General features: G+C 41.3%; 4 protein-coding genes and 3 long non-coding RNA genes across 20 annotated transcripts; 4 read left to right on the forward strand and 3 right to left on the reverse strand.

The window, feature by feature from the left end:
• Positions 1-3315: 3315 nt before the first annotated feature.
• Positions 3316-31058, reverse strand: LOC119854721. Its single transcript, XR_005292579.2, has 5 exons — positions 30927-31058; positions 8203-8284; positions 7337-7384; positions 5850-5968; positions 3316-3670 (listed from the first exon to the last, which is right to left on the reverse strand). It is a non-coding gene; the product is annotated as an uncharacterized LOC119854721 (long non-coding RNA).
• Positions 31059-31173: 115 nt separating this feature from the next.
• On the forward strand, positions 31174-56941 carry PLK4 (polo like kinase 4). 2 transcript variants are annotated; one of them, XM_038398239.2, is made up of 16 exons: positions 31174-31427; positions 33593-33688; positions 34991-35086; positions 35183-35297; positions 40367-41399; positions 42200-42300; positions 44429-44802; positions 45830-45934; positions 46395-46497; positions 46893-47042; positions 48717-48847; positions 49782-49873; positions 50254-50401; positions 51491-51628; positions 52680-52786; positions 53846-56941. In XM_038398239.2, the coding sequence occupies exons 1-16, from the start codon at positions 31398-31400 to the stop codon at positions 53943-53945; spliced, it is 2919 nt and encodes a 972-aa protein (XP_038254167.1). In that variant the 5' UTR covers positions 31174-31397; the 3' UTR covers positions 53946-56941. The 2 variants fall into 2 exon arrangements, with proteins under 2 accessions (XP_038254167.1, XP_043369340.1); XM_043513405.1 differs by lacking the exon at positions 31174-31427 and adding an exon at positions 32981-33323.
• A 2617-nt stretch (positions 56942-59558) lies between these two features.
• On the reverse strand, positions 59559-79695 carry MFSD8 (major facilitator superfamily domain containing 8). Of its 3 annotated transcripts, XM_043513410.1 has the most exons (13): positions 79566-79691; positions 74377-74515; positions 73937-74028; positions 73002-73045; positions 70827-71067; positions 70418-70531; positions 69125-69269; positions 67178-67236; positions 65908-66016; positions 64073-64207; positions 63284-63387; positions 62940-63199; positions 59559-60334 (listed from the first exon to the last, which is right to left on the reverse strand). In XM_043513410.1, exons 1-13 carry the CDS (start codon positions 79615-79617, stop codon positions 60128-60130), a joined length of 1701 nt encoding a protein of 566 aa, XP_043369345.1. In that variant the 5' UTR covers positions 79618-79691; the 3' UTR covers positions 59559-60127. The 3 variants fall into 3 exon arrangements, with proteins under 3 accessions (XP_043369345.1, XP_038254176.1, XP_043369347.1); XM_038398248.2 differs by lacking the exon at positions 74377-74515 and having other exon boundaries at positions 79566-79695; XM_043513412.1 differs by lacking the exons at positions 73002-73045; positions 73937-74028 and having other exon boundaries at positions 70827-70963.
• Positions 79696-79739: 44 nt separating this feature from the next.
• ABHD18 (abhydrolase domain containing 18) lies at positions 79740-128134 on the forward strand. Of its 7 annotated transcripts, none has more exons than XM_043513409.1 (15): positions 79740-79871; positions 87186-87294; positions 103448-103532; positions 104772-104872; positions 107307-107385; positions 107477-107561; positions 108937-108964; positions 111489-111636; positions 113947-114036; positions 120596-120697; positions 120938-120995; positions 121277-121300; positions 123000-123368; positions 124930-125092; positions 127394-128134. In XM_043513409.1, the coding sequence occupies exons 2-15, from the start codon at positions 87203-87205 to the stop codon at positions 127443-127445; spliced, it is 1476 nt and encodes a 491-aa protein (XP_043369344.1). In that variant the 5' UTR covers positions 79740-79871; positions 87186-87202; the 3' UTR covers positions 127446-128134. The 7 variants fall into 7 exon arrangements, with proteins under 7 accessions (XP_043369344.1, XP_043369342.1, XP_038254168.1 ...); XM_038398240.2 differs by lacking the exon at positions 79740-79871 and adding an exon at positions 79986-80283 and having other exon boundaries at positions 111498-111636; XM_043513407.1 differs by lacking the exons at positions 79740-79871; positions 121277-121300 and adding an exon at positions 79985-80283.
• A 4-nt stretch (positions 128135-128138) lies between these two features.
• LOC122459905 lies at positions 128139-133175 on the reverse strand. Its single transcript, XR_006280876.1, has 2 exons — positions 132240-133175; positions 128139-129602 (listed from the first exon to the last, which is right to left on the reverse strand). It is a non-coding gene; the product is annotated as an uncharacterized LOC122459905 (long non-coding RNA).
• A 29-nt stretch (positions 133176-133204) lies between these two features.
• Positions 133205-243169, forward strand: LARP1B (La ribonucleoprotein 1B). 5 transcript variants are annotated; one of them, XM_038398230.2, is made up of 19 exons: positions 133205-133964; positions 150030-150091; positions 158834-158893; positions 177273-177441; positions 188640-188783; positions 193774-193917; positions 194211-194379; positions 198315-198459; positions 207161-207335; positions 212066-212229; positions 212943-213317; positions 215434-215545; positions 231602-231813; positions 232257-232363; positions 234899-235059; positions 235782-235926; positions 239702-239811; positions 239928-240055; positions 241119-243169. In XM_038398230.2, the coding sequence occupies exons 1-19, from the start codon at positions 133631-133633 to the stop codon at positions 241359-241361; spliced, it is 3159 nt and encodes a 1052-aa protein (XP_038254158.1). In that variant the 5' UTR covers positions 133205-133630; the 3' UTR covers positions 241362-243169. The 5 variants fall into 5 exon arrangements, with proteins under 5 accessions (XP_038254158.1, XP_043369337.1, XP_043369338.1 ...); XM_043513402.1 differs by having other exon boundaries at positions 231611-231813; XM_043513403.1 differs by having other exon boundaries at positions 231644-231813.
• Positions 235934-238485, forward strand: LOC122459906. The gene is made up of 2 exons (XR_006280877.1): positions 235934-237721; positions 238432-238485. It is a non-coding gene; the product is annotated as an uncharacterized LOC122459906 (long non-coding RNA).
• Positions 243170-246049: the final 2880 nt, after the last annotated feature.

Raw genomic sequence — 246049 nt, forward strand, 5'->3', positions numbered from 1 at the left:
AACATTAATGGTCCAGTACATAAAATTAAGCATATGTATAAGAATTTACAAGATTGGGGCCTGAAAGACTACACATGGAGAACCATAACGCCAATTTTGCATAGTGTCATTTTCACAGCAGCACTGCACTTGCAGGCTTTGTATGATACCATAATCACAATTCATAGCTTTTAGTCTTAGCCCCTTCAAGCAGGGATCATCCCGTCTTGAACATCTTGAAAAAAAATATATTGTTAGTGCTACCATAAACAAATAATATATTAAAACTGACTAACACTGGTTAGTCCTTCAGCCACCTACCCAGGGACATAAGGATTCCATAGACAAATATTCCGGTCCAAACCGCCAGTCACAAGAATATTACTTTCTTTACAGAAGTCAAAGGCCTTGACCCCTCTGTGCACTTTGAATTGGGATTCATCGCAAGGAGGAGAAACCCCAGCTGGCAGAGAGCACTTGGTTGGAATGCTGCTGGAGTCCATCAGAATCCTCAAACGATGCTGCACCTCTTTAGTTCCATTGACATAGCCTGTGCCAGAAAAATTGGAAATGAGAAAAATAAACTCAAACATGCTTTTTTCAATTACATTAAGAGCAAATGGCAAGGCCCCAATCCTGCAAAGGCACAAGTGCTTAACTTTACTCATGCAAGAAGTCCCATTGAGGTCAATGGGAATACTCATGTGTAAATAAGGTTAAGCATGGGTGGAAGTGTTAAAGCTGTTAAAGAGAGTGCATAGAATGCAAATGTACCATTTAAAAGTCAAAGATTTGAAAAATCATTCTCTCCTTTTACCTATATGCAAGGCTGCTGGGTTGTTGCAATGGTAAAAGTATCTCCAATACCATGATTTTTCTGTTTATCCATGACTTTTCTTTGTGTCCATGATTTTAATAAACTCACTGCACAGCAGCAGCTCCTGTCCTGTGGGGCTGGGTGCGGCTCCCTGTTCTGTTCGGCGTGCCATGGTGCAGAAGGTTGCAGTACCACTCAGTGGCCCTGCTACCCCACTATCAGGACAAAGGGCCAAACCTGAGCAGCACTGTGATGGTATGCACCAGATTGCAATATCGGGAGCAGGGAATGGCCCAGGCATGTAAAACAGGAGCTACTGCCTTGGGGTGGGCTTGCTCTGCAGCCTCGCCCCACCCCACAGGGGCAAGACCTAACCTCCTCCCCCACATGGCTACCCCACTTTATATGGTATTTCCATGACTTTACACACCATTTTCCCCCTTAAGCCCTTGACTTTTACTAAATGTATTGTAACTGTTCTGTGATTATTTGATAATAAAATGCTGTGACAAATCTGCAGCCCTCCCTATATGCCAAGAGCTCACTGCAAAACTAAGTTTAAGTTGGTGGTTTCTTTTTGAGTTTGTTTGAAAGTCAAAACAAAAATATAGAATAATGTTTATAGCCTTTTTCATGTTCAAAGCACCTTACAACCATTTTTGGGTAGGTAATTTAAACCCCAGTCCTGCAAGGTGCTGCTTCCAGGAAGACCCCTATATCCAGGCAGGGCTGTGCATCTTGGAGGATCAGGGCCTAAGCATTATTTAACTGGATTACCCCATTCCACAGAAAAACCCAGCAAGAGCAGGCCTACAGGCAAGAAAAGTCTGAGGTGCCCTTTTCACCAGATTGTTTTGTAGAGGATAGAGGTATCCTTCCACCTGTTACAGGGAAAGCTGAGTCAGATGCCATTTTGAATTTCAGTTCATCTGTAAAAAGAAAAGGAGTACTTGTGGCACCTTAAAGACTAACAAATTTATTTGAGCACAAGCTTTCGTGAGCTTTTCGTGTAGCTTAAGTGAGCTACAGCTCACTTAATGAACACAAATCAGACGTCAAGAATTATAACATTCAAAAACCAGTCGGAGAACACTTCAATCTCTTTGGTCACTCGATTACAGACCTAAAAGTTGCAATTCTTCAACAAAAAAAAAAAACTTCAAAAACAGACTCCGAGAGACTACTGAATTGGAATCAATTTGCAAACTGGATACAATTAAACTTAGGCTTGAATAGAGACTGGGAGTGGATGGATCATTACACAAAGTAAAACTATTTTCCCATGTTTATTCCCCCTCCCCCCCGCACTGTTCCTCAGACATTCTTGTTAACTGCTGGAAATGGCCCACCTTGATTATCACTACAAAAGGTTTCCACACACACACACCCGCCCTCCTGCTGGTAATAGCTCATCTTAAGTGATCACTCTCGTTTCAGTGTGTATGGTAACACCCATTGTTTCATGTTCTCTATGTATATAAATCTCTCTACTGTATTTTCCACTGAATGCATCTGATGAAGTGAGCTGTAGCTCACGAAAGCTTATGCTCAAATAAATTTGTTAGTCTCTAAGGTGACACAAGCACTCCTTTTCTTTTTGCAAATACAGACTACCAGCTGCTACTCTGAAAAAAGTTCATCTGTAGAATGTCAGTCACTATGTTTTCTTGCCAACTCCCTCTCTCTCTCTCTGAGACTCAATATTTGGTCATTCTTTTCAATTGTTTATTCTGGTTTCAGATTAAGGCAATCTTAACTGAAAAATACCTGCCTTGCTCTTTATTTGTGGGGAAATGTAACAGAGAAGCTCTAATTTTTCTAAATTAACATACAAGTAGACATTCAAGCCAATCTCAATGATCTCTGGTAACAGCCAAATTGATTTTGCAGATAACTCATTGCTGCAATTTCTCCCTCCTATAACAAACCATTTTATAGGTTCTTCATCTCTCCTTCCTCCATCCTCATTTAGGAAGCAAACACCATAGTGATTTGCTCTACCCATAAAGGGCATTGATTGGGGTAGAGGTGGGGGGGGGGAGGAATGGTAACTTATGTCCTTAAGCTCAAATGGCTTTTTGTTCTCAGGGATGATGACAGTAATGCAATTTTGGAAGCTAAAGAGGCAGATACATACTCTCATCTCACAGAGATGTCCTATACAGTCTGAACTGAAAACAGTAACAAAGTTGTAACTGGGGTTTCAGCCATGCATAGTATAAAGTAATTGATAATTTGTTCAGAGAGATTTCAAATCTCACAGTGTGGCATATTGGTGCTCTTCTAATCACCTGAAAGACCTCAGCAATATTAGATCTCTCCACATTGCACTGTCTAAGGGATCCAGATCATTTGCAAATTCAAGTGCCTGTAAAAAATTGAAACAACCCAATAGTTTTAAGTCCTCATACACAATGATTTACAGCTTACTCTTTTTTTTTAATAAGCAGTTTGAAAGGGAATGGAGCAGCATTTTAGCACCACAGTTTAAGAAATACTGAATAGAGTTTAAAATGACATAGGCCATTAGAGCCAGGTAACCAAACAGCAGCACTGCTGTGCAGAGAAATCTGTCTTTTAGGAATGGCCTTAGGACTCTTCCCCCTACAAGCCAGAAGGCCAGTTGCAAGATTACATTCTGCACAGTGGCGAACCTTTGACATCCTTATGGAATTTGAAAATGAAACTGATCAGGACAGGGTCATCCTTTTAAAAAACTGCTGGGATTCAAGGGCAAGCCTTCCTTCCTACAGAAGTTATTTCAACTTATGTCAAGTTTCCTCTGCTCATGAATTTTCACTTACCTATCACTAGGGCAGTATAATCATCATTTGAACTAGATATAATGGATTCTATAGAATGAATGTACTTGATCTGCAACAGATAACAGAAAAAATGCAGAAATTTTCAGTAAATGCCTGACATGCTTTTCATGTTTAACTGTATTTTTTAAAAAGACTTGTTTACTCTTCTATCTAGACACATTTAGGGCCATATTCAAAAAGGTACTGGGGTGTTGTTCCACTCAGTGTTGCAACAGCTGACCCCTAGGTGCCCTGCCACCCTGTGGAATTCTCAGCCCTAACATAGATGCCTAGGCTCCCCATACAATGGATGGGGAGAATTAGGTACATAAGAAAGGGATCCTCAGAAGCCAGCAAGCTGAGTAAAGCAATCCAGAAGTGAAATGTGAAGAAAGGGCTTTGGCCCAAATCCTCACAGGTGTTTATGCACTTGATGGGCCAGAAGTAGGTTCCTCCCTCCACTCGTGATTCTCAGCCATGAACCCTCTCCTGCAATTACATGTCTAAGCCACGTCAGCCCTTTCTTGTGGAGGTAGGGGACCTCAACCCTGAATAGTCAATAGCTTAATGGTCATCTTCTTAGCGTATGCGCAACGTGCCTCAGATGGCCAGGATTCATCACTTTATTTGGTCTGCTGGCTGGATCATTAGTTTCTCCAGCTTGGGCTGGGTACTGATGGGGAGTGAGACATGAACACTGATCCATGCCCTCCAGCTTAATAATTTGGGCACATAAATATGATGTGGGAGAGCTCAGTTCAAGTCCTTGCTCCAAACTGAGCAGAGAGGGGACTTGAACCCAGGGCTCCCACTTTCCAGATGAGTGTCCTAAACACCCTGCGTGGGAGAGAGAGAAATTCTCTCTTGGCTGTCTTTTATATCAGGTCTTGGGCATGCTCAAAAGCAGGCCTAAGGAATAGTCCCTGCTGGTGACAGAGTCAGAAGGGTCCTCTGCATAGATTGAGAATCCTGCTTTGGGGATTCTGGGGCTTTGGCTTGAGGTAGGGCTTTGAGCAGCTTGCTGGCTGTGGGGCAGAGTCACTGTTTAGGTGGCTTTGTGAATGTTCACAAGTGGAAGCTTAGGCACCTATGAGTGAGGTAGCAGTTGAACAGCCATTTTGATGATGTCAGTAGTGCCTAAATGCTGGACTTAGGCACCCAAATACTTTTGTGAATCTGGGCCATAGGGAATAAGGCATGATGCTGTTATTAACAAGAGTGAAAACTGTGTGCTAGTCTCTCAAACACTGCCTGGAAAGTCCGACATGAAAGGTCCACTCACAAAACACACGAAGCAGCTAACATTATGCTGACGTGAGAGAGCCCCCCTACGCCAATAATGTTACATATGGTATTAACATAAAATTAAAATATCATCAGCCACAGAGGCCAGACCAATAGATCTCCTACATGACCAGAGTCCTTCTCTTATCAAGCTGGATTCTCAGTTCTGGTGTTTCATTTCTTAGGTCGCCAAAGGTTGGGAGTGCCACAGAAGCAGCATGCACCACCCAAGGGAGAGAATGGGCTTTTTTAGCTCCACGGTGACCCTGGTCAAACAAGGAGCAGTATCATTGGGCTGCAAAAGGAATTACCCCCTTCTCCTACTCCTGTGGCAGAGTGGTAGGCAGGATATGAACTGGAAAGAAATCTGGGTTGAATTCCAAGCTCTGCCATAACATTTCCTGTTTAACCTTCGGCAAATCACTTAATATAGCAGTGCCTCAGTTTCCCCAACTTTACATAATGTGGGACACAATAATACTTCCTTTCCATCCTTTCTAATGCTTTTTATGTTTTGCCTATTTAGACTGTAAGCTATTTGGGGCAAGGATTGTCTCTAACTATGTGTAGGTTCACTACCTAGCACAACAGGAACTTGAACTCAGCTGGTGCTTTGGGTGCTACTGTACAAAAAAATAATAAAGGGGCGATAGTACTCAGAGACAAGTGGAATACTCCACTAAAAATGGGAGGGCTAGTGAGGGAAGGAGGAACTCAGGTACTCTGTAACCATTTCCAAATTAATACATTGTTTTAGCTATTTAGCAATGATGTATATGTTAACAAATATCATTTCATAGTCAATGCATTAATTATACTATTGAAACGTACAAATGAAAAGTGCTCTACAGGAGGCTTGCAAAGAAAACAATAACAATAAAATGTACTGAGAAGTTAGGAAGTAGAATGAAATTTAGGCTCCCAAATACAGAACACTCCTAACACTGCAAGTCAAGTTCTCTTACCTTGGTCACCCAATCATTATGAACCTTTCAGCGAATGAAGGTGATATTTCTTCTGTCATTAATGTTCTCCATGGAAACACTGGGGATTTCCTCCACAGCTGGGACACTTTGTCGAGTTCCTATAGTCATGGAAAACTGTTGGTAACTGAGGGAATTGAGTTTATTTTGTTTTGTTTTATAAACTGATATTTTTGAATAAAAGGATTTGATTTCCCAGTGCCTCGGACCTTGTGTATTCATTTATAACTGTGCAAACCATTCTCTTGAATCAGACATTCACTTTGCACAGGTGTTAAATGAATAATAACGCAAGATGCAAGGCAGTTGAACATCAAGCCGCAAGCCTTTGCTAACGAGACTGGAATGACGAGGGTGTCTGAAAATCAACTCTTATAATTGAATACTCTGCGCTATTACTCTCGAAATAGTATCAAGAGGGTAGGAGCCCATTGTGGTTGGTACTGTACAAACATAAAACAAAAATGGGACCATCCCAAAGAGCTAGATTTTTGAGTATAAATTATAGTATTATAAAGTATAATTCTGCTCTCACTTAGCCAGGTAAACATAAGGAGCAACTCCACTGAAATCAATGGAGTTACAATCAATGGAGTTACACTGTCATCAAAGTGGTATTCATGAGACAGGAATCATAAAACCAATTTGTTCTTAATTAAATGGATACTGCCAGGTAGCTTAGGCCAAAATTGTAGATTTTTGTTAAAAATAATATAAAAATGCCTAAATCTGATATTAAACGCAATTGTAATGGATTTTTTATTTCAGTAACAGAATTCCTTGCTGTGTTTACAGTCGAATCATTCCAGCATTGTGTCAATTAGCACATCGGAATCAGGATGTGGGACTGTTTGAAAACTTCTGAGAGCAATAGACATCCCTTCTCCTTCCCCTACATGTCAACATTCAGCCACGCAGTCCCAACAACTAGGCTGTACGTAACACCACAAACCTGAGAACAAGACAGAATTCACTTCAGCAGCCTCTCACTGGTGCTTCTCAATTGACCAAAGGGCTCATTGTTCAGCCACAACACCCCTCCTCCCACCACTGGCTCTTTCTGCTCTCTTTGCTCTGGTCTATAAGCTTTTATAAACATAGTTTTAACTTTAATTGTCTATCTCTACAGCATTTGGAGAATGTAAAACACTGTTTTAAAGTGATCAGTATTTATTATCATTGTCATCAACTGAAGTATTCATAGGTGCTCAGGTGTTGGTAGTTAGCCAGACACTAGGGATCTAATGAGTTAATGAAATCCACCATCTGGATTCCCTAGAATCGCATCTTGTGCATTAGTACATCTGAGACTCAACGAAGGATCCTTATGGCCTTGGCAGCACTTCTAGCAACTGAGCTGAAAGGTAGCTTCTCCTAGGTCAAGCCACTAGGGCTGTGCTAAGCTTGCCTGAGCTGGGTATGATTCTTTACATCATCTTCTGCTGAGATTTAAAGAACTAATTGCATACCTCAGTGTTTCTCCCACAGAAGAGATAAGATGATGTTAACACAGCCCTCTGGAACAAAATGCCAACAAGTTAGCACCCATAATGAAGGGACTGAGTAAGAGTTCACATTTCAGCTATAACAAATATTTAAAGCACATGTGAAATTTTAAACTCTAGGTTTAAACAGACATTTTTGTTTCTAGCATTGAATTCCCAGTCAAAACATTCCTGCTTGCTTTAAACATTTTATTGGATTGTTCCTGACTATGCTTCCCATTAGTCAACGTATTCACATATTAATCAATTTCATAAACAGCAAAGATAATTAAAACAAAACAAAACAAAAGAAAAAAAACCCTATTCTCACGGAGTATGTTTAGGCAATGGGTGGCCATGTGGCTCTTCAGAAGTTAATATGTGGCTCCTTGTATAGGCACCGACTCTGGGGCTGGAGCTATAAGCGCCAACTTTCCCATGTGCTAGGGGGTGCTCACTGCTCAACCCCTGGCTCTGAGACAGGCCCTACCCCTACTCCACCCCTTTCCGCCCCCTCCCCTGAGCCTGCCATGCACTTGCTTCTCCCCCTCTCCCAGAGAGCCTCCTGCATGCCACAAAACAGTTGATCGGGAGGTGAGGGGAGGGAGGGGAAGGCGCTGATTGGTGGGGCTGCCGGTGGGCAGGAGGCTCTTGAGGGGAGCAGACTGGGGGCTGCTGACGTATTACTGTGGATCTTTGGCAATGTACATGGGTAAATTTTGGCTCCTTCTCAGGCTCAGATTGGCCACCCCTGGTTTAGGCTATACAGGCTAACTTGTTATACTAAACTAACATTTCTTCTACTACATTTTAACTAAACTGAACATACTGTACAGGTATAATTAACATACCTGTTCATCACCATACAATATTATGCATTCATCTTCCTCCCGATACTTCCTCACATACTAGTCATTCTTCTGCTGACATATACTTCATAAAAGGATAAACAGATTTTTACAAGGCATTCAATAAAGCAGCCATTCCCAGTATAGTCAAAGATTAATTTATGTAATAAAAATCATAAGATTAATTACAAATAATATTACAATATTGCTTATTTTGTGGAATAAATGAGATAACAATACAACTAATATCTGTACTCTTCTCTATAACTGCAGACACAGGGTACAATCCCGGCTCCATTGAAGTCAGTGATTAAACTCTCCTTGACTTCAGCAGAGCCAGGTTTTCAGCCACAGCCTATACCACAAACAGCTTAAAACTTGATGGCATTGCTGAAACACAAAAGATACAGGAAAGAAATCACTATTGGCATAGCAGGCTCAACTCCAATATGTTTAATGAAACTGCACGGGCACATGCCAGCAGTAAACATGGCCCCAAATGTTCACTGGGAACAGAATATCCTGTCATCTTTGATTATAATTAATATGAATAGCAGATCATATCTGTAATCTAGAGGCACTGTTTCAAAGCCAATGATTTGACAGGTTTCAGAGTAGCAGCCGTGTTAGTCTGTATTCGCAAAAAGAAAAGGAGTACTTGTGGCAACCTTAGAGACTAACTGTAGCTCACGAAAGCTTATGCTCACATAAATTTGTTAGTCTCTAAGGTGCCACAATGATTTGACAGTATGGCTGAAAGTTGGAAAGTTCATATAGATGTATCTCTCTGTCACTGAAACATTTATGAAACACCATGGATTTTACTTAATACACTAGAATACATGAAATATTAAACAATATTTTATTTTAATATTTAATAAAATATTTAATATTTTAACAATAATAATTTGCACTACTAGCATACCTTTCATTAATATTATTAATAATCTTATCTCTATTGAAGAAATATTATGTCCATTTTACAGATGGACCAAAGCCCAGAGATGTTAAGTCTGATGTGCTTCTCAGATTGATGTAAATCAGGAGTAACTTGACTGAAATCAGTTTATTTTCACTGGTGTAAAATTGGTGTAGGAGAAGAAAATCAGGCTAGAGAGTCAGAGGCAGAACCAGGAATAATGCTAAACAGTCCTAATTGTTCCTTGTTCTGGTCACTACAGGACTCTCTCGTGGAGATTTCATGATTAGTCAGACAGATGAGCCCAGTTTCCCTTCATCCGTGTTATCTGTGAGGATCATGTAATAACAAAGAGACCAAGGGCATGTCTACACTTAAAAGGCTACAGTGGTGCAGCTGCAATGCTTCACTTAAGACACTACCTATGTAGAAGGGAGGACTTCTCCCGTCGGCATAAATCAGAGGTGGTCAAACTATGGCCCACGGGCCACATCCGGCCCGCGGGACCGTCCTGCCTGGCCCGAGCCCCTGGCCCCTTTGCTGTTGTTCCCCTCCCCCGCAGCCTCAGCTCACTGCTCTGCCGGAACAATGCTCTGGGCAGTGGAGCAGCACAGCTGCAGAGCCCACCTGACCCGGTGCTCTGTGCTGCACGGCGCGGCTGCCTGTCCTGGTGCAGCCGCGCTGCTAGCCGCTGGTGCTCCAGGCAACGCGGTAAGGAGGCAGGCTGTGGGGGGTTGGATAGAGGGTAGGGGAGTTGCGGGGTGGTCGTCAGGGGCAGGGGTGTGGATAGGGTCGAGGCAGTCAGAAGGCGGGGAATAGGATGGTTGAATGGGGGTAGGGATCCCGGGGGAGTAATCAGGAAGGAGAGGAGGGATTGGATGGGTGATGGGGGGTAATGAGGGGCCAGAGAGCGGGGGGTGGATGGGGCAGGAGTCCTGGGGCAGCTGTCACGGGGCGAGAAGTAGGAGAGAGAGTAGATAGGGGGCAGGGGCAGGGCCATGCCTAGCTGTTTGGCGAGTCACAGCCTCCCCTAACCAGCCCTCCATACAATTTCAGAAACCTGATACAGCCCTCAGACCAAAAGTTTGCCCTCCCCTGGTGTAGATACTCCATACCTCCTTGAAAGGCAATAGCTATGTTGAGGGGAAAAGCCCTCCTATCAACACAGCGCTATCTACACTGGGAGTTAGGTCAGTATAAGGCAGTCAGGAGCGTGGAAAATCTACCCTCCTGAATGATGCAGTTATACCAACATAAGTTGCTAGTGTAGACTAGCGTAAGATTATATGGGTCTCCTCTAAATAAACTCATACATCTCTAAAAACCTCTCATTAATCCTAATATCCAATCCCATATAACTCACTGACATGGACAGTAATGTGGGCACATTAACAGATGAATATATCATTCTGTCGAGAAACCACCTGAGCAACTGGAAGTAGTAAAGTACAATTATTTTAAAAAGAAAATGTTGGCTATCGAGAGGAAGAGAAAGAGAGAACAGAAATTCTGCTCATTACATCAGTGTTATGCTGCAATAAGAGATGTTACAAATAGCCTGGCAGAATGTTATGAAAAGCTCTAAAGGAAAAGTATGTGATCAATGTCTGAACACAGCACAAGAGAATATTAGGGAGGAACACTAACAAAAACAGAGTTTTGTTTAAGAACTGATATTTCAAAGTGCTATAAAATCTCCATGCACACCCAGATTGTCTCAAGGATACAAATATGGAGTCCTTTATTCAAGGTAACACTAACCCTTCCCTGCGTCTTGCTGATTAAAAGTAAGGACCCATCAGCAGCTGAGTTGCATTTAACACTTTTGAACCTCTGAATTCTAGGTGACTACTGTCTCTTTTCTATTCATTTTGGATAAAGTACTTTGATACTTTGCTTTGAATAAAATTGAAGAAATGCAATTTTTTTTTCCAAGAGAGAATTTTGGTCCTGAATATGGGGAGCCAAATTCAGCCCTGGTGCAAGGAGGCACAACTTCTGACTTCAGTGGAGCTGTACCTGCATATACCAAAGCTAAATTTGGCCAAAAAGTATTTTAATTCTTGACAGAATAGTCTTATTTGCTTCAAGAGAGTCACGTAGTTCAAGAAACTGCAAAATTTACCTCAAAGTTTTGCACTGAGAGGGAAACTTCACATTTAAGTGGTGGCCTATCATCCTGCTAGAATTTGAAATTTTACTTCCTGCCTCACAAAACCTCTATGTTGATAGTGAAGAGCCAGGCTTTTAAAGATGAGGTGAACTTCAGCAGTTATACAGGCACTCTCATCCTAGGAACATAGGATTTGCCAAATCAAATCCATACATTCATCCATAGACCTGGTATGTTTCACCTGGCAATGGTTAATACTTAATGCTTCAGAGGAAGGCATTAAATCCTTAGAGTGACAACAGATGTGAATGGGGGAAAAATACTAATCTTAAATTCTGAAATTTACCCATTGGGACTACACATATTCAATATGTTTATCAATTGTCTAGGGATTGGACTGAGGCTGCTCACTGGTCTTGAGATAGAAAATTAGAATAAATACAAGGTTCACATTTCCAACAAAGGCATGTTCACCTTTTCTGACCCATTCACCTTTTAAAAGAAAACATCATTCATCTGCGTTTAAGAGGCTGTATTTTGTTAAAGTCAAAAGTACTGTTCAAATGTGCGTGTTTCATTCATATTCAGAATTCCAGCAAAGGGTTACTTAACTATCAAAAGGTTCCAATAATCAGCTTATTGTACTGAGGCATTAAAGTTGAATCTGAAATCCATTTCAGTTTTCTCTTTAATACTTTGTTTTCATCCTGCAGTCCAAAAGGAAATTGCCAAGTACTTAATGTGAGATGAAAATACATAAAAAAAAAAAAAATCAAAGTGCATAGGTTCAATGTATGGATAAATACAAATATTTGAGTTCTGAAAAATACATAAAGAAAAAATGCTAATTAAAACAAGAATTCAGATACAGCATGAGATATCAGGAATGGGTGGGTGAGGTTCTGTGGCCTAAAACGTGCAGGAGGTCAACCTGTGATCACAATGGTCCCTTCTGATCTTGAAGTCAAGTGAGTCTATTAGTTAACGGGATGATTGCTGTGTGATTATATAGAGCTCATCTGGCCTATTAAGGATTAAGGATTCTGCCTCAGGGAACGCTGTGCAGTCCTATGTTAGCATTTAACCATTGTGAACACTAGTGCTTTTGACAATTGGATACATAATGTTAGTGTAACAAAGACTAGAGAAGGCCTGCCAGTTTACCCAGGCTTTGCAGTATAATATGAAGGTTAAAAAATTCTGGCTGTGGTGGACTGAGGATGTACCATGGAGCTGCGAATTCTCAGTCTTAGTGCAAACACCCTGCTACCAGTTTGTAAGTCTGGGATTGGTAACTCAAGTGTCCCTGTTCAGTCAACTGCTAGGAAAAGAACTGAGAGAGGGGTTGGGTCATAAATACACAAAATATAAAAGGTTTTAAGGCTCATAAACAAGCATTGGGAATCGCCCTCAGATCTGAACTGGAAGCTAGTTCAGTCTCTGGAGCATGGGTATAATACCCTCCAGGTGAAAAACATTGCTATGTAAATGGGTGCTGTTCAAGCCACTACACAGTAGAATACATTGTAGTACTTAATGTTGTCAAGCTCATCTGTTTCTTCAGGCATTTTGGCAGACTAATTTACAGAGGAGTAGGGTATCAGTGCAATGGGGTATTGGTTTACTATTTGATTGTGCCTGGGAAGTAAGAGTTGAAGCCAAGCTCTGTAATTCAGATGTGCATCTAACTAGTGGGAGAGCATTCAGAGCTTTTTAGGTGCTTTTATTTTATAAATCCACTTAAATATGGAGGCAGCAAAGGCATGAATAACTATCAAAAGGAAAGGCCACAGCTTCCTAACCAAGCAAAATTGGGAGTCTGTGAAGCTTTATTTGGATTTGGCCTAAACTAACACTTGGTGAAACACAGATGCCAGCACTTCTGTTCTTGCAAATAGCAGCATAATACCTTTACGAATAACACATCTAACTAACAAGATCTTTTATTTATCTTCATCTGAAAGATTAATTTATTGTGATTTATAATGTTAATACATCACGTAATATATGGGTTGCAGAGTTAACACACCACTGTGAATTGCAAAAATCCACCAAGTATGTTCTAGAGTTTGACATCAAACCAGCTAATCTACCAGAACCAATCATCAGTTAATGGGACTTTACTGACAGTAAAAACTAATCTTTCCATCACTTTAAAATTCTGTGAAACGGCTGCTTCCAAATAACAGAAATGGAGTTTCTCCTCTCTGATACCAGATATTAGTTCTGAAATTTAAGTGTGATAGTCTATGTGGAAACACTTAATTTCTAGGATCAGAGGGTGAAGATTCTGAGGCATCACAAACTATATAGATTTCTTTAAATGGAATTCTTTTTTTAAAAAAATTCACAAGTATAAGCTGACTTTTCTTCAATTTTAAGTTTCTGGTCCAGATGGAAACCAATCCATCCTGCCCAACACCTATGATGTTATTATCCAGTGTAGGAGAGATGTGGAGGAGGGGTTCTCTGTGTGGCATTTCTGACAGTGTAGGTAGATGGTGAAATGATATTTGCTTGGAACTTGGTTGGTGCTCTTCCTTCACATGGCAATAGAGTTACATGTGAAAACAAATCACATTCAATAAAGTTACACCAGAATATAGCTTGTTTGAGACTCCCTTTAAATATATAGTTACACACTTACACAAACCTAACAGTAAAAACTTGTAACAGAAGTTCTAATCCAGTTTGTGTGGTAGTTAATGTGAGTTTTTCAGAATTGGGTCCAGTTTCTTTATTTTGTGACTAACACATAAGGACTCATGCAGCAATTCATAAAATTCATGAAATCTGCTTACTGCACAAGCATGATGCTAGTTAGCTCACTCATTTGTGTTGTCAAAACAATCTCATGAAGACATGAATGCAAATCTATCGAGAACTCATTTTGAGATTCTGAATGTCAAGTTACGGTGCCAAACAGGACAGGATAGGGCAAGGGCAGTTCTACCAATTTTGCTGCCCCAAGCAGTTGCTGCCGAATTGCCGCCGCCACAACAGCGGCAGAGCTGCCGCGGGACACGGACTGCCGCCCCATTCTGAATGCCACCCCAAGCACCTGTTTGGAAAGCTGGTGCCTGGAGCTGGCCCTGGGACAGGGGCCCTTCAGAGCCCTCGTACACAGAACTTTATTCAGTTGCAGGAGGTGAATGTTGCGTGATGGGTGTTCAGGATGTGACTTACAGGAGCTGAGCATGTTACTTCCAGTGTCTATGCAAACTGATACAAAGTCATATGCTGAAGATTTCAAAAAATATGCACAATGAAAACTGAAGCCATAAAAAACTTGCCAACTGTCAGTAAACCTTCTAAGTGAGGCCTCAAGGGACAGCAGGTAGGCTACACACTTTTTCAATTTTTCAAGGGGCAACTTGATGATTTCTTCTCTCATCCTGCAATTTGCTTGTTTGGGTCTTGTGCGGGGAGTGAAAGGCAGCTAGTATATTAATGTCCCCCTAAACCCAGAGTGCCACACTTGCTATGCCTTCCATATTTTACTAGAGGGATCAAAGAGATCCTTTGACCTTTTAAGTCACCCTTTCCCAGGCTACTCTGTAGGAATAAGAATCCATGTAATGTCACAGGGGACAGTTTCTACAGAATAGGAATTGTTCCTGGAAAAATCCATCATTTCCATGAGAATGAGTCCAGACTTTCATCATTTCAAATCCTCTTACAGACCTAAAATGTATTTTATCCCAACCTGGTAATAAGACAACATGAAACAACGTATCTTGAAGATATTTACCCAAATTTAAGGAAGGTTTAGATGAAATAAGCAGTCTTTAGATTACCTTGACTCAAGTTCAAGAGTGAGGAGCCTGGGATCACTACCACTTGTACGTGATGTGCTTGTTTCCCAGGGAAAATGCTATGTGTTTGTACTAAGAACATAGATTTATTGATTTATAACTAATAGGAAAAGCAAGCACCTATGGAGGGCGCCAGGCACCACTGGCATAATTTTTAAAGTACATTAATAAACAAAATAAACCACTGGAGCTTCCCCCGAAACAGAAAATAAAACAAGTAACCAACTAGAGATAACAAACAGATCTAATCCCCAACACTCTCATGACACGCCCACACTTATTAATAGAGAAGCTCTCTGAGCCAGTGTCATGGAGCTGGCCCTAAGAGGAGTCAGATACCCAGCTTACCAGTGACAGGCTCTGCTGAAGGGAATGAGACAATCCAGCTCCACCTCTGCACAGTTAACTTCCTAAGTACTGTAGCTGGAAGGCAGTTAAGTAAGGAACAGCTGGACCTACTAAAAGGCTTAGGAGAGTTCAGTAAGGGAGGCTGATGAGGCAGAAGCAAGAGGAGTTCTGGAAATCCTATAGTAGTCAGAAGTGGTGCTCCAAAGACAGAGGGAGAAGGAATTCCGGTGCTCTCCAGTCAGGCAGGCTTGGGAAAGACCCTGACCTAGCAGAGGAAAGACTAATAGCATTCTGGCAGTGGAGAAATCGGAGACCTTAGAGCAGAAGAAGCAGCTGCTGGAACCCAGAGACTTTTGTCTGGGGACTTTTAAGTTTTATCTGAACTTTGAGGCAAGGATCTTTAAAACCTTGTACAAGTGCTCCTTTCAGAAGGCTTTATTAAAAGAAGAGCTACTACTATCAGGTAAAGCGTTTGCCTTCTTCTTGATCAGTCTGTTAAAGTGATCTCCCTGAGGGGGAAATTGAGGCAGGCTAGAGCAGGTGTCATGATTATAAGATAACGGACTGTATTTTGAAAAGCAGTGACTCAGAAAAGGACTTGCGGTCAGAGAGGATAATATGTTTTCAGGGCAATGCTATGGCTTAGAGACCAAATGGGATCCTAGGACATATACCCCAGGGAATATCGAGTAGAAGTTTTTACTACTGTATACCAGCATTAGTGAGACCATAATTGGAATCCTGTATTCGGTTCTGGTGTCTTCATTTCCAAATACGATGTTGACAAGTAAGGAAGAGTTCAGAGCTACAAGAATGATCAGAAGTCTGGAAAACCTGCTTGACAGGGAGATACAAAAGGATCTTGATCTATTTTGCTTAACAAAGAGAAGGTTAAGAGGTAACTTGAACACAATCTGTATGTACCTACATAGGGAGAAAAATTTTGATACTGGGGGGCTCTTTAAACTCACAGAAAAAGGTATAATTCCAGCAGAAAAAAGTATAACCTGATCCAACAGCTAGTAGCTAAAGCTAGATAAATTCAGGCTAGAATTAAGGCACAATTTTTTAACAGTGAGGGTAATTTAACCTTTGAAACAGCTTACCTAAGGACATGGTGGATTCTCTGTTTCTTGAAGTGTTTAAATCAAGATGGGATGTCTTTCTGAATTATATGCTCTAGCACAACCGGACACTGTCCTGATGCAGGAATCAATGAGTGAAATTCTATGGCCTGTGTTATGTCAGAGATCAGACTAGATCATAATGGTTCCTTCTAACAATTTTTTTAAATATATAACAGCTCTTAGTGGTCCCTTCACTCTCCAAAAGCCTGGGTAAAAACATGAGCCTTGCAGTGTGCCCTGAAGTTCAACTGACTTTGCTATTTAAAACTAATGTGGAGGAGAGGGAGTGAAATGCAGAGTTGTGGGCCCCTCAGGATACACACTCTGCCAAAAGCCTCTACTGTATAGAAGGCGTTCTAGTTTAAGCATCTCTGCTGACTACAGCGACAGCTGAATGGCATGAGGAGAGAAGCTCTCTCTCCTATATGCAGATCCCAAGGGCATTTTTAGGCCTGTTGGTAAAGAGGCCAGTATTATTATGGATTTTAGAGAAACAGGTGCGATTTGTCCAGAAGGAATCCTAGTATGATATAAGATCTGATAATCAACTACAGATTAGTTAAAAAAAAAAAAGGAGGGGGGGGTGAAACGTAAATGTTGATCTAACAATTGACTAAAAGCACCCATGGAGTTCAGGTTATGAAAACATACAGGAAGCAACCTTGAGCTTTTAGCAAAGAAATGTAAGGCTAAATTAGCATTAAAGCAATAAAGACATCTTTATAATAATGCTACTTAGCATTTTTAATGCTTTATAAACCAACAAATACATCTTCCAAATACCCCAAGAGGTAGGTATTATTCCCTTTTTACAGAGGAAACAAACATATTACAGAGAAAATTTTCAAAAAGTGGCCACTAATTTTGGGGTCCTTAATTTTTTGGGTGTCCAACTTTACAGAGCTTGAAGGCCTTGACTTTCAGATGTGCTGAGCACCTACATCTCTCACTGATTTTAACTGGAATGTTTGGTGCTCAGGACCTTTGAAAACCATGGCCTATACACCAACTCAATAGCCTCATTTGAAAATGTTGGCCTAACGCAAGTCCACATATTGAGTCAATGTTTAGAACTCCCATCTGTCAGTCCTTTGCCCCATCTACTTGATAACAGCATCTCGCATCAGGATCATGTATTAATTTGTCATGATTTGCAAACTTATTACATGTTATATAATTTTATGCCACCTCCCAACTATTATCTAAAAGTACTCTTATTTTTTGTAAAGTTTTACTGGTTAAAAAAAACAAACCTTTAAAATTGTATTTCTTGATTAAAAATGTCGAGCAAGAATATTGCAATATATTAACAAATATTATAATTAAATTATAAGAAAATTATAAGCTACCATACAATTAAAAGAAACTATTAAAAAATAAAGTAACTGTCAGATTCCTTGATTCTCCATTCAAGTCTTTCTTGTAAAATTTATGGAATTCCATGTTAACCAAGACACCTTTTGAAACTTAACTCTTGTGAAACTCTCACTTTCAATGCCCAGTAATCAAATGAAACCTAAATTGTCTACAAATAGGAATTGATATTTAAACTCAAATTACAAGTGGCTCATTTTTAAAATACTTATAGCAAATTGACTGTGTAAAAAGTCTCACACACACACACACAAACACACACACACACACACACACACACACACACACACACCCCACTAGCTAGTCTTGGTTGTCTTTCTAGGAAGCATCTTTGTTAAACTCCTGTTCAGAGAATCAGGAATGAAATCCTAAATATAAATGTTTTTGTAAACTCTAAGGGGCAGTGCTACTCAAAGTGGTGGTCCGCAGACCGGTGCCAGTCCGCAAGCCATCGGCTGCCGGTCTGTGCACACACTGGAAAAAAAAAAATTGCCGGTCCCCCACATCAGATAGCTTGAGAAGCACTGCTCTAAGGTACTCACTATATGATTGCTGTGCCACTTGCTATAGCATCGACCATTCCCCTTTGTAAAGGTTCTACAATATATTTAGCCAGCAGAACTATTTCATTCAAAGGACTTTAGTAGAGTTGAAGTTGCTATGGGAGGCAATTTTGCATAAGCCAAACAAGAAGCTATCTGGCTTATGCAAAAGCCAAATTTTCACAAAGCCAGATTTTCAACCTGGGTAAAGTGTCACAGTTCAGTTGAAATCACTGGAGCTATGACATTTTACAGCAGCTGAGGATCTGGCTTGAGGTGTCCTTGACAATAGATATACTGTGGTTAATTTTTAGCAAGATATTAATTATTTAAGTAATTTGCTCTATAGAGGCAATAGGCCACATTCAGCCCTTGAGTTGCACTAGTTTATTACTTTCCATTGTTCCATGAGGACGTTTGATAAGTTCTCAGCTGTGCAGCGAACGCTCAGTGCCGCCATGCTCCCAGCTGTGCAACGTAACTGTGGAGAACATTTTCAGTGTGAATATTGTTAGGTTCTGTACTAGTGAATACTGCTGAAAAATCTTCTCTGTGTCTGACAAAACTAGTGGGAAATAATGAAGAGGAAATAAAAACACTTACATATAAACTGTGAGAAATGATACAATATCATCAGCCTTATTGCCAGAACACATGGAAAGCTAATGTTAATAGATTACCAGTTGTAAACCTGAATTCAGTGGCTGATGGCCAACCCCTTTGCCAGAGCCAGTGATGTATACGCGTTGGTCCCGATGTGAAACCCATCAATATACCCATGAGTTCTGTGTGCTAAGACATATATGTAGTAGATGACTACTTCAAGGCTTCCCAAGTAACTGTTTCACCTCTGTTACACTATAAACCAGGGTGGATAAAAATCAATGGATTTAAAAAAATTCTGATTTTTTTAAAATTTAAATTAGATTTTTTGATAAAATGTTTTTTGAGGAAAAAACCTATCTAAAGATACCTTTGAGCTATAAGAAATCTCATCATGGAATAGGGATTATAAATTCTAATTCTATAGTATGAAAATATATTCAATGTCATGTTTAAGAAAAGTTTTGTAAATGAGTTCCAATATTTCATGGATTAGGGACCCAATTTTATGGGGTTCCAGAAGCTTCTGTATAGATTATTTAGGTTAATCTTTCTATCTACCCAATGGGACTCAGTGCTCAGTCTAGAAGATACCATCAGAAATGCTTATTTTTACAGTTTTCAAACTGTGGATGTGTGTCTCAGAGCAAAAATGTTTTTGTTAACAGCAAAAATGTTTAAAATAAATAAATATGTAGAGATGAGAAATAACAGACCTCAACCGTATTGTCCCTCTGCAAATTTGTGTACACCGAGTCAAGCCCTTACCTCTCTCTAAAAGTGCAAAGTTTCAAAAAGTTCAATGAATAGAAGATTACTGGGGGCGGAATAGATCTGGACAAGGAGAAGAAGTCTGGAGATAAATGTGAGACGGGAGGGACAGGCAGTAGAAACAAAATTGAAACTTCTTGAGCAGCATATTCCAGAAGTCTTGAGGTCTTTCTGAGTGTAGCCTTCACTGATTTGACATCTACCATACCATTCTCTCACTAGAAGGGAAAACCTATAATGGCAGCAGGCCGTAAAAGAGACCCAGTTTGGGAATATTTTAATGAAGTTCCTCTAATTGTAAGTAGAGTAAGACAGGCATGCACTGTTTGCATTTTGCACACAACAAAGAAATGAAAGGCCTGGTTGCCTGAATGAAACAACATCATGAGAAGTGTTCCTTCTCAGGAGGAAACTGCGTTGAAGATGAAAGGAACATGTCTGAACATGCAGGATCTTCAGGTTAGTAAATTTTTTTATTTCATACTGCTTTCTTAAGAACTGCCTGTCTTCTGTCTGGACTATTCTTGAATTCTCATGTTTGAGCAAAAAATATAGTTGTTACTCTATGGTACTATCATTTTAGATGCAGTTGTGATAAAAAAATAAACAGCTGAAACCGGCAGATCTTCCTTTTACAATTTCACCTTTAAAGTAGAACTGAGTGTCAGTGAATGCAATGAGTAATACTCAATGAGCGGTATGGTAATAATTTTATCTGCCAATCATGTATGTCACATAGCCACAGTATATCACCTGTAGCAAAAAGAAAAAAAAATCTCTATCATCCAGAAACAACCATAGATAAGTTTGTGATAAGAACCAGCAGATTACAAAAAGAGGTAATTGATGAAAAAATTGCCCAGTTTGTTTATGCAACAAACTCTCCTTTCCGTATGATTGAGAACCCACACTTCATTAACATAGTTCAGTAATTAAGACCAGGATACAGTCCACTCAACAGAGCAGATGTTGCAGGCAAATTGTTGGATATGAAAGTGTATGAAAGAGAAATTGAGCAGTGTGCAAAAGGTCTAGAGGGTGAAATTGGTAACCCGAGTCTTGATGGGTAGAGCAATGTGCTTGTATGACAACAGAAGAAGGGATGTCTTCCTTACAGAAATAATTGATACATCAATTAATGCACACACAACTCGTACTTACTTATGAGAAGTAGCAGTAAAAGCTATAACAAACTGTGGAAAAAAATTCAAATGTCTAGTATGCAGCTTGGTCACAGACAATGCTGCAAATGTATCCAAGATGAGAAGAAATTTAGAAGAGAGTCCCAAGCTAATAACATACGGCTGCAGTGCTCATTTGATGCACCTCCTAGCCAAAGTCTTCAGTGTTCCAGAAATAGAGGATAATGTTGTTGAAATTGCAAAATACTTCCATAACAACCACTTTGGAGCAGCTTCTCTGAAAAAAGTGGGAGGAACCAAGCGAACTCTCCTACAAGACATGTGATGGAACTCAGGAGTGGACCGTTTTGAGCACCAGATCAAGAATTGGCCTAATATGATGACAGTTTGTGAACAAAATTGTGAAAAAAATAGATGGCACTGTCACAGCCAAAGTTCTCAACACTGGGCTTAAAAGAAATGTTCAACACATGCTGAGTACCCTGAAGCCTATTTCTTAAACAAAATGCAGGGAAATAGCTGTTTTATTGCTGACGCTGTTGAAATTTGGAAGGAACTGAGTGAGATATTAAAAAGAGAAATATGCAATGACAGCATTAAAAAAACCCGAATGGGATAAGCACTATCTCCAGCTCATTTTCTTGTAAATATTCTCAATACCCAGTACCAGGGTCAAACCTTAACTGCTGAAGAAGAGGAGCTGGCTATGACATGGACATTCAGCAATCATCCCTCCATAATGCCAACTATAATAAACTTCAGAGCTAACGGTGAACCATTCAAGAAATATATGTTTGCTGATGATGTTTTAAAGCAAGTCACATCAGTGAACTGGTGGAAGTCTCTTAAGCACTTGTATTCAGAGACTGTTATAGTGATAATCTCACTTTTAACAGCAGTAGCTTCTTCTGCCAGTGTAGAAAGAATATTTTCTTCCAATTCATTCCAAATTGAGAAATCATTTTGGGACCTGAAAAAAGCAGAAAAGCTTTTTTTAAGAGATTATGAACAAAGAGGAAAATGAAGGTGAAGACGACTGAGTTAGCTGCACAAGCCAATATTTTTAATTTATCATGTTGACCTGAGGAGTTATTAATATATTTATATATATAATATTTTAACAAAAACAAACCTATTTTAAAAAACTTGAATGTTTAACTAAATTCAAAAATTTGTATGCTTGTTTTGTTAAAATATTATATGTTTTCTGTTGCAGAAAACAATCCAGAATACATAACGTTGTTGTTTTAGTTAAATAAAACAATTTAAATGTCTGTCTGGTGATGTTCTCCTCCTAATACAGCATGGCAAGAAAATCCTCCAAATATTAATGATTAACCTGTTGAATTGGATATAGTTCACCTTCCAATGACTTCATAAATATTTGGTTCAATTACCTTTGGTAACTACCTTGGTAAAGAACCAAACAATCATTCGTTCTCTGATACAGCTGTAAAACTACACTGAAAAGTTTTCAAAATAAATCACTTTAAAAATGTATGTGTACCTTTTAAAAATGAAACCTACATTTATCTCTGGAGTTGTGAAGAATATGTATTAAGGTTATAAAAATCAACAAATGCAACTTTTATGTAGAAATTCATGATTAAATCGAGTCTTCCTGACTAGTGATTTATATAATGATTTAAAATCACTAATTTGATTTAAATCAAATCCATCCTACTATAAACAGAGTAACAGGGGAATTTATATGTATCAAAACCATTAAAATATAAAAAAAGTGATTGAGAAATAAAAAAAGGTATGGCTGTGTGAGAATCATCATTGCTCGAGTTGAATCCCTGCAAGGTGTCTAATATGCTTACTACCTGATAAGATTGAGCCTATTACTGTATATATAATTCTATAGCCTCATACACATGCATAGGATTTCACTGATATACCAAAGCCAAGTGCCCTGCCCCAAGTTGCTTACAACCTAAAACTCTAACACACATACAAACAAGTAGCAGTAAGTGACAGAACCCAGCTCTTCAGACTTGGGCTCATACTACAATGCTAAAAATATCTATATGGACATTGGTGCTCGGGCTCGGAAGCTGAGGAAGGGGTTGGGATTCTGAGATTCACTGCCATGGGCTGAGCAGATGTACCCAACAACACATAATAATATGAAATTAACTATGAATGATTATAGAAGCCAGTGGACAGAGCAACATAACTCAGAGCAGAGTATTTTTGAATCATATTGCTCATATGAGATCAGAGGAAGTGCCATTCCCTTGTTCCAATGTAATAGCATGGCTTTTTTCCAAAACAGCTCAATACCAAGCAATGACTGGTCTGTTTCTTGTATTTTTAGGTTAATGAGAAGATGGCACAAAACAGTTCACTTAGAAACTGTATATTTGAAGCTTGCGGGAGAATGTAACGATATTAAGGCACTATTCACAAGTCCTTTGTTTTAATTCATGTAAATGCCCTATAACAAAGTTACATAGCCTGACTATATGATACTATTATTTATGAGTCTGCTATTTTTCTAATAAAATGATTACGTAAAGCATGTCATGCCCAAAGGTCTCTGCTATAAAAATAAAATAATCCTGCAATTTTTGTCCAGGCAAAAAACAGCTGTATAAGTCAAACAGATATTTTCAACAAGAAAAGGACTCACCAATGTGTCAAATTCAGTCCATATTCAAACCCATTGCAACTCCATTGACATACATATATATGATGGTGCACCCCATAAGGCTTTATGGAAATATACTTATGAATGTATCTATGACATAACTAGAATGTGTTTTATGCTACATATGCCATGTAAAATCTCTGTAAAGGTTATGATCTATTGAATCTATTAATCCTATTTGTATGCATGTATCATTTTTGTATTCTAAGTTATGAATATTGGCTGCATACTTGTTTGATTCTGAGTAGGTTTTAGTGAAGCAGACTATTCTCAGTAAGTGTCCAGTCAAGAAGCCCTTAAGCCAACAATGAACTTGGAGGTGTCAATCCACATCTGGGCTTTTCCAGGAATGTGGCTTGGCTGGTAAGGAACTCAGTCATGCATGGACATGTGACTTGCCCAGGTGACTCCAAAACTCCATTATGTCGCTGGACTTTGCATAGGAGAGAGGAGGGGGTCTCCACCCACATGAGAAAGTCTATTTAAACCCCTGGGAGACCCTTCCATTTTGTCTTCAGCTGGCTAAAGAGAGAGCCTCTCCACCCCAAGGATACTTGAAAGAAACTGGTACAAGAGACAGTAACTAGAGGGGGTGTGAGTGACTGCTGGACCCAGATTAGAAGGAAACTAGTCTGTAAATTTACTGGGTGAGGATTTTATCTGTATTCAGTTTTATTACTGTACTAGACTTAGACTTGCATATTTTACTTTATCTTGTCTGTTACTATTTGGAACCACTTAAATCCTACTTTCTGTATTTAATAAAGTCACTTTTTACTTATTAATTAACCAGAGTATGTATTAATACTTGCAGGGGACAAACAGCTGTGCATATCTTTTATCAGTGTTAAAGAGGGTAAACAATTTGAGTTTACCCTGTATAAGCTTGATACAGGGTAAAATGGATTTATTTAGGGGTTTGGACCCCATTGGGAGTTGGGCATCTGAGTGTCAAAGGCAAGAACATTTCTTAACTTGCTTTCAGTTAAGTCTGCAGCTTTGGGGTACGTGGTTCAGACACTCAGTCTGTGTTGAAGCAGACTGGCATGTCTGGCTCAGCAAGACAGGGTGCTGAAGTCCTAAGCTGGCAGGGGCAGAAGTAGTGTGGGCACATCAGGTGGCAGCTCCCAGGGGGTTTCTGTGATCCAACCTGTCACAATATATATTTATATATATATGGGCTGTCGATTAGTTACAGGTAACTCACGTGATTAACTCAAAAAAATTAATTGTGATTAAAAAATTAATCTTCTGTGACACGTGTTTGAAACCTTGGTCTTCACAGTTCAGACTATACAGCCATAAGAGAACACTCCATATCTGATGATGATGTCATGGCATCTGACACAGAAGTCATATACACTGGCCAGGAATGAAAGAGTACGTGAGAATGTAAACAAATCACCAAGACAACAGAGCTTTAAAACTGTGTCACATTTTAATTCAGTTTAACCCTGGGAAAGAAAAATTGGTGATGTATACCGTGACAGACATTGCAACTCCATGCAGCATCTTTGAGGGCCACTGGATTAAATTTATGAATGCCTTACATGTGATTGTGATTACGTCAGGTTCTGATCCAAAGCTTAAATTGACCTGGTTCTGTGGATCTCAGCCAGATTATGCCACTGTAACTGTGCATAGTAGTTTTCAGAGTAGCAGCCGTGTTAGTCTGTATTCTCAAAAAGAAAAGGAGTACTTGTGGCACCTTAGAGACTAACAAATTTATTAGAGCATAAGCTTTCGTGAGCTACAGCTCACTTCATCGGATGCATTTGGTGGAAAAAACAGAGTAGAGATTTATATACACACACACAGAGAACATGAAACAATGGGTTTATCATACACACTGTAAGGAGAGTGATCACTTAAGATAAGCCATCACCAACAGCAGGGGGGGGAAGGAGGAAAACCTTTCATGGTGACAAGCAGGTAGGCTAATTCCAGCAGTTAACAAGAATATCAGAGGAACAGTGGGGGGTGGGGTGGGAGGGAGAAATACCATGGGGAAATAGTTTTACTTTGTGTAATGACTCAGAAGAGTACCCAGAAGTCACCTACTACAGGACAGGCCCAACAAAGAAAACAACAGAACGCCACTAGCCATCACCTTCAGCCCCCAACTAAAACCCCTCCAACGCATCATCAAGGATCTACAACCTATCCTGAAGGACGAGCCATCGCTCTCTCAGATCTTGGGAGATAGACCAGTCCTTGCTTACAGACAGCCCCCCAATCTGAAGCAAATACTCACCAGCAACCACACACCACACAACAGAACCACTAACCCAGGAACCTATCCTTGCAACAAAGCCCGTTGCCAACTCTGTCCACATATCTATTCAGGGGATACCATCATAGGGCCTAATCACATCAGCCACACTATCAGAGGCTCCTTCACCTGCGCATCTACCAATGTGATATATGCCATCATGTGCCAGCAATGCCCCTCTGCCATGTACATTGGCCAAACTGGACAGTCTCTACGTAAAAGAATGAATGGACACAAATCAGACGTCAAGAATTATAACATTCAAAAACCAGTTGGAGAACACTTCAATCTCTCTGGTCACTCGATCACAGACCTAAGAGTGGCTATACTTCAACAAAAAAGCTTCAAAAACAGACTCCAACGAGAGACTGCTGAATTGGAATTAATTTGCAAACTGGATACAATTAACTTAGGCTTGAATAGAGACTGGGAATGGATGAGTCATTACACAAAGTAAAACTATTTCCCCATGGTATTTCTCCCTCCCACCCCACCCCCCACTGTTCCTCTGATATTCTTGTTAACTGCTGGAATTAGCCTACCTGCTTGTCACCATGAAAGGTTTTCCTCCTTCCCCCCCCTGCTGTTGGTGATGGCTTATCTTAAGTGATCACTCTCCTTACAGTGTGTATGATAAACCCATTGTTTCATGTTCTCTGTGTGTGTGTGTATATAAATCTCTACTCTGTTTTTTCCACCAAATGCATCCGATGAAGTGAGCTGTAGCTCACGAAAGCTTATGCTCTAATAAATTTGTTAGTCTCTAAGGTGCCACAAGTACTCCTTTTCTTTTTGTGCATAGTAGTGGATCACAACTGAGGATGCCAAATTCAGGATGAACTGCTGAGAAATAGGACAAACACAACCCCAAACTGGTGGTTATTCTTTTATAAGATATACCAAATCAGCCACAAAAGTAAACTCTTATTTCACCACACTGGCTAACAAGAAAACAAAGGCAGTTTTCTCAGGCATTCCGGTTCTTATATCACCACCAAAAACACTGGATTCAGAGATGAGTGGTTCTTTACAATCAGTCTCATCAAATAATAGGTTCTTCTGATTCCAAAGGACCAGCCACACACCCAGGTCAACATATAATTTAGATTTTACCCAAAAATCACGCTGATACCAATCCTTTAGTATCTAAAATCTAAAGGTTTATTTATAAAAAGAAAGAAAGAAAGGTGAGAGTTAAAATTGGTTAAAGGAGTCAATTATATACAGTAATGGCAAAGTTCTTGGTTCAGAGTTGTAGCAGTGATGGAATAAATTGCTGTCTTAAGTCAAGTCTCTGGAATACATCCACAGCTTGGATGGATCATTCAGTCCTCAGTCGTTCAGAGCTTGAGTTTGTAGCAAAGTCCCTCCACAGGTAAGAAGCAGGATTGAAGACCAAGCGGAGGTGTTTCCAGGGCCTTCTATAGCTTTTGCCATGTGGAGGGCATCCCATTGTTCTTACTGTGGAAAATTACAGCAACAAGATGGAGTTTGGAGTCACATAGGTAAGTCACATGTTCATGCCCAATTTCCTTCAGTCATTGCAGAGAGCCATTACCTACACTCCAGACAGCACGTTTACATGACAGTCCACTCAGTGTAGATGCATGTAGTCTCTCCTGGTCCATTGTCAACCAAGTGTTTCTTTATGAGCCACTTAATTCGAATAGTTTCTCCAAAATGTGCTGGGCATTACCTTGTGGGCATTATCCCAGGAGAAAATATCTGGAATCCAAGTATACATGCATACAGATAGCATAATCATAACCAGCAAAACATAACCTTTTCATAGACACCTCACTTGACAAGCTTTGTACAAGTTTTGCTGCAAATATAGAATAGTGGTTACAACTACTATCCATATGGTCATATTTTAACCAGATAATGTCACAGACGTACTCTCCCTTTGTGCTACACCCTTTTCAGAAGAGCCCTCATACCATTTCTCACCACTTTTCTGTGGCTTATATTCTCCCACCTTTTGTTGCTGGCAATGTAGGACCGTGTAACGCCACCTAGCAGGATCCTAAAGGCGTCCCGTTGAAATTACATGACAGCTTGAAATCTGTCAGCAAACCAAACTACAATCCAGTAAAAATGCATCAGCCTCTTTGGCACAGATGGACATGTGTGACCTACGGAGAGAAACTTAACTTTTATATGCCTCAGTTTCTCCAGGTGTAAAATAGGGATAATGATATATACGTGGTTTTCATGAGAACTGTGATTAAATAATGTGTGTGCAATGCTGAAATCTTTGGAGGAAAGGAGTTACAGAAATGTGAATATAGTAAGACTATCTTAAAGGATCATTCAAGGAACTATCAAAAATCTACTGCTTTAAGTGAAATGATATTTTAATAATGATGTAGACCTGTAATCAATACAACTGTGAGAATGCTGGGGTGGTTCCAAAAACCAAGAAAGTTGCTACTGGTTTCACCATGCAATAATATTACAGTAGCAATATATTCTCTCCTCAGAGCTGACCTAAGGGGAGTGGAAGGAAATGCAGCTCAACTCTTCTGCTAAAAGCAGAACAGAAGGAACCTTCCAATCCCCTCCTTTCTCTGGTTGGGTAAGCAGTACTCCCATATGGCTCTCCCTCGTTCTTGGAAGATGTGATGAGAGCTCCCCCTTCTGCTTTAATCTATTTTAAGCACTGCTCAGGGCAAACAAGTACCTTTCATTAACATTAAATTAGGTATGTCTGCAGAGAGAGAACTAACCTTCTATATTATGTTTGGTGCTAATCAATAATGTAAGCCTGTCACTTTCATAATAATTATAAAACATCACCAAACTCATGCCCATATTTTATAAAAGTAATACAATCAGATGACAAATGTCACAAATCACCATACTGTGATCACCACAACAGAAACATCATATTTCTAGATGCAAGAATATAGAGGGTCCTTGAGGGACCATTTTCTTATAACGTGCATTTTATGTGGTGATTTATTCACTCCTTTTTGAAACATATGATTGGGAGGCTTCTCCATATCTACTCATCATAAACTAGTACACAGACAATTGACTGTCCATTTTCTCTGAACAACCAATTCATTGTCCTAACTTCTGTTCATATTCAGACATTTAATGTTTCAGGCTTATGGGATATAATGATGAAAAGGAGGGAATTTGTGTTACTCTATTTACAAAGCAATGTGTAAACTTATGCTGCTATAAAATTATTAATTTTATTCTATTCCATATAGATTCTTCTATAGACAGCCCTGATCACCATAGTAACTGGGTACTTTCCAGTAGTACATTAAGCAACATAACTAGTAACACTCACCTGTGGTTCATTCTCTGTCTCAATACTTCCCCCAGTGGAAACTGTCTGTGCAGCACAGTGTTAAGGTAGGGTTTTTCTTTTAATAACTATGTACATGCTGCTTTGTGTTTATATTAGAGAAGGCAAGATCAAAGATTTGTGCCATACACTTGAAGAGGAAGGTGGTGAGGTTTGCAGTATTGCCAACAAGAAGAGATAAAAAATCGTGACCCAGACCACCTCAAGAGAACAAAACATGAGGCATCATGATATTTAGAAAACCATATAATCATGTTTTTAGTTTGTCTTTTGACTTTTAACGCCCCTCTATTCCTCTGCCAATGTGTGTGTGATGATTTCAGGTTGAAATGCACGCCTTCCCCACGCTGCTCAATTGGAGCCTCCTCTTATCCTCTCTTCACCCCTATAATAGGGGACTCCCATCTATTTCCTATTGCTGTTGTGACTCTCTCCCTTCCTAGTTTATTTCCTTTGATAAAAGAAGGGCTGGATAATAAATAGTTTGAGAACCACTAACCTAATTAATGCATCATGATCCACTTGCACATAGAATGTATAACACTTTTTAGGATTGATGAGGTACACATATATATATTAACAAACTTTACATTAACTCTGTTTTCTGGATGTTGCTGAACAGGGTAAAAAGGAATGTGTCAGGAGAGGGGATTTTAGAGAAAAGTAGGTATTGTACGCAACAGGAGAAGTGAAATATGTTCTGTCATTACATATGAGCAAAGAACATATGACATATTCACAAAGTATGAAATAACTAATCAATGTTAACTAAGGTGCATCTACCCAGTAACAGCAGCCTTAGGGAGTAGAGTCTAATCTCCTTCAATTAAATATTACAAAAAGTAAGTGCTGAAAGTAACTATAATATTTCAAAATTGATTTATGAGTGTTTCTATTCAACAACTGATATCAACCACTCATATAAGTGATAATATCACAGTGAAAACAATATGGGATTAGTTTAGCTTTAGCATGAAGCAACACTCCCTGACTCTTGCCACTCCCTCCCCCTACAGGGCCCCGGACCTTGGAACACTTACCCAAACCACAGTAAGAAAAGGAGTACTTGTGGCACCTTAGAGACTAACAAATTTATTAGAGCATAACTTATGCTCTAATAAATTTGTTAGTCTCTAAGGTGCCACAAGTACTCCTTTTCTTTTTGTAAATACAGACTAACACGGCTGCTACTCTGAAACCAAACCACAGTGGCTTCCAGATTGTATTTCCCAAGCCCCTCTAGTCCTGGGGCCTGCACTTCTCAAAACCTGACCAAGAGTTGGGACCTGGCCAGCACTCTTTCAGGAACAGGGAGACTAGGGGCTGCCCCTGAGGCAGTGGCTGCTTCAGCTCCTGCTCCTTCAACATTCACAGGTTGCTCCTGTTGCTACATGCTAGGCAGCCCTGAAAACTGCGGGAATATATATTACCTTTTCAGTCATTGGGAGAGCTGCCCCTGCAGGCTCCAAGAGCCCATGACTCAGGATAAATCTGTGAGAGAGGCACTACTGGGTTGGGGATAGTTCTTAGTTCCTTTGAGAAGTTCATTCCACAGTCAGGGACCAGCCCTGCAGCAGTAATTACTAATGAGTGAGAATAATAAACTGTCCTTTGTTATTAGGGAAAGATCCATACTGGAATGAACGATATGAATTCCTCCTCCTACTTCCCAAGTTTGGGAGAGTTCAGATTTGGATCTGAATAACTCAGGATCTAAACTTACCTAGTCAAGTTCACCAGGTTCTAATAATACTGAATGGAAGAGCTCTCACAACTCAGGAGCGTGGCTCCATCCAATTCAACGTTCTTGGCTGGATTTCCAGCAGCAGCCTGCAGATAAGACCAGACCGCTCCGCCGTCCATAGCGCGCATGCGCAGGAATCATACATGTGTTTATTTGAGCACGCGTAATCAGCCAACTGCGCATGCGCCATCTCTATTCTTCACAACATGGAGCTACTGGTGCTTCCGAGCCAGCGTGATTACGTCAGCCGCGGCCTCGCTCTAGGAGGGTTAACGGCGCGATTTTTCAAAATGGTGGTGTGGAGGGAGAGAGGCTCCCGCCAGGCCCTGGAGCGGGGAAGGAGCGGCCTGGGGCACGGCGGGCGGAGGACGCGGCCATAATGGGGCGCCGGAGCCGCGCTTCGGAGGGGAAATCGTAGCGAGGACGCGCGAGGAGCGGCCGGCCGGCACCATGGCGACCTGCATCGGCGAGAAGATAGAGGTGCGGACCCGACCATCCCCCGCGTGGGGGTGGGGCTGAGACCCCACCATTCTCCTGAGCGGAGAGGGGCAGGACCCGACCAATTCCTCCGGGACGGGAAGTTCCGAGCAGCAGCTCCGCCCCCTCCTGCTACCTGCTGGGGTAGTGCCCCCTCCCCCCCCTTCCCGCGCCGGGCGTGAATTCTTCCCTCGGTTGTGTTGTGCTGGCTCAGGGCCTAAGGCCTCCCAGGAGGCGCCCCGGCGCAGCGCGACTGGGGAGGAGGACACGGATAGGGTGTCCTCTGCCCCGGTCATGCCCATCATCTCCTGGCAGCCTGAACACTGGCCGGTGGCAAGTGCGAATTCAATAGCACTGTCTGCTCCTAGGCAACCCCTGCTCTCCTCCCCTCCCCCAGCTTAGTATTTCTGGTGCAACCTGATCTCAGACCAAACTACCAGGCAGATGGTTTCTACTGCCTCTGGGGGTGTTCGCCTGATTGCTCTGTTGTCTAGACCCCGCTTGAATCCTGCAGCTTCTGTCTCCCAGTGACCGCAAGCCCCGTGGCCAGCTGGCTGCAGTGCAGCAGACACTTGTTACTCCACCGTTAATTGCATGAGTTTCAGAAGCACCTATCGCTGCAGTCAGTCTCTGGCCACTCAATGGAGTATCCTTTGGTAAATCAAGGAGAAGGCAAAGACCAAGATTTTGGAGTATTTTGACGTTACTCTGCTACCAGTCTGTACTGGAAGCCGCTTCTCATGTCGTGACTCAGCAGACAGCACGTGTCTATGATTCTGGTTGTGGTCAATCAGGGTTTTGTCTGGACTGGAGAGTCGTGGTGATGGAAGTTCGAGGTCGATGTATAGGTACTTTGCAAATTAGGATCAGAGACCTAACCTACTTTCCCATAGAAAATCTCACACTGAACGGGTGGGTCATATTCTGGTGACAGTCTTCTCTTGTTAGCTATGGGTCCTCCATAATACCATACATCCCAGTCAACACTAATACTACCTCATTGTTTGCATACAAGTGACAGGAAGTATATGGAAGACATACATATTTTATCCTAAGGCTTGTTTGCCCTGAGAGTAACACTGAGCCAGGGCACTAGTTAGCAAGGTTGTCCCTTTAACTGTGTTGGAGCCAGATCAACTGTAGTGATGAAGAGACATTGTTAGGGCCTAGGTTAGAGGCCTAGGAAGTGAAAAGGTGGTTAGGATGCGCCTACACTACACTCAGCTGTTGCGGTTGGGCTCAGCCCTTTAGGGTACAGGGTGTTGTCCGTGTGCCATCGCTGACAAGAGGTTGTTCTCGCTTGAGGCTGGTTGCAGAGCTCCAGGTTGGTCTCCCTACGTGCTGCAGGGACAGGGAAGGTTTCTGTGCGTCACCGTTTGGCCAGCTAAGTTCCCTTGTAAACAGCTTGGCCACGGCGCTCGGAGTGTGTGTGGGCCCCTTTCGCTTTCTCCCGGCGGTGCACATCTGTGGCCATCTCCCTTCAATTGTCCCCCGGGATCCTAGTATTCACTGGTGCTCAGGGCCTAGTGCCCGCTTGTGGGGCGGAGCAGCCCCAAAGGGAAGCGAGTCTTCCGCGTGGGGGCTGCGACTGCCCACGGCGGGGAGCATCTCTTTGCGGCCGCTTGGGACTGTCAGGCGGGAGGACGGGAAGTGACTCTGCCGCCGCTGCTATGGCAGCGGGAGCTGGCGGCCGTTGTTCCCCCCAGGCGCGGGAGAGCCGGCGGGAAGGCTGCCCGGCTCCGGCCCCGCGGTTGCTGCTCCCCTCTGGCCACCGTGTTAAGAGCGGCATCTTCCCCGGAGCTTGCAGAGCGGCGGCTGAGTCTCCTCCTGGCCCCCACGCCCAGCCGCGTTGCCTCTGCAGGCATGTTTCGCAGCCGGGCCGGGGAGAGCTCCATCCAGGTACGCTCCTGGCGCCCTTCCCCCCCCCCCGCCCCCCCGTGGGTGCTGGAACTAGGGGTGCGGGGGTGTGTGCGCGCTGCAGCACCCGGTGTCTTGAAGTGGTTTCCATCATATATCTGGTTTACAGTTTGATTGAATGGTTTTCAGTGACCCCACTATAAAAATTGTTCCAGCATCCCTGGAAGAGGGGCATCCTGCACAGTGATGGAAGACTAACTGTGAGGCCTGCTCTCTCTCTCTCTCTCTCTCTCTCTCTCTCTCTCTCTCAGGATTTCAAGGTGGGGAACCTTCTGGGGAAGGGCTCCTTCGCTGGGGTCTATAGGGCGATATCCCTAAAAACTGGCCTGGAAGTGGCCATCAAAATGGTAAGTGTTACTACCGCCCCATACGTAGCTGGACAATGCACGTGTGCCAATGTGGCTTGCGCAGGTGTAACCCCTGGCGGAGGTGTCACCTCAGCACATTCCTGTCCTACTATAGCTATGCATACTGCTGAGAGAATATTGCCTCTCGCTGCTGGTATCTTCTCCCTTGCCCAGCTTTGCTTGTGGTTGCATCTCTAACGCCCTGCATTAGATTTTGTGGCTGAGAGCTAGTGATTGAATTGCATATTGCAAAGTTGATATATTTTAAGTATATTGGGGTGATGCTCAGACATCCCAATCTGATTGGGGCCTCTTCACGCTAAGTGCAGTAGAAACACATAAAAGATGGGGTTGATCCTCAGCCTGTGTAAATTATCATGGATTTCAACTGAGCTAAAATAATTTAAAGGAGGATAATTTATAATCTGAGGATGTAGCCCAGAGGTCCTGCCTCAGAATTCGTATTCTAAGAGCCTGATCCTGATATCAGTGAGGTGCCAACTGAGTGCAGGGGGTTCAGCTCACACAGAGTAGCGTGCAGGATTAGGACCTGAGTTTACAGTAGTCTTGAAAAATTCCACTGACCCATTGACAAGAAACTTACTTTACTCCTCTGCTAAAAAAGCAAAATCATTAGATTTTTCATTATTATCCTCTTTGTGGTAATCGTGGGTAAACAGATTTTGTGCCTGGGCTGGTTAATCTTGATTGTCTTGGAAGGCTGGCTTATAGTTTATCTAAATATCTGTTTGTATTTTATAAACTTTACTTATTCATATTAACAATTTGGCAAAACTTTTGCTAGAATTAATACAGGCTGTATAGGTTTGTCTTCACAAGATTATATTTTCAGGTTGCATTTAAATTATCTAAATTTTGTATATAAATATTCCATTTTACCACATTATATATATCTAAATGTTTATCTGTTTTATTAGTGTCTCCTTTTTTCAATAGTTCTAGATTTGCATGCATAACTGCTTATTTAACAATCAAATATTATTCAAATCTATCTGTCTTTACTACTAAGAACAAGGTATTAAGTGCACAATATTGTGATTTAAACTCAAAGTGCAGATATACTGATTTAAAAAAAAGTTAAATGTAGAAGGAACTTGGGTATCTGTAGGGTTACAAAAGAACTTGTAAAATGCACAAAAGTAGAGTCTGATGGTAGCATTCACAACATTCATTCAGTTGTGAAATTTATCTTAAAAATGTGTCTTGAAAATACTTTAACTTGTACGTAAATACTAAAACACTCATGTTTGGAAAAATATATATTGTGTGGTCCCTTTTCAGATAGACAAAAAGGCCATGCACAAAGCTGGAATGGTACAGAGAGTTCAAAATGAGGTGAAGATACATTGTCAATTAAAACATCCTTCTATACTTGAGGTAAGAATAACCTTACACTTTGTACACTACCTTAAAATTCTGCAGTCTTCATTGTAAAAGTATTCTAACTGTTTTTATTCTGTTTTTATGTTCTAGCTTTATAATTATTTTGAAGATAGCAACTATGTGTACCTGATACTAGAGATGTGTCACAATGGAGAAATGAGCAGATATCTAAAGAACAGAATGAAGCCTTTCTCTGAAGAAGAAAGTGGGTTGGATTCTTTCATATAGTGACATTTTAGTCAGTATTTGTTTATCATTAAACAGGCATTTAATTTTGATAGATAAAAGTCCCTTTTAAAAATGTTTCACTGTCATTGCTTTCCCTTGGAGCAATTCTATGTAGCTCTAAATCTAGTAGTACTTGAAAGACTTTGCTACAATTGCATATATATTTGATGCATAGTTTCTTTGTTTTCTTGTTAGTCCTGTTTGGGACAGGAATAATAGCATAATAGAATAACCGTTGTGATTTATAAGCAGGGATCCAAGTTTTTTTGTGATTAAAAACCCCCCACGATTCTCTGATTTAAAAAAAAAAAATAAATAAAAATCCATGTTTTTCTGTGATTAAAATAAAATGCTGAACTTTAGTTATCAGTAAAACGCAATGTTTTATTGATGTACAGTAGAACCCCGTTAATCCAAGCTTCCATTATCCAAATCTCCATATTAACCAAACCACCAGGCGCCTCGGGCTGACAGTGACTGTGGCTCCGGTGGTCAGCCCCCCACTGCATGGGGCTGACTGCCCGAGCACTCCCCACTGCATCTTAAAATAAGGGATAGAAAGCTCTTTGCCAATTCTCCTGATTATCCGAATTTTTGATTATCAATTCTGGCCCCGGTCCCAAATAAATTTAAAGCGCATTCAAAAATCAATCATAAGAGCGGGAGGTTGTATGCATTGAATAAGTGACATTGGTACTTTCAGCAAAATTAAGCTAATAGTTAATATATTTTTATTTTTTCACAGAATGTAAAAACTGAAGATTGTTTGTAAAAATGCAAATTCCATGTTTTTTCTCTGGGAAACCGATTTCTTGCATCCCTTCTTATAAGTCCGTGTGCTACTAGAAATAAAATATATTAAAAATTGTTCTTCAGTGATGCCTAGGTAGATCTTCCCTTTTAACATTAAGATGTAACCTTTGTTAAATTACAGTTCTAGTATGAAATATGACTATATAAAATTGGCACATTCTTACTCCACAGATTTGTGCCCCTTGTATTACATTTGAGTTACATCTCCATACAATAGGAACTAGGACTGTTGTGTGATTAAAAAAAATAGAATACCATTTATTTAAATATTTTTGGAAGTTTTCTACATTTTCAAATATATTGATTTCAGTTACAACACAGAATACGTGTATAGTTCTCACTTTATATTTTTTATTACAAATATTTGCACTGTAAAAAACAAAATAGTATTTTTCAGTTCACCTAATACAAGTACTGTAGTGCAAACTCTTTCATGATAAAGTTGAACTTACAAATGTAGAATTATGTACAAAAAAATAACTGCATTCAAAAATAAAACAATGTAAAACCTTATAGCCCAAAAGTCCACTCAGTCCTGCTTCAGCCAATTGCTTATACAAACAAGTTTGGTTGCAATTTGCAGGAGATAATGCTGCCCGCTTCTTGTTTACAATGTCACCTGAAATTGCATGGCATGGTTGTAGCTGGTGTTACAAGATATTTATGTGCCAGATGCACTAAAGATTCATATGTCCATTCATGCTTCAACCATCCTGATGATGGATTCTGCTTGATAATGATCCAAAGCAGAGCAGACAGACGCATGTTCATTTTCAGCATCTGAGTCAGACACCACCAGCAGAAGGTTGATTTTCTTTTTTGATGGTTCGGGTTCTGTAGTTTCTGCATCTGAGTGTTGCTCTTTAAGACTTCTGAAAGCATGCGCCACACCTCGTCCCTCTCAGATTTTGGATGGCACTTCAGATTGTTAAACCTTGGGTCGAAGACTGTAGCTATTTTTAAAAATCTCACATTGGTACCTTCTTCGCGTTTTGTCAAATCTGCTGTGAAAGTGTTCTTAAAACTAACGTGCTGGGTCATCTGAGACTGCTATAACGTGAAATATATGGCAGAATGTGGGTAAAACAGACAGGAGACATACAATTCTCCCCCAAGGAGTTCAATTTCAAATTTAATTAACGCATTATTTTTTTAACGAGCATCATCAGCATGGAAGCTGCCCTCTGGAATGGTGGCTGAAGCATGAAGGGGCATACGAATGTTAAGCATATCTGGCACGTAAATACCTTGCAACGCTGGCGACAAAAGTGCCATGTGGGTGCCTGTTCTCACTTCCAGGTGACATTGTAAATAAGAAGCAGGCAGCAGTATCTCCCATAAAGGTAAACAAACTTGTTTGTCTTAGCAATTGGCTGAACAAGAAGTAGGACTGAGGGGACTTGTAGGCTCTAAAGTTTTACGTTGTTTTGTTTTCGAGAGCAGTTATGTAACAACAAAATCTATATTTGTAAGTTACACTTTCACGATAAAGAGATTGCACTACAGTATTTAGGTGAATTGAAAAATATTATTTCTTTTATCATTTTTACAGTGCATATATTTGTAATTAAAAATAATATAAAATGAGCACTGTACATGTTTTCTGTGTTGTAACAGAAGTCGATATATTTGAAAATATAGGACAAAATCCAAAATATTTAATACATTTCAATTGGTATTCTATTTAACAGTGTGATCGTGATTAATTTTTTTGAGTTAATCATGTGAGTTAACTGTGATTAATCAACAGCTCTAATAGGAACATTGGAACAGCCACATTATTTTCTGCTTTTGCTGGGGGGTTTTATTCTTGATACTACAGATCCAACACAGGTCGAAAAAGAGAGCTGGAGTCTGGTTTGTTTTGTGCAGTATCATTGGAACTATTAACCAATTTTCAAAATGGAGATGGATATGAAAATAATGTGGCTGTCCATATGGTACTGAAGGCCTAATCTTGTTTGTGGAACTCTTTGCTAATGATGATGATTGATACATTGGGAGGAAAGAATCCACATTGAGTTAGCAGAGCTGGCAGTTCAAAAAAAGCACCCCCCATATATTTGTAAAGTGTTCACATTTCATATGGAAATCATTGCTACAAGAAGCACCAATCCCCATGTTGTTACTGCCAGAGTTTCTTGTCAAGTAGATATACACATCAAACAACCGATTTTTGTTGGTCACTTGAATAGTGGTTCAGGACAGATGTTACTGTACGTTTGGGAATTTTTTTTTTTTAAAAGCACTGAAATACCTGTCAGTGCAATTCATTCTTTCACCTATTAAAGCTTTGCATCATCCCTTATAGATATCATCCCCATAACACTCAGGAGCCCAGAATCAAGTGATAGAACAGGAAGCTGCAAAGCGGCATGGTTTAACCAATTTGGAAAAAGTTACTTAAAAAGTACTGTCTGCTGGACACAAAGTAGTCTTTTCTTTGGAATGGTGACTTTTACCAGTACAATTCATTCCTCTCTCCCCAAAGTTTTCTTAAGGTCTTTGCCCTCTGCAGACTCCTAAAGGAGGAGTGGGAAAAGAGACTGAATATATTGGTGGGGGGAGAATAAGGGAGTTGGCCAGTAGGCTAGCTTCTGCAATTTGAAGGATGGTAGTTGGTGTTGCTTTTCAACCAATATGTCTTTAATTGCACTCCAGGTGGGAGGCAGAAGCACTGAAGAATACAGTACATCCCTAGGGATGACTATCAAATTTAAAATGCAGTTCTATTCTGAAGGTAACACCACTGTCTCCAGTGGGATTGCACAGGTGCAACTGATTGGAACTTGTAAACAATTCATTAATGAAATACAAGTGAATATAATTCCTCTTCTACTTGTGTTGGCTCTACAGTGCCAACAAACATTGAGAGTGGTACAAACTTATCTTTTTCACTAAGTCATAAAGATTTGTTGAATAAGATCCTGCTTTTATGTCATCATGTAGAGTCATAATGACTGAATTTAGAGGGTCTAATGATGAAGCAGACTTGTACACAGTACACTTAGGAATACTTCTGAGTGGTTTCAGTGCAGAAGGCTGCCTTGTAAAGGTGACTTTACTGTATTTTAGCATAACTTGTAACTTTTTTCCCTATGCGCTTCAGTCACTTTGTCAAGAGTGCATCACGTACACAATCAGGAAGGTTGAATTCCTTGAGCTGTAATAAGGATTGGTAATTGAAAGGAAGTGAGAAAAAAATGTTATCTTTTTGTGGGATGGAAGAGGGATAAATGATCATTTGCCTCAGCAAACAGTGCTTCCTGCCATAGCCATAATCCTGAACCAATGGTACAGGACACTATTTCCGTCTGTGTGAAGCCTTAAGGCATTCACCCTCTTGTTCTAGACTACGCTCTTGTTCTTCTGTGTTGCGTGATTGCTTTACCTGTTGTGGTAGGGAAAACGGTTTCTAATTGTAACTTTTAAATTAATTTAGTGGGAGAAAGGACTGCTCAAGATTATTTGTGTTTTCGTTATTGTTAACTTCTGTGCCATTTTATTAGTGATCTGTTACACAGTGTCCAAATATCTGGTCTCTTGTGTGTATATATAATCTATACATCACACAAAACAGATTGGTTCTAAGAATCTGCTTTATATACTAACTTCCAGGACAGTGATGATTTTTTTTTTCCAACCTTTTTTCATTTGTGGGCCCCTAAAAATTTTCAAATGGAGTTGTTTGATCCATTTGGAAATCTTAGACATAGGCTGTGGACCACAGGTTGAAAATAACCATTCTATGGTAACGACAACCTTTAGTGGACCCATTAGATGTAGTCTGCGGACCCCCAGTTAAAAGCCACTGTTCTTGGGTGTTCAAAAATAAAATCACTGCCCCATATTAACAAGTTGTCAAAGCATCTAGGGCCAGTTTTAAATATTTTCAATTTGTACTCAAGTTCTTGATTCAGTATGATTTTGCACAGTGGCAAAGAAACAAATTTGATTACTAGATTACAAGCCCCATTACTGTGTTTCATGGATTTGCCTTAGAAACAAATAGTCTTGGTGAGGCAGCTAAGCAGTATGGTAACAGCAAATCTCTCCTCTAATCTCTTTCATATAATGACGGTTACATTACACATTTTTAGTAGTAATTTGATCCTAATAAATGGATTGGATTGGGTTGGGTTAGATAAGAAAATACTTAAAAAGTCATGTTTTGATGCTTACTGTTTCAAATATTCTACTAAAACCAGATCTTCTATTTCTGTGTTCTAACAGCACGACATTTTATGCATCAGATTATCACAGGGATGTTGTATCTTCATTCTCATGGAATATTGCATCGGGACCTCACCCTTTCTAACCTTCTACTCACCAGTAATATGAACATCAAGATTGCTGATTTTGGACTAGCAACGCAATTGAAAATGCCTCATGAAAAGCATTACACAATGTGTGGAACTCCAAATTACATTTCTCCAGAAATAGCCACACGGAGTGCACATGGACTTGAATCTGATGTGTGGTCTTTGGGGTGTATGTTCTATACTCTTCTTATTGGGAAACCACCTTTTGACACTGACACAGTCAAGAACACATTGAATAAAGTAGTATTAGCAGATTATGAAATGCCAGCTTTTTTGTCAGGGGAGGCTCAAGACCTTATACACCAGTTACTTCGCAAAAACCCAGCAGATCGTTTAAGTCTTTCATCTGTGCTGGATCATCCTTTTATGTCCAGATATAACTCAGCACGAAGTAAAGATTCAGGAACTGTGGAGGATTCAATGGACAGTGGAAATGCCACAATCTCTACAGCCTTTACTGGCTCCTCCAGTGTCAGTATAAGTGGTTGCTTGAAGGAAAAGAAGAGGGTCTTGGTTGGTCAGCCACTCCCAAATAAAATGACTGTATTTCCTAAAAATAAGAATTCCAGTGACATTTCATCTGTGGATGGAAGCAGTTCTTATAATCGCTGGAGAATTCAGGGAAAAGAAACTGGCATAAGTGGTAGGGGAAGAACAATGCAACTTACTGAAGAGAGGCCACATTCACGTTATCTTCGGAGGGCCCATTCTTCTGATAGGTCTGGAGCATCTCGCAGTCAGACTCAAGGAATATCAAACACTGTGGAGAGATGCCATTCCATAGAACTGCTTTCAACAACCAGAGTAGGAGTGATGGAAAATACGGAAAGATTTTCACCTGTAAACAGCTATGGTGATATTCCCCCTATATTTAAGGATAAGACTTCCTGTAGTTCTGGTTCTTTTGAAAACCACACATCTCCACCTGTGAAAGACCAAACACAGTAAGAATCAGTCTGATTTAGAATTGGCAGCTTTAAGATGAAATCTAGAAGAACTATCTATCTTGTTAAATGCATAAGGTCATGGAATAAGCTATAGTAGAAAAACATATATTTAAATTTCAGTCAGCACAAATGCATTTTCTATTAGTGTTTCAAAAACGAGCTCTTCTCCTATATGTCCCTGGTGAAAGCTGCAGGGTCCCACCATGAGGGGAGGAGCAAGTCTTGCCTGCGGAAAGTCTCTGCAAGCAGGGTTTAGATGCCAAGTAGGAGGAAGATGTGGCTTCTGCCAGTGTAACTGGGTGCTACAGAGGGGTGGGGGAAGAAAGCCACAAAGGCAATGCTTGACAGTAGCCATTGTCCTCTGCATGTGCAAGTTCGAGGGCCTAACTAATGAGAGCCCTGGCTGGCTTGAATTTGTCAAACTTCAATTAACTTCTAGTATAACTATAAACCGATATATTTATTTGAAACTATATTAATGGAAATAATATTGGCTTTCTTGCTATATTTTCCTGGTGCACCTGTCGCATGTTATCTGGAATCTCCAAAGTTCCACATGATTCTCTTAGCCCCCACAAAAATGTTCTGTTACTGTCTTTGCATCTGGAATAGTATTACTCTTATTATACAAACATACAGTATAATCTTGTTTATAGCTGTCACTTTTATTTCACAAAAGCTATACTACTCAGTAAAAGAGTCCCTTTGTACAAATTTATTTAGCTTTAGGCTCAATAGCCAATAAATATTCATGTTTGTTGTTATGGAAACACTTACAAATATTTCTGTGTATTTAGCTCAAATTATCTCTGTCCAATGAAGCCCAGTATTGGTTTATTAGAACAGAAGTCCCAGACTGAAACAATGCAGCAGTGGCTTGGAAGCATACAGACAAATGGTATGAATTTACAGAATGTTGTCTTTTTTAATTGTCAAGTTTGCATGACCTATACAAACGAAAGAAATGCTGTTACTTGCCTCAGGCATGTAATTACTTACTTGTCTTATTAAATTAATATTTCCTTATTTGTGAGACAAGGACACATCTAATTATGTGTTGTGAAATAATCCAGTACAATGGGATGTACTGCTAGTATTACAAAAGAAATTGGACATTAAATAGTATTCACTTCCATGGGGAGGTGTGGGAGGTGCAGTCTGGCTTCCTGGAGGAAACATGGGAGGATACTTAAAATAAGAGATTATTGTGATGTGTTCCTTTGTGCCACCTTTAATATTTAAATATTTTTCTATGCAGATAAACCCATTATGAACTAAAAGGATAGTAAATGGTACAAGAGTAACTGCCTACAATAGCATAAATGAAGCTTGATAGTCAAATTGTATAGCTCTCTGAAATGAGGTGATCCTCTGCTTTGGCTACCATCATTAACTTTCTGATTTTTTTTCATTTATTTTACTAATAAAAACAACTAGTACCATCAGGAAGATTATAATACAGAATTTTATAGACCTTCCTCATTGTTCAGTGCTGACCAGAAGCAGAACGACTCTGTGCCTATTTAAATGATGATTTGAAGTGTGAAGGGTAAAATTTTCAAAAGCACTAAAGTCCCACTGACTTTTTCCAATGGGATTTAAGTTCCTGAATGCCTGTCCCTTTTGAAAATTGGACTCTGGTGGTTTTGAATATTTTTATCTTAGCTTCACTATTTTGAAGATACTGTGATGTCATTCTTTGAATAACATAAAAACACTGTCTGTATGAGTGTAGAGTATGAAAAACAGATGATTAGAGCTGCAGAAGGGAGGGTGGAGAGAAATACAAAAGACACAGAAGGGAAGGAGGAGTTCTTTGCCATGCATTATATTACATCATATACGCAAACTGTACATAATAAAGATGTAATTTAACCAAGAGGTTTAAATAACACAAAACCACTCATTTTTCTTTGTTTGATATTTCCAGACTCTCTCTTTCCCTTGGGGGAATTGTAACCATATGATGTATAGTTGGAATTACCCTATTCCTCATATAACCTAGCTATCTTGGTGCGCTCTCTCTCTTCTTAACTCTTTTATTCTTTTTGCAATGCATCTATGCCATGGCAGAAAGAATGCACTCAGTGTTTAGGTGAAGCAGAGATGAGGCTGATTAAATATCTGCCTCATTTAATCAAATATATTTGATTAAATATCAAATCTGAAGTAGCAATTATGGCCAAATCAAATATAAAAGCAATCTGTTCCCTTCGTTAAACATGGGAATATCTAGCATAACTATTCACACCTAGTAGTGTAATCTAAATTTCTAATCTACCCTTTTGCTGACACATTACACATAAAAAGCAGAATATTGTAAATATTAAGTTATTTTTTATTTATGGCAGTAGCATATTCAAATATTCTATTTCTGTCTAGTTTATAGCTAAAATAGAAAACACTTCTTAAAAAGTGCATTTGAGAAGTGGTTTTTATTCTATCAAGAGTTTGCTATATTGTAACTTCCGTAAAACTCACTAGTCCTTTTAATAGTACTACATATATTACCTGAGTGGTAAATTAACAATATTTCTTTCCATCGAGGGAGATAAAGTTTGATTCCTGTTTTAAATTAAATAAATATTTAGAAGTGTACTAATAGTGGTATAATTTGGAAACAAATTATTCAGAAATGGTGTTTCAGTTAACGTACTCTGCACTCACTATATTTAAAAGGCAGTGATTAACACGTTAGTTGCATAGTGAAATTTATTTTAAATTGTATTGGAGTTCAGTACATATCTTTCAAATTTGAGTCATTTAAGTTTATTCTAAAATAAAATGGACACACTGATGTCACAGCCTAGAAATGGTACTCAATATTGAGGGCTAAACCAACCTTTCTTCTTCAGTTACTTAGTTTTATTTTTAAATTTTAGTTACTTTGAATTCTTTTTAAAGACCATGAAATAGTTTCTTCCTTTCTATCCCACCTCCCCTTGCCCCTTAAGAACTCAGAAAAATCTTCCAAAGTAATGAATTTCTTAAACCTCTAACCTGAACACACTTATGCTATTTTTCAGCTCAGCTGAGAGAGCCTCTGGATCACATCAGTACTGATAATGCAAATGGAGGTTTCCGATACCATCTAGGTGTGCAGCAAGAAACATCAAGAAATGCCTGGAATGGCTTAAAAGATAAAAAAAATCCCAGTGCCCCTATAGACATTGCACATTCTATAAATCAGATCAGTACAAAGAAATATACCTCTGGACTTCAATGTAAATCTGACAAAGCTCAACCAGCATCTGCATTTGGTCTCTATCCAACTTCAGAACAAGGAAAAGCCAGGGGCAAAGAACTAATAGGACATCAGAAACCTACACTGCGAAGTATTGTCTCTCCTCTGAATGCTCACAGGCTAAAATCAATCAGACAAAAAACAAAAAATGCAGTGGTGTGTTTCGTTTTTTGAAATTATAAAAATATATATTTATAGATTAAGTATAGTGAAAATGGAGATCCCTTTTCTTTTAGGCAGTTGCTCAGTAAAATAAGTGTGCTCAGATGCTTTCTAAGATGTATATTAAAAGAAATAATCAGAGATTAGTATGGTATGGTATGGTAAATCTCAGTCTTCATTAGTATGGTAAACCTCAGTCTTCATATAATCTAATGCCATTTCTGATTTTTGGGACAAATGTTAGTGTAGCCTCATTCTGAGCTTACAAGTAAAAGAAAAATACAGCCTGACACAAACTAGATATATTAAAAATATAGGCATGCTTTTCTAAGTATTTAAAAAATGCACACTTTGAGTTTACAGATCTTGTTTTGAATGTTAATGTGACCAAATTAAACTATTGTGTGCACGTGGTAGCAATATAAAACATGAACATTTCCTTTTAAGCTATGTATCTGAATTGAAATTGAAGAGAATAGCCTTGCTCTTTCTCTCACAAACACCCTTGACCTCTTTTCCTCTGTGCTTTCTTTTTTTTTCTCCATCTCTAAAAATTAAAGTTCTTTCAGTCCCTGCTTATCTCAGTTTCTTGTTTTTTCTCATACTTGTCTCTTTTTTTCCTTTGTTTCTCTTACTGCTTTTTTCCCCTTCATCCTCCATCTGTTCTTTCTCTTACCTTTTCAAATACTAGGGTAAGGGATTAGGTCTGATCTACCTCCTAATTTCTGATTGGTCGCTTCAGGAAGCCACGCACTTGGCTATATAACTCTTTGTTCATGCTGAACAAGCATTAGAATTGTCCTAAGGAATAGCATTACCTGTACCAGTTACTTCAGGGAGCACAAAATCAGCTGCTTGATCTTTGTAATACCATTGTTCATTATTGTTATCAGTTTGCCATAAACATGGAGAGGGAGGAAACAAATACTTTTCTGAAACATTTGTGGGGGGAAAAATGTATAGTGTCATTTGGGCAAGAAATTACATTTTAATATGACTTTTATTTTTATATGTATTTTAGGTGAGCATTTTAGATGCAGGAGAAGTGTGTATGGAGTTTCTAAAAGAACTCCATTCCCAAGAGCTTGTGAAAGAAGTTCTCAGAATATCTTGTGATGGAAGTGTGGTGAGTAGTAATTTAACTTAAATTGAGCATTTCCATTTATTATAAATATCAAGTGACTGTAGTACTTTTATTTGTGATATACTGAACAGTTAATAGCCTTTAGCTATATTAACCTTAATTTGAGTATCAGTTTGTTTAGAAAGCAGTTGAATATTTTACATCAAGGATGAATGCGAAACTGCAGATATTTTCTTCTTGGGTAGTGCAGTCTTTGAAATGCAAGTAGCAGATTGATTTGTTTCTGTTTTTAAAGAAAAGAGACCTCTGATTTTAGTTTTAGAACTAAAACTGGCTAAACTTTTAGTTGAAACCTGCCAAAGTAAATTAAAATAGCTTAGACAGAGAAATACAGTAGTTAAGCCTTGCATTGTGTAACTTCCATCCACAGCTTTCAGATAAGGAATATTGTGATATATTGTATAGCAATACAACTATAAGATTTTGGGGGGCTTTTTGTTAGATCACAGTTTATCATCCAAATGAAGGAAGAGGCTTCCTTCTTGATGATGGACCTCCCTCTCCTCCTGAAGATGTCGTTATGTACAGCTTTGACAACTTGCCAGGTAGTGTGAAATTTATTTTGTTTTAAAGGGAAAAAAAAAAGTAGATTAAAAGTGTAATTTTTAATCAACTTTGTGCATGGTTGGAATGAGTACTAGCTTTTAAATACTTCATGTTGAATACAATGGAGAAAATGCCTATTCATTTAGGAGCAAGACAAAAACTAGAGCTCTAATTGAAACTGACTTTTTTCTCCTTTGAAATGTAATGAGACTTAATGCTGTGAGTCATTTAATGATTTCCTTATAAGGAATCACTTATTTCCACATATTACACCATATGGGGACGGGTAACTGACGCTTTTTTAGTCTTCTTGGAATCTGGTGTTCGGTGTACATACATATATATTTTTCCTTTTGAATTAATCAGTTAAGAGTTTTAAATCTTCTTCTTTTAGAAAAGTACTGGAAAAAGTACCAGTATGCAGCCAAATTTGTACAGTTGGTAAGATCCAAAACACCAAAAGTTACCTTCTATACAAGATATGCTAAGTGCATGTTGATGGAGAATTCACCTATTGCAGATGTTGAAGTTTGTTTTTATGACGGTATGTATTCATATGGACAATATTTTTAGCTTTTTACTGCAACGATTAAACCTTATTAGCAAAATTGTACTGAAATCCTGTTGATCAAACAGAAACCATGTGTAACTTCAAGTTTTATTTAAAATTTTTTGCCTAAGACCAAATGGTGAATGCTTCCAAGTTTAAAAAGGAAAGAGTATTAGAATTTTTTAAAGTACTGTATATATTTTAGTATTTTGTCATTGTTCTTCATCCTAGTGCACACAGGCCATTTTAAATACTGTTTAGTTACAATACACTCTATCTCCTTGCAGATTCAATTATCCAGTGTTTTGAGCATACACCACCAGAGCGGTATTAAACTACTGTCGCTCTCTTTGTGGCTTTGTGGATCATCTTCCTCCCTACCTGTGATTTTCTCATTTTAGATGGGTGAATAGTGTGCTTGCTCTTTGATTTTTCCCTGTCATTATCTAGAAAAAATTGTGGCGTTTTTAATGGAAACCTCAAGAGCAGGGGATCCAACCATGTCTCTAAATGACTTACAAATAAAGTAAAGATTTCAGGCCAAATTCTTTTCTGGTGTAAATAGGCATAGCTGCATTAAATTACAATGAAGTCAATTTTAGCCCTTCCAAAGCAATAGTAGTAACTTTTTTTTTTTTTAAAGATTGTGTAAGAACACAAATAGATTAGTATTCAGGTAAGTCCATTTTTCAATAGCACTGCTGAGAAGTGTCTGTTCCGCAGAAAAAGTTCTTGTTTTGCTGTATTTAAGTGGTCCCTTTCATTTAATTAAGACAAATAATGAATATATTCTTCATTTTTGTTTCAACAGCTGTAACACAAGAGCACTATCCTCTAATACTTGATTTCACTATCTTAATGTCTTGAGTTGGAATATCTTAACAGTGATTCTCAACCTTGCCAGACTACTGTACCCCTTTCAGTAGGCTGATTTGTCTTGCGTACCCCAAGTTTCACCTCATTTAAAAACTACTTGCTTACAAAAGCAGACATAAAAACACAAGTGTCACAGCATATTCCTGAAAAATTGCTCACTTTCTCATTATTACCATATAATTATAAAATAAATCATAACCCCAGGTAGAGAGATACTGCTATAGTATATACAGAAGTATAAACAAGTGATTGTATGAAATTTTAGTTTGTACTGACTTTGCTAGTGCTTTTCATGTAGCCTGTAGAATCTAGGCAGATACCTAGATGAATTGATGTACCCCCTGGAAGAACTCTGTGTACCCCCAGGTGTACATGTTGGTTGAGAACCACTGTCTAACATAAATGTTTTAAGAAGTAATTTAAAGGTGAAGTAGGTGTGCTATGATATCCTGGCCCGGATCTCATGTATACTTCGTTATTGTTTTGTTGTTTTGTTTTGTGTTAAATGCATGTTTTCAAATTTGCACAGGAACTATGTTGGATACTGAATATACACTAATACATTAATATATGTTAACATTATAGTTGACCTATTTAAGTTGCTTTTTGGTTTCTACTAGGTTTAGAGTTCATTTTGGAGTGAGTTAAAGGAATCGATATGTTTCTCTTTGCAACAAGTCTTACATATATTATTTCTTGACAATTTCTGAAGAATGTAGCAGTAGTAATTTGCTGTACTTGGTAACTTTTGATATTTTAGAGAAAAAATAGATTAGACTTTGTTTTTTATAGGGGCAAAAATACACAAGACAGCAGGTATTACTCGAGTGATAGAAAAATCTGGGAAATCCTACACTTTGAAAGAAGAAAGTGAAAGTGGCCTGAAGAAGGAAATACAAATATATATGGATCATGCAGATGAGGTAAATATTTATTGTATAGGCATCTCTGAGTGCAAAGTGCCTGCCTCTAAACTTGCAGCCTTTTTCACTGAGGTTGGCTCCAGCACTATCTTCTATCCTTTTGGTGCCTATATTTTCTCTTTAATGTTTTAGGACTTTTTAAAATGCGGTCAGACTATAAAGTAATGCTATTCCTATATTTGATTAGTTAACTTTCAATGTAAATTGAAGATAATTGTGAAAAGAGCCTCTGTTACTTTTCCTGCAAAGCAACCTGGCAGATATGTGAAGGAGATTTATTTTTAAGCAAAAAATGCTGCTAATCTGCCCTTAGTGGAATACCCATTTACCAATCAAGCTTTCAGGCCCCATGAATCCCAATAAGCAGTCACAGGAATAATCACACCACCTCTCTGTGGGCTTAGGGAATAAGAAACCAAGACCACACACCCATTCTGTGCATTTCCACTCCCTACCCTTATTTTACTGTGAGCTTCCTACACTGGGATCCTGCTTCTGTCTCCTCCCTTAGCCTTTGAGAAGGGAAAGAGGGGGTGGTATGGACTTTGGATCTTGCCCTTTAGGGTCTCATTTTCAGTGCCCTTATAGAGTGTGATCCAAAATCCATTGAAGATAATAGAATTCTAACTGACTTCAATGGGCTTTGGATCAGGTGCATGGGGAGTGAGCTCTTTTAAGCTAAAGGAGAATGAGTTGAGCTCCCCCTAAAGGCCCAGCAGAGTGTGTCTAGCAGCTTCTCTCTATACTGCTAACAGCAGAAATGCTGCAGCCTTGTCAAAACCAATTTCCTCTGTACCAATAAGCTTTTAGCAAGGCTGTTGCAAACACCAGGCACATCCGTCACATTAAATAGTCCATGTTACAGATATTTATATAGCCCTTTCATGTTCTGAATATAAATTAACTTTTTTTTTTTCCTCTTCCCCAAAATCAGGGACACCGTATTTGTCTTGCATTGGAAGCTGCTGTTTTGGAAGAAGAAAAGAGAAGTGGAAGTGTTCCCTTTTTTCCAATAATTGTTGGAAGGTAAAAGTTTATTTTAAATTGTAGCAAAACAAGGTATGTAAACATTTAAATCTCTGGATTAATAGACTGTCCTTCATTGGCATAAAATACAATTAGACTGCATGCAGGTGAGTTAAAGAAATCTAGATCAAAAGATAGCAAACACGTATGAAACCTGAAATTCTTAGATGAATGGTGCTATAAAGTGCTTCATAAACACAGCCCAATTTTAAAGATAGGATAGCACAGCAACAAAGGTTAAGTAAGTTGTCTGAAGCCACACAGTCAATTGCAATTAAGAGATGCCAGGTTTCCTCACTAAGTCTGCTGCACTTCATGCAATTATCCCCAGTAAGAAGATTCACAAAGACCTTTATTCTTGTGCTCTTTTTAATTTCCAGGAAGCCAGGCAACACTGAATCTCCAAAGGCTTTGGCACCTCCCTCTACTTCAGTGGATGTAAACTGTACAGCGAGAGACGCTACCTCAGTGGATAGAAATATAGCTGTGAGCTCTACTCCTTGTCGTGTTCCCCACATAAATCCTTCTGTAAGTAAACAAGTACATAGACTTGAAATTGCTGTCTAGTTAGAATTTAAATACACAAACGTTACATTCAAATACAAAGGTACATTTTTATGGATTTAACCTGTATACCTACCAGATTTGATTACAAATACAGTTAGATTAAAATGTTTTATAACACAAATTGACAAGCAAAGAAATTGCAACTTTAAGCTCTTGATCTTTGGCTCATTTCTTCTATCTAGGTTTTGTAAGAATCTGAAAGAGACATGTCATGCAGTATCTAACAGCAGTAGGGCACAGTTTGATAACCTTACTTAAGAATTTATTTTGCTAAACATAGAAGTATTTTAATTTATTGCAAAGCACTATGGAAGAGCTGTCTGAGGCACCTTCTGGTTTGGAAGTGCTGAAAATGTCTCAGGATATTAACAAGCATTCAAACTATGGTCCTGGGACATCAGTGTTTTTTAAAAACGTGCATTTTTATGTGAAGCTTTGTTTGGTATTAGTGTTATCTATAAACAAAACATGTCTAGCATGTCAAAAAGCCCAACAAGCTTCAATAACTGAATTGAGAAGAAGCAGATGCATCTTGTATGTTGCCGCCTTTAAATGTCTGCTAGACAAAAATATGTTACACACTGAGAAACTAGGAGAATAAGAACAATCCGCTGTATTCCTCTCTTCTGTTTCTCTAGTTTTTGGTCAAACGATTCTTAGTGAGAACTATTCTTTTAACTAACATGGTTTGAAGCCTGTTTATGAAGTAGAGAATCACCGCAGTTGTGACAGTAGGAGACTCTGGTTCAGGGGAAATAGACTTAAAGTAGAAGGGGGAATCTACTCTCTCAAGATACTTAAGTGGTCGAAAAGAGGTCCTGTTACCAGTCCTTTAGTTCAGAGGATGAAAAATATAGTGAAAAGTATCAATTGCTGGTTTGTAATCTGTGCATGCTGTAGAGTAATTAAAGTGGTCAGATAGGAGACTAAATATTTTAACCAGGAATAAAGGAGCATAAACACCTATTTACTGCTAAAACTGTAAGTGATCATGGTCTCATCATTAGTAAGGACAATAGTGTTGTGCAATTCTTGGTGTTCTATTTTTAGATATCATATGAAGGCTCTGCATTCACAACTACCATTCCTGAAACAACTTGCTCCTCCAATCAGCAAAAGGAGTGTAGTCCAAATTCAGCTCAGCTTTTAAAATCTGTCTTTGTGAAAAACGTTGGTTGGGCTTCTCAGGTGAGTAGTGAATTGCTAGTAAAGTAGACAAGTCCACTTTTTCTTGGACTTGAATTAAGTATTTTTTTTAACTAGAAGAAATGATTAATTTTGAAAAAGTATATAGGCTTCACTTGCAAGCAGGGAGTACACAGTAAGTTTCATTAAACTACAGTTTTGGTCATTTTTTGAAGGCAGATAGGTTGGAAAGTACAGGATAGGGCAACAAGATGATGGAGGGGAGGCTCAATATGAATGAAGAAACTGGGAACTAGCCTTGAGAGAAGACCTGAGTGGAGTAGTTCAGCTAACCAATGCTACTCATTGAGGTTCAGATTAACTATCTATTTGAGACTATGGAAAAGACCAGAACTAGTGGATATAATATAAAACTACATGAAGAAAGAATTAACATAACAGAGGCTCTCTTCTATAGTGGAATATACAGAATGACCTCTCCAACAGAGGTAGTAGCCAATTAATGCTAATCTTTTTAAACAAAAGGATGACACTATGAGTTAAACTAAAGAGCTATTGGTCACTTTTGTACTTGTCATTAGTTGGGTACTATTTTGGAGGAGGAATTAGGAATTTTATATTCATTGTTGGATATGTGGTTTCTTCATGGTCTTTGTGCCAGATAAGGGGAAAAAAATAGAAGTTTACAAAACAGCAAAATTGTTTTACCTAATCCAGACATGAATTTATGACCTGCTTCTGGTCCTAAATGAGTCTGTAAATTTGTGTAGTAATTTGTCTAATTATACCACATATTGTAGAACCAATAGCCATATAAACCAAACTTGTATTAGTTTTTCTACAAATTTTATTGCACAATTCTTAGCCAAATCGTACTACTAAAATTAAGAGTAAAATTTCCAAAAGTGCCAAAGTCCTATTTTTCAAATCTGCCTAAAAATCCCTTTGAAAGACAATGAGGCTGGGGCTCCTAGGTGACTTTGGCACTTTTGAAAACTTTACCATAAACTTCTTAAAATAGATAGTTATGGTATGCAACTTTAATTATTTGAAGTTTTAAAGCTGTAATAATTTTGGACACATCTCTTGTCAGTTGACTAGTGGAGCAGTGTGGGTTCAGTTCAATGATGGATCCCAGTTGGTAGCACAAGCAGGTGTTTCTTCTATCACTTACACATCTCCAAATGGCCAGACAACTAGGTGAGTCTTAATTCTATAAGCCCATACATGCCATACAAAGTAAATGGAAATACAAGATAAACTTTGCAGTGGGTATCTAATGTTGACGTTTCAGAGTTACTATTTTTTAACTCCTACAAATGTTTGTTTTTGATTAGCATGTTAAGGAAATTAAAACCATCTCTTTACTATAATTTCATCATATGGAAACTACCCAAATGGTCTGTATGTGTAGTACTATGTTCATAGTGTGTAGATAAAAACTTTACTAGTGTTTATAGCACCAAAAAAAATCCAAAACTCCAACTGTGTATAACTTCTGTGTTTTGGTGATCAAATAAGTGTAGGAATAGCACATAGTCAAATTTATCATGGGTCAGCCCTGGCTAAAATGGAAATGGATTCTGTCCATATCTATTCAGTATGAGATTCTTTTATTTATATTGCTTGCTCAGTGACTAGAGGAAATTTTAATGAAAAGAACTATATCCCATTTTTCTGAAAACATGTCCACAATTTACAAGTTCAGGGACTGCCCTAGTAAATAACTAAGCTACATCAAGTGTATATATCTGATGATCTCAGCCAAAACCGTAGATGACGTTTTAACACAGTAGCTGTTCTATTTTGAGTCTCAGGTGACTATGGCAACTAAGTTTTATTGCTGTTCAATGAATAAAATTAGGAATTTCACACAATGGAGTGTATAGTAAGATATCTGTCTGGATACTATATTTGCAGTTAGCTGCTCAACTTTTCTCATGTAGTTTATCAAGTTATTATATAATCTCTACAATCCTGAACACAATTCTGCAAATAAAAAACATTAGATAAAAAATTCACTTTTGGTGCTCAAGGCACCCAAATAAATTTGTAAAAAAAATCAGTAAGTGACTTGACTTCAGAGAGGCTGGGCACCCACAACTCCTGAGATCAAGTTAAGGATCCAGAGATTCCTAACTTTAGGCAAGTTTGAAAATATCTTTACTCTTTAGTATTTTAATCTGCTGAATCATATGGATGTTCCGGTCATAGAAATTGCTTCTACTATTTACTTGTGTAACTTCCTCCACCTGCTAGGTATGGAGAAAATGAGAAATTACCAGAATACATCAAAGAGAAGCTGCATTGTCTGTCTTCAATTCTTGTGATGTTTACAAATCCAGCTGGCCCCCACTAACATAAAGCAACTCTTTCGGCTTGAAGGTTTAATAAATAACTTTCTGGCATTCAAGTAAAGTCACTGGTTTACTCAGTTTACCAGAAACTTTTACAGTTCAGAATTCTACTCCGTGATGTCTGCTGAACAGCAGGAAGGAAAGTGTTGCTATTACATCTAGCCAGTCATTTGTGAAACACATCTTACAGATATGTAATACTTTCCTCAGATAGAGGACACAAAGTTGTTCTACGAAACAGATTCTGGGCAATCTCTGAGCCTAACTGATTTTTCAGGTAAAGAATTCTTGAACAATCAATTAGAATTGTACATAGTGTTTGTTTCTCTTTTTTTGTTTTTTTTCCCTCCTCACTGCTCAGTCAATGCTGGCCATCAAAGAAAAAGCATTTGTGCTGTTGAAATATTTGTACCTGTAAATAACTTGTATTTTATGTGGCTTACGAGTAATATATGTAAAAATATATATATAGTTTTATACTTGTTTTATATTTTTGTAGCAACAGTTTCTAATGAAATTTCCCTGCAAAAGCATTTTATAAAACAAAATAATAAATGCAGTGGTAATTGTCCAGATGATTTGGTTCATTTAACAAAACCATTGCCTAGGGCATTCTCAGATGCTGGGGTATGTGTGAGAGAAAGAGAAAAGGTACAACTTTAGCTGTACCATTCTGATACTGAATTGTTATACCAATAAAATAAAAACCAGCAGGACCTTATTAAAGGGAATAAGGTAAAATGCCACATTTATTGTGAATACAGAAAGAATCATCGTAAGCAGTTAGTTATAGCTAAACATTGCATTCAATTTCATATTAACACATTCATTCATACACACACACAGAGGTTCTGCAAGGTTATCATAGATACCAGCTTTAGAGTTGCTCATGCCAAGCAACTGGCCAGGTGGCCTGGACATGAGGAGGGAGCAGGGCCTTGTCAGATGCTCATCTGATGCTCCTGGAAGTTGGTTTGCAGAATCAGACCCCAAAGTTCTCACTTTCTGGAGTCCATTTTTATAGGAATTTCTTCCTATGCCAGTCTATGGGAATTGCTTCATCATGCTGTTGCTGAATCAATCAGCAGATGGCACATTCCTGCTGGCTCTGTGTTGTTCTTCAGTTCTCCCATTCTTCAGGCTGTTGGGTGGATTCCAGTCTGCCCTCTAGGGGTCCTCTGACTATTTCCACTTGACCACATCTTCAGGCCAATGGACACTGGATGCTTAGGCTGGCACCTCCTGATCATTCATTTATTATCCACACCAAGCATCCATCCATAGACGTTCTCTCTTTTAATCACAATTGTTAAAGCAAGATAAATACAACAAAAGGGCAAAAACTACTGTGTGAGTAGTTGTTTCAAAGTAGAGAACAGACTCTGTCTTAGGATGTACTAACACAATTAGCAGCTTGCAAGTTTCACACATAGAGGGAGGGAAACAGTAAAAACAAGACCAAAAACCAAGAGACCTCTTAATTAGTAACAAACTATGGGGAATCAAACTCATTTATGATTTTAATACAGAACTACTTTAATATGATCCAACATAATGTCCTTGGGCACATCACCTCTGATTGAATCCAAGGGTATATAAGGACTGGAAAAAGTGCAGCAGATTGTTGTCCAAATTCCAGACTTATTAGGTGACCCTAATTCTAACTTGCATGCTGAGAAGGTGAAAAAAAATCCAAGTTGCACCTACTTATGATTATGTCTACCCTACTTTATTTGGATATAGATCACCTCTGCATTTGGCCTAGTCCTATGCTGAATTCTTCTCAGATTTGCAATGTGGGAGAAAAAATTCAGAAATTCTGTTAGGTACTATGCCAGTTTATTTTTACATTGTAAATGCTGTTGTAGTTCAAAGTATCACTACATGTAGTTTTTTTCATAATTGAGACAAAATTTCAAGAATTTTTATCCTGTACTGGGAAGCATGGTCAAAGAAGCAGCTATGCAAGTGGAGTCAACCACAGAGCTCTAGTTTCTCTGTTTAATTTATTTTAAATCTGAACATACTTCTGGAGTGTCATTTTAATTCTAGCTAGCTTCTTAAGCAAAATGAATTAGTACAGATAAGCAAAAAATACAGCAACACTTTTTTTAATAGGGGTCAAAGATCCTTAAAAATGAAAAAGTATAAATACTCAAATATTACATGTTCTAGAGCAGGGAGAACCTACTGGTCAAACTTTCTGCATTGTAACTAGAAAATGCAGAAAGTGTCTAAAAGTGAAGTCTTTCTAAAGCAGGTAATATTTCAAATTATAATAATAAAGCTGTTAGAGAAGAATGTCTTAGACTTAAATTAGCTATTGCCACTGTGGAAACATAGATTTATTGATATCTCAGGATAAGGAAGGATTATTATTGGTTGTGGAATCTAATTAACTGAATTAGTTACACTATTCAACTGGTGGAAGGTGCCATTGGCCTAATATACTAACCTCCTCTCCATCCCAACCGAGCTTGTTCATGGTTGGTTCATACCCTGGAACTAACAGTCTTTTAAGGCTGACCTCAAACAAGCAGCAGTTGTGGAGCAGAACAAAATGGAGAAAGCTGGCAGGACTGCATCTGCCTTGACTATGTTGTATTGCTAGGCTTGTATATACCCCCAGTCAGTCACATGTTAACCTCAGTGTGCCGTACTTTTTTTTGAGGGGCAGGAGGTGTTAAGAAGCCTCAAACTTTCATATCTAAACAGTCAAAACTCATAATGAAAGTGTGGTTGGCCAGTCTTGGAAGGACTTGGACCTAGAGGGTGGGGCATTCTAAAAGAATGGCAATCTGAAATTTGTCCCAATATTAATAAAATCAAACATTTTTCAACTTTCATTTAAGATAAACAGTATGCACATGCATTGCTTGAAAACTTGTTTATGAAATACTCCAATTTTGTGGGTTATTCTGTAAGATGTCTATCTTCAAGTGCTTATGTAGTTTACAAGTACAATTCCTAATTTTATTTGTGTACTCATTCCACCCAGCTGTTTTTTGAAAATCCCACCCTTTTTGCACATCCACCCCAGGGCAACGACTACTTATTTGTTGATTCTGACAACTTCTCCATATTGTCAAAGATATGTAGGTACTCTTCCGTCTTTCTCACAATCTACATATGTAAACAGTCAGATAATTGGTCTTTGGTCTTTCATTTAAATGGCTTTGAAGAGTTTTGCTGACCTGGGAAGCCAAGTACTGAACTGATATTCCTCAAAGGATGTCTACCCCCCCAGCATCCCTGTCCCATCTAACCACTCTTTCTCCCTGACTCCCCTCCCCAGGACCTCTGCCACCATTCAAACCCCATTCCCCACCGTCTAACCGCCCCAACCACTATCCACCCCCTGATCAGCCCCGCCCTGCTCCCTGCCCCCCCTACTGTGTGGCACAGAGCAACTGGTCAGGCCAGGCTCTGCAGCTGTGCTGCCCCAGGAGCTTGCTGCGCTGGCCAGAGCATTGCGCCACCAGTGCAGTGAGCTGAGGCTGCAGGGGAGGGGGAACAGTAGGTAAGGGGATGGGGACAAGCCTCCTAGGCCAGGGGCTCAGGGGCCAGGCAGGAGGTCCCACAGGCTGTATGTGGCCTGTAGACCATAGTTTGCCCTCCTCTGCTTTAGACAGCATTTATAACAACATCATGTAGACATGTCTGCCATTCCAATAGAAAATTTACCAAAAGTGAAGAATGCTTATCCTATTTCCTCAATGCCCTTATTAAAATAAATAGATCATATTCTATACACTTATGGTAGCTGTATCCAGCTTTGGACACATGTTTGAGTTACCTGTGATAACAGTAGAACAACATCCTAATAGGGGTTATGCAATTGAAACTGGATATTGCATTTTTAGCTAGAAAAAAAAAATCTAACTATATGCACAAATAGGTAACAGGACAGATAAGTAAGTCTGCTAGGTGAGGAATGCATAGAACATAAATAGAAGAGGTCTATTAAGACTGACAGTCTTACAGCCAGAGTGCTCTAGGAAGTGGTTCTCAACCAAGGTTATGTGTACACCTGGAGGTACATCAACTCATCTAGAAACTTGCCTGGTTTTACAACAGGCTACATAAAAAGCACAAGTGAAGTCAGTACAGATTAAAATTTCATACAGACAATGACTCGTTTATATGGCTCTATACTGTAGAACAAAATGTAAGTACAATATTTATATTCCAATTGATTTTTATAATTATATGGTAAAAATGAGAATAAGCAATTTTTCAGTAAGTGTGCTGCAACACTGTCTGCTTTTATAAGCAAGTAGTTTAAGTGAGATGAAATTTGGAGGTACTCAAGACAAATCAGACTTCTGAAAGGGGTACAGTAGTTTGGAAAGGTTGAGAGCCACTGCTCTAGAGCTCATTTTCTTGTAACTCAAGGAAGGAATCAATTCATAAATATATACACTGAACAATGCGATCTTTTGTAGGAGTGTGCTATACAGCTATCCATCTCTAACTCATGTTTTATATTTAAAAATTAAAAATCTAGTTAAGTAAAAGATACTTTAAAATACAACACTACAAGCTCCTTGGACACTTGCCACAGAACTAGCAAAAGTTTACACTTCAAGGTATGTGCCCCATGGCCCTAAAGAACTACGTAGCATGTATAGTGTATTAGGTAGATTATGTTATGGTTAATAAAATTAAGTGACTTAACTGAATTAATATTTTACTATAATAGTATTAATCATATTCCTCTTTGAAAGCTAGAACTTATTCTTGGCTTTAATCAGAAAGATGGGTCATTGAGATCCTCTGTGTTTAGAGGGCCACAATCACCATTTCACAGCTCTTCCCTCAAGAGAATTCTTAACATTAATTGGTTCTTTTTTTATTAGCTACTTTGTGCTGGAATGCTTAAAGTATCCTATTCTGCAGTATAGAAGTATCTTTGACAGCAAGCTCCTTTCCTATTTTAAATGCTCGATTCTGCAAAGGGAATGGAAATGTTACGACCTCCCTTCGCTCAGCATTTAAAGTAACTTTTTCAGTAAAGTGTTCTAATCTTGACTTATACTCATTACATATTTAACACTAAAATCAAGGTACAGTTAGATGTACTCAGGAGCAGCCATGGCTCTAATTTCAGCTAAAGAGGGATACTTCTCGTTTGAAATACAGTTTAGAACACAATTCTTATCCATTAGTGAATCTGATTTGATGTCTTTTCATAACTTTACTATTTGATTTATATAACTACACAACTGCATTCTTGAACTTTTGTACATTAAATTATGATCTGCAAATAACTCATTTCAGATTGGTTTCAGAGTAGCAGCCGTGTTAGTCTGTATTTGCAAAAAGAAAAGGAGGCACCTTTTGGCACCTTACAGACCAACAAATTTATTTGAGCATAAGCTTTTGTGAGCTACAGCTCACTTCATCGGATGCATTCAGTAGATTGGGATTTCCACAGGAAAATAAGAGTTGGATACCTCAAATCCAATAAAATTCGATGGGAGTTGGACACCAAACTCAAAGATGTTCCTGTGAAAATTCCAGCCTCGGTGTTTATATTTCAGCTTAAATCACTCAAAGTTGTTATAATATTTTGAATAGTTTCCACCCATATTTATTTCACAATAAATTATAGGTTTCTTGTTAGAACAAAATGTTTATTTTTCCTATTAGCTGTTGGTTAATCTGTTGAAACAAGCTACATGTCAGAAAACATTCACTTATTTGATTAAAAGAGGTAGGTGTTTTGATTCAAAGTACACATGGCTCAGTCAACTTTGTAGTTATAAGAAGCTTTAGTAATCCTGATTCATAGAATCAAGGCAGCACTTTTTTTTTTTTTTTTTTAAAAAGGGTGTACTTACAATAGGGCCACTATACTACTTAACTAGGGCCTACGGTTGCCATTTCATTTAACACAAAGGTCTGACACTTTTGGAAACTACAAACTCCAGCATGCACTACCCTAGCACTGCACTGTGATCAAACATAGCTTTCCCACTTTTGCTATCAAGGAAGAATGCAGTCTCAGAATAATTGCATTAATCAAGATGTAGCACTGAATACAGCATTAGGCTATGCATGCTTCACAGGCTGCACTGCTCAGTTACAAGTACAGCTCTATGGCCTACAGTAAGGCACCCTTGTTTAAAAACAAGACAATTACATATTTCTGATTTTCATTTTACATATCTTAAAAAGAAAACTACCCTTGCATCATTCCATATCTGACTGAAAATGCAGTAAGTCTCTTGTACACTGCTTCCAGGAGTAAGAGAGAGAATACAATTATTCCACAGATTAAGCTGAATGCCCAGCGAGGTCCCAAGTGAGTATATATTTGGCTCACAAATACTGGGCCTAGTATACGTGCTCCACTTCCAGAGGCAGTTAACCAGCCCATGTAGACACCCTGAAAAGGATCAAAGAACTGTGGTTAAGTAACAAAAAAAAAAAAAAAGTTAATTTTCATCCGTTACTCTAATTACAATAGAAAATATACATAAGTTATCAGGAAAAGACACTGCTCATTTTTCTGGACTGTTGGTCTATGAACATTATCTTTTATTGCTTTAAAAAAAAGTAAGCAGTCCTAATCAGATGCCTAGAGAGATGTACAGTAAAAAGACAAGTTCCTGTTGAAAGATCTATTTTATCACAAGATGCAACAGATGGATGAGAACTAAACAAGAGAATATGGAGATAAAGGAAGCAAGTTATCGATATTAAGTCATGATCTCGGATTACCTCCTGATTAGCCATTGTAAGCTACTAGTGTTTTATAGGCATCATGACAGAAATGAAGCTAAAGGAGAGAAATGAATAAATTGCAGCTATCTAAATCTACCCCTTTTGATAGCATGAACATATATTCACATTCATATTTATTCTTTATATTGCTTCACTGGTGTGAATGACGTTCCCCAGCACTGATGATTAACATCTAAATTTAGATTAAAAATGGCATACTTTAAATAATCATAAAAATTACAGGAAAGTCTTGGAATCGATAGATTGAAGTTCTCACTTTATAATGTAATTTTTCTTCTTTTTCATGAAGGGACTTGTATTAAACATTACAAACAGCTAAGATCACTGGAGACTTCTCTATTGTTGCAGAATGCCTTTGTTGTTTGCAAAAGCAGCAAATTTAACCAATTCTTCCGACAGCTATGGCTGCATAAGTGAAAAGTAGCCATAGCAGTAGGAAGTGTTAAGGAAAATATCCAAATAGTTATTACTGCAATGTACTGCCATACTGCAATTAAAAAAAAAAAAGAAAATCAGATTTTTAAAAAAATCTGATGTCTTGAATTCAAGACAACTCTGACTATCAAACCTGGGCAGTAAGAAGGAACTGAGGGGGGTCTGGGGTGACTCTACCCTTTCAGTCACCATGCAGCAGCGTTGGACTGCTCAGGGTACACACATTGCCCCAACAGTTACCATTTTGGGAAAAATCTGACTCTGGTGCACAGGGCACATAGACACCTGAAGTGGAATGGACATGTGCAATCACTTGAACAACTGAAAACATCAAACCTGCCAATCTTATTAAAAACTCAATTAAAAACACAACTATCATTCTGTCTCCTATCCTTCCTCCCATTCCTAGACAAAACTGTTGAATACCATTTGGCAGCTGGCAACATCCTGGTGACTTCACAATTTTCAGACCAAGATATTTATATTTAATCTTCCAAGTGTAGAAAGCCAATTGCTACTTTTGCATCTTTGCTAGTGTTTTGAAGTGGCCCAACTGCATGAAGGAAACCTAATAAGTTTGACTTCACATACCTGTACCTTTAGAAGTTAGACCCCATGTGTTAATTAGAGGTGTGTGGAGACAGAAAACCCTCCCAATATTCTATATCTAGCTCTCTTTAATACTATTTTCTATGTCCTTAAGAGCAAAGGAACCTTTTAGTTCCATTAGTAAAATATGTTTGATATACTGAAGTAAATAACATACGTTTAGGAACACAAAAAGGAAGGTCCTATTTACAGAATGGGGCACTATATTGTGGAAACCAGTAATTCCGTAAAGAGCTTAGGGGCCATGGTGGATAACTGCTAAACATGGGCTCAGTCTGATGCTGTGGCTAAAGTTAGCTTACAAGATTCTTGGATGCATGAGCAAGGCAAATGTAAAGAAAGAGCAGAGAGGTAGTATTACCTCTGCATACAGCATTTGCAATACCATTATTGGAATAATGGGTCCAATGCTGGTATCCAAATTTCAAAAAAGGATGTTGAAAAATTGAAGAGGGCTCAGAGGAGAGCCACAAGAATTAGAGGACAGAAATCCCTGGCTTACAGTAAAAGATTTAAGAAATTTGATTTATTTAGCTAAACAAAGAGAAGATTAAGAGGTGACTTGTTCACTGTGTATAAATACCTACATGGGGAGAAGATTTCTGACCATGAAAGGCTCTTTAATCTAGCAGACAAAGGCATAACAAGATCTAATGTCTGGAAGCTGAAACTAGATAAATACAGTGCAAATTTTTAACAGGGACGATAATTAATACAGAAACGTCTTATCTAGGGAGCTGATTGTCCATCGCTTAATACTATAATCTTAGGATCCCTAGTCATGGACTTGGATCCCACTGTGCTAGATGCTGTACAAACAAGACAAGCATATTTTTTAAAATAGCATCATAGTTCAACCACAATACAAGGGTCTAGTGCAGGAATTATTGGGTGAAGTTCTGTGTCCTGGGATACGCAAGTTAGATTAACTGATTATTCTGGTCTATGAATCTAACAATTTTCTTTAAAAAAGTTCATTTTAGCAGATGTTTTAAATGGGTATGTTGTGTGTTGATAAAGAGCATTCAAAAAGTAGAAAAAGTCATACACATTCATTGTCTTCAAATGTCTAACAAACAAGAGGATTCATCCCATAACCAACAAAGCAGTTTTGATCTAAAGACCAATGGAACAAACTATGCCATCAAGTATACATGTTACAGTAATAGCAAAATCTGAACAAATTCCCTAGTTTTGCTTACCTGAGGCTTTGGTCCTAGAATTTTTGAGTATAATGTATAGGACATGACATTACAGACTGGATAGCCCAATCCTATCAGTATATCAGAGGTGATATACTGGGCCAGGTGGATCAATGGAGTGTACAGGCACCAGGGCTGCACAACAGAGCATCCTGTTGGCTCTACTGTGTGATTGGATGGTAGTTGTGTTGTTTGGAGCTTCCAGAAAGGTGTAAGCATTTCATTGAAGATGATTCTATGAATGGAATTATTCTTTATATCTGTGAAATTAAGCAAGGGATCCCATTTTAAAAAGATGGTAATGAAATGCTTAGACTACAGCTTAGCATTATTTGTAATTATACCTTCCCACTGGATATTTGGTAATTGTTTTCCCCAAGGTAACAAGATAAAGAATCCAACCAAGACAATCAGTAGGCCTCCATAGAGCACAGCACGTTCACCAGTCCTGTTGAATAATGAAAAGTATAACTAAATAATACATATTCATGACCAAAATTTTTCTTTTTAAAGCAATACCTAAAAATAATCTACTATATACAAATACAAATCCTGTACAACTTATTCATGTGACTAGTCCCAATGATTTAAGTGGAACTATTTGGTTGAAAGAATTTGGCATATTTACTTTAGTCTAGATAAGAGAAGACTAAAGGGAGACATAACAGTTTTCAAATATGTAAAAGGTTGTTCTAAAAAGGTGATCAATTGCTCTTGATATCCACCAGGGGCAGGACAAAGTAGCCGGCTCAGTTTGCAGCAAGGGAGATTTAGGTTAGATACGAGGAAAAACTTTTTAAACTATAAGGATAATTAAGCACTGGAACAAGTTATTTAGGGAGGTTGTGGAATCCCAGTTCTTTGAGGTGTTTAAGAACAAGTTAGACAAACACTTATCAGGGATGGTCTAGGTATACTTAATCCTAAAACTCAGGGGAGGGGGATAGACTAGGTGATCTCTTGAGGTCCCCTTGTAGCCCTACATTTCTATAATTTACTAAAATAAGATGAGCAGAATTTGATTCAGATAATGAAGACCTGATCTAAAGTTCCCCAGACTTTAGTGAAGATAACGTAAACAGACAGGAAAATGTTTAAGGTAAACAAGAGCAAAAACCTAATGAATGACTTACTTCTTAGAAACTACTTTAACCACCATAAAGACAATGACTGATTCAATGCCAATTGCACCAAGGATTATTCCATTATAAAAAACTGCTTCTTTCCTGGTCCAAGAATACATATCCATTGTCAATGGAGTAGCTATGCTAGGCAGTAAAAAAAAGAGAGAGACATTAATAAAAATCTGTACAAAGGTTATCCCAGAAAAGCATCATCCATATATTTATTCTCCATAGGGTATCAGATATGGTTATACAGAAGCCTTCCCTCCTGACAAACAGACAAGAACATGTATACTGTTTATAACATCATTTTGTGATGCATCACTTACAACAAATCCTCTGGGCTTGACTTTCCATTCCATTATACTAATTCTACACTGATGTAATATGAATTATTTCAATAGATTCATGGTGGTGTACAACTAATACAATGGAAAGGAAAAATACGGTCCTTTGCATGTAAAAGATAAATATGTAAGGCTGAATAGTAACTTATTTATGGTGTTCAAGGTTTAGCTATACCGCTGTAGTTACTGTTAATGGGATATGTGCATTTGTTTCCTTTCACAAAGCAAAGAAAATTTGGCCATTATGTTGTAGTCACCAGCCCCTTTGCCACTAGGGTAAAATAGATGTTCGCTTACTAAAATCCCTCCCATTCATTTCTTCTCCTTCCCTTCCCTCTACTCCACCAAATGATCTTCAATTGTAGTGATCTTCGATCTAGCAAGAAAGGCTAGACACTATTGCCTTCAAAATTATGCTTTGCTATTCTGTTTCCACATAGCATTCCCAGACTTTGTCAGTTCAAGTGAAAAAAGCAAACCTAAGATTCATCAGAGTTCTATTGCATGCAGCCGCATATGTTCATTTAAAAAATAAATAAATGAAAATCACTCAGACGTAATTTACCATTATATACAGGAAAAACTGCTACACTTTGTCAAACTGAAGTTTGAATGGAGATGTTTTGTAAATATCAAATACATTTTTTATAAGACGTACTCAGTCGGGAATAGAAACTTCAAATATGTGATATTATAGCTCAAAATTCTGCACACAAGTTTATCCCTTCAAAATTATGTCAGTTTACCCATTTTAAGGTAGAAGAGTCATCTCAAACAGATGTATATTACATTTTCTTATTTTCGCTCATTCATCTATGAAATCCCCTATTATTATTATTAAAGTACTGACTTTTCCTTTTTCAAATTTAGTCGGCAGTCACATCTCTTATTTAACATAGCTAGATACTTTAATCCTAAAGGATACCAGAGTACTTTGCAAACTGCAGCTATAAGAATCATTTCAACCACTATTGAAACAAGTCTGACGTGGAATGCATTAGCCATCTACAAATGCACTACAGGGTTACACAGGTTTTAGGACAGAAGATAAAGGACAGTGTATCCAACTGAAAATATTATTTCCCTTGCAGAGATTTGGTAGATAGAATTAAATTACCTCTATTGAAATCTAATGTGGACATTGGGGTTTACATCTCAACTCGTGTGAGGAGTACAATGAAATTTTCAATAGCCACAAATGTTCAGCAATTTGGGTTTACATTTCATTCAAAAGTTTAAATACAACTGTTCCTTATATAAAAATACTACACGGTGACACCGTCTGTTAAATTAATATGCCACACTAAATGGAAAATATCGTACAACTCAGTTTTAATTATGGCTTGTTTTTGATAAGGTGGGATAATGCTTATTAATATTTGCAAAACATTAAGTTATGGTAATGAGTGCAACAGAAAAGCCTATGAGCACTTTATGGCTTCCAAGAACTTTACAAACATTAATTAATGAGTAACAGAAGACAATTGGTAGACTTACGTTTCAAAGACAGCAAAAACGAACAGGATGACAAAAAAAAGTATGTTGGTTGCTACAACAGCAACCTGGTCAATGTTTCCTTGGGCATCCTGATCCACATGATCACTTTCTGTAAAGAAACATAAGAATGAACTAAATTGCAAAATCAAGAAGTTTTACAATTCAATTAACGAGCTCTAATATTACTCTGAGGCTACAGGTATTAATAATATTATGCATAATGTACAATTATACATTGTGACAGAGTGCAGTGTGCAAACAGGAGAACCTGCACTCTGATCATTCAGTTATTATTTAGTTCCTCTTAGGAAGCTGATGGGGGAATTAGTCAATCAGACTGGCTGGTTGGATGGTCTAAGGAGCCAATTACCCCATCAGCCCAAGGCTGATAAAGAGACCGGAAGGAAATGCCAAGAGAGGAGAGGGAGGAACAGGGCTAGCTGGGCCTAGACACAGAGAGGTGGGAGACCTCCATACCCCTTAGGCCCTGGTGAGAGGGCCAAAAGCTAGGTTAACATTGTAAATACACTGTTGCACTGGGATTGTTGTGAAAAGGATGGAGGGAACTCAAAATAAAAGGGGTTTATGATTTTCATAAGATAGTAAAAAACCTATCCAAGTGAATTGGATGTGCACACCATTTTAAAAAATTGAACTTTGCATAACAGGGTACACAAATGCTGTATGGTACATATTGTATGGTAGGTAGGAGCTCCACCTTGTGCAGCAAGAATTGTATGCAAATGGATTACTAATTTAATTTATATATATATATATAAATAATAAAACCTCTAATTTAAATCTAGACTTGTGTAACATTGATTTTAATAGGACTCTAAATCATAGCTCATACACAGTAAAACTGCATAGTATCACACAAAATTACGTATACAAATGGTGGCTAAGTATAGCTGATAAGAGAATCATGTGATCAGTTGGAACAAGCAGTTCATTCTCCATGTCAATTTTTAATCCTTGGTTTCCACTGAGATTGTCAGAAGGTGACAATTTAGAAGGAACTGTACTGATCATTAGCTCATCCCACATATACTATCACCAAAACAACATCTTGATGGTAATAACTGTTTCAGTACCAACTTGGGCCAGATTTCAATCAATCTCCCATTACTAATTCTGAGTTGTTCAATCCATCACTTTTTGTAATATTTCTAAATGAAGGGCTAACTAATAAAAAAAATAGTTTTATATACATATATGAGAGTAAAATAAAGTATCATAGAATGCGTCAGTTTTCAAAGAAAAATATTACCTTCTGCTTCAAAATTGATACTTTTGCACGGTCTTCCCATGTCATCCACTTGATGTTCTCTAAAGATCGAAAATTGTTCTCATTAGCAAAGTTTACCCAATTCATTTCTTTTGTACCAAGCCACAGTTACATTTCTAATAATAAGTAATTGGTACCATCTTGTATCTTAACCAGTCTTCACACTTTTAAACACTATGTGCACACCTTAGATTTCACTGTAATCAATACAAGTCTGGATACCACCTAAGCCCATTTATAGATGATCCTCTGTGAAGTTAATATGGCATTCCGTTTTTTGTCCCATCTATTCAAGATGTATTTACAAACAGATTCTGAAAGTATAAAGCCACCAAATCCCCCCCCCCAAAAAAACCTAGCAAAATTTGGATTTAAGGACCCAATTCAGGAAAGCATCCCTATTCATGAAAAATTCTTAAGTGTGTGCTTAACTGCTTTCATGAATCAGGGCCTGAGACTGGTCCAACATCTTTGAGTCCGCATTGCTGTGCCTTGGTACTGTAGAACATAGGATCCTTTCTCATAAGTACACAATACAGTGATTTCAGATATTGGTTCTGTTCAGCTAAAATTCTGTGTGGCTTTCTATGGTGGGAACAGCCCTACAAATTGACATATATTGGCTGTGCAACAGGATAATCTATTCAAATTAGCATATGCACCAAAATTGCAACATACAAAATAAAGTGAGCTCTGCAGCAGGGAAGTACAGACACATAGGAATGTAAATGATTTTCCTGCATCCCGCATATCAATAACTCCATATGCTGAGTCCAATCCTCTCTCTCTCTCCTGTGGCTACCCAAGCTATTGAAGTCGTATAGCACTAAGCCTGGAATAACTCTCCAGCACAACATGTGGTGAGGACCAACTATCCATACATACCTGGAAGAAGTAGGGAGCAGCAAACCTTCTGATTCCACTGGAGTTGCTACTCTGCTGAATGCACCCTAATCTCAAATATTCAGGTAGTACAGACCACCTGAATGGAAAACTACAAGAGGCCCCCCTCTCCACCACCTGTATCTGCAGAATGAGGGGGTAAGTAATCTTTGGGGCGCATGGCATCTCTTCATGTCCCTTGCTTGGTTTTTTTTCCCAGAAATGACAGACACAAAGATATGCTTTAGGTCACATGGCTCTTTTATATTTATTCCCCGAGTAAAAGCTAGGCAAAGATTCCAAAAAGCAGTTATAGCATGCGACTAAGGATTTTCCTGAATTGGGGCCCTAGTGAAGAACTCCACCTACTTCAGAAGCTTCATGAGCCAAATTGCTATAAAGGGCAATGAGACTGGATGGACTTCAACTCCATCTCTATCTCTGGAAAGGGGGTAAGTTTTGCTGGAAACATGACAAATATTCATGTCTCAATTATTCATTCGTTGTCAGAGTGTGAAAAGCACCATGCAATATATATATATATAAAAAAAAAAAAAAAAAAAAAAAAAGACTGTCCCTGCCCCAAAGAGTTTATAATCAAGGAGACACACACAAAGACAGCAATGTCTTTGCAGGTCAGCAGCTATGGAGGTTAATTTGAGCTGGGCAGAGCCCTGTATCCATTTCAAATTCCATATACAGTACTAGGTATATCAAGGCTGAATTACTGACACTTGCATCCATAATGTTTTGCATCTCAACTATACATCACTAAGCTTTGTTTACTAAAAAGTGAGGATGCATGACTCACAGAAGTTAGCCACTTTGAATAATACATTAAAAATATAAAGTCTTGAAAGTGCTCAAGATGTAAAGATTATTATTCTAGTTCTTTAAAATAGTGGTCATATTATTGCTATGTTCTTTTGAAAATGCTATCCTTTACACTTACAATTTCAGTGGATTTTATTTTGATAAGTAGCCAAAAAATTATTTTCAAACTATCCACAATATCAAATAAAATATTTTAGTTTCTATTTAAATTACCTGAACATGGCAAAGATTAGAATAATGTTAATAATGCCTAGGAGAGCTCCCAGTAGAACTGGTGCTGTGTACATGTTCACCTGGAGATCAATGATTTCCCACATCACTCCTTTTTCTCCAATCAGAGAGAAGCAAGTCTGAAAAACTTAAGATAAAAAAATTACCTCAGGAAATTCAAACACTAAAATTATTAATGCATTATCTTTGGGGAATCCAGTGCACAGTCATCTGATGGATACCAGTGGGATCCTAACTATCTGGAAATACATGCATCTTGTAGAACATGCAATACCCAGAAAGCCATATGAATATACTCAATAAACAGCAGTGTGACACTAAGAACAAGTCAGCTGCACAAGGCCAAGAAAGGAAACTTATGTAGCGCCACACCTACCATCTACTTGTGATTCTCTATAGTTAAACTGGATGTGCTAACTCCATCTACCCTCCCTACTATAGGAATGTCTGCTAGGCCCAACAGAAGGTAAACAGAAAAAAAAATTAAACACTAAACAGGTGATGAGTGGGAGCAAGATATATGTAAGAGCTCCTCCCCTACCTAGCCTATGATCATCAGGAACTTGGCTGAGTCTCTCAAAATGGAGAATGGGAAGGAAGAATGCACCCTGTACGTGAGTCATTCAGGGACACTGCCTCTTTGGTTGTGTAGCCTCTTTAATGCTACTTCCAGGGTTGATTGACAGCTAGCCACCCACAGAAAACTCTCACTCCCTGAGGTATAAGGAGATGTACTAAACATGCTCAGCAGTCATAATTTCTTGAGGTAATTGGGCATGGTGGAGCCTTTAGCTACCTATGGAATGAGGTCAGGCTTGCACAGGCACTCAATGCCAAACTCTTATCACCCTAAATAAGGTACAGCTAGTTTGCAGAGTCTTTATGGACAAGTAGCTGCTGAAGCATTCTGGAGATCCTTTTTCTTTTTTTTTTTTGTGATTTTCTGATCAATTAATTAGCAATGGAAGTTACAGTCCAAACCTACTTTGTTAATCCAGTTACATCTGGTAAATTGCCACCAAAATTACAGTGAACAGAACTGTACTCATAAACAATTAGATTTTTTTTTGGAGGTAATATCTACGTAGCTACTTATGGCTAAACCACAGCAGTATGCTAATGTATTCAGTTTAATATTATGACAAAACATGCTCATTTTTATGCACACTGCTGCTGAGGAGATTCCCAGCCCCAAACTTAATGTCTGATATTCTCCTAAACAACAAAAGGAGCGTGATTTGTTTTGGAGGGATGAGGAAATAAGAGATGTTGTACCTGGTCCTAGTATGAATCCTGTTGCTTGACAAGCACTGGTGTTGGCCATGGCACTAGTTCTTTCTGTAAGAGAAGTGGCACCACCAATGTATGATCGAACTACTGCTACATTTCCTAAAAAAAGATCAAAATGATACATTTAAATCTCCAGTCACAGTTAGTTCAATTCCATCCCCCATACACCAAACAAGCAGTTTACTAATGGTACTCAATGTTTCCCTATTATATGCACACAAGAAAGTATATAATTTTGTAGGTCCGCACACAGGGTTAGCGAACTACTTGTGTTAATTATTTGTGAAGATATTATTTGCCTAATAAATTATTTTGCTTAACATAACTAACGCTTGTCCTCTCTCACAAAATAAATGAATTAAATCTTCAGTGGTTTAAATTCTGCTGCAATTACCTGCTCCAAACCCCACAAGGGCACGAGCAACCAGCATATAGTATTTGTTGTGTGAGGTAGGTAAATGGACATAGGCATAAAGGCAGTTAGCAGCCACAGAAATGGCAATTGAAACAACAAGTGGTTCTCTTCTTGGCCTGTAATTGGACCATAAACCAAACAGAGGTGAGGCTATCATTTGTCCAAAACTGTATGAAGCAATAATCCATCCCAAGAAACTTGCATCTGCTGTCAGATCAATCTGAAGAAACAAGTAAAGTGATTTTTAAAATTACAGTATGCTATTCATCATATCAACAAAAACAATTTTGGAATCAGTACCCTACAACATGCAAGATTCTGTGCTATACACTGTACCTCTAAAGTGCAGAGCTTACAGCCGAGGGTCAGGGGGCACTAAGGCAGCATTAGGCCATCTTTGCACCTTCCTGAACCTGAAATGCTCTGGAGGCTAGAGAGACCCCCTACATAACTTTCACTGAGGGCCTATCTCAGCAGTCTCCCAATGCCGCTGTCATGATCCTCCCACCCATAGCACGCTCTCTATGCTGGAGGGGGTCTTTGGAAGGCAGTCGTCCCACAGTTCCTGCACCAGGGGACTTCTACGATGGCTAAAACCAGGCTTTTAAGGGTCCCTTTACTCCACTCCAGCACTTTTACATGATGTAAAGAGACTGGAGCGAGGATGAGGCTCTCCCTCATCAAAGCAAAAAGATTGTACTATCTTAGTCCTTGACACATAGTGATTTTTAATTTTCAAAGTTCTGTAGAAATGTTATTTTTTTAAGTCTGGACAACTTGTCCAACATACAGATAAATAGGATGCATGTAGTATATTTACAGCTTCGCTAAAAGTCCTTTGAGGGAAAACAAATTATCTAAAATATCTACAGTTTTCTACCAATTTACAATACAACTTGAAGTGAAGTAAGATTGGGAAACCTAGTGTTTAAGGATTGATAACATAAACCATTATTAATTGGTAAGGACAGAATTTATGTGGAGAGTTAAAAATTGTCAGAGGCTAGGAGAGGGAATTTTCAGTCTAGTCATACACTTCCACTTATTGACTTAGTACAACTGTTTTGGTTTCATTGTGAGAATTTCTTACAAAGTGTAACGTTTTCTACTGTACACTCTATAAGCAGAGCTCATGTCTCTGTCTGTATAGTGCCTAACACAATGGGATCTACTTCAATAAAGTTAACAAAAAAATACCTATCCCCAAATATCCTGATTTTATTCTAATACTGTTTAAAACTGCAAGATATTCACGTTTACATCTACATATTGCTTTGGCAGTCTTTTCTAAATAAACACAGTACCACAAATTTAATTAAAAGTACAAAAAAAAATCAACATGCTACATGGTAGTGCAAATTACTACTGTGGAAGTAAGGATCAATCATTAAAAATATCAATACACTATTCCTACATTAAAAAGCGTGATTAAAGTGTGAAACGAAAGCTAATTACCCTATATACTCGTTCATTAGCCTGGTCGTTTATAAGCCGACCCCCTAAGATGGATAGGTAAAAATAGTAAAAACTGTATGACCCTTTCATAAGCCGACCCTATATTTCAGGGGTTGGCAAACTTTGGCTCCCGGCCCGTCAGGATAAGCCGCTGGTGGGTTGTGACGTTTTGTTTACGTGGAGCGTCGGTAGGCATGAAACCCCTCAGCTCCCTGTGGCCGCGGTTCCCCGTTCCCAGCTAACGGGAGCTGCAGGAACTGGCATTGGCTGGGAACGGCGAACCGTGGCCACAGGGAACTGAGGGGCTCCATGCCTGCAGACGCGCCACCTAAACAAAACGACAACGTATTAAATATTCAATTCAATGATTTCATAGAGTATAAAATCATCAAATTTTGGTGTAGGTCCGTTTATAAGCCAACCCCTGCTCTTTGATGCATCACTTTTTTACCAAAAATATTCGGCTTATGAACGAGTATATACGGTACTGAAAATGCAGTATTTAAACTATTAGGGGAGTTTAGATAAGTAAGTCCCTGGTCCATCAATGAGATCTATTCCTGTATAGAGCTTGTTGAAGGATTGGGCCTTAACCTGTGAAGTCCCTATATACCACAATAAGGCTCTAACAGTGATTTTACGTTCTAATAGAGCAGAAAATAAAATCATCATTAATCATCATCATTAAAATTTACAAACCTTTTGCAGATATGGCCATACTGACATAATTACAATTGAAAAACCTGTGATGTATTAAAAAAAATAAAAACAAGAAAACAGAGTTGGAGTTACTTTACATTGCTACATGTAATCATTAATCAAGTACTTGAAAACGGATATTATGGGTCTGATTCTTCTGCTTTTTAAAAATACTGTATTCTCAAACTGAAGCTCCACATGGCAACCAAAAGTACCATGGTTGCCATGCTGGATTAAAGAACAGTAATTGCTTTTCAGTTAGAGGAACTCTTATTTAAAATAAGGGAACCACACTACGCAGATGTGTACAAAAGTTAAATGCACTGAACACCGAGAGTGTGATCATGGTCCCACTGAAGTCTATGTATAGGTGTTTTCCCCAATACATATCAAGGAGTAGAGTTCTCAAAGAAACAGATTTTCTTGGTATCAAAAATTAATTTTACATTTAGATTTAATACTTTCTTCTATCCTTCATCACACTAACCAACACAAAAGTCAAAGATATGCAGATACCAGAAATCAATTGAACTCACACTTTAATGAGTTTGGCTCTGGGGTCAAAGAGGAAACTGTTCTGCAGTTAAAGATAATTTTGATATATTGGGGAAACAAAAAATACTGTAATGGCCCAGGAGGAAAAACATCTGCAAGTATATGTATTTTAAAATCCAATATTTGTATTCCAGCATCGCAGAGAAATCCTCATTCATTAATACTAATACTAATTCCTTCCTTTCAATTCATTAACCTTATTTTCTCCATTCACAAGTAGTTACTGCATTTTTATGATGTATAAAAGAAAAATAACTCTAGTAAGGGAGCAGGAATAGTTTTAATATACAAACTTCGTAGAATTCTCAAATCAAAATAATATATCCACTGTACAAATAGTGTTGAAATTCTGCTGGATCAAAAAAATCAAAATTACTTACCTACACTGCTGAGAAACATTGTAAGGTACATAATACGAATGGACCTCCACCTACTCCTATAATGCTGTTGGGTTTCAACAACATCCTCATATCTTGATCAATAACAAAAGAAGAAGAAATCTTATTTTGTTGTTTAGCTCTTAGTGAAGAATTTTTCAGCGTAAAGGACATTAAAAGCATTTTTCATAGGTTACCTCTAATTTTACAAACAGTATATATATTTTGTAGTTTACATTGTTCGTAACCATGCAATGAAGAACATTAAAAGACATTGTAAATGAGATTGATTTGTTTCTGACATAAAGCTCATCTTTTGATGAAACAGCAGCGTACGCTAAATGGCTTACCTTTTCTAAAAATAATGTTTACCCTATTTTCTCATGTTCTATTAATGATTGTTACAATAACAAAGTCACATATAACTCAGCAATATTATATACCTAATAAATATGTCCTCCAATATTTTCCTCTCTGAGTTGCAATATTTTGTGGTATGTCTGGCTGAAGTGAAAGGCACATCACCCATCATAGCACATACTTGCTTTTTGGCTCCCGCTTCCCTATTAAACTGTGGTAGCACTGAAGAGAAAATCAGAGCGTGATATGCCTTTCACTCACACGCTCAACAGGGCCCTAAAATGGCAAAACGACAAATCTATTGGAAAACTGCATTTTTGCCCATGCTTCATTTTTCTTTTACAAGTAAATTCAACATTCATACAACATGCTAAACTGGCATCAGTGAGACTGATTTTTGTTTGCTTATGCCTTGACCCTGAATCCTGCAAGCCATTCATGTAGGCAAACTCCTTTGTCTCCATGTAGGCATAAGGGTTTATGTGCAACAGATTAAAGGACCAAGGCCTAAATCATGACAGCAAAACATTCCCTTTCAGTGTTATGAATTTAAAAGAAAAATAAAATGAAATCCTAACAACTGAAAATGATTACAATCAAAAGTGAACCTGACAAGCCTATTTTCATTATTTCCAAGCTTTGTGAAATGCAAAATGTAAATAAACAACATAACTGGTGAAAAGTTAATTTTTTAGATATTTTATCTTGGAATGTTAAAGTACTGTTATAGTTACATGAGCAAGGATTTATTTTTATACGATGTTTGCTGATAGTATCTCTTGAGGATCTGTTTATTTTTCAGAGGCAATAACAATTCCAATTTCTTCACAGGATTCTTCTGATTAATTCTATTTGGGAGGGACCATCTCTGTTATAGGTACTTTGACCTGGTCAACACAGTTTTGGTATTAGTATAGCTTTCACTTGGTGCGGTTTTCTTTTCTTGTTGTTGTTGGGAGGAGGGGGGAGCGGGTGTGTGTGTGTTTTTTACCAATAAAATGGCCTAATGTGGATGCAATTGTGATAAAGGTTCCTTACACCAGTATAACTGTATCCCACTTTATTCCAGCATACCTGAAGCAGTACCATTCATGTGTACAGATAAGCCCTTAGAAGATAACTATTAATCACTTCCAGAGACAAGTGCTTATTTAAGCTTCAGCCTTTTGCTGAGAGGGTGGGGAAAGACACGTGCCAGATACTGATATTCAAAGCGCTGTATAAAATACCTAGATGAGAGAACTAGAGAGAATGCGGGAGTTACGTGTAATATTTTTTCTAAATATCTCAGTTTCCTTGTTTGATATCCTGCCTGACTGTATAGAGTTAAATCAAAGGAGGCTGGTGAGGAGAAAGCAAAGAGGAAACAAAACTGTGATAGAGAGAATACCCTTAACAGGAACAATAGTGGAAACTTTTAATTAGCAATACCCATTCCTGGCTTCATTGACACTAGCAAGATTTACTTTTCCCAGGCCCGAGTTTAGACTCAAAGCAGATACTAAACCCTTACAGATGTTGGCCTAGGGAAAAAGAGTGATTGAAGTGATTCTCAGCAGCTGCCCAGGCACGAGACGCTAACAAGAACACAGAAAAGTAGACAAAGAATGCACCAAAGTCATCTGCTTCTCCCAACCTAGAGATGGAGGTAACTGGGCTGAATGGACCACTCCAAAGCTCGCAAGGAAACATTAAGGTTTAGATAGGGGAAGTATGCACCCAGGCTTCTATTGTTTTTACCCTTTGCTCTGCATGGTACCTACCTTTGGATGAATAAAACAATGCTTTGTTTTGAAGAAGCTGTTTTGAGTCACTTTAATCAGAAGCTGCCACAGGCTCCCAGAGAAAAAAGGGCTTACAGGTGCCAAACCCTCTCATTGTGCCTCTCATGTTAATGCAGTTGGGAAACAAGGCGGCTACCACCCAAACTGCCAGTCACAGAGTGGTTGGACCATACATTCCACCTTTGAAAAACACGCAGGAAGCCAAGCCTAAATTTTAGGCCCTACTCGGACCCAAGCCCACCCTTTCCGAACCAAATGTGAGTCAGCACCACCATCACCTCCTCCTGCCTGTAGGGTCATTGTGGTGGTGGCTGTGTATGCTAAAAGCTGTGTGCCCTGCTCCTACTGTATCTTGCTTGCTGTATGTGCTGTGGGGTGAGAAGTGCTGTGACTCCTTGGTACACTCACTCTGCTGCACACACAGCAGTGCGGTGGCAGTAGCAGTCAGAGCAGGGCATGCAACTGTGGCTGTGGAGATCCCACAGGTAGGAGGCGGCGGAAAGCCAAACTGACCCGGAATGGGTCTGGTTGTTGCAGTTGACCTGACCTGGACCCCACACTTCTAGTTGGGTCCCATCAGATTTAGGTTGGTTTGCAGGGCTCTATTGAGGAGGGCAGACCTCAAAGACTGAAAGGGGTCTAAGTGCAGCTTGCTCTATAACCATGACAACAGCAATGACAGTAGATTTTTAAAGATGTGCATAGTATTCTTTGGCATCTTCACTGAGACCAAACCATTTTACAGCAGCCATTAGGTGAGTGCAACTTTCACTCACCACCAACCTGGTGAGCTGGAGGCAAAAGAGGAAGGAAAAAAAAAGGTGATGGGGTCTTTCTCCAGTCTCTGCCCATACAAGTAACCAAAACGAGACACCACCATAGACCGTAATACAGACCTTCAAAATACAGCTGGGCAGGCTCTGGGAAGTTTACCAGTAGGCTCCACTTGGTGGGGCTTGAATAGGCCTATGGGCTCTGCTAAACTCCTTGAGCTTGGCTCCTCCCTGACTGGATCAAATAACCCAGTTGTGGTATATCCCCCAAGTGCCACCCCTACTGGGATATCGGTTGCAGCAAACTGGATCTGTGCTGCTGGCTCATTTCTCCCAGGGAAGGCGAAGTGTAAATCACTGTCTGTGCGCAGCACTTAATATCACAATCAATACCGGGTTTGCAATGGCTCCCGTGGCGCCAGGCCCACACTTGGAAGGGGCCCACAAAGGGTTAATCCAGCCTGAGCCACAGCCCATTAACGTGAAGAGTCAGCAACTTCCCAGCACCAGCTGAAACACTCAGCAGCCTAGGGAATGCAGTGAGCAGGTGCAAAAGGGAGGGGTGTTGCAGGGTGTGCTGGGAGTTGTACTTTGCATGCCGCTGTGTTCCACTAGGGCTGCCAGCGCTCTACTAGTCCCAGAATGCCTCACGCCATGCCACCAGCCACCCCAGCTAAAGTGGTCAGAGCTGAAAGGAAACCCCAAGCAAGGAAATAATCTAGTGCAGGCAGAGGGTTCCTGGCGCTAATCCCGCTGTATTCCTCTCCCCCTTGGAGCTCCTGGTTCCCCCCACCCCGTGTCTCACCCACTCTCCTGGGACAGTCGGGAACGAGGAGCAGCCCCCAGCGAACGTGATGACCAGGGGTTCCTGGGCACTGTCTCGACCCTGCACTTCACGGTGAGAGTTGCTTGTCTGTGGTCCCTGGGAGCAGGGTGGGCGGTGACAATGGGGATGGTCAGTGTTGGCTGCCGTGCCCTCTGCCAGTGGGAATGCCCAGAAACTGCCCCCTTGCACTCTGGGGAGGGGGGGAGGTGCAGCCCAGTTTTGGGGCAAGTCAGGGTGCGATGGGGAGCTGGCAGCGACGCCGTGTGGTGGTGTAGAAGAAGCAGGATGTTAAGGAGGGGACAGAGGGAGGGAGGGAGAGAGTGTGGGTTGAAGGTCGAGGCTCAGTGTGTAGGGGGGGAAGAGAGGGAGGTGACAGCCCTGGGGTGAAAGTATAGCAGTAGCAGGGAGATTGAGGAGAGCTTTTTTTAGGGGGTTAATTGCATGGGATGGGGACAGTAGGAGGGACTGGGCAGAGGGGAGAGCCCAAATGTGAAGATTGGGGTAGGAGCCTGAGGCTGGATTGTGGTACCCTTTGTGGAAAAGTGCATGTTTTCTCTCCATGGCCCTTTCTCCCTGCAAAAGATGGGCACCAGCAATTTTCCTCCCCACACCCCGCCCCAAAGTTTTGTAAACATTATTGTACCAAAGTAGAAAATGCAGCTTTCAAAAAACAACTGTGGGTGGGGAGGGAGATGCAGCTGCAACACCACTGACTGCTACATTCAGGCTTAATATGGCTTGTAAGTGTGCTAATTGAACACCTGCATTCAAGGCCCCAAACAGGTCCTGAGTGTTTAAAGAAAAAAGACAAAAATAACAAACAACCCCCTCCCACACATACCAAGTTCAATGGTATTCTGGGTACACTTATGTTAGCCCAGTTTGTTCTTTATGAACTGAATGGAGGTCTCAATATGCCTTCAAATATCTTATTTTGTTTTTGAATAAATGTTTTCATCCCCATCCCGGAAATACCACATTTACTATGGTATTAATGGTGCTGTCCCACCCTTGGAAGGGGCCCATCACAACCACATGGGTGCCCACAAATATGTTTGGGGCCAGGCCCACAAAAAGTTAATCTAGCCCTGAACAGTATCTGGGTGTTACCTGGCACACGTATTTCCCCACCATCACAGCAAAAGACTGAAGCTTAAATAAGGACTTGTCTCCAGAAGCGATTAATCCTTCTCTTCTAAGGACCTATCTGTAAACACGAACAGTACTGCTCCAGGTAGGCCGAGTTACCACTAAGCGACCACTATCACAGGTACTGTGATACAAAGTGCTGCGCACGGACAGCGATTTACACTTCGCCTTCCCTGGGAGACATGAGCCAGCGGCACAGACGCAGTTTGCTATGAGCGATATCCCAGTAGCGGTGGCACTTGGGGGGATACCGCAACCGGGCTATTTGACGCGGTCAGGGAGGAGCCTAGCAGAGCCCACTACGTGAGTTACCCTTAGCGTGACCAGTTGGTCCTATTTTATAAGGACAGTCCTGACATTTGGGGCTTTTTCTGCTCCTATTCCCCCCCCCCCCCGGCCCGATTTGTCGCACCGGCTGTCCGGTCAGCCTAGTTCCCCGAGCAGCCGCCTGGGGAAATCGCTCCCTCTCACGCGCACCGCGCCTCTGCCCCAGGGCGGCTGCTGGAGCCTGGTTTTTCTTTACCACTAAGCGACCCAGGCGAGCTGGGCACAACCGGGCTGAACCCGAGCCCAGGGCGCAGCGCTCCACAGCCCCTGGCCCAGCCTCTCGCTGGGGCGCCGGCGGCAATGCCCGGCAGGACAGCATCACCGTGCTGGCGGGGCGGGGGTCCCCGCCTTACAGAGGGCCGCCAGCGGCCGCAGGGTCAGACGGGCCCGGGAGCCGGTCAAGCGCGGCCTACCTGCCCTCGTCATCCCCTCCTGAGCTGAGCAGAGGCTCCTGCCCGTCCGCATCAGCGGGGACCGCGGCCATGTCTGGCGCCCTACACAAGCTCCGCCCTGCCGCCGGCACCAGGCAGGCGGAGAGGAGCCTCCTGCCCTGCTCCCCCGTAGTGCCCTCGCTACCGCCCCTCCCCGCCCGCGACGCCAGCTGTTGTCGTTCTTCCCGCCGACGCCAGCGGCGTCGCTCAGGAGGCTGCTAACCCGAGCCGCCCTCACGCGCTCCCACGCCGTTCGCGCGGGCGCGCGGGCTGCAGTCACGTGGGATGGTAGGACGCTCGAGGGAGGAGGGGGGGGTGCTAGTCACGTGTGAAGGTGGACGCTCGCAGCTAGTCTCCTCCCCGGCCCGCTTCATCGACTGCGCTCCGGAAGGGGCCGGCTGCGGGGTAGCACCGCCCCGGTAGCGACCTTCCGCCCTTCCCCGCCCCACACCGTCGGGACCCGCCGGCCCTTCCCCCATGTGCGGCAGCGGGAGCCGCCTACCCGGCTCAGTGGGCGACCCCGGGAAAGTGTCGGGCGGTGGGAGTCTCTGGCCGGTCTCAGGGCCGGGGGCTCTCCCGCCGCAGGCGGGGACTTGCTGCCCGAGGAGCCTCCGTGCGGGGCGTGGGTGGGGACGGCGTCGCGCTCGTTGGCTGCTGGGGACGCGACTCGAAGGAGAAGGGCCCTCTCCGCCTGCGCTCAGTAAGTCGGCGCCTCCAGCCGAAGGGGTGCGGGAAGCCGGGCTCGCTCCGCCATCCGCTCCCTGTGGGTGCCCGGCCCGCCGCCTTTCCTGCTCCTTTGGCGGGAGAGCGCTTGCCCTGCGCTGGCCAGCTGGTGCCCAGCTTCCCTCCGGGTCTCTGTAGCAGCAGGTGCCCCGTGGTGCTGAAACGATCTTATAGCGGGTTTCTGAAGGCGAAACTGTGTAATCCCTAGTTTCAGCAGCTGGCTATGGCCAGGCCCCCACCCCGACGCGGTCGTGACTGCTGTTTTAAAGCACGTCCCTATCTGTCCGTTTAAATCGATTTTGTCACCGCTCGCTCACCTGCCCCGCTCCAGAAAACCTCTGAGAAACTAATCCAGTCTTATCACAGCTTTGGCTTCATTCTTCTCCAACCTACAGCGGAAGATAATAGCTTGGAAAAGAGGCGATTGGAGGGATATGATAGAGGTCTATAAAATCATGAGCGGTACAGAGAAAGTAACTAAGGAAGTGTTATTTACTCCTCCCCATAATACAAGAACAAGGGGCCACCAAATGAAATTAATAGGTAGCGGGTTTAAAACAAACACAAGAAAGTATTTTTTCACGCAACGCACTGTCAACCTCTGGAACTCCTTGCCAGAGGGTGTTGTGAAGGCCAATACTACAACAGGGTTCAAAAGGAAGCTAGATAAATTCTTGGAAGATAGGTCCATCAGTGGCGTCCCTAGCCTCTGTTTGCCAGAGAATGGGATTGGGTGACAGGGCATGGATCACTTGGTGATACCTGTCTGTTCATTCCCTTTGGGACATCTGCCATTGGCCACTGTCAGAGGACAGGATACTGGGCTTGATGGACCTACAATTCTCATAGTTTAGTAGCGTCTTTTTTTTTTTTTTTTTTTTTAAACCCTGGCCTACATTTCACCATCCCTAGAACAGTTTACAACTTTTGATTCACTGAAATTCAGAATATTAGGACATGTAGTTACTGTAAATTGTACTAGAATTTTGTGTTCCTCTCCCCTAAGTATCACCAATCTTATGTCATAGTGTAAATGGTAATTTTAAAAATAAAACTGGCAGTAACTAACCACAGTAGACCATTGGTCATTTCTCCCCTCTTATTCAATTTTATAGTTAGTATCCTGGCACTAAATTGATAGATTTTAAGGCCACAGGGGAGCCACTATGATCATAAAGTGGACTTCTACACAGCCCACTTCTTATGATGATGTGTAGCGTACATATACGCTTGGTCCCCCAAGCATAGGTATAAATAGCAGTGTAGACAGTGAGACATTGCTTAGACCGGTGTCTCTCAGCCTTTCCAGACTACTGTACCTCTTTCAGGCGTCTGATTTGTCTTGCTTACCCTAAGTTTCACCTCACTTAAAAGCTATCTGTTTACAAAATTGGACATAAAATATAAGTGTCACAGCACCCTGTTACTGAAAAATTGCTTACTTTCTCATTTTTACCATATAATTATAAAATAAATCAATTGGAATATAAATATTGTACTTACATTTCAGTGTATAGTACATAGAGCAGTATAAACAAGTCATTGTATGAATTTTTAGTTTGTACTGATTTCACTAGTGTAGGGTTTCTCAAACTTCATTGCACCGCGACCCTCTTCTGACAACAAAAATTACTGCACGACCCCATGAAGGGGGACTGAAACCTCAGCCCCACCACCCTGGGCTGTGGGACTGAAGCCCGACCCCCACCACTCTGCAGGGAAGGGGACAAAGCTTGAGGGCTTCAGCCCTGGGCAGGGGGACTGTAACCTAAGCCCTGCCAAAGTGGAAACCTGAGACCTACCTCCCAGGGCTGAATCCCTCTGGCTTCAGCTTCCATCCATCTTTGGCTTCAACCCCAATCCCCAGCAAGTCTAATGCCAGCCCAGGCGACCCCATTAAAACGGAGTTGCGAACCACTTTGGCATCCTGACCCACAGTTTGAGAATTGCTGCACTAGTGCATTTTACATAGCCTGTTGTAAAACTAGGCAAATATCTAGATAAGTTGATGTACCCCCTGAAAGACCTCTGCATAGCCCCAGGGGTGTCCGTACCCCTGGTTGAGAACCGCTGGCTTAGGCTAGTAAAGACATATTGGAAGCCTGTGGGTATGTACCTTGGTATATACTCTGCATCAGTGGTTTTCAAACTTTTTTTCTGGGAACCCAGTTGAAGAAAATTGTTGATGCCCGCGACCCGATGGAGCTGGGGATGAGGGGTTTGGGGCATAGGAGGGGCTCAGGGCTGGGGCAGAGGGCTGGGGTGTGGATGTGAGGGCTGTGGGGTGGGGCTGGGAATGAGGGGTTCAAGGTGTGGGAGAGGGCTCTGGGCTGGGGCAGAGGGTTGGGGTGAAGGAAGGAATCAGGGCTCTGGGCTGGTGGTGCAGGCTCTGGGGTGGGGCTGGGAATGAGGGGTTTGGGGTGCAAGAAGGGGTTCTGGGTTGGGGGGGGTCAGGGCATGGGATTGGGGCATGCATATATTGAGTATAGAGTATACTGAGATAAAGAGAGCTTCTTAAGTATTTCAGTGAAACTCGTGTTTTCCGGACTCTGAATTATTCTTGTAGCCCTTTTCTGAACCCTTTCCAATGGAGTGGCGGCGGGGAGGGGCTGATACTCCTAGTTTCAGTCCTCTTTATTTCACATGGTCCTGAGCTGCTGGGCAGTCCTAATGTGAATCAATGTAGTTAATTGAATACAAGGAATTGTCTCATCCTGTGTCCTAGCATCCTTTTAACATGCTCCAGTTGTCCAGCAGTGTGTTTTGGGGTTGATGTAATATCAGTTTATTATCTCAAAATCACTTGTACTTCTGATCTAATATCTGTTATCCTGGCCAACCTCAGATCTGTTCAAAGTACATCTCATTTACTGATTGCTAATAGATAAACTGAACCAAAAGCCCTTCTGTTGAGTGAGCTTCTAATTGGTGATACGTAACTAGAGTGATATGACTCCGTTTTTGGAAACTTTTTTTTTTCCCCCAACTTGATGATTGAAATCCATATTGCTGTGTGGCCCCTTAACAGAAATGGAGTAACAGCTTGTGTAGCTATCAGATTTTTTTTTTTTTAATAATTTGTCTGGGAGACTAGCAGAATTAACAGGCAGTAATGCTTAGCGTAGTTAAGAAATCAGGTGAATAAAATGTAATAAACAGTGTAAAAAAACACATTAGCAAAGGAGGAAAGACAATTGAGATCAGTAAAATATTTACCAGTGAGAGAGTCATTATAGATCAGCACTGAGCAGCAGACAAGAACAGTAGCCAGAACCAAAGCAACAATTTTCAAGGTTTTTGGGCAAGTAAGGAAGCAAAATTTGTTTTGCAAGGGATGTTTGTTTTTGGGGTGACTCTAACCTTGGCAATGGTGCCTTTTCCCTTCTTTTTATATGGATTATTGCCATAGTTGCAGCAGAGTTATAGCTCTCCTTTCTGAAAAAGAAAGGTTCTGAAAGCAATTTTACTGGTTTACCCAAGTGTTTCTGATCTTGACATGTTGCAAGATACCCATCTATAAAATCATGTTGTTCTGATGGTCCTCACGTATAAGTTTCAATACCAACGTGACTGATGTCATGTCTCAGATTATTTTATATGACTGAAGCTGTTCATTAATCTAATTTTAAAAGATTAGAAAGTATTGAAGGAAAGACAGTGGGATAAACAAAGCAAGATGGGGATCAGAATAACGTGACTTTAAAGTTCGCTGCTTGAGACTGACAGGGCTAGGAATTAAGACTTCATACTACTAGAAAGCAAAATTTCCTGGCTTTTCAGAGGTTATAAAGCACTTATTTCTGTCCCTTAAATTTGATGTCAGAATTTGACTGTTACTGCTTCTTAGGAGTAGCACTATTTTGGGGAGTCAGGGAGGGGTTATGTTACACAGATTCAGTTTGAGTATAGGTTTCGGAGGAGTAGCTGTGTTAGTCTGTATCAGCAAAAACAGCGAGGAGTCCTTGTGGCACCTTAGAGACTAACAAATTTATTTGGGCGTAAGCTTTCGTGGGCTATAACCCACTTCATCAGATGGACTGAAAAATACAGTAAGCAGGTATAAATATACAGCATATAAAAAGATGGGAGTGGCCTTACTAAGTGGGGGGTCAGTGCTAATGAGGCCAATTCAATTAGGGTGGATGTCGCCCATTCCAAACAGTTGACAAGAAAGTATGAGTATCAGAGGGAAAATTATTTTTTGTAGTGACCCAGCCACTCCCAGTCTTTATTCAGGCCTAATTTGATGGTGTCAAGTTTGCAAATTAATTCCAGTTCTGTAGTTTCTGGTTGAAGTCTGTAGCTTCTGCTTACAAAAATAGACATTTATTCTACATATTAGTTTTTATTTTGTTTACAAATGACTGAGATCCTTCAATAGTTGGCCTTATAGACATGCAAAGTACTGCATTATTAGGGTGTGAATACTAATCATTTTTTTATATTTAAAAGAGCTTGCAATTGGAGTGTGAGATGGGCTCAAGTTAACAGCACTTCAGATACAAAACTAGATGAATAAAAACTACAACTGCATAAATTAACTTCCATTGTCAGTAGGGTTGTAAGCAAGGTTCCTTAGATCATGCAGAGGATAGAGATTTGGAAATATGCTGATTATCCCCCTTATCAGTACATGTTTCATACCACAAATGGTGTTTTGTTATACATTTAATTTTTTAGTTGATATAAAATCCTCTGTTTTCTTAGGTGTAGAAAAATCCTGAAACTTTAATTGGAAGATCATATGTTCTGTGATGCACACAACGAATAGCTTAACTTTTTTGCCTGGTGTATCAAGTGCACAGAAGTGGCTCCGCTTTATTTTAGTAAGTGTAGGTTTTTAACTAAAATTTTTGTCAGTAAATACTATTTCCTGATCAAACTTCAACATAAGTAAGAAGCATCCTTCACTGAAAGGAATGCTGTCAAGGATTTTGATAGTATGATTTTCCAGTCACACCCCTTAACCAAGGGTGGCAAAAGTCCTTATGTAGAGGCAGTTATACCTTCAAATGAGTCCTTTTATCATTATAACTTTTGTTTGGGGAACTGATATAAACTATACCGGCAAAAGAAATGTTGCTGGTATAAGCTGCGTCTCCATTAGGAGGATTTGCTGGTATAGCTCTATCAGCGAACCCTTTCTAGTGTAGCTAAAGCCTCAATTACTGTCCCAGAGCTGCTAACTCTCAATTCATTGCAGCACTTTTCTGAAGAACGCTAATTTTGCAATATTGTTTTCTTAGCCATCTCAGAGGCCTGTGAGAGGAATCACTCTGATGAATCTGTGAGGTACAATCACTTCAGGCTTGCAAGAACAAACAAGTGGTAAACAGAATAGTTAAATGGGGAATTAAGAATAAAATTAACTTGAGCCAGTATATTCTTCCAGAACTCAATAAGGACAGAGCACTCCTTCAGCAGTGTTCCTGTACTCCACATTTCTAGCAAGCATTCATATCCTTAGCATCAGTCTCGTGCATTTTTGTAGGGATCTGTTATAATCTGAATGAAAGCTTTCTTTATATATATAGTTGAAGAAAATGGACTTTCCTTTCTGAGTTATAGCACTGATCACAAAGTTAAAGCCAAGCAAATTTAATGATACATATTGGGACCATATAATTGCCTGCTGAATAGCAGCCTCTCACTTCAGTACATCAGTAATATGTCTGTGTCTTAACTTCAAAGAGAATTGCACTTTAAAGTGCATTACATATTTTCTAGAATTTGTATGCACTGAGAAATGTAGAGAGAATTGGTAACAAAACTCTGCTAATCATGGGATTAGTTTTTTAAGTAATAGGATGTGCATAGTGCAAAGTTGACAAAAAGTAGTATGTCAGTTCTATAAAAGAGTTTTCCATGAAAAACTGGATTAATGATAATGAGGTCTTCCCAGATCTGAAAAGCATTTTTTCCACTCAGATTAGTTCATGTAAAATGGCCTACTCTCAGCATGATAAATAGATGTTATTCCACAGAGCATATATGTTTCTCTCACATCTGCAAGTAAATCAAACTCCCCACATTTTTTCAAGCTCTCTCAATCAACAAGAATTCCATTCCTAAAACTTGGCAGCATTATTGTGCTCTGCGTAATTTGTGTGATCTGTGAATTTCTAACACCACTGAGTAACCTGCTTTGTGTCCCTCAAAGTTTACCCCTTTGTAGAACAAAATAATCGAATTACAATTAAGATGTATTCCTTCCAGATTATTTTCACGATACTATTGTGTACCGATATAAAAACATAACACTTGTTTGTGGATAAGATAAGCACTTATCGCTCTGGTAACTTTGGATAATTAGTTTTTCTTTGAATATGGAAGTAACTGATTACATTTCCTTACAGGTTTATTTTTGGTCAGAAACTTAACTGTGTTTGAAATTATAATTAAAATGTTTCATGTCTATTGATAAATTGAGACTAGAACAGATGAAAGAGGTTGAAATGTAGCTGATGGAACATGAATCTGAATTTCTTCTAGCATCTAAAATTGAAGATCCATATCTGTTTCAAATCCAATTTTACAGAATAAGCTGCATCACAGTTTTACATCAAAATGATAGTTTTAGTTCTGCAGTTTTTCTCTGGAAGATGAGAGTGGAATTCAGGGACTGAATGGGGGTAGAAAGGTTTTCTTCTAAATTGTGCCTACCTGAGCCCTCAAAATTAAGCACTACAGATTATGCAGGTGTTCAAAATACGATCAGTTGGACTCTTTGGGCTTTGCTTCACTTGGGTTTGAGTTTCCCTCAGAGGGGCTGTGATGCCTTGTTGAGCTTCTTTGCTGTGTCTGCTTCTTGGCTGAGAAGAAAAAATAAATGATATTCTTCCAAAACCACCCACTTAAGGCCTCATTTTCTTCTTTTAGATGTTAGCTTGCTACTAATGGGTGTGAGTAAACTGGATATTTTGTACAGACGGCTTCTCCTCACTAAACTTTTCATCCAAGGATGGGGAAGACCAGAAGATCTGAAAAGGTAATTATTTTCCCTCACAGAAAAAAAAAAATCACAAAATATTTCATACTGTTAATCTAAGTAAATTTAGTTTAAAGATTATGAACAGATAAATTTTTTTTACTAAAAATGTTTTATTTTCAATTTGCTAAAAAAAAAAAAGAAAAAAAACACACTATAGGATTAATTAGACTTCAGAAACTAACTAAATATTTTAATTTTTAAATTAATGCATTTATACACTAAACTATTTTATGGTAAGAAAAAAATACATGTTGCTGTTAAAAAGTCTGTTTAAAAACAAAGAATCCAATTAATGGAAACTTAAACATGCTGGTGTAGGATAACACATTTTAAAAGATCTTGAATTTATATAAAGCTAGCTAGATAGGTTGTGTTGTCCAAGGGCAAAGCTTGTAAAATACCTTGGAAGGAGGCATCTCCTCTAAAATTAGAAAAGAACTCACTGGCTTTCTCTTTTACTTAAAGGTTTATAAAGAAGTTAGTTTGCTAAATATAAACTTTACAACATACAATGTAAGATAGGTATATGCCTTGCTTTCTCCATTTGGTTTCTCTTGGAAAAATGGCTATATTTTGCACATCCATTTTTAATGAGTTATATAGAGAGAAAAATCTCTTTTTAGAGTTGATTAAGAACAAGAAAGAGCTTTTGCTCTGCAGGTTTTGATTTCGTGTTTGTCTAAGGTTTATATGTTAGCATGATATATTCCCCAAAATTTAATGTAAAATAGTTTAATACGATGTTAATTCCCCTTGATGAATCTTTGAGTGGATTGATTTTAAAAGGCTTTTGCTTTTATACGAGCAACGTACTGTGGTTTCTTAAAATTTAAATATTGAATAACTGAGTGTATAAAATGAATAATATATCATATTAGGCTAAAATGGAAATTACAGATCTAAATTTCTGAGAAATGGACTTTGTGCAAACATAAATACTACAAACAAAGGAATACATTGAGCAAGAAACTGTGTTGAGAAAGTTTTGTCTGGAGCAGTTGGTGGAGATCTGTAAATGTACATTGAGACTACAAGAGAGATATAGTAGTAACCTTGCAACACATCCTTAGATGGGAATTAGATAGCTTAGCTTCTTTTCCCAACCATTTGTCTGGTTTGTCTGTTTAGAGTTGTCCAAATTCAAACAAAAACGAAATTTCAAAATTTACTGCAAAACAAAATTTTTGAAAATATTTTGTTTTGAGTAAATCAAAACATTTAATTTTTATTTTGACATCTTTAATATTTTATAATATAATATTAAAGAAATCAAAACAGCATTTTGACCTTATCAAAATACTTTAAAATTTTTTTAAAAATGAAATTTTTCAAAATCACCGCATTCTCTCAGAAAATTTCAATTTCAATGAAACAGCATTTTTTTTACAGGGGAAAAACGTCATAAATTTTTCAACGAGATGTACTATTTAGTTTGTAATCTCTCGGGGTGGAGTCTGTTTTATATTTGTACAGTGCCCCCCGCACAATGAGGCCTCACTCTTAGTTGGCACTGCTTTAATGCTAATACTAGTAATAATGGTTTAAACTATTCCAAGGTATTTTAAGGATTATCACTGGTTAAATTAATTCCAAAATGTAGGATTCTATAAGTGGATTGTCCACATATGTTCCACTTCAGGTGCACCTGAACCTCATGCACATGAGACCCTTTGAGTAGCAATGTCTGCTGGGGCTGCACCTGTGACCTGTGCACCCTCCACCACTCTGTAGACAAATGTATAAAGGGCAGGGGCAGACTCAGTTGCTTTCCAATTCATTCTTACCTCCTGTGACTGCAGAAAGGAATGCCTGCCATCTCTGCGTCTGTGTATGTGCCATTCCTCCACTCCAGAGTCAGCCAGAACATCCTTCACTGCAGCCCAGTCCTCTAAAGAGAGAGGCCTGAAGGAACACAGTTTGCATGGTGATGGGAGACACAGATCGTCCTCTCCAGTTCCAAACAGATCATGCTAGGAGGGAAGTCAAGGCTCAGATCGGGTCCCACTGGCTTTGGTGCACTTTTCAATAGCCATTGATGTTCCCAGTATCTGTTACCAACGATCCAAGCAGCTGACACTGAAGCCAGCCTCAAGAGCACTCTTCAGATCTCTCTGGACCAGCACGGAAAGCACATTCTGACCAAGACTGTGCCTTTGGTAACTAAAACCTTGGCACCAACGTCTTTCACACCAACTTGATGATGGTACCTGCAACCCTTCCTTCTGAATCTTCACCTCTGGAGCCTCTCTTTGCAGTATCTGCACAGTTCACAGGACTGGGAGAGTTGACAGTTCTGGAGTAGCCTGAGTTTCCATTGCTGGCTTCTACTAAGAAACCCAGTGCCACCAGCTCAGAAGCCTCATGGTCCTACTCAAGAGATCTGCTTCACCCAACTGCTTTGGTCCCTGGACCCTTATGAGCCTACTCTGCCTGAAAGAGCATTCAGAAATCCACATGAGGACATGAGACAGGGACAATCACAAGGGACATGGGACAGGGACAATCACAAGCAGTACTTTGCCTGGGACCTATCATGGCCTGCACCTCCTTCCAGAACCTCATGCAGTCATGGTCTTTCTGAGTCCTATATGGGATGCATCGTACTCACAAGACTCCTGTTGCATCTCAGGCAACTAGAGAAAGATCACCCTTCCTTTGTAGGTCTCGCTCACCTGGCAGATCATGCACCTGATGCAGAGAGTGAGCAAGAGGACTTTCACGAGACAGAAACCCAACATGTCCTGACAGTGATTTTTGTCCTCTTCAGTGAACCATTATAGCTTCAAACCAGCCTGATGATTGCTGGATCTTCCAAGAACTTCTCGGGAGGATAGCAGACATCTTGGAAATCCCAGTCAAGATAGGACAAGAGAAGTCATACAGACTTCTCCATGTTCTGCACATGTTCTCGTCCTCAGTAGATTGGTAGTGTCAATAAATAACAGCTTAATGCACAGGCACCAGTTCCTCCAGACCCTGGGGGTGCTCAACCCCCTGTTCCACCACAGGCCCTGCCCCCACCCAACCCCTTCTCCCAAGCTCCCACCTCTGCCCTGCCTCTACCTGTCCCTGCTCCACCCCCACGGAACAGCTGATCGTGGTGGGTGGGATGGAGCAGGAGGAGTTGATTGGCGGGGCCACTGGTGGACGGGGGGGGGCGGGAGGGAGAAGCTGGCTGCTGGTGGGTGCTAAACATCCACTAATTTTTTTTCCCCATGGGTACTCCAGCCCTGGAACACCCATGGCTTGCCTTAATGGAACCAGTTAGAGACCTTTGGACTCCTTCCTCTATGCCTAAATCTAAGAAAATGGACAGGCGCTATCAGATCACCTCCAAAGGCTTTGAATATTTCTTTAGCCATCTAACACTCGACTCTTTGATCATAGTCACTGTCCAAGAGAAGTCCAAACGACAGGGTCCACAAAAAGCAGCTCCCAAGATTAAAGATCCTAAAATCTTGGTGGACCTTTTTAATTGGAATTTGTATTCTTCAGCCATCCTATAAGCATTCATTATTAACTACCAAGCACTCCTGGCCAAATACAGCTTTCTGAACTGGGATCATGCATCCCAATTCAACAACAAATTCCAACAGGAACACAACAAGGAATTTAAATCCCAGGAGCAGGAGGGACAGCTGGTTGCATAGACCTCAATACAGGTTGCTCATAACACCTCACCTACAGTGGCTAGCATAATAGCAATTCATTGGGCCTCTTAATGCAGTCATTGAGAATACTGAAGGAGGCTCAAGCAACCATTGAGTACTTCCCCTTTGAGGATTGTGACTTTTTTTTAATAATACGGATGAGGCTATTTGCATGTTGAAGGATACCAAAGACAATCTTTTGCTCTCTGGGTGTATGCATCTTTGCTCCACGAAGGAGATGGTACAAGCCTCGGCCCTGTCTGAGGCAGACACAACCATCTGAGTACTATTACAGACAGCAGAGATTGTTTGAGCCACTGAAGAAGAGGCAGAAGTTCTAGATGAAGATATCTTCTGCCCCTTCCTCCTCTGACACACACCTTCCATCTACCTTGCAATAGGAGGTTTGAATGTGCAGTTGAGAGCCTTGCAGAGCCAGCAGATCCAGCGCTTTCTCCCCTTTTGAGAGCTGTTTGTTTTGGGAGGTATAGAACCAAATTACCTGGGACCAAAGGGTTCTGGAGTCCTTTGGACAAGGATTCTCTATCCAGTTTCAGTCCCCTGCAAACCTTCCCCACCCCATCCCCAATCCCTTCTGGGACCCCTCTCATGAGATATTGTAGGAGGGAGTCCACTTCCTTCCTGAGCAATTCAGAGCAGTAAAAGAATGCCCTTGGAATTCCAGGGCAGGGTGGGTTACTGTGATCATAAGCAGAAAGGGGAATGGGACCCCGTCCTGAAACTCTGACTCAAATTCATCTATGGGTTCAAGTTCAGGATGGTGATGCTGAGGTCCATAATCCCCACCTAGGATCCTCAAGATCGATTTGCAACTCTACTTAAAAGACACACACTTTCATATTGCAATTCACCTGGCCCCAAAGAAATATTTCAGCTTACTTGTGGGAAAGTCTTACTACTAATGCAGAGTGCTTCCCTGTGGCCTCTCTCTCTCTCTCTCTCTGATCTTGAGGGTCTTCCCAAGTGCATGGAAGTCATGGTTTCTCATCTGAGAAGGAAAGACATTTTAATCTATTCTTACCTCAATGACTGGCTGATTTGAGCTGGTCACCTCAACACGTGAACGACTCTATTTGAGTAGTTCTGAATCTCTTTGCTGCATCAGACCTCAGTCAATGGAATGAAGTCACTGTTACATCTTGTTAGAGCATAAAATTCATAGGGGTAGTATGGGCTCCTGTCTGCTAGAGAACAGGTTTCTCACCATTCTAAGCCTTGTCAACAGCTTCAGTCACACCCTTAACATTAATCAGAACATGCCTAAGACTCATGGGTCACATGGCCTCCTGCTCCAACATGACACATTTGCCACCTGTACTCTATGCAAGGGTGGTTGAGATCAGTGTATTTATTCAACAGGTACCTAAGACACGTTGGTCACAATCCCCCAGATCTTTTCCTTGTTAGATTGGTCAAAGGACATCTACGTGTCTACAACAGATTGCCCATGTCCTCACCGCTCCCCAGCATGACATTGCTGACAGACAAATGTACATTGGGGAACTCAGCTGGACCACGTCGTGATGCTCTGTACCTTGGGGGAACACCCTACACCAGTGGTTCTCAAAGTCGGTTCGCCGCTTGTTCAGGGAAAGCCCCTGGTGCGCCGGACCGGTTTGTTTACCTGCCGCATCCTCAGGTTCGGCCGCTCCAGGCCAATGAGGTGTGCGGGAAGGGCAGCCAGCACATCCCTTGGCCCGTACCGCTTCCCACAGCCCCCATTGGCCTGGAGCGGTGAACTGCGGCCAGTGGGAGCCGCGATCGGCCGAACCTGCGGACGCAGCTGGTAAACAAACCGGTCTGGCATGCTAGGGCTTTCCCTGAACAAGCGGCAGACCGGCTTTGAGAATTACTGCACTACACCTCCATGTTTATCTTTATAAAATGTTGTCATGTTGGGTGTCTTCGGAAGGCTCATAATGCACTGAGCATGTAACAATTATAGTAATTGTTACAGTAATGTTATAGTAAGCTTATAGGTGAGGCTGAAAATGTATCCTCATGGCTTAAAGCAAGCCCGTGCAAAAACTCTCCAGGAACAGAGACAGTTCACACCTTGTCAGGGCATGGATGGAACAAACCCAGCCCAGCCTCACAGGAATAATGGACACTGGCTTAGGCAGCAACAAAAGAATCTATTAGACCCTTGAGGGAATCCCCCCTTTCCTTTGGTCAGTTTGGGACTGCGATGAGGTAATGCTCACTTGACTCGGGGGGGGGGGGGGCAAAGCCAAGAGGAAAGGACATGATAAAAGGGAGACACATTTTGCCATGCTCTCTCTCTCCTACCTACATCTACAGACATCACCACCAAGCGATTGAAACGCTGATCAAAGGGGAGAGCCTGACTGAAAAGTAACCAGCCAGCCTGTGATGAAAAGCATCTAAGGGCATGGCTACACTTGCAGATGTAGAGCGCTTTGAGTTAAACCCGCCTTCAGAGAGCGCAGTAGGGAAAGCGCTGCAGTCTGTCCCCACTGAAAGCTGCAAGCACACTGGCATGGCCGTAGTTGCGGCACTTGCAGTGGCATGGGGAGTGGTGCATTATGGGCAGCTATCCCACAGAGCACCTCTTCCCAGTCTGGCGCTGTGGCTTGTGGGAAGGGGGTGGGGGGCATTCTGGGTCCTGTCCCAACACCCTGCGATGCATCGGTTTGCATCCCAGCAATTCCTGTGCTTCCATCCACATTTGGCGCCATCTTCCAGCGTTTTTTGTACTGTGCGCTCTGTCTTCCCTTTCAGTCTGCGGGAATGGAGCCTGAACTGCTGGGGAGTATGCTGACGAGTCTTGCCAGCATGTCACGTTTGGCAGTCAAGTTGTTCCTTATGATCCAAAGTGACAGTGAGGGCTCCGATGATATCGACTCGGGTAACACATATGACACGAGTTTGCTTGTGGCATTCACAGACATGCTCACCACTGTGGAATGCCGCTTTTGTGCTCGGGAAACAAGCACTGAGTGGTGGGATCACATCATCATGCAAGTCTGGGATGACGAGCAGTGGCTGCAGAACTTTCAGATGAGAAAAGTCATGGGACTGTGTGAGGAGCTCGCCCCCACTGTGTGGCGCAAAAACATAAGATTGAGAGCTGCCCTGACGGTGGAGAAGCAGGTGGCTATCGCAATCTGGAAGCTGGCAACGCCAGACGGCTACCGATCGGTTGCTAACCAGTTTGGAGTGGGAAAGTCAATCATTGGAACCGTTTTGATGCAAGTTTGCAGGGCCATTAATCGCATCCTGCTCAGAAGAACCGTGACTCTGGGTAATGTGCATGAGATTGTGGATGGCTTTGCACAAATGGGTTTCCCTAACTGCAGCGGGGTGATAGATGGCATACACGCTCCAATTCTGGCACCAGCCCACCTAGACTCTGTCATAACATACAGCTAAGGGTAGCCTAGAATTCCTCCTTACCTGTAAGGGGTTAAGAAACTCAAATAACCTTGTTGGCATCTGACCAAAAGGACCAATGGGGGAAAGAAGATAATCTGGGGAGAGGGAAGGCTTTGTTTATGCTCTTTGTTGTGTGTTCTCTGGGGAAGCAGAGAAGCATCAGGTCAGAAAACTTCTTCTCCTAAAATCATCCTAAAATGAGTCTCAATATTGCAAAAAGAGTAAGTAAATAAGTTAAGGCGCCTTAGATTATCTTTTGTTTTTAGCTTGTGAATTTTCCCTATGCTTAGAGGGAGGTTTATCCCTGTTAAGTTTTGCCTAGAGGGGAATCCTCTGTGTTTTGAATCTGATTACCCTGTAAAGTTATCTTCCATCCTGATTTTACAGAGGTGCTTCTTTTACTTTTACTTTTTTTTCTTTATAATAAAGTTCTGTTTTTTAAGAATCTGGTTTACTTATTTGGTTAGTATATTATTCTCAAGCCTCCCCAGGAAAGGGGGTGAAGGGACTTGGGGGGATATTTTAGGGAACAGGAATGCCAAGTGGTCCTTTCCCTGAATCTTTGTCTAACTCACTTGGTGGTGGCAGCAGTACCCATCTAAGGACAAGGAAGGATTTGTGCCTTGGGGAAGTTTTTAACTTAAGCTGGTAGAAATAAGCTTAGGGGGTCTTTCATGCATGTCCCCACATTTGTACTCTAGAGTTCAGAGTGGGGAGGGAACCTTGACAGCCTCCGAGTACATTAATCAGAAGGGGTATTTCTCTATGGTTCTCCAGGCGCTTGTGGATCACCGAGGGCATTTCATTGACATTAACGCAGGTTGGTCCGGAAAGGTGTATGACGCATGCATCTTTTGGAACACTGGCCTGTTCAGGAAGCTGCAAGCCGGGACTTTTTTCCCAGACCAGAAGATCACCGTAAGGGAAGTCAAAATGCCCTTTTTGATCCTTGGAGACCCCGCTTCCCTTTAATGCTACGTGGCTCATGAAACCCTACACAGGGAGCCTTGACAGCAGCAAGGAGCGGTTCAACAACAGGCTGAGCTGGTGCAGAATGGCTGTGGAGTGTGCTTTTGGCTATTTAAAGGGCCGCTGGCACCCTCTCTATGGGAAGCTGGACCTGGCCAATGACAGCATCCCCGTGGTTATATCTGCGTGCTGTACCCTTATAACATTTGTGAAAGGAAGGGTGAACGATTCACTCAGGCGTGGAACTCGGAGGTTCAACACCTGGAGGCTGAATTTGAACAGCCAGAGAGCAGAGCTATTAGAGGGGCCCAGCATGGGGCTGCAAGGATTAGGGATGTCTTGAGGGAGCAATTTGCGGCTCAAAGCCACCAGTAATGTCTGATGCCCTGCACGGGAGTGAAGTGCAGTGGTTCAAATGTTAGTAGGAATCTGTGTTTTCTACACTGACGTGCAGTGCCTGTTTCTTTCCTGGGCTAAGGTATGTTTTACTTTATGCAGTAATAAAGAATGTTTCCAAAGCCAAAAAATGCACTTATTGAAAAGAAAATTCATTTATTGAAAAGAAACACAACTGCTTGGGAAACAGAAAGGGCAAGGGTGTGGGGTGGGGAGGAGAATGGTACAATCACAAATTTGCGTATGTCCTGTTATCATACTCAGTCTTCCTGTCTGGAGTGCTGCGTAATGAGTGCTGCACTTCAGGATGGCTATACTGCATGGTGATGAGGGTTGAGTGCAGTGGGTAAGGGTCGTAGTTTTCAGGGCTGGGTAGTGGCAGTAAGAACCGGATTTTGGGGAAAGAGGGCTGGAGGTGACATGGGGTCACAAGGGAAAGAGTTTTGAGTGCATGGCTACAAGCGCCTGGATAGAGTCTGCTTGGCACTCCGTTATGCTTATCAGCCGATCTGTGCTTTGCTGCCGGAGCACCGTACTTTTGTTCCTGCGCTCCTCATTCTGCTGGCGGATCTTCCTTTCACTGTCTTGCCACTCATGCACTTTTTGATTTTCATTACTTGAATACTACATTACTTCATGCAACATGTCTTCCTTGCTTCTATGTGGCCTCTTTCTGATTCTTTGGAGTCTTTCGGCCGGTGATAACACGGATGGCTGAGATCTCAAGGTTGCATCTGTAAAGGCAAAATGCAACACTTAACAGAGGCAGCATTGTTCACACCAGACAGAGCAATGATTCCCCCTACTTAAGGGCAAGCACAGTCTACACAATAGCATAATATGCCCATCCCAAAGCGAGCGCACATAACCCACGGGAGCCCCAAAATGGTGAGTAAGCACAGGGTCAAGCGTGACTGATTGTTTCAGAGCTGTGCTGCCCTCTGGGTTTCTGTGCCTTGGGGAGAGCCAACAGCGGCAGGGGGCCCCTATACTGAACACTGTCCCCACATTTTCCACAAGAGTTCTTCCTGGAAGATATCTCACTGCTGAGGGTAACCTTGGAAGCAAAGGAGGGTCTTCTACTGCAATGCGGCTTCCGCCCTGGCCCATATGCAGCTTGCCTGTGTGCAGCCATGGTCCCCCCGCCTCTCACAGCACAGTGGCGCAGACAAGTTAGCCTTACTGGAGCAAGGACAACAGTGGCTCTCCCAAGAGATCTGCGCAAGCGCATTACCCAAGTTATGGAGGAGACCTTTGAAGAGCACTGAGGCCGATTACCGCAATGTGAGAGAGCACATCAACGCCCTATTCCACATCTAGGCATGCATGCAGCCCTAACCCTCCTCACCCCAAGAGCCCGCACCAAATAACTTCCTTCCCAAAATAAAAGTCACTTACCGGGAACCACCTCTGGTGTTAGTCCTTCCCCAAGCACTGGCCGCCGCAACTGGCTATTTTCCTCCTGGCTTGAGAACAGTTCTTGGCTGCGTGCATCTAGGGATTCTGGGGTGTCTTCTTCCGCCTCAGCACCCTCACTCCTGCTTTGCTGCTGCTCCTCCTCCACCTGCCTTGCTGAACTGGTCTCTGAAGTGTCCATGGTGGTACTCGGAGTGGAGGTGGGGTTGCCCCAAGTATCACGTCCAGCTCTTTGTAGAAACGGCAGGTCACGGGGGCAGCACCAGAGCAACTGTTTGCCTCGTGGGCTTTGTGGTAGGCATTCCGCAGCACCTTCACTTTAACCCTGCACTGCAGTGCGTCCCGGTCATGGCCCCTTCTCTTTATATCTGCCCAAAGGTATTGTAATTCCTACGGCTGGAGCAAAGCTGGGATTGGACAGCTTCCTCCCCCCAAACACTGATGAGGTCCAGCACCTCGCCATTGCTCCATACAGGGGATCGCTTGGCGCGTGGAGGCATGATCACCTGAAAAGATTTGCTGAGAGCACTCCACACCTGGCTGAGCAAACAGGAAGAGGATTTTCAAAATTTCCAGAGAATTTAAAGGGTGGGTCTGACAGTTGGTCACCTGAGGGCAGGGCAGTAGAGTTCAAAGTGATGACCAGAGTGGCTAGAACAGGCATTGTAGGACACTTCTGAAGGCCGATCAGAGTGCACTAACAGACGAGGGCGTCCAACACTGGCGTCGCGGCGCTCCAGCAGGGGTGCACAAAACGTTATTCCACTTGCCGAGATGGAGTACTAGGAGCGCTCTAGCCATGGAGTCAGAGTGCTCTACGTGCCTTGCCAATGTGGACAGGTAATGAGCTAATGCGCCCGGGTCTCCTTTAATGCACTTTAACTCACAAGTGTAGCCAAGCTCTTAAGTTTGTAAGGACATTGAAAGTGTTAAAATCAGCTTAGAATGTGTTTTGCTTTTATTTCATTTGACCAAATCTGACTTGTTATGCTTTTACTTATAATCACCTAAAATCTGTCTTTATAGCTAATAAATCTGTTTGTTTATTCTACCTGAAGTAGTGTGTTTGGTTTGAAGTATGTCAGAGACTCCCCTTGGGATAACAAGCCTGCTACATATTAATTTTTGTTAAATTGACAAACTTGTATAAGCTTGCAGCGTCCAGCAGGCATAACTGGACACTGCAAGACGGAGGTTCTTAGGGTTGTGTCTGGGACCAGAGATATTGGCTAGTGTCATTCGGGTTGCTAGTAGCTGGGAGCAGCTTACATGTTGGAGGCTATGCGTGAATAGTCCAGGAGTGGAGGCTCTGACAGCAGAGCAGGGTAAGACTGGCTCCCAGAGTCAAAGATTGGAGTGACCTAGCAGATCACCGGTCTAGATAATGCCAGAGGGGAACAGCTTACATCTCCAGACCCAGTGCCTCTGGCCCCCTCAGGAAGTGAGCCATCATATAAATACCCTGGAGTTGAGAACCATTTGGCTAGCATACATAAGTCTTTCTCTTGGTGTTTTGAGATGCCATAGTACAGGTGCTTACAGACATGTCCTGTAGTAACAAGCAAGAAGGTGTTGGTTTGTTGCCCCTGTGCCAAGAAACAATCCACCTTTGGCAGTGGTGCATCAGCCACCATTTTAACGGGAGCCCTCCACCTTCCCAGGCTATGAAACCTCGTGGTGGACCATCTCACTGGGTGGACAATACTCTAAGCAACTATTCAATAGCTGTCCAAGATGACCTTCAGCAAGACATCTTTCACAGGTGGTGATTCCCAAAATTGGTTCTGATTGGATGTGAACAGGTCAAGGAGTGCTGCAGATTCTGCTCCAGAGGAGGAGCCTGTGCTGGCTTCCTGGATATCCTACTGAGCCCATGGCCACCAGGGCTCTTGTGTGCTTGCTTGCTACCCCTGCCAATTCCCCAGATGCTGAGAGTTCTCAGGAAGATCATACAGGATGCAGCTATAATGATGAAAGCCTCAGCATGACCTGTACAGTTTTGGGATTCAGTCTGCATGCATGTGTCATCATGGTCCCTGATCATGCTCCTAACACACCCAGACATGAATGCACAATCAGGGAGACAAGTCCTGCACCTGGATCCAGCATCCCTCTCACAGCCTGGATGCTGGCTGGCTGATATCTCTTCAAAGGGTAGCAAGCCTTGTGGATGGTGGGAAACAATAGATGAGGTATATCTCGACTTTGGTAAGGCTTTTGATACTGTCTTGGATGACCTTCTCATAAACAAACTAGGGAAATACACCCTAGATGGAGCTACTATAAGGTGCGTGCATACTTCCACTTTCTTTAACAGATTGGAAAATCATTCCCAGAGAGTAGTTGTCTGTGGTTCACAGTCAAGCTGTAAGGGGATATTGAGTGGGGTCCCACAGGGATCAGTTCTGGCATAGAGAGTACACTTATAAAGTTTGTGGATGATACCAAGATGTGAGGGATTGCAAGTGTTTTGGAGTTCAGGTTTACAATTCAAAATAATCTGGACAAACTGGAGAAGTGATCTGAAGTAAACAGGATGAAATTCAATAAGGACAAATGCAAAGTACTCCACACAGGAAGGAACAATCAGTTGCACTATAGCATGGTGTGCACTCACCGCCACGGCACCTCCTGCTGGTTACCTCAGGAATTAGATTTTCCATCTCTAGAGCGCCTTTTGTTGGCCAGTGTCTCTCCTGCTGTTGCAACTTGTCTTACCACTGGTGTCAGTGTAGGCCCCATGGCCCGCAGTGCCCCTTCTCTGGGGTACTGCCCCACAGTAGTGCTCCCAGACGGAGGGGTCCTCCCCTTCCTGGGGAACTTCAATCCCCTAATCCCACCTTGCCTCAGTGACCCACCACTGCCAGTCTTCATTTAGCCCCGTCCCACAGGGGCAATCTGCAGTCTGAAGTGGCCGCTCATCATCGGCAAGAGGGTTGGACCGACTGCCTCTTCCTTCCCTGGCTGCTTCCCCATAGCCCCAGTACTTCCTCAGGCCTTGAAAGCAAAGCCTCAGATGGGGAGTTTGCCAGGCTGGAGCTCCTCCTGCTCCTCCTGCTTTTCCCTCCACTGCTCTGTCCAAGGTCTTCTGCTTGCAGGCAGCCAGTCTTTCCCTCTCCAAGGCTGGAGAGAGATTGGCAGCCCTCTGGCCCTGCAGCCCTTTTATAGGGCCCATCCTTTATGCCCTCTGCCTCCACAAGGCGCAGCCCAAGAAGACGCTGATATCAAAAAGATTCTTATTTAATGTATTGGGCCCATTCTTGCCAGAAGTGGAGTACATGTGGAGAATACATCTCAAAGAATTAAGTTACTGTAGAGTAAGTAAGTAGTTACTTCTTTTAAGGTTAAAGAAAACCCCAAATCCTAAAAACAGATGCGATCTTTAATTAAAAATATATTCAGAGAAAACAGTATTATGTTTGGACTTAAACATTCTTATGCAACATTTGCTATCTAAATCTTGTAGCATTGTACTAATATATGAAAACCAGAAACTTTACTCGTCTGTTCAGATTCACAGAAACACACAGAACAGATAGCATAAATGGTTAAAAGTAAATTCCACTTTGAAGATTTTTTTCCCCCAATGTTAATAATTTACGGTATTTTTATAACAGGTAAGGAAACCAGAGGTTGAAAGTTTAGAACTATACTTTCTGGGGACTATAAAATGAATATTGTCCATTTTTGACCTTTTTGTGGGCATTGAGATGGAGTTATATTGACTGACTTTTTTCACAGAGTAAAAAGGCATTCACAGTTTAAAGATTGTGGGCCAGATTAACCCTGGTAAAACTCCATAGGACTAAATGATTGAATTTGGTGTGGCATATTCTGCACTAATTAATATTGGTATCTAACAAACAACCTCATCTGCACGTAATTTAAGGGTATCCTGGGAATTTTCCAACCTCAACCATGCTCCTTTAGTTCCTTGTTGTATAAAGTGTTCGTAATTTGTGCTGCTAAACTAAACTAGTGGGAGGAATCCCCATTCTCATCCTACGAAGTCCCTGGGACAGGGTTTCATGGTTAATGCTAATTTTGGCTGTTGATCTGTTGTATGGCAAGTCACTTGAGAATTTTGGCCCAATACCAACTGACTTCATAACTTCCATTCAACCCTATCTATGTCCATTGAAAATAGAATAGGGGAAAACTTCAGAGCTGTTTGTTACATGTAACAATCTATTATTAGAAAAGGTCATCCTTTTGAGGATCAGACTCATTTTAATTTGGATGAATGGGAAAGGGAAGCATTTGATGAAGATGAGTTTATTTTCTTTGTGACTATAGAAAAACAGAATGGTATTTTCTAAATATGTTCAAAATAAAATTCCAAAGGGTAATTTGGATGAGCTGCACCAGAGATACTGTAACATTTGGGGGAATTATCTCTCAACCACTAATGCTCCCAGAAAATCAGTAGAGTCAGGCAAAGGCACGTGAATATTTTCCAGAAAGCTGTCTAGTTACATTTATCTGAAATAATGGGTTAAAATGGAAGCCATTTTATAACTAACTATAGCATTTGTTATAATTCACATTTCTGTATAATAGGGATTTAAAAAACCAAAAACCCAAACATACCACCTAGATAAAAATACTATGTTGTGGAGTAGAAATTGGTTAGATTGCAGGATATACTGCGGGGGGTGGGGGAGGAAGTCAGCGTATTCCATGTGTGTAATAACATATGTAAAATTAGGAAAGTAAGTGTCGCTTGATATATATCGCAGGTGCAAACGTACCTATAATTATGACTGTAATTCTGACCCTGACATCTACTGGAATTTTCTTCCTGACCAAAGGTACAGGAAAAACTACAGAAAATACAAAGAGGTTGAGAGCTAGCCACTCGCCAGTGTTCTCTTTTAGAAACACCGATACTTTGCATGCCAGTTGATTTATTGCCAGCTCTTATTCTTATATTATGTCCTAGCAAAGATCATAAGCTGTTGCTGGAAAAAATGTTAGCCCACTTTTCCCCTGCCTGTGCAAGATCTAGTTCCTATGTAGTAGGCTTAGCTAATGTTAACTTACTTTATTAAGCTTTATTCCATGCTGCAGATGTCACTTTAACAGTGTTCTGTAGTTGGCTTCCCTATAGGGGGATCACATAAGTGACATTTTCCCCATATTTGGGATTGAATTAAGGCTCTGTCCCCACACCCTTGCCTTGTGCTATGGCCCTGTACCCTACCAAATAGCAGCAATAAGATGGCCTGCCTCCCCTCCAAGCAAGACAAAGGCAGCAGCATAGGCCCCTATATGTTTGTCCCCTGTCTTCCTTGGCAGCAGTGGTCCCCTCTCCCTCACTCTGAAGAGGCAGGAGTGAGGCCTCAGTGGGTATGTCTACACAGCATAGAAAAACCTGTGGCTGGCCCGTGCCAGCTGACTCAGCCTCAGGTTACAGGGCTGTTTCATTGGTGTGTAGACTTCCAGGCTTGGGCTGGAGCCCAACCTCTGGGACTCTCCCACCCTGCGGAGTCCTAGACCCCAGACTCTAGCCTGAGTCTGGAAGTCTACATAGCAATGAAACAGCCTTGCAGCCTGTGAACCCGTGTCAGCTAACACTGGCCAGCTGCCAGTGTCTGGTTGCTGAGCAGACATATCCAGTGTTATACCCTGGGTCCTGGGCTAATTTGCTGTGGTGGGCGGACCCACCATTTCAGTTTTCTTCTGAGGCAGTATTGGACAAGGTCCTCTAGAGCCATAGATCTTGCAGTTATCACCCTATTGAGATGCATGTGGCAGTTAACCCTGCTCAGCTCTATTGTTTCAAGTGATCTGCAGATTCAGGTAGGTATCGCTGCATCAATTACTCGGGCCACACTTTCAAGTATTTCTTTGCAACAATGAGGACTAAACTTAATTTTTCTTAAAATGAATGGTGAGAGTCTGGTGTAATCACATGACTCCAGGAGATAGTATCCTAGGCCTGGCCCTATAATGTTTATGCCTTAATCTGACCTAGGCTGAATTTGGAAGTTAAGTCTTCATAAAAAAAGGTATAAAATAATGTTTTTTAAAAATTGGCATAACCAAGCAATGTAGTAAAACAATTCTAGCTATTCCTTTTCTGCAAAAGCCAAACTGATACAGCTCTCAATGGGCTGGTGTACTCAGAAATGAGAAGTTGATTTCAAATTAAATGACTTCCTAGTCTTTGTCTCTCCTTTAGTTTAGCTTCTTTCATACAGATGTACAAATTCAGATAAAAGCATGACTTCTGATTTTGATGTAAAGAAATACTCAGTTAAAAAAGGCTTGACTCTCTTCTGTATCTTGTTTTTTAATAGAATATTTGAATTCAGAAAGATTATTGGAAACCGGGAAAAATGCCAGAAGCTGGTTCCAAGAGATTATCCAGTGTTCATTGACAAGGTATTCAATAGCAAAAAATGTAACTGTAACTAAAATTATGTTCCCACGTATTATGTATGAGTGAAGTGAAATTAAGTCTTTAGTAAGCTCTCCTTACTGGAGAGGAAAGAAGTTAGGTTTGGTGCAATGTGAATTGTAGGTTTTATTGATAATTTGGCTCAGCCTAATGTCAGTACAGCATGTGTTACTGATTTGAGATCAGAATTCAGGGCATGATCTTGGGCCAACAGAGTGGCAGAAGGAACGTGGTAAGCATTTTCGGGGGGAGTATGTAGTTTGCGCTAGTAGTGCCTCTGTCTGACTGAGAAGTGGCATTGAAAGATTCTAGAGGGATGCACCATGCTGTCCTTCGGTGAAAAGACCGCTGAAATATTCAAGAAAGGAGTAAATATATAGGGGAGGGTGTAGGAGATTATAGGATTCCACTGGGAAAAAGAAGAAAGCATGCTTTTCATGTAACTAGATATGTAGTAATTAATGTCATGAGAAATTGCATATCTGCAGTCAGTATTATTAAGGAAGCACTTATTATAGTAGTGCCCAAATGCTCCACTGAGGATTTAAGGACCCATTGTGTTGGGTGTGACACAGACACATATAAGGGACAATACTGTCCCTGAGATTATAAAATCCAAAAGGTATAAAGAAAGGGCTGGGAGTGAGGAGTAACATACAAGCAAATGAAAATGATGACTGGCATAGTTCGGTAAACCAGGTATTTTGGTATTTTTCATTGAGACTAGAGGTAGTATGAGGAGATTGTCAGGAATGGGAAGGTGAGAAGTTGTTACAGTTAGTCATCAGTCTGTCCATCAGCAGCAGACAGGTGTTTACATCATTGCAGAGGTGAGTTGTAAGAAGGGATTTATTAGGATAGAGCAATAGCTGTACAGATTTTATTGTGAAGTTTTTCCCATCCTTTGAGGTGGCATGGGAGAAAATACAGGTATGTTCAAACAAAAAAAAAAAAAAACTCCTCAACCCCTATTTAGGCTTTTAGTGCATTAAAAACTGAATTTTGTTATAACTGAGCTGATTTTTATTTAAGTGAAGTGGAAATGGCTCATGGTAGACTTTTTTAATGCTCATGTATTATGATGATTGAAATTATACTTTCAAAACTGCTTGTGGATTTTTGTGCTAAAATTTGATTCCAGCCTAATACCCCATACATTAATGTTCAGCCTTCAGTCCATATAAAGTATGCTGATCATACACACTTTTAACTTCTTTCCATAGGTTGAGGAGCAATCCGACTGTAAAATACTCGACGGGCACTTCATTTCCCCTTTGATTCACTACATTCCCAATATCCTGCCAACTGAATCCATCATAGCAAGGTAAGGAAAAGGAAGTAACAATTTGGTTCTGAAACTAGCTCTGTAAGTGAAATCAAAGAAATCTATATTATAAAAATTACTTATACTACATTCTTTATTACAGCTACAATCAGAATACTCAGTTTTGTTTAAAAATGGTTCAGACTATGATCTCTGTTGAAAAATATTTAGATGTTTTAAGTTAGAATGAAAATGCATGTAGTTCATTTGATGGTTCCATCCTTGGATGAATGGCTTATTTTCTAGATGAGCTTATTCTAAATTGGGGTGGCGCTAGCAAAACAAGACATGCTATGATGTGGTTTAATTCTGAAAATGGAAATGTAATCCCATTAGAAAAGTTTTACATGTTCACTTAGTAAAGTTTTAATTACTGGAACATCTATAACTACATATTGATAACTAGTTATGACGCAGGAAAGCCAGAGAATTCTAATATGACTATGATCTTTTCTTAACGACCTTCTTTGTAAAGGGGGGGAAATGGTTCATATATAAGCAAAAGTACTAACAAACAGCCTTGACTTGGATTTACTGGCCTTTGTCAGTCTGCCACAACATCAAGTAATGTTTTGAAACTGATCTCTTCCTTATTTTTAAAATACTTGTTTTGTTTTGTTTGTGAAATATACAACTCACATCGCATGTCCAAGATGGAGAAATGCAATTCCCTTGCAAATATGATTTTTTGTAAAGGCTAGCAGTTTATCCAAGAAAATAGTTTTTCATTTCTGTAACTGAAGGAAAAAATGGATTATTTTCCTAAGAAACACTCTATATTTATTAACTTATTCCACTTTTATTATCAGAATTTAACCATGTATGTATGCACACAATCTGTTAACTTCAGTGTAGCTCATACATTGAATTTGGTTTGTGTTTTCTATTTGAGAAACCAAACAAAATAGTAGTACCCTTGAGGAAGTCTTGTTATGCATACACACTCAAGCAGTTGGGTGGTGGTGGTATACTAACAATCTCACCAGGGTGTCCAATGAGCTTTGGAGTTAGGGTAGGGAACATCATTTTGTATTGGCTTCTAGCTAGCAAAGCTAGACTTCTTGCTAGCAGAAGTCTTAAGTTTTTCAAGCTTTGCTTTGGGCATAAAAATTTACCTCAATCTAGGAGGCCTTGAAGTCATGACATCAATAGCTGTGACCAGTCAATACGTTTTTGTTACAGCTTACCTTCTCTGAAAACGTTATTTAAAAAATGCTCAATAGGCATCCATAGTGTCTTCTTTTACTCCCTGTTGTTGAGTATAAAGGGAGTCACTATTTAAAATTCCTGGCCTGACTGATACCACAGCTGAAAATGCAATTTACTAATAGTTTCCACATACTCTCATACAATGGTCAGATAAGTTATAGGTGCTATTAAAAATCCAAAATACACTAGGTAAGATAAAGACAAGTTGATTTTCTTTCAAGCTCATAACATCAAATTAAATCCATTAATAAAAGTTATTTTGAGTTTTTCTTCATGTGTGACTGTAGTGGACTTTGTGTGCTTTTCAAATATGGTTAGTTTAGCTAGTTGTGTGTGAAAAAGAAAAGGAGTACTTGTGGCACCTTAGAGACTAACAAATTTATTTGAGCACAAGCTTTCGTGAGCTACAGCTCACTTCATCGGATGCATTCGCGAATGCATCCGATGAAGTGAGCTGTAGCTCACAAAAGCTTGTGCTCAAATAAATTTGTTAGTCTCTAAGGTGCCACAAGTATTCCTTTTCTTTTTTGCGAATACAGACTAACACGGCTGCTACTCTGAAACTAGTTGTGTGTGAACGTTTTTCCATAAAGAAGCAATTTTTATTGCACTAGGACACCCCCCTGTGGTGAAATACCAATAGCTCAACAGAAGTGGTTTGCTTGTGTACGTTACAGCTGGCCTGAGAAAAGCTTGGTGGGGGTAAAGGAAGGAGTAACAGAAGAAAGTGAGTGATTTTTTTGGGGGGGGGGGAGGAGGGAAAGAGAGTGTAGAAAACTGTTTTTTATATATAGAAACACTTGTTAGCTGTATTTTTTTAAAAAAAACTGTAGTATTCCTTTTTAATTTTCAATTTCAGTTCCCTCCTACTTAAGGAGAAAAGTATGTGTGGTTTAGGGGATCTAGCCACACTTGCCTAATCTCAGGCTCCACTTCTCTGTTCAGTAAAGTTTAGAATACAATAGTGAAGTGGTAATCTCATTTGGAGCTTGACCTTTCAGCTTATAACTCCCTTTCTTCTTGGTGTTTGTGACTTTCTGAAGGTGAAAACTTTTGGATGTGCTCTTAATTTCATTCATGAAAAAATTATATTGCTAGACTAACGGCAGTTTGCCTGAGCATGTAACCAAACTATTTTTTCAGGGTGTAGTTTGGTGGTTTAACTTTCATGAGTGTGAATATCTTGCTATGTTATCTTGTATATTAAATTGTGTGCTTTTGATAGGTTTCAGTTCATAATACCCAAGAGATGGAACAGCAAATACAAACCTGTGTGCATTCATCTAGCAGGCACTGGAGATCATGTAAGTATATAAAACTTTAATTTCTCATTAATATTTTAAAGTTTAACAGTAATTTTTTAACTGTATTCTTGTTTTAACATTTCCTCTTTAGTACTACTGGAGAAGACGCACACTAATGGCCCGTCCAATGATCAAAGAGGCTTGCATGGCTTCTCTATTGTTAGAAAACCCTTATTATATCCTTTTGTTGAAACCAAAATGCTTTAACATGTCTCAAAGTGCTAACCAAGGGGTGGAAGACAGAATAACATTATTTTATCAAAATGGTACAGATTACATAGATGAGTGGTTTTCAACCAGAGGTACACAGAGGTCTTCCAGGGGTACATCAACTCATCTAGATATTAGTCTAGTTTTACAACAGGCTACATAAAAAGCACAAGTGAAATCAGTACAAACTAAAATTTCGTACAGACAATGACTTGTTTATACTGCTCTATACATTGAAATGCAAGTACAATATTTATATTCCAATTGATTTATTTTATAATTGTATGGTAAAAATGAGAAACTACGCAATTTTTCAATAATAGTGTGCTGTGACTCTTTTTTTGTATTTTTATGTCTGATTTTGTAAGCAAGTAGCTTTTAAGTGAGGTGAACCTTGGAGTACACAACACAAATCAGACTCCTGAAAGGGGCACAGTAGTCTGGAAAGGTTGAGAGCCACTGTCATAGGTCAGTTGAAAGCAAGGATCTGGCTGTTGGTCATAGAGATACGACTCCTTACTGCAATCTTACTACATCAACCATAGTGGTGTCTCTAAGTGCATAATCATGGAATACAATGCAGATGATGTGTTAGACTGGCTATTTCATCAGGTGTTGCTCTTCTGGACTTAAAAAAAAAAACAAAAAAAACTTCCAAACCACTCTCCTTGGTTACTGGGGTACTAGTTTGATACTGATCTCTTTGTAACCCAATCATTGAAGTACTTGACAAACTTCTCCTAGCCATGGACAATTGAAAACCAAATATGTTTTGGGGAGGGGGGGTGGAGAGGGTGTATGTTTTTGACAAAATGATCTCTCCCCTGCCCTCCCCCCAAAAAAAGTGTTTGCTTCTCATGCCTTCACTTGTTGAATACAAACTGTTGGTACCCCAAATCTGTTTGATAGTGTTCACCTGCCTTATCACTAACATTTTAGGTATTTTTCTTCTATCTGTTGACAAAAGCTATCATTCTGAATCCATCCTCTTTTCCAATATTCGGTAACTGCCCCCAAATGCCTACACCAGATTTCACTCAGAAGACTCAAACTACCATGCTTTTTTTTCCCTCTACTACTTACTTCATTAGAGCACCGTCCTAAATTATGAATGACTTCATCACAATCTACACTTTTGTTTTATTTTGTACCAATAAAACAATGTAATTTGGTAATAACTTAATTTACAGAATTTAGTTCATCACCGTACTGCTGACATAGGTGTTTTTTTAATATTAGTCTCAATTTTAAAATGTAAGAGTTAAAATAAAAAGTTATCTAGAGATGCCTACAAAATGAATGTATTTACATTTGTTTATTTTCTTTAACTTGAGTCTTTACATGGCTGCAGAAAACCTAAGGACCAAATGTAAGTATTAAGATGACTTCCCACAGCTATTTTCTGTCCTCAAGACACTGCGGTTTTAAGAAGACCAGAAACTTAAAACGTAGAAACCTTGATAACTTGTTATAAATAGCGGCAAACTTGGCTCAGCTATACCTTGTTTATGTGAAGCTGTAGACACTTTGCTTGACTGCTTTATGTGGATTTTGATGCTTAGATGCATAGGTTCGTACTTTCCACCAAAAGTAGATGGATTTTTTTAAAAAAACACATCAGCAGGGGTGCAACCAAGAAACAGTGCATTTTACCAGTTCATACATTGCACTTATGCAAATTCTGTGCAATATTGAGTATCTTTGAAGAAATAGTTTTTGGGCAACATTTAAGTGTCTACAGTTAGGCAACTGAATGTGAGCTGTAGCTCACGAAAGCTTATTCTCTAATAAATTTGTTAGTCTCTAAGGTGCCACAAGTACTCCTTTTCTTTTTGATTTTCAGAGATGCTGGTTACCCTGAAGCTCATGCTAGTGGGAGTTGCAGAGTACCCAGCATCTTTGAAAATCAAGTCACTTATTCAGTTGCCTAAATATGGACTTAGAAGCCTAATCTTAGGGACTAATTTAAAAAACAAAACAAAACAAAAGTTGGCCTTTGTATTTGCAAGTGCTAGAATATAAATAGGGCAATAGATCCTGAATCTGAGGCAAAACAAAGGTGTTAGTTTGCTAAATGTTCCTTGCAGACCAGTAGTTAAAAAAGATGAAATGGGGCTGACTGGTTTAAAAAGACTGGTTTAAATTCTGCTTACTTAGTTACCTCCAAAAAGAAGAGGAAACTAATTTGTTTGTAAACTACAATTCTTAGAGCTTGTTGCTTTCAGTAGTGCTTCATCAGCATCTGTCATGAGTTAAACATTTAATTTTCTTCTAATTTTAAAAGCTAATTAAGGATTTACCTTTTGAGAGAAATGAAAGTTAAAGCAGTTAAAAAAAAATAGCCTTGAGTACTTTCCAAAGTAGTTGTTGTGGCATTCTAATTAGTTTATTAGTCTGAATAATTTAGTAAACCTAATTCATTATCTTTATTGGGATTTTTTTTAATTAAAGATTTTTGGGGGAAAGTGCTCTTTTTGACACATACTTTTTTAAAAAAAAAAAAGATATCGTTTTGATAACATTTGGCATTTTTAAAATCACAATAAGACACACCAGATAGGTACAATGCTGAAATATAGTTAGTGGGTTTTCTGCTATTGGGATACTATTCACCTCAGAAAAACAAAAAAGTATAAAAATCTTCCCTCCACTATGCAAATTCTGTGCACTAGTCACAGCTGTCCAACTTGACAGAATAATACTTCCATTTTGCAGATAATGGGCAAATGCTCTGTTGTCCCAAACTGAAAATGTGCACATTTCAGTAGAAGGCTTCAAAGCAGTAGTAGCATTCTAAGGAATGTACTTGTAAATCATTGAATTAGCATGACAGTCATAGTAGAGAACTGAAGTACCTTTAATAACAAAGTACTAAGCAATAGGAGTGTTTAAAATATCCTATAAATATTGGTCCACAACAGCCATTGGTATCCTTGCTTCTCCCCTAGCTTACAGAACAGTTCTAATAATCTGTCCTCCTGTCTCAAAATGTATCCCAAGTATAGTGATATTTTGGCACAAAAGGGCTATAGCCTTCTGTAACATAGAGACATGATATTGAAAACACGATAATATTTACAATAAACTGCTTTGTCCAAGCACAGTGCTGTAGTTGTTCTGTAAGTCATATTCCATTCACTTAAGTGTTCAGCACATGGAGTAATTGCACCGCTGAGGCCCAATATGCAAATAACTATTAGACTTCTGGTCACTGTGAGAGTTCAAATTGAATAGCTTTCCATTTTTCTTTTTTGTTTTCTTTAAATGTGTTTAATGCATTGTAGAAGACACTATACAGATTTCTCAGGGCAGTGACAACCTTCCCACTTTATAATTTCAGTCTTACAGTGGCACTGATGATTGTTCCAAAGCTGACTTACTGATTGCTCTTCACATGTTGTGTGCAATTTTCAGTGATGTACAACAGGTAAATAAGGAAAAGGGGTTGTCTCTGCCAATGCGCTCTTTTATACCTAGCACTGTATCACTTAGCTTTGTTTGATTTAAAAGAAAAAGGGCCGTTGTTACTTGATAGCACAGAAGATTACTGCTCATGAGTTTCCAATGCTTGCAATACCTCAGTTATTTGACGATACGGTGTTCCGTAATTCTACACTAGTAATTTAGACGGTGCTTACTTCTAGTCTTCATTTAGGCCTAGATCACAAACAATTATAAGAAAAAGAAACAAACACAAGTCCTGTGGGCCTTGAATGTAAAAAGTTACTGAAGACTCTGGACTCACTCCTTCTCCTATTGATTCAATAGAAATTCAGCCATTGGCTTCATTGGGAGTATGACCAGGCTCTGTTTAAGAGCGAAAGTAGACTGATTAAATGAATACACCGCATATCCGATATTGGAAAATAAACTATTTCTTTTTTCTTTTCTGGTGAGGAAAGAAGATCAAGTTTAAAAAATGTCTCTGACCTGTTTGTGATGGGAGGAGCTCTTGTTTTAGAATCAGCAGCTCTTTTGCACTGGCTAGAGAGAGAGGGCTATGGACCTCTAGGGATGACTGGAATATCCATGGGAGGACATGTAAGCCTTTATATTTACTGTTAGCAATTTGTTTTATTTTATTTTTTATTTCTTGGCATGATATATGTACGTTAATAATTAGGGAAACCTAACAGTTTATAGTGTTCATATCCTGATTATTTTAAAATGAACAAGTTTAGAATAACTAGCAACATAACTTGATATTTAGACATGACATGCACATATTGAGAATATGCAGATATATTCTCACTGTGTATGTATACCATAAAACTCTCTTACAGATGAATGTTCAGGTTGTTGCAGGTTAATCTAGCAGTGTAATTCTCAATAACTTTTATTGAGTTTTCATGCAGTTTAATCTGTTAATTTAGTTATTTAAATGTTGACATACCGTAGGGCTTCAGACCCTGTGGGTGAACAGTACTTATCCTCAAAGGAAACCTGTACAAATCTTTCAAAAGACAAGCCTGGGAACTTAAATTTGTAATTCTGCTAGACACTAAAAATCATGGCCTGAATACAGTTACTGGATTTATATCTTATTGCAACAATCTATAACCCACTAACAATTCCCCAGCTGCTTTCTCCCTCCCTCATTTCCTCCCTATGACTGGAGGGACATTAATGGGCCACTTCACCTTGAATGGTCCCTTGAAATATGTGTTAACTACTTATGCTAAACAATCTGTTCCATCTTGTATTTAGCTGTGACACTGAGTAAGACCATGTCTACACTACAAAATTATGTTGATCTAACTTAGGTCAGCATAAAGCCACCAGAGTTATTAAATCACTTGTGTGTGTGCACACTTGTCTCCTTGTGTTGACAGTGAGCTTCCTCACCAGGAGAGTTTGTATTGATTGTATTGTCAATGTGGGACAGCTCCTGAAGGCCAGTAACAATCTATGTAAGCAATGGAGTGTCTACACTGACATCGCGTCGACCTAATCACATTGACCGTGACTGTGTGCCACTCGGGGAGGTGGTGTTATTAAATCAGCATAGAGAGGCACTTACATCAGTGGGAGCCAAATTTACAAGAAAACAGTTCCCTAGCAAGGTTGATGCAAGGCAGCTTACATTGATCTAATTGTATAGTCCATTGTATAATTGTGTAGTCCAGTCCAAAGTTTTCCCAGACCTAAAGAAGAGCTTTGTAAGCTTGTCTCTCTAACCAATAGAAGTTGGTCCAGTAAGAGATATTACCTCACCTACCTTGTCTCTTTGAAATTGTAAACTCCTATAGGGTAGGGACCATATTTTTATTCTGTGTCTGTATAGCATCTGGTACAGTGGGGTCCTGGTTCATGTTGAAGGCTCCCAGACACCATCATGATCCAATAAGTTCGTATGTAGTGTTCTTCATCCTTAGAAAGCACTTTAAAAAAGAAAGTAAGCATTGTTATCTCTATTTTAAAATTTGGGGGAACCGAGGACAGGGATGGAATCCATACTCTCCAGACTCCCAGACTGTGGCCCTGACCACTTCGCTATGCTGCTTTTTTTATTAATGAAGATGCACTTAATAGTTCTCTGTATTAAAAATATGTGGGGTGTATAAATACTTTTTCTTGCTATCCTCATGGTTCTGCAGTATGCTCAAGAGTATTATATTAAACTACAGCTTTGCAAAACCATGCAATTGGTGTGGGGGAAGCATTTTTCTGATTCTCCTATATGCTGTATCTATGCTCCAACATTTAGTGATGAATGGAACTTACCCCATTGTGCACTCTGATAATTTTGAGGTGAGAGGGAATTATCTGGACTCTGAGGGAGATGAAAATAGAAGTCCATTTACACGCTCAATTCTCTTCTTGCCCTTGCTGTTTGTGGCATGCAAATTCCCTAACATTATTTCAAAAGCTGCAGAATTTTTGAGAGTCTATTTGTGAGTCACCTTCAAATTGTTTGTTTGTTTTGAAATATGTTTATAAGGTTGTTGAGAGGCCTTGAGGAGAGGGACATGTTGAGATGATAAATGAAGTTCTCATGGAAGAATCCTGATTCATTTCGCATCAGGATGAGTGTTCTATTAAAAGAAAACTCCTTTACCTAAAGCAGAAATACTGTTACTTTGGCTGGGAACCAATTTCAAAGCTAATATGTATCAAAGAGACTATTGGAGAGAATAGACTCTATCAGTCTTTCTGGATTTTGTGGTGGAGAAGTGTATAACTGCAAAGATGCTTAGCATTGATACTACACGAGACAAGTTGTTGCTGTGTGAAGAAATTCTTTAAAGATGAGAATTCTAAAAATAACTAAAGAGAAATGTTGTTGAAATGTCTTACTAAAATATGCAGTAGATCATCTGATATTTAAGGTTTTTTTTTTTTATTTAACAGATGGCTTCATTAGCAGTGACAAACTGGCCTAAACCATTGCCATTGGTTCCTTGTCTTTCCTGGTCCACAGCTTCTGGTGTCTTTACTACGGTAACTAAATTATTTTTAGTTTTGTTAATATTATACAATATGAACAGATGTGAAATCTCAAAGGTTTGAGTTGGGCAAATTAACATAAGGGAGAGATTTTTTCAAAGGCACAAATGGGAGTTGGATGCCCAACTGTCCTCTGAGCCTTCAAAAATCTCCCCCATAATGATGCTTCCGGATAGTTCTAGAAGCTGCCTTTTGTCTCATGCAAGAAATAATGGTTATAAACTATAGAGAGTTTTTAAAATTAGTAAATTTACAGAAAATATTTCAAATTCTATAGTATATTTAAAACTATATGTTTATGCCCAATATTTTATATCCTAGTAATATGCAACACAGTAGAATATGACTTAACAAACTTGCTGCTTTTGATGAGAATCCTGAAATTTCACTGGGAAAGGGTTGTGGTTTTTTAATTATTCCTCTTCCTGGTAACTCTAGGTTCCTGACTGGTAAGGGAAATTCTTACTTGGTGTCTTAAAACAGGTTCTCAAACTGTGACCATCATTGAGAACATGTCTTCACCACTCCTTCTTGAATTACAACAGCTTCCCTTCTTCCACATAAATTTAAAAGTTCCTCACTTTCACAGCATTCCATAAACTTTACTTTCTGATCTTCTTATCTTTCTCACTCGTTAAACACTGTCTAAACATCTCTCCTTACTATTCCCTTTGCTCTTTAATTAACTTTTGATTTATACTTTCTTGTACGCTGCCCATTGCCCCAGACTCATATTTTAATTAATATTTGCCAAAGTACCTGCTCCTCCTGAAAACCACACATGGAACAGTCTTCCTGGAGTGCTTGTCCATATATATTCCACTGGTGCATCTGTATCCCCTGCACTCAAGTTTTGATTCTTTGTGCATCAGTGTCCTTTGGGGCCATGCTTGCGCCCTGAAAATCCTTATATCTTCCACCTGAGGATATAAAGAGTGTTGCGTCCTGAATTGTTCCTCAGTTCCTTCTTGCTGTCCGTGGCTATGAATCAGAACTTACACTGTCCAGAGTTTTTCTTTGTGTGATCTGTCCATTGATTTGTAAATAGATAAGTACTTAGCAGTTAGTCACTAGGATTAGGTTTAGTTATTTTGTTAGTGTTTCTTTTCAGAAGAGGAAACTCTTCTTTGTCCTTTGACACTTCCCGCTACTGGGTCTAGTTATTAGGACTGAATACAAATCTCCAGGCTTTAAAAACTGCACTTCCTGCTGGGCAGTAATGCCCCTTAATGAAGGACAAAGACGATGCTTATTGTGTCTAGGTGAGAGCGATGTACCAGACAGATATACCATTTATTAATTGTTTTCAAAGGGCAAGGTAGTCTCACCTGAAACTTTATTCTGGAGAGGCCAGGGCACCTTTTCAGATGGTGGAGTGGCTGGGACTGAAAATCCTGAGCAGTGCTCCTTAAAAAGTGCACTTGCTGGCTCCTGTGCTTGCATATGTAAAACCAGCACTTTTCACTAATCCTCCTCAGCTGGTAAAACCTCAGAGATTATGGGGAGACAGGAGCACCAAGGATTTTCAGAAGAAGAGATCTGGGTCTCTCTTTTATTGGGTCCTACCTCGAAATCAGAAATCACACTGGTTGCCTTTGGGAAGGGTAGTTCTAGGCATGAAAAGGGATCCTCTGAACATCCACTTGGATATTGTTCACCATGCCCCAGTACTGGCTTCTTCAGTTAGTCAGAAATAACCTGGTACCAATGCCTTGGCTGTGGTGCACCATGATACACATACTTTGGTACCAATGCCTTCCATTCGCTTGCCTACAGTGTTCACTTACTTGGTACCGAATCCTTATGTCAATGGACCTTGTGGTGTCTTTGGTACTAGACTTACAGTGCTAGTATCTCCTCTGTATTGGCTGCCACCTGTACTTCGGTACAGAGTACATCAAGAGTGCTCATTAGGGTGCAGTATGAATGTGCTGCTAGCACTCCAGCTGAGACTGCTGCACCCTTACAAGAGAAGCACTTCTCCACTAGCTCAGATAATGGCAGGAAGGAGTCACCAGTTCCTGGTGTCTAAGTATTCTGATCCATATGCCTAAAAGAGAGTATCTAAGGCTCACTTTTATTAGCCCAGGCATAGGAGCTCTCAGCAGGATACTGCCTCATGGACTTCTGCTTCATATATGCATCAGCACCCCCTGAACTAATTGGACATAATAGGGATTACAGCTGGCCAGAAAACTAGTTTCTTCATCTCAGAACTAGATCTTCTTCCACTACAAAACACAAGGGAGCATTAATCAGCTCCAGCTGTGCTGACTGAACAAGATGATCAGGGTTCTGATGAAAATTTGCAAATGGATGGTCAATCCATCCCAGAACGTCTCTTCTTATTATTTCCTGATGAAGCTGTGGTATCTGCAATATCTACCTCAGACCCCTATGATTTCAAAACTTTCCAGTGCTTGTTGCACAGGATGGCAGATCCACTGGAAATTCCAGTGGAAGTTGTCTGGAGAAGTCGCACGGTTCCTGCACAGCTTACACACCTTCATGCCTGGAACTCTTGCAGTGCCCATAAATGAAGAGACTGTTGGAGTCCAACAGGTTACTTTGGCAGACCCCCAACTTCCCTAGCTCTGACAGAGAGCAGATTGCTGCTACTAGGTGTTTTCATCAGGCTTTGAACAATTTTATATGCACTCTGTACATGGATTGTTGGTGTAGTGGTGCCTGATGAGAGAATCAGACACTGTGGTCAACAGAAATCTACACCCTGAGACAAAGAATGCTAGAAATGTTTATTTTTTTGGTTGTAAAAATTATTCATCAAGTCAACATATGAGACTTTCCAGTTATCAGGCCTTAGTGGCAAAATATGATGACTTGAATTGGGAATCCATCTTCAAATTTGGTGACAAAATTCCACAGAAGAACAGAGGCCTGGAAATCTGTGGTTGTAGAGGAACAACTTGTAGCACACATCTCTTCAAGTGGCTGGTCGATGCTGCATATGTGACATTCAGTTCCATGGCCACTTTGATTGCCCTGATAAGATCCTCTTGGCTTCAGTTGTCTGGAATCCCTAAAGGGGATGCGTGTAACAGTAGAGTCTGTACGTTTGAAAGGTGCAAACAGTAATGAGCCTTTTCATTCTCAAAGGGACTCTTGAGCGATGCTGAGGAGTTTGTGCTCTTGCATGAAAAGGAAAGCAATGTAGGTGTTAATCCTGACAAAGTCAGTCCTATTATGCACATTATAGACAGTCTGAACTTCCCCCAAAATGCCAGCAGTCCCGAAGGAGAGACTCTTCTACCTCTACTACATTTTTCTTACCAGGCTCTGTCTTCGTCAAGGCAGCAAATATGACTTCCGTCAGGAGAAAAGTGTAACCTATATGGATCTCTTTCTTTCCCTCTCCCATTCCCCTCCTCCCCCCTGCACGCACACACACATCCGTCCTCCTTTTGGGAAATATTAATTTTATTTTTGTGGGACCTGATACACCATCACCACAGACCTCTAGGACCTAAAAACTGTAGAGATTAGATACTCCATCCAATCCCAAACCCCCTCTATCCAATTTCCCTAGCATTTTCTCCGGTACCCTGCTCATGAGTATACTACTTTAAGAAGTTCAGTCACTTCTGAATCTTGGAGCAGTGGAAGATGTGCCTCAAGAATATATGCAAGGGGTGTTTATTCCCATTAATTTCTAAGAAAAAGGGAACAGGCGGGCACTTTATTCTGGACTTCTGAGGCAACTGAACACCTTTACGTGGAGGTTGAAGATCAGGTTGGTAACTCTGGCCTCAGCAATTCCAACCATAGATTCAAAGGACTGGCATTCAACTTTGAACTCAAACACTTATTTTCATAAGGCAGTCCATCTTGCCGACAGGAAATATTGAAGGTTCCAGGTGGACTATTCCCACTAGCAGTGCAGAATCCTACGATTTGATCTGTTGACAATACCAGGGGTATTTATAAAATGTGTAGAAGTAGTGGCAGTTTACCTGAGAAGATAAGGAGTCAAAATTTACCCATACTTAGATGATTGGCTCATTCATGTGAATGCTCTACAATAGGTGACCAATTTCATACAGTAGACAATAGGTGGTCAGGAAAATTCTGATGAAACATTTTTCTTTGGAATGTGCAGACTTGTCAATTGAACCATTCCAGCAAAAGTTTCAATTTTAATGACCTTCTCACGGACTACAGACAGGGCCAGCACTTCCAGGGCTTCCTGGCTCCTCTTCATCCCTATAAGATGGCTGACAAGGGCCCTGGGCTCCCAGGATTCCCAGCAGTGCTGGCTGCCAGGAAATTGGGAACGTTGGAAACTGGACTGGGATTGGAATTGACATTTTTTGTCAGATTGATCTGCCCGTCACTGAATAGCGGTCGTAAAATTTACTAGACTTTTGTTGTCAAGTTAATAAGAGTCTAGTCAGATTCATGGCTGCTATTCAGTCTTGTGCAGCTGTAAAACTGACCATCATTTTAGTTTCAGTCAGCAGCTGTCAGGTCTTCCAGGGTCTTTGGCTCTGTGGCAGCCTACCAGGTTGGCAACTGGGGATCAAGAGGAGCACACTTTATTGCTTCCGAAACACAGTATTGCAGGATTTCCATTTTTCATAATTTGCACTTTTAGTTTTCATTCCATTTTGGGATGAAAAATATTTCTGAAAACTCAAATTTTCACAGAAATAAAATTTGTTTTTTCAGTCAGCTCTGCTGCATATTCTACAACTTTTCACCTCTCTAAGGCTCAAGGTAATTGAAGAGAAATCAGTGCTAGTTCCTATTTGAAGAATAGAATGTATAGGGGCAGTTCTGGATTCTACTACAGCAATGGCCCATCTGCTTCAGAAAGATTGCAAGCCATAGCAGATCTTCCTAACCACCTACAAGTTCATTCTCTGATATCTGTGAAATTTACCTGAGACTTCTAGGACACACGGCAATCTGCTTAGACATAACTCAGTATGCCTGACTTCACATTTGGTGAAGAGTGGCTAAAGTCTGTATATCAACCCAACAGATATCACCTATATGTGAGGGTACAGGTCCTCCCAGAAGTCTTGTCATGAATTTGGTGGAAGGACCTTGTACAAGTTTGTAAGGGAGTGCCCTTCTCTCCACCATTGCCATTAGAAACTTTGACAGATGCTTATTGGGTGAAGAGCCCACTTAGACAATCTTCAAACATTAGGCTTGTGGGTACATCAACACAGCAGTTGGGATATGTAATTCCCATCTTGGGTAGACATCTCCACTAGCTCTGCTCCTAAAAATAACCACCCAACTGCAATCCAAGACAACCTCCTGGATACCTACTCAGGTGGCTAGCTGAAGCCATTGCCTGTGCCATTACAGGCACACTACTATTTTTAGGCGCTAGCTCAAGCAGAGCTAGTGCATGCATGTCTACTCGAGTTGGGAATCCCACCTCCCAGCTACTGTGCAGATGTACCCTTACTGCTAAGCGCCATTTATCGAGTGTGCACAGTATTCCTCCAAATTCTTAAGAGTTTATTCAGATCATGATGAACAATACCACAGCAATGTTTATATGAATAAGCAAGGGGTCTCACTCAAAGTTCTTGATGAACATATTATCTGACTTCCATCTTATCAAAGTAATACCTCTGCCTGTCTTTTTTCCGAAGCCACATTCCAACAAAGGGGAAGCTAAACTTCAAATCTTAGACATATTTAGGGTACTTTGCTTCCAACTTGATAAGTCTAAGCCTAGGTTATTAATCTGACCTCTCTTTATAAACTACTATCCGTGCAGGGGCTTTCTCATTTTATTTCCACATGCATTAAATTGTGCTATAAGAGACTTGCCTTTGAGGGTTACACATCCTTCCCTCCTCCACTGTTATGGAATTCTGTAATACCTGGTTTCTGTAGTGGTGAAGGAATTGAGAGATGGTGGGGACACCCTGCCATTTACACCTTTAGCTCAGAAGTGCGAGGATATTGAGGGTGCAGTCACAGTCCCAACAGATTCTGCTAGCCAAAATAATCTGAACTTGAATGCATGGGGCACATGTGCACCAACAATTGAATGTATATATGTATGTAACAATATGAATGAATATGGACAACACATCTCAAAGAACCGCTGTTACTGTTAGGTAAATATGATTCTTCCTGGTATAGTAGCCATACACCACTCAGAGTTCTGTATTACACCCATGTCTCTTTTGATTTTAAGCGCTCTATGGCAAGGACTTTAATACTTTTTTACACACCTGCTTATTGTAGAGTGGTCTGATTAATGTACTGGGGAGCTTGGGGGGGGAGGTATGTTTTTGTAATGAAAAATGTAGTTTTCAGATAAGAAATATGGTTAGGGAGATTCTTGTCTGATGGTGTCCTGTGGAATTTGTTACAGCTTCTAAGTCAACACTGGCCAGAATAAAGTTTGGGAATCTTAACTTTAACATATACAGATTTAGCTATTTTCTGCATCTTTCCTTAGTTGTACTGCCTTGGACTTCGATGATCACTTCAGAATACATTCTTTGGATTTAATTTATTTTTTTTTTTATTCTGGGGATTCTTATTTGCACTGTAATTTCAGGGTGTGTTAAGCAAAGCAGTGAACTGGAGAGAGCTAGAGAAACAGTACTATACACAAACTGTTTATGAAGAAGAAATCATTCAAATGCTTGAATATTGTGGAGTAAGTACAGTTTGTTTTCCCTATTAGCTTTATGTAAAATATAGTTTACGTACAAAATCTGATCGAATACATAATGTAATGTCTAGATACTTTCAGCAGACATTCATTAATGTTAATGGTTTCTTACATTTTTTATTTAATTTAATAAATATTTGATGCAGAAATAACCTTTAAATAAGCAAAGATTAATACCTCCTATTGTCATATAATGTATTTTTATAAGTGTTGAACTCTCTTCAGATTACTGTTCATGACCAGCTATTACAGACACCAGTTTACTTCAGTTCTCAAAATAAAGGTACATAAAGTACGTCTATTAATTTATCGTATCTCCATGTCTAACAAAAAAAATTCTTGCATGCCGGAAGGTTTGAAAAATTATGAACTTTCAGAATGTTCTTTGAAATGTTGTTTTTTGTAGGGGTGGGGAATCAAAGCACTGAAAACCAAATTCCCAAGTCCCAGAAAATTAGCCATATAGTTTGAAATAGTGTATTGAAGTGCCAAATAAAGAAGTGACTTATTGTTGAATCAGTTTCCTTGCTTATTCTTTTGTTTAAATTTTTATACATACTTCAGCAATGAAAGAAGACGTAACCAGGTGTGAGTATATGATTTATTATGAAATAATTATTCTTTACCCTAAGAAGAAAATATCTTGTGACGGTGTAGTGTGGTAAAATTATTCCTATATGAACACTGTTATGGACTGATTTTTAATGCACTGCAACTGCAATTTTGTAGTGTTGTTCTGGATTATTTCAATTGTTTTAGTAATCTAACCTTATTCTCTAAAGACACCATTTGTGCAGGTTTCTTCATTCTGGTTCTGATTAGGGTAGGATTGGTAGAACTCCTTTGGTTTTGCAGGGTTTCTACCCTGATGACAATGGCAATGGGGTAAAAATATAACCCAGGAACTTTTAGGTTGTCTCATTGCCCTTTACCAAAATGCTGCCCTGTTAATGTTTTAGTTCTTTCCTGACCCATTGTCAACAACGGAGCTGTGCGTAGGAGACTGTTCAATGGCAATCACTTCAGCTTTTCACTAGATTCCAACAAGAAATTGTTGGGTGCCCTTTGTCTTCTAACAATATCTGGTATAGTGAGGACACTTAGTTTTAGACCTTTACTCTGCACTTTGTTTGCTTTTCTTAGTGCTTTGGTACCTGCCTCAGAACTGAGGCACAACTGCTTTGGTGCCTTGCTTTGACATCTGCTTGTTCTTCTGACAATACCACAGCAGTGCTAAGGTATTGACAGCAGCAGAGGAACTGTCAGCTGGCTGTTTGCTGACAAACTATCAATGTACACTAAACTCAGATTTGAGGATATCTTCCTAGTATCCATGGGCAAATGGATTTTTCAAGCTCTGACTATAGCCTTTTCCCAAAGGAAATTTGGATGTCTGCTTTTTCCCCAACCTCAACAGTTATGGTCAATAAGTTGTCTACTGGTATCTGACTTTCTTCTAGTCTTAGAATAAATAACTATTAGTATTAATTTTTCAGTCTCTTCTCCTTAGCAAATTCCATGCTATTTTGTAGAATAGCATTTCTGAAAAGTACCACTTGAGCTCTTTTCCCAGAAACTGAAATAGTGTTTTTATACAGAAATAACATAAACATGGAAGCATAATACAGAATTATAAATCAGATGTCCAGATATAGCTCTGCTCTAAGTAATATCTGAAACATTGTAATATGCTCAGAAATATGAGGGAAAGCTTAATAGAAGAAACAAAACTGGAAAAAATTAGAGATGTTACAAAGAAATTTTCAGGTAGTTTCCTCATGTATAATGTTTCCTAATATATGCTTGCTTTACTCGTCAAAAGACAGTTAACACCACTTGTGATGGGATTGAATGGTTCATAGGATTCTTAACAGAATAAGGGTACTCCTTTTTTAATTACTTGTTTGATTCTAGATCAGTTCAGTAATAACCAAAAGTAATTTGCATCTGACATGGTACTCTGTGTTTTAGTTCCATTTCTTAATGGACAGAAATCTGCATCAGAGGAGCCACCACCATATTTGAGTACTTATTGATTCATGATGGTCTGCTTAGGACAGGCCCAAAATTCGGATATAAAGTGGTGATATGTGTCAGGATGTAGATCATTGACCAAGCTGTATGCCAAAGTTTGGACTTTGCCTGTGCACCTAGCACTGTGTCTGGCTCATGCCAGAGCTTTTGCTCTCTCTGTCATGAGCACTGAATTCACTCACCTTTTTTTAATCAGGTTGACCAAAAAATGTGAAAAACCCTTAATAAAAGGTCTGTATTTCTGTTTAGACAGACTCTTTCAAGATGGGACAAGACTTTGTTAAAAATTCCCCCAACAGTGTGGACAGTCTGAACAACCTAGCTCTGACTTCCAGAATGTTGAATCTGGATACAACAAGCAAAATTCTGTCTACAGAAGCCATTCACTGCGTTAGCACTAGTAAAAGTACTCTAAGTGCCTCATCAGAAAGACACTTACTGCAAGATGCTCCTACAATGCAGTGTATAAATCAAACATTGTCAACCAGCAGCAATAAGAACTTTACCAGCCTACAGAAGCACCTGATAAGTGAAGAAAGGAAAAGGGATGCTTTACAGAGAGAATCACTAAGGTTCATGAAAGGAGTTATGGATGAATGTACCCATGTAGCTAATTTCTCAGGTACTTATTTATTTGAATGTGGAGATTGGGATGTTTGTCTAGAATAAACTTCTATTATCTGTGCAATAATTTTGTATTCATACTGTTTTCTCAGAAAGCTTGTATATTGAATTAGAAAGTGTGTCATGGCTGTCTTTACAGAATGGACATATAACTCCGTTGTCTTTTAAAAATATGTATATCAGATTTATATCTGACACGGATCATCTAGTTTCAGAGGAACCTCTTTTTTGACAAATACCCTGGTGGTTCAAAACACTTGCTTAACTATGTCAGTCTAGAGATATGCATAGAGAGATGCTTCAGGAGCTCCACCAAGTCTCTAAGTCCGGTTTCAACTTGTATTTGTTTGTTTTGTTTTTCATTTATGTATGTTAGTATATTACACAAAGTGTGATTACATCTAGCAAGTGCCTATAACATGAGCTCGTCTGCTTCAGATATTGCTGGGGCTCTTTTTAAAGTGGGAAAACATATTTCCTCATCCTCTATTTTCTTACGTAAGCATGTACACCCATGGTATGTGATTTATTACATATTTAAAGGGATGTCTGGATTTTTCTAAGAGCCCATTTTCAAATATTTTTAGCATATCACTGTTTACCACTGTTACAAACCACAGATTGTCTTTAGAGGTCAAGAGGTGGCTGTACTGAATATTGCCTTATTCCCTCAGTTTGTCATCAGATTACCCCATAATTAGAACCATAGGTGCTGGAACTAGGGGTTATGGGGGTGCTGTTGCACCCCCTGTCTTTAAGTGGTTTCCATTGTATACAGGGCTTACAGTTTGGTTCAATAGCTCTTAGCACCCCCACTATACAAATTATTCCCGCACCCCTGATTAGCACTGGGCCTGTAGAAGTTATCCATAATTGAAATTGCTGCTGAATTACATTAAATTACAAAAATTGATTTTTGCCCTCACCTCTCATCTCAAAGCAGAGACCCCCTCTACCTCCTTTTCCCCCCCCATATCATGTGATCTTGAGCTCATATTGGTAGGCTATGTCTGTCTGACATTAAGCTGTTTTGCAAAATTTGATATTATTTGGATAATAAATTCCTGGCTTGCAGTACCCCAAAAAGAGAGCTTTATGAGAGTTTAAAAAAATCTTCTAACTTTTTTTACCATCTTTTAACAAACACAGAAGGTAGAGAAGAAATAAAATTTTGTTCACTGACTCCCCCAGCAGAGATCTAGTGCTAAGGATCAAAATCTAGTTATGTAATATATCTTTTATTTTGCAACTGCACTATGGAATATCTGCTCCATTGATCTTAGTACACTAAGTCCAAGGATGGCTGGAGACCTAAGCTTCCATTTCAAGAGTTTTTCATCGTTTTCTTTGCAGAGAGCTCAAAGCATATGCTGATCATTACGGAGACTTGCCAATGAAAACAAGAGATGGCCCCCCAACTCATGAGGGATTTTCCTACTTGCCACATTACAGTAGCCTCATAAATTACTGAGGAATACTGGTTTGGGAGTAGAAAACAGTTTAACCAGAAAAAGTGAGCGTTTACTGGAAAAAATCAGCTTTTTCTTTTTTCTGCTCAGTTCCAGTTGACCCAAGTCTAATCGTAGTTGTTCAAGCCAAGGAGGATGCGTATGTTCCACGAACTGGAGTGCGCAGCCTTCAAGATATCTGGCCAGGATGTGAAGTCAGGTATCTGGGTGGAGGTCATATCAGTGCCTACCTCTTCAAACAAGGACTCTTCAGGTGAGAAGTTAAGTATAAAACAGGGAAGCAAAAATACGGTTGTGATCTTTCTCTAATGCCACAATTTTGAGGGAATTAGTTTTCTACATTGGCATGTCATTCTTTTTAAAAAACAAAAAACGACTGAATGATGAGTAATACAAGTTCACTTATTCATTGAACACTATAATTTTTTTCCTAGCCAGTGAATGTATGTTCAGTAGGCAACAATTGCCCTACATTTATTTTTGCAAGTGTCTGTTAGAATGAAAAGTAGGTGAAGTTCAAATTTAAAATATTAGCTTACCTGTCAGATCAGTAATATGTTGCTGTAACTCCAGACTTGACATTGCATCTCAACCTTCTGAAATGTTATTTATATAAATACAATTCTTAAATCTTAATAAGTTACAATAATATAACACTCCTGACATACTAATAATACCTGGAGAGGCAGGGATTAATGAGGACTGCATAGCCCATTTGAACAAAAAGTTCAAACAAAAAAGGAAAAGATCAACATACCAAGGTTCAGGATCAATATCTGTGTAAAATTATCACAGTTTTTGAAAGATGTCGCAATAAATAGAAAATACAGGAGAAAGATCTTTGTGTGCTCAGAATTTCTTGAGAGAGAGAGTTGAGTACAAAAGGCCCTGATCCAACAAAGCATGTGCTTAACTTTAGTTCACATAAATGTTTTGCTGGATGGAGTCCAAAGGGAGCTGGGGAAGTGATGGGGTGGTGGGGGGAAGAATTCCTAGAACGAAATTAGAGATGAAGAACACTGTTTATTTCTTTTTAAAGCATGGTATGTGGACACAATTCTCTAGTAATGTCATCTTTGGTTTAATCACATGAGATCAGATGGGCTGGAGCGTTGTTCCCATCAGTCTAAATAATTTCTGAAATGTGACACTGGAGAGCATTAGACTCTATACTTGCAGTACATATATAATTGTTTAGAATGACTGGCATTCTATATATGAATTTAAAGGTATTTCCCTCAGTATTAGAGCCTTCAATGTTGCTGCCCCCCTCTCCTTTTTGCAGTGCTTACATTGTCAATTAAATGTTTCTAAGTTTTGGGAAGGTTGATTGGATATTTGTGGATAGCTTTCTTGTGAAAAATGTTTCCTCCTTTCTCTGGCTTCCTTTTGTTCAATGTGTGATTTATTCCTTTACTGAGTATGTTAAATAAGTCATCTTGTTTGTTAACAGTGTTGTAGCCATGTTGGTCCCAGGACAGTAGAAAGACATTGGATCAACTTCTGTTGGTGAAAGAGACAAGCTTACACAGACATGAAGAAAAGCTCAAAAGCTTCTCGTTCACCAACAGAAGTTGGTCCAATAAAAGAGATTATTTCACCCACCACGTCTCTCTCATAGTGTTTGTCTCAGACTGGTGGATCACTTCCCTGATTTCTTTTTGAGATGTTCCAGTTCCCACACTTCAAGCAATTGCAATGTAGGGCCCTATTAATATTTGTTTACCAACTCCTTTGTTTTTGAGGAACTCAGATTTTACACAAATATCTTGTATTTCTAGCTGACCAAGTGAAATTCCTCACATTTGGGAAGCTTTAAGAACTCTTGTTGTTTAAAATGTTATTCTTGCCTGATGTAAACTTTTGAGTTAAGCCTATTTACATATTTAATCTTTGGCTAATCAGATTGCCATTTGTTAATAGTTTTACTAATGTGGAACCCTGTGCATTTTGGTTTTAGACCACTTGCTTATTTCACATAGATAACTGAACAGCTCTTGGTGAGGATTCTGACACTTACTGACCTTTGCTGCATTTGATCCAGTATTCTTGAAATGTGCATTATGCCATTATTAATCCCCTTTGAGTCATTCAGCCCCCTAACAAGTAAATGTTAACCTTCCAAAAATAAAAAGATTGAGGGCTCTGAAACTGTGCCTCATTTCAAGTGCTTTGCACTGGTGCAAAGAAGCCCTAAATCCAGTTCTTGGAAAATCTTGTCCTGTGTATGGGGATCCTTTAGATGTCATAGAAATTACCACACTACATTCTCCTGCCATGGGGGGGTCTGGCTTGGCTCCCTATGCCAGGTTGATTCCCAGTTGTTGTAGGGGGTCCTTGGGACTTTTGGCAGCTGGTGCAGATTAGATCTTGGGGTTGGACTGGCATAATGGTGGTGGATCAGGAAAATTAAGAGCTCTGGACCTCTTCAGGTGTACCAAGCACTGTTAAGGCCCTATTTTTACAAAGGAAAAAAAATAAGCAGCCTGCATCTACCCATTCCCAAATTATACTAGAAGCCTGTAATTCTTTCTCTCCATATTCTCTCTTTTAGGCAAGCCATTTATGATGCATTTGAGCGCTTTCTCCAAAAATATGCTGCTTAATGGTCTTCATTATTAATGTACTCAATATGGTCTTGTGTGAGCTTTCCGTATCTGGAATTGTATATTGGCATGCTTTGGAAAGCCAGCCTATTACACCAATCCTGAATGGATGGACACCAACACTGAATGTCATAGCCAACAATTATCAATATTGGCAAAGCATTAATAATAGTAGTTTCAGTTCAACCAAATGCCCATCTAAGACATATCTGCATTAATTTGATCCATGAAAATTTTGGCAACATTGGTTAATGTATGAGGGGTTCTGTGTACTTCATCTTGTCTGTTATTTTATCACGTCACGTAGGACATTCTGTTCTGTTTAGTTTGCATATCAGCTGTAAAGAAACCAATACAATTCCAATAGAACTGTTCAAATCTATCCTTTAGGATTTTAGTACTTACGTATTTAATGCATTGCTATTTTTTCCTGTTACCAATTTTTTTCCTGCCCACACTGTTTTGCCTGCTTTTTCCTGTGCTGTTGCTAAAGATTTGTTTTTAAAAAGGGCTCCTCCTGCAAGCCCAACTTCATGTGTTTCATTGCTATTGTTTGCGATTGTCCCAAATTCACCGTTGTGACTTAAAACTGCAGGAATAAATAAGAGATGAATAGCAATGGGAATAGAAAAGTCTCTCTCAAAAAAGTGTTATCTAGGAAAAAAGTAAGTAAAGGCATATTTTATTGACATGTTTGAAAGATTTTTCTATTATGAAAATAGTTTTTTATTAAAAAAACACACAGATCATTCACAGTAACTCCATAGATGTTCACAGCTGAAAAAAGAGTAACTGAAAACAGACCTCCCAGTAACTGATTTTCACATATTGTATAATTGGACAATGTAGAAGTCTGGTCCCATCAACATTTTATAATAGAATTGCTTTAACTGAAAATAGCTTCTTGGGGGTAATCTTAATGCAGAATATGATAGCACAAAGACTGTTGATTCTATGTATTGTTTAAAGCACCTTATATTCTGCTGTAGAATTAAGACTGCCGATGTTTTAGATACGTGGACAGTCCTTTTTTTAGAGTGTAATCAGCACATGGCTACAAACATGCATTTCTTTTTACTACGTTAGAGTTATACAGACTACATTGCAGAAGATGGCAGTTTTAGATCACTCTCTCCTAATGTTACAACAATAAAAGTTTTTAATTTGATGAAAGTAAAATATTTAGGATTCTGAGCATGTTTAAAAAATTAATAGAATTTGTATTCTCATACAAGACATGAAACTTCATTTAATAAACTAGTAACACATCTGTAGTTTAAAAGTAGTTACGCATTAAATACTTTTGGCAGTACTCTTTAAAGGTAATAGATTGGGGGAGGAAGCTACAGTTGAAGTATTTTTTTTTTTTTAGCATTGCTTTGATATAGCAGATGACTGGGAATTACAAATCTTGTTTTTTCAGTTCAGTGTAATAGTACTGGATATGTGCCTTTCACCTTTTAAGTAGAGCATTTTACTTCATTAAGTTTAAACGTTGAAATTTCTACTTTACATATAAAGGATATGGAGCAAATAAAATTTTGTTTGTACAAAGACACTCTTGAAAAAATAATCTTGCAAATGAGGATTGTAAATGGGACCAGATATGTCTATCTCTAAACTGGATAACAAGTCCAGGAAAAACTGAAACACATAAATTTGTAATTAAATTTATTTCAAGATCTAAATGTACTGGAACTTTGCCATAGTACTTTTCTTTTAATTGAAATTTTTAAAATGGAATTTAATTGTTTCCTTGATGCATTGTTTGATAGAAAATGTTTAAAATTGTGAGCAAGTGATAAGCTTCATCCAGTGACTAAAACATTTGTGATATTAAAATACTGAATGTTTATAATTTAGAAAATCCAAGTCTTGAAAAGCAAATACATGTAAGATTAATTTTTAAATTAAAGATGTGAGTATGGGACTAAAATGCATACAAATTACCTGATACACATCTTGTTCTTTGCTTTTGTTAACTAGGATATCTTATGAAAGAAAGTTGTTTAAAAGTTAGCTAAGAATTGACAAAATCCAGACAGATGGCCACTTTCTGATCTTGTTTGTTTCTGTACATTAATTACTGTATTTATGCCATGTTCCTCTTGCAGCTATAAAGGGGGCAAATCTGTGGCAGGGGAAAGGCTTGAGTGCCTGGAAGACAGCAAAGACAAAAATTTGATGGGTGTCTTAAATTAACTGGTTTCTAGACTACAAACTATAACCTGCTAAAGTACTGTAATTATTTCTAGAGAGCTCAATACTAGGAATTATAGATCTAATGGAAAATTGGCATCCCAAGGCATCAGATGGTTGCACTATTAAGATTTTACTCTCAAAAAAGGTTTACAGTGTGTTAAGCAAACTTGTTTTAATAAATCTTCTCTTTGTAGAGGCAGGAATATTGGAATAAGTAGTGGTGGTGCTGACTCTTAACAAGAGCCAATTACTATACTTGATTCATAACAGTGAACAATGTTGCCAAATGAATATCAGAGTGAGTGCCAAGGAGAAGTATTTGCTATTTTTCTTAGGTTAGAAACAAAGATTTATAATAAGGATATTCGTATGCCAGTCTTTTATGTCTGAGGACTGGCTGAAGTAACCTATTTGTTTGGTATGTGGAGATTATTAAATTGGGCTTTGCTGTTTAAATATGTTTTAGCCTTTTTGTAGACGTCGGTTTTCCAATTTGCATAGTTAAGTGTTAGTAACAAATTATTTGAGTCTTAACCGAATATATAATTCTAATATAACAATTCAATGAGAACAAAAGATACTAGATGCCTATACTGCAAGTGAAGGTGTGATTGTAGCACCGGCAGGCATACCTATGCTAGCTTCAAGCTACCTAGCATGGGTAATAGTAGTAGTGAAGAGTTAGCCTGAGCTGAAGCTCAGGCTGCCATCTGTCCAAGTACATGCCCACTTGGGAGCCTGGGTACGTACATAGGTTGTTAGCCCATGCTGAAATCTATGCCACCACATCTTCACTCTGATTATTTGTGCTAGCTAGACTAAAGGTAGCATAGGGGTAGACACATCCCATTTTCATTTACTGTGTAGACATAACGATTAGAGGCTAGGCTTCTGCTCCAAAGCTGAGTAGAAAGTGAGCTGTTACGCTCTCAGTATTTTAATTTTGTCATAAACTGTCATCATTTTCCTGTAAAAACCCTTCAAAGGAGCTAGGCATGTCTTTCATCACAACATAAACTTAAGACTTCATTGCATTCTCATTCCATATTTCTTCTCCTAATAGTACTATAACGTAAAGAAAATAACTATCCTGATTCAGAAAATATAGTTCAGACAATATAGATATTGATATAGATATTGCTTTTATATTTTTTGCAGATACCACCTAATACAGAAAATAAAATGTGCAGAAGTAGAAACTAATCAAGATATAGTTATGATTGTTTCAACTTTAATCTCTTTTTAGTAGTTTATTTAATTTTTTTCATGCTTAATTGAGTCTGAGAGGAAGCAACTGATTTTAAGACCATTTAATCAGAATTATTTGTTTGAGCTATCTGAGTAATGTGTTGCAAACAGTGTGCAGAAACTTTTGAGCTCTGATAACTGTGAATTTCAAATTTCCAGTGAGGATTGTTCGCTTTGCTATATCAGAGAAACGGCATTCTGTATAACTACCACATCCTTCTGATGTTTCTTTCATGTACTGCTTTATCCAGCCCCCATGTAATCCTTCTCAGGGGGGGGGTGTGTTAGAAGACTCACCTTTTGGAACATACAACTGCAAATGCTACTGTGAAAAATTGGTCAATGAAAAATGACATTGTCCAATAAAAGATATGACCTTAACCCTTTTTTCTCTTGACTATGAAAAAATGGGGAGATCTGTATTTTTATTAATATTGTGTGCATATCTGAGTATTGTGGTTTGGCTTGATCTGTGGAACCCTAAGGGTTAGTTCCAGCTGAAACTCTCCACATGTACCCATGGAAACAGGCAATTCATTTGCCAGTGATAAAATGGATAATACAGGGAATCCACTACTGAAAGTCTACCTCTGATCTTCCTGGAGAGGTGAATAAAAGCAGATTTACCATGTTCTGGTGTTGCAGGACAAAAGGACTTTGAAATGGTTAAGACGGTAAACACGGGGAGGGGGAAACATGACTGAGAGTCAGTGGCTACAGGAGTGCTGGCTCCCCTGTATTGGGACTGGGGAAGCGTGCTGGGACAAATTTATTTGAGCGTAAGCTTTCATGAGCTACAGCTCACTTCATCGGATGCATAAATTTGTTAGTCTCTAAGGTGCCACAAGTACTCCTTTTCTTTTTTGCGAATACAGACTAACTCGGCTGCTACTCTGAAACTAAGTATTTGACAGTGAGATTAAGCTTTTTCTTTTTTTTTTTAAACCTAGGCACAAAAGTCACACCGAATAGTCTTAACAATTGCAGAATTTAAAAAACGCTCCTGCAACTACTGTTTATCACCACAGGGTCACTGACAGGAAAAGATACAAAATTGCAAAGTAAAAGACTGAGGGCACTCATCTTATAAAAGCAATTGAAGGAGATTTTAGAGGGATTTCATCCTTAATAGCCTGCTGGTGCTACTGTTGCAGTGTTACTTAAATTAGGGCATAACCTAAAAACTAGCACCACATAAGGATAAAAACTTAACAGAAAGGTACAAAATATTTTCATTACATAGCTATTGCGGCTGATGCAAAACACAGAGGCCCTGGGATGGGCTCAGAGATAAAATGCTGTGATACAATGTAATCTCCCTTGCCTTCCTTATTTTCTACCTACTCTATAACACAAGATGCAGATTTCTACTATCAAGCTGTTTGCAAAGAAGCCCCCTAATAGTTTGCTGCATCAAAATGGTGGAAAGCTCAAATCAGAATTGGATTCATTTTTAAAGCCCTGCCCTACTGCCCAGCTCACTGCGTATCAGTCCAACGGGGTTTTAGTACAGCCTTTGGATAAGTTTAGTCAAAACTTCCCGAGGAGGTGAGGTGCTGACACAGTAAATAAGGCCCTGCTGTCAGACCTAGGACGGCGGATGCAGGCGACCCCAGAAACTTCTGTCTACTTCAGCAGGACCCAAAAAAAGCCAAAGGGCGCTGCCCTGTGAATTCTTTTGCAGAGCGGGGGCTTAAATGGGGGAAGCCCAGCGTCTCGCTGCCTCTTAAAACGCAACCATTAGCTTAGCCCCGCTCCCGTCAGCGCTAAGGTAGGCACAGTCTCAGTGAGTAGGTCTAAGGTCGTAACAAATGGACGCGTCACTTAACACCACCGCGCGCCCGTAGCGGGGGAAGAGACCTGCTCCTGGAGCGAAGCGAGCCTCGTTTCCATGCCGCGCTGGGAATTCCGGGAAGTGCTTGTTCCAGGGTCCTCCTCGCTCCTCTGGGGAGCGCCGCTTCCAGGAATCGCGAGGTACGGAGGAGTCATGGCCAGGCCCACCTCTGGCACGGCCGCGAAGTGCGCCCGCGCCGCTACCGCCGCAACCCGCCTCGGAGGAGGCGGGACGGGACTGCAGCCAGCCCGTCTCTCCCGAAGATGACGCGGGGCGCAGCCCACTAGCGCCGCCCGCTGTTTACCTTATCACAGCGGTCAGGCGGGCGGGCCCTGCAACCCGAACACCATCGGGGGCCGCTCCGCCCTAGAGCGCCGGAAGCAGGCGCGGCCCGAGGACGAGGCACGCGCTGCCGGGCTCCAGCGCCGGCTGTTGTGAGGTCATAACGCCCTAGAGTGGCCGGAAGCTCCGCCCTGCCCTCGCGTTGGTGTTCCAGACGCTGCCTGCCGCTCTCACCTCCCTCCTTCTCCCCGCCCCCCGCAGGCGAGGCAGGAGCCGGGCCGGCCGCGGCGGCTCTGTAAGGGAACAGCCGGGCCGGGAGGAGGGAGCGGCGGAGACGCCCGCCCCGCGGCTGTTCCTGGCTGCGGCTCGGTAGCGGGCGGGGAGCGGAGCGTGGCAGTTGAACCATCCGCGGTGACTGAGCGAGGCCGGCCGCTGGGGGGGCGGGGAAGGCTGACAGCGATCCCCTCCCACCCTCGGGGACCCGACGGGGCCGGCGGGGGGCGCCGAGCGGAGAGGACGGCTCCTCAGCGCAGTCGGTCCGTCACCACGCCTGAGCCGCGCAGCTACCGCCTCAGCCCAGCTGGAGCCCGGGGGGCCGGCAGCGGCCCGGCCCCTTGGCATGTCTGCCGCCGCCCGAGTGTCCGTAGCGCCCCCGGAGCAGCAGGTTGGGGGGGCAGAGACTGGCGGGGGCTTGGGGCAGACTCGCTGCCGGGAGCTGGGGGAGACGGGACAGGAGCTGCCGGAGCCCAGCCAGGTGTTGCCGGAGGTGGATGAAGCCGGGGAGAGCAGCGGTAGCCGAGAGGCGGATCCCCCAGGGCAGGACGAGAAACAACGGCTGTGGCAGGTGGTCGAGGCCCCCCTGCCCAAGGAGAACCCCTGGACCAGGAGAAAGCCTGTCCCCGGAAGCCCGTCCCCGGCACCAGCGGACGCCCAGCTCGTCCTGCAGGACTCAGGTGTGGGGCGGGGGGAAGGGAGCCGGGCGGGGATGGGGAGGGGAAGACGAGCTGGGAGAGCCGCTCCCAGCGTCCGAAGGGAAAATAGCTTCGCTGCTGCTGGCTGAATCTGTCCGGGTTGGGAACTTGTTTGTTTAAAACACACTCTCCCTTGGCCGTACAGCGTAACAGCGCTTGCCTGACATCGCTGGCGCCAGCGCCTCGGCGTATGTCGGGCCAAGGTATTTGTTTCCAGGAGTCGACGCGTTCATACGCTCGCAGTTTACATGCGTGGACACATTAGGAAAACGAGCGTGGAGAGGTGTGGTCTGTCCCCGTGCGTTTACTCCGGGCAGGCAGGGTGGTAGGCATTTAAGAGAGTGGATTTGTCGTCGTATTGCAGTTTGTTGGGGGAGAACAACCGAACTGAAGTTTAAAACAGGCTGATGTCTTTTTTTTATTCCTGAGTTCAAATTTACGCAAACCATGTGGGTGACTGCGTGAGTGAACTCAAATGTTTTGTCCGTAATTTAATCCTGTTCTGACAGTTTTACACGTTTAATATTGAATTTCTTCACGCTTTAGTTTCTCTTCTGCAAATTTCCAAACTCTGGAGCCTCTTTGTTTAGAAATTCTACTGGTTCCAAAATCGGTTGGGAAGGATATTACCCATAATTCCTTGTAACCCATATGTTTCTTAAGGAATTGTTAGATTTTAAACTAGACGCCAATATTTACTCTGGTTATGTAAGTATTTTTGAACTGAATGAAAAGTTACTTGGTTAGAAAAATTTCAGAGTAGCAGCTGTGTTAGTCTGTATCTGCAAAAAGAAAAGGAGTACTTGTGGCACCTTAGAGACTAACAAATTTATTTGAGCATAAGCTTTTGCAGTTAGAAAAGAGTTACTGTCAAAGTTAATTAGGGTATGAAGCTGATGGTGGTAATTCAGTATTACTGTTTACATTGAGTAAATAGTTCTTGTGAATTTCAGGTAGCTCCTCTTTACTAGCAGGGAGATAGATTATGCTACAGCTTTTAAAGTGCTAGTTGCAAGATTTAGAAACTTCTGAGATGTAGCAGTAGCAAAATAAGACAAACAGTGTAATGTGTTTACTTCATTTCCCTATTTTAACAAATAGTAACTAACCCAATTGACTGTTTTAGATAATTTTTACATAATTACATGATAAAGCACCTAATAAAATCCATGGTTCAAGTTTAAAGTTTTAAAAAATAGTTTTAAGTGTAAATATTAATGAAAGCAATTGACTTGGTAGCTTTGGGGATTTCAACTGTTCATTGATAGCACAGGTATAGTGCTGATAGTAGCCTACTTCTTTAAGATGTAGGGGCTCTCTGACTGCAGAGATAGTTATTTCAGTCTTAGGGCTTGGCTACACTTGCGAGTTACAGTGCAATAAAGGAGCCCCGGGCGTATTAGTTCACTACCCGACCACACTGGCAACGCATGTAGAGCGCTCTGACTCCGCAGCTACAGCACCGCTGGTACTCCACCTTGGTGAGTGGAATAACGATCGGTGCGCCCTCGCTGGAGCGCTGCAGCGCTAGCGTGAACAAGGTGTTGCTTTACTGCTCTCTGATCAGCCTCCGGAAACGTTCCATAATCCCGTTAAGTCAAGTGGCCCTCTTGTCATTGTTTGGAATCAGCTGTAGGAATGCAGAAATGCCCTTTGAAAGCTCCATTTCTGACAGCCAGCTGCATATCTGCTCGGAGTCGAAGCAAGCCATTAGTGTGGAACGCCGTGTGCGAGAGGGGGAGACGAGGGGTGTGTGCTGCTGTCTGAACTTACAAGACATGCTCTCAGCCCCCCAAAAACCCACTCTCTCTCTCCCCCCCACATACATACACACACATTCCCTGTCGCACTCCACCCCACCCCTCCATTTGAAAAGCAAGTTGCAGCCACTTGCATGCTGGGATAGCTGCCCATAATGCACCGCTCCCAATGCTGCTGCAAGTGCTTCAAATGTGGCCACGCCAGTGTGCTTGAAGCTGTCAGTGCGGACACATTGCAGCGCTTTCCCTACTGTATTCTATGAAGGCTGGTTTATCTCAAAGTGCTCTACATCTGCAAGTGTAACCATGCCCTTAGTCACTATAGAGTCTTCGATTTCTGTGTGCAGATTGCTAGCAGGGGAACTGGATTGAAATTACAAATTTGTATAACATAAACTACCAGCTTTCAGAGGTTAGCAGTTTTCAGTCAGTATCATTCTGGGCCAAGTGCAAACCACTGACATTAAAGGATCTCTGTTTCAACTTGAAATTTTTGACACTGGATTGATTTCAGGTACAGCACTTGTCCCTGAATCCCCTTGCCGATTTTTTGTTGTCTTACATCTACAATTTAATTTTTCTTTTGTTTTAAATAAGCGTTTTCTCCATTTCTGCTGTGTGAAAAAAGAGGACTCTATAAACATTGTGGTCAAATACACATATAGGGAGAAGCTGTTTCTGAACCTAATATAGTGGACTGTTTAGCAAATAATTCTGGTCTCAAAACCAGAATCCTTTACCCAAGTTTAAAGATCAGACTTGTAGGCACTCATTGAACACGGTTGGACATACTATCTTCTGTCTTTTAGTCTGTTCTTTCTTTTATGCTGTTAAGGTTCCTTCCCCACTCTGAACTCTAGGGTACAGATGAGGGAAACTACATGAAAAAACCCCTAAGCTTATTTTTACCAGCTTAGGTTAAAACTTCCCCAAGGTACAAACTACTTTATCTTTTGTCCCTGGACTTTATTGCTGCCACCACCAAGCATCTAACAAATATAACAGGGAAAGAGCCCACTTGGGGGAATTTTGGGAGGAAAGACATTTCCAAGCCCTACACTCCCATTCCTGGGGAAGGCTTGATTAAAAAAAATCCTCACCAATTTACATAGGTGAACACGGACCCAAACCCTTGGATCTTAAGAACAATGAAAAAGCAATCAGGTTCTTAAAAGAAGAATTTTAATAGAAGAAAAAGTAAAAGAATCACCTCTAAAATCAGGATGGTGAATACCTTACAGGGTAATCAGATTCAAAACATAGAGAATCCCTCTAAACCTGAAGTTACAAAAAGTCACAAAAACAGAAATATACATTTCATTCAGCACAACTCATTTTATCAGCGATTTAAACAAAACAGAATCTAACGCATATCTAACTAGATTGCTTATTAACCCTTTACAGGAGTTCTGACCTGCATCCCTGATCTGGTCCCGGCAAAAGACAACATACACACAGTGAACCCTTTGTCCCCCGCCTCCCCCCCAGCTTTGAAAGTATCTTGTCTCCTCATTGGTCCTTTTGGTCAAGTGCCAGCAAGGTTGTCTTAGCTTCTTAACCCTTTACAGGTGAAAGGGTTTTTCCTCTGGCCAGGAGGGATTTAAAGGTGTTTACCCTTCCCTTTATATTTATGACATATGCAGATTCCCAATTTTTTCCTATTTATGTACAGCTTGCAACCTTATAAATATGCGCCCCCTCCCCCCCCGCGCGTGCACACACCCTGCCGAGTGCTCTAGGGCCCTGGTCATGATTGGGGTACTGTTGAGGTAGATTCTGTACAAATACAAAAACTTGTTTCCATGAAGTGCTTACTTTCCCATTTAAGATAAGATGCAAAAATAAAATAAGTGAAGAGTAATGTCACTGTCCCTCAAATTAGTGTCATTCTGAGTTGCAGGTTTGGAACAGCTTTTCCAGTGTATAGCTTACTTAATATAGGGAATACCATAGTAACATTTACTTGCAAAAACAATTGTAAAGACTTCCCTGGATGCCACTGTACATTGCTATGCGTAAATCTCACTTCATCCACCATTAATATATAAGCCCCTTGTAAGATGAAAATCAGCAATACCCTACAGCAGTTTAGGTCAGGAAGCTAATTATTTTCCAGTTGCAACTCCAAATGTAACGTTTTTGTAGGCAGAATGTAATTAGCCATATCAAGCTTATTTATTTGAAATTTGTCACTGACATTAAGAATTAGGGTGAGATGCAAAACAATAACCATAAGCAATCTGATAAAATATAAAACAGTCTCCCATCAAAGTAATGACCTGGCCCAACCTTGTACATCTTGGCCCAAAGTTGTATGGATACAGGTGGTTGAAAAGTTACCTTATCTTTGCAATGATAATTACATCAGAAAGTGAAAAGATGTTGGACCAGATTCAGTTCTGGAAATTAATGGCATCTATTTGTGTCAGGGCTGAATTTGACCCAATACTGAAATAGGAAAGTGTTCGGGGAGTATTGGGAAAGGAAATTGGTCTGCTACTACAAGAAAATAAATTCTGAGAAAGCTGAAGTCTTATTTTCAATTAAGATATTGATCCTGTCATAACAGGCAAAAATAATCGTAATAACATAACGTATATATCAGTTATATGTAACTTCACGGTAAACCATTCTTGTATGATGATCACTTAGGTGTAAAAATTAATTTGACTCTCTCATAGCATGAAGAAAAGGAGTACTTGTGGCACCTTAGAGACTAACAAATTTATTAGAGCATAAGCTTTCGTGAGCTACAGCTCACTTCATCGGATGCATTTGGTGGAAAAAACAGAGGGGAGATTTATATACACACACACAGAGAACATGACACAATGGGTTTATCATACACACTGTAAGGAGAGTGATCACTTAAGATAAGCCATCACCAGCAGCAGGGGGGGGAAAGGAGGAAAACCTTTCATGGTGACAAGCAAGGTAGGCTAATTCCAGCAGTTAACAAGAATATCAGAGGAACAGTGGGGGGTGGGGTGGGAGGGAGAAATACCATGGGGAAATAGTTTTACTTTGTGTAATGACTCATCCATTCCCAGTCTCTATTCAAGCCTAAGTTAATTGTATCCAGTTTGCAAATTAATTCCAATTCAGCAGTCTCTCCTTGGGGTCTGTTTTTGAAGCTTTTTTGTTGAAGTATAGCCACTCTTAGGTCTGTGATCGAGTGACCAGAGAGATTGAAGTGTTCTCCAACTGGTTTTTGAATGTTATAATTCTTGACGTCTGATTTGTGTCCATTCATTCTTTTACGTAGAGACTGTCCAGTTTGGCCAATGTATATGGCAGAGGGGCATTGCTGGCACATGATGGCATATATCACATTGGTAGATGCGCAGGGGAACGAGCCTCTGATAGTGTGGCTGATGTGATTAGGCCCTATGATGGTATCCCCATGAATAGATATGTGGACAGAGTTGGCAACGGGCTTTGTTGCAAGGATAGGTTCCTGGGTTAGTGGTTCTGTTGTGTGGTGTGTGGTTGCTGGTGAGTATTTGCTTCAGATTGGGGGGCTGTCTGTAAGCAAGGACTGGTCTGTCTCCCAAGATCTGTGAGAGCGATGGGTCGTCCTTCAGGATAGGTTGTAGATCCTTGATGATGCGTTGGAGAGGTTTTAGTTGGGGGCTGAAGGTGATGGCTAGTGGCGTTCTGTTGTTTTCTTTGTTGGGCCTGTCCTGTAGTAGGTGACTTCTGGGTACTCTTCTGGCTCTGTCAATCTGTTTCTTCACTTCAGCAGGTGGGTATTGTAGTTGTAGGAATGCATGATAGAGATCTTGTAGGTGTTTGTCTCTGTCTGAGGGGTTGGAGCAAATGCGGTTATATCGTAGCGCTTGGCTGTAGACAATGGATCGAGTGGTATGATCTGGATGAAAGCTAGAGGCATGTAGGTAGGAATAGCGGTCAGTAGGTTTCCGATATAGGGTGGTGTTTATGTGACCATCGCTTATTAGCACCGTAGTGTCCAGGAAGTGGATCTCTTGTGTGGACTGGTCCAGGCTGAGGTTGATGGTGGGATGGAAATTGTTGAAATCATGGTGGAATTCCTCAAGAGCTTCTTTTCCATGGGTCCAGATGATGAAGATGTCATCAATGTAGCGCAAGTAGAGTAGGGGCATTAGGGGACGAGAGCTGAGGAAGCGTTGTTCTAAGTCAGCCATAAAAATGTTGGCATACTGTGGGGCCATGCGGGTACCCATCGCAGTGCCGCTGATTTGAAGGTATACATTGTCACCAAATGTGAAATAGTTATGGGTCAGGACAAAGTCACAAAGTTCAACCACCAGGTTAGCATGTTCTTAATTGGAGTTTGTTTAATGTCTTGGAGGAAAATCACTTTAAAAAAAAATTAGCTATTGGAATTATTTACTATAATGATTTTTGGAAAATTCAGGCATCTTAGGCCTTGATCTGCAGTTTGTTCCATATTGGCAGATTCTTACACTCACCTGGAGCCACATTGAGCTTCTGCTTGACGCTAAGTTCTGTCAACACATGAACGGCGCAATAGAAAATAATCTTGAACATTTTAGTTTAAAATACCCTTTGTTACAGTGTCAGCTATTGCAGTGACTAAAATTGCTTTTCTTTTGCATTATCTAGTTTAATATAGTAATTATGGTAATATAGTTATTGCAATAATTGGTTGTTTTGTGTCCAGAAATTTTGGTGATCCATTAGAACACATTAGAAGGGGTAAATCTTTATGCAGCCCTTATAAAATGGTTTCAGTGACTTATTGTTTTCTGTTATGGAATTTATTACATAAAACTACTCCCACTTCATGCTCATAGCAAACCACTAAAACTTTTCAATAGGATATTTCCTCTTTTGTAAATTTGGCATGAAGGATAGAATCCACTGATCAAAAGTTTTGTATAACTGCCTGGGTCACCAATGATTCACTGGCTAATTGTTTGAAAATAGCTTATGAAAGCAGTAAAAACACTTCACAAAGTAACTATATTGAATATCTGTGCTTCTCAAGTGGTTAAAAGCTTTTGGCCTTGTGCTTCACACAGTGCTTGAAGCATAGCGTTAACTTGTATTATGGCACAGTTCATTCTGTTTTATGTTGTATTCTATTTGTCTTACTGCTATGCATTTCTGAATAACTCATTTGATGATTGCTTCTGTAGCAGAACCAGTTCATTGTAACTACTTTTGAATAATTGTGTCCTTAATTATTATAAAGCGGGTTGTGTGTTTGTCATGCAAGTGAGCAGTTTATAAAAGTAATTTCTTAAAAGCTATATTGTGCTCGAGCAATCTTGAGTTTTCTGGCTGTATTTAGTAAATGAGTGTCTGTCTAGCAGTCTGATTAGCTTGCATTTGTTCCACTGGTATAACTAATACAAGACGCTTCTTTTGGCATGAACCCTTGAGTTCATTGGGTGTTAGAACAACTTAGCTTTCGTTTATGGTTTTAAACTCCTGAGTTACCAGGGAACATAACCTTGACAGTTTCCCAGCCTTAAAGGGATTTAAAATATTCCCATTATTTACCTATTCGCAGGACAGGTTTCAGTTCCTGAACATATAGTTGTGTGCTGTTGTTTTTGTTGACTTCTGATTTGGGGCTCTGATACAATAGGCAGGGTGGATAAAATCGATTGCTCTTAAAATATCAGAAATCTGATTTTTTAATGTAAATTGGATTTTTGTAATTAATATTATACAGGTTTAGTTTTTTGAAAATAAACAGTTGAAAATTACATTTGAAATGGACAACATATGTTAAAGCCTAAACTCTCTGTAGTCTATTAAAATAATTAAAATTACTTAAAAAAATTAAGTGATACATGTTTGCTGCCAGGTTTTAAAGAGAGTCAAACCATTAAGCTGTGGAAGTTACTGGCTAAGCACCTAGAACCTGAGTTTGTTGAAGTGCTGAACCAGCATTTGATAACCGTACCCTCTTTTTCAGGTTCAGGGACAATATTTTCTTTTCAACTTTTTCAACGACTAATTAATTCAAAGTTGAGACACACAAAAAGCAAGAAAACTTATGTTCTTCCAGTCTCTGAATCAAAACTGAGGGCGCGTCTTCACTGGTGGCAGCGCTTTAATGTGGCTGGTATAGTCACAGCATAGCGCTGGGGGAGAGCTCTTCCAGTGCTATTAAAAAAAAACAAAAAAACCCCACCTCCACGAGGGAAGTAGCTACCAGTGCCGGTGCACTGTCTACATTAGCACTACAGCGCTGAAACTTGCAGTACTTGTGGGGGAGTTCACCTTTCCAGTTCTAAAATCTTGAAGGACATGGTGACCAGAAACTATCAGTTCAATTAATTAACTACATATGTATGTAATAGGTTTAATGGCTTATATGGCAGTGCAGGAAGCGGTACAGCTGCAGAGGGCTCCCTGTGCTGTAGAAGGCTGGTGACACCTGATCCTTGCAGATGCAAGATTCAGGGAAGACTGCAATCCTGACAGGGCAGAGTTCTGTCTGGGGGTCTTTGTTCTGCCCCGCATCTTTCCCCTGCTGGAGTTGAGTGTCACTGGCCCTATGCAGTGTAAAGCCCTACTGTCATGGGAGTGAGTGAGCGTGGGCAGATCAGAGATCCTCTGGCCAGGACTGTGAGGAGGCGGACAGGACCCCTGGCTGTGGGGGAGGCCACTCTGTTGCTGAATGGCTCCTGCCCTTTCCAAATCTGAACTCCCTGTTATCCAAATAAAATACCTCTCTCATGCTATTCAGGTAGTCAGGAATATACTGTACAGCCTTTGTTTAATTTTACTCTGTTTTAAAAACAAAATAGTTTGATAAACTTTTTTCTTATGCATCCATCACTTTTAAGAACGCTACTTAATAAAAATTTTTTGACTGTTTCTGCGCATTTTAATGGAATTTGAGTTCTCATCCAAATAGACCTAGACACAATCACAAGTAAAAAAATAAATAAGTAAGTAAAATTGAGACATAAGCTAGGTGAGGTAACATATTTTATTGGACTCACTGCTGTGGGCGTAAGGGACAAGCTTCAAGTTTCACAGAAATCTTCTTCAGGTCACCTGAGGAAGAGCTCTGAATAGGCTAGCCTGAAAGCTTGTCCTCTCCACCCACAGCAGTTGGTTCAATAAAAGATGTTATCTCACCTATCTTGTGTCTCTCATATCCTGGGACCAGCATGGCTACAAAACTGTAAACAGTGACCAAAAAGAGAGAACCTAGGCAATAAAAAACACATAATTCACCATTTTATAGCATAATAAAAAAAAATTGTATGCTCTTAGTTGTCCTCAAGCTGCTTACATTGTAAAACACACTAGATGACAGTTTTTTGATGTTGACCCTAAGGGCAATTAGACACACTGAAGGAAGTAGGTAACTCAAATTATTCAAGTAGTGTGAGGATGGGGGGGGGTCTAAACTGTTACAGGCTTGTGGCAGCTCCAGGACATGCTGCAACTGTTACTTGGAAAAGATGCTGAATTAGACAACTGTTCTGCTGTTATTTTCCAGAATGGTAGGATCTGATTTTAGCCCTTACTTTAATCCTTTTAAAATTCTAAGGTCTTGTTAAAATTCTTTTGAAGCATTTTTTGTCACTTTAAAAATTTCTTTCACCTAAATCTTTATAAAAATCGAATCCACCTTTCTACGAAGATGGGTCGGATAGTGAAATTTAAGATTGACGGTGCAGAGACAATCTTCCATATAATCTATTGAAGTCATTAAAATCTACAATATTGCCTGTGGGCATTTGTGATAGAATTGTCACCTTGAGGTACATTTTTGTAGAAATACTATTGGTGTTTGTGGCATATCTTAGTTCCTACAGCAAGACAATATTTCACTTACAGTTCAGAAAACATTTATGGTTATTTTTATTCAAAAATCAATAAAATACAGTATAAAATATAGTTGTATCAAAACTGAAATTTTCTATATTCCTTCTGTTATCAGGGAATAAAAGTCCCTTTAACACAAATGGAGACAGGAAAAAACCAAACATGTAGTACCGTCATCTTACCGTCTCCACCCAGTTGGAATAATGTTTTTAAAAAAGCTTCACACAAATGACCCCTCAAAATAACATATTTCACAAACATTGCTTATAGTCTTCTGTATATTATTGAACAATGTAGCCAACTTTCTGGGCAAAACTTGTATGTACATGATTTTCTGATGTTCTCATTCTTTGTGCTCTCCTTGCCCTTGCCTCTCCATTACTCCATACTAAATCTAACTGGAAGTTTCAAAGAGTTGTTTTTCAGAAGGTTTCCCTGAAAGAGTCTGTTGCACTAAAAATATATATATATTTTTAAAGCAAGCAGTAATTTACTTTGGTGGTATTTCAATAAGTAAAGTGCAAGTTTGAAAAGGTCACATGTTGTAGTACTTGTACCCAAGACCATACCTGCCTTCCAAGTGCACATGAAGGTGCACAGCTTGAGTAAAAACTACACAGTATTGTTGCCACATTATTTTAAATACTCTAAATCAGACTATTTGTCAAACCAACTCAATAGGGTTCCTAGTATGGATAAACCTAATGAAGAAACTGTGCTGAAATTACATTTTTTTTTTTTAGCACTAGTGTGCCAGGTGTCCATCAGTGTTGTCAAGTGTTCTTATATTGGTAGCAGCAGCTCTTCTTTGCTGGAAGATAAAAAATTTTTCCATACCTAGTAGCTTTTCTGGCATTCTAGGAGTTTGTCTCATTACCTAATGATGGGTTTTGTAGTAAACACAAGAGTGAACTTGTTCCTATTCAAATTAATCTACTTGGAGTCCTGTTCAGTACCAGCCTTCTTATCAGCAGGTTCTAACAGTTGTTGATTTAGCCAGCCAGCTCTTGCCATACCAGTACATATCAGCCAAAGTGGTTCTAGCTTTTGTGGGCACTATTAATAAAATGGATTAAATTTTTTAACTGGTTCAGGGTCTGAGACAATTTCTCTTGCTATTGGGAGGGTCCTGTGTATGTGAGCAGTTGTACCCTATTAAAAATTCCACTAAAATGCTGACACTATAAAACTTTTAACTTAAAAGGAATTTCGTAAAGCGGTGGAAAAATTAAAGGCGACATCTCTCTTGTCATTGCCTATCTTACTGGGTTCAAGCTGGGAAACAAGCCTTCATGAAATTTAAAGGTATGCAAAGCCTAAAACTGACTTAAAAATTTTGGATAGCTTTCAGGACACGTTGGACGTCTTAAATAAAAGAACATAGGTCTGATCTGGTATGTTAATTCCTATGTTCCATCTAGTCCAGTATCCTGTCTGCAACAGTGGCCAACACAAGCCGATTCAGAGGAAGGTATAATAAGAAAACCCTCAATGAAGATTTTTAATCAACGTTCAGCTACAATTAAAAACGCAAATAAGGTGTCCAGATGCATAAGGAATGGGATGAAGAATCCAAGAATTGTCATTATCTAAATCAGTGGCCTTTCTTTGAAACCCTTCTGATTCTGTAATATCTTTTTTGAGATGACCAATACTGCACACACTATTCCACATAAGGGCATACCATTGATTTACTGTGTGCTACTGAAATTTATTATTCATCTGTATTTATATACATAGAGTAATTTTAAAAAGTGAGGAATTTGTAAATTCTCTTCTTTCAGAATTTATGGTTTCATGTTTGTGTTGATTGATTGATTGAAATCAGTTTTCCAACTAGTTGTGCTAGGAGTGTGGATCATTGGGGGTAGACGTTTGCATGAATATTTTCCTGAGGCCAGAAGTAGCCTAAAAGACCTAGGTCTTTCATCAATTGTATTGCTTCTGGCTCCAGTAATGTAAAGATATCTGTTCAGAGCTCAGTACCAGAGGAAACGATAACTCTGGTAGCATGGAAAAAAATGTGGCTATGGAAACTAATTCGGATAGCCTGGAAATTAGCTGAATTAACTGGAATCTTTGTTTTAATTAACTTCTTTAATTTAGACTTTTCCCAGTCTTCAAGAATTTAATTGTTGGCTAATTTACTATTGTGTTTCTATTTTAACTTTTTGCTTTTGTTTGGTGGTTCTGAGTAACAGACTGAATTGAATACTTCCCAGTTAAGAGCACTTGCGTGCTGCTTGTTTATTAAATAACACCCTCTGTGGCACGCCCCCTCCCCCACCTAGTTTAGAAAGTGAGAGGGGTGGAGAAAGTGGGAGAGAATATAGAATATTGAATAAAATGTTTTTATTAATTTTTAATTTTTTAAGAGTACAATATATATTTGCATTATAAGCTTCCTCTAAACTGTCATGTAGCTTGATAACACAATTCTTGATGTGTGTTTTTAAAAAAAAAAAATCCCCTTAAAGGGGTTATTTAAAGCTAGATACTGTTTATGGATAAGGTTCTGTGTTTGTCACGGATTCTGTGACTTCTGGAGCAGCCCATGCGGCTGTCCCAGAAGCTGCCTGAGAAGCTTGGGCAGCCCCTAAGCCAGTCGCACTGGCTGCTGTTGGGGCAGTCTCGGGCTCCCCAGCAGCAAGAGTTTGGGGAGGGGGTGAGCTCAGGACTGGGGTGTGGGGCCATGTTTGCCTGGGGGGGCTCCCTGGAAGGGCGACAGGAACTCTCTTCCCTCAGCTCCTAGCTCCAAGTGCTGCCTCTGCCCACAGGCACCACCCCCGCAAGGAGGGAGGTGCTTGGTATTCATGAGGCCTGGGAGTACAGTGGGCTTGGTGACTGGGCATCAGCTCCCTGCCTGTCTCACTCCCCACCACACAGAGGAAGTGTAGGGGCTGTGCTGAAGGGCTGGGGCTAGAAGGAGGCCCTTTCAGGCTGGGGTATGGTCTTGGCTGCTGCAACCTGGGTCTCTGCCAGTCTTACTCCCCAGGGGATGGAGCCTTGTCTCCTTCTCCTGCTGGACAGATCTGAAGGCTCAGGCTCAGGAAGGGACCCTATCCAGCATGAGGTGGGGGCAGTACTCTCAGGGGGCAGCCTTTGGCTCCCTACTTGCAGAGTCCCTGCCAGCTTGCCTGTGCAGAGGAATGTAACTGCCAGTTGGTGAAGTGGGGGAGAAAGACGGGCAGAGAGTCTAGTTCCAGCAGCCAAAAACACCTGCACCCTCGTCCTTCAGATGGCCCCATCTGCTTCTGCTACAAAAAATTCCCAAGTCCCCCCCAAAAGAAGCCAAAATTCTGGTAAACATTGGTAAAACCCACATGTTGGCTTTTTCAAAACCCAGGAATTGTTCTGAGAAAATTGGTAAATGCCAAAAACGAAGGCATTATAAGTACCCTGTTAATTGCACAGTGCTCTCATCTGAATGAGAACATCCCATAGAAATGAATACAGCCTGAAATAATAGTTCTGAGCCATATGAGCTGCTCCATCGATTTCAGTGGGCGTTCCCATTCCCTTCTGTGGCGCTTGAGAAACTTATCATGTGCATCAAGCATGTCCGTTCTCAGCTCCACCCCAGTCTCAATAGTGTGTTCTTGGTTCATACTCTGAGGATGTTGGTTCTCCGATCCCCGGAGCTTCCCCAGATGCATCTCACGTGGGGTAGAGAGAGGGACACTGACCCTCCTTGAGGGACCAGGCCTTAGATCCCATGTGGGGCTAGTAAGAGGGGCTCCCCCAGATTCTAGCTCATGGGAGGAAGGAAGTGGGGGCCTCTGACCTGTGTAGATGGGTCAGACACCCCTCCCCCCCGGATCCTGGCACATGCAGGGGGTAGGGAGAAGAGCTAACAGCCAAAGGGGCAAGGTCCTCCAGATCTCAGCTTGTGGGGGTGAGAGGGGTAGACACACACCCCCAGACTGTCAGTGTCCCCCAGATCCCAGCACACATGGGTGGCAGGAAGAGAGTCAGATACCCCAGAAGGGCAAGACCCCCATGGGAACTAGGATGTGGGGGGGTAGGGAGAGGGGATTCTTAGCTCCTAGGGGGCAGGTGGCCCACAGATACTGGCGCACACCTGGAGGGGAGGGGCTCAGATCCTGCAAGAAGCTGCATTTCCTGCCTGCCCCCTCCCAACCAACTCCTGGTTGGCCCTGCCCCTTTTTTCCCCAGTCTGCCTGCCACTTGCCCCCAATCCTTCTCCCCTACCACCCATCCCAATTTCTCTCTCCTTCCCTTTCTGCAGCTCCAAATTCCTCTCCCCCATTCTCACAAATCCCATTTCTCTCCCAGCAACTGTTCACATATATAATTGTTTTCAAAAATATTTTGATTTTATTTCCCCCAAAATAATAACCTGACAGATGGGTTTTAGCAGTGTGGTTACAAACCTTTTCCAGATTTCTGTTCTAGGTGGGATTCAAACTGACACTAGCTGGATTGGTCAGGCTATTTTTCATCTCCTTGAGCTATCCGGTTGATGTGATGCAAACCCTCCTGGCTCCTCTCTCTGAACATGCTTGGTGTAAACTGTTAACTCATGAGCATTAGGCATGAGAGCTAAACTCTTTGGTGAACACTACTGTGAAATGTGCTCTCCCAAAGGGGCAGTGGGTGCCAAACTTTAGGTGGGAGTAACTCTTGAGCACCTGAGATTTCTGGGCCAGGATCAGAGCCCTAGTTTGATCCCCAGGTCTGGGCAAAAAACATCGGTAGAGTGTAATAACTAATCTTTTTTTTTTTTTTTTTAAAAAAAAAGCTGTTTGGGGGCTGTTCAGGAACCATTTTTATCAAATTACATCAAATTTGGAGTTACTAACCTCCAAGCGGTGCACCAAATTTCAAGGCAATCTGAGTAAGCCTGCAGATTTTAGAGCACTTAGAATATATCTATAATGCAACTGAAAATCCATGGCTGGACCGTTCCAGCTGGCTACTGCTGTTTCATTGCAGTGCAGTCTTCTGCAACCTGAGCTCTAGGACTCTTCCACTTTGTGAGGTCCTAAAGCCCAGGTTCCAGCCTGAGCCTGGAAGTCTACATTGAAATGAAACAGCCCCATAGCCCGAGCCTGAGTCAGCTGGTATAAGCCAGCCATGGGTGTCTCATTACAGTGTAGACGTACCCTTAGAGTCAAGCTTTAAATAGAAAGCTGGTCTTAACCTTAACTAAAGCAGACTGGGTGGTCTGCTGTAATATCTTTCTGAAAGACGTTCTCTGGGTCAGCCACACGTTATTGGACCTCGTGATGTTTTCCTGGATAGTAAGGGGAAATAATTCCCTTCATTACAGGCATTACTGGATGAAACTTTATGGACGTGTTATACAGGTGATTGATCAGATAGTTGTCAACAGCATATGTCAAAATATACAAAGTAAACAGCCTTAAATCAAACTAAGATCTCAAGCAGCATTTTTCTTTCTCTTCCTATCTGAAATTTGACACATGTATGTGTATATGGAGAAATCAACATTTACTGACAAAAATATAATCCTTCCAAGCCTGGATATAAAGTAGCATTATTGAATGGGTTTCACTCCTGCTTTTCTCAGCTTTTTTATTTACTTTGCTGACTGACTGTGGCTTGGTTATGAGCAACAATTGTTTTCTGCACAGAATCTTTTTGCAGTAATCAGTGTTTGAAATTGCCCATTTACACAGAAATACCTAACTTCTGTTTAATACGCAGTTTGTATGTACTTTTTTTTCCTCGTTTTTTATGTTCCAGGCAATGTTCTCTGGTGAAACTAGCATACGAGTTATTAGGGCAAAAAAAGATTACTAGGGATTTATGAACATGTAATAATTTCTTTATCGTGTACATTTACACAATTGTAGGTATGAAAGAATTCAATATTTAAAATATTATAGCTTCTGATAAAATATACCATATTTTGCAGATTTGCTAATTTTTTTAATCAGCCTTTTTTTAGGTTTAGCTCCAGACTTTTAAAGGTAGCACTTAAGTGATGTAAGAGCCTAAATCTCTCTTTCTCTCCCCCCCCCCCCCAGAAGGGGGAAATCCCGTGGACTCTGAAATCCCTTTTGAAAACAAGATTTAGGCTCCTAAATCAGTTAGGCATTGCAATGCTGAGTATTGCAATGCCTAAATACCTTTAAAAATCTGGGCCTAAGATCCCAACATTTTATGATGCAGATAATTGTCAAAGATTTTATTTTCATAGTATAATTTACCTAATATTGAAATCCCTCAAATCTGTAGAAACTTGTAAATATTTATGAAAATAAAAAATATAGCTTCCAATCTAGCACAGCACTTAGGCATATGAGTAATCTCAATTCTTTAAAAATACAGTGACATGCTTGGCTGTATTGGGGCCACAGAAAAGAGCTTTAGCATTGTATTAAGGATTAGGGAGCAAAATTTTTGAATATACTCTTCCACATTTGGTTTTTCTAATATAAAAGCATAATCAAAATGTAATTTCTTATCTGGAAATATTTTTCCTCTTTCCCTTTAGAACGGCAAGGTTCCACTAAAGTTATAAAAGCAGGGAAACCGAAGACCAGGAAATCCAGCAAGGTTTGTATTTGCCAGAAAAGCAGTTTAACCTGTGAATCTCGGGTCTGATTAGATTGAGACCATTTAATACAATCTATTGATTTGAACTAGCATTTTAACTGCACTGTTGATATAAGAAATGTAAATTGTCAATAGAGAAATATTATTTTTTCTTTTATCTGTATAAGTAGCTGGTATCCAAGTAAATTTTTAGTCTGCTGGAAAAAAATTTTAGGGTTACACCCTAAAGATGTTATGATCTCCCTGGATGATGGGTTAATTCAGGTGATAGTTTGGGGGCAGCGGGGGTTCAAAAAAGGGACATGATCAAAAATTTAGAAAGAGGTGAAGGCTGTAGCATCGGAAACAGCAAAGAAAGATTTTTGTAAAGCGTATAGGATTATCTGGTAAACAAATATAGAGGATACTATGCAGAAACAGTAGTACTCATAAACACACAAGATTCTGATAGGGTGGTAACCTGAGAAGCAAAGCTAGACTGGTATGTGGTGGTATCTTTTACTCCTGGGGGAATTCTCTGCACCTGCGCATGCGTGGAAAGCAAAGGGAAGCCGGGTGGGGAGGAGAGGCTTGGGACACCCATGAACGTAGTTGGGGGAAGGCAATGTCCCCCCAAAACAGAGGCAAGGCGTGGGACAGGCACACGGGGTCACTTGCCATTGCCTCCCTCAATTTCTGCAAGTGCAGAGCTCCCCTGCTGTAGGAGGGTGCTGCTTCGCTCTGCAGCAGGATGACACCTCCTGGGTACTAGTGCCAGTTGTGCTCTCTTTCTGTCTGTACAACAGTGAGTCCCCACAATGTGGCAGGGCAAAGGCAGGGAGAAGCACTGGAGAAGGAAAGGGGTTGGATGAGGGAGTGAGGAGAGAGGGATGGGGCAGGGGACAATTGGGAGAGATGAGGAGGGAATAGGGAAATCGGGAGGGGGAGCGGGAGAGTGTCATGCAGCAACCCCTCAACAGCAGTTGCAGCTGGAGCTCCCTGTTAAGCAGATCCTTTGAACCTCTACTCTGAGCCCCCCGCAACTAGACTCCCACCCCACCAAGCCCCACTCTCCCAGCACCTGGACCTCTCCACTAAGTTCCCTACACCAAGTCCCTCCTGCTAAGCTCTAGACCCCACACCCAGACCCCCCCCCCCCCGCTGACCCCCAGCCACCTTCACCTGGACCCCACTGCAGTGTCCCATTGCCCCTGCAACCACCCAGCAAGCCCCTGTGCATCCACATCCCCCACTGAGCTGCCTGCACCCAGATTGCCCCACACAGACCCTTCTTTCTCCATGCTTGGATCCCCTCACACTAAGCCCCTCAACACTTAAACTCAGCCCAGCAGAATCTATCTGCCCACATCTGGTGTGCCTGGTGCAGAGAGGCAGGGCCTGCCCTTGCCCTGTGTTAGGGTTGGGTGCAGCCTCACCGCCAAGTCCCTTTCCCAGAGAAGAGAGGGTGCTGTAGGGTGATCTCCCTACCACTGCCATGCTGGAGCTTCTACATTTATTTATTGACGAAACTTGCAGAATTTTAAAATATTGTAAGTTTTTGGCACAGAATTCTCTCAGGATTAATCTTTGGAGCCTGATTATTAGTGTTGTCTTAGATTTCTTTTGTTGTTTTTAATATGGAGATATACCTATCTCATAGAACTGGAAGGGACCTTAAAAGGTCATTGAGTCCAGTCCCCTGCCTTCACAGGCAGGACCAAGTGCCATCCCTTATTTTTGCCCCAGATCCCTAAATGGCCCCCTTAAGGATTGAACTCACAACCCTGGGTTTAGCAGACCAATACTCAAACCACTGAGCTATTCTTTCCCGCCCTTCCCCATTTTATAGTAAGAATAAAATCAATTTGTACATTACGTTGTGTATATATAACATTTCAGATTTCTGATGTCTGATTGATTTCTAAGAGTAGATTGCATATCTGACTCCAAGTGTGCGAACTAATTTGAACTTTTAAATATGCAGCAGCAGTTATGTTTGTAATCTAATGTTGGAGAAGAATTTCCAATGGTTTTAAAATATTTTTGATTAAAAAGGTCATTGAATTTTATTTAGGGTCAATTATATTTCATTTTTATAATGAGATGATTCTGAAGCTTCAAAATGTCTGGTGATGTTGACCTTAGGAGCAATAACAGATTTGTTCCAATGAAAAATTTTCTACATTCTAAACGTTTCTTGTTTTTCAAAAAAAGCTATTGTCAGGGCTGTTTTAGCATCAAATGCTTTTTTTTTTTTTTTTTAATTGAAAGCCTCAGATTCTTAGACTGTATGAGTTCTTCTTTGAATGATTGCTTGTGTCCATTGTAGGTGTTGCATGGCTCATGCAGCTGTGCAGAGTGTTTTCCCTAGCAGTACCTGAAGGGATGGCTACGCATGCACCCTGGTTTCTCTCATGCCCCTCCCTTCCTTCAGTTCCTTTTAACTGCCTGGTTGTTGGCTGGAGCATGTTACTGTCTTTGGTACAGTCCCTCATTCCTCTCTGAACACACACAGATTCTATATAGTTATAATTCTTAATTAGTAGTACTTATTTTTTTGTCCATTTGGACATTTGTTTCTTTATTTTAATTTATTTGCTTAAAGTCAGTAGGCTTCTCCAAGCTTTGGTTGGTACTGGGGAGCCTATCCCAGGGCCCCGGCTTTATGCCTTGCTCCCAGTGTCAAAAGCCAGTGGCTCATCAGTAACCCCCACTCTTGCTGTTCCACATTAGAGACAGGTGTCTGATCTGCTGCAGCTACAAATTAAGACTAAGGAAGTGCCTTAGATATATTTTCACAGAGGCCATTCTTCACATGACTCGGTGCAGGGGAGCTCATTGACCAATCCTTCGCAAGTGCTTCTCCAACCTTGCTAATTGACATAGACCAAAGGAGATCTCCTTCACCAGAGCCATCCTCCAGCAAGCCTACGCACTTGGAGCATTCTTGTTATCTGAAGCCAAAAAAGAAGACTGCACTGACTTCTTCAAAGTCCTTGGTGCAGGACTCTTCTATAGTAGAAGTAAGCCACTCTGGTATCAAAGGTTACCTACTTTGTCGCGCAGATCCCTGGTACCATCTCACAGTGACTATCATAAGACTGAGCTGTTGACTCTGGTACCCATATGGGGGCCATTGAGGCAGGCTACTTGGTGACTACAGTGGATCTGGCACTTCTGCTTACTGTGGATCAACTGTCTATCTTAATGTCAACAAAACTGAAGCTACATAGTTACAAAGGACCTGTTGTGCCTCTCAGTGTTTGCATCACCACTTATTTATGGTGAAAGCCATTTACTGGTATTGTTGCATGCAGTGCAGACTTTTACCAGCATTGGTGTCTGTTATGGCACCCTTTCTCTGAGGACCAATACCATCTTCCTTAGCTTCTTCCGTGATGACATCTAGGCTTACGGTACCTGTTCCACCTCTGTGTTCAGTACTGAAAGCCAGGAAGCCTCTGCTGCTGCTGCGGTACCACAATCTCACCATAGATCTCAGGCCTGGTCACTTGTCTCTTCCCAGAACTGCACTGATCTGACCTTCAAAGTATTCCTACCCATTGGAATCCTGAGTGTGTTCCTGTGCCTCCCATTATAGACAGTCCAATTCATCCTCCAGAAAACACTCAACAAGAGCAGACTGAAGGATTGGGTGGCCTGGTCTTGACACAATTTGACTCTCCTACCATATCAGTCTCCTCATTGGCCTTTCTCTGCATCAAGATTGTCGTCCCCGCTTCTTCACAGAATTGGGTCTCTGAGAAAGGAGGGGCTTCCCTGCCTAGTATCAATAGACCAGCGATTGTTAATACAGAATAGCCTACAGACACTATACGACAGGTCATTCCTCAACCTCCGTTGGATTTACCTTTTACTTTGGCTGTGCAGGACTTGCCTCGAGGGATCTGATGAGGTTCTGGTACCAGAAGCTTATTCTCTGCTACCGATGACTTCAGAGATTACCAAGAACTGAAAAGGATGGCTATAGCTTTTGGTGTTCAGATAGAACTGATGGAGGAAAATTCTCCTACATTTATAGATATATTACACCAGCTATGGCAGAGAAGGGATAGCCCTTTCTAAAAATGAGGGGATAATTCAGCCTACTAAGTCACTCACAAATCCCTTCATCTGTTCTACCTATGGCAAAACCCAGAGAATATATACCAGATACTGTCTCCTGGTTTGACCAGTTCTATTTTGCACTCTACACTCGGCTTACTGGTGGTAGCTGCAGTGAATGAATGGCACTGCAAAGATTGAGCTAAGGCTACCCAAAAGGAAAAGGATGCAAAAAAGCTAGACCTTTTAAGGAGAGAGGTGTATTCAGTGGAGGGGTTGTAGTTATAGTTTCACATTGCCCCTCCCCATTTGAGTAGTGCTATTGCCATGCCCTCTTGGACCAATGTCTAAATTCCTAAACAAATAACCTGAGGACTCTAGGAATGAGTTTCAGTCCCTCTTGGTGAGAAGTCATCTGGCCTATATGTCAGCTCTGCAGGCTTCCTTGGGCACTGCAGTCCCAGCTTCAAGGATCATGGTGATGGCAATAACCATGCATCATTTCTCATAGCTGTGGTCATCGGGGATTCCTAGAGAAATACAGCAGACAATTAAAGACCTTCCTTTTGAGGGCTGTGAATTATTCTCCACTAAGACTGATGAGGCTTTACATATCCTGAAAGACTCCAGGGCAGTGTTCAAGTCTCTAGGTCTTTATACGCCAGCCCCCAGGGGGACAAAACATTATCCTCAGTTTCAGCTGAGGCAACTCTCCAAGCAGTTTGACTAAACCAGGCACAAACACAGGCTGCAAAGAAGGAGGCTTCCACTATCTGCCTCGGTCACTTGGTCAAGGCAGCCACAGGCCTCAAAGTATCCTGTTTGACTCCTCCGTTGAGGACAGCATACCGATCAGTGCAGATCTCACTGGCCCTTTCTCTGCCTGTGGGAACAGGTTATCCAATTTCGTAAGTGTGTGGCAACTAGCACCACAGAGAAATGGGTGGTAAACATGGTGGATTCAGGATATACCCAGCAGTTCCTTTATATCCCCCTCCCACTTCTCTTTCAGGGACTCCTCTCCCAAATCCATGCTGAGGCAAGAAGTGGAGACTCTGTGTTCAGAAGCTAAAGAAGAGGTGCCTCCTCAACATGGAGGCAGGGGGTTTTACTAGCATTATTTCCTAAAGCCAAAGGGGATCTCAGGCCCATTCTAAACCTTCAGATCAAACAAGCTGTATCAGGAGACACGCATGGTGTATCAGAAACCTCCTTAACTCCCAGCAGGTATGATGCATTGAGAGTTCAGAATTCCCTGGGAGACTGCTTGTGCAGACTGTTCAGCCTAGATCATGAATGATCTCTCAACACGACAGTTCTAAGGTCAGTGATTTGAGTGTGTGTGGGGATTCCTACGATGAATTTGTTCGCAACTCAGCAGAACAGGAAATGTCCTCAGTTCTGTTCCTGAGCTGACTACAGTCTATTTCAGATGCTTTCGTGGGACAAAAACCTGCTGTGTGTATACCACCCCAGCACCCTTCATTCCAAAGACATAGTGAAACTAAAGCAAGAACGAGACAGAATGATCTTCATACGCCAGCCTGGCTGAGGCAACTCTAGTACTCGGATCTGCACAGATTTGTCCGTCAGAGAACCCTTACTTCTGCCACAAGGCAAAGACTTGATCTCCCAGCATTACATGCACATGTTGCACCAGAATCTGCATGTGGTGCACCTCTCATCTTGGTTACTCGATGCTTGAAGCCACACTGTTCAGTGACAGTCCAGAACGTCCTGCTTAACAGCAGAAAGCCATCCATGAAAGCTCTTTACCTTTGTAAATGGAAGTGCTTCTCTACTTGAGCAGCTAGCCATAATGTCTCCTACACAATCTACAATTCAAAAGATTTTGGACTATCTTTTACATCTTAAAGAATCAGGTCTAGCATTCAATGCCATTAAGGTGCATTTGATTGTAATTTCAGCGGTTCACCCGTATATTGCTGAAAGGACTGTTTTCACTAATCCTATGACAACCATGTTCCTAAATGGACTAGATAGACTGTTTCCCACCTATTCAGGATTCAGGTTCACCTTCGGATATTAATCTAGTTCTGTCAGGTCTTATGGATCCTCCATTCAAGCCCTTAGCCTCTTGCTTAATGTTACACCTTTTGGTGAAGGTGGCCTTTTTGCTAGCCATCACCTTTTTGGGGAGAATGGGTGAGCTACATGCCCTGGTAACAGATTCTTCATGTAATATAATCTACAGGGACACGGTGCTGTATAGGGTTTGACCTATTCTACAGGAGGTCAGACTAGATGATCACAAGGGTCCCTTCTAAGAGCATAAGAACGGCCATATTGGATCAGACCAAAGGTCCATGTTCCCCAGTAACCTGTCTTCCGGGCCCCAGAGGGAATGAACAGAACGGGTAATCATCAAGTGATCCATTCCCTGTCGCTCATTCCCAGCTTCTGGCAAACAGAAGCTAGGGACACCATCTCTGATCATCCTGGCAAATAGCCATTGATGGACCTATCCTCCATTTAATTTATCTAGTTATTTTTTGAACCCTGTTATAGTCTTGGCCCTCACAACATTCTCTGGCAAAGAGTTTCACATGTTGACTGTGAGTTGTGTGAAGAAATACTTCCTTTTGTTTGTTTTAAACTTATTGCCTATTAATTTCATTTGGTGACCCCTAGTTCTTGTGTTATAAGCAGTAAAGACCCCTTCCTTATTTTATTTTTCTCTACACCAGTCATGATTTTATAGACCTCTATCATATCCCCCCTTGGTCATTTCTTTTCCAAACTGAAAAGTCCCAGTCTTGTTAATCTCTCCTCCTACGGAAGCCATTCCATACCCCTAATAATTTTTGTTGCCCTTTTCTGAACCTTTTCCAGTTCCAATATATCTTTTTTTGAGAAAGGGCGACCACATCTGCCTGCAGTATTCAAGATGTGGGCATACCATAGATTTATATAGAGGAAATATAATATTTTCTATCTTATTATCTATCCCTTTTTTAATGATGCCCAAGATTCTGTTTGCTTTTTTGACTGCTGCTGCACATTGAGTCGATGTTTTCAAAGAACTATTTACAATGACTCCAAGATCTGTTTCTTGAATGGTAACAGCTAATGTAGACCCCATCATTTTGTATGTGTAGTTGGGATTATGTTTTCCACTAAGCATACTTTGCATTTGTCAGCATTGAACTTTGCATTTATTGACTTGCTGGCCTTGGAATCTATGAAACCCTAAGTTTCTTTCCAAAGTAGTATCTGATTTCCACTTCATTAGTCAATACACTTATCGGTCTTTTTTCTGAAGCCACATGGTCACAAAACTTAAAAAAAAAAAAAAAAGCTGCGCACTTCAGGTGTCTGCCAAGCCCTACCCTTTTATCTGTGTAGAACAAAGCCCTTTGGGTTTCTTCACAGTGCTTTGGGTCCTCTGTAGAATGGTTAAGAGGTCATCCTGTTATGACACAGTGACTCTTGAGATGGATTACCAACTGCATTGCTGTATGCTATTCTGTTAAGGTAGAACACCTCCTGAAGAGTCAGCGTATTGCGTGTAGGGTGCATTTGTCCTCTACTACATTTATGGGAAACATCCCTTTCATCAACATTTTTACAGCAGCAGTGTGGTCCTCTGTTAACATATTTGCTAGATGCAATTACTGTGCCATCCAGGGAAGATGAGAATGTGGGAAAAACAGTCCTATATTCTGTCTTCAGATGAGACTCGTAGCCCCACCTTCACTGAAAACCTCTTGCGGGGCATCTGCAGTGGAATCAACCTATACAGTCATTCAAAAGACAAAATTGTTACTTATCTTTTTGTAGCTGTTGTTTTTTTTGAGATGTTGCATATGTCCATTCCAAGACGCACCCTCTTTCCCCAGCGCATTGGAGTCCTCATCTAAGATTCTGGTAAGAAGGCTCCATCCTTCATATTCTCTGTTCAGAACATGAGGGAAACCAGGGAGCATGCATGGCAGCCCTACAGTTGCAGCATGGGAAAACTCTCCAGCACCAGTGCACGAAGTGTGTATTACACCTATAGTAAAATGAACATATGCAACACAATTCAAAGACAAATAGTTTTGAGGTGAGTAACGTTTTTTAATATAATTTTTTATTAGGACTGTTAACGTAGCTGCTAAGAGATCTGTGGGCAGAGGGGAGATTATCAGAGATTTAAAGATGGGGAAAAGAGTTTATATTACGTTTAGCAGCCTAGTTGCTTTCATCTAAAAGATTTGTATCCAAATGAAATATACCTGTTGGGTAGCATATTTTAACTGTGACATATATAGGGTTTTTAATTAGTTGCTGGGAGTGCTTTTTATGGCCATATCCATTAAATAGAACTCTGTCCATCAAGGAGTTAGGCTGACAATTACGGTAACAACAAGCTGGAGAAGTTTGTCATTAGGATCCCCTTTTTAACAAAATTGTATTTTAAATCTTAGTTTACTCTTGTGTAGAACTTTGCATTGGAGGCAACCACTCTGAGTAGCTGACTGGATTGCACACTGTTTTCTTGTTGGTTAAAGTAATGTTGTACCTGATTTCCATTACAGTTCTCACATGTCAAATGAGAAGTGATTTATTCTGATTACTGCTATGAAACATAGTCCATCTCTGACCATCACTGTTAAGTATGTGCCAGACCTCATCCACTCATTCTGAAATGCTGTTCTGGTAAACATATAAAACGTATATTTTGTAATTTTACAGGCTAGTGACTTCAATGATATCACAAATTGGCCGACACCAGGTGAAATAGCAAACAATGAAGTGAGTATAGTATGTTGTTTATATACTTAGTCTGAATTATATTTTTTATAAACCTACAAAGCTTGTGGACCCCTCTGTTTCAAGCTCATGTGGTGAATCTGATTAGGCATTTTAGGGTTCAGCAGAAACACTGAAAAGGATTTTGCGGTATGAGTCAGAGTTCACTGAGTACAGCTCTTTATGATTCAGGTGATATGTGCCTATTTCCTCCCCATCCCGCAGAGGTGGAACAACACCAGTTCTGCTGATTTCAGGACCCTCCTATACATGGAAGTGTATAGTATTTACCCCATAATTTTACATTTTAATTCCCCTTTAAGAAGTGTCAGCATGGATCTTCCTTTTTGGGATATGTATGCATGGAATATGAATCCTTTGCAACACTATAACCCTTGGGGCTGTGTACATGTTTTCTCATGGATCTAAATGCTTAGTGCAAGGTTATATAAGGAGCTATGGCCATGATTCCATCCTGCTTCAGAAGTGATCATTGAATCCCTGGTTAACTTCTGTTATATTCAAATTCTTACTCTGCCTGTCACCATGATTTGTTGAGCTGGGCTAATAACTGATATATCAGTCCACTGCCAGTACAAAAGGAAAACCGACTTTGGTTCAGGTCAGATCAAATCCAAATATTGTGACAACTTTTGGTGAATTGAAAAGATCTGTTTTGGGTTAAACAAAACATTTTCTTTGGCCTGAAACAAATTTTTTGGGGTGGCTGAATGGCTAGAGCACTTACCTGGGATGTGGATGAGGCAGCTTCAATCCCCGAGTCTGCTTGATGTGGAGAAGGGATTTGAATTTGGATCTTCCATATTGCAGGAAAGTGCCCTAACTGCTGGGCAAAAGGGACAGACGTCGCTCAGTCTCTTCTGTTGAAGCTGTTCCACTTTATAAATAATTTAGTCATTGGAGCAGGCACTTGAACATCCTAGGTGAGTGCCCTAGCCAGCAGGCTGTAGAATCATTTTCTCTTTCCCTGGCCCAATGACTGTTCTTTGTCATTAATAACGAAATAATATATTGTTAGATTTAGATAGGCTTCATACTAGTTTTTGTGACTTCAACAAGTGCTGTTTCAATCTTTGGCTCCATTCTGGCCATTTCTTTATCTTTACCCTGCCCCATCATGATTTTCTTGATGCTGGAACCAACCCAAGGGTTTTGAGGTGCAAGTGATACAGTTCATGCTTCCTATGATGGTACAATGTCTGATATGAGCCAAAGAACCATCTTAGGGGTGTCTCTTAGGGATATTCACAGACCAAAATCTGTTCAACCTTTCCTCTTCAGTTGTGCCGGGAACCTGAGTCTACTGAAGGCATTTTGCATGGAACTGTCATCCTCTACTGTCAACGTTCTTTTTGGGCCAGATCCAGCCAAGTTCATTGACACCAATGACTGCACTGATGACATCAACATTGAAAATTATGAAAATACTAAAGAAACTATTCTAGGGTTTGGGTCTGTGATACCAGGGCATATGAGGAGTGTAAGATGAAGCAGCACCACTAATCTGCGTGTTCTCTCAGATTCAGTTAAAAACAATGGACGTGTATAATGTGTATTCTGAGAGTCTGCCACAGAATTCACTTCTTCCTACTACGTTGTGCTTCAGGATCTCAACTTCCATTTTTAAAAAAAAAAATGTTATTGGCCCTTATGGCTGCAGAGAAAACCTGAACAGGATGTAAACCAGTGACCCATGTGGGTCTGCAGAGAGCCTGAAACAACAGCTCTAAGAGGTGCATACCACCCTTGTTACCTTTGCCACCTATATACAAGTTAGTGGATAGATTGTATCAGGCTCCTTAGTTGGATGTTGAGTATTTTATATACTCATGAAACACCATGGCACGCTCAGCAGTCACTGAGGGGTCAAGGATACGAAGAGAGCCACTTGCTACATCCTTTGACAAGGAGACAAAGATGATGAACTTAACTGTGTTATAAGATATGCTTGGCAGCAGCTGTGCATCATAGAGCTGCAAATTTATGGGTGCTGCTGGTGAGGTAAAACTATCTGCTTTGGGATAAGCTCCTCACTTTGTCAGAGTGCCTTCCTGGGTAGCTGAAAATAGACATTGGTAAGGAAGGTCAGAAAGGGGCTCATGCATGCCCTCTTTGTTACTTCATATGTGAAGTAAAAGTCAGGGTATCTGAGTTTGTATAGTCTTCTGATAGCTGGAAATCCAGAGATTATTCAGTGTTAGTTCTATCTGAGTCTATTGCAAGCTGTTTTGCCATTCCCATACCTTTTCAGGAATTCTTCTTGTGAGAAAATGCAACATGAAGTAACTTCCCTCCCACCACTGAGAACAATAGAAGTTCCTCAAATATTTGGAAAGAGTTCTTCTCTCGTTCCCTAGTTTCCGGGGGGGGGGGGGGGGAAGAGACTCTAGGGAACTGTCCTATACTGGAGTTAAGAAATTGAACAGGTACACAGAGGTTTAAATTCTGTATGATTTTAATCCCTTTTTAAACCCATGTGATTGATTTGAGGCTCTCTCTAAAAGAAGTCCATTTCTGTATGTCTTTCTAGCTGGTCCATTGAGAGTACTTAAGTCTTTCTCCGTGTGTAGACCACTACCAAAACAGATTCCTTCACATGCTCTATACAGCATCAAAGATCTTTATCATTTACCTGGTTGTAGTTGCTGCTCCTTGAGATATTTAGTGGTTATAACATCAACCAAAAGAGTCTGTAAGATGCCAGTTGTGATGGCTGAAGTGCCCTAAATAGTATTCCATAAAAGTAAGGTACATTCCAAATTGTTAACTTGGTGGCTTCTGACTTCTGTATGAATATATGTCTACCTTACAGTATTTTTCTAAGATCATGCACGTTACCACATGAGACTAGGTTGCATTGTGCAAGATGTTAAAATTGCACTTAGCTGCAGCATATGTAGGACTGTTACATGCAAATTTCCTACATTACCGATGGCTTATGGTAATATATTTAGGGGAAGACTATCTTTGCTAAAAGACTGTCTTGAATGCAAAGCATAACCCTTTAATTTTGTTATGTTGCGATACCTAAAGTGTATTCTAACAGATCCAAAGCAGTCATCACAACATTTCTGAAAAACCTTTCTGATTGTTTGTTTGCAAGGTATAATTTTGATTGTTGGTATGATGCCCAATTCAAGAAAAGTCTTCCGGTATTTATTTTAAATACTACAATTTTCCTTCTTTGAGAGGAGTTGTTACTGAATCTCCCAGAAGTGATCTGCAGTATACAGGCAGTACTGAATGGAAAACAGTTACTAGTAAATTCCTTAACCTGAATTCTGTAAGTAAAATATATAGACAGATATTGTCAACCACTTTCTGGTACCCTTTTTAATCTGTTTTTGAATTCTGATTAAATGGAATGGAAGAATAAGAGTTGGTGCCCGTGGTTCTTTGTAACCTTGCACAAATATTTGGATTGATTAGGGAACATATTTACAGCTCCACTATTCAGCCTTCTGAGATACTCTCTTTAAAGATTAAAGCAGATTAGTGTCCTGTAAATGAGTCTCTATAAAGACAATCTACTTGAACTCTAGTTACTGGTAAGTAAACTTTCATCTCTGAGTGCTGGTCTCTGTGTATTTCACCGTGAATACAACTAAGAAGAGGGAATTTTTGCAAGCAGTGTCCGAGGGCCTGCACCTGCACCCATGCTCTCAAGCTCCACACTGATGGTATAAGAGGTGGGGGAGAACAAACTGCCTCTCCAATTCCTTCCTACAGCTGCATAGCCTGAGTCAGAATCCTACAGTTCGGAACTGATCCTTTGTCTCCTGTAAATGTTTTATTTTTTTTAATAGTTCCCTAGTTAGTGTTAGAATCCCCACCCCAAGGAACCCTCACAGTGGAACTTGAATTATGGCCAGGATACTGGTCTTCAAAACCTTTTTCCTGGCCCCACTCCTTTTTGGAGAGCAACAACTGCCAGTGCTGCCTCAGAGAAGCTCGTATCTGCAGGATCTAAGTGCAGTATCTGCTACTCTTTTCCCACCTGAACACAGCAGGTGCGAGAACTCCAGCTTTGGAAGCACCTTATTGAGCATGCAAAGAGACCCCAGCGAGACCTAGGCTAGGAGGTTCCACCTCCATACATTGGCCAGAGTCATCAAGGAGCATGCCACCTAGTATTATGTTGAAGTCCTGAGCAGATAGGAGCAGAAGAAAGGACCCTTCACCTGGGCCCTATCATGAGAGTAAGGGGCATTCTTGCACACACAGAAGCAGGTGCCCTCTCTTCTAAGAGGAGAGATGCCTCCTTTTGACTCTATCCAAGTCTTCAGGCCCAAGTCGTATGGAGTTAGAGCGCCCGTCCCTCCTAAGCCACATGGGAGCAATCCTCCTTCAGTACCAACCTCCCCATTGACTGTGATACTGACTGCAGTACCTACTAACATGACATACCAGGAATCACCAGTATTTTTGAAAACAACTGGGTTGGAGACTCATTCACTGATGGTGCTGTCACAGCCCTGTGAGGAACAACCATCTACACCTACTCTGAAGGTATGGAGTGATAAGACAACCTCCAAAGGGGAGGGGAGGGGGACTTCCTCCTCCTGGACCCAGCATTTCCCTTGTTAGCAAGACTGATCCTCACCAGGGAGATCTAACAGAAGCAGGAATTGGGAATTCTGAAAGAAGTCTATCTGCCGTCCTGTCCACTAGCCAGGGTTTCCCCTCTGTGATCAACAGTACTGCCAGTGGAGCCAGATCCAACTTTTCCATGGTCAGGAGATTCAGCTTCACTTCCACCTAGAGGGATCAGTCCAGGCAGGACATTGAGAATCTCCTGGCTCCAGTCTTCGCTACAGAAACAGTCACCCTCTTGCCCCAGAAGATGGGTGGTACTAAATGCCTCAGACCACTGTGACCTACTTCTGACTCCTCATACTGGCCTTATTGGGTCCCATGGTACCTTTGATGTGTGGTACTTGGAATCCATGTGATCCAATAAGGAACCTTACCACCCTTTTTTTCCAAAGGGTCAACCAAAACCTCCCTCTGAGGCCATGGAATAAGAGGAAGATGAGCCAGATCCTTTGGCATGGCTGGTACCAATAGGGGTATGTCCTCTTCACTCAGTGAGGTGGTTGCTCCAGCCTCAGTCTTCCCCCAGACTATCATAAACCATTTCAAGAGCTGTTAGTCATGGAAGAGCTCTAAATCTTCTTAAAGGAGGTTCAGGACTCTCAAGATAAGCTTTTAGATATCCTGCACTCCCAGTAAATGAAGCCATACTAGAACCAGCAAGGGCTGTGTTGCACATGCTGACTACCTGTGCCCCTAGGCCAAAGAAGGCAGAAAAGATTTACTTTATTCTAGCTAAGAGAGTGGAGTTCTTGTTCACCCATCCTACCCCAATCTCCTTGGTACTTTATATGCCCCCCCCCCCCCAAAAAAGGATCCACACAACATCCAGCAGATACCCCTGCAGATAAGTAGGCTGTGCATCTAGACCATAGGGGAGAAAGATGTTTACATTTATAGTTTAGAATCTCAAACTATCAGGTTCTTCTTGCCAGATAAGATTTCCTGAATTTTTCTAAGTTCCTGGACTTCAGGGACAAGTTACATCGGGGGACAGGGTTCAATTTCAAGCCCTTATTGAGAAGTGTAAACAGATGGCTAGAACTTCATTGCAAATTGTACTTGGTGCGGCCAAGATCTGTGGCAACCACCATTGTGCTGTGATGGAATTGTGGATGCCCTTTTCAGGGTTTTCCAAGGAGGTCCAAAACACTGCTGAGGACTTAATATTTAATTAGACTAATATTTTCAATGAGAAGACAACTTTTTGCAGTCATTGAAGTACTCCAGGGCAACCTTCTGCTCTCTGGGCATATAAACATCAGACCCAAAGAGAAAATACTATAAACACCCCTACAAACTGAACCCCTTACCACAGCCCTTTTATCACCAGCAGTTTTATGAGCCACCTCAGAAATGGCAGAAAAATGCCAAGACCAAGATACTCTTGTGATATTGTCCAGGGTACAGTCTGGACCGATGAATAGCTGCGTCCCCTCAGTTCTCCAACGTGGGGTTTCTTTTACACTGCTTCACAGAGAGCTGTCAGTCCTGGTCTGCTCTCACACAGCCTCCAGGCTGTAAGTTACTCCCAGTTATAGTATGAGTGCTATAACCAGCCACTCTTTAATTACACCAGCAAATTCCCAGTCCCAGACGTCCCATCAGAAATGTACGTTTTATACAATGTCAGCGTGTATAAAGTCCATTTTATTAATGGAAAAGAATATGCACAAATACCATTATCCCAAATGGAGGTTCCCAAACATGTCAGTCCAAAATAAACTGTTTCTAAATAAAACAAGAAAACAAATCAACTACAAAAGACTAGATTGTGACTAGAAATAAAGAGGCATAAAGTCAGAATAGGTTACAAGAAAATAAAAGTAAATTGCAACTAACACCTAACTTAACAAGCTAAGTGAATTGAAAGCAAAGGTGTCTCACCATGTGTTTCAGCAATCTTACTGGCTGAATTCCTTTCAATCCAAGATCCCTCCCCCAGTCCAAAGCTGTTTCCTTTGTTCTTCAGGTGTTGTGCATGCTGTGGGTAGAGAGAAAAGGAGAAATAATTTGGGGCATCTGCTCCCCCTTATTACAGCTTTCTCTTCTTTGAGAATCAAAGGTTCCACTTAAGGTTCAGGAGATGGAAGGTCTGTGTAAACAGGAACCCCCCAGCTGATTCTTTGTTAATATGTAGATTTAAACGCACATCCTCTTTCTTGCCAAAAGAATGGCCACTTTAACCAGGTGGTGATCCATTTGATTTTGCTGACAGCTGGCCGAGGCATCGTCTAGCCTTTTGTCTCTGGGGAATGGGTTTGTGACTGCTCTCCCAGCCTTGGAACATGTCTTACTAATATCATATAATAGTCTTATAACTTTACATACTGTGTTGCCACACATTTTATCAGGGCAATAATGAGCAGCAAATTATGAGTTTTCAAATGATACCTCAAAGCATGCTCTGTACAAAACTTATCATAACCTCGCAGAAGAGGTGAACATAAGGGTACAGACTGTCACAATGCTTCATCTTCTTCAACTGCAGCTACCCAACCAAGAGATATTTTTGACGAGACCATCGAGGTCTGTGAACCAATATTGATGCCATCTTCACCCAGTGCCAAGATACACTTTGGGCAATGTTTAGAGAACTTGTCCCACAATTGGAGGTTGATAACAGACAAGTAGGTGCTGGATATCACCCATTCTAGCTATACCATTGTTTCTCTCTCCACCTCCAAAACTTTCTTCCTCATCCCTTTTCAAGGACTTCTCTCATGAGAGGATCCTCCAAGAAGTTGAATCTCTTCTCCAGTAGAGAGCAATAGAGCAGGTACCCCCTCAACATTGGGAAATATTTCCTAGTTCCCAAGAAGAAAGAAGGCTGGAGACTCATTCTCGAGCTGCATTAACTCAACATTTTTATTCGCAAACTGAAATCCCACATGGGTACCATTATATTGATTTTAGATGAAATATATGGGCTAAAGGTGTTAATCCAGCCACTGCTCAACATTTAAACAGTGTTTAAATAATGTTCAGGTTCAGAGCTCTCAGCCTGCTTAGTACTATTGCATAAACACCATTAAAAATCCTTTTGAACCTTTTACAAAAGGATAAAGAAAAAGAAAAACAAAATATTTGCAATATAAGTAAGGCTTTCATTTTAAAAATATCCCTTGTTTCCTTTCCCTTTATCTGAAGACTTTTTTTTTTTTTTACATTGTTAAAACTGCTTGTGTGACAGTTATTTAGATGGTATCAAAAATGGTATCAAATAACTGTCCTTTTGAGGAAAGGAGAAATTAATTATGGGTTATGGCTGCTGCTATTGCTGTTACAGTCTGATCCTGTTTTGTCCCACGTGGTGGTTGAGATTCAGCCAGAGTCAGTGAAGGTTGCAATGTCATCTGGCTCCCTCCCTCTGGCCCAGTCTGGTCATCTTTCAGGATCGGGATGAAGAAGGTCCAGCATCCCACAAGGTAGTGGGAGTGGCAGTCGGAATGATAAAGCAGGCTCCAGTAGCCAGTACTTGTCTCTTTAAGGACCCACACAGAGAAAGGTTGGGGAATAGTCCATCCTGTCATTATTTTGTGTACTAGTTAAGCCTGGTTTCGGACACACCAATTTTGGTTCACAGATTTCTCGTATTTACCAAGCATGAGCTTAACACAGTCCTCTTGTTACATCAGTAGGTCTTTTTGTTTGGACTAATTCAGGCTTTGTCTCTCTTTCATAAATTTTGACATCAACATTTGTAGGTTGTTGTGGCATCTTACGAACATTCACTTTTTTTTTTACACTCTTGAGCTCCCAATTAGGATAAATTTGTAGACCCAACTATCACAACAGTTACAATGGCATCAATAACACCATCCCCAGAAAAGGACACATGGCTCACAGCTCTTGATGTGAAAGATGTGCTTTCATTTGGCTAGTCGCTCCACGGATGATTCCTCAGGTTGTGGTAGGTCTCCAGCACTATCAATTCAGGGTATTTCCTGTTGGGTTAGCCATACCTCCCAGAGTCCTCACAAAAGTGTTCTCAGTAGTAGTAGTAGTAGTAGTAGTAGCTCAGATGAGGCAACTCCACTATGCTTGCACAATTTGCTTCTGATTGGCAGCTCTTGCCTGGAGGTCTTAATGCCAACCTCGTTGCTATTCAACCTTCTAGCATCCCTGGGAATCTGCATAAATATGAAGTCTATCCTGACTACAACAGAGTATAGAATATATAGGAGCTACCTTGGATTCAGTCAGGGCAAAGGCTCATCTTCCTAAGGACAGACTTCACTACATGGGCATTCAGATCTAGCTACGCGAAGCCCTTGATAATTAGTTCAGATATGCCTCACTCTTCTGAAGCAGATGACATCATGTACTTATGTGATGCCATTTGACAGACTCCAACTCCATTGCCTACAAGCTTGGCTCTGAACAGTATATACACCAGAGCAAGCACAGCATGAACACCTTAGTTACAGTCCCCACTGAGTTGAGGGTCTCACGGAAATGGGGAGGGACCCTGTACATATGTATGTGGCATTCTCTTTCTGTCCTGCCCATCTGACAAGATAATTACAGATGTCTACCTGATAGGCTGGGGAGCCCACACGGACAATCATACAGCATAAGGTACTTGAATGCCTAAGGAAGCCAGAATCCACACACAGCTTGTAGAACGGAGACCTGGATGAGAACCTTGCAAAGCATTCCTACCACTCATACAATCCGAGAATGTCCTGATAATGTCAGACTGTTTGTTCTGTTTTGTTTGTCTGTCACAAGCATGGAGGGGTGAGATCCATCCCTCTTGTTTATAGAAATGATCAGCTTATGGCATCCTATTGGCAGTGTACCTCCCAGGAGCCCAAAATTCACTGGCAAACAGCCTCAGCAGGCATTTTGCCACCCATCAGAAATGTGAACTACATGAGTCAGTGGTAAACAGGATCTTAATCAGTGGGGAACCACCACTTTGGATCTGTTTGCCCCCAGGCATACAGGAATTGGGAACATATATTGCTCCAGGGGAGCTGAAAGACAGACCAGAAGCGATGGTCTCCTACTGCCTTAGTCAGATCACTTGAGCTATTTCTTCCTTGTCATCCCTCTATTACCTCAGGTTCTTCATAAGATTTGACTGGATAGGGCACGAGACCTCTTCATCACCCCCAAACAGCCCAGACCATTCTGGTTGCCAAGTCTCCTACAAATGTCATCCTGACAACCGATCAGCATTCAGACTGTCCCAGACATCTTGACCCAAGAGAATGGCAGCGTCAGGTATCCCAACCCAGATGTTCTCCTTCTCACAGCTTGGTATTTGGAGAGCATCAAACCTAGAATGGTCCCACCCTGAAGCTTTGGAAACTATTCTTAAAAATAGCAGAAAGGACTCAATCAGAAAATGTTTCCGAGCCAAGTGGAAATATTTCTCTATCCAGGCCCAGCAAAACCATGTATTTCCAGAGACAACAGTTAGTACAAAATGGCAGGAATATCTTCTTACTCTTGAGAAATGGGCCTTTCCCTTAGCTCGCTGCAGGTTCATCTGGCTGCATATCAGCATGTCTCCTGCCAATGGACGTTTACACAGTCTTTATTCTTTTGAAGAGTCTGTTCAGAAACTTTGCACTGGTAAAGTAACCAACCCTTCACTGAGATCTCTTTGAACCACTAATAATGCGTTCCATGTCTTGCTTGTTGGAGGAGGTAATGTTCCTCACGGCCATCATTTCAGCCGGAAGAGTAGGTGAATTTGGGGCCCTAATGACCGATGCACTACACATAATAGTCCATAAGGACCAAGTCTCACTACAATTACACCTGAAATTCATTCCTAAAAGTTTTTTTGTAATTTCACATAAACCAGTCAATTCACTTACCTGTCTTTTTTTTTTTTTTTTTTTTTTTTTTTTCCCTGAAGCCCCATGCCTTAGGCAAGGAGACTATTCCCTTCATGTTCAGTGAGTATTGGCATTTTACCCACTGGGACAAAGCTCTGTCCTTGCCTCCGTGGGTCCCGCGTTTCCTGGTGGATTTCGCTAGCCTCAGAGGCTCAGGCCCTGCACATAACCCTTCTCTCTCTAGAAACATGGGTCACAGACTACTGAGTCATTTTCATCATAAGCCAGCAAGGGAGGTGAGGAGAAGTTACCCTTCCTTGCACAGTCTGTTGTCTCCCAGTCTCAGTGATTAATCGGGGGCAAAGGTGGGGAGGGGGGAGCCCGGGCGCACTCTCTACTCTGGGCTCTAGCCCAGGGACTTTAATAGTATCAGCTATGGTACAGAAACATGATATGTACAATTCCCTGGGCTACTTCCTCCACAGCAGCCCTCACTTCCTCAAGCTCCACTTCACCCTTACGTCAGGGCCTCCTTCCTTGTGCCTGATATGGTATGTACTACTCAGCCTCTCCAACCGCACAACTTCCTCCCACAGCTCCTGACATGCACATCCACTTGATTGACTAACTGGGAGGCTTTTAACTAGTTTGTCAGCCCCTGATTGGCTTCAGGTGTCCCAATCAACCTAGCCTTCTCCCTGCCTTCTGGAAAGTTCTTAATTGGCCCCAGGTGTCTTAATTGACCTGGAGCAGCTGCCATTTCACTTATCCTGGTACTAGGGATTTGTTTAGCCTGGAGCTAATGTATATATCTCCTACTACTTTTCTGTAGCCATCTGGCCTTGCCCCATCACATATTTTCTCCCCCTTCCCCCCGCCCGCTCTGCTCAACACCATAGAGTTGGGCAACTTAGGATGCCAGAAAGTATGCTCATGACAGACCATCGGCATTGCCATGGTGGCATCGAGCCATGTGCCGTATGTGGAACTGGAATGGTTGGAGGGATAAGAACCACCTGGTGACCCTTGCATTCTTTTCCTTATTCCGCTGCATCCACTGGAGGGATGCATGGTCCGTCAGAAGAGTAAATCACCAGCCTAAGAGGTAATAACGCAGTGTCTCCATAGCCCATTTAACAGCAAGGCATTCTCTCTCGACTACTGCGTATTTCTGTTCTCTTGGGAGAAGCTTTCTGCTTAGGTATAGGATCAGGTGTTCCTCTTCTCCCACCATTTGCGACAGAACTCCCCCAACCCCACCTCGGAAGCATCTGTTTGTAAAATAAATTCACCGTTAAAGTACGGGGTCATTACAGAGGGCCATCCGAAGGTCTGTAAATGCCCCTCTGCAGCGTCGTTCCACTTTACCGTGTCTGGACCTTGGGCCTTCACCAGGTCCAGCAGGGGACTTGCCCTAGTGGTGAAGTGGGGAATAGGCGTGGTCGGCTACTACCCACTGTTTAACAATGCACGGACCTCCTTCTTTCGGGTCGATCGGGGCCAGTTTTGAATTGCCTCTAGGTTATTCGTTTGGGGCTTCACTATTCCCCTTCCCACAATATATCCCAGGTACCTAGCCTCTGCTAGCCCTATGGCGCATTTAGTGGGATTAGCAGTGAGGCCATCCTGCCTTAAGGTGCGCAGTACTGCCTCAACTTTCTCCAAGTGTGTTTCCCAGTCTGGCGTATGGATGATATCATCATCTAGGTATGCAGCTGCATAACTAGTATGGGGGCGCAGCAGCTTATCCATGAGGCGCTGGAATGTGGCTGGGGCTCCATGTCGCCCAAAAGGGAGGATGGTGTATTGGAATAGCCCATCCGGGGTGGAGAATGCTGTCTTTTCTTTAGCTTCTTTGGTCAGAGGAATCTGCCAGTACCCTTTTGTCAGATCCAGTGTAGTCAAGAATCGGGCACTACCCAGTCGGTCAACCAGTTCGTCAATGCGTGGTATGGGGTATGCGTCAAACTGGGATATTTCATTCAGTTGGTGAAAGTCGTTACAGAATCTCATGGTACAGTTAGGTTTAGGCACTAGAACAATGGGACTGGACCACTGTCTGCAAGATGCTTCAATAACCCCTAATTCTAACATTTTCTTTACTTCGGCCATGATTTCTTCTCTTTTGTCTGCTGGGATTCGATAGGGTTTCAATGTTACCTTGGCTCCAGGGATCGCGCAGATATGGTGATAGGTCTCAGTCATCCGCCCTGGTTTTGTAGAAAACACATCTCGGTCACGATTAATCATGTCAGCTGCCTCGATCTTTTGGATCGGCATCAAGTTGGATGATATCCTCACTTGCTCTTGTTTCAGAGTAGCAGCCGTGATAGTCTGTATTCGCAAAAAGAAAAGGAGTACTTGTGGCACCTTAGAGACTAACAAATTTATTAGAGCATAAGCTTTCGTGAGCTACAGCCCACTTCATCGGATGCATATAATGGATCATATAGTAAAAGATATATACACATACAGAGAAGGTGGAAGTTGCCATACAAATTGTATGAGCTATTATCAGCACAAGAAAAAAAAAAAACTTCTGTAGTGATAATCAAGATGGCCCATTTAGACAGTTGACAAGAAGGTACGAGGATATTTAACATGGGGAACTAGATTCAATATAAAGAAAAGGAGTACTTGTGGCACCTTAGAGACTAACAAATTTATTAGAACATAAGCTTTCGTGAGCTACAGCTCACTTCATCGGATGCATTTGGTGGAAAAAACAGAGGGGAGATTTATATACACACACACACACACACACACAGAGAACATGAAACAATGGGTTTATCATACACACTGTAAGGAGAGTGATCACTTAAGATAAGCCATCACCAGCAGCAGGGGGAGGAAAGGAGGAAAATCTTTCATAGTGACAAGCAAGGTAGGCTAATTCCAGCAGTTAACAAGAATATCTGAGGAACAGTGGGGGGTGGGTTGGGGTGGGGGGGGAGAAATAACATGGGGAAATAGTTTTACTTTGTGTAATGACTCATCCATTCCCAGTCTCTATTCAAGCCTAAGTTAATTGTATCCAGTTTGCAAATTAATTCCAATTCAGCAGTCTCTCGTTGGAGTCTGTTTTTGAAGCTTTTTTGTTGAAGGATAGCCACTCTTAGGTCTGTAATCGAGTGACCAGAGAGATTGAAGTGTTCTCCAGCTGGTTTTTGAATTTAAGTTATCCTCCTGGGGAAGGGTCTCCTGCATGACTAAACATGCCTCTCGATCGTGCCAAGGTTTTAGAAGATTGGTGTGGTAAATTCGCTCCGATTTCCAGCGGCCTGGCTGCCACATCTTATAGTTCACCTCTCCCATGGCTTTTATTATTTCGTAGGGTCCCTGCCACCGGGCCAATAGTTTACTTTCTGCTGTGGGCACCAGTACCATAACCCGATCCCCTGGTTGGAACCGTCGAAGCTTCGCTTGGTGGTTATAATGGGTTCGTTGGGTCTCCTGTGCTCTCCAAGTGTTCCTGTACAATGGGCGTAACTCGGGCTATCAGATCTCTCATCTGCAATACATGCTCAACTATGTTCCTTCTGGGATTTGGCTCCTCTTCTCAGGCTTCTCTGGCTATATCCAATATGCCCTGAGGGTGGCGCCCATATAATAGTTAGAATGGAGAGAAACCTGTGGAGGCTTGCGGAACCTCCCAGATGGTGAACATGAGGTAAGGCAATAGGGTATCCCAATCTTTCCCATCCCGGCTCACCACTTTCCTAATCATGGCCTTGAGGGTCCTATTGAACCTTTCCACAAGGCCATCTGTTTGCGGGTGGTATACAGAGGTCCATAGGGCTTGTACATGGAGCAATGAACAGAGATGTTTCATCAACTTGGACATGATCAGTCAATACCTCCTTGGGTAGCCCAACCCGGGCAAAGATCTGTACTAGCTCCTTAGCTATTGTCTTGGAAGATATGTTGCACAGGGGAACAGCTTCCGGGTACCGGGTTGCATAGTCCAGTACAACAAGCACATGTTGGTGGCCCCGAGCTGTCTTCTCTAGGGGCTCTACCAGATCCATGGCTATCTGATCGTTCAAAAGGAACCTGTATTATTGGAAGAGGTATCAAAGGAGCCCGCAAACGCAGGCGAGGGCTGGGTAACTGACGCTCCGGACAAAAGGTGCAGTATTACTGGACATCTTCATGCACTCCTGGCCAGAAGAACCTCCGCAGGATCCATGCCTGGGTTTTCTCTACTCCTAGGTGTCCTCCAAACAGGTGACTGTGGGCGAGACTCAATATGGCTTTTTGATGTTTTCGTGGCACAAGAAGTTGTATCTCTTGCTCCCGCATTTGCACCACGCGGTACAGGAGATCTTTCTTCACTATAAAGTAAGGTCCGGAACCCCGGATCTTCCCAGGTACGGGTATCTCATCGATCTCAGCCACCTCTTTCCTGGTGTTATCATATCTGGGGTCCTCCACCTGGTTTTCACACCCCCCCTCCCTTCTTCCACCTAGGACTCCCCGGGGGTTTGGCTGCCCAACCTTCCAGGGTTGGGGTTGGGTGCTTGCTTCGAAAGGGGCCTTCCTTGGGTAGTCGGGTCAGTTCCCTGGTTGTCGTCCATCTTTCTACCAGTGTGATCATCTCGTCATACGTGGACAGATCATTTTGGCCTACCCATTTGCGGAGATCTGGCGGCAGTCCCCACATGTAATGGTCTATGACCAGGGTCTCCAAAATCTTCTCTGGCCTGCACACCTCGGGCTGTAAGCACTTCTGCGCGAGGTGTATGAGGTTGAATAGCTGAAACCTTGGGGGGTTTGTTCTCCTGGTATTTCCAGTCATGGAACCTCTGGGCCCTTACCACTGCAGTTAACCCTGATCGTACTAGGATCTCTGCCTTCAGTATAGTCAGTGGCATCAGTGACAGGCAAGTCAAAGTAGGCCTGGGCCTCTCCACACACAAAAGGGGCGAGAATGCTGGCCCACTGCTCCTGGGGCCACACCTCATGCTGAGCAGTTCTTTCAAATGAGAGGAAATATGCCTCTACGTAATCTCCTGACATCATCTTTGGCAGACAACCAATGGCCCTCAGGGTTCACGTCCCATCGGACCCCCGGGCCTGGGTGGTGAGGATCATCAGCTGGTCCACCACCTCTTTCTCAAGAGGGCATAATCTTGGGTCGCCTGGCTCATCAATAATTGATTGGTTTCCTGCTGTAGCTGCATAGACTCCTGTTGTGCCATTGCCTGAACCCGGGTGGCGTCCTGCTGGGCTGCCGTGGCTTGTACCAGAGCTCTTACCACCTCCTCCATTGTGGTACAAAGCAAACAAACAAACAAACCAAAACAAAAAAAAAGTCCAAAACCCAGTGCACTTTTTTTTTTTAAACCTTTCTTCCGCCACTCTGTGAACGAAATCTCACTTTTGACACCAGTTTTGACAAAGCTCTGTCCTTGCCTCCGTGGTTCCTGCGTTTCCTGGTGGATTTCGCTAGCCTCAGAGGCTCACCGTGACCCTGCACGTAACCCTTCTTTCTCTAGAGACAGGGGTCACAGTCTACTGAGTCATTTCCATCATAAGCCAGCGAGGGAGGTGAGAAGTTATCCTTCCTTGCACAGTCTCTGTTGTTTCCCAGTCTCAGTGATTAATCAGGGAGCAAAAGTGGGGGGGAGAGGAGCCCGGGCCCACCCTCTACTCCGGGCTCCAGCCCAGAGACTCGAATAGTATCAGTTATGGTAGCTGACCTTTTAGAAACATGACATGTACAATTCCCTGGGCTACTTTCTCCACAGCAGTCGTCACTTCCTCAAGCTCCACTTCACCCTTACCTCAGGGCCTCCTTCCTTGTGCCTGATATAGTGTGTACTACTCGGCCTCTCCAACCGCGCAACTTCCTCCCACAGCTCCTGACATGCACATCCACTTGATTGACTAACTGGGAGGCTTTTAACTAGTTTGTCAGCCCCTGATTGGCTTCAGGTGTCCCAATCAACCTAGCCTTCTCCCTGCCTTCTGGAAAGTTCTTAATTGGCCCCAGGTGTCTTAATTGTCCTGGAGCAGCTGCCATTTCACTTATCCTGGTACTAGGGATTTGTTTAGCCTGGCGCTAATTCATCTGTCTCCCACTACTTTTCTATAGCCATCTGGCCTTGCCCCGTCACACCACAAGAAATGAAACAGATCAGAAAATTATCTAGACTGTTGGTTGCCATAGCAGAACAAGTACGAGAACAAGCTATATTCTTTCAAAGAATATAAGTGGATGTATGACAGTATCCTTGGCACAGATTCATTCACCTCACAGAGTAAGGGCTCACTCTACAATGGCACAAGCAACCTTTGTAGTATCACTTCATGAGGTGTCCCGGCTTGATAGCTGCAGGGTAGCTGTGTGGAGTTGTATCCACCCATTCAGGAGATATTATTCCTTGGTCCAAGACGCTCTGTTGACACATCCTTTGGGACAACATTTCTATAAGCAGTTATATCGTCTGCATTCTTGCACCCTCCTCTTTTGAGTACTGTTTCAGTCACTCACAGTGGAATACACATAAGTACCAGCATTTGAAGAAAGGGAAGTTACTTTTCTTATTGTAAGTGGAATTCTTTGAGATATGTAGTCCCTAGCTTATATTCCATTACCCATCTTCCTTCCCTTCTGCTTTGGATCATGACAAGATTCACAGTAGAGAAAAATCTGGAGGTGGTCAGTCCACTTCACTCCTTATATCCTCACAGTGGAGCATGAGGAGAGCAGAGGTGAAAGCATGGGCCAACAGACACTGCTAGCAAGAATTCTCTGGTCTCAGGCTTGTGGTCCACGTTCTTACCCACAGTGGAATACAAATGGGGACCACACATTTTGAATACAATAAGATAAGTAACTTCCCTTTCTTATATTTTGCTATAATATATATAATTTCACTTTAACAAGCTATCTTTTATACGTTGTTGTTGAAAATACCATAATTGTACATTCTGCAGTGTTACATATTTAGTACATCTAATTGTTATAACTGTTTGCTTTCTAAAGTTAATTTTTGTAACCAAGAAGACTTAGAAACATTTTTAAAATGAAAACTTAGAATCTGTTTTAATGATAATACAGGGAGTCCTCGGACTTACGACACAATTTGTTCCTCAGAATTGCGTTGTAAGTTGAAACGTTGTAAGTCAAAACTGGTTTTCCCATAGGAATCAATGGTATAAAGGGGCAGTTGTTCCTGAAACAAGGCTTGATGCACTTTTTTCACTATAATAACCCAGTTTTTTGAACTAAATGAATTATAGATGACTAATGTAGCAACATCAGTGTATTTATTTGGTAAACAGCATTCAAATAAACACACAAAATCACATATGCTTTGACTTTCCACAACTTTTTGGAGGGTTCTTGAATAGGGGCTTCTCTGAAGTCTGGACTCCAAGTGTCTCTGGAGTAGCTGGGCTGGCTGGGCAGACAGGTGGCTGCTTAGAATGCCGGCACCATACTACGCAGAATTGGGCTTGCTTTTAACAGAATTGCTTGTAAATAACTTCGTGGTTGCATTATAATGAATGAAGCTGGAAGGGAGTCCCCTCTAGTTGCTTGTCTAATTGGCTTCCATGGCCAGGGTAGCTTGTTTCTAATTAGCTCCCGGCCACAGGCTCAGCCAGTCAGAAAGCTTGAACAGTGAAATCCATGATTGGCTGAGGCTCACATGTGATGTGTGCTGTTCTCCCTGCAAGCTTTTGTCGTAAGGGCGAAACGAGCATTGTGGGGTGAAGCGGGCAGTCAATTGAAAAGCATTGTAAGTGGCATCCAATGTAAGTCGGGCATCATAAGTCTGAGGACTCCCTTAAAAAAATAATTTTTTATAATTTACACAGCTCATAACTTTGGAGCTTATCATGCTCAAAGATTGAGAACCACTTATCTTAAGTCATGTTAATAAGTACAGAAACTTGCTTTAAATGTATTTTATGCTGTCTGCATCCATAAAATCATGTTAAATATTTAGCAATATCTCTTGCAGTGCAAAACCATAAATCATCAGAATAAAAAGCCACTAAATAAAAAAGAAAAGGAGGAGAAAACTGAAAAGAGAGCTACCACTGAAATTGAGAACCTGCAAGCAAAGCCAGATGGTCCTGGAGAAAATGTCAGTGAAGATGAGGCTCAGTGTAACAATCAAAGGAAAAAAGGTTGGCATAGGCACTACGCAAAATTATAACAATTCTGATTTATTGCATTACTAAAATTTTTCGATTAATAAACCTTCCAGATGATAGGAAGGTGAGTGACTTGACATGCTTTTCTATTTTCACCTTTCGGAATGTGCATGAGACTGGATACGTTGTTTGCAGTGTGAAGTTTTAAAACTAATTTCCTCCCTGCCCTTGAGATGTCATAAAATAGAAGATTAGGGTTGAAAGAGACCTCAGGAGGTCATCTAGTTCAACCCCTGCTCAAAGCAGGGCCCACACCAACTAAATCATCCCAGCCAGGACTTTGTGAAGCTGGGCCTTATAAACCTCCTAAGGATGGAGATTCCACCACCTCCCTAGATAACCCATTCCAGTGTTTCACCACCCTCTTAGTGAAATAGTGTTTCCTAATATCCAATCTAGACCTCCCCCACTGCAACTTGATACATTGCTCCTTGTTCTGTCATCTGCCACCACTGACAACAGCTGAGCTCATCCTTTTTGGAACCCCCCTTCAGATAGTTGAAGGTTGTTACCAAATACCCCTTCACTCTTCTCTTCTGCAGACTAAACAAGCCCAGTTCCCTCAGCCTCTCCTCATAAGTCATATGCCCCAATCCCCTGATTATTTTCATTGCTCTCCGCTGAACTCTCTCCAATTTGTCCTCATCCTTTCTGTATTGGGGGGCCCAAAACTGGACGCAATATCCAGATGTGGCCTCACCAGTGCTGAATAGTGGAGAATAATCACTTCCCTTGATCTGATGGCAATGCTCCTACTAATGCAGCCCAATATGCCGTTAGCCATTTGGCAACAAGGGCACACTACTGACTCATATCCAGCTTCTCATCCACTGTAATCTCCAGGTCCTTTTCTGCAGAACTGCTGCTTAGCCAGTCATCCCAACCCTGTAGTGGTGCATGGGATTCTTCCTTCCTAAGTGCAGGACTCTGCATTTGTCCTTGTTGAAACTCATCCGATTTTTTTTTTTTTTGGCCCAATCCTCCGATTTGTCTAGGTCACTCTGGACCCTATCCCTACCCTCCAGCCTATCTACCTCTCCCCACGGTTTAGTATCATCTGTGAACTTGCTGAGGGTGCAATCTATCCCATCATCCAGATCATTAATAAAGATGAAGAACAAAACTGGCCCCAGGACTGACCCCTGGGGCACTCCACTTGATACCGGCTGCTGACTAGACATCGAGCCGTTGATCACTACCCATTGAGCCTGACTATCTAGCCAGCTTTCTAGCTACTCTATAGTCCATTCGTCAAATCCATACTTTTTTAACTTGCTGGCAAGAATACTGTGGGAGACCGTATCCAAAGCTATGTTAAAGTCAAGATATATCATGTCCACCACTTTCTCCATATCCACAGAGCCAGTTATCTCATCATAGAAGGCAGTCAGGTTGGCCACGCATGACTTGTCCTAGGTGAATCCATGTTGACGATTCCTGATCACCTCCTTCTTCTCCAGGTCCTTCAAAATGGTTTCCTTGAGGACCTGCTCCATGATTTTTCCAGGGTCTGAGGTGAGGCTGACTGGTCTGTAGTTCCCCAGGTTCTCCTTCTTCCCTTTTTTAAAGATGGGCACTATTATTTGCCTTTTCTAGTTGTCCGGGAACTCCCCTGATCGCCACAAGTTTTCAAAGATAATGGCCAATGGCTCTGCAATCACATCAGCCAATTCCCTCAGCACCCTCGGACGCATTAGATCTGGACCCATGGACTAGTGCATGTCCATCTTTTCTAAATAGCCCTTAATCTGTTCTTTCACCCCTGAGGGTTGCTCACCTCCTCCTTATCCTGTGTTGCCCAGGACAGCAGTGTGGGAGCTGACCTTGTCTGTGAAGACTTAGGCAAAAAAAGCATTGAGTACTTCAGCTTTTTCCACATCTTCTGTCACTAGGTTGCCTCCCCCATTCATTAAGAGTCCCACACTTTCCCTGACCTTTTTCTTGTTGCTAACATACCTGTAGAAATCCTTCTTGTTACCCTTGACATCCCTTGCCAGCTGCAACTGCAGTTGCATTTTGTCCTTCCTGATTACACTCCTGCATGTTCAAGTAATATTTTTATATGCCTCCCTAGTCGTCTTCCACTTCTTGTAAGCTTCCTTTTTGCTCACTGAAGATTTGATTGTTAAGCCAAGCTGCTTTCTGCACTTTGGGATGGTTTGTTCTTGCGCCCTCAATAAGGCTTCTTTAAAATATAGCCAGCTTTCCTGGACTCCTTTCCCCCTCATATTATCCTCCCAGGGGATCCTGCCCATCAATTCCCTAAGGGAGTCGGTCTGCTTTTCTGAAGTCCATATTTTGCTAGTTTCCTTTCTTCCTTTTGTGAGGATCCTGAACTCAACCATCTCATGGTCACTGCTGCCCAGATTGCCACCTACTTCTGCTTCCCCTACCAATTCTTCCCTGTTTGTAAGCAGCAGGTTAAGAGGAGAATGGCCCCTGATTGGTTCCTCCAGTAGTTGCACCAGGAAGTTGTCCCTAACACTCTCCAAAAACTTCCTGGGTTGTCTGTGCATTGCTGCATTGCTCTCCCAGCAGATGTCAGGGTGATTGAAGTCCCCCATTAAAACCAGGGCCTATGTTCTGGAAACTTCAGTTAATTGTCTGAAGAAAGCCTCGTCTACCTCATCCTCCTGGTCCAGAGGTCTATAGCAGTACTTCTCAAGCTATCTGATGTGGGGGACCGGCAATCTTTTTTCCAATGTGCGCGCAGACCGGCAGCTGATGGTTTGCGGACAGACACCGGTCCGCGGACCACCACTTTGAGTAGTACTGGTCTATAGCACACACCTACCATGACATCACCCTTGTTGCTCTTGCTTCTAAACTTAATCCAAAGACTCTCAACAGGCTTTTCTCCAGTTTCATACTGGAGCTCTGAGCAATCGTATTGCTTTCTTACATACAATGCAACTCCTCTACCTTTCCTCTCCTGCCTATCCTTCCTGAACAGTTTATATCCATCCATGACAGTGCTCCAGTCATGTGAGCTACCCCACCAAGTCTCTGTTGTTGCAATCACATTGTAGTTCTTTGACTGACTGTGCCAGGACTTCCATTTCTCCCTACTCGTTTCCCAGGCTTCTTGCGTTCATGTACATGCACCTAAGATAACTAGCAGATTGCCCTGCTTTCTCAGTATGAATCAGGAGCCTTTCTTCCCCCCCCCCCCCCCCCCCCGCACCTTCCTCCTTGTGTTTCCTCCCGGTATCCCACTTCCGCACTTACCTCAGGGCTTAGGTCACTGTCCCCCGGTGAACCTAGTTTAAAGTTCTCCTCACTAGGTTAGCCTGCAAAGATACTCTTGCCTCTGTTGGTTAGGTGGATCCCATCTCTTCCTAGCAATCCTTCTTCCTGGCACAACATCCCATGGTCGAGAAATCCAAAGCCCTCTTTCCGACACCACCTGCGTAACCACGCGTTTACCTCCCCAATTCGATGGTCCCTACCTGGGCCTTTTCCTTCAACAGGGAGGATGGATGAGAACATAACCAGCACCTCAGACTCCTTTATCCTTCTTCCCAGAGCCACGTAGTCCTCAGTGTCCCACTTAAGGTCATTCTTAGCAATATCATTGGTGCCCATAACTTGTCAAAGAAGAGTAAACTCATAAGAGAGTGCTCCATGGTCTGCTGTCCTTCCTGAGAGCTGTTTACAGGAAGAAGTTTTGCTAAATCTGTTGATTCCACTTCTGTCTTAATCTGGACAAGATGGTTTAGGGGGGTCACTTGAGATTTTGGGATTTAAAACAGTATTTTCTCCACAGTAAAATATGGAAAATAAAATGGATACTATATTGTATGCATTTTGCAAAGATGCATTTTAAAAACTCAAATGGATAAAGTATAACCTATACACTTAGATCAGTTTGTGGGACAGCACAAATAATGAGAACTATAACTTAGTCTGAAGTTGGAAAATAACTTGAGATCTATAAGCCTTCAGCTTTAAGAAGTTCTGGATAGGTTGTATACTGGTATTTAAGGCAAATATACCCAAAAATTGGAGAACACTTTCTAAAAATATTGATCTAGAGTTGTAAATAGTAGATAATGCACAAAACTGGAAATTCCAAAGACAGTGAGTTTTTATTAGTGAATAACACGTCATATTCTTGGCTTTTTTTATAGAATATGCCAGGCAAGAACAAAATTTCTGTTCTATTAACAGAGAATCTTATGCTTTGGAACACAATTTGGTATCATTTGTATCTAAAAAACTGACAAAAACAATACTTGTTAAAACAGAAGTCTCCACTATAGGGTAAAAGGTCTTGGTGTTCTATCACATAAAACTGTGTTGTTTTTTTTGTAATGATAATGGTGAATTCTTCTAGCCTTGTGTTGATGCAAAAAAGTTCGTCAACTTTAAAATATATATTCCATCAGAAGTCTGAAGAACTTAAATCTGAATTATCTGATTCATACGTTACCTGATATTTTTTATTCATGATCCATATTGGACTTTTATGCAAAAAAAAAAAAAAAAAAAAGACTTAAGGTGCCTCTCCCACCTTCCAACTGCAGAAGAGTAGATCTTATGGTTGAAGAGCTAAATCAGAGGTGGGCAAACTACGGCCTGTGGGCCACATCCGGCCTGCAGGACCGTCCGGCCCAGTCTCTGAGCTCCCGGCCGGGGAGGCGAGCTTCCGGCCTCTCCTCCACAGCGATGCCAGCACTCTGGCCCTCCGCTCCTCCCGGGCAGTGTGGCAGGCTCCTGTGGGACTGCAAGCTCCTGCTGCTCTGAGCAGCATGGTAAGGGGGTGGAGAGCGGAGGGGTTGGATAAGACGCAGGGGATCCCGGGGGGCAGTCAGGGGACGGGGAGCAGGGGGCAGTTGGATGGGGTGGAGGTTCTGGGGGGGCAGTCGGGACAGGGAGCGGGGTGGTTGGATAGGCGTGGGAGTCCCAGGGAGGGGGGGCTGTCAGGGGCAGGGGTGTGGATAGGGCTCGGGGCATTCAAGGGACAGGGAGCAGTTGGGGGTTGGATAGGGGGTAGGGTCCCAGGAGGCCTGGCAGGGGTGTGGATAGGGGTCGGGGGGGCACTTGGGACAGGGAGCAGGGGAGGTTGGATAGGTGGTGGGGTCCCAGGGGGCAATTAGGGGCAGGGGTCCCAGAAGGGGGCGGTCAGGGGACAAGGAGCAGAAGGGGTTGGATGGGTCGGGGTTCTGAGGGGGGCAGTCAGGCGATGAGAAGTGGTAGGGGGCAGAGGCCAGGCTGTTCGGGGAGGCACAGCCTTCCCTAACCGGCCCTCCATACAGTTTCGCAACTCTGAAGTGGCCCTCCAGCCAAAAAGTTTTCCTACCTCTGAGGTACATAGCGTTATCAATCTTTTTACCCTTTTGCTATTAAGATATTTTTCCTTATATGCTTCATCATAGTGTTTGTTATACTTTAGCATACCACAACTTAACGTTGTCAGGAAAATAAATTTCCATCGCCTGGAACTAAGGTCTTTTCTTTCTGTTATGAAGGTATCCCACGTTCTTCTTCTAATGATGGTCCCTATGAATATTCCACACACAGGTGTGCATGCGTGTCATGCATCTAAGTCTGGAAATACTTCAAAGCAGCATCTGTTGGCCCATATATGTATAGTAGCTTACCTCATGCTCCTGACCGAGGGTATAAGAGGCAGTGTGGGTCGATGCTTCTCCAGTTCCTTCCTGATGCATGGCCTAAGTTACAATTGTCCTCGTTTTCATTGCATAACTTATTTAAAAAAAAATTGTAAATAGTTGTATTCTTAAGTTAGTTAAAATGTATAGAATAGAGTACTTTTCTCCCCAGTTCTGGGACTATGCCCAGGTTCCTAGGATTCAAGAATTGCATCTCCTGCCATTGATCTTCTCCATCAGTCACAAATATCAATGCAGCCTGTACTGTCAGGGTGAGGTGCATATCTCTGTAAAGTGCAGTATCTGTTGCTCTTTCCTGCCCAGGAGCTTTGCCTATAGAAGCCCTGATGGAGAATACTATGACGTCTCTCTCTGATATGGGCCATCGGGACCCCTATGTACATCAGACCCCTCAATTGACCAGCAGTGTCCCTCCAAGAATGTGCCTTGGAGTGGAGCCCTCACCATCTAAGCCCATCTTTGCAGGGTGCTCTCATGGGAGCAAGGACAAATCCCTATTGAGGACTGTCCATAAGAAGCACATTTCCTCTGAGCCTTTGCAAGTGCGGTGAAACGTCACATATGGAACCTAAGGAACAGGCTCTGATGAAGACCACCTGATCGGAGGGCAAGATATGTAAAAAAGCTCCTTTTGTCACCTTGATGCCAAATCATCAGTGCAGTAAGTAGGCATTTTAGCACCTGGGGCGAGCAAGCATATTTGCACCCCTTACTAGAGCCCTGTGAGGGACTATTTTTTTTAATTCAGTCCCACCCTGTGATACCCATTCCCACCTGCTCCTGCATTGTTGGTTGAATTTTTATCTTGCACCCTCTGTTATGCCATTGGGTTCAGCAGGATACCAGTCATGCTGCCTACCCTGCAGTATTAAGTATTGCCACCCTTATGTCTGCACTGCTGCTGGCAGCGGCACTACCTTCAAAGCTGGGCAGCCAGAGAGCAGTGGTTGCTGGCCAGAGCATTTCATGTTGTTTGTGGTGCAGGAGGACTATTTTTTTTAATCCTGATCCCCTCCCACCCCACAATTCCCACTCCTACCTGTTACAGCATTTTTGATTAAAAAAAAAAAAAATTATCCTGCTACAGTGGCAGTGGGTCTTGTGGGATCCCAGTCCTGCTGTAGGGCTCTACCTTCTATCGTTTATTTGTCCGCCCGATTTGTCTACTCTTCTGCACGTTTCCCCCTCCTCCCCCCCCGGCTTTGCACCCTGGGTTCGCCCTACCCTGGTTATAGTCCTATGAATCATCAGGATAAATGTTTGCTGATTTTGTCTACAAGTGATGGTCTGGACCCATTGTCAGTACTGCCTCATCCATGTAAAGACTATCCATTTGCTGAAGATGCACTGGATCTGTCTAACTGTGGGAACCCCTCAGGCATGAGAGCATACCAAGGCTTGTGTAACACCAGAGGATATATTCCTACCTTATCCATGATCTCCACTTCTTTCTGGCCTGGCCCTCCTGAGGGATGTCCTTATCCAGAGGAGGAAGCTACATAACTGTCCGAGGAGCTGTCTCACCTCCAGCCTTATGGAAGTTGTGCCCCGGCACTGACAGCACTGCTGCTACCGATGGAGCAATTCTCAAACTGAGATGTATCAGAGGAGATGGCCACATGAGTATTTCCATGGAAGCAGTTGAGCCCCAATAGATAGTCGAGGGGTTACATTTGCTGTTCCACTAGATACGCCTCCCAGGGACCGCTGGTAGTGGTTTTCTTGGGAGTTCCCCGCAACTGATTGATCCCTCTTTCTAGTCTTATTGGGGTTCATGGTATCCTTATGGCAGGCATCCAGACCCCTCTCAAGTTATATCGCGCCTCTTCCTCTCACAAGCTGGTTCCATCAGTGTACAAGGAGGGAAGAGGTAGAACCGGATCCAGTGGTTTCACTGGGTGCTTCTTCATTGGACAGGATGGTTACTACTTCTTCAGATTTCATCAGGTTGGCAACAGGGTTTTTCATACTAGTTTTAACTGCCCTAGGCATTTGTCAATGAAGCAAAGTTTGTTTTGTTACCCACCAGCCAAGAAACTTTTTATAGGGGCAAAATTTGGACTCAGTTTCCATGAAAGTGTTCACAAAAGGTTTCATGCAATGAGCAACTTGATGTCTCGCATCATCCACAGAACATGAGCCACAGTACAAGGTGCCTTTCCCTTTTAGGCCCTCACGTGCACCTGTGTGACTCCTTTTGCCAGACTTCACTTGCAATGCCTGCAGGCTTGGCTCCACTTGATCTATCAGCCATCAAGGACCCCATCAACTCCAAGGTGGTATTTCCTGCTAGTTGTCATCACCTCCCTAACTAAGGGGTTGGCTACACTTGGAAGTTGGATCACATTAAATCAGCTCTGGGTGCCCTAGCTCCAGAGGTGTCCACACTAGCAAGGCACCTTGAGTCCGTGGCTGGAGCACCTCTGGTAATCCACCTCCACAGAAGCATACTGTGCTGTGCCTTGGCTGAAATGCTGGGGTGTCAGTGTGGATGACGTGTTGCATAACTGTTTTGTGGTTGGCCTCCGGAAACGTCCCATAATCCCTTGAAGTCAAGTGGCCATTCTCGTCATTGTTTTGACCTCTGCTGCAGGCATGCGGATATCCCCTTTTAAAGCTGTTTCTGACAGCCGGCATGCTTATCTGCTCCGGGACACAAAGCAAACCATTACTAAGGAATGGTCCTGCTGCAGAGGCAGGCATTTGTGCGTGGGGCGGGGGGGTGGGACGGACTGATGTCAGGGTTCCCCCTGCCACTGTCTGAACTTACAAGATCACATGCTGACACATTCTCTGTCCCCCAAAACAGTCTCTCCCCCCCACATACACAAAACATACTCCCTGTCACCCACCCACCCCCCATTAAAAAGCACGCTGCAGTCACTTGCTGCACGCTGCAGCCACTTGGCATCTGTGGCATTGCAAGAGCTGCTAATGTGGCCACGCCACTGTGCTTGCAGCTGACAGTGTGAACACATGTCAGCGCTTTCCCTCCTGCAGTCTCGAGGGCTGGCTTAACTCCTGGCACTCTATATCTGCAAGTGTAGCCATAGTCTGAGTGGTCAAACCCAGAAAAGGTCATAATGGGAGTTTCCTTCAACAATGCCACTTCCAGGGCCACCAGTATGACAGAAAAGCTTCCCTTTTGGAGTGGGATGCTCAGGGCACTAGGTCCCCATGAAAAGCCAGACTACATATAAATTTACTGGAACTGAGGTTGATCCTCCTTGCATGCAAGGTCTTCCTTTCACTTATATGCTCACTCTGTATACACATAATATTGGACATTATCACCATGGTGGTCTATATAAACAAACAGGGAGGTCTCATCCATTCTGCCAGGAAGTTGTCAGACTTTGGAACAGGGATGTCAGGAATTGCATTGCGATACAGGCCACATATCTTACGGGTATTCACAACTCCCTGGCATACAAATTAAGCAGAAGCTTGTTGATAGGCCACGAGTGGCAGGTTCATGACGCAGTCCTAAGTGGGATTTTACACAGCAGGTTATTTTGCTATGGGACCTCTTTGAGTTGCAAATGAACAGAACGCTCCCCCTATTGTGACTCTCAAGGTAACACTTCGCTGATGTCCTGGATGAATGGCCTCAGATTGCATTTCCTCCCATTCCTCTGCTTCTGCAACTCACAGGGAAGATGCATCGTAACAAAGCCAACATCGTTCTCCTTGTACCCCACTGGCCCAGACAGCTTTGGTTCACAGAATTTCTATTGATGTCTTCCCCGCAACAATCAGGATCTGCCTGTTCCTGAATCTCCTGAACCCAGATGGGGGAAGACCAAGCATTCCAATCTGGGCTCATGCCACCTTACCTCACATCCTGGTTTTTGGATAGGTGGGAAATAGAATGCTCCTGTTTCCCCCCTGTTCAGGTGATCTTTAACCAGAGTACAAAAGAGTCTACTCAAACCTATCATCAGGCTAAATGGAGATGCTTTTCAGCAACAAAATCATTGTTCTCCAGATAGTCTAGAACTGGAATGGCTGCAGTGTATCTTGTCCCTAAAGACTTCCGGGGTGTCTCTTGTCTTGTTAAGAGTATACCTAGCAGTGATTAGTGCCTTCCTTCCTCCGGAGTTCTTTACTCTCCCAGCTACAGTATGATTCATGAAAGGCCTGATCAGGACCTTCCCACCAGTGCTTAAACCTACCCCTCAATGGAATGTTAACCTCATCCTGTCCAAGCTCACTAGTCCACCTTTCAACACTATAGTGACTTGTACCATGTTCACCTGTCCACATAGATGGCATTCTTAGTAGCTGTCACCTCAGCTAGGAGAGTCAGTGAGTTCACAGGTATCATGGTGGACCTTCCTGTTACAGCATTTCACAAAGAAAAGATTTCTCTTTAACTACACCCAAGTTTCTTCAAAGATTGTGTTCCACAACAGTCAAATACTTACCTTTATTTTTACCAAAACCTCACACTTCCTCTGAAGACATGAGTTCACTCCTCTGAAGTCCGGCAGGCCCTGGCGTTCTGACTACAAAGATACAAGCCTATTGGGAAATGACCCAGACTCTGTTGCCATAGCAGATATTGCATGGGCAAGCCATATCATCCCAGAAGATTTCTAAGTGGGTCTCAGGATGCATCTTAGCGTGCTACAAGATATCAAACATTCATCCCCTTGGGGATGTCACAGCTCACTCAATCTCTGTCAGACATTCCGCTGCAGAACATCTGCAGAGAGGCAGCCTGGAGTTTGATTGACACATTTGTGACACACTAGGCTCTAGTTCATGCCTCGGCTGTTGATGTAGTGGTGGGATCAGTAGTGCTGCAAGCATCTTTGCTACCAGCTTCCTCTTACCAGTCTCTAGTCAGTTTACTTGCTTGCTAATCACCCGTGTGTGGAATACACACAGGGACCATCACTCGAAGTAGTGGAGGTTTCTTACTGTAACGGAGGTTCTTCAAGATGTGTGGTCCCTATCTGTACTCCACTATCGCCCTCACCTGCTCTCTACTATGCTTTGGATCTTGTTGGATTTGCAGTAAGAGGTGGAACTGAAGAGGCATCAACCCCCACTGCCCCTTAAGCCCTTGGTTGGGAGCATGAGGAGAACTACTGCATGTGTGCGGGCCAACAGACACTACTTTGAAGAAGTTTTGGACTCGGGCCATGGCCTGCATGCATACCCACATGTGGAATACAGATAGGGACCACTCATCTCAAAGAACCTCCAGTTACAGTAAGTAACCTCTCGTTGCGGTTCCTCCTTTAAGCTTGACCAGACTCACTTCAGTTATTAGATTCAAGGCTTACTTAAGATATATCCTGTAAAACTGAAAAGTTACTATTTTCTGATTTTATTTTTACTTACAGCATTGGTATTAAAATCTTTCTTATTGTTTAAATATTTTAGGTTAATTATTTAAGAGCTACTAATTCTTTCTTTAAAATGAATTATACCATAGTGTATAATATTCTAAACAGCTAAATTATAGTGAAATGCCAAGCTGCACCGTAGGTAAGGTTGAGAATTTTTTTTTCCGCTTTTTTTAAGGTAACAAGCAGAAGTGGGTACCACTTCATTTAGATAATGTAAGATCAGATAGCCAAGAAGGAACAGGCTCTCGAAATAGTTCAAGATCTCAGCCAGAAACAAGCAAAGTAGTGCCATACAACAACAGACGAAACGAGTCAAGAAGTAAGTGGTTTTCAGTCCTAACTCTGGCTTTTACAGTGGTTCCCATCATTGTGGTATCTGAGTGTCTAAGTATAATTTAACATTTTTGTTCATTGAATGTTCATGTCAGTTAAAGTAAAACGCTGATAGAAACTCGGTATGTTGTGAGACTGGATGTTAAAGCCTGTCCGTTAAGGGCCTTTTTTCTTGAGCTGCTATTCCAATACTGAGTGTCTCCTGAACAGACTTTATAACATGGTTGGTTGTGCAGAAACTTGACTTTAGTATTAACAATGGAATAATTTATCTGAAAGAACTAAATTGTAGTTACTCTGAATAGTGAACGGGAAAAAAAATTGTTTTTAAAACGATTTAAGATTTTCACTGTGTGTGTGTGTACATGCACACAATTGCAAATAATAAATGACTGCCAAATACGTTGTTAACATAGTTAAGGTTGTTTAGCACTGACTCGTGCCCTTTCAGAATGTGGAGAGTGGCCAGACTTAACCTCTCAAAACCAGAAAATAAAAAGTTACGGTGATGTCTTAACACACCCCCATATAATCTTAACTCTGATCTTTGAGAGATGTCCCTGTGGGAGATTAGAGGATGGTACCCTTCTTGAGCCTGTGGAGCACAGCAAAGAGAGTGAAGGTTAGTGTGAGAGGGGGGGTAATCTTAAACTTTTCTTGACTAGGATATATGTTGGGTTTAGGTCCAGTTTAGCAAATATGTGTACGTCGGATTTAGCTAACTCTTGACCACTTTACTGACTCAAACAAACCACTAAAGACTTGTCAGATGTTAATACCTGTTCATCATTGTCCTAAGCATTTCCTCGGAGATATCACCTTACCTTCAGTTAGCCCTGACTGAGCCTTATAGCTCGACCTCCCCTGAGCCATAGCATGGAACAGGATGCATGGCAGTGAGAGTGCCAGTGCAGATGTGAAATTCTAGTGAGCACTGAACATGTAAGAGAGCTTGAATGAATTGAAGCAATCTTGTATTCGCTAATCTTATTGAAATATCTACTGGAATGTCAGCCTCTGTAGGACACAGTGGCAGTTATTCCACCAACCCTGAAATGCAACAGATATTTTAAAATCTTTAATATATGATATTTTAGAGCTAAAAGGACCATCTGCTTTAAATCATCTGCTCAGGCCTCCTGCAAATATGCGTCAGAAAATAGGGATCTAGAAATTTGCAGCTACTAATCCCTAAATCAGTACAGCTAGTGAGAATCATGGACTGTGTGTCAAGAGAAATGATGGTAGAGAATTGTGTTGGACACAACACAGCACACCACAGAAAATCACAGATTTTTGTTGGGGCGGAATTAAGATGCTGGGGAAGAAGTTTCTATATTTCTTAGCTTTGAGGCCTCAGTTTAACCCTACTTCAGTATTCTAGGAAGGACATGAAGCAGTGCTAAGCCACTTTCACTCTGATAAAGTTTTTGGTAGTGAATTTCCCTTTTGAGAAAGTGGTGATAGTGAGGCAGGAATGATTATGGGGTGGTTGTGAGCAGCGCTGTCCCTAGCTATTCTGGGGCCCTACGCAGCCCCCAGCTCCACCCCCCACAGGGGTGGGGGCTGGCTTGGAGGACGGGGGGTACCACTCCCAAGCACTCACCGGTGACGTGGTTGTGGCCGGGCTGCTGCAGTTCCTGCAGCTGGTGAGTGCAGGCCTGTCCCTGCTGCACTCCTCAGGGGAGTGGGGGCGGAAAGAGGCAGGGCTGGGGCAGGGCAGGAAAAAGCAGGGTGGGGCAGAGCAGGGGTGGGGGCTTTGAGGAAGGGGAATTTGGGAGCAGGACTTGCGTGGAGCAGGGGTGGGAAGAGGCGGGGCTGGGGTGGAGCAGGGGCAGGGGCCATGGGGAAGAGGCAGAGCAGGGGCTGGAGCAGTACGCAGCTGCGCAGGGCACCAGGAAATTGGGTGCCCAAAATTTCCTGGTGCCCTATGCAGCTGCGTACTTTGCGTATGGGTAAGGATGGCCCTGGTTGCGGGGTGGGTCCAATGAGGCTTTCTGTACATACCCCTTCACCACTCAGCTACAAGTTCCACCTTCCTCATGGCTCTCTCTATGCTCTGGTGAGTGTGGATGGATCTGGGGAAGAAGAAAGATGGTGCAACTGTGAGGAGGAGTACTTGTGCCAGCTGGAAGCAGGAAGGGGGCAGAGAATGCAACTCCAGAGTCCTTACACCAGATCTGGGTCTAGTGTGTGTATGGAGAAGTAGCTGTGCACACCTGTCATTAGACTAGGAGGCTCATGGAGGTGTATATAATGGCCTATTGGTCTCAATTCGATGTTATCAGCTGATTCTGGTGGTAATGAATATAGCCTAAAACAAAAGCTCTGAAAGAGGTGAACAGATTAATTCATTGTAGTGGGTGTCTTCATCCTCCCTCCCTTGGGCTCAGTGCTTTTACACCTGTGCTGCCTGTGGAGCATGCCTGTTCAGAAACTTCGCACTCTGGCCTCAGCATTGTGTGCCTGGTGCTTGTACCAAGCATGCCTGTTCCAATGGCTAGCACATTCCTGGTTTGTCAAGTCTAGTGCTTCTCGGCCAGAGTTCAACCAAGATTTTTGCAATAGACCCGATTTATCCTGGCTGGGATTCTTCCACTGGCCCCTCTGGCCTGACTGTCTCAGTTTGGCAACTAGTGCCTCCCATAACAGCCTGTCCCATACTACCATACATATCCCAGACACAGTATTGCCCACCATACTATCCCATGGTGGGATAGGTATATTTATGGGATGCCAAGCTTCATCAAAATTGCATAACCTCTCACATTTCCAAAAGGAACTGTATTGTGGCTGCAGACACCAAGCAAAGGCACATTGAGAGCACTAATGTGCACATCATTCAAATCTCCAGAGGAGAGTCATGACCCTTGGGTTCAGGGGACAGTCAGTGCTTGTTCCCCTAAACCACCATTTAGATATGGTACTGTGGCACTCACGAAGAATTTCCTGCAGAAACATTAGCTTACTGGAAAACAAACTCTAAATAGAGTTGCTTAAGCTTTTATAGTGCAATAAAGTTTAAATTTCTAAAATTATCCATGGTAGTGTTAGTAACTGAGCTTGGGAGCAATCAAATTATATACATAGCTGAGAGTTGAAGCCTTATTCTTTTTCTAGCTCTGCACCAATAAAAATGTAAGAATCAGAACATTTTATAAATAGCTCACTTTTGGAAGAGGAAGCACTATATCTCAGGAATCTAAGTTTGGACCACAAAGTCTGCTCCAGGCCCTCTTGTGGTACATCTGTCTTCAAGACACTGTTCGTATGTCACGGATTTGGTCACAGAGATGCCCTTGGGACTGTCACTTGATGTGCTGGAATCACCTCTGAGCCCGTTTTCCCTGCCAGCTTGGGACTCGGAACCCTGCCTTGTTGAGCCTGGTTGAGCCAGACATGCTAGTCTGCTGCAGCACAGACCCAGGTCTGGTCCACACCCCCGAAAGCTGCAGACTTTAACCAAAACTGCTCAGCAGGTCACCCATCTCCAGCACCCAGACACCAAGTTCCCAAATAAATCCGTTTTACTCTGTATAAAGCTTATACAGGATAAACTCATAAATTGTCTGGCCTCTGTAACGCTGATGGAGAGATGTGCACAGCTGTTTGATCCCCGAGGTATTACTCACTTACTCTGGGTTAATTAATAAACAAAAGTGATTTTATTAAGTATAAAAGTAGGATTTAAGTGGTTTCAACTAATAACAGACAGAACAAAGTAAATGACCAAGCAAAAACATGCAAGTCTAAGCCTAATACATTAAGAAACTGATACAGGTAATATCTCACCCTCAGAGATGTTCCAATAAGCTTCTTTCACAGATTAGACTCCTTCCTAGACTGGGCTTAATCCTTTTCCCTGGTACAGTCCAGCTCAGGTGATAACTAGGGGTTTTCTCACGACTGGCAGCCCCCTTTGTTCTGTTCCACCCCCTTTTATAACTTTGTCACAAGGCGGGAATTTTTTCCTGAATCTTCCCCCCCACCTCCACCCCTCCTTCTAAATGGAAAAGCACCAGATTTAAGATGGATTCCAGTATTATGTGATATGGTCACATGTCCTATGAGACCTCATTCTTCATTACCCAGAGGCTGGCCCGCATGCACCCGGGAAGGTTTGCAAGTAAACAGAGCCATTTACAGGCAATTGTCCTAGTCAGTGGAAGCCATCCAGGTTCCAAACCACTATTAATGGCCCACACTTCGCATAATTACAGTAGTACCCCAGAGTTATACTTCATATTCCTAGTTTCAGGTACAAGAATGATACATTCATACAAATAGGATGAACACACTCAGTAGATTATAAGCTTTGGAATGATACTTTGGAATATGCTTTATGCAAAAGGTCTCTTGTAGTTATATTCACACTCATTAGCATATTTCCATAAAATATATGGAGTGCAACGTCACACCGTATATATGTGAATTTTAGAGCAATTTGAATGTTACAGCTGCCCCATAGGGAGCTGATTTTATCTGCAGAACACCTTGGTCAAATGATCCCAAACTTGCACTACTAACTTTATCCCTAGTCATGATGAGGTACGGAAATTTTCAGAATAATCTGAGTATGAATGTAGATTTGAGACCACTTAGAAATATTAGCTGTTTAGAGAGCTCATATTCCAACTAAATCAATACAACAACCCTAGGGCCCTGATGATGCAGTACAGTTTCCAAGAAAATCCGAGTGTGCCTGTGGACTTTAAAACATTTCAAAATATTGCTAAAGAGCGAATGTCAGCCTTAAATATGGAATGGCTAAGGCCATTAATAAGTTTTTGTTTTGAAATCAGTTATACTTGAAAATCACTTCCTTCTTTACTAGTCAGCTTCTATGATGTTTGACTTATGCTTTACAGTGCAAAACTATGTACCTAATACCCATTGAATAATTCTCTGAGATTATTTATTCATGGTGGAACCTCTCAATTGATTGTCTATACGGTACTTTTTTTTTTCTTTTAAAGCTTGGCGCCGTGATAGAGAGAAGAAAGATGACTATGATGAAGTTTCCAGTGTGAGAAGTGAGGGTGGCAGCATTCGAGGATTCTTTAGAGGCAGAGGAAGAGGGCGTGGCAGAGGAAGAGGGCGTGGCAGAGGAAACCCTCGAAGTATGAGAGTAGATGTTAAAGATGGAAAATATAACTTAATATTAAGATTTAAACATTTAAGTTGTACAACTCTCCCTTGCCACAAATCAAATCCTGCATATAAATCCATGTGGTTTGCATGTCACATTGCAAGTAATATATCTTGAACACTTTTTATTGAGAACAGATATTGAATGCCTGTTGCACAAATAATATAGTTTGTTTATATCCCTTACAATATTTTTGTATTGGATTTTTCTCTTTATCTTAAATTCTTTTCCTTCCCCTTACTCCTCATGCCATTCTTTTTGAAGTGAACTATGAGTATTCGTATGGTTACCAAGAACTATATGGTGAAAGGACCAATCAGCCATTTCAACCAGACCTTAATACTAGTATGATGTATTACTATGACGATGGAACAGGAGTACAAATGTATTCTGTGGATGAAGCACTGCTCAAAGAATACATTAAACGTCAAATGTAAGTACACTGCGTAATGTACCAATATTTTTTTAGACAAAATTCAGGAATCTACTTAAGATAAAATTCATTTCAAACAATGTTTGACCTCTCAGTCTTCAGTGTACTATGTAAGTAGCGCTAAAGATACTAGCTACCAACCATTTGAGGTTTATTCATTACTATAATCTGCTTAATTATGCTGAGTAGTAGGGTGAAAAAACCCTGAATATCTGAGAAGTGGGAACTTTGAGAGAGATCTTCAATCTTCCGGCACTCTAGTCTGTGTTTAATCCATGTACCTTTCTTATTTATGGTACATATCCTCCTTTACTTGGTCTTGACGTTGAAGTATGGATGTCTGTCTGCTTGTCCTTTAGAGTACTGTTGGTCTGTTAGCATGCAAGACTCGTTCCTGGGTATGTTGCTCAAGTTTCTGAAGGGACTTTTCCCCCATTTGTTCTCAATTTCATTTAAAAAAAATCTTTTCAGCTCTATATTTTGTCAGTGTGTTTCACCTGAAAGAACCAAATAAGAATATGTTTTTAAATGAGCCATGTACTTGATTTTTCAATAATCTGAAATACTTACTTTCTCATGTACACCGTTAAGGAGCGAGAAACCATTTGGAAGGCTGATTATTGCAAAGAGGCACATCATGCAAAATCCTGGAACACGCTAAGTCACTACTGAAAAGGGACATTTTCCACCACTGGCCGATATTCTACACTTGCCAGTGGCATTTCTCTGTGATGTCTTTGTGGTGGATTATATTGCCCTTGTATTCCACGAAGCGATTTGCTTATTTTTCTCTGGCTTCTTTTGTAACAGTTGATGCAAAAAAAAAAAAAAAATTGTTTTTGAAGAAAAAGGCCTCTTTAAGGGCAGAAAGTATCTGACATATGGCTATCAACTTCAAGCCTATATTGCAATCTTTTTGTAACTTTTGCTGCCAGGCCCCTCTGAGACCTGATAGTGGACATGCAGCTCCTTGTCAGAATAATTGGCCTCCACTGTCCTCAAGATAAGTGAGGGAGGAGCACAGACACTCCACAGTTGGTCAGATTCCTGGGCATGCAGTGTCCAGATCTCCTAAGGTAGGACACATTGATGTCCCCCTTGATGCTCAGCAAAATATCAGACACACTGGTCACATCTGACTTCAGATGTTTGTATTTTCTTTTAGCACAAGATGTTGGCAAGTGTCAGTTAAAGGCTTAAGATGGCTGGTTAACCAGAGTCATTGGTCACCTGGCCTGTTCAAAATCTCTAAGATTCATTGGTTATAGAATTTGCCTTTCACAAGAGATACTGTTGAGCTGGTTTAGAATATAACTTCATTTTTTTCCCCTCATTTCAAATGGTTCTGGGAATCTGTGAGGTTCCATAATCTTTTCCTTTCTCATTGCATTTGAACAAAGGGATGGAAAGCTACCTTTCTTCCTCAATTATTTTTTAAATGTCATCTAAATGGAAGTCTTTAACTTTCTGCTTCTGATATTTTTCTAATTATAAATTATGAAAGCTAGAATGCCAAAGAGGGAAGTTCATGCAAAATAAACTTGTATAGAATGTTTAGCCCTCCAGAGAAGAGTTCTTTTTGGAGTCCAAGGAAGTAAGGATATTTTGGACAAATAAGTGTATCCTTATGTATAAATGAGTTTTAGAACTATTAACCTCTTAATATGAAAAATGTTAAATCTACATCTGAGAACAAAAATGTCAAGAGTGATTTTATACATGTAATGGGGACCAACTTGATTGGGGAGAAGGCTTATTATAGGTATGTATATTAGCATTTATTTTAAAGCAGATGTGACTAAGTATATACTGTGTCTGACTTACTTCAAACATTACGTTGATTCTTCAAAAATGCTTTGGTTCACATCGAAAAGTAGATTTCATTTCAAGTTATCCCAGGAGTATATCCAAACTTGCATCTTTAGAGGGGAGGGAAAATAAGTTCAAAAGACTTTAGAGAAAGACAGGAAGAACATAAAAATAAACATTTTCATTAGTCAGAGGGATAGCTGTGTTAGTCTGGAGCTGTAAAAGCAGCAAAGAGTCCTATGGCACCTTATAGACTAACAAACATATTGGAGCATAAGCTTTTGTGGGTGAATACCCACTTCATCAGATGCATTTAGTCACCCATGAAAGCTTATGCTCCAATTCGTCTGTTAGTCTATAAGGTGCCACAGGACTCTTTGCTGCATGTTCATTAATGTTCTTTCAAATTCCCTTTTCCAGATCGGTGGATACCAGTAAAGTAGTTAAGAGTTTTGAGTCAACTTCAGTTTCCTTTATTCATTCTTGCTTTTGGAACTTGGGAGATTAGGTCAAACACATCTCGGGTTTTACCTATACCTTATAGATGTAAAGGTAACTGTGTTAGTGTGTCTGTACTTGTTTGACTTTCATCTGGGAAAAGTGTGTTAGAATTTCAGAATAGCATGTGAAATATTATTGGTGGGAATAAAGATTGGGTCCTATTCAGTTGTGCATAGGGACCTCATTGATCAAAATTTACTTTGCTTACAGCGTGCTGAAGAAGTTCCTGCTTTTCAGGCAAAAAGAGCCGTAAAGACTCTCTTCTATGCTGGTTCAGACTTTTAAGTGGCGGGTTACATCTCTTCCCGTTCTGAAGTTTTGTGACTCTTCTCTGCTGGAGTTAAGTCTTTAATGTAGAGTGCTAGTTCTTCAAACTTCTTTGGTACTGAAGGCTATGAAGAAAGAATAAATTGGGTTTCTCCTTTACAGCTCAGAGTCAGTGGTGACATTGCAGTCCCTTTTTGGTACCTTCTGTCTTGAGTCCAACTTCATGAGAGGCTTTCATCTACATTAATGCCTTACCCTTTCAGCATTCAGATCCTCTCAGCATTCTACTCTTAACTCCCTTTTTTTTCCTAAAGTATCCAGTTCCTAAAGGACCACATTCATACAAGGTATCTTCCACTCTAAGAAATTAGGGAGCATGTAAACAGTCTCACGCAGGATCTGTCTGAGGGGTCCTGCTCTTTGGTAGTCATTGCCAGTTTGAGCTTCTATACCTCTTCCAGGATGTCTTCAGGTTTATATCTTTCTGTAGTGGCTCCCAATTATAATTCCTCTTCCTTTACACCATCATTTGATTTGGTAGAACTTGACATCTTGGGATCATTTCATAAAGCAACTTAATCACCCTAGAGACTTTCCTCTTCCCTCAACCTATCCCTCCCCTGACCTGGGGTACCTAGAAAGCCTGTTGCACCTTTTTTTTTCCCTCCCACGTCTCACCCCCTTTATACCTTTTTATTTTTGAAGAACTTCACTTTTGCCAAGTACCCTTTGGAGCATTCAGGCACTATGCCTTAGTATACTGAACAATGGAAAGTGTGGGGGTTTTTTTCTGCTTCTTTCTTTCTCACCTGAGTTTGCATGAAGATATGATCTAGACTGCATGCTTGTGCTTATGCCTTCAGCCTAGGATAGGGCACCTAAACATTGATCTGATGGGTACCTGAGTAGTAGAAAAAGATACAGATCAGGATGTAGATATTGATACAACTATATGGGGAATCATCCACATGAATGCTGAGAGAATACCATTACCCTCTCTTCCATGTAAGAAGGAGAAAAGAAGAATCAGAAAAGGAATATTACTTTCCTATTTTGCTTTTGTCATTCATTTATGCTAATTGGGTGAATGAGAAATGAGGCCTCAATTATACTTTGGATGAATGTACTGTACTGATCACGTTAAAGTACTGTTTCATTTGGTTTATTTGATTACTTAGTCTGTTTTTATAACTTTTAGTTCATAAGTAACAAACATACAGTGATAAATATCAATCTTTTTGATAATAAAATATACCAAATTTTGTAATAAAGATTTTGACAAGGATGACCTTGGATTAAAAATAATTAAAGAAACTATACCATACACTGGGCTCACATTTACATGTTTCTCTCTCCAGTGAATATTATTTCAGCATAGAAAATTTGGAAAGAGACTTTTTTCTGAGGAGGAAGATGGACCAACAAGGATTCTTGCCTATTTCTTTAATTGCCAGCTTCCATCGTGTGCAAGCTCTGACTACAAGTGTTAACCTAATTTTAGAGGTAAAGTGATTAAAATGCATGTACACAATTTTGCATAGTTTAAAATTTATTACAATCAAATCTTGAAAACCCCATTTACCTATTTGCAAGTGCAGGGTGTAAGTATTTCTTGTTGAGTGTGGCTGGCCTAAACAATAAATTTCTTCAGAATATAATTTTTTTTTTTAAAGTTGCCAGTCAATTAAGGCTACACCAAGAACCTTCCATCTGTGAACAGTATAAACTGATGCAGTGGTGTCTGCTAGCCGATGGCATTGCTGCTGCTCATATCTTTGCCAAGAAGTGGCAAAGTAAAACTAACAAAAGGGCTTCACTATGACTTTTCAGAAATCTGTGGGCAGTAGTGAAACTGTCAATCATGTCTGTTTCACATTGCTGTTGGCAAAGCTGCATAGCAACAGGTAGACAAGTATTCACAAAGTGGGGAAAATTTCAAAAAACGGAGACTGGAGGAGGTGCAGGGTAGTAGAAACTTTCCTCTCCCCTTCTTGCAGCAGCCAAGAGTCTGGGAGAAGGTTAGAGGACTGAAGAGCCCTTCCTTTTCATGCCTCCCCTTCAGCATCCAGGAAGTATTCTAGAGGGAGAAGACCAGAATGATGCTTCTCGCAGCAGCTGGTGGGGTTGTGTGGTGAGCTTCAGATTTATCAGATACCTACTATCAGAGACTGATCCAAAAGATGGAGTGCCAAGCCAGAGAAAGCACCTTAGTAGAAATCACTGTAGCATGAGGTAGCCTGGAAACTGCACTGCTCACTGGTGCTAAACCTTATTGGTATGTTCTCTCCTCCCCACCCACCTCCAGTCTAGTAGATCTCCAATCAGTTAGTCCTCCAGCTACTAGGTGTTTGTCAATCTATGCTAACAAGAATTGGGTTACACTGATAAGGATCCAATAAGTAGACCACAAATGGAAAAGTTTTTTTTAATTCTTTGAGTGACCACTACACATTCCCACTTTGGGATGCATCAGCAGTGCAGCTCTGATGGTAGAGCGATTCATAGCCATACCCACTGGAGCATTCTTGCACTCCTTCCTGCCCCCACCTTCACTGTGCGTATTCTGAGGCTATAAAGTAGATGGCACTCCAGCTGTCTGTTTCTTCCAACCACAGTTGCAAACAGATTGGAACCTTTCCAGATCGACCTTTTCAAGTAACCCCATGCTATTAGCTAGTTTTAGGAGTATTTACTTGTTTTACTTTATTGAAATGGGTTTTGTTTTACAATTATCAGGATACTTGTGGTTTTGCACCGCAGGGTGGTTTCCCATCTTCTGAGGCAGATCTGAAGGGAAGGTGGCCAGGATTTAAGATGTGCCTCTTCACCTATTGTATTTGCTCCATCACTCTTACGAGGTGTCTCATATGCTATCGTAGGGACATTTGCCTTTTCAGTGCACAGTATGCAGGACTTTTACTCCAAGAGCCCGTAAGGAGTGTCAAAATCTGCTCCAAGCCCTCCTGCTGCAGGACGTCCTATAGACCAAGTCCTCTAGTGCTGATGAATCTGGTTCCAGGAGTAAAGAGTGGCCTGCGTTGGCACCCATTCTTTTGGGAACTAAGAGGCAGCATCCTGATTTTCTGTTCAAGATACCATCCTCTGATCCAGGAAGCAGGGTAGTAAAGCCCTTTGGTACCAAAGGATTCTCATTCCTAATGTAGTAGAATGGTCCAGGTGTCAGTCTCAGCAGAGCTGATCTTGTTAGGAGTACCCTTGAATCCAGTACTCCTGGTTTCAGGAGTTGTGGTACATAATGCCAGCCCCTGTCAGTAGGTCCAGTCACTGTTCCAAGTTTCTCTTACTCATCTGGATTGTGTCCTAGAACATCCTTAGATCCTAGACTGAAGCCTAAGGTCACTGATCAAAGTAATTCCCTAAAAGCATGTTATACTTTTTCAGTAACAAGTGCTACTATTCTGAATGTCTGGTCCAATGCATCTGTGCTGTCAGTAGGACAAGTTGGATCTGCAAATAGTTGTAGGAATAGAAGTCATACACTGTAAATCCTTGTCTTCAGGGTAATTTTAGAGTCCTAAACAGGAAAAGTCTTCCTTCCAAAGGGAAAGATCCTTAAAAACTCAACATGTCATTATCAGACTTCAGGGGAACTCCAACCCGACAGTAATGTTCTTCCTCAGGCTGAGCTGGCTTCAACAATCTATATAACTCCATATGCTCATTTCAGAATGAGAGCTCTGTAACAGGCTGGTGAAAAATTACCTGCCAAGTTCAGACAGCATGTCCTTAAGTTATTTCTCCTAAAAGAGGAGCTCCTGTCTCATACATGATGGACACAGTCAACATCCTGAAAGGATTGGCATTCGAGCCTCCACTCCCATCAGTAACTATCAGTTGGATGTGTCCACTCGGGAATGGGAGTACACTTCAGTGACCTAATAACCCATAGTCATTGGAAGCACTTTGAAAAACAACTACATATTAGTGTACTGGACTTGAAGGCAGTCAGTCTAGCTCTCAGATCATTTCTGCCTCACAAGACAAAGTACTCACTGACAATTCAACAGCTAAGTTCAGTGTGAACAAACCGGGAAGAGCTCATTCCTCACAACTATGTAAAGATGTTACAGTGCTACAGAGCTGGTCCATCCCTCATATTTACCTGACAGCTCTTCACCTAATGGGAAAAAACAAGTTGGTGGATTATCTCTGCAGAAACAAAGAGGAGTTAACGAAGAAGTTGGTCTCTAAATACATCAGTTGCAAAGAAAATCTTCACTTTCTGGCATCATCCAAAAGTAAATCTGGTGACCAATGAGACACGATGCCAGACACCTGAGCTTCTGTGCCATTTCAGATTCATTCCTACTCAGCTGGAGAATAGGTCTTTTTTTCCATACCTTTATCCATTTTCCTTTTAATCCAAAGAATAAAATGGAAGATAAAACCAGAATAATTCCGGTTGCTCAAGCATGGTCAAGACAAAAGTGCTTTCCAGATCTCCTTCACCGCTTCAAGGTGTAGTATACTGTTCTCTACCAGTGGCCACAGTTCTGTTCTCCTCAGCAGGCTGGTTGGATTTTGATATAGACCTGTGGTACACCTGGCAGCAAGGTCTGTAGGACACCCACTGATTTAGAGAGCCTGTTTTTCAGATGTACAACACATCCTGGTAAACTCCAGTAAGCAATCTACTCGTAAGTGCTATTACTCTAAGTGGAGAAGGTCTATGAAAGGTATAGTGTTAAAGGTCTGTGAAGGGTTTTTAAAGGTTTATGAAGGGTATAGTGCCAGTCAAGGATTCCGCATCGTCATGGGACCTTAACTTAGTGCTTGTTCAACTTATGAGACCATTGATCTCAAACTGAGTGCTTAGTGTTTTATCTATCAACCAAAACAGCATTCATTGTAGCAATAACATCTGCCAGAAGCATAAGCGAACTACAAGCCTTGAAGGCAGAGCCATTGTTCAGTTTTCTACAGAAACAGTGTTCCTTTGTCTACATTCAAAATTTCTGCCCAAGGTGGTAACTGTCTTCCATCTTGTCAATTAGTCTACTGGTCTTTTTCCCAGACTTCTTGCACATTCAGATTAATCAAAACTGTGCACATCAGATGCTAAATAGGCAGTAGCCTTCTGTCTGAAAAAGAATTAGACTTTCTAAAGTCCTCAGATCACTTTTATTTTTTACAGAGATAATTGTAATAGGCAATCTTATCACAATGCTTCTCCAAATGGGTTAGACTACATATGGAGGTGAGTTGCAAACTAGCTTCTGCCGCTCTTCCTGCAAGGGTGAGGGTACACTCCACTAGGGCTAAGTCAGTTTCTATAGTATGGCTTAAACATATTCCATTATTGAAATCTGCAGAGTTGTAACAGAGTGCTCTGTACGCATATTTACTAAATATTATTTGCTTGATTTAGGATCTTGATATGTGATGTGCATTTGGTAGTGCAGCTAAATAAGAACAGGTGAAATCTTTCATACATAAAGTTGTTCAATTAAAATTGAAGTCACAAAATGAAATGTAAGAGATTCTAGTAAGTGTAAAATAAGAATTTAAAGTTTCAGCTACTTCACCATCTGAGTCACCCTGCCAGTTTTTGAGATTGTAGAATCACACATTTTAAATTTGATTTTTTTTTTAAGAATATGCAAAAATAGAACAGTGCAATAATTGAAAAATTTTGTTATGGTAATTTAAATATTGGCATCAGGATAAAGGAATGCAAGTAGATCTTGTAATTTCATATTTTTAGCTTTTTTTTTAACATGGCTCAGACATGATGTCATTACTAACAACATTTTTAGATTACAATTTTAACTAATATAAATCGATCTTATGGTCATGCTCTGGCCCTTTCTTGTGGGTTTTTTTTTTTAAATTCCCATTCTTAAACTTTCTTTTCTCTGTTGCTGTGTTAAAGAGCCACACCAACATGAGAGAACGTGCATTTCATTCCTCAGTCTCCATAGTCAAAGTAGACAAACGGGAAGGATTACCTCCTGTAAATTTCTAGTTATTTTTGATCATAATCATTACTGGTAATAGTCGGTATGAATTGGATCAGGTGTGATTAAGCTGGCTGTATTCTGTTAAGGTTTCAGCAGCACTATACAAATACTATTTGTGATACGAACAATAATACTCTTAAGATAAAGTAGACAAAATGTCCTATAAAGCAGTGATTCTCAAACTTATTTAATCAGGCCACCCTTCTTTGTGTCTGTAGTCATTTATGCTCCCCCCCAACCACAGTACATATTTTGCCACCCAGCTCTGAAGGCACAGTGGAGAGCAGCAGCTGCTGGCTGGGCCATGTGAAAAGTGATATTCATTGATATCACTTTTCACAGCAGATTTAGCACCCCATTGCTATGTTTATTTCTGCGCTGCTGCCACCATTCCAAGGCTGACAGCCAGAGCCCCCACTGCCTCCCAGTGAGGGATTGAAGGGGAGGGGAGAAGAGCCTGAGCCCTGGCTGCCTCCCAGTGAAGGATTGGGTGGGGTGGGAGGAAATCCTGAGCCCAGGTGGTGGGGTTCCGGCTGTCCCCATTATCCCCGCCTCCCAGGTGTGCACGGCTCTTTTGCACAAGCCCCACCCACTCAGGGCTGACAGCCAGAGCTTTTTTTTTTTTTTTTTTTTTTTAAAAGAAAAAACCACTCATGCCTCCATTGACACATTCCTTCACCTCCTTTGGGAGGCCTACCCCATAGTTTGAGAACTGCTGCTATAAAGCATATAGTATATTAAAAGATGCAAGTTTACAGCTGGAAGATTAACTCTTATTTCCCTGATTTTATGTGTAACTTAGTGTTGCATTTAACTAAATGTATTTGTATTTTCTGTACTACACCAGCACAGTTAAAGCAGGAAAAAAAAACCCCTCTAGTGTTGTTTCTATATATAGATTATTTCAATTTTGTGAAGCAAAATAAAGCTATATTGGAATAAAGTGCCTTTATAACAGTGTAACTGTCTGCATAAGGGCATTTACCAGAATAACTTTGTCAGCAAAAAAGTCACACCCCTTAGCAACATAGGTAAGTCTACTTTTAAGTGTAGACCATGCCTCAAAGTGCTTTCTTACATGGAAGGTAGGAAATGTAAATCTTAAATATGCTTAGTCTTGTTTGATGAAAAAGAAAGAGACAGGAGTCCTTGTATCACTGAACTGCTTAAAACAATTTAAGTATTAGTGACCCAGTCCAGGGAAGTTCTGTCCAGTTGTCAGTGAGAAGAAAATGCCTTTATGGGGCATAAGCAAATAGTGCTCTAGGCTGAGGGGAGGAATTCTAAGAGTCCATCAAATGAGATCCGTTCTGGGTTGAGGACATAGTTCTTCCTAGAGTCCAATGCTAACTTCTGCTATGGAGAGAGAATTGTCATCTCACTACTCTGTGAAGGACTAAGACCTTGCCATGAAATAATAATTGTGTATACAACAAAAAGCATTCTTGACTTGCAAAAATCAGATGTTCTGTGGGACGTTGAAATCACACGCAGTTTCTAGCCACTTCGCACCATTGTCTCTCAGCAGTCAACATCCAGGAACTATGGATTGAAGGGAAAAGAAAGAGGCAGAAGACTACTCACGAGCATTAAAAATGTAGGGCAAAATATACTACAGTACTTTCTTAAATAATTATAGGTCCTGTGGGAACTAAAAGTTACAGAAATTCCCATAACATCACTGTATCGCTACCTCAAATGTTTTTTTTTGTTTTTTTAAAATATGAATCAGACCCTCAAAAATCATAATTGGCTTAAAGTGAGATTTAAAAAATGGGGTTATTTGCCTTCTGGGTTGAGTCTTTAAAATGTAATAGGGTTAGCATTTTAAAGCTTTTCTCTGCAACCATGAATGGGTAGGAACTTACTTTCCAAAAAACAAACGCCTCATTTGTGACCACCAGCGGAACATTTCCAATTTTGCATGGTTTTATGATGGGGGATATTATGTACCAAATAAATCAGATTGTTGTGAATTTGCTCTGTCCCCAACCCCACCGGTACTTTCCCTCCATACATGGGCAAACAGCTCCTTGTGCTAAGATTAATTTTGGCTCACGAGGATTTAAAGGCGAGTCTGTGACAATTCCTTCCCAATTTGTACATGTTTTATTGTGTCTGACTACACTGCATTTTTATGGGCATAAAGCAAAAGGATTAGTGGCAAACAAAATGAATTAACTTTTTTAAAAGTTACTATAATCCACTTGCCTCAATAATTAGAAGTGTCTTGGTCACAGATTAAAGTAAAGAAAAACTCTTTATGTGGTCCTATTACAAAAACCTGCAAAAAGAAAAGTTAGGAATTTTTTACTTTGGACATGCCAGGACGTAGATAACAAAGGTTACGTTCTTCTTGGGTAATTTCACCCTTGAAAAACAAATCTTTGTAAAGGTTAGATGAGTTAACCTTGTTAAAATAATATTGAATGAATTTGCCAAGTAATTCAAAACTAATGGTTTTAGTATCTAATTGAATTAAGAGCTCCTTTATTGCTATTAGCAGTCAGCATTTTACTTTTTACGGCGTTTCACAGGTTAGCATTTCACTTTATTTATTTTACCTTTATATCCCCCACAAGGCTCCTGGCAGCAGGAAGTGCTGAGTTTTCTAGGCACTTATCAGTCAATGTTTCCAACTTGTTTACTGCTTGATCTTATTCCTGGCGAGTAGGTTGTGATCCTGCTCTGTCAGGTTCAGTCAGTACTGGCTATTGAGGTCCCTGTATGGGCCACAAGGGTTTGAATTTACTTAGTAATTTAAAGAGGTGTCAGATCAGTCAGCTTGGTTGAGTTTTATTAGTCTATTAGTCTGGACAGTGAATAACCGATACATTACTACAATTTGTGAGAACCTGTTTTTGCAGCTGATGACTATTTGCTTGCACTGTTTTTGTTCTGAATTTGGCTTATGAATTGACATTCTTGTAGCCCGCCTGTTCACAATTTTGTTCTCTGTATGCGAAAAGAGGAATTAGCATCTTATTTTTCCCATAAATTTCCAGTATATTTAAATGTTTACAGAAAAGAGAGAAACAAACATATTAAATTCTAACCTAAGCATGTTTCTTGTTAATGCTTCACTAAAAATAATGTATCTTGTTTAACAATTCTTGAAAATTGTCAGATCTTTTCTAGCATTTCTCAACAAGTTATTTTCCCTCCTGTTAGCATGATTCCCAAAGCACTGTGGGAGTTTGACTCGTAGGCAAGCTATAGGCTTCAAAGGTCAACAAGGCTGTGGCCAGTTAGTTCTCTCCCTGAGACTCAGAATGGAGTTTCCCAGCTAGCAGCAATCATCGCATTCTCCCTCATGTCAAGGAGAACTCCACCAGCAAGCAGCACAGCTACCCAAATTGTAAACCTATTAGCAAAAAGGGAAAGAGAAACCAACACTGTTGGGCACACTCAGCAGTTGGTTTCTATCCTTCCATTTCCCTTGGAGTTTCGAGGAGATTAATACCAGTTACCCATTCAGCCTTACACTAACCAACTCCATATGACAGACCATTCCATTATACAGACTACCTAAAATTACTCACTTTTTGACTCCACTCCCTGTCCTTCATCAAACACCAAAAATGAAGAAAAAAGTTACACAACTTCCAAATCCTTGTAAGTCAAGCAATATTGTTTTTGGTATTGTTTCTTGTAACTGTCATACAACATTAACAATGGAAAATAATGGCAAAAAAACTACTTTGGCAGTTGCTGAACTCCTCAACTTCATTTCATTGTTTAATTGTCCAGAAAAGCAGTTTGCTTCAGATTCCAACTGAACACTGTCCCTTTAAATAAGGAATTATAAAGAATCATTAATTTTGGTTAATTGGTGCTCTGCGTCTGGACTTCAAAATATAACTAGCAGCTAATATTTGAAACTGTATGCCACAATAATCAAAATTATGGTACTGAAAGTAAGTGGTACTGGGTTTTATACTGATTCTTTTAAGTTGTCTTAATTTAAAGGTAAGTTTTTTCTTTAAAATAATCACAAATTTCTGGCATGCAGGTGTTTGAGAGCCTAATGCTCATTTGCATTGAAAATGTTCCTACTCAAGTCGGAAAGTAATGTCAAGATCTGTAGAGGGCAACGGTTTAAATTCCCTCCCAGATAATCATGGGGTTGTGTTTAATTTCACTGAGAGATTCACAAAAGATATGGTTAGCTGCAGTGTTGGCGATGTGTATATTTTCAATGGTGAAACATGTTTATCTCACAGGCCCTAAAGGACAGTACAGAGGTGGAAATAGTGGATCAGAAGATGAGAAAAAGGGTAGACCCAGAAAAATGGCCAATTCCTGGTCCACCTTCACGGAATCAGCCACAAACTGACTTTTCTCAACTCATCAACTGCCCAGAATTTATACCAGGCAAAGCTTTTGGCTCACATACTGGTAAAGGATTTCTTTCATAGATATATAAATTGTTAAGACAGAAATTGCTGTCTAGTCCAACAAGTCTTCATTTTATTTTTCATTAATATTTGATTTCATCGTAGGAACAGTAAGTATAAAATTCAACTCTGCTAGTTGGAATGGGAATTGCAAGGCTGGTGGTTAGAAAGGCACAGTATGCCAGAAGACAGTAAACTTGTGGTTAAGGTTGCAGTTTGGTCTTTTAATCCAACATGTTTTTCCAAGAGATGTGCATGTTTTGTAAGATTTCCTTCTCTTTGGTAAATGGAAAGATGTAGAGAGTCATCAGAGTTTCATATTTAATACTGAATTTCTTTGCTTGTCATATTTTATAACATTAACTCTATTAAAACATATATTTCCCCAAAGGAGCCAGCTGTAATATATCCCTATCTATAGGACTACATCTCTAGTGTATGACTGATAACTTTAAACTGATTTCAGAATAATTCATAGCTTCTAAGGCCCAAAAGGGACCATTGTGGTCATCTAGTCTGACCTCCTGTATAGCACAGGATATGGAACTTCTCCAAAACAATTCCTAGAGCATCTCTTTTAGAAAAACCATCTAATGTTGATGTGAAAATTGTCAGGGATGGAGAATCCTCCACAACCCTGAGCATATTATTCCAATGGTTAATTACTATCACTGTTAAAATTTTATTCTTCATTTCAAGTCTGAATTTGTCTAGCTTGGACTTCCAGCCATTATATTGTATTGTATTGTATTGTATTGTATTATACTTTTCTCTGCTAGATTGAAGGAGCCTATTATTAAATATTTGCCACACACCCCTTCCCCCAACATAGGTACTTTTATCAAGTTTGTAATCAAGTCATCCTTTGACCGTGTCTCTCTCTCTCTCTCTCTCTCTCTCTCTCTCTCTCTCTCTCTCTCTCTCTAGATAAATAGATTGAGCTCATTGAGTCTATCACTATAAGACTTGTTTTCTAATCTTTTGTTCATTTTGGTGGCTCTTCTCTGAACCCTGTCAACATTCTTCTTAAATTGTGGTCACTAGAACTGCACACAATATTCTAGCAGTGCTCAAACCATTGCCAAATACAGAGGTAAAGTAACCTCTTTCCTCCTACTTGAGCTTCCTGTTTATGCATCCCAGGATTACATTAGCTCTTTTGGCCACAGCATCACATTGGGAGCTCATGTTCAGCTGATTATCCACCAATCTTTTTCAGTCACTCCTTCATAGGATAGTTCCCCATCCTGTAAGAATAGCCTACATGCTTTGAACATAAGAATGGCCATACTGGGTCAGACCAATGTCCATTAGCCCAGTATCCTGTCTTCTGACAGTGGTCAAACACAGTGCTTCAGAGTTAATGAACAGAACAGGTAATCATTAAGTGATCCATCCCTGTTGCCCATTCCTAGCTTCTGGCAAACAGAGGCTAGGGACCCTTCAGAGGATGGTTTTGTTCCCAGATATATACATTTAGCTGAATGTAAAACTTGTATTCTTTGCTTGAACCCAGTTTACGCAGCAATCCAAATCACTCTGAAATAGTGACCTGTTCTCTTCATTATTTACCACTCCAATTTTTGTGTAGTTCGCCATCTTTATCAGTGATTATTCTGTTTTCTTCCAGGTCATTGATAAAATCATTAGTGTAGGGCCAAGAACCAATGACTGGAGAACCTCTCTGGAAACAGACCTGCTTGATGTCAGTTCCCTTTTACAGTTACATCCTGAGACGTATCACTTCCCTAGCATTAATTCATTTAATGTGGGTCATGTTAATCTTGTATCATTCTGTTTTTTTAATCGGCATATCATGCAGTACCAAGTCAAATACTGTACAGAATTCTATATTATGTCAACACTATTACCTTTATGAAACTTGTAATCGCATTAAAAAAAAAAGATATCAAGTTAAACTGGATCTGTTTTCCATAAACCCAGGATGATTTGCATTAATATATTGCCTCTTTTAATTCTTTATTAATAGAGTCCCCAGTTAGCTGATCCATTATCTTGCCTGGGATCAATGTCAGGCTGACAGGCCAATAATTATCTGGGTTATCTCATTTACCCTTATAAAAAATTAGCACAACATTGGCTTTCTTTAGCCTTCAGGAGCTTCCCTAGTGCTCCAATATTCAGTGAAAATTAACATGAACTGTCCAGTGAGCTCCTCTTCCAGCAATTTTTAAAAGTCTTGGATTCAAATTTTTTGAACCTATTGATTTAATAATGCCTGCCTTTAGTAGCTTCTGTTTAACATCCTCCAGAGACACTAGTGCAGAGGTGGGCAAACTACAGCCCTCTGGCCACATCCGGCCCGCGGGACCCTCCTGCCTGGCCCCTGCGCTCCTGGCCTGGGAGGCTTGCCCCCGGCCCCTCCCTCGCTATCCCCCCTCCCCTGCAGCCTCGGTGCGCTGCCAGGCAGCGCAGTTGCAGAGCCATGGCCTGACCCGGTGCTCTGGCCAGTGCGGCTGTAGCACCGCCAGCCAGCGGTGCTCCAGGCAGGGGAGTTGCGGGTGGTGGTCAGGGGGCAGGGGTATGGATAGGGATGGTGGTCAGAGGGCAGGGAACAGGGGGGTTGGATGGAGCAGAGGTCCCAGTGGGGGGGGGCAGTCAGGAAGGAGAGAAGCGGTTGGATGGGGCGACAGGGCAGTCAGGAGCAGGGGTTCCGGGGGCAGTCGGGAGTGGTTGGATAGGGCAGGAGTCCCGGGGGACAAGTCAGGAATGAAGGGGTGGGGGGTTGGATGGGGCGGCAGGGGAAGTTGGGTGGGGGGTCCGGGGGTGGGCAGGGAGCAGGGGGTGGTGGATGGGTAGGAGTCCTGTCAGGGGACGGGGGGGTTGGAGGGGCAGGAGTCCCGGGGGAACCATCAGGGGGAGAGAAGCGGGGGTGGGAGGGTGTTGGATAGGAAGCCGGGGCTGGGCCATGGCTAGCTGTTTGGGGAGACACTGCTTCCCCTAACCGGCCCTCCATACAATTTTGGAAACCTGATGTGGCCCTCAGGCCAAAAAGTTTGCCTGCCCCTGTACTAGTGGAATAGGAAGAGTGATATGTCCATATAATGAGACTGCATCATGTTTGTTTGTTTGTTTTTTTCCCCAGAACTGCCTTACGAGCAGGAGCTAGGTTCCTACCAATCTTTGAAGCTCAACAGCTAATACTGCTTGTCTTTTTTTCCTCTTTGGATGGATTTGAATTTTTTATTGTGTTTTTAGCATTAGTATACACCCTTCATTATCTAATACCTATGTACAAGAATGATGACATCTTATCTATATCTGTTTTGCAGTAACTTTTGGCCTCAGTTTGAAGATGCAGTTAGGGTCGGGCTAGACGCAAGACATCCTTGATCCAGAATCCTTGTTTGTGAAACTCTCCCAGAGCCCCTTGATATAACTGCTTTTTGGCATGCAGCAAATCCTATTTATTTCAAATGACCTATTCCTGACTGTTTTTAAGCAACCCCTTGTATGTTACATATGCTGCCCTTTGCTTTCCCCAGTCTGTCCCCCAGTTGGAAGTATATCACTTCTGTTGTTAGAGGTGAGTTTCTTAGAGGTCTAGAACCCTGAGCAGTGCAAGCATTTCTCCATCCCATCCATGTATATTCTCCTCCCAAATTCCACCCCATCCTTCAATATGTTTAACTTAATTTGAAGTAGAAATAAGAGTTCATTTAAGTAGAAATATGTATATTTAATTTACAATGGTCACTTGACAGTATAATTTATGGGGTAAGACAGTGTGGATTAATTCAGCTTCACTAGTTATTGTTCAAGTTGGATGGTGCCTTGTGTTGCAAGTAACTCTTCCTGACCTCATAATGACCACCTTAAGTCCTTTGTACAGTTCAGATCATAGTTGGTTCCTCAGCCGTCTTCCTAGTTTGTGCCCTAACTCTTTCAATTTCCAGAGATCACTTTTAAACTGAACTAGCTTTGGGGCACAAGACAGAAATAGTGTGTGAGAAGGAGCCAAGTAATAGAGCCTCTTCCAACACATAAGTTATCTGACAACATCCTGTACTAAAAGGGGCTGATGGATAATGTCTGGTGTGGCTGAGGGTAAAATATAGACAATTTGTGATTATAATTCTTATATGTGCTATGGCTATAAGTTTTGTTAAAGGGAATAAGGTTCCAAAGGATTCTTAACCTCTTTTGTGTTATATGGAGACATTTTGCTATTTGTCTTAAGGTATTGCTAATGGAATAGAACTTCTACCCTGTTAGAATCTTGTTCAAGTTCATAGTAAACAGAAAGGTATCTGGCTATTTGATGGTCTTAGCCATTAGTTGGGGGTTGCATTCAAGTTCCTAGTAAAGAGGTGTCCATGTGACATTAAAACCCTACTGTTGTAACTGTACATCATGATCATTTGTTGGAAACGTTGGCAGAGGTCAAGGAAAGAATGGGAGTTGAAAGTGAATTACTTGCCAACCACAAGAGGTGGAAGGCAGTTTGAGAGAATTTGTCACTAATCATGCAGTTTGTTCTGTGGATAACTTCCATCTCTCAGGCAGTCAGAGGTACTTTTAATTTATGCTGGAGTCACCAATGTATACTGTTCTTTAAAATATAGAATAGCAAGTAATTGAGTCTTTTTTCTGATCAGTGTCATATGTAAACCTGAATTAGAAATAGGAATTATAGCTACAATGAAAGTAAAATCTCTAATGCAACAAATAAAAGAAAAACCTAAATACACAACTAATTTACAATTTTAGAGTCTGCACCAAGTTCTCCAAGAATGGGAAGCCCCAAGAAAAGCACTGAAACAAGTAACCTTCAGACAATGTCTAAAGGATTGTCTACAAGCTTGCCAGATCTGGATTCTGAGCCTTGGATAGAAGTGAAAAAGAGGCATCGTCCATCCCCAGTCAAACTAAAGGTACTGTTACTTATCTTTTTATAAGTGTTAGAAGACCTCCCTCCCGTCCCCCCCAAAAAAATTCTGTGTGCATATTTTCTGAAATACTACAGCATACCACTGCTATGTAGTGAGAGGGAGTGCTGATACCTTCACATAAGCCTAATTAACACTCTTCAGGATACTTGCAGTCTGTATGAGCAGAATGAATTAAATTTACTCCAGATCATAAAACTCTCTGTTATATTGAACAAAGAACTGTTTATATTATAATAGATCACCTCACTTGATAGTACAATACACATAATATATGTGTAATAATTTATCCTAATTTGGAATCTTAAGAGTATTTAAAGTAGAAGTAAAGTCTACTCTCAATTTTGGAAAATGAATTAGGCCTTGAAATAGGGCCCAAATAAAGTGAATCAACTGGAGGTGTTTAGGTTCTGTTGAGAAACTGTATGTTTTACAGTGTGAGAGAGAATTTAGTGAAAAGCTGGTATCAGAATTCTCTACGGACCTTAGCACTGTGATACTTTGCCTTTGTACTAAGCTTAAGAAACCCTCGCAAGTCAAAGGTAGTTAGATGGATAACAGCCATTTGTGCCTTTGAAAATGCCTTTCAAAATGTTCCTCTTAAGGTTTGTTGTTTTCATCCTGTCAGTATCCATTAAAAGAACTAACAGAATAACCAAGTAATTTGTTTCCCAAATGTCATATCTTTCCTCATTCAGGAGTCTGTGCATACACTTGATCACACACCAAGTCAGCAACAGCAGGCCCCACCTTCACAGGAACAAGAACAAGAGGAGCTTGATTTTTTGTTTGATGAGGAGATGGAACAAATAGAAGGTCGCAAAAATACATTTACTGATTGGTCAGACAATGATTCAGATTATGAAATTGATGACCACGATGTAAACAAAATTTTGATTGTAACACAGACACCACCTTATATGAGAAAACATCCTGGTGGAGATCGCACTGGCAACCATGTGTCTCGTGCAAAAATTACATCAGAACTTGCTAAAGTTATTAATGATGGTTTATACTATTATGAACAGGATTTGTGGATGGAGCAGGGTGAAAATGATTCTACAGCCTTAAAGGTAATTATTTCTATCATACAACTTAAACAGATGCTTGACCAAACAAGCCTAAAATTGATGGTTATTGCTACTACTTATACTATCAAAAATCTAATTGTGGAAGAAAATAAAAAATAATTATCATATGTATACCTATAGAATGTGTTGTAATTATTTTGTTTAATTTTAACTTCTGATTGCAATGTAATTACTTGCAAGTGGCTGCATATCATCTGTCATGCTTTCTGTTAGACCCTTGGCATAGCAGAGGTTGCTAAATTCAAGATAAATGTATGTCTTCAGCCTCAAACTTAGATCTAAGCCAGTGAAGGAATAGTTTGTTTTAAACATTAGGGTATTTTAGGCTGGTGGGGTAGTGTTTGAATGCTAAGCGTATACAATAGATAATTTAGAGTGTAAATGTGCTCAGACAGCTTGTATTGAATAAAATTTTGAAATGTGTTCATAGGAAAGACAAACGGATTGCCCTGTTTTGGGGATAGGATAGAGTATGAGGGAATTAAACTGAAGTCATTGCACTGTAAATTTATCTTCAATTTTTTGTCATCTATAAAGTTAGTTGGCATGAAAGTGTAAGTAAAATGCCAGATTTAATATCGACAACCTCATTTTAGTCTAGATTTCTATTTCCTTGCCCATCTGTGGGTCAACAAAACAGGAGTGAACTTGTGGAAGTTTAGTCTATATATTGTAATATGGAATACTACTAAGGTGGCCTGTGTCCCAAAAGGACAAACATCTCTGTCTAGAACCAATGGATTTTTAAACACACTGGTGGTTTTATACCACTTTTTTTGTGTATTTTATAACAAGTAGCTGGCCAGTGAATGTGGCAGCAAGCTAGCTGAGTTGCTGGCACCTCAGGAACCCAGATTTCTCCACTCCTGCCCTGTCGCATGTTGTTCCCTGATCGGTCATTCCAAGGAACCTCTCTTTGTGAGTTAGTCCTCCCTGCTCATTGTCGGGTCCACTTCTGACTTTGGGCAGTGCTGTGAGTTGCAAGTTTACAGGGAGCTGAGCTGGATTACCATCCTATTAGCTCACGAAAGCTTATGCTCTAATAAATTTGTTAGTCTCTAAGGTGCCACAAGTACTCCTTTTCTTTTTGCATCCTATTTAGGATAGTGTTTGTACTTTCATCTTCTTCCACCCTGGGTGAGCACTGGATTGAGGCAAATCATGGTGGCAGGACCCTATTTCAGAATGGAGCAGGGAAAGGGGACAAAAGGATGGGAGCTAGTAAAGAAAAGGGGAAATAGATAAAAGGATGGGAAAAGAAGAAGAAAAAGCTAGAAAATGCGAGGCGACTGTACAGTAAACTGGAAGAGGACAGTAGAAAAATAAAGGGGTAAATGTTTTCTCCCACCCCATCCTTTTAAATGTTGGTCAAGATTTTCAGAAGTGCTTAGTGAGTTGTTTTTTGGGTGCATTGATTTTTGGGTTCCCAACTTGAGATGCTTCAAAGAGGCCTCATTTTTCTGAAAGTATTTAGCATCCACCCTCTGAAAAACCAGATTTCTTTAATGAATTTCAAGTTGGGCAACCAAAGTTACTAGTTGCTCCTGAAATTCTTTGTTTTTAATGTTGAAATGGGGAGAGATGGGGGTTTGGGCTGAGGAGGGATGGAGTGGGCATCTCCTATTTACTCTCTGTCTGTCCCCTCCCTCCCCACCCCCCCCAACTGCCAAAGCTTCCTTTGCACACCTTACTGTAGAGGAAAGATGGTTTCGTTGTTTGGGCACAGAACAGAAACTTGGAAAATCAGGGTTCTGTTCCTCATTTATGAAAGTAGGGTGTTACTTTTACTTTCATGAATTATGGTCATTGCAAACTATACTATGGGGTGCATACTTTGCTTCTATAAGCCAAGCTCATTGCATGTGTCCAGAGGCTGCTTCATCTTCCATTTTCTCTCACAAGCTTGCTGTGTGCAACCTCCCAGCCTCTTAAATTCAACAGAAAGGACTGTGGTTGTGTAGGATCAATTGTGAATGAATTCTGCTTGACATGTTGCATGGCTGGTGCAACCCAATTCTGTGAACTTGACATTTTTACGATTGATATACAATTGTCACTTTTCTATTTTGTAATTGTGAAATTCTTTCTTCAAATTCAGCAAGAGGTTGAAAACTTTAAGAAACTAAATCTCATCAGTAAAGAAGAGTTTGACAGTCTTACACCTGAGCCAAACCAGGAAGTTCCTCCAGGGCCTACAAGGTCACAACAAGGTAATATAATTGTACTTTCTTTATTATTTTTGTTACTTGTATTATTCTCGTGCCCAAGAACTCCAGTCATGGACCAGGACCTCATTGTAGTAGGTAAAAAGAACAGGAGTACTTGTGGCACCTTAGAGACTAACAAATTTATTAGAGCATAAGCTTTCATGGGCTACAGCCCACTTCATCGGATACATAGAATGGAACATATAGTAAGAAGAGATATGCATGCATGTGCGCGTGTGCGTGCGCGCGCTCACACACATACAAGGTGGAAGTTGCCATACAAACTGTAAGAGGCTGATTAATTAAGATGAGCTATTATCAGCAGGAGAAAAAAACTTGTTGTGATAATCAGGATGGCCCATTTAGACAGTTGACAAGAAGATGTGAGGATACTTAACATAGGGAAATAGATTCAATATGTGTTATGACCCAGCCATTCCCAGTCTCTATTCAAACCCAACTTAATGGTATCTAGTTTGCATATTAATTCAAGCTCAGCAGTTTCTCTTTGGAGTCTCTTTTTGAAACTTTTCTGTTGTAAAATTGCCACCCTTAAATCTTTTATTGAGTGGCCAGAGAGGTTGAAGTGTTCTCCTACCGTTTTTGAATGTTCTGATTCCTGTTGTCAGATTTGTCCATTTATTCTTTTGCATAGAGACTGTCGGGTTTGGCCATTGTACATGGCAGAGGGGCATTGCTGGCACATGATGGCATATATCACATTGGTAGATGTGCAGGTGAATGAGCCCCTGATGGCGTGGCTAATGTGATTAGCTCCTATGATGCTGTTACTTGAATAAATATGTGGACAGAATTGACATCGGGCTTTGTTGCAAGGATAGATTTCTGGGTTAGTGTTTTTGTTGGGTGGTTGCTGGAGAGTATTTGCTTCAGGTTGGAGGGCTGTCTGTAAGTGAGGACTGGGCTGTCTCCCAAGATCTGTGAGAGTGAGGGATCATTTTTCAGGATAGGTTGTAGATCTTTGATGATGCACTGGAGAGGTTTTAGTTGGGGGCTGAAGGTGACAGCTAGCGGCGTTCTGTTATTTTCTTTGTTGGGCCTGTCCTGTAGTAGGTGACTTCTGGGTATCCATCTCGCTCCGTCAGTCTGTTTCCTCACTTCTCCAGGTGGGTACTGTAGTTTTAAGAATGCTTGATAGAGATCTTGTAGGTGTTTGTCTCTATCTGAGGGATTGGAGCAAATGTGGTTGTATCTTAGAGCTTGGCTGTTGACAATGGATCGTGTGGTGTGTCCTGGATAGAAGCTGGAGGCATGTGGGTAAGTATAGCGATCAGTAGGTTTCTGATATAGGGTGGTGTTTATGTGACTATCACTTATTTGCACTGTAGTGTCCAGGAAGTGGATCTCTTGTGTGGAATGGTTGATGGTGGGGTGGAAATTGTTGAAATTATGGTGGAATTCTTCAAGGGCCTCCTTCCTTTGGGTCCATATGATGAAGATGTCATAAATGTAGTGCAAGTAGAGGAGGGGCGCTAGGAGACGAGAGCTGAGGAAGTGTTGTTCTAAGTTAGCCATAAAAATCTTGGCATACTGTGGGGCCATGCAGGTACCCATAGCAGTGCCACTGACCTGAAGGAATAAGTTGTCCCCAAATATGAAATGGTTGTGGGTGAGGACAAAGTCATGAAGCTCAAGCACCCGGTATGCAGTGGCCTCATCAGGAATACTGTTGACAGTTTATAGTCCATCCTCATGTGGAATATTGGTATAAAGAGCTTCTACATCCATGGTGGCCAGGATGGTGTTTTCAGGAAGATCAACAGTGCATTGTAGCTTCCTCAGAAAGTCGGTGGTGTCTCGAAGATAGCTAGGAGTGCTGGTTGCGTAGGATCTGCGGAGAGAGTCCAAATAACCAGATAATCTTGCTATAAGCGTGCCAATGCCTGAGATGATGACGCATCCAGGGTTTCCAGGTTTATGAATCTTGGGTATCAGATGGAATACCCCTGGTTGGGGCTCTGGGGGTGTGTCCTTGTAGATTTGTTCCTGTGCTATAGCAGGGATTTTCTTGAGCAGATGGTGTAGTTTCTTTTGGTACTCCTCAGTGGGGTCAGAGAATAGTGGCCTGTAGAATGTGGTGTTGGAGAGTTGCCTGGCAAACTCCTGTTCTTAATCCAACTTCATTATGACTACAGCACCTCCTTTGTCAGCCCCTTTGATTATAATGTCAGAATTGTTTCTGAGGCTGTGGATGGCTTTGCATTCTGAACGGCTGAAGTTATGGGGCAAGTGATGCGTTTGTTCACAATTTCAGCCTGTGCATGTCTGCGGAAGGACTCTATGTAGAAGTCCAGTCTGTCATTTTGATTGTCAGGAGTCCTCACAGAACTCCTCTTCTTGTAGTGTTGGTAGGAGGGTTCCTGTGGGTCAGTGCACTGTTCAGTGGTATGTTGAAAATATTCCTTAAGTTGGAGACGACCATCAGCCTCAGCCTGGACCAGTCCACACAAGAGATCCACTTCCTGGACTCTCCAGTGCAAATAAATGATGGTCATATAAACACCACCTATACTGGAAACCTACTGACCGCTATACTTACCTACATGCCTCCAGCTTCCATCCAGGACACATCACACGATCCATTGTCTACAGCCAAGCCCTAAGATACAACCAAATTTGATCCGATCCCTCAGACAGAGACAAACACCTATAAGATCTCTATCAAGTATTTTTAAAATTACAATACCCACCTGGGGAAGTGAGGAAACAGATTGACAGAGCGAGATGGATACCCAGAAGTCACCTACTACAGGACAGGCCCAACAAGGAAAATAACAGAACACCACTGGTCATCACATACAACCCCCAACTAAAACCTCTCCAGTGCATCATCAAAGATCTACAACCTATCCTGGAAAACTATTCCTCACTCTCCCAAACCTTGGGAGGTAGGCCAATCCTTGCTTACAGACAGCCCCGCAACCTGAAGCAAATACTCACTGTCAACTACACTCCACACCCACAGAAACACTAACCCAGTAACCAATCCCTATAGCAAACCTGGTTGCTTACTTTGTCCCCATATCTACTCTCACGACACCATTCGAGGACCCAACCATATCAGCCACACCATCAGAGGCTCATTAACCTGCATGTCTACTAATGTTATATATGCCATCAAGTGCCAGCAATGCCCCTCTGCAATGTACATTGCCCAAACCGGACAGTCCCGACATAAAAGAATAAGTGGACACAAATCTGACATCAGGAATGGTAACGTGCAAACGCCAGTAGCAGAACATGTCAATTTTCCTGGACATTCTATAACAGATTTGAAAGTAGCTTTACTTGAATAAAAAAGCTTCAGAAATGGACTTCAAAGAGAAACAGCAGAACTAAAATTCATTTGCAAATTTAACACCATTCATTTGGGCTTGAATAGGGACTGGGAGTGGCTGGCTCATTACAAATGCAGCTTCGCCTCTCTTGGAATTGACACCTCCTTATCTATTATTGGGAGTGAACTACATCGACCCTGATTGAATTGGCCATGTCAACACTGGTTCTCCACTTGAGATGACTCCCTTCTCTTCATGTGTCAGTATATTTATGTCTGCATCTGTAATTTTCTCTCCATGCATCTGAAGAAGTGGGGCTTATGCTCAAACCTGTTGGTCTTCAGGTGCCACCGACTCCTTGTTGTTTTTGTAGATACAGACTAACACGGCTACCCCGATACTTGAAATAATAATGGAAAAGTTGTTTAAAATCTGATGTAAATTAAAGCTTTCCACTTGGTGATTTAAATCATTATTGAAATCAGCAATTTATATCTCCTTGATTTAAATCAATCCATCCTGCAAGAGAAAGATGACATGGTCAAAAAAAACCCACTCAGAATGCTGCTGTAAAGAACATTACCAACAGGGCAAGATTGCATTTGTGAAAGCCAAAGAAAAGGATGTTATGTAATTGAGACGTAAGATGAGAGCCTGGATGAAAGTTTTAGCTGTGTTGTGAATAGGAAAGGCCGTATCTGGGAAATGCAAAAGAATCAGCAAGACTTAGACATAGCCTGGATGTGAGGCCCTAGAGAAAGATCCAAGTTAAAGATGACACCCAGGTTATACACCTCAGTCAGAGTAGAATGGTGGTGGTGTCAGTGATCCCGAAAGGAGGTAGAGTGAGGGAACAGCTTAGGGGGAAGAAAAGTAAGAACTCTGTTTTAGCCATGTTGAGCTTGAGCTCACAGCTAGACATCCTCAAAAAGATGTCAGAGAGACAGGCTGAGATTTAGTTTGGACAGCAGGAAACCGGTCTGGAGTACAGAGAGATCTCTGAATCATTTGTGAGGAAGTTGAATTTGTTTCTGGATGAGAGAACCCAGTGCTGAGGTGTAGCGGGAGAAGAGTAAGGAATCAAGGGCAGAGCTCTGTAGAGCACCCAAAGAAAGCTGGAGGGGTGTTTAAGAAATCCTGCTTTAAAGAAACTTCATGTGATTTAATTTTGGTTCTGACTGTAGTCTTTTTAGGTTTTTTTGGTTTGGTTTTTTTAACCAAAGCTCTATCTAAAAGATATTTTAATTAGCCTGTACTCCATTAGAGATACTGTATGTTGATACAGGAAAATAAACGAATGTGCATCAGCATCAGTACAAATAAGCAAGAATTTCAGTTACTTCACTACAACTACAGACCAACAGAAAGTGTTCTATGCTGCAACATGCCATTACAACATGCAAAGCAAAAGCTGTTGTTGAAGTGGGGCATTATGGTCACTAGGATACAGATGTTAAGGAAAAAAATAAATATTTTACAATCCAAAGATTTTTCCATTTGATACAGACATTTAAAATTTGGATTTGTCACATTACTATATTTGGCTTTATCATATTGCTATACAGTACATCAAAGAGTTAAACTTACCAGGCAGTCTCCTATCTTGTGTAGGAAATATTGAGGCTCGCAATAATCATTTAAAAGCAATTTAATTTTATTAGTTTGAGATTAGATCCATCAATAACTATTAGCCAAGATGGTCAGGGAAGTAACCCCATGCTCTCGGTGTCCCTTGCCTCTGATTGCCAGAAGCTGGGAGTGGATGATGGAGGCATCACTCGATGATTTGCCTGTTCTATTCATTCACTCTGAGTACTCCTGGGGGAATTCTGCACCAAAATATTTAAACTTCTGCGCACAATACTTTAAAATTCTGCATGTTTTCTTCATCAAAATAACACAATGTAATCACACCTGTTGCAATTATTTTGGTAATTTATTTAAACTACAATACAGAAAAAAATCACAATAAATAAAATAGATCTTGAGCTCTAATCTAACCTCTTTGTGCCACTCTCTCTCAGGAAAAAAGCAAAAAAGCACATAGATTTTCCTAGCTGAGGATTCCCTTGGTATGGAAGATTCCTGACTGACTATGCCAATCCCTACATAGGAAACAAGGAAGGGTGGGGGAAAGAGCATGGTCCGCACACTACTCTCTTGCCATCCTCAGCTAAAGATGACCTGCTGGAGACCCACCAGCTGGCAGATTTCAGAATAACAGCCCCTGTCCCTGTATTCCTTAACCAACCATAAATAATGTATTGAAGATTTTAAATCAAGCATGTACCTGACCAAAAAAAAAAAAGTCTTGTACCACTGTAAAGGTCGATAAAGTTTAATCTATTGGCAAAAGTGCCTCAGGATGATCTCTGCTATTTTGTGATGGTACACAGGGAGATATGACACAGGCGGGGATGCAGCTGAGCTGGATGAAGAATGGGAATGGGGAGCATTGAAGGAAATCCCCAAACCCCCTTATCTAATAATAATGTAGCTAGGTGTGACCCTTTATTTCTAGTTATTAGTCAACTAATATATGCAGCCATATGCTCAGTATTACATCATAGGCAACTGAAGAGCAAGTAAGGGCTGCGGAGTCAAACTCGCAATTTATATTGGCAACTGACCATCTCCAGCAAGGTCAGTAGTAAACAGTTCATGAAGCACATTTTGATAGGAAAATTTTTCAGTTCAAAAATTTAGACCAGTTCTAATCACTAAACCGCCATAAGCCCATACAGTCCTTTACAATAAGGCTCCTTTACACCACTCTGGCAATGTAAAGGAGCCTTAAAACTTTTACACCTGTTTTATGCTTCTGGGGAAATTCACGAAGAATGGGAACAATTCACTAACGCAATGGGAACAACTAAGCAGGCAGACTGCTACATTTTGCTCTGCCTGAGGGGACAGGCCTGCCTCAGGCCTACCTCCACATAACGCTTAGACCTGCCCCTCCATGCTGGGCGCATCACAATGGCAAGCAAGAGGGACAGTCTCTCTCTTGTTCCCACGCTTCTCTGTCTCGCCTCCCCAGCAGTGATTGACATCTTTCCACACATGCACATCCATGCCTCTCTTGCCTCCCTCCCACACTGATTTATGTGTCTGCCAGCTGCTCTGGGGTGCCAGGGCAGGATGAATGACTGCTCTTGTGGCTTCTCCTCAGAAGTCATTTTTCTGCAGGGAAGCAAACCAACCTACGGACAACATGAATTCTGTACCTGTGCAGTAGTGCAGAATTTCACCAGGAGTATTGAGGCACCTTGCATTGACCATGGTCGGAAGATAGGATACTGGTTAGAATGACTATTGGTTTGAACCATTGTGGCTGTTCTTGTGTAGTTTTTAGATAATTCATTGTTTCCATAAATGAATACAGTTTGTTATCAAAGCATCAAAATTTGTTTTATGAATGTTTTATTTCCATTAAATTGCTACTGTAATTTACAGAAACATCAGGAATTGTAATATTGAAAATCAAAGTAGTATGTTTTGACACTGATTTTTAAATCTCAATATATACAAGCCTGTGTTTCAACTTGTACTTGTCTAGCTTGAGATGTTTAAGAATTTTAGATAGAATTTATACCCATCTGCCCCAAGACGGACCTTTTCTAATTAATTTCCTCCCTCTTTGTGTAAGACAATGGTATGCGTACACCATAGCTGCCTCTGGATAGAATTAGATTTGGAGAAAATTTGTCAAAAGAGCTTGGGTGACTTCGGAGTCCAAAATTAGTTAGGTGCTGAGGAGAACCAGAAGCTCATCAAAAGTCATTGAGACTTAGGAAGTGCCTAAGTCAGGTTTGAAAATAGAACTTGGGCACCAAATTCATTGAAGCACTTTCGTCAATTTTACCATTGTTCAGATTTGTTACCACATTGCAGTCTAGTGGCTGCAATTTATAAACAATGTAGAGCTAGATTTTAAAAAGTTTTAGGAGCCTAAAGATATAGATAGGGTCTTAGTGATACTTCAAAAAGGCCTAAGCAAGTTAGGCACCTAACTTGCCTCTTACAGGGCAATCTAATTCCATCTGGCAGCAAAAAGAGGAACGAACACTCTCTCTCTCTCTCTCTCTCACACACACACTCACACACACACACACACGGGGAAATGAAATCAAGAAAACATTGGCTCATAAGGAAAAGTACAGATTATCTGATTCTAAAATGACTACTTTTGCTTAAAATGCAAACAAAAAGAAAGCAAAATTTTCTAAAGCATTTGTGTTAAAATGTACATAGGTTAGTCACCATGTTCTCCATAGGTTTTTTGTGTATGTGCAAAATTTTTTCCCCATCCTGTATATCTTCATGACTGTTAGCAACATGACAGCTTTCTTGTAATGAGATCAAGCCATAGAAATACTAGGACTTCAACAAGAGTTTAAGTAATGTTATCTCTTAAACATTTATTTAAGTGATTATAGAAAGCTTGATAGAAAATCACTGACATTTCTTCTTCGAGTGCTTGTTCACGTCCATTCCACATTAGGTGTACGCACACCGCGTGCACAAGCGTCGGAAACTTTTTCTCTTAGCGGCTCCCGGCAGGCCCCCCGAGTGGCACCACTGCGCCCTGCATATATACCCTGCCGGCCTGACCCCGTCCAGTTCCTCCTTACCGTCCGTGGCGGCGTTGGAATAACCTCTCTCTCGTAGAAGAGCTTTAGCCTTTAGAGTAGGTGTTATCAGTTCGTTTTACATATAGATTGTGAACACTTAAGTGATTAGGTGCCTGGAGGCCTCCAGCACGGGCCACGGGGCATGCCACAGGCCCACAGCTTCAAGGCTTGCACCATGTGCCGCAAACCTATGACAGTTAGTGACCCCCACGTGTCTACGTTGCCTGGACATCAAACTGAAAGGTGTAGGATTTGCAAAGGCGTTCAAGCCAAGGAAAAGGAAAGAGAGAGACTTTCGCCTAAAGCAACTGTTGATGGAGGCCGTATTGCAGCTGCCAGGCCCGGAGTGCACGACGCTGCCTCAGCCTTCCTCGGTGCATAGTGCCCCCGAGCCGTTGGGAGACCCGGCACCGGCGAAGAACCATAAACTGTTGGCCCTGGAACGCCAGGCTAGGCCCCAGCACCGATAGTCTTCCCCGACGCAGCCTAAAGGAAGGCGTGGTCGTTCCCTGCACAGGAGGCTGCCGCCTCCCAAGGCACCGAGCGCCAACAAGAGCAGGAAGGCCACGGGACCAGCGCTGGCACAGGCGGTCCCAGCAGCACAAGCCCCAACGAGCCCAGACCTAAGTGAGCTTAGTGTGGACGATGGGCTCGAGGGCATAACGGATCAGCCCTCTACGCCTGGCACCTTTGAAACTGCAAGGGACCTCATCGAGCTGTCAGTGTCAAGCCCCCTCCCGTATGGGGAGAACCCTCAGGCACCCACGCCTCGGGTGCCATCGCGGGGCAAGCTGGCAGTGGTGTGTCGCTCAAAGACACCGTCCCGGAGTTGGTCCTGGTCGAGCTCCGACTCTGCAGACTCGCACTTGCCAGCAGCCCAGAAGGAGGTTGTAGCACCGGCAGCGGGTCGATGCGAAGAAACACCAGAAAGGGCATGCCGCTCTCCAGCACCACCCAGAGACTGGTACTGGGAGGAGTTGAGACAGCCCTCGCCAGAGGTCTCCCGCAGATGGTCCCAGTCCAGGGAACGCCGGCACAGGTCCTGGGGATACCGGTACCGCTTCCGGTCCCACGCAGCCAGGAGCCGCTTGTTCTCCCGCCAGCGCAGATCGTTGGCACTGCCATGGCCTTTGCGATTGGTGTCCCCGCAGTCCAATGCCAGCTCCAGCTGCTATAGCTACCCACACCGGGGCCTGGACAGCAGGGACCCTCAGGAGCTGCCAACCCCAATGGGTGCTGCCAGGCCATTGGCCCTTCTGGACCCCCTGGACCTATCGGGAGCACCAAGGGGCCCTGTCCAGGGCAAGTTACTCGGTGCAGCGGTCCCGGTGCCCGCACCGATGCCAGACAGTGCTGGAGGCAACAGTATCCAGGCCTCCAGCATCCCCCCCCAGCATAGACCGGAGAGTCCGGCACCGAACCTGGTGCCGTCCCATGGACTCCTGCCCCAGCCTGAGCCGGGGGCTCCTACCACAGGAGATGGGGAGCAGGCGGACCAACCAGAGGGGGTCAAGCAGCAGCTAACCTCCTCATCTTTCCCCGGTACAGAGTTGTCCGGCCCTCCACCAATAGACCATAGAGCCCACCAGGAACTGCTGCGCAAAGTTGCCCAAAATTTGGGGTTGCAGGCCGAGGAGATGGTTGAGCAGGAGGACCCCATGGTGGACATTTTGAGCCCCGAAGGTCCATCCAGAATAGCACTCCTGCTCATTAAGTCTATTCAGTCTACCTTTAAGACTATACGGCAGACCCTGGCCTCCAGCGCTCCAAAGGCTAAAGGGGTGGAGCATAAATACTTTGCCCCATCTAAGGGCTATGAGTTCCTATTTTGCCACCCAAGTCCATGCTCTCTAGTGGTTTCGGCGGTGAACAAAAGGAAGCACTATGGACAGCAGGCCCCGGCCCGTAAGGCCAAGGAGGCGAAACGCCTGGACCTTTTTGGTAGAAAGGTGTACTCATCTGGGGGCCTTCAATTGAGGATTGCTAACCAGATTGCTAATCTGTAGTATGCAAGGTCCTGGAAAAAATTTTGAAGGAGAAATTAATTAAGGACATTGAAGTCAATGGTAAATGGGACAAAATACAACATGGTTTTACAAAAGGTAGATCGTGCCAAACCAACCTAATCTCCTTTTTTGAAAAAGTAACAGATTTTTTAGATAAAGGAAATGCAGTGGATCTAATTTACCTAGATTTCAGTAAGGCATTTGATACCGTGCCACATGGGGAATTATTAGTTAAATTGGAGAAGATGGGGATCAATATGAACATCAAAAGGTGGATAAGGAACTGGTTAAAGGGGAGACTGCAACGGGTCCTACTGAAAGGCAAACTGTCAGGTTGGAGGGAGGTTACCAGTGGAGTTCCTCAGGGATCGGTTTTGGGACCAATCTTATTTAATCTTTTTATTACTGACCTTGGCACAAAAAGTGGGAGTGTGCTAATAAAGTTTGCAGATGATACAAAGCTGGGAGGTATTGCCAATTCGGAGAAGGATCGGGATATTATACAGAAGGATCTGGATGACCTTGTAAACTGGACTAATAGTAATAGGAGTCAATTTAATAGTGAGAAGTGTAAGGTTATGCATTTAGGGATTAATAACAAGAATTTTAGTTATAAATTGGGGATGCATCAATTAGAAGTAACGGAAGAGGAGAAGGACCTTGGAGTATTGGTTGATCATAGGATGACTATGAGCTGCCAATGTGATATGGCTGTGAAAAAAGCTAATGTGGTTTTGGGATGCATCAGGAGAGGCATTTCCAGTAGGGATAAGGAGGTTTTAGTACCGTTATACAAGGCACTGGTGAGACCTCACCTAGAATACTGTGTGCAGTTCTGGTCTCCCATGTTTAAAAAGGATGAATTCAAGCTGGAACAGGTACAGAGAAGGGCTACTAGGATGATCCGAGGAATGGAAAACTTGTCTTATGAAAGGAGACTTAAGGAGCTTGGCTTGTTTAGCCTAACCAAAAGAAGGTTGAGGGGAGATATGATTGCTCTCTATAAATATATCAGAGGGATAAATACAGGAGAGGGAGAGGAATTGTTTCAGCTCAGGACCAATGTGGACACAAGAACAAATGGGTATAAACTGGACACCAGGAAGTTTAGACTTGAAATCAGACGAAGGTTTTTAACCATCAGAGGAGTGAAGTTTTGGAATAGCCTTCCAAGGGAAGCAGTGGGGGCAAAAGATCTATCTGGTTTAAGATTCTACTTGATAAGTTTATGGAGGAGATGGTATGATGGGATAATGGGATTTTGGTAAGTAATTGATCTTTAAATATTCAGGGTAAATAGGCCAAATCCCCTGAGATGGGATATTAGATGGATGGGATCTGAGTTACCCAGGAAAGAATTTTCTGCAGTATGTGGCTGGTGAATCTTGCCCATATGCTAAGGTTTAGCTGATCGCCATATTTGGGGTCGGGAAGGAATTTTCCTCCAGGGCAGATTGGAGAGGTCCTGGAGGTTTTTCGCCTTCCTCTGTAGCATGGGGCATGGTTGACTTGAGGGAGGCTTCTCTGCTCCTTGAAGTCTTTGAACCATGATTTAAGGACTTCAATAGCTCAGACATGGGTGAGGTTTTCATAGGAGTGGGTGGGTGAGATTCTGTGGCCTGCGCTGTGCAGGAGGTCGGACTAGATGATCAGAATGGTCCCTTCTGACCTTAGTATCTATGAATCTAAACCAGCAGGCTATCCTCAACAGGCACAATTTCAACTCCTGGACGGCGGTGGGGAAATTTAAGGACACCCTCCCTCAAGGTTCCCAACAGGAGTTCACGGCCCTGGTGGATGAGGGCAAGGCGGTAGCCAAGACTTCTCTCCAGGCCTCCTTGGATTCGGCAGATGCGGGGCTAGAACTATCGCGTCGGGGTGGTCATGAGGTGCTTGGTGTGGCTCCAGGAGTCAGGCCTGCCCCCCGAGGTCCAGAATACGCTCCAGGATCTCCCCTTTGAAGGGTCTGGGCTCTTCTCGGACCAGACAGACGCGAGGCTGCATAGCCTCAAGGACTCATAAGCTACTCTCAAGTTGCTGGGGATGCACACCCCGGCGACCCAGAGGAAGCCCTTTAAGCCGCAGCCTTCCCCTCAATGCCAGTACCAGCCTCACTATAGGCATGAGCCTTACCGTAGGCGAGGCAGGGATAACAGGCGACGGCACAATAACAACAATGTGCCGGGCCAGAACCAAGGTCAGCACAAACCCCAGCCGGGCACTAAGCCAGGCTTTTGAAGGTGCGCTCGAGGACAGCATACCAGACCAGTCACCGGATCTGTCCCTTTGTTTCCCTGAACCGCCTGTCCCGTTTCTCCTGTTCTTGGTCTACCATTTTGTCAGACAGTTGGGTCTTATGCATGGTGCGGAACGGGTACTCACTGCAGTTTGCCTCCCACCCCCCTTCCCTGTCCCTCTTGAGGGACCCCTCTCATGAGCATCTCCTAGAGGAGGAAGTTCGCTCGCTGCTACAGACAGGCCGTGAGGCACCGCCTCCAAGGGGAAAAAGGTTCTACTCCCGGTACTTCCTCATCCCCGAGGCCAAAGGGGTTCTTTGCCCAATCCTAGACCTGCACAGGCTCAACAAATCCCTGGTCAAGACCCGGTTCCGCATGGTCTCTCTGGGCACCATCATCCCTTCCCTTGATCCGGGGGACTGGTATGCCGCCCTCGACATGAAGGACGCGTACTTTCATATCGCCATTTTCCCAGCACATCGGTGGTTCCTACGCTTCACCGTGGGCCGAGAACATTACCAGTTTGCGGTTCTCCCGTTTGGTCTAGCTGCGGCCCCAAGGGTGTTCACGAAGTGCATGATGGGGTGGCGGCCTTCTTATGGAGGCAAAGAATCCGAGTGTACCCACACCTTGACGACTGGCTCCTGACGGGCTGATCCAAGGCAGAGGAATGGGGCCATGTGGAGGTGGCCCTGAGATTGTTCCGCAAACTGGGGCTCCTGGTCAACGTCCGCAAGTCCACATTCGTACCCACGCAGAGAATGGAATTCATAGGAGTGGTCCTGGACACGATGCAGGCAAGGGCAAGCCTTCGGGTATCCCGATTCTGGGTTATTCAACAAGCAGTTGTCTCCCTGTGCCAGTTTCCAACAACAACGGTCAGGTGCTGCCTGCAGCTGCTGGGCCACATGGCAGCATGCACGCACGTGGTCAGGCATGCCAGACTGAGACTCAGGACTCTGCAGGTGTGGCTCGCTCAGGTGTACCGCCCAGGCAGAGATGGTAGTGATAGATGGTAGTGATAGCCCCAAGGGATGTGCTGGACTCCCTGCTGTGGTGGCAGTCGCAGCCTTTGCGAAAGCGTCCCCTTTGCCGCCCCACTTCCAGATCTGATGCTGGTGACGGACGCATTAGACCACAGATGGGGGGCTCACCTGGGGGACCTCATGCCGCGGGGGTTGTGGTCTGGAGCAGAGCGGTTGCTCCATATCAACGTGACAGAGCTCAGGGCGGTTCGTCTCGCCTGCCAGACCTTTAACGCCACTTTGAGTGGTCACAGCGTGACAGTTCTGACAGACAATACTACTGCCATGTTTTATATAAACAAGCAGAGTGGGGCTCGTTCCTTGCCACTCTGTCACGAGGCTCTCCTCTGGAACCTTTGCATAACCCATGTGATTCAGCTTGAGGCATCCTATCTCCCAGGGGTACAAAACGAGCTGGCGGACTCCCTCAGCAGGTCATACCACATGCACGAGTAGACGCTCAGAGCGGACGTTGTGCTTTCGCTCTTCTGCAGGTGGAGGTTTGCCTGGGTAGATCTGTTTGCCGCCAGGGCCAACGCTCAGTGCCCGCAGTTCTGCTCATTCCGGGGCCAAAGCCCGGGCTCACTCGTGGACGCATTTGCGATCCTGTGGAGGGGGGCTTGATGTATGCCTTCCCCCCCGCTCCTCTTGGTGCACGAGGTCCTGCTCAAGGTGTGCAGGGACAGGGCGGCAGTGATCCTCATCACCCCAGCCTGGGTCTGCCAACACTGGTATTCATCGCTCCTAGAGCTGTTGGTGGAGGCCCCAGTAGTCCTGCCCCTACACCGGGACCTCATTACACAGGACGTGGGGAGGCTTCTCCACCCTGACCTTCAGTCACTGTACCTGACGGCGTGGAGGCTCTGTGACTAAACGCCCTGAAAAATCAGTGCTCCCTTCCTGTGCAGCAGATTCTGCTTTGCAATAGAAAGCCCTCTATCAGGGCGGCTTATATGGCCAAGTGGGAAAGGTTCTCATGTTGGTGTGAACCCCGACAGGTGCGGTTGGGCCAGGTCCCAGTGCACGCCATTCTGGAGTACCTCCTGCACCTCAAGCAGCAAAGGCTAGCCCCGTCCTCACTCAGAGTGCACCTAGTGGCCTTCCATCTGGGGTTCTCGGGGGGCTCAGTGTTTTCCCACCCAAAGGTGGGGTGGTTCCTTAAAGGGTTGGAGAGAGTGTTCCTGTACTCCTGTCCCCCCAGTCTCTCCATGGAACCTTAACCTGGTCAGTTCTAAACTCATGGGACCCCCTTTCGAGCCCCTTGCTACCTATTCTCTCCTCCACCTTTCCTGGAAGGTGGCATTTCTGGTTGCCATTACCTCGGCCAGAAGGATATCTGAACTGAGGGCCCTCACCTCTGAGCCACCGTACACAGTATTTCACAAGGACAGGGTGCAGCTCCAGCCGTACCCCAAGTTCCTCCCTGAGGTGGTCTCCCACTTCCATCTGGGCCAGGACATTTGTCTGCCGGTGTTCTTCCCAAAACCCCCTATGGACCCGAGTCACTGCAGCTTGCACACATGGTATGTTCGTCAAGCGCTGGTGTTCTATTTGGAGCGCATCAAGCCCTTTTGCAAATCTGCACAGCTGTTTGTTGCTGTAGCCAAGAGGGTAAAAGGCCTCCCAGTGTTGGCACAGCAGATTTAGTCTTGGATTACAAGCTGCATCCGGATGTGCTATGAGCTTGCAGGTGTTCTGGCCCCGGTGGTCATGGCCCACTTGACCAGGGCGCAGGCGACGTCCACAGCGTTCCTATCACAGGTGCCGATCCAGGAGACCTGCAGAGCAGCCACCTGGTCCTCGGTGCACACCTTCATGACCCACTATGCGGTCAACCAGCAGGCCAGAGAGGAGCAGCAGTTGGCAGAGCAGTCCTCCGAGCAGTTGTTCTGGGACTCTTACCCTCCTCCAGAGGTAAGCTTGTAATTCACCTAATGTGGAATGGACGTGAACAAGCACTCGAAGAAGAAAAAGCAGTTACTTACTTTCTCGTAACTGTTGTTCTTCAAGATGTGGTGTTCATGTCCATTCCACCATCCACCCACCTATCCCTCTGTCTGAGTCGCCGGCAAGAAGGAACTGGAGGGGGTCAGGCCAGCGGGGGTATATATGCGGGGCACAGTGGCGCCACTCGGGGGGCCTAACAGGAGCCGCTAAGGGAAAAGGTTTCCGACGCTCGTGCATGCGGCGTGCACACACCTAATGTGGAATGGACATGAACAACAAGTTACGAGAAAGTAAGGTTTTTTTTTCCTGTTTTTCTTAAAATATGTTCAGCTTATTTTTTATAGTACATTTTTTATTCTTCTTTTTCTCCCCTAACTTAGTTTCTTGCTAAATCCGTTTACTGTTGCTTTTCTAAAATCACCAGTCTTCTCTTTCCTATAAAAGCCTTTTCTGATCTTGGATATCTCCTGGGTTGATTTAACTGAACCATTTTGGATAAGCTGGAGTTGGTAGTCCGGACAGAAGGTTACAGTAATCAAGGCAAGAGATTTGCAAGATGTAGACATGACTTCTAACCGTGAATATAGTTTAGGAAAGGCAGTTAGAGGTGAAATTTTGAATTTCTTAACTTTCTTTATAAGTCATAATAGTTTTCCAGTAAGTTTTTTGTATAATTTGATTAACAGGAGCTTTTAAAACCCAAACTACATAAACTGGGTTAATTTAGATTGAGGTTAAGCAATATGGGCTGCATCAACAAACTCCTACTTTGTCCTTTGTTAATTAATGTAGAAATTTTTAGGCAGAATCCAAATGAATTTCAAAGATATTCTGTGTCTGTCCATTAAATGTCAACTTAAAATGAAACACTTCTACATACATGTATGTTAGCAATCTTTTTCTATTTACAGATTTAACAGATGAGCTAGCTTGTAAATTGTTTGGTGTTGTAGAAGTACCTCCAACAACAGTGGCTCGTTCACTGCCAACAGCAGTCCCTGAATCTCCAAGAGTTCATCCTGCCAGAACACCCAAAACACCTCGTACCCCAAGGTTACAAGATCCCAGCAAAACGCCAAGATTCTATCCTGTTGTTAAAGAAACAAGATCCATTGATGTAAAGGTAAGCAGAAAAACCTGTGCATAAAGTTTCCTCAGATCAAAAGTTTTTATTAACATAATGAAACAGTACTTTTAGATATCTTCACTTCTTTCTGTAATGGCGGGGATGGCTTACACTGTTTTAAACAACTTAACTTACTGATGTTTTCTCCGGTTCTAAGAAATGGCATCTTTGAGTTGGGTAAATGTAATTAGGAATTCCATAATGAAAAGGCAAAATATCCAAAGACATTGAATTTCTGTTTTAAGACTGGTTCTTGGGTTATGATGCTGGAGTTTTATGACTTCATATGACTTCACAATGTGTTATACGCTACATGAAACCTTGAGCTGTAGTTTGGGGGAAATAGCAGTTTACCTGATCACTTGTGATTTTCCAGTTTTCAGAAAGTGACTGCAGTTACATCAGTGAAATACTTTGCAATGTTGCATTTGTTTTCTTAGATTCCAAGAAAAAGAAAAACACGACATAGTACAAACCCTCCTCTAGAATGCCATGTTGGTTGGGTAATGGATTCCAGAGATCACAGGCCAAGAACATCTTCTGTGAGGTAGTAATTTTTATCATGGAATAATTTTGCTGTGATTTATTCAGTGCATAGAGCCTGTGGAACAGTTATTGGTGAGAAGTATGTGAATATGCAAAATGTATTTACAAATGAAGAGGACTGGTGGACAGAAGGAATACGGGATTGGGGAAAGAAAAGTGAGAATAAAATACAAAAGAATGTCCGGGAAACAGTGAAGAGAGAATACAAAGAGACATATCAGCTGTTAGTCCCAGGTGCAGGTCCCAGTCCCTTAATTGGGCCAACAGGGAGCACCTGTTTGGGCACAGGGGAGCTGGACCTACTTCAGTTTTAGGGCCAGCTACCCTATGACATACCTCTCCCCTGTTTTTAGGAAAAAAACTGCCTCTTTCACAGGCAGAATTTTTCCCGAGCTGTGAGGCCACATCTGGATTGCTCTCACCCCTAACCCAAACCAAAAAAAATTCCATATAAACTCATTCATATGTACCTGAATTTCCCAAGTTCTGCACAGTTCTTAATGCCAGTATTACAATTCATACCTTCAAGACCAATCACAGTCTATATAGACCCTCTTTTTCTTCTCCAGGGTTTCAAAGTCTCTGCATGCAGTCTGTAATTCTCCCTGAGGCTCAGTGACTGTCGAGATCAGGTGACCTCTTTCCTTGTAAGTGTCCTGATCTTCCACAGTCAGGGCTCTTTCTCTCAGGGCTGGTCTACACTACCACTTTAGTTGATGTAACTTATGTGCTCAGGGGTGTGAAAAAGACATCCCCCTGAACAACGTAAGTTACATCGACCTAAGTGCTGTCCACACCAGCGCTGTGTTGGTGGGAGATGCTCTCACGCAGACATAGCTTCTGCGTTCTTGCAGAGGTGAAGTAATTACGCTGACGGGAGAGTGCTCTCCTGTCAGCATAGCACGTCTTCACCAGACTTGCTACAGTAGCGCAGCTGCATCAGTGCAGCTCCGCTGCTGCAGCACTCTAGTGTAGACTTTCCCTCACTGAACTATATGTAGCTCTCGTTCTGCAGCCTCCAGTACTTCTGATCTCCAGTCCTCATGATGGGAGCCATAAAACAGGTATCCTATTTCCCTTTCCCCAAAGGACCAATATTTGTACTCTGGCCTGCTGCTGATGTGCTGTCTGGGTTTCCACTGTATCCCACTGAATTCAAGGCTCTTTTGGATGCCCACTGTACCCCCTTGAACTCACAGCTCTGCCATCAGCCTCTGTTTCCTGGCCTCCTTGTCTGTCTGAAGCTTGGTTAAAGTCCTGCTTCAGCATTAAGCACAGCTGTTTCCCACTCTCTGTCTACACCCTAATTGGACTAATTCCTGTTCAGTTCTATCAACAATCAATAATCTTCTGCTAGGAGGTACTTATATCCTCTAGTTCTTGTTGCTGTCTTTTTAGGTGACCCAACAAGCTCTGGAGGTGGTCAAGGGTTTCCTCTTGACCCACTCCGCCATCTCTACTTCAGCTTGCAGTTCCCTCCACTCCTTTCGCAATTGACCCATGGTAGGGTTTCCAGGTGTCCAGTTTTCAACCAGAACACCCAGTCGAAAAGGGATCCTGGCGGCTCCCGTCAGCACCACTGACCGGGCCGCTAAAAGTCCAGTTGGCATCACAGACAGGCTCCCTAACCAGCTCGATGCAGCTCCAGGAAGTGGAGACATATCCCTTAGGCTCCTAGGCATAGGGGCGGGCACGGGGGCTCCGCAGTTCCCATTGGTCAGGCAGTGGGAGCTGAGGGGGCGGCACCTGCAAGCAGGGGCAGTGTGCAGAGCTCCCTGGCCACCCGTCTGCGTAGGAGCCGTCTGAGGTAAGCGCCTCCTGGAGCCTGCCCCCCAACCTCGAGCCCCCTCTTGGACCCAAACTCCCTACTGGAGCTCACACCCCAACCCTATGCTCTAGTCCAGAGCCCCCTCCCGCACTCCGAACCCCTCAGCCCCAGCCTGGAGCCCCTTTCTGCACCCTGAACTCTTCATCTGCGGCCCCACCCCAGAGCCTGCACCCAAACCACAGACCGCACCCTCCTGTGTCCCAAACCCCACGGCTCCAGCCCAGAGTCCCCTCCTGCTCCTGCAGCACAATGAAAATGAGTGAGTGAGCAAGGGTGGGGGAGAGTGAGTGACAGTGAGTTGGGGGTAGGGCCTTGGAGAAGGCAGTGGGGCAGCGGTGTTCAGTTTTCTGTGATTAGAAAGTTGGCAACCCTAACCCTTGGTCCTCCCTGTCCTAGGCTGCTGTTCTGCTTTCCCTTGCTTTTGGCATATAGATCTGTATTTAGTTTTATGCCATGGGCATCTTAGATTTCTCCCTGTGCACTTCATCTCAAAGTTTGGTGATCTTTTTTATTTTTTTTTTTTTGTGGTGGTGGTGGTGTGAGTCGGAGGACGTCTTGGGGCCAATGCAAATGTGGTGGTGGCCATTTGGTAACTATGCTGTTCTAACAGCTTTGGGAGTAGTTAATGTAAGATGGCTGACAATTCTTTGTTAAACCTGAAAAGATGTAGTGTTTGTGCAATAACACAAACATTTTTTGTTTCAACAGCAGTTCAAATGCTTCGCCTTCAGAAGGTGCTCCAAAAGCAGGAAGTTATGGGTGTACCCCTCACTCACTTCCCAAGTTCCAACATCCTTCTCATGAACTTTTAAAGGAAAACGGCTTTACACAACAAGTGTACCACAAATATCGTCGAAGGTGCCTCGTTGGTAAGATGCCAAACATGTTCTCTGAAATTTTACCTGGCAATAGTCAGCTATTATATAATACTATTTTTCCACATTTATTTTTTCTTTGCCTGCTTTTTATATAGTAAACCAAGTATTCTTAAGAAAAATGTCTATATGATTATTTGGTGCCCACTTTAACTTTGCATGGAAAGACATTCCAAATTATCTTTGATAGATTTTGTGAGCATGTTTATTTTCCTTATAACTTTGATCACATAAGCACCTATTTGTTGTAAAAGAAAGTAATTTTGGGCAATTTATATACGATTGGTTGGTTTTCTTTTAAATTCATTGGCAGTTTTGGTGGGGGGGGAGCATTTATACATTTTATATCAGTTCTTTGCTGTATCACTGTGAAATATGTCAGTGGTTAAACTTTTGTGTAAAAAAAAAAAAAAATTTTTTTAGGCTTTGAGTTTGCTTATTTTTTTTAAGTGACTATTTTGAACTGATCTTATAAATATCTTGACAGGTAATATCTAACTGATTTAGGTGAATTTAGAAATTTCATTCAAATTGACTTAACTAGAATTGTTTTGAACTGCTTTTTGGGGAGAGTTTAAGTTTACACCATCTGAGCTTTTATTGAATATTCGACTAATATAAAATCAATTTTTTTCCAACAGCTTATTTTTGAGATGGTATACTTATATAGTTAAAACTAGCTGTTTTGTCATTGATTTGTAATTTTTTTTCTTCAGAAAGAAAACGGTTGGGAATTGGCCAATCCCAGGAAATGAATACACTCTTTCGTTTCTGGTCCTTTTTTCTCAGAGATCACTTTAACAAGAAAATGTATGAGGAATTCAGACAGCTTGCTCTAGATGATGCAAAAGAACACTACAGGTATTACATTTATTCTGTAAGTTATGACTAATTTGGGGTTTTTTCTACCTTTCATTTTAAGAAGTGGGGTCCATGTGTTCAGACTAACTTCAAAGAACCTGAACTTTTTATAATATCCATTTGGGTCTTCGTAGCATTTTCAAAAATAGTCTTCACAAGTTTCTCTAACAACAATCGCTGTTTTAGCAAATTAGAAAAGTGTAAACAATCAAATAGTAATGCTGCTGTAGATGACATTAGATATGCCATGATGTCAAATCCCCAATTATTGATCATTAGACTCTATTAAACTCAAAATAAATTTTATTCAAATTTGGGTATTGTGTGACTTGTAAGCCAACCTAATTATTTAACCTCTTGACTAATTACAATTAGTGAAAATTTATTTCTTCTCCTCCAGGAGTACCGTCAACATAATAAAGAAAATTGCCACTGTATGGTTTTAATACCTTTGTTTCCTCCCAGTTCTGAGCTGTCTGTGTGCTGGTGTGATCACCCCAGTATAAATTAGAGTACCCTAAGGGTTTCTATAAGTTTTATATTGGATGCCAGTGGCATTAGAGGCTGACATGGCAACTGGAAATTAGCAGGGTAGAAGAGCCCCACCCATGTCTCCTCCTTTTTTTCTGGTCACACGTTCTTTGCCAGAGGTACAGAGGACTTGCTGTTCTGTCTCTGCACAACAGAAGAATTCTCTTTTCTGAGAGTGATCGCCCTGCGACCATCAACACCTTTGACTTGACATTGCTATGATTCAAAACATACAATGTCTTAATCTGGAAAAGATCAAAGTTTCATTTTTATGAAAGTGTCTTCATTTCATATTCTAAAAATCATGTCCAATGCCTCGCAAGCCACAAAATCATGGGTAGAAGTAAAACTGTTAAGGGACACCCCTTCATTTATCATAGATCCGAGTATTCTGTGGGTATAGAAAGGTCTGTCCCCTAGCGCATCCTCATTATGTTCTGTTGTGCAACACTTTCATTGTTTTCTATTTTTAATATTATACTTTCAATGTACAGTAGGTTAAAGTTTAGGTAAACCAATGACATCCTAAGCCTTGGTAAACTTGGGTCTTTGTCATGGTACAAGTGGAAAGGTAATCACTTTTCACATTATTCACTACAGCAGTAGTCCTTTAATGGACCAACATGCCCAAAGCCAAAAATGCCTTGGAGATGTGGGCATTCACCTCACAACTGTTTGCTTTTTGTACTCTTTCTGCCCTAAGTCTGAAGTGAGAGGGATAGGAATCTTAAGGTTTTTTAGAAGAAGGGAACAGCTAAGTCTGACCAAAAACTCCTTGAGTCATCAATACCAACGTCTGATCTAAGTCATACCAATGAAATCCATTCATTTGTCCGTTGTCGTCATCTGATGTTGAATACGTTCCCTTGGATGATATCTGTGTAGTCTTTTCTCTGTGGTATCCTCTTTGCTGCTATCATCAAGGCTCAAGAAAAAGTAGGCCCTCAAGTGATTCAAGGAGCAAAAGAAAAGCCGATTGAATTTCCTCTCTAAATGCATTATTTCAATCTAGACAGGATTTGGACTCCTCTGGAAAATATCATTTTTTCTGGTGTGATGGTCCTGTCTAGATCATGTTTTGCTGGAGATTTCCTTTGCACTATCAATTCTGTCTTGTTAAAATGGACATTCACAGTTTAGGTTGTGGGATACTCATCTGGGCCTGTTGGTTATCCAAGACCTTTGAAGACTAATGGAGGTCATATGGCACACAACTTTTGGGCCTGTAAATTGCTGTCTCTGAATGTTGCTCCTCTGATCAAATGTAAGTTGGGACAAGTTCTCACAGGTAACATAGTGGTAATGTACTGTTAAAATCCCAGAAGTATTTTGTCTTCTGTTTTTTTATATCAAGAAGCAATAAGTCTTTGGGAATGATTTATCTCAGATAAAAATGTCTTCTTCATTGGTGCCTCAGACCAGTCACACTGCCCAATAAGTCACAGAATCATAGGCCATCATGAGCAGAAGTTTGGTAGCCAAGAAAATCTTTGAAAGGCCATCCAGTGATGGATCTTTTTGCTATCAGATCCAACACCAGAAGTAATTAAACTCTGCTAGGTCCTTGGCTGCTCTTAAATTTGGTGACAGATGTCTCTGATGTATGGGGAGTTAGGTGTAATGTACACCCACCACAGTTTAGTGTGATTCCCAAGTTCTTCAAAAGATTTGGCAGAAGAAGGAACATGCAATCGTAGAATATTGTATGGAATGTTGCTAGCTCACTCTCAAAGTTTTATAGTAGGGCATTAGAATGCTAATATGATTCCTATTCCTCAGTCTCTGAATTCAGAGGATTGTGTTGGGAAATGGGAAGAGCACATCCAGAGCTTATATGTGAAAATCCCTAAAGCTCCATGCTCTCCAAAATCCTATTTATTGTCTGTCAGACCATGATTTTAAAATGCCAGCAGTGTGGACAGACACTCAGCCCTACTGTGTGCTTATGAAATAAAGATAAGTACTGTTTCCTAGCTATCCTTGAACCTGAATGAGATCAGCTGTTGGATGAAGAACAGCTGACTGAAGCAAAACTGGACAAGTAGATGATGCTAATGAAGAGAGTGAAGTGTTCTGAGGAACTAGTTAATGCCTTACCAGTCAGCGACAGGCTTTCCCATCATCAAATTGGTATGCAGCCTGAGTCTTGGTGAACTTGCTGATGCTGGTTACCCAAATAGCAACAGCCAGAATGAACTGCTTCTGCCTACTGTTGTCCAGGACACTCCACCTCATCTTGATTTATGAATTGTTGGCCACAGCAACCTGTAAGTTGACGTCCAGACTCTTCCTATATCACAGTGTATCTGGGAATGAAACTGCAGATGCTGAGGAAACTGCAGTTGTTCCTGAACACAGCAGCCTGTCTACTGAGCAACACAAGTTGACAAGAACACATCCATCTGGTGTGTTGGTCACTTCACTGATTGCTCATCAATCAGTCAGGTTTTAAGGTTCTGATAGATTTCTCTGGATTTGGGAGTTCATTGGTGTCAAGGAACTTGTCTGACACACTGTCTTAATTTTTTTAGACTGTAAACAAGAAGGCAGAGACTATTTGTCTAGTATCAGTGACAGGTATATTATTGCAGTTTAATAACTATTACACTGTATTTCCAGGGAGTGTGTCATGGCAGGTTTGAGTGCAAAATCTTGTTGAGTATATCTCCAAGTAATGAAGGAGTAAAGAAAATCTGAAGTCCTTGCTTAGCATCTATAGATTCCATATGTTTGACATCTCCAGAAGTTCAAGGAGTCAAGTGACTGATGGGTTAGGGGTAGAGATTATTCCACAAAGTGCTTGGTTCAAAGTGGAGGAGAATGTGTAGAGAATGAAGTGAACCAGCTCATGGCATCTTTAAAGTATTCTGCCGGTTTCCTCACTGCAAAGTTAAAAATATCCATCGACTGGAAAACAAAGCATCAATCTGTCTTCCACTTGGATGCACACACAATTGTTGTGGGAGCTGATGGACCATCTGAGACCCATTGTCAGTAATGTTTTTATAAGAGCTGTTCTTTTATTTGACTCCTTGAATATTTACAAGACTGAGAAAAATTTAGAAGTAAAAATGGATGGAGGGAAGGAAGGAATTAGATGGGTAGGAAAGAAATTTAAACCATGGTACTTGAGTAAAAATTAAGTATAAAGGGGAAGGACAGAACTCCAATAACATTTAAATCCCTTGAGGAAGTGTAATATGCATTTAGACTATTTCCTTAAATCATTATTCTCTGTTTGCAGGTATGGATTGGAATGCTTGTTTAGATTTTACAGCTATGGTTTGGAAAAAAAATTCAGACAAGAGATCTTCAAGGACTTCCAAGAAGAAACAAAAAAAGACTATGAATCTGGTAATTGCCATTCCTTAAGGCTCTCTAAAGATAGGGGGAATTGTGAGAAATTACCTATTTACAGTTAGGTGCTTAATACTACTTGTAAAACTGACAATGATCTTTTCTGCTATTAGGTCAGCTTTATGGATTAGAAAAGTTTTGGGCTTACCTGAAATACACTCAATCCAAAACTCCACCCATTGACCCCAAACTGCAGGAATACCTTTGTAACTTTAAGAGACTGGAGGACTTCAGAGTTGATGTAAGTTTGTAAACTCTGTTAAAGCATTCAGTGTACTATTGCTAAAGGAACACTATCGGGTTAATTTAGGTTTTGTGGAAACAAAATTCTGCAAATCCTAAAAACTGATGTTTTCATTATTTTTTTTACATTTAAATAAAATAGTTTTGTTTTAGATTTGTTAATTTTGTAATGTTTGCAGCATAGTACAAGAAGCCAGAATGTGAAACTAAACAAAACTGAAACCAATTAATCCATTTTCACTGTCTAGGATGAGTGAAATGCTAACACTAATGGGGAAAAATAGATTTAGAAAATGTTCAATTTAATAAATTTAAGCTCATAAGGACATTTTTGTTTTTAATTACCTGACTATTCCTGTAATTAGTGCTGGTAATCTCTCAACAGCTAGTTATAAGAATGCAGTAAGTCAATAATGTCCAATGAGTAGTTGTCACTGAATTGCACTGACAGCCATCACACTTACTATTTAGTGTTTACTGACTTTACTAGCTGTTTGTGAGTCTATCCCCTGCTATAAAGGAAAACTGTGCTTTTTCATGTCATGTTAATTTTCCATAAATGGATGGGCATTAAGACTGTGATGTTGGGTAGGCAATTAATGTTCCTGTAGGTGCTGTGTGCTCCCAACTCAGTGACTTGGGGGTAGGCGATGGTGCTCAGTACACAGGGTGGGGACTTTATGTACCACCAGAGCATTAGCGTGTGAGAGTTTTGTTTAATTCATGTTTCTCTTAACAGTTAGCACATATTTTGTTGTGGGTTATCCTTTTCATGCTTGACTTTTTTTTTTAAATGCCAGGACTGAGTCAAATACCTATCTTGAAATTCAATTAGACTGTATAATCTTTGGGGGCATGGACTTTGTCTATAAAGAATCTAGAACACTACTGAGTTTATAAGAGTTAAAGATTTTTTCATAACAATAGCACTAAGTTTTAGTGGGTTAGTCTTCCTACCTTTTAAACATGTCATTCTAGTTGGATCTTCCACAGTGAAAGTAAAAGTAGTAATATCCATACTTGTAGAAAAAATACTAAACTGGTTAAATTAATGTTTTCAGCCTCCTCTTAGTGAAATATCTGGGAGAAAAAGACCTTCAGCTTCAGTAGGTGAGGAGAGTGGTTGTCCTAGACATCAGCCTACAACCTCTAAGACTCTAATTGCTTCTGAAACCACAGCTGACAATCAGTTTCAGATCCCAGTAAACTTTCATGATGGGAATACTGCGCAGGAATCAATTGACAAGTTAAGCAAGAACAGCGCTGCCACAAAATCAACAGAAAGTGACATATCTGAAAAATAGGCTTAAGACAAGTTAGTGCTCTTGAGGTCAACTTTTACATATTTTAGTTCAGAAATTTTCAGGGGGAACTGTTCTAATGCTTGATTTAAAAACAAATGTATGTGAAGACAAAGGATTGCATTTTCTCTTTCACAAGAAAGTTCAAAAATATTTCCCATGGTTGAGGGTGGCTGGTTCTGAGATCAAAGGGTTTCTAGGAAAAAGTCTGGTTTCAGTATTGCTTTCCTTGAGCTATTGTTTACAAAAACGGCATTCTTATACTATATGCAAAAAATATTTTGGGGATGCCTTACATTTTAGCTCATACTTCTTAAAGAAGATACTATATATCCATGTTACTTACTGATCTTTCTTCACCTAATTTCCCCATTATGAATTATTAATTGTACGTATCAAAGCCAAAAAGAGTGTATATTTTTTTAAATTACAGAAAGGATCTAAGTTTGTAGGCTCTCTTACATATATAACTATAAAAAAATATTTGCTTTTTTGTAAAAAGTAAAAGCACATTTACGGATGTGAAGCTGTACGGAACTGTGTGCGCTTCTGGATTCTATTTAATTATTTTGCTTTCTATTTTTTATTTCAGGATCTCCATAGTTAGTGTTTTGTTAGGTGTGGAGTTTTCTGAGTGGACATCAGCTGGTTTAGTTTTAAGGAATTGTTCAACACTTGTTTTTATATGATTGTGAGCAGAAGGAGAAAGTGGGTATATTGATTTATGTACTGTCCTAAATTCACTAAATATCTGCAGTTTTTTGCAGGTTGATAAAATAGCAAACAACATTCAAATCATCCTCAGTTTCATAGAGGTTCTTTTTTCATTTCTCTCTATTTCATGGTTATAAAGTGTGCTACGAGAGGTATAGCAGATCTTTTTTTAAAGATTTTAATTTCAACTCAAAATATTTAGTTTTACTTTTGAGACAAATTTAAAAATTAAAGCATGCATTCTAAATTTGTTTTTCTATTTTAGAATGTATGTAAATGAAGTTACAATTTAAAATTCTGCTAGGTATAAGACTAAATGAGATTTCAACAAACTGGTCAAGAGATTAGTTTCATTAAATGTAAACAATTCAAATAAACATTCATTTCTAGTGTTGGGATACGAGTAAATCACGAGTTTTATCACCTGTAATTACTTACTAACTTCATTTATTTTGATTTAAAGATTTAGTATAACTGAAGAAATGACTTCTTTCTAAGGTAGGTGGGAAGGTAGGAATGAGTTCATTTTTGCTATACTTGTTAACTGCCAAACAGCCTTCAGTTAACTTTATAACTAGAAGTAATGTCTAACACTGATGCCTTAATACTGGGAGGGAGGTGTCCTAAAGGACTCAACATCCAAAGAATGAGTTTTAAATTTGTAGTGGATTTTAGAAGTTGATGCAGCTTCAAGTCCATTAAAATTTTTCGGTCATGTTAGCTTGTGAATCTGAATAGAACAATTATGAACACACGCGCGCTTGTAAATGAGTATATAGCAGTGGCCTTCCTAGTAGTTAGATTAATTTCAATACAAAATTGAGCCTTTTAGAAGTAACTTATTTTAAAAGGAAAATAGGAACTAACATAATAGGAATTGATAAAAATGAACATTTTAAATAGCATCTTTTCAACATACTAGTCATATACCTCACCTATGTTTGATCCATGCCTCTTTCTATCCATGAAAATGATGCAAATGTAAATTTGGATTGAAACTGTATATACAAGTAATAGACTTTGAATATTTAGCATTCAGTGTGTGTAATTTGTGGTATATATCTTTGCAAATTTTATAAAAATATCAAAAACCCCAATTGTGTTGTGTTCGTGATCTGTAAAATTATACATGAAAACATGGTTTAAAGCCAAGATTGTAGACTTGTATGAACTTTATTTTTATAGGTGAGTGAAGGTATTGCTTATGAAATTTAATCTTGTTAAAATTAGTAATGGCTTGATTCTCCAATTCATAACCAGTTTTCTGCAATTTTGATAGAATCATTTTCATATAATCCTGTTTTTGGTTTAAAACAGAGGCAAGTAACATGCTAAACATGGCCCTAAGCAGAAGACTTTGATATGGATTAGCTTCTTCTTTTTCCCTCAAAAACAAATACAACTCCCTCCTGCAACCATCTATAACTGCAGCACCATATCTCTCCCCATAACTCCTTCTGAGTATCCAGTATATACACAGTCACCAGTATTGATAATACCCAAAATTGGAAATAATTCTTAGTTGAAATGTATTGCATATATTTTAGTGGAATTCCATGATTTAAAGTTACTTTTTGCGGGAGAAAATGTGTGAATGGTAAGAAAGCACTATTGCAGAAGTGGATATGACTTTTTGTAAGCAGCAAGCAGCACAATGTGTTCTTTTGGTAATCAGTAATGTTTACACCTACTTTTCTTGAGGTGGAAGATGTAGCTTACTGTCTTCAACACAAGATTGACTGACTGTGTAACTTGGAGTATGGTATGTTTATAAAATTCCTAAAAATGTAGGAATCCAAGTAGTTAAATTGTTTGGACAAATGTGCTGTGTGTTTTTTACAAATCCCCTTTGTAAATAATCTTGCAATTTAGTACACATACCTGGGCTCTGCCATCTCTTGAATTTCTGATCTTTTCAGCTCTTAAAATATTGTGATTTGAGTGAATCGTATGTAATTGATGAAAAGCTTCAAACTCTGCCTCTTCATTTAAAAGAAAAGTTACTTAAACTAATTCAACAGCAATCTGCCTTTCAGTCTAGATGTTAGCTTTTGGCTCATGCTGCTGCTTGGGGCTTAATGCTGTAATTAAGCTAGCCCAAAATGTCTACTTAGCTTAATTTGCAGCACTTCTTTTCAAAGAACTATTCCTACTTGATTCTGTGCACTGAGTGGAAGGAAGCCTTTGAAGTTGTTGCAGCTCTGATGTACAAAATCAATAACTGTTTTAAAAATCCAGTTTATTATTTAATATTTAGGTAGTGACATAAGTTTATCTAGTGCTGTACAGAACTAATTCACAGTCACTGCCCAAAGGCCTTTAATTTATATTAGACAAGTGCAGGAAATGATATTACACTGTAGTGAGAAGGGAAAGAACAAATAAGAAAAGAAAATGGGGAGGGGACATTCATATATAACATTTCTTTTAAACATTTTTTGTGAATATGGCAATGGTAAAATAGATGTGCAAAGTCAGGCAAAGGGGAGTAAGTTTGGGAGGATTTTAAAGTAGAGAGACTCCTTCTGCAAAAGAAGCAGGGACTCAAAAAAAGCTTTGGGGGTCATGGTGAATAAGCAGCTGAACATGAGCTCCCAGTGTGATTCTGTGGCTACTGCACAGCCCTTGGATGCATCAACTGGAATCTTGAGTAGGAGAAGTGGCTATTTTACCTTTGTATTTGGCACTGGTGCTACCACTGCTGGAATACTGTATCCAGTTCTGATGTCCACAATTCAAGAAGGATGTTGGTAAATTGGAGTGGATTCAGAGTGAAGTCATGAAAATGATTAAAGGATTAAAAAACATACCTTAGGGCTTGTCTACATTACCCACAGGATCGACAGGCAGCAACCGATCCAGCAAGAATCTATTTATTGCATCCAGTCTCGACGTGATAAATTGACCACCGAGCGCTCTCCTGTCGACTCCAGTACTCCACTGGAGTGAGAGGCACAGGCGGAGTCGATGGGGGAGCATCAGCTGTCAACTCACCACAGTGAAGACACCGTGGTGAGTAGATCTAAGTACGTCGACTTCAGCTACGTTATTCATGTAGCTGAAGTTGCGTAACTTAGATCGATTTCCCCCACCCCACCCCTCAGTGTAGACCAGGCCTTAGTGATAGACTCAAAGAGCTCAATCTGTTTATCTTAACAAATGGAAGGTTAAGAGGTAACTTGATTACAATCTAAGTACCTACATTGGGGGCAAATATTTAATGGACTCTTCAGTCTAGCAAAGAAAGGTGTAACATGTTCCAGTGTGGCTGGAAGTTGAAGGTAGATACATTCAGACTGGAAGTAAGGTGTAAATTATTAACAGCGAGAGTAATTAACTACTGAAACAATTTACCAAGGATTGTGATTGATTCTCCATCACTGGCACTTTTAAAATCAAGATTGGATGTTTTTCTAAAAGATGCTCTAGGAATTATATTGGGGAAGTTCTATAGCCTGTGTTACACAGGTCAGATTAGTTTATCACAATGGTCCCTTCTGTCATAGGACTCTATGAAGAGGAAAAGGTTTTTCCAGTCAAAAGGCAGTTTGAAAAGAGCACCAGGATCCAAGTGGGAGGGGTTAAAGGAGTATCTAAGCAAGAAGAGTGACTATAGGTCCTGAGTGGGAAGTTAAAGAGGAATGCAAGCGTAGTGTTGGAACAGCTCTTTGAAAATGAGGATGAGGAATTTAAACTTTATGCAGAAAACAATGAAGGGTTTTGAGGAAGCAGGAAACTAACTCTCTTTTAGCATCTTGTAAAATTGTAATTACATTTTGTTTTTCCTTTTGTTTTTACTTGGCTTACTTTGAGCAGCATCAGTTTCAAAAATCCCATTCCCTGCATAGAACGGAGCTGTAATGGCATGTTGAATAGAATGAGTTGGATAAGCAGTTAAAATGTGGGCCATCTATAATCAAATGATGGATGCATGGAGTGTACAAGGGCTATTAACTCAATAGTGATTGAATTAATTC

Source organism: Dermochelys coriacea, chromosome 4 (genome assembly GCF_009764565.3).
Source record: "Dermochelys coriacea isolate rDerCor1 chromosome 4, rDerCor1.pri.v4, whole genome shotgun sequence".
Lineage (NCBI taxonomy): Eukaryota > Metazoa > Chordata > Testudines > Dermochelyidae > Dermochelys > Dermochelys coriacea.

What these genes read in the sequence shown, in the direction of transcription:
- PLK4 (XM_043513405.1), top strand. Translation starts at nt 33,288, where the DNA reads ATGTTTCGCAGCCGGGCCGGGGAGAGCTCCATCCAG. An exon ending in TGGAAGCATACAGACAAATG is followed by an intron (nt 42,301 to 44,428) that starts GTATGAATTTAC and finishes GCTATTTTTCAG; the next exon opens with CTCAGCTGAGAGAGCCTCTG. An exon ending in TATCTTGTGATGGAAGTGTG is followed by an intron (nt 45,935 to 46,394) that starts GTGAGTAGTAAT and finishes GCTTTTTGTTAG; the next exon opens with ATCACAGTTTATCATCCAAA.
- MFSD8 (XM_043513410.1), bottom strand. Translation starts at nt 79,617, where the DNA reads ATGCGGACGGGCAGGAGCCTCTGCTCAGCTCAGGAGGGGATGACGAGG. An exon ending in CCTTGTGGGGTTTGGAGCAG is followed by an intron (nt 70,532 to 70,826) that starts GTAATTGCAGCA and finishes ATCTTTTTTTAG; the next exon opens with GAAATGTAGCAGTAGTTCGA. An exon ending in GTTTTTGCTGTCTTTGAAAC is followed by an intron (nt 64,208 to 65,907) that starts GTAAGTCTACCA and finishes TTTACTGCCTAG; the next exon opens with CATAGCTACTCCATTGACAA.
- ABHD18 (XM_038398240.2), top strand. Translation starts at nt 80,061, where the DNA reads ATGTGCGGCAGCGGGAGCCGCCTACCCGGCTCAGTGGGCGACCCCGGG. An exon ending in AAATGCTTGAATATTGTGGA is followed by an intron (nt 120,698 to 120,937) that starts GTAAGTACAGTT and finishes AACTCTCTTCAG; the next exon opens with ATTACTGTTCATGACCAGCT. An exon ending in CCATGTAGCTAATTTCTCAG is followed by an intron (nt 123,369 to 124,929) that starts GTACTTATTTAT and finishes TTTTCTGCTCAG; the next exon opens with TTCCAGTTGACCCAAGTCTA.
- LARP1B (XM_043513401.1), top strand. Translation starts at nt 133,631, where the DNA reads ATGTCTGCCGCCGCCCGAGTGTCCGTAGCGCCCCCGGAGCAGCAGGTT. An exon ending in TAACAATCAAAGGAAAAAAG is followed by an intron (nt 177,442 to 188,639) that starts GTTGGCATAGGC and finishes GCTTTTTTTAAG; the next exon opens with GTAACAAGCAGAAGTGGGTA. An exon ending in GCCTACAAGGTCACAACAAG is followed by an intron (nt 215,546 to 231,601) that starts GTAATATAATTG and finishes TTCTATTTACAG; the next exon opens with ATTTAACAGATGAGCTAGCT.